Here is a 277,644-nt window from a genome sequence, read left to right on the forward strand (position 1 = left end):
TGTGTGAAAATAGAGTAATTTGTTTAATTTTCAGAATTGACATTTTTCTCTCCTTCCATATTTAATCCGTTTTATGCCGAAAGTTCAATTTAACAGATTTGTTATAAAATCAAAAAGCAGGGAAAGTCGGAATATAATTATAAAATAATTGTAAAATTAAAGATATCGTTAATATATTGGGGGTATGAATTAAAAACGCTTGATTTTTTAAATTTTTTTAGCTTTTATTTTGAAACATTGGAACAGTGTAAACTCGTTCAAAGTATTGGCTATTGCTAGCTATGAGCTTTTCACATCTTTCTGGCAACATATGGATTCCGAGCCAAAAGAACTGCTCATCTTTTGAGGATAAAAACGAATCAAGCCAATTTCGGATACTCTGTTCTGAAGTTATAGTCTGGACTATAAAGCGGGTGAGGCAAAACTTCCCAACCGCTTCATTTTAAATACGTTTTAACAGGTATTGCAACATGTGTCCGAGCGTTGTCATGATGGAATATTACGTTTTCATGTCTAGCCTCGCTTCAAACGAATCATTTACATTCAGTACAGGTTCCCTTATGTGGTCTGGTCAGATTTCAGCAGCTCATAATAGATAGGACCTTTTTGCTCCCACCAAATACCAAAAATTACCTTAGCACCATGGATATTTGGCTTTGGTGTCGATTCGGCTGGATTGCCGGGCTTCGCGCTTCGGGTTATCATAATGGATATATTTTCCATCGCAAGCAATGTTTCGGTACAGAAATTATTTTCTTTTATAGAGTTCAAGCTGTATTTCGTACATACAAAAATCGTATTTCAAGGTCTCTAGGCTTCAATTCGTATGGTACGCAATTTCCCTGCTTTAGGTTGAATCCTGATGCTCGTTTGAAATTGCCAATGATTTAGTAAGTTCTTGATTTTGGCAACAACTTTTATGAAGTAATTCCTCCAATTCATGGCCTTCAAACATGTTTGGCTGGCCTGGGCGATCTTTGTAATCCATATCAAAAACACCACTTCTGAACCGCACAAATCATCTCTTGCACGTTGAAACCGATGAAGCATATTCACCATAAGCTTCGGCGAGCAATCGGTGTGCTTCAGCGGAATTTTTTTTTCAAATTAATGAAGTAAAGCAAAACTTCCCGCATATGACACAAAATTCGTCATTTTCGAAGAAAATCAAAACTTTATTGTTTACTACAATAACTAAATGAGAATAAACGTCAGATATACCCTTCAAAATGTCATATATATACGTTATTAAAGACAAAAACCACGTTCAAAAGATAAAACATATTTTGTGAATCCCGAATTTTTAAGTTATGCACCCAATATTATAACATCTATGTCAGTTTATGTTGAATTTTATCATTAAAATACCGTTACCAAAATAACAGCAACTACCGTTACCGAAATAATCTAACTTTGCGTTACCAACCTTGAGAAAAATACGAAAACTCAAGATTCAAGAAAAAGACGTTGGTTTGATGATTTGTTTACTTATATATTAACAGGGTAAATTTTAATGAAACTACATCCGTTATTGTGAAAAAACCGGGCGAAGGATTTGAAATTTGAATTTGCAAATACGTATAACACGATTGGCCCCTCGTTTAGGCAAATCATGTTTTTATTGGCCTAAACGAAGGGGTTAAAACTTTGATTTTGGACGAAACTTTCAAAAATGTTGCATGCCTGAGGTTGACCCTGCGACGCCGTTACTAAGGGGTCTCTGGAATCCGTCGTAATTGAAATATTCCTCTGTTACGTCTATGCGAAATTTGATATCAACCGGATCGGCGGGTTATAAATGGCAGATTAATTTCCAAAATATTTTAATTTATAACTCTAGTTTCCGAACTTACACGAAACCATCATTCCAGGAAGAGTTATACACAATAAAACTTGTACAATTTAATTATATAGGTAGAGTTCCTCATTTAATTTCTGTTGAGTAGTTTTTAATACTAGATTTTTATTATTTTGTTTATTCATCTTTTTGGAATTCACCACATCACCGTTGTTAATGCAAATATACTAACCACTTAACAGTATTATCAGATTCTGAATTTCTTACGCCCACAGGAATGCTTGAGACTGAAAATCATCGAACGTTTACTGAAAGAGGGATCGAGTGCCGAGGAGCCCATAAATATACCATTATCGGATTATTCAAGGTAAATTAAGGAAAACTTTAAATAAATTAAACAACATTTAATTAATTAACAATGGATTATAGTGATGAAGGCAGCAGTTCTAGTTCTGATAATGAAGGTAAAGCTTCTGCTAAGGAATTTTCGGATTTAGAGGGTCCTTGTTGTCATCCATTAAGAGCGCCACCATGTTCACCAGAGTTAGATGTGGAAATACGTAAAGTAAGTTTATTTAAAATGATTTTAATAAAAAAAAACTCAAATAAATTATAAGCTTCCTAGTAAACCATTGTATAACTTACAAACCTTGACCTTTAAACAGTTCCGTTACAGTCGTATGCGTAAAATTATGCAAGAATTGGATCGTATATATTTCCAACCATTATTTCATAAAAAATTTCGTTTTCTATTAAAAGCAAAACGTTCAACCATCAAGAAACGTAAAAGAAAACTTAACAAGATAGCAATGGACTTGAGTTCCACTACAATGGAGTCTCAAACTTTAAGGGAAAAACAAAATTCTAGTATAATCAATCAAATCACATTACAATATGTTAGAAATTTTGGAAAGTGTGAAAGTTCTACTTCTATTCAAACTTTGAGACCTCAGGAACAAGATATAGGCAACAAATCAAAACATTTTAACAAAAAACGATTAAAGGCTGTTGGTCCAGATCTGGAGAAAAAGAGACTTGTAAAAGTATCAAGAAAATTACGTTTGTGGCTGAAGAAACGTAAAATTTTTATAGTGCGAAGAAAATTGGTAAATAGAACAAAAGATTTGACAAAAAAATCAGTTATTAAAATAGTAAATACCAGGATTTGGAGATAAAAATTCAAAATGTATAAATTGTATTGCAAATGTGCATGCACATGCATGTTTTACATCCGATTTTTTAATGTTTCTGTTCAAATTTAATGCCTTTTTTAAAGGATAACAAAATTTCAATATCAAAAATAGTACTACATACTATTATTTTTTAATGCCTTTAAATAAATTTCTTTTTCGCTGAAAACTAAAACTATTTTCTTCCGCTTTGCAATGAACTAGAGATAATTGGTTTGTGTATTTATTTTTAATTTTATTGAAATTGATGTCTTTTCGACATGTGTGTTAAATGTAAAAAAAAGAAAAACACAAGCACACATCACACATCGCACTAGGTTTCTAGGTGAACATAAATAAAATTAAAAAAGACACAGAAAAAAAAAACTTAAAAACAAATTAATTTTGAGTTCATTGCCAGGGACACAAACATACGACATCGATATGTCGCATCTACTCTATACTAGAGTCATTCATGGCAAATTTATTGCCAGTAAGAGTGAAAAACAACAAAAAGAACCAACAAGAGAGTGTGAGAAAATAAAATTTTAAGCATTTTAAATTAGAATAAATGTCACTTGCGAAATTTACAGGTATTTTTAAATACGCAATGCAAGTGATAACACCGTGAAACAGAAAAAAAAAATACTTTTCACACATAACACCACAAATTAGAATCTTTGATGAATATTTTACACAAAGTATACAGAGGTGACAATTTTGACGTTTCAAAGAAGCCAAAAAAAAGTCATGAGGCAGCTGTGATGGAGAGAGATAGGAATAGTAATTATTGGTTCCCAAATTTATTGTGTGTTAAAGTAAATTTATTGTGTGTTAAATATAAATTTATTCAAAGTGGGGCAGAATCGAAATTTTTTGTAAATAAATCTGGCATTTCTAAACGGCTTATCCGATCAAGATGAAATTTGACATGGGCGCAGACAAGGAGTATTTGAGTTTATGTTATTAAAATGGACCCTACAAATGCTCCAGCGGTGGCGGTATGGGTGCTCAAAGTAGGGCACCTTGGACATGTAAAATTTTTAAACACGTGCCATTTTTTCCCATCCGATTTCAAAGATTTTTACATTTTTGGAAAGCGATCGGCTAGGTCTTGAAAAAACATGCTTGTGTGTGCTATTTATCTCATAAAAATTTTAATTTTTAAGAGATAAGTTGAAATTTAAAAATTTTGCCATACCTTGGTCCCCTTTTTTTAAAATATAGGCCGTACTTTTGGACCGAATGGACTCGAATTTTTAGTTAGTTAGACAACTAAATTACCAATAATATGTAAGAGATTTCAGAGCAATATCAATAACGGATCCAAAAATAAACGATTTTCAATTTAAAAATTAAAAAAAAAATAGTATATTTTTGCTTTTTTTTTTGGGAGAAAAGGTGACTATTAAAAACTTTCTTTAAGAACGTATACAAATTTTATGTTTTTCTGTAAGGTATCTTTATGGAGAACATTTTGATATAAAAAACATTTCCTATTTTTTGAATGTGTCGCCCTTCGGAATTTGACCTATTTTTTATCAAAATTTCAACTTTGGACCACACGTTCTAAAATCCCAAAGCTGGGATCAGAAAATTGAAAGGAGTTTTGGAAACGCTTGTATTCCCTATTTATACCCAAAGTATTTTCCCAGCCCCGAAGGAAATGTGAACTCTATGGGCAAAAATGTAAAAAAAAATTGGGATTTTCGCTCCAATTTTTAGGATTTGCGGAATTCCTTTTGACATTTTGACAAGTTTATTTTACATTTTGTTATTTAGAATGACAAATGTAAAAAACGTTGAAAATTTCATTGAGGTTTGTTAATAAATAAAGATTTTATTACATATTACATATTTATTGAGTTTGTAAAACGAAAATTTGCATCAAAATTTTAATAGGATTGCAATTAATTAGGAGCAATTTGATCCACATTTATTCCGAATTAATTTTTTTTGTTTAGATAAGTTAATTTTTGGCCTCACAAAAGAAAATTCAAGTCAATATCTCAATTAGATTCAAAATATGCCACTTTAAAACACCGTCCCATTTGGAATCGGACGTGTTTAAAAATTTTACATGTCGAAGGTACCCTATTTTGAGCCCCCAAAGCACCGTCGCTGGAGCATTTGTAGGATCCATTTTAATAACTTAAACTCGAATACTCCTTGTCTATGCCCATGTCAAATTTCATCCTGATCGGATAAGCCGTTTAGAAATTCCAGATTTATTTCCAAAAAATTTCGATTCTGCCCCACTGTGCATTGTTAGCTATGACCTTTTCCTATCTTTCTGGCAACAAATGGATTCCGAGCCAAAAGATTGGATCATCTTTTGAGGCTAAGAACGATTGAAGTCAATATCGGATACTCAGTTCTGAAGTGAAGCTTATTCCAGAGAGCGTTCTGCATTGATCAAAACAAATAGTACTCATATCTGACCGCATATTCTGAGCATTTTCGGCCAATGCTCGCTTCAAACGAATCAGTTGCAGTCGGGTTATTGTAATGGATACATTTTTCATCGCAAGTAATGATTCGGTGCAAAAATGATTTTCTTTTATAGCGTTCAAGCATCATTTCGGACATGCAAAATCGTCTTTCAAGGTATCTGGGCTTCAATTCAATTTCGAACATTTAGACATTTTTGATTGAGTAGCTCCCAATAATTTTGCATGCTCTTGTTGAGTTTTACAACAATCTTCATGGAGTAATGCATCCATTTCTTGGTCTGCTGTCCTGGACGATATTAGACTTCCGTGAAACCGATGCAACACATTCACCATGAGCTTTGGTGAGCAATATGTGTGCTTCAGCGGTACTTTTCTTAAAATTAAAGAAGTAAAGCAAAACTTCCCGCATATGACACTTTGTTGGTAAAAAATTCTACATTTTGGAAGCAAAAAAAAAACTTTGTTGTTGATGGAATATTACGGTTTCATGCCTGGCCGCATATTCTGGGCGTTTTTCGGGAAATGCTCGCTTCAAAAGAATCAGTTGAGTTTGGTACATGTTCCCTGTGATGGTGTGGTCTGATTTCAATAGCTCATAATAGATAGGATTCTTTTGCTTCCACCAGATACTGAGAATTTCCAAAGTGCCATGGATATTTGGCTTTGGTGTCGATTCGGCTGGATGGACGGGCTTCACATATGATCTCTTTCCCTTCGGGTTAGCGTAATGGATCCATTTTTCATGATTCGGTGCTAAAATGATTTTCTTTTATAGCGTTCAAGCATCATTTCGGACACGCAAAAACGTTTTTCAATGTCTCTCGACTTTAATTCTTATTGTACTCAATTTCCCCGCTTTTGGATGAATCCTGTTCTTCGCAAACATTTTGAAATTGCTGCTTGAGTAGCTCTCAATGATTTTGCAAGCTCTTGTTGAGTTTAACATGGAGTAATGCCTCCTGGGCGATCTTTGTCTTCCGTGGCAACTCTGAACCGCAAAATCCATCTCTCCCACGTTGAAACAGATTCACCATTAGCTGTGGTGAACAATCAATCAATTCAAATTAAAGAAGTAAATCAAAACTACCGTCAAGAAGCTTTACTTGAACTTGAGTTTGATTCAAAATTATTCTGTTGTTGTTGTAGCAGCAAGAACAATTTTACAATAATCAATCTGTATATTCTGGGGGTTCTGCATGTTGTTCGAGTCCAAAAAATTGTGCTACTTCAACAGGATGAGTCCATAAATCCATAGAACTGAGTGAAGCAAGGTTGGCTGAACAGTTAAATATGTGGATGGTGTCAAGAGGATCCTGACCACCTGCTGGGCATAAGTTAATGACGGCACGGTCTATGCGGGACCAAAAGGCATTAAGTCAGTTGCTCTATCCTGATCTATGTTGTACCAGAACGATTCTTGTTCCACGCGACACAATCTTCTCGGCGTCTGCTATAGGTGATGGGCGACCTCCAAATACGACATTCATAGGTATCCTGCTACCGCGCAATTGATGTCGTTCAAAGCTGTCATATATGAGCGTATTTCCGTAGGTCCTGTCTGGCAAGCCTCGGGGGAGACTCCAACTGTGTGATGTTGAAGTTTGGATGACTCCTCCGGTGACATGACGTTGTGTTCCTTGACCGGTAGAACCATGGTTTCCCCGTGAAGTTGGTGTTCGGAGGTAATTTGAAGGCAGCAAGTGACGGTCCTTAAGACTGCGTTTTGACAGCTTTGAATATTTCTCCACCGGGTATCACTCAAAAAAGGCGACCACACTGAAGCAGCATAGTTGACCACTGACAAACCAATAGTCTTGTAGGTAGCTAGCAAGGTTTCTTTGTATATACCCCAAGTACTGCCGATTAGTGCTTTAAGGACCTTGTTCTTATTTCGCAGTTTATGCGTGATTGCAGTAGCGTATGCTGAGGAGGTAAAAAGGCTATCAAGTAACACCTAAGATTATTGGGTGGTTCACTGTCGGAATTTGTACGACGTCGACCATGATGCCATGAAATTCAGTTTTACCTCCTTCGTCCAGGTGGTGAAGAGTGTTGCCGATGACTTTGTTGGTGAAGAAATTGTGGATTTCATTGAGATAACCATTTACCATACCGCAAAGATCATCAATGTTGTGACTGCTGCCAATATAGTGCAGTCGGCTGTATATGAGATTATCTCCACTCCCTGTGGGGGCACTGGGAGTTTAGAGAGGTAGAAGTTAAACAGGAGCGGCGACAATAACCCGCTCTGAGGGACTCCTTGCTTAACTCAACGGGATTTTGAGCTTTTGTCTCTAAACTCCACGAACAACTGACTGCCACTCAGATAGTTCACTATCCATCTCTTCGTGTTGTTGGGCATTGTGGACTTGTCTGTCATTATTCTGTCATTTTGTTTAATGATTCATTAAGTTCTTTAATCCAAATCTCTTAATCCGAAAGCTATTACAATCTATCTATTGTTCAAAATTAAATTGTGAAACAATAAATTGTTGTTCTTTGTGAAAATCTCGTGTCAAAATCATTAAAATTCTTGCGGCATGAAAAAAAAATGGCATGAGGCATGATGCATGCCGCAATAAAAATGAATTGAAATAAAAGAACAAACAAACAATTGTTTCAGTAAAACGTCCCTGAATTCTTTTTAGTTTCATAGTTTGTTTTTATTGTATGTATGGTATGTAGTTTTTTCGTAATACTATTTAAATTTTTTGTTTTTATTTTTTGTTGGCATTGACAGTGATTTTCTTTTGCTTTCGTGTTTCGTGTAGACACCGCAGCCAAACACATAAAATAGAAAGTTTTTTGTGTTCATTTCTTTTTTTGCAATTGTTTAAAATGTAAAAAAAAAAAAACACCCAGAAAAAATAACATGATTGCAATTTACAAATTGGGTCATACAAAAATGTCATAAGAAAACTATAAGTGTGCAAATAAAAGCCCAGTAATGAAAATAATTGGCATATTAGAATTTGTTGCAGGTTTCAGGAAAACCTTACGATAGTTTTATATTAAAATGGGGGATTTACAATAGATGGTGTATCGCGGTTTTTTAACTTATATGTCATTTTGAAGCGTACATATCTGTCATTTATTCTCACTTAGTTATTAAACATTATAGTGTAAACAACGTTTTTTTTTGCTTTGAAAATATGCGGGAAGTTTTGCTTTACTTCTTTAATTTGAAAAAAGATGCTGCTGAAGCACAACGATTGTTCACCAAAACTTATGGTGAATGTTTTCCATTGATTTTAACATGCGACAGATGGTTTGTGCGGCAAACAGCCAAAAAAGTTTGAAGACAAAGAATTGTAGACATTACTCCATGAAGATTGTTGTCAAACTCAACAAGAGCTTTTGAAAATCATTGGGAGATACTCAATCAGCAATTTCAAAACGTTTGCAAGCAGCAAACATGTTTGAAAAGAAAATAATTTTTGCACCGAATTATTACTTGCTGCAGCGTAAGAGATTGTATGTGAAGCCCTGCCAACCAGCCCTATCGACACCAAAGCTGACCCGTCAACTACCAGCTGCTCGTCACCAGCATGGATTCCGTAAAATGCACAGTACCACCACAGCATTATCCGCCATAGTCACTCAGATCTCACAGGGCTTAAACCAGCAGAGGCCTTGTGAACGAACTATCCTAGTGGCACTTGACCTGTCGAAAGCCTTCGACACTGTCAGTCACGCCACACTCTTCCAGGACATCCTGCAGTCCACAATGCCCAACAACACGAAGAGATGGATAGTGAACTATCTGAGTGGCAGGCAGTCGTTCGTGGAGTTTAGAGACAAATGCTCAAAACACCGTAGAGTTAAACAAGGAGTCCCTCAGGGCGGGGTCCTGTCGCTGCTCCTGTTTAACTTCTACCTCTCTAAACTCCCAGTGGCCCCACAGGGCGTAGAGATAATCTCGTATGCGGACGACTGCACTATATTGGCAACAGGTCACAATGTTGATGAGCTTTGCGGTATGGTAAATGGTTATCTCAATGCAATCCACAATTTCTTCACTGCACGTAACCTGCAGTTATCACCAACGAAGTCATCAGCAACACTCTTCACCACCTGGACAAAGGAGGTAAAACTGAATTTAGGCATCATGGTCGACGGCGTACAAATTCCGACAGTGAACCACCCGAAAATCTTGGGTGTCACTTTTGATAGCCTTTTTACCTCCTCAGCACACGCCACTGCAATCACGCATAAACTGCGAAATAGGAACAAGGTCCTTAAAGCACTAGCCGGCAGTACTTGGGGTATGGACAAAGAAACCTTGCTTGCTACCTACAAGATGATTGGCCAGTCAGTGGTCAACTATGCTGCTCCAGTGTGGTCGCCTTCGTTGAGTGATACTCAGTGGAGAAATATTCAAAGCTGTCAAAACGCAGCCTTAAGGACCGTCACAGGCTGCCTTCAAATAACCTCCGAACACCACCTTCATGAGGAAACCAAGGTTCTACCGGTCAAGGAACACAATGTCATGTTGACGCAACAGTTCCTTCTGGGATGTCATCGGAGGAGTCATCCAAACTTCAACATCACACAGTTGGAATCTCCCCCGAGGCATGTCAGACAGGACCTTCGGAAATACGAGGAGAACATACAGAGGTATGTGCAGGATCCATTTGATCGCCGCTCGTATATGACAGCTTTGAACGACATTCACAAAGACGCCATCAATTCCGCGGTAGCAGGATACCGTATGAATGTCGTACTTGGAGGTCGCCCACCACCGATAGCAGACGCCGAGAAGATTCTGCCGCGTGGAACAAGTGTCGTTCTGGCACAACTTAGATCAGGATGGAGCAACAGGCTTAATGCCTTTTGGTCTCGCATAGACCGTGCCGTCCTTAACTTATGCCCAGCATGTGGTCAGGGTCCTCATGACACCCTCCACATATTTAACTGTTCATCCAACCCTACTTCACTCAGTCCAATGGATTTATGGACTCATCCTGTTGAAGTAGCTCAATTTCTTGGACTTGAACAACATGCAGAACCACCAGAACATCCAGATTGATTATTGTAAATTGTTCATGCTGCTACAACAACAACACCAAAGCCAAATATCCACGGCTCTAAGGTAATTATCTGTATTTGATGGAAGCAAAAAGGTCCTATCTATTATGAGTTGCTGAAATCTGACCAGACCACCTAAGGGAACCTATACCGAACGCAACTGATTCGTTTGAAGCGAGCATTTGCAGAAAAACGGAAAAAAATATGCGTCCAGACATGACAGCGTAATATTCCATCAGGACATCGCTCGTCCACTTGTTGTAATACCTGTTAAGAACTATTTGAAAGCAGTGGTTGGGAAGTTTTGCCTCATCCGCTTTTTAGTCCAGAACGTTCCCATTCCGATTACTATTTATTTTGATTGAGGCAGAACGATTCACTTTGGAACAGAGTATACGATATTGACTTGATTCGTTCTTGGCCTCAAAAGATGAGCAGGAATCCATATGTTGCCAGATAGATGGGACAAGGTCATAGCTAACAATGGTCAATACCTTGAATAAATTTATATTGTAAAATCAAACAAAAAAGACTAACCTTGGTGCAAATTTCATCCCGATCGGAAGACATCGATTTCAAAAGTTGGTTCACTTGACATGAAATTCCCCATATAACAAAACACTCATGGCAAAGGGTATAAAAATGTAAAAATTTGGTCAAAATGTGATCTACTTTGGCCTATGGTAACACCACTCTGTTTAAATATACCATCTTTGCAAACTATATTCATAAAGCTTAACTTCTGATATTCAAGTTTTGTGGAAATCGTATCATTAGTTTTTACTACCATTTATTTTGTTGTCAATCCCTTTGTCTGGTATAACAAATTACAATTCAGATTTAAAACCACAAGTTTTAGAGAGACATTTCTGTCACTATCAGCCCAATTATGAAAAAAAAATTATATTTATTTATCCAACAAAATTCTTGTGCAATAAACTATTTAAAACCTCTATTATCCCCTTCAAAGTGTAGCTGAGTTTGTAAACATGCATAAAAAAAAGTATTTTCGCAACAATAACAAAAACAACACGTCATAGTATTTGTAACGGTACCAGGAGTTCAGCTAAAAGCACAACATGTCAAAATACAACAAATTCTTAAGGAAAACCCTTGTAAAAATGGATGACAACACAAAAGCAAACATTAAAAAAAACACATGAAAACAAAAACAAACAAAACAATTACGTGTCACTTTTTGTTTACAAAAATCCCCAAACTGAAGACTATTTGCCAATAAAAAAAAACAATTTCTTTATAAAACAAGTAAGAGCTACTATTTTCGGCTGTGCTGAATATTATATACCCTTCACTAAAGTATACTTTTTTAAAATATTTTTTGGTGAACATTTTTTTTAAATTTTATTGGTGAAAAAATATGATTGAAAATAATTTATAGTAAAAAAATGTTTAGGGTAAAAAAAAATGTTTGGGTAGAAAAAAACTCGATTTGAAAAAATTTTGTTTCCGATTTTGACCCTATGTCGTTATATACATTGTCAATATGAATGACTTAGTAATCCAGATATATGTAGATACAAATCGAACAAAAATCAAGGTAGTCTTTATTTCTTTCCCAGCCATTTGAGGTCCGATTTTCTCGATTTTAAATAGCAACCGAACCGGGATTATAGCGGATATATGTATGTAAGACGGACAAGGTTATATCGACTCCTCTATCTATAGCGATCCAGAATATACACTTTATGGAGTCGCAAATGAAAAATGTAGAAATTACAAACGGTATGACAAACTTGCCACTCATGGCGAAGGGTATAACAACAAAATTGAAGATTTTAGTTGCTACACTTTAAATGGTTAAAATATATCGTAAAAGGAAAAGAAATTGTAAAAAAAATTATAAAAAAATTAAACATCAAACAAACAATTTTGCAGAACAAAAGAGTGATTTATGTAAACTTGGCAATTTCATTTATTTATTTTGCCATTATTTATTTAAATCCCCCTTGTCTTGCAATCCCACCAACAAAAAAAAAGCACACCGGGCCAAAGACATAATTTGGCAACCGACTTTAAAGACATAAAACAAAAACATTTGAGGCAAGAGCAAAAAAAAATAAAAAACAAGCTAGAAAAATTTAAGAATTAATAGATTTTATATCGATAAGACAAAGAATTATTAGACATTATTTAATAGGTATGTATTTATTCGCAAACAAATAAATGCAAGTAAATAAATAAATTTGTTAAGCAATTTTAAGGAATTTTGACAAACAACATTTTTGAGAATTTCCTAAAAACGTAATTAAATGATAAAATTTTAAGAAAATAAACAAAATACATACAATTTAATAAAAAAAAATTATAAAACAAAACAAAATATTTAAAATTAAATAAAAAAAAATAAAAACAAAAAATTTAATCCTTCGAACCGGATTTGAACCAGTGACCTATGGATTTCTACAATGTTGAATATACTTCTACAGTCCACCGCTCTACCAACTGAGCTATCGAAGGTTATATTGTTACTTTGACAAAGTACTGTGTTGTATTAGTGTAAATATATATATGGTGAATTTAATCTCAGACATAAACCTGTTAGGGTTGTGTTATTAGCTAAATTAGGCAGCATATTCAACAAATACTTTAGTTATGTTAACTGAACGCAGCCAACATAAAGTGTGGTGAATTTAATTACAGCCAAAGAAATAGTCTAGTACATTATTTAATATGGATTGTAATTATTTTGAACAGGAAAACTAATGAAATACAAATAGGTATTGTCGAATCTAAAATAAAGCAGTCCGATTTTTTATTAAAAACCTGTTAATATCTAAAGAATTTTAGCATATCGAGAGACTATATTGAAAACCCTCGTATCTTAAAAAACATTTTTTTCTACAATATATTTTTACATTTTTGTATTATTGGCTGTTTTATTAATAATAGAGTGGTTTTTGTACAAAAGTATTAACATTGTATAAATAAAACGTATGTATATATTCCAAACCCTTTATCTTAAAAAACACAACTTTTCAGGAGAGCCAAAAAACTGTTTTTTCGCGTATTACATGATTTATTAAAATTCGGTATTCTACATTATTTTTTTAAAGCAACTACTGAATCTCACATATAATTGTTTTTTTTTAATTGCATTATTGCGGACTATATGATAGATAGAGGGTTTTTCTCCTCAATGTCTATGTATGAAAATGATGAGATAGTGGATTTTGGACTTTAATAAAATTAAATTATTTTGATTTCATTTATGCCATCTGTCAGTTTTTAACGTAATTTATTTAAGATAACGGCTAATAATACAAATTAAGATAATAAAATAAACAATATTAAAAATTAACTAACTTTAACCATTAATTTGTATGCCATGGACATTATATTTTCCAAAAACAAAAAGGTAAAATAAGTTCATGTTACTTTAATTCAGAATCGGCATTCGCTATTTTTATAAATGATTGAAAAATGTAAAATTCATGTTCAGCATGCAAAAATTAGTAAGAAAAAATGAATTGCAAGAACAAATTATTCCAAAATAATATTAGAAAATTAATTATTTGAAAAGATAGAGAGTTTTGCATTCGGAAAAAAACAATTGTATAAAATAGAGAAATAACAAAAATGCTAATAAAACAGCAAAAAAGTAAGCTTTTTATGAAATTGACACCATAGATGAGGGCTGTTTTACTGAAATTTTTACCATCAAAAAGTAATTTTCATGAAAATCAAGGATGTTGAATGTAGGCCTTCAATAACTTTTATTTGTATTGTAAAAAATAAAGAGAAACTTAAACCGTTCAATATAAAAATTCTCAAAAATACGTAAATTTATTCAAATATTGTACAAATCCATTACACATTAAAATATTAGCATATTACTCGGTATTTATAAATTTATCCACTTTTCCGGAAACTCTCCCATTAAAGATTTTATAGTTGCTTCTGTTACCTTTTTGAACGAGGTGACATGTCTTGGGATACCTTTCCTGTGTTCTTTAATTCTTTTTTTCCAAGAGCCCAATATTTTTCCACAGGCCGAAGTTCTGGACAGTTGGGTGGATTTGCATCCCGTAGTACAAAATTTACATTATTGTTTAAATACCACTCAAAAGCCTTTTGCCATAGTGGCATGCTGCTAAATCGGGACAGAAATCTGAAAGCATTCTGTGCTGTTTTAAGAAAAGTAAAAGCCTTTCTCTATGAACATTACCTCGTCCATCAGCCACATACAAATCTTAACCCGGAATTTTTGAAAAGTCTGCCAGTAGAATAAGTTTAATCGTATTTTTTCTTTCGTTCTTTTGCTTCTAAGTTCTTTAATGCATTGCGATCTGGAACTTTCTGAACTTTATACGACTTCAACCCAGCTTTAGCTTTGGCTCTGCATACAAAAAAATCATATATGCTCTTCTGATAGAAGTGTTCGGTGCTCTTCGAAAGAATTGTTCGACTTATATCTGTTAGACATTTTTTTTTATACTGTTCCAGGTTTTCTTTCAATGTTCAGGTCTTCCATATACTGTTTTGAAATAGTGTGACGATGAACCTTCAAATCGTTTGCTATTTTTTTGAAGTCCATATTAGATTTTTTTGAAAAGTTTTAATTATTTGGTGACCATTTCGACCGAAATAACAGTTGTAAATAAATTACATATTTTAAAAGCTAACGTGATAAAAAAAAATGAGAATTTGTTGGACCAAAAGGATAAGTTTTGGCTGGAATAGTGTGTATAAGATTTTTTTTGACTCACTTTTTATTTCGAAACTTTTAGTAATGTCACTGTCATCATAATGTATAAATTCGGTTTATTATTGTTTTATAATTTTAACATAACTATAAAAACTTTTTTTAGCTGTTCAGATAAGAAACTACGTTTTATGCCTCAAATTAAAATAAATCTGATTTAATTTTTGTATACACGAATGTTTTTAGTTATTTTTGAGTGTAAGAATCACGCACCTGACAGTGGATTTTTTAAAATAACTGTCAAACATGTATACCCTTCGATAGCTCAGTTGGTAGAGCGGTGGACTGTAGAAGTTTATTTAACACACGTAGATATCCATAGGTCACTGGTTCAAATCCGGTTCGAAGGATTCATTTTTTTTTAAATTTTTATTTATATTTATTAATAAAAATATTTAGTTTTTGAAAGAAAAACTGATTAAAAGAATTATATTTATAACAAATACGATTCCAAAGAAGAATGAAGGGAAGAATAGAGAAGTGTCAATGAACAAATTAAAACAATACTGTCTGTTTAACTCTTGTTTAACATTCTCAAAAAGTAAATTTTTGACAAAAGACAGGTTTTTGGCTCTCAGTTGCCTATCTAGTTGTCATCTATGACCATAGCATTCCAAATCATTATTTACTATTAAGTCAATACAAATTTAAATAATTTTAAAAATAAAAGTTTAAAATAACAATAATACTGGAATTTAAAAAATAAAAAAAATACTCCTTCGAACCGGATTTGAACCAGTGACCTATGGATTTCTACAATGTTGAATTAAACTTCTACAGTCCACCGCTCTACCAACTGAGCTATCGAAGGTGTTGGCAGAAAATTGACAAATGCAGCTGTTCAAGTAAATGTATACTGTTTAATAAATGTTTAAAGAAATACAAATTCACCTGTTGGGTGAAAGTAGTTTTTTTCAACATCATTTTAATATTTAATAGCAAAATACTTAAAACTACTATAGTGTTAAAAATACTGCTATACATACATCACGTGATTTATTTTGAAAATGTATCTGCTGGGTGAATAACATAAATTAAGTATACAACTTCAAGGTCAACTCTGTACCTATAGATTATTTGCACATAGCATGATGTACCCTTCGATAGCTCAGTTGGTAGAGCGGTGGACTGTAGAAGTTTAATTCAACATTGTAGAAATCCATAGGTCACTGGTTCAAATCCGGTTCGAAGGATTAATTTTTTATTTTCAAATTTTATAAATTTTTAACAAATTTAGAATTTTAAAATATTTTATAAATTTTTAACAAATTTAGAATTTTAAAATATTTCACAATGAATTTAGTTAGAGTTTCAGAATTAAATTTGGATTTTTGCAATGGAATTTAATATTTTCTAGAGAAATTTACATTTTCAGAATAAAATTTAGAATTTTAGAAATAAATTTACAATTTATGAATGGAATTTAGAATTTCAGAATAAAAGTTTAAATTTTCACTATCGAATTTACAAATTCAGAATAAAATTTAAGATTTAAGAATGAAATTTTTAAATTCAGAGTGAAATTTAAGATTTCAGATTCAAATTTACAAATTCAGATTAAAATTTCAGAAATAAATTTAAAATTTTAGACCGAAATTTTGAATTTCAGAATTAATAATTATAAATTCAGAATAAAATTTAAGAAATTTATAAATTCAGTATGAAATTTATAAATTCAGTATGAAATTTACAAATTCAGAATGAAATTTACAATTTCAGAATAAAATTGAGAAAGAAAATAATATTTTTAGAACGACATTTAGAATTTCAGACTATAACTAAGATTGTTAGAATGAAAGTAAGATATTTAGAATGAAATTTAGAATTTCAGAATAAAATTTACGATTTGGAAATTGAAATTTGCAGTTTCAGAATGATATTTACAAATTCATAAAGAAATTTACAATCTCAGAATGAAATTTAGTGAAATTCAGAATGAAATTTAAGATTTCAGAATGAAATTTACAATTTCAGAATAAAATTAGGATGGTTAGAATGAAAATTAGAATTTTAGAATGAAATTTAAAATTTCAGAATAAAGTTGAAGATTTCAGAATAAAATTTACAAATTCAGAATGAAATTTACAATTTCGGAATGAACATTATTCAGAATAAAATTTAAGATTTCAGAATGAAATTTACAAATTCAGAATAAAATTTCGATTTTGAAATTTTTAATTAACAAATTCAGAATAAAATTTCCAAGTTCTTATTGAAATTTAAACATTTCAGAATGAAAAATATACAAATTTCCTTTAAAATTAAGAATTTCAGAATAAAATTTTTGAAATAAAATCCATTTCAGCCTCACCGCTTAAAGTTCCGTTTAAAATCATTACATCGCCGGAAAAAAGACGAGCGTCTACTCCTAGATATGCCAACCACCGATCCCGGATCAGATTTATTATTCTCCACCGATGACGAGTACATCGATGCTAATGGCGTTGTCACTTGCTATGGCACAATGCCACCACGCATTAGACGCAATCTATTAAAAAGTGAATTACAAAGACGTTATATAGAAGAAATTGGTGATGGTCTTAGGAATATGCCGCCCGAACTGATAATAACATCGCCCTCGAATAAGCCGAAACAAAAAAATCATTCTGTGCGAATACTGTACAAACCAACAGCTGCCGAAAAATATGAAAGAAAATTACAAACAACAAATGAACTGCCGTTTATAGGACATCCAGCGAAAAGAACAAGTTCATGGCATAATTTAAACACGGCCGGACACTCGCCAACATTGACGCCCTACAAACCAAGTGCTACGAAAAATAAGTGAGTAAGAGTTTGATTAGAATTTTGTATGACAGTAGTTTAATTTCTTAATTATTTTTTTGTTTAGAGCCCATAGTCCCTTTTATCGACCTTTGTCAAAAAAGGAACCCTTAACAAAAGAAGATTTGGATATTAAATTGTCTTTGAAAAAGAAAATTTGGACTGGTATTCAACCGGATGATATTTCGCTGGGCATTGATCGCACACGACCTTTATCATGGGTGGCGCCACAATCTCTGAAAAGTAAAAAGATGAGCAGTGATCAACATTTAAATTGTGGCTTGAATTTAGCAAAACTTTCAAGCAGCAATAACACAAAAAGATGGGAAAATGAAGCATTTTTAACGTAAGTAACTGATAATTTAAAACCAGTAATTTTAAATCATAAATTTAAATTTGTTTAACCTGCAGAGCCTGTACCCAAAAGTTAATGGAGTGGCAAATAATGAATTCAAATCCCGATGCATCTCCATGTAGTCAAAAAACCAAAGTGCCTCTAAAACTAGTAGTACCAGATATAAATGAAGATCGTACAATGTGTTTATTTAAGCATTTGGCCAATATAAAAAAACCCTGTACACCAAATTCTTCCACAAAACCAGACAATGAAGCCACCAGTACTAAAATAAAAACTAAAAGGTAAATTTTTCAAAATTCAGACTCAAAATATAATAAAATTTACTTTAAAAATTAATAATTTTCTTTCATTCAAGAACTACCATCTCCAAAGTTGTCGAAACTAGTAAAATTTTAACCAAAATCAGCAAATCTAAACCACGCAACAACTTAGCCATAACTCATCGAGCTGGGGCCAAGCAAACCGGCACACAACATAGAACACATGGACGTAGTAATAAATTCAAAACTGGTGGCTTAGTAGTGACAGCAGTGCAGACAGGAGTTAGCAGTAATGGCGCGGCAGGCGCCAAAAAGAATAAGAAATTAAAATCATTACAAAATAAACTTGCAAATACCAGCAATTCTAATGCAAACAATGTGGGTTGTGTCGAAGCCCGCAGACCCTCGACTCATAACAATAATAGTAGTAATGGTGGCCTTATTATGGCTGCAACGGCCACCACAATAGTACGCAAAGTTAAAACAAAATTAAAAAAGAAAAAACTATCCACAAATGTTAAACCAGAAACTGCAATTAGTTTAAATGCAATTTATAATAATAATTCTGATGGATCTACCAAATCACAATAATAAAATTAATATAGACATTTTTTTAAATTAATTTATGGGAGCATGTTTGTTTTATTCTTAAAGAAGAAATAATTTTGAATATTCTTTAGTTTTTATTTTGAAACATTTGAAGTATTGTCCATTGTTAGCTGTGACCTTTTCCCATCTTTCTGGCATCACATGAATTCCGTGACAAAAGAACTGCTCATCTTTTGAAGCCAAGATCGAATCAACCCGGATTCTCTGAAGTGAAGTTTATCCCAGAGAGAGCGTTCTGCATCGATCGAAACAAATAGTAATCGTACGGGGCAAGGACTGGACTATAAGGCGGGTCTGGCAAAACTTCCCAACCACTTATTTCTAAATAGTTTTTAACAGGTATGTATTTCAACATGTGGCAGTGCGAAGTCATGATGGAATATTACGGTTTCATGTCTGGCCACATATTCTGGGCGCTTTTCGGCCAATGCTTTTTTCAAACGAATGAGTTGCGTTCGGTACAGGTTCCCTTTTGGTCCCACTAAACATAGAGCATTAGCGCCATAGATATTTGGCTTTGGTGTCGATTCGGCTGGTTGGCCGGGCTTCACATATGATCTCTTACGCTTCGGGTTATCGTAATGGATCCATTTTCCATCGCAATAAATGTTTTTTTTATAGCGTTCAAGCAGCATTTCAGACATACAAAATCGTCTTACATTGCTCATTGAGTAGCTAGCTCCCAATGATTTTCAAAAGCTCTTGTTCAGTTTGACAACAATCTCTTCATGGCCTCAAATTCTTGGTATTCAAACTGTTTTGATTGTCCTAGGCGATATTTGTCTTCCGTGTCAAAATCACCACTTCTGAACCGCACAAACCATCTTTCGCACGTTGAAACCGATGGAATACATTTACCATAAGCTTTGGAGAGCAATCATAATATATATTTTTGTTAAGTTTGTAGTTTGTTGGTATTATGTGAAAATAAGCGTTTCAATTGTTGGACCCAAAACCACTTCTAGTTTTGGCCCGTGCGAATGCCTTGGTTTTTTCAATTATTTTGAAAACAAAAGATAGGTCTTATTAAGAACTGTAAATTGTCAAAATAAAAATCGTTTTTATTTGGATTTTTTCACTTTAGATGTGTTCGTCACGTTCGATATAACGGAATTACAAATTCAAAATTTGTAAGATCAAAAAGCTACAAGGGTGTTTATTTTAGGACAAAGTACGTCTTATGAAATTTGAGATTGTAAGGAAATTGCCGACTTACATAGTTATATGTTGTAATTTCATTATTAGAAAATTGTTTTAAAACTCTAAAATATTTTAAATCTGTAAAAACAGTATCATACCCCTTATACTGTCTACCGGTCAAGTTTAAATCCCCTTAACTGGCATCACTCAATTATTAAGATCTCTTTTATTTCTCACACTCTTTATTCTATTCACACTCTTTAGTTTTAATTTTCTTCCGCTATTCCGCTGTTTCTTATCAATGCAATTTTGATTTTTTTCTAACTATTTAACCAAATTACTTAATCGTTATAAAGAACATCATGGAACAAAAACGTGCAACAGCACCTACCTCAATCATTGAACTTAAATCAATCATTATTTATAAAATAATTTACATATTTTCGGCGAAAAAATCAATTATTGTGCGCCTTTTTTTCAATATTTCTCACATACACTTTTTGCTTATTTAAAGTTTGTATGTTTGTTTTTGTTTTCATTTTTTTTTCATCTCATCACCTGCACCATGGTAACTTTTTGTATACATTTTTACTTGCAAATTACAGTAACAAATTACACTTACCCTTTTCGTTTTATGGAAATGGAAAGTTTTAAAAACACTTTGCACTATGGAGTTTACACTACTTTGTTTTATTATTATTATTTTATTATTCTTAGATGATTGTTTACACAGAACAAAATTTATTTATTTTTATAACCCGTTACCGTACACCGAACGAACATACACAAGCATTAACTATCTCACGCATACACGCGATTTTTTACAACAAACATTCTCTTAATTTGTCAAAGTTTTTTGACATTCCGTTGCATGAGAAAACTTGGAAAAAAAAGTTTACGAAAATATGCCAGTGTTGTATTTTTAAGGATTTATAATAAACAAATGTAATTTCAAAAAAACAAATTATTGGAATTGGAGATTTAGTTGAAATTTCTTGAAAAGATAGTAAATTTTATTTATTTTATAGCTTTTTTATGTTTAAATTATATGTCCAAATGCAGTTACATATATTTTGTTGATTGAGCTGATAATATAAAAAAAAAACACAATTTCTTGTTCTAAATTTATCAGAAATAGGATTTCAGGATTTACGAAAATTTGAAAACCAAAATAATTAATCGTTAAAAGGTTATTCGGGTATACAAAATTAGTATTTTAGTAAAATTGTTTTTATGCTAAATTTCCAATTTTTAATTTGATACATTCACTGAAATTTATTGTTGGGGGATAAGCTAGTTCCTATGCGCATTTCACTGGTTGCTTAGGCCAGATCATCAGGAAACCTTTTCCCAAAAGGCTTTAGAAAAATTTTTTATAAAAACCCGTACATATCGTTTAAACTGGGTCAGACAGAAATGGAATAATGTTTTCTTATCGGATGAATCCAAATAGTATTAAGAAGAAGAGATTGGGGAACATTTGTAAGACGGGACTTGGTCCTAAGTACACAAATATGGCAGTCATGTTTGGCTTTGATAACATTATGATGTTTTGCTGTTTTTTAGGGAAATTTATGTTTAAATGAGGTTATGTATCTGATGAAAATATGCACCTACTGTGGACATTGCAGCATGACAATGACCTGTAACCGAGGTTGGGAAAATGAAGCATATTTTCAGCCAATTACGAAGTAGTTCCAAATTGTTTTTCTAGAATAACACGAAATAAATGAAGCGCTGTTATTTAATTATGCGTTTTTTACAAACCACAAATTTGTTTACTTAGCGGATAATTTAATTCGCACATATATGCACGAACATAAAATTGACACGAGGTGACCAAACGTGACAAATTCATGTGTGAACAAGAAATGGTTAGCTGAGTAGAGTTGCGCCGGTTTGAACTAAAAATAACTATAATGTTCTTTTTTAGTGATTTAGTTTTAGTGTATCATAAACAAAATAAGAAAATGAGTTTTTGTAAGTGGTTGGTAGTCGTGAATCACTAACAAATATCGTTTTCTTCATTTTAGTGAACAAATTGATTGCTAGTCAAGACATGGAGTTACTACTATCAGTTCAAAATGGGTTAATAACTATATTACGATTGTACTACTATTTTAGCAACTTTGTGTATATAAATACTATTGTAGTGCAACGCTGTAAATCATAACACAAAAAAGCGAAATTACGGAGAAATGTAAAAATAGCAGAGAATTTCTGGTAGAAAAGGCGAAAAAATTGCAAACTGTCGGCGTCTTTTTTAATTCCAATTTGTTTGTAGAATTAAACAAAAAATAATAATGCTAAACAAATTCTTATAAGCTAATGTAAATAACAACAAAATTCTCCAAACTAAACAATTTTGTAATAAAAGTGAATTTAGCCAGCAAAATTCTGAGTGAAGTTTTAACCAATTGAGCAAATGTTTTGTTATTAAACGTTCTCCTAAAGAAGGTTTGTAACAATTTCTAAAATATGCTGTAGAAAATGTATGAGATATAAAAAAAGTTGTGATTGAATAAAATATTTGTTGGCAGGATCATCATTGGCGAAAACACCTTTCCATGTAAGTTGTACAATAGACCGACCTTTTTGTGAGAAACGAATAACACGTAGAAGAGGAAGAAGCAAAAGTAACTAGCGATTTGTAAGTATTATGGGGAAAAAAATGCCCAAATGGTTTGGAGGTTAATTTTAACACTAAAAATTGCGCTTTCAACTACAGATTTTGCGCTGCATTTGTATTACTGGAACAGTTTTGAAAATGGGTGATTTATTTGATCAACTGAAGACGGAGGGTCCCTTGAAGAAGTCACACTTATCACCCGCTAAAAGTATTACGCCTTCGAAAAATAAATATACCAAAAGTGTGCAACAATTTAATGAAAAACACAAATCAAAGTCGGGTAGCATACGCCGCGAATCCATGCCTTCACCCATTACCGTTAGTAGTGTGGTAAAAAAATCAAAGAGTCACAAGGCCCGCAGCTTATCTCCCCCCAAGTATGGTGCAAATAATGTTATGAAATCGTTAAAAGTTAAATTGGAACGTAAAAAATTAGAAGAGTTTCTTACCCGCCCTCTTGAAGAACATGCCAACAATATACGAACAAAACAAGCTAAAGTTAAAGATGCTAATAAGCAGCCGAAAATGACACCAACAAAAGCACAACAAAAACTCTTTGAACCGCCGGTGCGTCAAAAGAAAACCAAGGCGCAAATGCTTAAAGAATTCAATATCAAGCCCTGTAAAGTGCGAATACATAGAGATAATCTAAAAAAACTATCTAAAGAATTTAAAAAGAAAAGTGCAGCCCAGAAGGAATGCAAAAATAAAGCCACTAAAAGACCAGCTTCGGACGGGTTTACTGGATCGCCGCCGCATAAAAAGGGCAAACTGTCTGCGGTGGATTTGAAAAACAAAACTAAAACCAGTTTCTTCATTAAACTCAACACATCGCCAAGCAGTAAATTAGAAAAGAAATTAAAGAATATTTCAAGAACATCATCCTCCTCTTCGGTGGCTCAGCATAATAAAATAAAAAATTCTAAATTCAATACTATCACTACGCCCACCAAATTCTCTCGCTCCCATTTGATACGCTCGTTTGGCAAGCGTTTCTTTAATGTTCAGGTGAAAATTGAACGTTGCACCCATCCTCTTTTGCTAACCTTTGAGTCAAATGAACGCGCCAGACGCCTACAGGCCAAACGCAACAACAAATCAAAAAATCTATCGGTATCATTTCGTGAACAGGTCGAAATCTTTGGCGGCAGTTCCGATTCAGATGATAGTTGTGATGAGGATTTTTGCGCTACGAACAATCGCAATAGTCGTAAAGGTAGTTCCAACAATTCAATTACCGTACCAGCGACACCCGTTGTTATGCCGGCCCGTTTGAAAAAAGTCGAAAATGGCAAAGTGGTCGATGACATCGAGTTGGATCCTTCATTGTTTTTGGATCCGAAAGTCTTGGTATCCAGCACACCATTTTCACCCGGACGCAAGAAACGTGAACATAAATCATTCAGTCCCCTGAAGGATGAGAGTTCGCCAAGCCCTCGCAAGGAACAATTGAAGTTGGCAAACGAACGAATACCACCAAGTGGTCTGAGACGTTTAAACATCGACGAGGAGGACGACGATGATGATGATTGTGAATATATAGGTGAGTAAGTGGTATGACCACATAAATTTAAAATGTTTAGTGTTAGGTTATGCATAATTTTTCACTATTTTTCGTCAAACGACAATAATGCCAACATATGTTTTCAATGCAAATATGTGTTTTTATACCCTTCACCTTCGTGAGAAGGGTATATGTATGTATATAAGTTTGTCATTCCGTTTGTAATTTCTACATTTTTCATTTCCGGCCCTATAAAGTATATTTATTCTGGATCCTTATAGATAGCGGAGTCGATTAAGCAATGTCCGTCTGTCTGTTGAAATCAACTTTCCGAAGCCCCCAAATAACTTACATACACGATTCATACATCAATATCTCCGAAATTCTTCCGGCTCGGTTGCTACTTAAAATCGAGAAAATCGGTTCACAAATGGCTGAGATATAAGGAAAAAATAAGGACAACATCGATTTTTGTCCTATTTTTTTACCTATATCTGGATTATTAAGTCAATAATATAGACAATATGGATATCTAATGATATATATTTCAAAGACCTTTGCAATGACGTATATAAGACCATAGTAAGTTGGACCTACAATGGGTCAAAATCGGAAAAATATATTTTAACCCGATTTTTTTTCATTAAAAGCTTTTTTCCGCTAAATATTAAAAAAAAAGTTTAAGAAACAAAAAAAAAAAATTTTAAATTTAAAAAAAAAAATTTTTAAATTTAAAAAAAATTAAATTAAAAAAAAAAGAAAAAAAACAACTTTGGGATTCTAGCTTAATTTAAGTTTAATATACGGATGTTTTGTTATATGGACTGTGCCATCGTGCCACTCAAAATGTAATTGCGTCAAAAATATCACAATTGGGCCACAAATTCCATCACTTGTATGTACCTCAGTAAAATGTGTTATTATAAAAGTGTGTCGTTTTCAGCTTACAACAATTTCCAATATTTAAATCATTTTTGAACTCCAAAAGGTCTAACAGACCTTTTTTTCTTCCTGATCCAGGTGTTCGTTCAATGTTCACGTCTTCCTTGTACTGTTTAATGGCTTTTGAAACAGTGTGACGAATCTTTTTCAGAAATTTTAGATTTTTTGGCGAGAATTGCTATATTTTTGTTTGGAATTTAGAATTAAGAAATTTGAAATTTTAGTTTTTTTTTTTAATTTAAATTTTTCTAATGAATTATTTCGGTAAATGTATTTTAGGGGTAACTTTATGTCAACAACAGGGGTACTTCTTGGAAATTTTATGTTTTTTTTGTGAAACTATCTCCTAAATTCCTTAAATAAAATTAGTTTTGTTGTCACTTTAGTACCTATCGAAATGCCACAACGGCGTACTTCACGTACCAGCTCCAATACAACACTTGACGGTTTGGGTTCAACAGCTCTAGGCCTAGCAGAATCGGCTACAAATTTTGCCGGGATTTTTGATGATGATGCCAACACAAATGATAACATTGATTTGACCGAGGAAACCACAACAAATATTAACAAACAAAAAACCGGCGGATCAAAATCAATCATAACAGCAGCAATAAATCTCGAAAACGGTTCCGACGATAGTTTTCAATCTGCAAGAGATAATGTCGTGGAAAATAATGCAGCAGACAATCAATTACCTGCATTGCGTCTTCTATCGTCATCGCCGTTACATTTCGAACAGGATGATACAAACAATGAATTTGAACAATTGCAACAGCAGCAGACAAATGGCAATGGTTGCAATAATGAAAGCAGCAAACATATGAATACCATAAACACTATGGAGGATATTTCAATGAATTTGTTTTTGGAAGGTAAACATTTTGGTTTAATTTTTTTTGTTTTGCTGGTTACCAGAGTTTCAATATTAATTTACTTTTAGATTCTCAGACTAATGAGGACGATACACATGCAAAGTCTTTTGTTGATAGTTTAATTAATGAAACTATTGACAAACTATCTAAGGATCTTGACGAGGGAGCAACTGATTAACAATATAACAATACATCTTGGTATTTTGGTTCTTAACTAAATGATGATGAGTGTATTTAAAATATTTGGGGCAAGTTTTTTTTTAATTATTTTTTGCTCTACTTCTGCATAAACCACACCATAACACACCACCCCCCCTTCAACATACTCTCTCTATCTCTCTCTGTCTTACGCGCTGTTTTTAAATTTTTATTATTTTGTTATAAACAAAATCTAACAAATTTTTACTTATAATTTGTTTAATTTTAATAACAATCTTTATATAGTTTATACATTCATACATATATAGTACATACTTTGAGACATATATAAACTACTTTATATCTTACTAAATACCTTAAATTAAATGCATACCTATTTAGGTATATAATTGTAATTTTACAGATATTTTCAACACATAAAAAGTATATAAATAACAACAATAAATCTAATACATCAACAACCATTATTATTTTATATTGATAAATACATTTTGCAATAGATACATACATATGTATAACCCACAGATGGGATTCAATTACTTAAAGTAATTTAGCAGTTTTTAGTTTTTATTAAAAATATTGCTTTCTTTGAGGAAGTTATTAAAAACATTGTTTTTTTTAAATGGTTTTTAAAAATCATTTTAATTGTGTTTATGAAGCAGACAATTGCAGTAAAGTTTTGTTAAAATTAAATCTGAGGGTTCAAAATGGATCCTAGTTCTTTATAAGCGATAGTTCTGATGTTTAACTGAAGGTTTTTTTCTAATTTCAGTTTATTTTTAACAAAATTAATCATTACATTTTATGCTTAGAATTATGATTAATTAAAAAGAAATTATTGTAAATTTATTTGTTCTAGAACTAGAATCATCAATTTTTAAAAGCTAGCATTGGCTACATTTTATTAAAATTATGTTATTTTATGAAAAATATACGCTATAGGTGCAGACGTTTGCGCAAACACAACAACATTACGTATTATGTTTTTTGTGCGAAATTTCATTAGTTCATAGAATTGTAACTTCATATACATATATAAAAAATCAATAAAAAATATAATAAATAAATGTTGCAAGATTTTTTCAAACTTTTTTTTATTACCAAAAATCATTTCTACAGTCCCCTCTTCCCTCTCCCATCTGTTCATCATAATTCCATGAAAAATCAATCTTATATACATATACATATTTCTTTTAAATTCATTTGTAAAATACCGGAAATTTGTCTTTGTATGTGTTTAAATTACATTTTATCTTTTAATATACAAATTTTAAAATTTAAGAAACAAAATAATGTATGTATTTTAATTTTCAATATATATAAATAAATAAAATAAACATTGTTTTTCTTAATTAAATCATAATTAACGTAATCAAAGATATTTCTTAGTCACATTAACTTAGGACAAAAGTAATGAATCACTATTTATTTAAACTAAACCAATTAATCATTATACTTCAAAGTGTAGATTTCTTATCAGATAGATAGCTTTGTAATATCATTTGGTAATAGACTTATCTGTTATATATTCAATTACAAAAAAAGGGCCTTCCAATAGGGACATCCGAACTTTGATAATTGACAGCGGCCATATATTGTTGAAGCTACATCTGTCGAATTGGCTGTCATTTCATTCAGTTTGTTTTGCCAAATCTCCATGGACGGATATAGAGTTCAACAACAAGTGTAAATTATAAAATTGTTTTATCAAAATGGGTGTTCTGTTCGGGGGTAACGTTCCGCGCATTTTATGGTGAAGCCCATTTCTGGATGAATGACTACATCATCAAACAAAACTGTCGAATTTGGGACGATACCAATCCACATGAGATCCAAGAGTCATCGTCATGTCCTGAATTGGATGATATGGACACCAACGACATGTGGTTTTAACAGGACGCGCAATGAAGGACGGCGTTACATGCCACACAGCTCATGTTACATTGGACATTTTGCACGAGCGATTTTCGGGCATTGCCATCTCATGTGGAGGTGATGTTAACTAGCCATCGAAATCGTGCGATTTGACGATTACATTTTTCATTTCCGACCCTATAAAGTATATACATATATTTTGGATCCTTATAGATAGCGAAGTCGATTAAGCCATGTCCGTCTGTCTGTCCTTCTGTCTGTTGAAATCAATTTTCTGAAGACCCCAGATATCTTCGGGATCCAAATCTTCATAATCCTGTCAGACATGCTTTCGAGAAGTTTGCTATTAAAAATCAGCAAAATCGGTCCACAAATGGCTGAGATATGAGGAAAAAACCAGGACAACCTAGATTTTTTACCTATATTTGGTTACTAAGTCATTAATAGACAATGTGGATATCTAATGATAGATATTTCAAAGACCTTTGCAACGACATATATAAGACCATAGTATGTTGGACCTACAATGGGTCAAAATCGGAAAAAATATTTTTTAACCCGTTTTTCTTTTTCACCAAAAAAAATTTTTAAAATTTAAAAAAAACTTTAAATTTAAAAAAAAAAAATAATTTAAAACAACAATTCAAAAAAACATTTTTAACAAAAAAATTAAAAAATATAATTATATGTATTTCTAACTAATACTAATTCAAATACCGATTATAACAAAGGATCATGTGTAAATTTGTATAGCTTTGTTATACATAATTAAAATGTATTTTCTTTCCTGAAAGAAAATAATATTGACTATAAATTCTGTGTTACAGAAAGGCTGGGATAGCAAGTATGTACTATACTATCGAGGAAATGTTTGTCAATAAATAGCACCTCCCTATACATTGTGATGACAGATTGAAGACAGTTCGCTTGGAATAAGGTTCTGAAGTTTGTAATACCTTAAACAAATTCTAGGTCCCTTCATTCACCAACAAGTGATTCCAGATATCACCGAACCCCGTCACTTTTGTGAAATCATACTGCCTTATTTCCCTTCTATCCTTTGTAGGTAAATTTTTGGAATACCTACAGTAACCGTGCGTAAAAGAGAATTCACTATCACTGAACACCAATAGTTCTTAATTTGATATCCCCACATATCGCCAACAGCTTCAAACGCAGAAAATGGTTTCAGTTTATGTACTTAATACATGGAAATTCTTTCTTTGGAATCGAATTACACAATAAACCCCAGATATCTGGTAAGTTGCCCGTATAATTATCGTTATAAAAACACATCATCGAAATCCAAGGGGTTTCTTTCACATCTTGGATCAAGGAAGTTGAACATAACGGTCGAATACAGACTTATCTCTTCGGAGAACATTTTAGACGTAGTCATCGACAGCCTCGTTCTCTTTTCCTCGGTCAAAAATGTTTAAATCATCGACAAAACTGGTAATTTTTTTCCACCAGATAATTATTTTCGTTAACAGTGGTATTGTTATAACAAGAACAAACAAAACACGACAAACCGAACCTAAAGTTGAAACGGAATCCAATGATGCAAAATAATGCAACCGGGTCTTTCAAGATGATGAATTTGGGTCATCTCCATGAGGAGACTAGGGTGCTATCAATATGTGTAATTGGCCAGGCAGTTGCTGTTGGCTTGCAATCAGTCAATTCAACTCAACCGTAAGATTACGATGCAGGATCTAAGACAGTTCCAAATGGACTTCGGGCGCTATCGTAATGAAGTCATCCTACATCTCCTTCAAAAAACATTACATCTGTGCTTTTTTTTTAATTTTCCTAGTTAGTCCTCTAACTTGCGTTAAACATGTTCCATAGCTAAAACTGCATATAACCAGAATACCAAGAAAATCATATTCGTTATTGTTACATACAAGACAATTGATCACTTCCGATAAATAAAGAAATATTCAAAGCTGTTTTAAATATCTAATGAGAAAACCGGTATGTATTTAGATATGAATATGATCTCTACATAGCAGTTTTGAACGATATTCACAGAGACGCCTACATTTTCAGTGTGTCCTGAAGACATCTTATTGAATACACTGCTACAACGATTATCGTTGCTCACACTAGTATTTTGCGGAAGCCTGGAGTAATATCCAAACTGAGGTTTCCAAAACTTCAAGGAAAAATGGTGAGATCGAAGAAACAACATATTGACCATTATCAAACCAACATGCAACCGCCCCCAAAATATGACTTGTTCCCAAGACAATTGGATTTACTATTCGAAACGACCCGAGTCGCGTCCAAAATTGTCAACTTAATAACTTCCGTATCAACCGAAAGTTATTTTCCCAAGAAGACTCCATGAATTGTAGCACTCAAATTTTGAGAAAGGCTAGAGAAATACGTCCACCAAATATAGTAGACGAATTCTACACTATAAATGATTTCCCACTATTCTACACTATAAATGATTTCACACTATAAATGATTTCCCACTTATGTATTGGTAAAACCCTTGTGGGTAGGTCACACTAGGATACTGTATGATGTAGGTCTTATTAGTCAGGACATTATTCCATCTGGAATCTCTGACTGTAAGGTCGCGACCTTCAACTTCGGTGCAGTAGAGTTCCCCACTAGGGATAAGTGGGTTGGATCTGATCAACTGTTTGATGGGTGCGCAGTTTTCCCTGACAGATCCAAGATGGACTCTGGTACAGTTGCCGGGGTTTATTTGGTCGACAATAATATCAAGCGCTCATATAGACTCTTTAACGATTGTAGCGTCTTCCAGGCAGAGATCTTCGCGATCTGGAAAGCCACAGAGTTGATAAAGTTACACGTCAATAGAGAGTCTACAGTGACTATATACGTAAACAGTCAGGCGGCACTAAAGGCTCTGGAATGTCATTTAATACACTCCAACTTAGTGGAGGACTGTATGAGAGCTCTAGAGGAGCTATTGGTACACTACTCAGTAAGACTGTGTTGGGTAGCAGGGCACTGTGACGTACAGGGAAATGAGGTAGCAGATGAACTGGCTAGACATGGTTCTGATCTAGATCATGATACTAGGGAACGGGGGGTTAAACCACCTATATGTCACTACTACAGGTTAATTTACGAAAGGTTCCGCAACTATACAAATCAATCCTGGAGCAGTAGGTCAGATTGCAAAGTGTCCAGGGCCTTATGGCAAAACTGAATGCAAACGCAACCGGTACACTGATAAAGTTGGATAGGTATAATCTCAGGATTCTAGTAGGAGTGATAACCGGTCATTGCTTAATTGGAGCCTTTAAGGGTAAATGGAATAATGGCACACAGGACTTCTGTAGAGTGTGTGGCGATGCAGAGAAGCTAGAGACAGTAGAGCATATCATGTGCAACTGCCCTAGGTTACAGGGTCACAGACTTAGGTGGCTAGGAAATAGATTTCTGGACGAACTTGGTTGTGTTGCTGACTGCAAACTGAGCAAAATACTAGGTTTCATTAAGGCAATAGGGTGGCTATTTAAGGGACGTTCTACGGCGATTCCAAATCCGTAACAAGATCTCTCTCTCTATTTCTTTCTTTCTCTCTTTAACAGGCGGTGTTTGGACTCTTCTTTTTATTCTAAATTTATTCTCTCTGTTCATATCTATTGAAGGGAATCACAATGGACCTCATGATAAATATGTACAGCAATTATGACTAGTGGTCTTATTAAATATACAAACTTGAGGTTTCGACTTACTATACTTATCAACATATCGTATTGACGGATAGATCCATACGAGCCAAATGACACAAGATCTCATCTTGGATAACTTGTCCGCCTTTTCGTTTCCGATTTCCATAGTATCTCAAGCTTTTCGATATTCTTATATTGTAAAACGTTCCGATATTTATACCAATCTCGTAATCATCTATAGAATATCGATAAGAATCCGAGTTTCTTCAACTGTCTAATACCATCAGTGATTGTCATTATCTCAGCTTGTAAGACGGTATTATGATTTGGGAATCTTGACTTAAAAAAACACGAGTTTGGGCCTTTCTATATTAAGGTAACGACATACATACATATGTAGTACATATCAACTTTTAGTTACTTTAAAGGAGAAGGAAAAAACTCAATAAAATCTGAAAGTGAATGCCAAAAACTAACAACTAAAAAAATGTAATATATCAAAAAATACTTTTAGAAAAGTTGTTTGTTTTAATATAAACCAAAAAATATGCATTCAACATTAAATGAGTTAGGGGTTTTTCTTTCAAACAATTTTTGAAATGAGTTATGGTCTTTTTAAAAATTACTGTTAATCTGTTATTCTTCAACATAAAAAACTGATTTTTTTTAAGGGAGGTATACCCTACCAGAATATGTAAAAAAACCGATTTAGAAAAAAACGAGATACGACCTTTCTATATTAAGCCATCGATATACAATAAAATTTTAAATATTTTCTTTTCAAAAAATAACATTAATTTCAATAATTTATTATTTAATTCTAAAAACAAATCAATAACAATTATACAAATGCAGCAACGCATAAAATTTACTGGTCCTTTTAAAAACAATGTTTCATTCGACAAGGAGCAAATACGTAGGAAAATCATTGTACCTACGTTTAAGCAGGCACGTCGAGTCGCCGATATTTATAATGCCCTCATACAAGAATTTCTCGAAGAAGGTTGTCCAACATCTGCAAAATATTTTCAAATTTTAATCGATAAAGAGCGTTCTCTATATGATAATGCCTCAATACGAGATCGCATTTTGGACGAACCGCAATTACTATTAAGTCTATTCGATAGTTGTAAAATGGCAGAAAAATCAGCTCTTTTAGGGCAATGCAATGGTTCGGCAGTTAGTTCACGTTTATTGCTGCAATGTATTTTGCTGTTTGAAAATTACGATAAGAAATATGATTGGATTTTAATGGATGTTTTTAGAATTATTATCAAGATAGCTGCAAAAGTGTGCGAGAGTGATGGGTGCTCAAAGGAATCCTTGAGTCAGATATATTATAAATTTGGAATGTATTTAACAAAGTATGGTAAGTAGTTTCGTACCGAAGACACATATCATACGGATATTTTTAATTTGAATTTTTGGACTAGTGGCATTTTTGATGTACACACAAAGGCAAAGATTTTCAGAAGAAGCTATTGTTAATCATCATGATTTTCTTGAGCATATTTGGTCTTTTCATGTTTCGGTTACAGGAGCCCTACAGTGCCAATACCAAGAGTTCAATGATTTCCGATCCACAGCGAATCGGAAATCCTTAACGGTAATCTCCTTAGACACCATTGATGTATAGACCCCTATTGGTCTATAAGCAGATCAATACCGCCAGTATGGTTTCCACCGGCCTTACAGGAGGTGAAATCTCCACACTGTCACTATTTACTTTAGCGGCCATTCGATGGCGAGTATCAGCTAACCTTTAACCAACAGTCATAAATTGGTACATATCCTCCCATCAGAATCATACTTTTCGATGACAGCTGCCTGAAAATGTCCACCCTAGCCCATAGACTTTTTCACCATCTCCAGATCTACCTTTAAGAGCGCTAGCCGGAATTGCACCAAGAGTCCTCACGGATTCCGGATTCTTTAATGCCGAGGGCTAAAACCTTCCGGACCCGTTTCCATTAAAGTCCTTACGGAAGCCCTTAAGGGAACCAGCCGGAAGATTCCCTGCTCTATTAACCCTCCGTTACTCGCAACTGATCTGGTTGATACAGGCAAACATTTTTTTATTTTAAATTTTTTTAAACACCCTAAATTTTAAGCTATTTTTTGATAAAATAATATTTTTGCTGCAATTTTTTTTGTATTACTCTTTTAAATACATTGCATTTAATATTGTTTTTATGTTTTCTAAATAAAAAGTGAAGAGATTATTTTCAAACGCGCCTTTCTTTTGTTGATATCAATTTGCTACATTGCGATTAGTCTCCATTGAAAATGATTGCGACTAACGGAGGGTTAATCCCTGCTACCTTATTAGGTGATGGCCTACTACCATCTACAGCTCTTACCGATTCCATGAGCAGTTCAGCAGTAGGGGCATCACCCTCTTTACTATTTTCTGAACGGTTTGATAATGGGGTCTCCGACACGTAGCAGCATCCACCTACCGCTCCCCAGAAGAGGACCCCACTAAAATAACCCTTTCACTCCCATTTTCTCAATATCTGGTTATCGTTTTTCGTAACGATATATGTATGTACTTCCAATTAAAATTTTTTTTGTATGAGAGATTGAGAAAATGGAGGTCAATGTCATAGATTCTTTTAAATCTTGAGACGTCCTGACGGTGATTTTGGAGAGGATCTTTCTCCTTTGTGCTGAATGACGCCGGATATCTCTGCTTCATCTTAGCCAGATAGGCCAGAGATTTGCGGGTGCCATTTTTTGTCCTCTCTTTTCTCGTTTGGTCGGTATTTACAAACCGTGGTCTCTCTGTAACACGATTAGAACAAGATTAGCGTCCGTGTTGGTGGCTTTATACCGATCGACTTTGTTGGGTTCCCTTGGTCTCATTGGATGCTGTGAGCAGATATCACGGTGATATCCTGCTCCTCGTCAAGGAGCAGACCCATCTCCTAGAACTTTTTAGTGGCACAAGTTATACCAAAGGAGTCTCGACAATCCCAGAATACCTTGCACATTAAGTTCGTTAAACACATGTCTTTCATGCTCCATAATCCAGGCATGATGAATGTCCACCCCACATGGTGCTGTCCGTGTCTTCCCTGAAAGCCGTAGCGTCCAACTTTACTTTAGTCAGATTGTAAAAATGTCTGAAATGTAAAAGGAATCTTTGTTTTACAAATAGGCCTTTATTTATCTTCGAATTGTGGTTAATTTATAGAGAATTTTTTAAATATTTTAGATTTGGAAGAAGCTGTTAAATACCTTGAAAAATCGTTTGATTTGGCTAAAGGGACCAATTGGATCGACAAAGATAATTCAAATAATGGTAGATCCCTACATTGCTCGACTGTGATAGCCAAAACTTATGCATCAGCACTACTCCATCACTCTAAGAATATATTTCGAACTGAACTACAAAAAGCCTTAAACCAAGGCCAAAAAGCGATTGTTATTTTAACGGGAGGTACTTTACTGGAACACCTACATTCGAAAAACCTCTTTATTTTAAACTATTTTTGTTTACAGTGGGTATTGAACATAATAAGAGCATGTATATAAAAGCCTATTTGGATATGGCGGAATTTCATATAGAAGCAATGAACTATGACGCAAGTCTTTTAATACTAGAAAATATAATCAAATATATTCGTTCTTATTTGCCAGATACTGCAAAGTATCTAAAATTCCTATCACGTTACAATCATTTAAAGGGCGTATGTTTGGCACGGTATGATTCGGCATTACAGTTTATTTTCCATTCACAATTCATTCACCATTTTTTAGACTTCAAAAATATGATGTGGCTCTGGTAGAACTGCAAGAGTCCCTTAAAAATATTCGCCAGTTAAACCTGAAACACGAAGAAGCTATGGTATTGTTGGATATGGCTAAGGTATATATAGATCGTGGTCGTTCTCAATTTCGCATGGCTGAATCGTGTTTACGCCAGTCAAAGGAGATTTTTGTTTCCCTAAATGATATATTTAATACGAGGAAATCTTCTTATCTTATGGCCAACGTTAAAATGTACAATATCCAACCAATGATTTTTGATTTAATAAAACATTTTCCTACAAGCTATTGTCATAAACACCGCTTAAGACGTTGGAAAGCCATGTGTCTACCATTTTGGCGTAATTTGCGATTTGCTTTGGAAGATGAAGAACGTGAGCCAATGCAATGTCTTTTGAAAGCAACAGAAATTCCAGCTAAAAAAAAACAACAGAAAAGTTTCCAACGCAAAGCTCCAATGAGTTAGAGATTATCTAAATAATTATTTTTAAATGGCTAGTTATAGAATATTTTACTAAACATTTTGACAATGGAATTTTTTTTATAAGATTTTGATCTGAAATTTATTGTTATGTAACTACGATGCCATTAACACACATTAATTGTAGTTAATAAAGGTTTATTATAAAAAAATCGTTTAAATGTTGTTAATTTATCAAAAAAAAAGCATGGATATTCTTGGGAAAACGGAGCTCGTGCTCTTTGCAAGAAGATACAATATTCCCTTTACCGTGCCTAAATGGGATGGAACTTGGTTATCATTCTTGACTTCAAACTGAATATCCAAGCAAGGGCGTATATGGCAGCTATTGTGATATATGCTTGCAAAGGGCCATGTAGAGGACTTGTGGAATAATGCGAAATGGATCTTCGTTATGGTGGATAAGCCCATAATAATGTATGGTGCTATTGGCAAATCCGACTATTGCGGGACGATCGATATAATCCTGCGAATTTCTGCACTAATGATCAAAGGTGAGTTACGAGAGTTCCATCGCGTGGTTCGTTTATGTTGCATTGGCTATCGGCTGATCTCAAACTAAATTCAGCGGATAGGCTCAGCAACTATTTTGGAATGTTTATCTAATATCCCTGGGAACATTGACTATTGCACAGACATACGCTTTTCCATATCGATTGTGGGCGGTCGTCTTCTTTTAGGAACACGTTTGATATCTACAAAGATGACTCCAAGTCTGCTGCTGAAGTGTATGGATTATTTTATAATCCCCGATTTCGGATTAACGAGATGGCGAGACATTGTAACATGTGGTGTTAATATGTAATTCGAAACGAAACACTTTCGAAGCACAATGCATAAAGTATACAAATTCGAACGAATTTCTTTTCGAAAGAGTTACATAATAACCTCCCTGGAGTTATTCTGAATGCCGGGTCATTCTGATGTAACTGGAAATATCGCGAATGAACAGGCCAAAGCAGGCTAACTATTGCAAAACAACGAGATCGATCATTTGGTTTGTGTACCACTTTCATTCTGTTAATCATTCAGCGCGTGTCTTATGAGTCTGATCAGACCAGATGGTCTAATTTTACTACTTGCTCGATATCGAAGCTTACATGGCCAGTATAAGGCTATCATAGGTCAATGTCTTTGACGAGGATCTCACGGTATCGGCTACGATTTCTGATAGCCATGTTTACAGGGCACTGCTGTAAGGAGATTAAACATTCCTTCTCTTGACCTTCTTTATTGGGGACTCGGACTGCGACAATGAGTGGTCTTTTTCTGCATGACCTTGCGGATTTATCTAGGGTGGATATTTTTAAAATGCTTTCATTCGTGCATCGGATTGGTTCGGTGAAGATCCCGATTAAAGCGATCGAAACATGATCATTTAGGGACCAATTCAAGAACCCAAGGACCAATGAATCTTTCAATTTCATGAACCGACTTGGAGACAATCAATATTCCTCATCTGATAGAAGGGAGATCTGAAGGTGAACCAGAACATGCAAACTCATGAGAAGTTCACCAAATTATATTGCTACCTGATAGCGATTCCGGAATCGTTTGACATAATAGGGTGAAAGTCTGAAATATTCCAGATCTTTTGGAACGCTAAAAAATTTAATGTCTCAAAATATCATTATAAATGGTGGTTGGTGAATTAACGCAAGTAACCGATTATTTTATATACGATTATTTATTGAATCAGCTTTCTCTAGGCTTATAATAGGTATTCAAATACTATAACTAAAGACTCACTTATATGGCTGTTCACTACCTTAAAAGGTCTTTAGCCCCGGTTAAAGTAGAATTTCACGCACTTGTTATCTTGTTATTTACACAAAATTTCATAAGATCTTCTTGGAATTATTCCTTTCACCGGAGTCTTTCACCCTTATACATAGTCCCTAGAAATCGCCGTCGAAGATTCTTAATGCCGGATCGTTTTTATACACTCGTACTATATGACAAGCGCAATCCTTGGAGTTTGATGCGACCAACTACGCTGATGTGCTTGCGTTAGTACTCATTTTCCAGCGCTATAAAGAAGAACTAATATAAGAACTCTTTACTTTTAAGTAATTATGTAGAACTAACAATTGTTGAATTATTCAATTTTTAAAAATGCACACACAACACAACTAATTATCGTAAGATTAAATTAAATTTATTCAAAATAAACAATACTACTTAAATTTATAAAATAAATTTCAAAACTTAAAAAGAAATTAAAATCTAATGACAACCACACTCCTTGGCCACACTTTGAGGATATTTACTTAAATTAACACTGTCTTCGTTCAGATAATGCAATATCGATATGGAACCCAATACAGTGGGTACACAACAGGGTTTCGGTAAGTTGGGCTGTTTCAAATGCATTAACGTTTGCACTATGGCATGATTGGTGGCATTCATTTTTGAACCCAAAGGGAAATTGCATTCACCGCCACAAAAATATGCTTCGAATTTTTTGGGAGCTATCACCCAATTGTGCATATGTAGGTCCTTAAAGTCCAAAGTGAAATTCAAACGTTCGCAGTTTTTGGGCAGCTTATAGATTTCTTGTATGGGTGGCGGAGGCGGCATATAAAAATCGGCCTTACGTTTACGTTTTATAACGTCACGTTTAAAACGTAATGTCTGAATTTTGGCCATCAATTCGGGTCCGTTAAAGTAGCCTATAATAAATGGCTGCAAATCGATCATTTCGTCGGAGAAATCCGGTTTAACCAAACCCAAATCACTGGCTAAGATTTCCACAGTTTTTGTCTCATGTGCAGCATTATCCATATCTAAAGTGACACCCACCAACAATTCATTAATACGTCCAGGTTGGGAAGATTTCTGTGTTAGCCAGCGATTTAATATACGTGTCATATTAAATTCCAGCCAACCTTTGTAGGTGGTTGTGGTATTAATTGAGGTTAGAATTCTCAAAGCCCCCGTGTATTCTTTGCGATACATCACTCTTTGATACACAGAAATGGTGGCCTTTTGGGTGTCAGTGTTTTGCACATACTTTCCCAAGCTGGGTTGTTGATAGATTCTCAGGCCGGAATGTACAAGTTGCAAGTCACGGGGTACATCATTTGTATTGAAGCCAATCAGCATATCACTAGCAATGGGTATATCTGCAATAAGTTGGCTATTGGAGTTTAAAGTTTCTGGAAAATAAAAGAGAAATAAGAAGGAATAAATTAATAAAAATACTATAAATAATTTGTTTTATTTTAATTTTTTAATAATTTAAACTGCAAGTACTTACTTTTACTCGAAAATGTTATAATATTATTACACTTTTCAATTTCCATGCGATCGAATTTCGTTATAAAGTTTTCTTCTCTCAAAGCTCTTCTTTGGCGTCTCCCCTGAGCCAAATGTTCACGCACATGACCCAATTCTGCTTCATTCTCACTTATATCATTATAAACTTCCAACAGAAACTTCGAAGCTGAATTTCGTAATGATGGTTGCCTCTTTAAGCGTTCATGGTGATTATCTCCCAAGCCCAATAAATCGACCATATCAAATTCATAGCCATTGGGCTGTTTAATTTCCGTATGAAGACTATGCATGTGTTCTACTGACTCGTAGAGAAAATCTGCTTTAATTTCAGTTGTATATTGGCTGCACACTAAGCCCGTCATTATGAGCAGAACTATATTTAAAATATACATTTCTTATTTAAATGTTATTTTTCTACAAATTAATAGATGTTAACACTTTCAACAGTCAATTCTAATTGTGTTCTTTTTTGAAAATGTTCAATTATTATATACTAGTTTATTTATCCTTAAGGATCCGTTTTTTTTTATCTACCTGTCTTGTATTATCTTATCTGATTAGTCAAATGGGTAGAATTTTATTGTCACTAGAGGATTTTAGTATGTGCTATTTTATTTTTACTTATTACCTGTTATTTACTTTGAGCAACATCATGTAAGTGTTATCGCTCTAATTCGTGGAATTAAGTAATTTGGCACGTGTTCATTGTAATCCTTTAGAAAAAGGCTGAATATAACAATTGAATTATGGTTTAGTTCTTAGTTAATTTGAATATTGAAACATCTGAAACAATTGTATAAAGCATGAGAAATAATGGCTTAAATTTACGACCCCAAATGTCTGAGATTTTTTAAAACTTTTTCAATATTGTTACGAAATTGTACTTGAATTCAAATATAACGATTTTAACGGCTGATTTAAAAGTAGCATAATGCTTTCAAATAACAGTGCTGTAAAACTGTAACATATCTGTGGGCATTATTAAATAAAAGCTTTCAGTTGATTTGATCGTAAGTTGGCAACGCTGTATTCGATTTCGAATATTCAGTTAAAAAACATTGTAGAAAGTACACCACAGATGGCGTATGTATTAGAAACCTCTAGACAGTTAAAGAGAAATCTAGAGTGCAGATGGCAGTGTTATAAATAGTAGCAGAGGTTGCAGTCGTTAGTGAGTTTATCAGAGACGCTTTTCGAATAAACATCATATAAGTGCCTTAAAGTGTGTTGTGTTTTTCAAGTAAATTCGTGTACATTATAAATTGTGTCTGTAATTCTGAGAATTTATAAACGTGTATAAAAAACATTGAGTGGCTATTTAATTCTGTTGTTGTTGTACAGTTTAAAGAAATAAAGAGTTGTTACAATTTTTAAACTACTAAACGGCTTTTATTTGCAATCAAAAGTATCCGGTTTATTTAAATGAAATAAACTAACGTTTTGAAAAGGTTAAAACGTAACAATATTCAGGCCTGTCACACATTTTGTTCGGAATGATTTCAATTCCGTAGTTTTTATTCCGATCGATTTTGTTTTAGGTTCTTCAGATTCCGTGAAATTTATTAATTCCAAAAATCTTTCATAATTCTGTATTTCTGATTTTAATTTCACAGCGTTTTTTCATATTAAAACAAATGTGAAGGTTTTGGTACAGAAATTTATTAAAATTTTTAGAAAAACAAAGAAATATCGATTACACTTTGAAAACTGAAAGTGGTTTCATTCCGAAAGAAATTTTCGTTTTACTTTTTCTGAAGAAGCAAAATACGGAATTATTTAAACTTTCGATCGGTATGTAATTCTGTGACAGGCCTGATTATAGTGTTTGATTTGGCATACAATTTGTTCTTACTGTCTTTTGTTAAGGAATTTAGAGTAATAGTTCGGCCGGTTTTTGCATGTGTCGGAGTTGAAAACGCGGCTACTCAGAAACAAATTTTATAGTTGCTTCCGTAACCTTTTTGGACGAGGTGGTCCTGGAGAGTTGAGTGAATGTGCCTCCCGTGGTACTAAATTTATATTATTTCCTGAATAACACTCAAGGTCCTTTTTCCATTGTTTCATGATGCAAAATCGGGCCAGAAAGATTAATGGGTCGATTATGGATGGCAACTAACTTCAGTTGTCAGTTAGCTAAATGATATTACAGATGGCAACTAGCAGCTATCATTTCTGTTGCCAAATTGGCAACCACCGTTATTGTTCTTGAACATTACCTCGTCCATCATCTACATAAAAATATTGACCCGGAAGTTATGAATAGTCTGCCAGTACATAAGTTTCATCAATTTCCTCAATTTTTTCGCTCGTTTTTTTGTGTAACAAATCATCTAATATAATAAATATGAGAATCAGGTTTTGGTTATTTATTACAGAAACTAAAAATGTGGAGATTGCAGTCTTTGCAATTATCGAAAGAGGATTCTGGGCCTTCTATAGCTTCTCTTAGATGTCTGATAGAAGAGATTAGAAGGTCATCCGTGAAGACCTGTGAGGAGATTTGCCGCATAATGCCTAAGTGAAGGTCTGTTGCATCAAGGCTTTAAATGTGGTTATTAGGGAAAATATTCTTAATGAATTCATTTTTATATATTTAAAAAACTACTTCACGTGAATTTCACAACATCAAATTTTATAAACGAATACATTTTTCAGAATAATTTTTACCTTCTTCTGGTTTCATGCAACGGTTTATAGTAAAGAGAGCAAAATTATTTTGCTTCTATATCCCTCAATTATTAAAAAAGTGATCCTGGGCCTTATATCGATCCTGTTAAATAGAAGGCCTACTTAAGAAGGCATATTAGAAGATCTTCCATATCAGTTTATAGTAAAGGGAACAAAATTATTTGTTTCATTAGAAATAAGTGCACAACTTTTAAACAAATGTTTGTTAGACTTTATTTCCTAATATAATTTTTTAGACAGAGAAGCATAGTCCTTTTAGAGCATCTGCAGGAAGGCTGAGTGATATGCGTATCGCATATTTTAGAATGTGTAAATATATATGTAATTTAGGAGTCCTACAAAGCATTATTCGCGTTGGGTATGTGAAAAGCAACAATGGGTCAAAATTGGAAAAAATATTTTTTAACCCGAATTTTTTTTTTCATTAAAAGTTTTTTTCGTTAAATATTAAAAACAAAAAAAATTTTAAATTTAAAAAAAAAAATTAAAAAAACATTTCGAACATTTTTATGTTTCTAGTGCTCCATGTGTATTTCTCTATGGCCTTAGAATTTTGTTATTAAAAAAGCACTTCCTCACCAACTTGCTGATATCGGAATTCAGCTGCGCGATCCTTGGACCCTGACAGTTGATACTTCAAGCTGATCTGCAAGTCCTGCTGCTATAGATAATCGACCAGCTGGAATGAAGCATGTGGCTGCGGTGGCTAGTTATGAACACTTATTCTGGTGACACAAGTAGTAGACATAGGCACATCGAATATAGTTCGTGTACCGCATTATGTGATACGAAGGTTCTGAACCATTTTCCGACTACAATGATTAACTGTGCTCAGGACTATTCGGGGTCTACTACGTATTTCGATTCGAAAGATTGTACAATCCTCATCTATTAAATATGATTTAAAATAAATATACAAACTGGTTTTCAACTTGTTTTAAATTATAATTTATTTTTTTTTAAATTGTTTGTTTCAAACTTTTAAGCTTTTAAACAGTTTGATTTTGTTTCTTTGTTTTCGTTATTTTGTAAAGTTTCCGTGTGATTTTTTCATAATCGTTTATTTTGTTACAGGAAAATTTCTATTTCACTTGCATACAAAAATAATAATTTAACATAATTGACTTATCAACTGCTGCATTTTCTTTACCTCTTTTTTACGTTGTAATCTTAACAAACATGCACAATTTTATAAAATAAAGAATAAAAATATTTGTATCAAAACGTAAACCACTACAATTATAGGGAGTGTATTTGAATACACTTTATTGTTCTTCATGTTTCAGGCTGTTTTGTTTAGTTGTATGTGAATTTGAATCTTTTGTTTTAACAAGGGGCAGGTTTTCTAGATAGAATTTTGTTAAATATTAATTCGTACATTTAATTGACACCAAAGATTGCATGTTTGTATTTATGTTGGTTTTTAAATTACTAATAACTAAAATATTTATGTAGTAGCATTATTTAAAAAAATATATATATAATATACTACTAGATTTTTATATGTTTTTAAAGCACTTTGTATGTAATTGTTTGCGTGGAAGCCTTATTTGTTTAATTGTTAATTTAAATGTAGAAATGGCAACAGCTTAACATAAAATAAAAATGTATGAATAACTATTTAGTTTAGTTTGTTAATTAGTCCTTGATTGTATAATTGTAGTGTTTTGTTTGTTTGTTGGTTGGTTGGGTTGATTGGTTTGAACATCAATAACAATAAACTAATAGAAAAATAATATATGTATGTATCTCCTACTCTGGCATATCTAATACACCAGCTACAAATTTTGAAATATCTGTATTACGTTGTGCATGCTCCGTTATGAAGGGATGCTGCAGTAGTTGTTCATAGTTGGGTCGTGCCGTATAGCTCTTTTGCAGGCACTTTGTTATAAAGTCTTCGAATTCGGGTGAAAATGTACCCGCTTCCAAACGGGGTGGTTCATCTTTAACCACTTGTCGCAATTGTTCAAACGGTGTTTTCCATGTATTATAGGGAAATTTACCAGTGGCCATTTCAATCATACTTATGCCAAATGACCAGACATCTGAACGTATATCGTATTGGGCCGGATTGCCGGAGGGATCAATACGTTCGGGTGCCATATAGGGCTTACAACCAGCATCTATAGTTTTGGCCACTGAATCGACGAGGTAACCTGTAGAGTAAAATTTTATAATTTTAATGAGTATTTTTTATATTATTTGCATTTTCAAATAAAATACCTGATATACCAAAATCGCACATTTTGACTTCACCATTGCGATTTATGAGAATATTTGATGGTTTGACATCACGATGAATAACTTTTAATTGGGCGTGCAAATAGTGGAGGGCATTGACCACAGACATGGCAATCTAAAATTTAGAAAGATTTTATTATAAAGGGGATATAAATATGAATTTCCCTATACAAATGTCTGAGATATGAGCAAAAGAATACTTCTTCTTAACGTATATACAGTATGTGGGTGGAAGTAAGGATTAAAGGGAGTCACTCCACAAAAACGATAGATTTCTCTAATCCGAAACTTTTTATTGCAGATATCTTAATGAAATTCCACACAATCAGTTATGAGGTGTTTTTAAATAGATCTGTATTTTCATGGGTTCATAGTTGGAATGGGAGATAGTTGATCACAAAATTTAAAAAAAAATAACAAAAAATCAGTTTTTATTGAATGTCAATAAACTTTATATTTAGGTAGTACTTCAAAATAGCTACGAAAAATACGCTTACATGTTTATAATTTTTGTTTACTTTTTAGCCGACTTATTTTTGGTTTTTTGATGTGACGGACCTACATTGGGTCGGAAAAGTTTTTTCAAGTAAAAAATTACATAAGTTATCTGGTCCCTATAAAAAATTTCAGATTTATCAACAAATTTCCAAAATGCCGAATCCCAGATTAATAAAGAGACTATATTTTTGGATGGCCCTATATTTAATTGAAATTCTCAAATAACACAGGGCAACAAAATCCAACAAATTTTAGAGGCTTTTCAAACCACTTCACAATTTTGATGTATTATGGTTCCAGTAGTACAAATATGGTTCAAATTTTAAATTCTATGGAGAGGTTTTTTTAAAAAAAAAAATTTAAGTAAAATTGTGAATTTTTTTAGACGTTTCTCCAATAATTCCTCAAATACTGTTAGTTGCAATTTACATAATTTAATCCGTTTATAAATTGCACTGTATGTGCTTATTTTGAGCTTGTTTTGTTATTGTAACAAAAACAAAACACATGTAAATTTTTTCCACTCAAAGTAAGATTGTAAGCATATGAAATGAGCGAATTCACTTAAATGAGAATAAATTCGAAAATAATAATTTTGTTACGGATAAACTAACGGATTAAACGTTATGCAAACCTCAACTTTTCTGAGTTTATTTTAATAACATCGGGTTAACACTTTTTGAGTTACCATTAATTATGTGGAGAAACGACTAACAAAATTTATAATTTTACTTAAAAATTAAAAAAAAACAAGTAAGAGAGCTATATTCGGCTTTGCCGAATCTTATATACCCTTCACCAAATTATACTTCAAAATACAAATTTGAAATATTAGGTATACAAAATTTATTTTTGTTTCATTTTTTGAATTATTTTAAATTTTTTAAATTTAAAAAAAAATGTTTGGTTTCTTAATTTTTTTTGTGAAAAAAAAATTCGGGATAAAATATATTTTTTCTGATTTTGACCCATTGTAGGTCCAAGTTGCTATGGTTTTATATACGTCGTTGCAAAGGTCTTTGAAATATCAATCATTAGATATCTATATTGTCTATATTAATGACTTAGTAATCCAGATATAGGTCAAAAATCGAGGTTGTCCTGGTTTTTTCCACATATCTTAGCCATTTGTGGACCGATTTTGCTGATTTTAAATAGGAAACTTCTCGAAAGCATGTCTGACAGAATTATTGAAGATTTGTATCCCGAAGATATCTGGGGTCTTCAGAAAATTGATTTCAACAGACAGACGGATATGGCTTAGTCAACTACGCTATCTATAAGGATCAAGAATATATTATTTTATATATATATATTGTGGAAATTACAAACGGAATGTCAAACATGATAAGTAATGACAGAGCTGCATCGCTTATGAAAAAAGTATATTTTTGGAACATAATTTACACGTTTAGGAATTTTGTTGTATGTAAGTTCTAAACATAATTAAGAAATCTTAATCCGTTCGAATTTTACACTAATTTTTTAATTTTAAACTTTTTTCACGAAAAATTAATAAATCATGAAATTTCAGGATTTTTATTTTTTTTTTTTAATTTTCGGTAGCGAAGTATATATAGTTTCCAAACCACTGTGCTGCACTTATAAATCCGTTTCATTATAGGGATTTTTTAATGAAATTTTTTGAATTTTTTATTTTGTATGAAATGACTTAACCTCATTTACATTTTTTTTCTATTTTCTTACCTTTCCCAAAACGCTCTCCTCCATAATTAAGTTATTTTTAAAAACTTTTGGATAAAACTTATCCAAACTAGTATCCATGACTTCCATACAAATCCACACATCACCCTCACGAAACAGGGCACCATAGAAGTGTACCGTATATGGACAATCGCTGGAACGCATAGATATATCCAAATCCATAAGTAGACGTTTCTGTTCTTTACGATTAACGGTGGCCGTAATGCGTTTTACCGCCATCACAGTGCCAGTTTGTTCGTGACGCATTTTCTCTACAATGCCATAGGCGCCGCGACCCAAATCACAAATTTTCTCCAGACTATCGGCATCAATTTCAAATGTACGATCTCCAATTTGTATCGTAGTACTGGAGTCTAAATTACGTGGTGGAACTCTACAAAAATAAATGTTAAATAGTAGTTATATTTCCTAGAGGCTAAAAATACAAAACACCCAACTTACAATTCTGGTTCCGGTTCTTTTTGTATGGTCATATGAAGTTTTGGTCTTGGTCTGGACATGGTTGTTGTTTTCTAATTTGTTCTGTTCCTAATAAACTTAGGGTATTTTTGTTTTATTCTTTCGTTGTATGAGTTTTGTAATAGTGTTTGTGTTTTATATCTGTATTATTTAAAGAATTGTATCGGTGCGTTCGTAATAATGTGCAGCAGCAGCAAAACGTCAATTGAACAAATTGTACTTATTTAATTTTTCTTAATATTATATTTATTTATGTATATATCTGCTTGTCTTAATTTACTCTTGTTATTTTGTTAATATTACGAATAATAATAATTATATTCGCGCGTTTCGTTAAACTTTTTTTTGTTTTTCTTTTACATACATATAATTAAACTTTTGCAGTGGTATTTTTGAGTGTGGGCCGTTTTTATAGGCTTTTGAAGTTTTCAATAAGTTTGGATATTTTTTATTTATTTTTACCTTTTTTGGTACTATTAAGAAAACATTATGTCGGCGTGTTTAACACTTGCTATTTTACTTGCTAAATTCTTAATTTGTTATTAAACTTTTTTGAAATTAATTTGTAAATATCTGCAAGAATGAATAAAAATGAATAATTTTTTGTAGAAGTTTTCGTTAAAAAATAGATTTTCTATAGTTTTTGACAAGGCAGATTATTTTATCGTGTTTCGTTTCGTCGCTCGTTCGATTTTTATTTTCTCTTTTGTTTTTCAGTTTTATTATGCATTTTGGTTTATCGTGACATTTAGGTGTCAAAAAAGCATTGCCAACTGTAAAAAATGTTGTGTTTAGTAAGCATGTGTATGTAATGGATTTGACCGTTCGTATTTGTTTTTCAAACTTTCCACGACTGGAAACAATTGGAAAGGCAGCGCGAAAAAAATCCTGCTTGTCAGTCAGACCTTTCAAACACCCCATCTAATTTACATGGCGTGTTTGTCAGTCATGGTTAAGCAGGGAAAAGTCAAATTGTCAGTCAGGTAAGGTTTACATGTGTTCGTGTGAGGTGACTGTTTGAAAGGGTTTGCTGTCGCAGAATTTGTTTTTTGTGGAATTCAAACACCGAGCAGAATTACATATTTTTGGTGTTTCACCATTTTTTCTGGAATGTTTCACCCAAGGCGTATTTAACAAGGTGACAGCAGTGGCACCTTATTAAATGCACCTTGGTTTCACCCAAGGCAAGGTGCATTTAATAAGGTGCCATCGGCAGCACAGCTGATTATAGAAATAGCACGCACAAATGTCAAACTACATATATAAAAAATATTCGCCCGTACGCCCGTATGTCAAACTCTATATATAAAAAATAAGTGAATTCGCCTGTATTTATTTCAATTCGCCACTGCTGTCACCTTGTTAAATACGCCTTGGACACCACCTTGTATATAAATTCGCCTTGAATATCACGTTGTTCACTACAAAAACAACAACAAGTGTAGTATGAATTGGAAAACAAAACAGAAATGTCAAAAAATATTTGTTATTGTTGCGGCATTTCAGAGCAACACGACCACGACATAAAATAAAGTAAATAAGAAATTTACATTTTGCGTTTTTACAAATTCCTCGCATAAAATGAACAAAATGAAGAAACCTAAATCTATAAAGCCACCAATGCCAATAGTTACACCCACCACTAACTCGAATAACAGCGATAACGACACGCAATTTGAGTTGGAACTTTGCTGGTGTGTACAACAGCTAGAGAATGCCTTAAATTCGGGAAAATTATCACAAAAAGTTGGTAAGTAAGGGAATATCTTTTTTATAATAGGTGCATTCATTTAATCTCTATTTTCAACAGCCGATGATACGGTTAAGAATTTAAAAATTCTTAAAGGTAACAGTGCCCCATTAATTAAAAAACGCCAGGTTATGAAGTCGGCTATGGGTGATTATCGTGCAAAAATGAAGGATGAAGAGAAGAAAATGGGCTTAGGTAAGAAAAACAATTATTAGCCTGTATATTAGCCCTTAAAATAAATGTAATTTGATTTTAAAACTTTTATAGCTTCTAAACAAATAAAATTTACATCTGCTGCTCAAACGAATACAAAATCTAGTTTTGTGAAAAAATCTGCCATACTAACAACGGGCAAGGATTTCAAATTCAACTTTAACGCCGCCAACACAGCAGAAAATCAGACACAAGAAGTGGATGTAAAAGAAGATCATCCGAAAGAAGCAACTAATAGCTCCACGATCAATACAAAGAATTTGGAATTGTCTTCTGGTAATGGGTTTAAGTTTAATTTTGCCATAGATGAAGTAAATAATGAAATGAAGTTTGATGAATTATCCATTAAATAAAAAAGGAAAATACACAGTTTTTTACATAGTATAAAAAGTACATTGTTTTTATTACTGTATTAAATATATAAGTATACAAAATTATGTATTAGAGAGCTAATTAAAAATATGAAATTATAAAAAAGAACATAGTAAATGAACTATGAAGGTGTTAAAAATTTACGCAACTCGCTTTAAAACTCAAATCTTAAAAATATATTAATATTTAAAGAAAACCAGCCCTTTACCATGGTCATTAAATAAAATGCTAAACTGATTGTAAAAGAGACACATAGAAAATTATAGAATAACTTATTCTTTTATTTATTTATTTCTTTTTATTTCTGTTCTTTATTTTGTGAATTTTAACTTCGGTTATCTAACTACTGGTTAGCTAGTTATACTAACCCCCAGAAGTCTGGTTATGTTTTAACTAATAGTTATACTGACAGTTTTCATACAAAAATAATTTTAGCCGACAGTATAAATATTAGTTAAGGCATAACCAGACTTCGTGTTAATGGGGGTAAGAATCAAAATAATATAATTTAAGCTAGGCTTTACCAAAGCATGACCTACCTCTAAAAACCATCTATGCTAAAAACATTAAGTTTTACATATAAAATTAGTTTTTCCATTTTATTTCCTAAAAACTAAAATTAAAACTATCCCTTAGTAATTACATGCTGTAGACGCCCAATCGTGTGGGTGCTACGGCCTTGACATTATTATAAAGTATTTCCAATTGTTTTTTATACTCAAAGGGAAATTTTTCAAACAGATGACTGATATAACGATTCACCTGCCAATCCAACAATTCAGCATCGAATTGTTTACTTTCCAATTGCATTTGTAGATCAGAATAAAAATCACAAAACAAGACAGGCTCCTGATTTTCCGAAGATTTTCGTGTACTGCAATATTGAAAACGTTTCAGAAGATCTGCTTTTAATTGGGGATCATTATCGGTGAAACGTGAGGCCAGAGGAGTCTGTTAAAGTAAATAAACACAAATAAATAAATCATCATCAATATTTGTACTTTTAATAATCATTTTACCTGTTGCTGTATTATCTTATTTTGATATTGAGCTATCTCCTGCCTTAACTTACTGACCTCTTTGATTTCTCTTAACATGTATTTAACGAAACCAAACAGTTTAGTGGCGTCACTATCCAATGGCTCCAAGCACTCTATATATTGACGCATTTTCAATGAATTGTTGTACATGGACACGTCCAGTTTCTCGGCCAAATTAAAATTTTCTCGAGCACTTTTGAAATCATGTTTCAAGGCCAAAAGTGTAGCCAATGCTATATAATTCTCTCCATGGTCAGGTCCATACTTAATGGCCTCGTTTAAAATTGTCTCAGCATCATCCCAAAGTTCGGCTCTTACCAAAATAGTGCCCAAACTAAGCAAGGGTATATCTTTACTATCCTCAGGCGCCAGCATAACCGAGAGACGGGCACAGTCTAAGGCATTTTTGGCATGACCCGTTAAGCGCCAGTAGTAGGAACCCAACATATGAAATTTCCATGAGCTGGGATTATTAACCAGACCTTTAACCGAGATCTCATGTATGGTAGCCGTTACACTTTCGGCATCTTTCAGACCCAACTCCTGCTTTAGAAGATTCTCTTCACGTTCTATACTCATTGATTTTATAGTATCTGGCTTAAAACTTTTCAAATAAGCATACTTATCACGAGCCGGTATTAGTTCCGCATACTCCCGGCAAAGTGGATCTCCACCCTTGGGCTCCTTTTCTAGTTTTTCCGGAAACTTAAGCCGTTTCATCGAGGCTCCTGTTGTGCGTAAATAATCACTTAGACCGGTCATTTTTACATACATTCGCACGCATTTGGAACGTTCCAAAATGATTTGCAACAGCTGGTCTGTAATCACAATATGATCATCCAGTGTACTACGTTTACGTTGCATTTTTCTAAACGCTTGTTCGGCATTTTCATTGTTGCGTATTTGTTCTACAAAAATTAAAAGATTGTCTGGTTGCCGCAAATGAAATGGAGAATCTAAACGCCTTTTTATTAGACCATCATCTTTCAGGGCATAATGATTAGTAGAACGTACATTATAACTCTGTGACAATATAATTGTCAGCAATATATAAAGCCACATTTTCTTTTTAGCCACTTACATTACTTAATTTTTCAAATTTATTTCAAAAATCATTAAGTTTTTATAGATTACATTTAAATTCCATTAAAAACACATTTTGATGCACACAATTGTTTTCATTAAAAATTACTGATAAGAAAACACAGTGGTGCCACCGTTTTCATTGTCAAATAAGTTTTATTTTAAGGGTCTTGTCTTTGCTAAATATTTTTAATCAGTCAAGTTGGCAATGGAGTTGCACACCTGATGAGAGCGGTTGAATTTTTTGTGGTGTCGATTTGATTTTTAACTTTATCAATTTTATTTTGAAAAATTTGAATAAATTACTTTTATTTGGCGAATGAGACGACTTTTATGAAAAGTTTTATACATTTTCACTTTTGTCGACCAGTAACCACTCTTTTCACAGCGAGACTGGCTATTATTGTGCGGTGTATTGGGACGCCATTTTGTAGATTCCTTTTAATTTAAGGTTTTCTAATGATTGATCCTGAGAAACTTTTGCTTGATCCAGATGGTCTTTTTGACAAAGTGCCACCGGACAAGTTACATTTAAATGTAAATTTGTACGGCACGCCAGAAAATGGAAAATGTGCCAACTTAACATCGGACTACATGCTGCCGGCTGATTTGATTATTACACCGGACAATTTACGAACAATCAGTAACTTCAGTACAGCGATATCGGGCATTGACAGAGCTGTCCAGGCCACTTTTCATTTGGCTGGTAATATGGATGCAAATTCGGGCAAGAGATGCGAAACTTTTTCAAATGAAAAGCCGGATCATGTGATTACACGTTTAAACGTTCCAATGGACGATTATGAAAATGTGCATTCACTGGGCACATTAGATGCTGCCATGAATCTTATGGGATTTCAACAGGTGAAGAACAGAGCTAAGAGACTAAGAGTATCAACTATGAAAAACAACCAACCTGATGTTTCTACATTCGGAACCGTTGGGATCGATAGCAACAGATTTGCCATTTTGGGTCAGATCAACATTGAACAGGCGGTCGATGCAGGTTCTCAAGAGGCTAGTCGTAGACCAGGTGAAGCTGGAAGAGTGGAAGGGCGAAAGAAAGTCTTTTTGACCTCCTATTATGTTATACAGTGTAAATGTTAGAAAGCTGGTAGACCAACTTAATGAGAAAAAGGTTGCTTTCAAGATTATAAATAACGGTCGGAATAAGAGAAAACTTTTTTTGAGGATTTGCCTGCCACGGAGTCAGCACCACTCCAATTGAGACCGGTGTCCGTGGTACTAAGGGATTGTATTATATGACTGAGCTTACTGATATTAAGGATTCTTTAGAGGATTTGATTCCCGGGACTGTGGACAAGGTCACTCAGTTTAGGACACTGGCATCAACTAAGGGGGATTATGATACCGGCCTGTGTTTGGTCACATGGTATGGTATGGTAAACTTCTGCAGGAGATTGAGCATAATGACTTAACGTTAGGTCTCAACATAGACCAGTAGAAGAAGGTGCTTATGGACGGTGGAGTAGACATTGTCTTTATTCAGGAGACCAGGGTTTCATCGGATTTCGAACTTAGTTTGCATAATTTCAATACTGTTAGGGATGGTTCTGCTTTGGATACGGCGATTTTTATTAGAAATGACATTGGATTTTGTTGCATCATACCAGGAACATATCAAGTTCAATGACTGCTTTATTGAAATGGAGATGAATTATTCCTCGCAGTGTAAGAAGGTTTTACTTGGAAGTGTTTATGTACCATGCAATTTCACGACTGTGGACACCTCTTCTAGTTTGGATCGCATTAAGGATTTTTCATCTTATTTACTATTAGGTGACGATTTGAATGGCAGGAACACATCATGGGGAGATAACATGACCAACTTGAATGGCAGGACTCTTCGACTGGCTAGGGGACTTGGGTGCTCAATTTAGAAGGGTGTGTGATATTAACTCCTCGTTTCCTAACGGATCGTCCTTCCTCGACCACTTTTTGATGAGCGCTAATATAATGGACTTGTACAATCGAAACTATACCGTCTCATCTTTTCCCACATTCTCTGACCACTTTCCTCTGAAATTGGATATCACTTTTCCCAGTTTTGACATTTTTTGTACAGTAAAAATTATCAACATAAAATTATGTTTATATTTATTTATTATAATGTTTATAATAAAAAACAACTTATTTTTTTTTGGTAATTTTTCAGATTGAGAGTAATTTATTTTTACTCTCTAAAACCATGGTAGGCGTTCATATTGTTCAGGTTACGATGATTTTCGTCAAACAACCCGAATGTGAACAAAAGAGCGTACGTAATAGAGCGTAAAAATACACATATTTCGTTCATTTGCTTGATGTTGTTGCGAATATTTTATTTTTTACCCAAACATGCACACAAATTAAATGCCTCTATTTGCCTACCAATGCTCTAAAATAAAGTTACTGGATATTTTTTACAGGAAAGTACGCGAACTCACCTAAGAAATCTAAATCTAAAAAAAAATCAAGTTGGCAATTCATGTTGAAAGTTTAATATGTTTTACAAAAGTTATTAAAATGGCAATTTATTTAAATTGATAGAAATAAACATATGAAATGTTTTAATGCAATTCTTAGCCATTTTCGATTTAATTATTTCATAATCCAATTTGAATTTCATTGAATGTTTGATTTTGAACTGACATTTTCTTTTACATCCTTCTTTTTTATTGAACATTTTGTTTGACATTTGCTCTGTTTGTTTTCTTCCAAAACACAATTGCAGTCTGGCAATATTGTGCATGCATAAATATTTTCTTCCATTATTTTAAGGGATGTCAATTTAGCGATTTTGAAAACACTTTGCTTCGAAAACACACGAAATAAATACAAACAAAACACGTTTTCCAGATTAATATAACTTGACAGTGGCAGGAACATTTATAGAATATTTTCTTGTCATGGACACTAACTCCTACATACAAATTTTTACACTGTTGAAATTGCTATTAATAGTGAAAAAAAAAAATAATCGCTAATAATATACATGCACTCATTCTCAAAATTTGTTGGTGGAAACAAAGTTAACAACACTGATTAGTTTGCAATTTCATACATCAAACTGACGTGACGGCAAAGTATTTTCGATTATAAAAATTGCTTAAAATGTAAATTTTTGTGAAAATTAAAAGCCGAAAACAACGTATAACTAATACAAATAAGTGAATCCTGTAATTTTTGTTTATTATTTAAGAAATTTCCTTAGATTTAAACGGGTTTGAACGAGGAAAATCATAATACTTTGTATTGCTGCTGCTGCCGACTCCAAGAAGAAAAATATATACGAAGTGAGTGTTGAGACGCAGCTGGAAAAAAAAGAACAATAGATATTTTTTGATTGTACTAATTACAATAACAACCATATTTTCTCATAAATTAACATGAATTCTTGCTGAAATTAAAACAAATATATTTTTATGGTAATGGTTTAAGAAAAAAACAAAATTAGTGTAAAAAGAAAAATAAAAAATATAGAAAAACTAGAAGTTACTAATTTCTGCTGGCGTCACTGCATACGCAAAATTTTGACAGCCATTGAAGCTGTTTTTGTTCTTTCACGGCTTCACAGGCGAATACAAAAATCGCTATATAAGTGTCAATGTCGCTACATTCGAAACTATTTCCACAGAGCGTCATATTTGCATCGAATGCTTCATTATACTTTCTTGTATATAAACCATGTAAATTCCCCTACGAGGTTTGACTATATGTATGTAAGTCTGAGATTCCAAAACCGCTTCAATCTTATTTGAAATTTACATATTCGTGTAACTTTTAACTTTAAAAGTATGAAGAAATTTTTCGCTGCTTGCAGCGACGTTTGCTGCAGTGTATTTATTTTACACACTTACGTGTGTGTGCGTGACTTGTGAAAATAAAAAACGCCAAGAAGTATGAAAATTGCGAAAACGCAAAACAGAATTTAATACAATTTTGACAGATAAGAAATTCAAGAACAAAAGAAAAATCGCAAGAGTTAAAAGAACAGAACACATTTTCGCCAACATTGTGTGGAATAATTGTGCAAAAGTAGCACAATATTTTTATTATTTTACATTCGGTTTTCATATTTAGCAATTTAAGAATATGCAAATTAATAAATAATTGGCATTAAAGTCAAATAAAAATAATATATTTTCATATTCTCCTATTTTTTGTGTGCTGGAAATTCGCTTGTGGTGTTCTTCTTCATTGACGTTTTTATATTGTTGGTGGGTGCGTGCGTGTATAACACATCCTCCTCTATACAACATCATCTTCATCATCATCGTCGTTTTTCCAAAGGTCGTCCGTCACAAAACAACAAAAGAAGAAAAGCAATCAAAACAACAACGAGGTATAAAAAACGAGATTCACTCTACTCATACAAGATACAAGAAGAAACAAAAAACGAAAATAATACAAGAAAAAAAAAACAATTGTGGAAGTTTTACACCAAGAATATACATAATAAATTCTTTAAGAATTGTAAGCATTATTAATTTGTTACAAAGAATATAAAACGCAATTCCTTTTGGTCGTCTAACAACCAAGAAGAGCAGTGAGTAACCAACGCATTGTGTCACAATAGAAGGATAATAAAGAAAAGACGCCATTAAGTGTGAGAAGAAAAAAATGGAAATTGAGCCAGATCAATCGATGGAAGCTATGGACATACAAGAAATCGATTCTTTACCTGGTGCTGAGTTACAACATCAACAGCATCTCAACAAACTACACTTGCCACCCACGGCGGGCGGCCAGCAATTACCCAATGAGAATGGTAATGTACCACCCCAGCAGCTTTTAGCCGACACTGGTTCTCCATATACAAACGAGCAAGAAATGACAGCTCTCGACGATGGCCCCAAAGAGGATGAATTCCGATCGGAAGCTACCTTCTCGTATACGGTCGAAAAAATTGCCCAACTCAAGACACAGCAACTATCGCCACCAGTCTATGTGCGCATGTTGCCCTGGAAGATTATGGTAATACCAAATGAACGTGCTCTGGGTTTTTTCCTGCAGTGCAACGGTGAAAATGATTCACCCTCCTGGTCTTGCAATGCCATTGCCGATCTGCGACTAAAGAGTCATAAGCCGGGCGCAAAACCATTCTCACGTATGCGCATCAAACATCTTTTCTACGCCAAGGAGAACGACTACGGTTATTCGAATTTCATCACCTGGCAGGAACTTCAAGATCCAGAAAATTGTTACATACACAATGGCGCTATTACTTTAGAAGTATTTGTTCATGCCGATGCGCCACATGGTGTACTCTGGGACTCGAAAAAGCACACTGGCTATGTGGGCCTGAAAAATCAAGGTGCCACCTGTTACATGAATTCCCTCCTACAGACCCTGTATTTTACCAATCAACTGCGTAGAGCCGTTTATAAAATACCCACTGAAGCGGATGATAGCACCAAGTCGGTGGGCCTTTCACTGCAGCGCGTCTTCCACGAGCTACAGTTCAGCGACAAACCAGTCGGCACTAAAAAGCTAACAAAATCATTCGGTTGGGAAACTCTGGACTCGTTCATGCAACACGACGTCCAAGAATTTCTACGTGTGCTTCTCGATAAGCTGGAATCAAAAATGAAGGGCACCAATTTAGAGGGTACCATTCCCGGCTTGTTTGAGGGCAAAATGTCGTCGTACATCAAGTGTAAGAATGTCGACTACAATAGTACTCGCTACGAGACTTTCTATGATATACAATTGAATATTAAGGATAAAAAGGATATTTATGAATCGTTTCAAGATTATATAACACCAGAAACATTGGAGGGGGATAATAAATATGATGCCGGAGTTCATGGTCTTCAGGTGAGTTATCGATGTTTTTTGTTACTTTCCATTCTAATTATGTAAGGAGTACAAAAACCTAAGGATATTTGTTAGATAAATTACTGAAAATTGTTTAGGCTTCAGAAAACTTATATGGTTTGGTTTAGCTAAGAGATTAATTTTTAAATTTATCAAAGGTTTATAAACAAAATTTCCATAAGAAATTTGTTAAAGTTTTTATGAATAAGGTCTTTTATCTGTAATTTTATACTTTTTTAATACGTGCTTAATATTTGACTGCAGCTAAAAACTGTTTATTTGTATTAAACAATTGAAGCCGGGATTTGTAAATTATTACTAATAAATCGTACTTTTTGTACATGTTTTTTATTACTAATGCAAGGGCTTAGCTGAATCATGACAGAGTTTGCCAATAAAATCTTTAAGTAATCAATTTTGTATAAAAATTTTACTTTTTATTTGAAAAATAAAAACTCAAATAAACTACAGTGATAGACACTCGTCTGTATGAACATAAAATATTTTTATAAAATCTTTTAATTTGTTTATTATGATTTGATTTGTCTTTACAATTATGTAGAACTTAAATATCAGAAAGATGTATAAAGATAACAGCTATTTTATAGAAAATATACAATATTTTTTAAAATAATTACTATTTTCAGTTAGACATTCGTTTTTACGCAGTAATAAAAAAAAAAATTATTTTTTAATACGAGAAAAGTTTAAAAAATTAAGAATATTTTTAACCGAGAAATTGCAATTGGAAATGCCTTCATATGTTGTGATATAAAATTACTTAAAAAAAATTATTCAAAACTAACATTACGTTTAAAATATCGTCTCAAAGTCGCCCTTATTGTTGTGAATATGTATTTTAAAGGATTACTACACTAATTTTAAGGTCGAATACTTTAATAATATTGAACAAATTAAGCCTTAACCACGATCTTCTTAGGTTCATAAGAAAATACACTGACTCAAACAAATGCTCGTACAGTAGCCAATTAAAGATATTACATAGTATATCTTTAATTGCCTACTTTTGAAAATTGAACGAATGGAGAAAGTTGATCCGAAAATTAGTGCTGTTCGACTAGCTTAAAATATAGCAGAATGAAAAAAGATGGCTGTTAATGCACAAATCATTCGGACTTTTCTTCATCTCATCCAATATAAGGCATGTGTTTCACGTAAGAAACCGTTTATTTCAAAACAATTATGTTTAGAGTATGCTAAACACTATCTAAATAAAGCGAAAGACTTGGAAAATGTTATACATATTTACTGACGAAAGCAAGCTTAACATTTTGCAAAATACTCAACTCATTACCGCAGGATATGTATTTTTAAAACTATTTACTAATGTTAGTTCATCAAGTTTCTACAAAAAATGTCTCTTATTAAGGAAATATATTAAAAATAAAAATTTCGGAATTTTTTTCTTTACAAACCATCTCCTGAATCGAATACAAAAAAATCAGCCAAATCGCTCAAGCCATTCTCACGCGATGCCATTACATACATGTACCATTTAATTTGTATATACATATATTGAAAGAATATAGATATATAAAACTCAAAAAATGTTTCTACCTAAAACACTACATTAGATCCATGCGGTCCATTCGTAAATGCGATTTTCGAATTTTTCCATACAACAGTTTTTACCAATTATGAATAGTTAAAAAGTGTATGTCATAAAATTTTGTATTTAGGAACCTCCCCCGATTTGTAGATCCACTAAGAAGGAATTTTTGGAAATCCGAATTTTAAGGGGGTAAAAACGAAACTAATAAAACTAGCACCAAATATCCAACTTAATCTGAATTTATGCAAAATGTGCAAGTGGACAGGTGTGTGGTACTTTTTGTACTATTTTAATATCCCATATCCCAGAAATTAAATACAAATGGAATTGCAGTCCTTCTAGAAAAATTTCAAATGGAATTTGGTATTTTTTTTTTGATATTTGAACGTCCATTTTTAAAAAAATATTTTTTTTGCCAATTTTGGCCTGAAAACCCGATATCGGTTGGACTCTAAAAATTAGATATCATCACTAAACATTTATGCATCGATTTTAATCAAATATGTTACGTTTTGTCTGCTGTATGGTCTAGGAATAGAATAGCATTTTTGGTAGTTTTCGATTTTTTATGAATTTTTAAAAATTGTAGCATGCATTTTTTTACAAAAACTTTTGAACAGAAATTCGGAAGAAAACATTTTCGAATTTCCATGTATAAAGCAAACAAATTCGAATGATTTTCATTTCGTATCAAATTACTCAAAAATCCCACAGATTCAATAAATACAAAACAAGAAATTTATAGACTTAGAACTTCAATCAGATGTGTAAAAATTTTGGCTAATCAATGCTGTGTAATTTGCTGTTTTATTGACTAATTCTGACCTGTATATTTACACTGATTTAAAAATGTCATAATTTATTTCATTAACAGGAAGCCAACAAAGGTGTACATTTCACTTCATTCCCTCCCGTTTTACATTTGCATTTAATGCGATTTCAATACGATCCAGTTACCGATAGTTCTATTAAATATAACGATCGCTTTCAATTCTATGACCAAATCAATCTTGATCGTTTTCTTGAAAAAGAAGGCGACACTAAGGCAGAGTACATTTTACATGCTGTTTTGGTACATTCGGGCGATAATCACGGCGGTCACTATGTTGTCTTTATCAATCCCAAGTGCGATGGCAAGTGGTATAAGTTTGATGATGACGTTGTGTGCAGCTGTAGAAAAAATGAAGCAATCGAAATGAATTATGGCGGCATGGATGAGGAAGTGTCGTTCCATGCCAAATGCAGCAATGCTTATATGTTGGTGTACATACGAAAGTCGGAAATTGAGCGTGCACTCAGCGACATACCGGAGCACGAAATACCCAGTGAACTAGTCGAACGCTTGGAGTTGGAAAAACGCATTGAGATGGCACGACGCAAAGAACGTAGCGAGGCTAATTTGTATGTATCCATACACGTAATACTGGAGGAGTATTTCGAGGCCCAGCAAAAGAGACGTCTCTTTGACTTGGACAAGGTGCACCAGCGACTATTCAAAATGAAGCAGACACAGACCATTGAGGAAATGATGGATCAATTTGTGAAATCATTTTGCGTACCTAAAGAACGTATGCGTGTTTGGATAATGTATGCCACGCAAACACAAAAGTTTCTTTATTTCGATTTTCAACGTGAAGGTGGTCGTTCGATTGAACAAATCGCTAGCTCACAAAAACCCTGGGTAATATTTTTGGAATTGGCTCCACCCGATAAGCCAAGTCGTGCACTGCCGACATTCGATCCCAAAAAAGAGGTTTTAATCTTTTTCAAGTATTACGACGCCCGCAACAAGCGACTCAACTATATTGGCTGTTCACAGCAGCCATTGGGCCGGCGCCTAGTTGAGCTGGTGCCCGATGTTAACTTACACTTGGGTTTTGAACGAGAAACCGAATTGACCGTATTTGATGAGTGTAACGATCAAAAGATTACCAACTTGAATGAATCGTTAGAGACAGTTTTGTGTTTGCATCCGGACAACGCTGATCGTGGCAGTCTCCAGGGTTATATTTTGATTTTTGAAAAGGAACACATTGATCCGAAATTGGAATTACCAACTGTCATTGATTACTTTAACGATTTGGTGTATCGAGTGGAAATAACATTCTGCGACAAAAGCAATCCAAATGAACCTGAAATTGTTCTAGAGCTTTCGAACCGTTATACATACGATCAAATGGCACAAGCTGTGGCCGAGCGTTTAAACACAGATCCAAATAAATTGCAGTTCTTTACTTGTACCGGTAGCTACAAGGATCAACCAGGCACTGCTATTCAATATAACCAGAAGGTAATTGGTAACACAATAATTTTGTTAATCAATGTTAATTTTTTCTTTCTTTATTTCTCTCATTTTCTTTAGGGTTGTCTTAAAGATCTGTTAGTGTCCACTAAGCAAAGCAATACCAAAAAGCTTTTCTATCAAAGACTGTCGCTCAGCATCCATGAACTTGACAATAAGAAACAATTCAAATGCATTTGGGTTTCAAATGACCTTAAGGAGGAAAAAGAATTGGTTTTGTATCCAAATAAGAACGATACGGTTAAGGGTTTATTGGATGAAGCCGCCAAGAAGATACAATTCTCGGAGAACAGCTCGAAGAAGTTGCGTCTTTTGAAGGTGAATAATCATAAAATTGGTACGATTTTCAAAGAAGACATACCGCTGGAATCACTGCAGAAGACCACTGAACCCATTACACCTCAGAGTACTCAAAAGACGTTCCGTATTGAAGAAGTGCCTCTTGAAGATTTACAGCTGGCTGAAAATGAAATGCTTATACCGGTTGCTCACTACAGCAAAGAAATCTTTAGTGTTTTCGGTGTGCCATTCCTAATTAAGGCGCGGCAAGGCGAACCCTACGGAGCTCTCAAGCAACGTATTCAGAAGCGCCTCAATGTGCCCGACAAGGAGTGGGAGAATTATAAATTTGCAGTTATCGGTGGCAATACGTCGGACTTTAATGATAACACACCAGTCGATCTTAATGTTTATCGTTCCTGGAACGGTAATGCGCCCTTCTTTGGCCTGGATCACATCAATAAATCACGCAAACGAACATCATTGAATTTCTCCGAAAAAGCCATTAAAATTTATAATTAATTTTATCTAAAAACCACCACCACCAACCACCCCAACACATACACACACTCACGAAAGTAAATCAATCACACACAAAAATTCTAAAATTCAATTTATAAGAAAAAAACAACAACCCAGAGAAGATCAACAAGAATCAAGAGACAAATTGAAAATTATACTAAGCGAGAGAGGGCGATAGAGTAGAGCGTGAACTACTTACGAAGGAAAGCTAATGTTGCAACACAAAGTGAAGTAACAAATAAAACATCCAACCAACTAAGAAAGAAGCAACCGATAAGTCATCATTACCTTTAAGGGACATTATGGGAAAAACAAAAAAAAAATATTAACAGAATATGCCTGCTAAACAAATAATAATAAAAAAAAAATTAAACAAAAACCGTTTCATAAGAATGAAGTATAATACATCATTTAAATTTTTATAAATAAGTACTATTATTCAATAATTGATGATAATGAAAAACAAAAGAAGAAAGAAAGAAAAAAACAATAGAAAAACAAACAGAAAAGAAAAAACCAACCGCTGAAAATATGTAATATGTTGATTTTTTTGAAACACATACAATTCTACTATAAATTTTTAGTTTACGACAAAACCCTTAAATCCTTCCTCATCCACACTTTTAATACTTATACATACATACTCTAACAATACACACATCATCCAACATACATACAAAATAAGAAGGTTAGATTATCAAACTAAAATACATAGTAATACCACGTTTCTGAAGTGAGAAAGGATAAACATTAAGCTTTCAACATTCAACAGGAACTTCAATTAAGTGCGAAACGTGAAAAGAATACAACAGCAACAACAATAGCATCTCTAATAACAACAAAAAGGATACACTTTCAATAAAAGATAAAAACTAGCGTTTGTTATTTATGTTTATTATTAAAAAAAAAGAAAAAAAAATATATATTATTATGAAAAAATGCAAAAGAAAAAAATAAATTCAAACTCTGTCAACTGTAGTTAAGATATGCTTCTCCAGCAAAAAAGAAAAAGAAATAACAAAATTTAACCTAAAAAATATATAAAAAATAAAATACACTTTTAATTTTAAAACAAGAGCTCAAGTGGTACCAATGGTACAGACTATATGCGGAAGGGTTTAAGTTAGTGATTTTTTTTGGGGGAAAAAATTACTCTTGCAAATACGGCAGTTACAATAATTAAACTGCTTTAGATTATATGCAGAATACAAAAAAATCAAGATAGGACCGTAACTTTGGCTAGAGTTTTTCTTTTAACACACTTAACAAACAATTTAAATTATTTTAATCGTTAAAATCATTTCAAGTTTACTTTAACTATTATAATTCTCCAGATATTCAATTATAACTTTTCTTAAACTAAGACGGGACAAATTTCAGCCAAACATCGTAATATTTACTTTGTAAGGAAATTTCACAATTATAGTTCTCCAGATGTTAGATATTACTATTTACTTTGTATGGAAGTGCCACGCTCACTAATCCAATCTACTAGTGGTATATAAAAGTATTTGTGATCCAATAAAGTATACATGTATATTCTGAATCGATATAGATAGCAGAGTCGATTATAGCCATGTCCGTCTGTATGTTGAAATTAACTTTCCAAAACGCCAAATAACATACATGATACATCCGCTGTATCCTAACTTAGGTTGCTATTTAAAATCGTCACATAAATGGTTGTGATATAAGCTTAAAACCGCGACTTCCTCGATTTTTTCCAACTATTTTACACCAAACATTTTTTTTTTAATTTTTTTCACTTCAAATTTTTTTTTATATTTATGTTAAAGAATACTTTGGTGAAGGGTATATTAGATTCCTTACAGCCGAAAATAGTACTCTTAATTGTTTCATGTTAAAATTGGTAGATTAACAAACGTGAAATGTTCCTTAAGGAAGTAAATTTTTGACATTTCTATTACCTTAAAAGAAATCTAATGTAACACACCTATTTTTCTGTCAACATGTGTAGATAAAACAAGTAAGAGAGCTATATTCAGCTGTGATGAATCTTATATACCCTTCACCAAATTATACTTCAAAATAAAAATTTTAAATTTTTTTTTTCATTTTTTGGAAAAAAATTTTCTAATTGTTTTTTTTTTTAATATTTTCGTTTAATATTTTGCGAAAAAAAAATCGGGTTAAAAATATTTTTTCCGGTTTTGACCCATTGTAGGTCCAACTTACTATGGTCTGATATAGGTCGTTGCAAAGGTCTATGAAATATCTATCATTAGATATCCATATTGTCTATATTAATGACTTAATAATCCAGATATAGGATATAGGTCAAAAATCGAGATTGTCCTGGTTTTTCCTTATATCTCAGCCATTTGTGGACCGATAATAATAAGCTGACGATTGATTTATCAACCAAAATTTAAAAAAATTACTCTTCATTACATTGTTGCATTGCAACCTTAAAGTCAAGCTTAAAATTTTGCCACCCAAAAGAGTACGGTCTTATAGATTTGTATACATTTAAAAAATAGTTTACTTTATTATTAATTAAAACTAAATACAAATTTCTTAACAAACTTAAATTAAAATTTGCGTCTCTTTAAAATCTCTGGTCTCCAATTGACAGGATGTGTTTCTTCAGTGGCTTCATCGTCTTCCTTGTAAATTTTAATGGTCTTATCAGCTTCAGCTGTTATAAGACGAGAACCTGACTGATCAAAACACATGGCAAAGATACCAGCCTCACTGTCCATAGAACCTGGCTGGACGGGTGCTTGAAAACGTTGAAAATTGTAGCCAGTACGCCAGTCCCAAAAGAACATGGTGCCATTGTCACCACCCGAAACCATAACACCATCCGGATTGACAGCCATACAGTTGACAATAGCATTGTGACCAGAGACGTTCTGCACAAAGTTACCCTCGGGACAGCGCCATTGTTTGATGTTGTCCGGAGAGGCTGAGGCAAACATGTACAGATTGGGATGTAAAACTACGCTACGTACGGATTTTTTATGATTCGTCAGAGTACATACGCTTTTGCCGGCAGCTAAATCCCATAAACGTACTGTGGAATCATGAGAACCAGTAATAATTTGAGGATTAACTGCTTGAGCTACAACACTAGCCACGGTATTGGTGTGGCCTGTTAAGGTGTGTATATTGGCTTTTGTGCGCATATCCCAAATGCGAGCAGTAGAATCACGTCCTGAAGTCGCCAGAACATCGATAGTGGGATGCAGGGCTAGTGAATAGACGGCTGATAAATGTCCATGATAATGCCTAATAACTTTGTTATATTCCAAATCCCAACATTTCACTTGACGATCTTCACCACAACTGAAGAGATAGGGATGTTTAGCACTAACAGCCAAACCTCTCACCGTACTTACATGACCCGTGAGGGAAAGTTTCAGTTTACCACTAGCCAAATCCCAAATTTTTATAACGCGATCACCAGCTCCGGTGGCAAACCATTCATTACCCGGCTCCACAGCAATACAACGTACCCAACCCAAATGTCCAGATATAACACGCGACAACTTCCAAGGAGCATGCCAAGTGGGTTTTGGAATTGTGGGAGCTTTTTTGGGTATCAACTGGACATTGCTGCCTCCTGTGGCCGAACGCATGCCAGGTGCTGAAACCAATGAATTGCTGATGGGTATATCGCCATTTTTGTTATTTCCTGCTAATAAAGCCATATTGTCTTTAGAGCCATCTGTAATGGCTAAAGGTTTTTCTGGACCTTCCAAAGCATCCATACCCGCACCAACACCACCGTTGGAATACTTTTTGGACTCTGCTGCTTGGGCAGCTCGATCGAATACCAAACCATAACTGTCACGTGCCTTAATAGATTTTCTAATTTTTTCTCTAGTAAACAAAACGTATAAAAAACATTTATTTCAGATGTAACTCCAATAAAGATGTCAGTCACACTTACAATTTATCATCAATTTCTGGCAGAGCTCCCTGATTTGAAACGAACATGTCATGGGTTCTTTTTAAAGAACGAAAAATTAGGGTATGAACACTGTGTCGCTGAACCTCCTCCATGGCTGTTTTATGGTATTTTTATACAATTATTAACTTTCCCAGAAAAAGCGGCTTTTCCTTTACTAAAAAAAATAGGGGAAATGTGTTTATTGCAACTTCTTGTTTATTTCTAACATTCACTGTGTACTGGTAACAGGTAGCTTTTATACAGCGTTGTATTTTGTCTGAAAATTTTGACACCCAGATGTCGCATCTGTTCGTACAGAGTTGTATTTTGTACTGCTTTTTCAAGATTGGAACGGCAGCGCAGATAAATCGTGTTTGAAGAGTCTGACTGTCAAACAGACTCGTCAAACACGCCTATTTAAATTACATGCGTGTTTGACAAACACTATTAAGCAGGGATTTTTTACTCGTCGGACAGGTAAGGATTACACATGACTCGTAGTTCGTCGGTTTGAAGGTGTTTTCTGCAACAGAATTTGGTTTCACAAACTCAAAAAAGCAGCGAGAAATGCTATTTTTAAAATGATTTGCGAATTTCCTCGACACAATTTAGAAGGAAGAAGTTCGAATTTTAAAGTGTATTCACATTGTGAAAAGAAATAAAAACATCAATTTAATTAATAACTTGTTACGGATCGGTTGGCCTGGCGAGGTTTCCCACTAGCTCTTGGCATGTTTGAACTCAGGCGGTTCCAACCCTCATCTCCAGCCGCGTTTCCGCACAATAAACAAAAGTGAACACAAAACAGACACTGAACAAAATACACCACATGAATAATGACCAGGGACAGGTGTTGGTCCCTATCATGCCCACCCAACCATGTCGTAGGCGCATCCGCTCCACAAGTCTCTACGACCCAAATGACCACATGACCACTTCTCCACTTACCTATCCATCATTACCAAACCTGTTTTAATTAGTCCAAAAAAAAATATTATTAAATTTTATTTCATAACTACATGTTTTATTAATTCATATTTATACTTTTTAAATCTTATAATATTAATAAATTTCCTTAACAAAAAAAAATACACATAATCATAGTAATAAAAACATAAAACATATTATACATATTCACAATTTTCCCTCATGACTAAATTTCACGTATCTTTATATCTATATTCGTTTGTATTTTAAACTTATACTTCTAGATCTCAAAATGCATATTTTCCTAATTCTAGGTTTTTACGATTATATATATGCCTATTCTATCTGAAGGAGCTCCCTAAGATGAATATATATTTCTTTTTTACTTTCCTTCGTTTCGCGCTCAATTTTGTGACCTAGATAAGTTTTAAACGTTTCCTCAAGATTTTATATTTTATTAAATTTACCGGCTCTCGAGGGAGAAGTGTACATAACAAAACGGACAACATATACATACGAACTAAAACATTTAACGTTACACTTATAATTTTTGGATCACAATATCACGAAATACACTTAACACTAACTTAAATTAATTTTTATCTTTGTTTCTTATTTTCTTTTTATTTAATTTGTTTATTATTATTGTTTTCTGCGTTTACAGACGTATTCTCACAATATGGAATATTTGGCTGCCAATATTTTATAAATTAAACAATAATCATGCCAATTTAACTCGTTTGCCAATTTAAATCAGTTGTTTGTTTAAAAATTAAATTGTTTATACAGTTGAAGACGAAAAATATTACCTGGCTATTCTGTATCATTGTGTGGTGTTGAGGAAGTCCTTGGGATAAAATCCTCCAGAGATAGCCAGCTGTGACAAACAAAGGAAAATACACTTAATCACACTGAACTACTTCTTCGTCATTATACACTTACGTTTATTTTCTTCAACACTTTTTTATATTTTATGGAAATAAACAAATTCCTTTACTTTTGTTAAAGGAACAAATATAATTACACCACACAAAATTTTTTTACTATTATTCTTATATGTCTCCTGTTCGAGTTTTCAATTGCTTCTAAGCTCGTCCTCAATCTCTCGTCTTATTTACAATTTCTAGCTGCATATATCTAAATATAGCGATATTGGAAAATGTATGTTGCCAGTTTTCCTCGCGCGAAAAGTATATATATAAAAATATATAATAATTATTTATTTTAAATATATGCATTTTGCGCTAATTATTACATACTTGTAATCTCGCCATCTTTTTAAATTTTCCCCTTCCTATTTATTTATATTACTTTTTTTTTTTTATAGCTAAAATTTTTCTTATCCTAAATTTTCTGTGTGTCTTAACTTTCATATCAGGATCCCATAAAATTTAACAAGTATTGTATTTTCATTCATAATTTTACAATTTTCATAATTATCTACATTTAAATAGTTTTGAATGAAAATACAACACTGTAACATTACACATATGCTTACTAAACACAGCCACTACAATTTAGTATACAAGCAGCTGACACACACACACTTATATTTTAGTACGACAATGAAGAAGACATTGATAGTAAGACACACATGAACATAAACAAAACAAAAGAAATAATTTAACACAAAATTAAATAAATAAGACAAACTAAAACACAAACTAAAGTGCACAACATAAATACAATTGTAAAAATTAAGCTACTAAAACCATACAAAAATAAAGTCAATGATAAAAAAACAAGAGGGCTACACTTAAACAAAATATGACAAACATAAAACAAAATTTGGCCAAGTAAATTACCACCCGCAACAAAACTCCGGTTTCGCTGGTGCCAGCCAGAGGGAACGGTGTGCGGGTCATTATTCGGTTTGGAAGCACAACGTGGGGAACTCCCACACCCTGAGATATAAGAGTCTCAGCTCTACATAAAAGTTAGCCGGGCAAAAAAAGTGAGTATTTGTAATATAATTATTATCTCATAATAAATTTTATGTTTTTAGGAAACCTCGCAAGTGTACTTCATGTCATAGGTGAGCTTTGGGTGGATCTTAGCTCCTGTCCCAAGACTGAAAGCACTCTGCTGAATTTGTTTCACGAGGAAATAAAAACATAGAGGCAACCCTTTAAACTAAATTTAAATAAGTTTCTTGTTACTGTCATAAGATCAGTAGGGCACAGACGCGTGCCTATTATATGAAAACGAACGCTCCTTTTGAAGCAGAAAAAAAACGGGCCACACCTCTAGAATTCTATTCCTGGTCAAAGAAAACTTCATGCTCAGAACTGGCTATAATCTCTGGAATCTTTTAAATAGTAAAAGTTTCAGAGATTTTAGATCATTATCAAAATATCACCTACGGGAAGTACTAACTATTATTAATTTTAAATATAAGCATTTACTTTGTGAATCTTTTTGTTTCTTTTTCAGGTTTAAATTGAAGGACTAGCACAACATGGATATTAAATCTATATTGCACAACTTTAAACCTACATATGTGTATAAATAAAAACACAAAAGACATCACAACTTAAACACTATATCACAGAATTTATCACAGTTTTCCTAAATCTACTATTGCGGTTTTCCATCACTAATTTTATTGCACAATTGTGGACTAGACAAATTCTATCACCGTTTCTTGGCTTCGTAATCCTGACAATCTTCAACAATGGTATTCATAAAATAAATATACAGACTGGCGGAAACTTTCATTATTAATTGATACATTAGACGATTAGACGAGAGATCGAAGTCATAAGTAAATTTGTATTGAAGCTGTAATCAAGTGAAATATTTGTGGCAAAACCAATTGTGTTTAAATAAGCTAGATATTTGGCAATTTAAAATTTGGCGTTTTCAGAATAGTGCAAACTTTGGCAGAATAGATGTCAATAACAAAACAAATAAAATATAAATAAACAATGAGATTTTGAAAAATTGATAAATATATAACTAAAACTAAATAATTAAAGTCAAAATAAACAATATACATAATTAAGATAATAAATAATGAAATAAATAAATAGTAAATATAAAAAAAAGTAATAAATATGTAAATAATCTAGTAAATAAATAAATGTATAAATATAAATGTGGACAAAACTTTAATAAACATAATAAATAAATAAACATGCAATTTAATAAATAAAAATAAATAAGTAAATAAAATAAATAATAAAATCACATTCAAATAAATAAATAGACAAATAAATAGAATATAAAATCAATAAATAAATAATTGTATAAATACATAATAAAAATGAATTATAACTATTAAAATATTGTGTCAAATGAAATTAAAATCAAGATAAATAATTTTTAAAAACTTAATTTAAATATAAAAATATATAAATAACATGCAAAATAAATAATGAAGATTTTAGTTATGTATAAATAGATATTGTAAATAATTAAGTAAACCAAAAAATAAAAAGAATAATAAAAGCAAATCATAATATAGTTATTTGTTAAATCTTGGTTTAGGCAATGATGGACGGATGTGGAGGTCAAAGCGGTTTATCAAAACTATTGAAATTCTTCATGTGGTATACAAACAAAACTAAATCAAAATTAAACAAAGTTACTAACAATTAGAACGCATATAACACTGATACTACACACTTCACGATACACACGATCATGACAGGCTATCAGACATTATACAACACTCAAAACTGACAAATAACTCTAAACAATTGAACTTTAACAATCATTTTCAGGACGAACGCATATAACTCTGATACAACACACTTCGATATACACATGATACGACAGGATATCAGACATTATACTACATTCAACACTGAAAAATGACAAAAACAAAACTTTAAAACAAACTCAAACAAAAGGACACGAATACAATACATTTGGGGACACTACAAGTCACTCTCAAGCTACTGTTATTCATCCCGATATGTAAAACTTCGCCGGTCATCATATCCAAGAGTTCCACTTCATACAACACTCCATTACGTCCTAGAGTGGCTATGCAAGTCAACTCTTGCAATATAAATCTCGGCTGTAATTTGGTCTATATCATAAATTAATGGGCTATTGCCACATGTTTTGGTGTAATACATGTTGATATTTTACAGCTTAAGTTACATTCTCATGGATTTGAGACGTAGCTTAAGTTGTCTCATTCGTTTGGGCGCCATACTGTTACGGATCGGTTGGCCTGGCGAGGTTTCCCACTAGCTCTTGGCATGTTTGAACTCAGGCGGTTCCAACCCTCATCTCCAGCCGCGTTTCCGCACAATAAACAAAAGTGAACACAAAACAGACACTGAACAAAATACACCACATGAATAATGACCAGGGACAGGTGTTGGTCCCTATCATGCCCACCCAACCATGTCGTAGGCGCATCCGCTCCACAAGTCTCTACGACCCAAATGACCACATGACCACTTCTCCACTTACCTATCCATCATTACCAAACCTGTTTTAATTAGTCCAAAAAAAAATATTATTAAATTTTATTTCATAACTACATGTTTTATTAATTCATATTTATACTTTTTAAATCTTATAATATTAATAAATTTCCTTAACAAAAAAAAATACACATAATCATAGTAATAAAAACATAAAACATATTATACATATTCACAATTTTCCCTCATGACTAAATTTCACGTATCTTTATATCTATATTCGTTTGTATTTTAAACTTATACTTCTAGATCTCAAAATGCATATTTTCCTAATTCTAGGTTTTTACGATTATATATATGCCTATTCTATCTGAAGGAGCTCCCTAAGATGAATATATATTTCTTTTTTACTTTCCTTCGTTTCGCGCTCAATTTTGTGACCTAGATAAGTTTTAAACGTTTCCTCAAGATTTTATATTTTATTAAATTTACCGGCTCTCGAGGGAGAAGTGTACATAACAAAACGGACAACATATACATACGAACTAAAACATTTAACGTTACACTTATAATTTTTGGATCACAATATCACGAAATACACTTAACACTAACTTAAATTAATTTTTATCTTTGTTTCTTATTTTCTTTTTATTTAATTTGTTTATTATTATTGTTTTCTGCGTTTACAGACGTATTCTCACAATATGGAATATTTGGCTGCCAATATTTTATAAATTAAACAATAATCATGCCAATTTAACTCGTTTGCCAATTTAAATCAGTTGTTTGTTTAAAAATTAAATTGTTTATACAGTTGAAGACGAAAAATATTACCTGGCTATTCTGTATCATTGTGTGGTGTTGAGGAAGTCCTTGGGATAAAATCCTCCAGAGATAGCCAGCTGTGACAAACAAAGGAAAATACACTTAATCACACTGAACTACTTCTTCGTCATTATACACTTACGTTTATTTTCTTCAACACTTTTTTATATTTTATGGAAATAAACAAATTCCTTTACTTTTGTTAAAGGAACAAATATAATTACACCACACAAAATTTTTTTACTATTATTCTTATATGTCTCCTGTTCGAGTTTTCAATTGCTTCTAAGCTCGTCCTCAATCTCTCGTCTTATTTACAATTTCTAGCTGCATATATCTAAATATAGCGATATTGGAAAATGTATGTTGCCAGTTTTCCTCGCGCGAAAAGTATATATATAAAAATATATAATAATTATTTATTTTAAATATATGCATTTTGCGCTAATTATTACATACTTGTAATCTCGCCATCTTTTTAAATTTTCCCCTTCCTATTTATTTATATTACTTTTTTTTTTTTATAGCTAAAATTTTTCTTATCCTAAATTTTCTGTGTGTCTTAACTTTCATATCAGGATCCCATAAAATTTAACAAGTATTGTATTTTCATTCATAATTTTACAATTTTCATAATTATCTACATTTAAATAGTTTTGAATGAAAATACAACACTGTAACATTACACATATGCTTACTAAACACAGCCACTACAATTTAGTATACAAGCAGCTGACACACACACACTTATATTTTAGTACGACAATGAAGAAGACATTGATAGTAAGACACACATGAACATAAACAAAACAAAAGAAATAATTTAACACAAAATTAAATAAATAAGACAAACTAAAACACAAACTAAAGTGCACAACATAAATACAATTGTAAAAATTAAGCTACTAAAACCATACAAAAATAAAGTCAATGATAAAAAAACAAGAGGGCTACACTTAAACAAAATATGACAAACATAAAACAAAATTTGGCCAAGTAAATTACCACCCGCAACAAACTTGAACATTTGCAAAGTTATAAATAACAAATCAAGAGATTAATTAAATAATAATAGCTGATCATCTTTTTTAGTGGCTATGCGAAATTGCATAGTTTGTTCCTTCTCAATATTTTCCAATTGTCCCGCCAAGGCATTGTGTTTATAGAAAACACCTTTCACATCTCCAAAGAATTTCACCAAAGCGAAAGTTTTACTTGACTACCGTACCCAGGTAATTTACATTAACTTTAGCGTCATCCAAACATAAAAGTGGCTTGCTGGTCTTGGACATGTATTCAGAGCGATTGGTCAAATAATACAATAATTTATTTACGGATTTACGTTGACGATACATTTTAATTTGGTCTTTGAATCCAAATTTTTTGACGAAGGAGCCAAAAATAATTTTTGGAAAAGAGCTGTTGGAAAACATAAACATAACTAGTTCTAGAACAAGTGTAATCAGAACCTCTTCAGATCCTTCAATGACAGCCTTGGAACTAGTAGTGAAGTCGCAATTACTTCTGAAATCCGGTACTAGTCGATATCAAACAAAAATCACTGGTGAAAGAACTAGTACTATAACTGTTCCTAAGAATGTGCATTTACTCCGTAAAGCTTCCCAATATTTAGTTCCGATGGAGACATGTTCAAACAAATATCATTAATTACAGAACTGGTTCCAGTACTGTTCTAACTAACGTGTAGGTACTAGTTCCGCAAATCTTCTTTAGAACCAATTCTGGAGCTGAAAATTTCAAACAAAAATCATTGGTCGCAACTCCAAACTGCATAGAACGAGTAGTGGCTTTGTGCATGCATTCTAGAACTAGTTGTAGAACTAAAACAATTTTAGCATTAATTCTTCCCAGTTTCAGAGAGTAACCTCCAACTTTTCGATTAATTTCCTTAGCTGTGGCTATTACAAAATCGCCAGATTTAATATCATTGAAACTAAAATATTTCTCTTTTACAGCAACGACATCATCAGTGCAAATATAGTTTGAGTCCATATTTCGATAAGAGCTCATCAACCAGGATCGAAAAATAAAATATTGATAATCATCGTGTTTTATTAAAGATATTTCGATATAATTTGGTCGGTCCATTATTTCACCTAGCCCCCACACAAATGTCCTCCCGAAATTGATTTTATCGGTCATAAATGTTTAATTTATGTAGGTATCTACACAAATATTGTTCCAAATAAGTTTTATATATACCGAATTCAGTCACCAAGTTTTAAGCAGAGTTAAGTCAAACTGTCAGCCAGGTAAAGTTTACATGTGTTCGTGTGAGGTGACTGTTTGAAGAGGTTTTCTGTCGCAGATTTAGAAATCAAAAACAGATTTCGCCATTTTTTTTTAAATGAACTTGCAAATTTTGCGAAACAAATCAGTTGCAACAAGTACGCTTAAGGGTTAAGTTGTAATATTTTTAATGAAATATCGGCTCTGGGCTATTATTTACACTCACAAAGCATTATTTATCGTGATCTAAAACTCGAAAATCTATTGCTAGACAAGGATGGTCGCACGACGAAAACTTTCTGTGGCATGTCGAAATATTAGAGGTTAACGATTGGTGGGGCACTGGTGTTGTTATGTATGAAATGGTATGAGGAATATTGCACTCTTTAATTCATGTTGTCTACAATGTGTTGTTCCATTTCAGATTTGTGGGCGTCTTTTTTCTCTTAGGACTTGTATTTTGAATAAAATCTTATTTAGATTACATCATGATGATATTAGATTACATCATGATATTTTTCATTCCGATTGAAATTGGAATTTTGCTTCTTCAGAAACACGTTAGCTTAGTACGCAAACGTACCAAGTCCCATTTTTTTAATTTTACAGGAGAGACAAAAAACGTTCTATCTTTTTTTGCTTTCAATATTCTTTAGATCTGTAGGCGCAGATCCCTCCTATGATCTGTTGGCTTAAGTATCAGTTGAAAAAAATAAATTAATTTTTGGCTGGACTTATCACATTTTCTTATAGTAAATTTTAATTTCTCGTTTTATTATTTTACAAATTGGTTTTATTATTTCATATTAGCTATGTTCAATAACTAAAAGTTGTTACTAGTTAGTAAAAATTTTTACTGGAAAAGCGTTCATTAACTCAAAAAACTTTCAAGTAGAGAAAAAATCAAGAGCGTATAAATTTTAGAGAGTGTTCTCTCGTTGCAAACTATTACAAGTTCTATTTTGAACTCGTAATAGTTAGCAGCTTATATTTCATATATTTTGTGTTATTGTTTATTTATTTACAATTTAATTTTTGTGGTGAAAAAATGTAAAAAAAAGAATTTTCAATAAAATTGAAGAAAATGTGAGAATTTATACATTTTAAAAGGAATAAAATAAGAAAATTGTGTGTATAAAACAATTGTTACTTGAAAAATGTTCATTTACTTTTTACTATTTTTAAGAATTTAAGAGAGTAATTTTGTAAATATTGATTTTATTCTCTCTTTGCAAGTATTTACTTGGAAAGTAAATGAACAGACCTATTATTTAAATACATAAAAAACAGTCTTATTTCATTGCTGTAAAACAAAATAACTCAAAATCTTAAATAAATTAGTTTTTTATTATTTCTTCAAAATTTAATTTTTTTTTATTTTACAGTGAATTGTGTAAACATACTATAGTGATTACATCGAAAAATTTTAATCTTCAAAGTATTATAGCAAATAGTATTGAAAAAGTAGATTTAAATAGCATATTCAATGTTTTTTGCTGGACTTAGCATGTTTTCTTATTATTATTTTTTTTGTGGAGTTAGCACTTTTGCGTATCACTGAAAAATCATCAGTTAGAAACAAAATAACGAAATTTTTATTGCAAAATATGTATCTTATGTTTTACTATCATTCTGCATCAAAATCTTAATTTCAATCAAAAGTGGACTTGTTACGTTTGCGTACTAAGCTAACGAACAGTAAAACGAGAAATATTTGTGGTACCTATGAAATCATTTTTAGTTTTGAAAGAATGATATTTGTATTAACGATTTTTAGACCAAATTCAAATGCAGTTCCTGGTCCACGGCTGGTAATCAAATTGCCTTCTTGAACAACTGTCTGATCATCAACATACCTAAAGTAAAATCAATAAATAAGTAATAATGATAAACAAACCATAAGAAACAAAGTATTACTTGTACTGCTGATTCCGCCATAGCTTTCGATCCACCCAACATAACAACGTCGATTTATTAGACTTCGAAGCTTCCAAAGAGGTATCTGGTAGAATCATTACATCTCTGGAGCACTTGACAGGTTCGGTGCCACTTAAAACGGGGACTGTTACCTTCACCTAAAATATTAAAAATCACAAACATGTCTACTAACTGCTAGCATGAATGGACAGTAAAGCGACTCGAATACAATTTCATGGAATCATAATATAATTTCATCGTTTAAAAAAAATTGTATTAGGGCCTGATTCATAAACACGAAAGGAAAACAATCTTCAAATTTTTATACGAAAATCACAGTTTTTAAATACAATAATTATTGTGTACTAAGAGTATTCATTTTAAAATTTTTTTGAAATAAATACCCTTATAGTTTGCAGAAAAATATCAGGGTTATTTATTTCAAAAAAAGGAAAATTACACTCTGATTTTTTTACAGTTTTACACAACAAAAACATGAATAAAATTCCACCATAAAAATAAAAAAAATCATAGTGTAATTTTCCATTTTTTTAAATGAATACCCTTTTCGATCCTAAATATCGTCACCTAAAATGCAAAACAACGTATTATAATCAAAAAATTCGAAATTGATTTTGTAGTTGATTACGATTCATTACATCATATTGCATATGTGTACAAAATTTTAAACTTCTACTATCAAAAATATTCAAGTTATACCCAAAATTCAAAACAACGTATCAAGTTCAAGATTTTCTTAAATAACGTATACGTTTTGATTAATTAATAATTGGGATATTCACACTGTCTACTATTTGGTCTTATTGTCATAATGACCTAATAAATTATAATAGTTTAAACAACCTTTAGTTGTGTTTCAAACAAAAAAGTTCTAAACTAATAACACTATTTGAACTATGTTTATTGTTTTGTCATAAAATAATACTTTTTTTCTTTAAAACACAACAAACACTTTTATAATATACTAGTTGACCGCCCCGGTTTCGACCGGTAGCTATTTATTAATGTTAGTACTTCAAGTTTCTCCAACCAACATACACCTGCCTGTTCTTATATATTTGCAAAAAAAATATCTAAATTTGTACTGCATACTTTAGGGGGCTTTTTTTATTACAGTTGACTGGACTTAAAAAAAATTTTACCCGGACTTTTGGAAATTTTTTTCTTTACAAACGATCTCCTGAAATCTTCGAATCGAATAAAAAAAAATCAGCCAAATCGCTCCAGCCGTTCTCACGTGATGGCATTACATACATGGACCATTTCATTTTTATATATATAGATTAGGACATTATGACTAATAGCAGACCATGTGAATACCCCAAGTATTTGTTTTACCTTATTTTAGGTAGTTTCCTAATGGTTTTTAATAAATTGAAATATTTTGATTTTTTTGCAGTTTTTATTAAAATTTAATAAATTTTTTTTAATTAACTAACATAATGTTAGTTAATTAAAACTCTTTTTGTTTGTTTTGTTCTTGCTTGGTGTTGTTTTTTTTGTTTCTTTTTTTTTAAACGTTCTATATTATTATGAATTAGCGGGCACTGGAGATCCGGCTGCCGCATTACATGATGTAAATGATGAAGATGCAGTCGATGATGCTGACGAAGTACTCATATCATTACTATCTGGTGATGCTCTGTTAATAATAAAATTTTCAATCTATAAAAAAAAACAAAAAAAAAACGTAAAACGTAAAAAAAAATAATAAAATGAATTTCAAAAGCGAAAAATAAAACAAAATCTTATATTTATATAGAAAAATTCTTTATTTATAAATCATCATCACATCTAGTTTTTACCATTTTCTTAATATAGTTGCATAAACTTTTATTATTTGATGTTGAGACAACGTTTTCCGCCCTATATGGTGGTGTTATGGTGACTTCATTAAATATCTGTATATTTAGACCTTGCCAAGAGACTTCATTATTCTGTAATTTAAATAAAATATATAGAAAATTAATAATTATAATAATAAAAGGAATTATTTGTGAACACATAAGGACAGCGTCGAATTAAATTATCAGTATTTGTGAAAAATGTGGAAGAAATCTCTAAATAAAGTCTAAACAATGTAACGATAATTTTTACAAATTAGTACAGGACAAATAAAAGATAATAAACATTGACAGCATAACTACATATTTTATCGATTAAAAATCTGTTGTCAACATTTCTTTTTATCACCCATGTGTTTTTTTGTTTTTGTTACAATAACAAAACACATGCTAAATTTTCGTTTCGACTTACTCGATTGTGTTCTATAAACAGATTTGGTTAGAGACTTTATCGGAAAGTTTACCCATACCCCAATTTAGTTTTCATCTTTCAACCTGTCATTTTCTTTTGTTTGAAGTTATAGGGAATGTATAATTGAGAAAATACTTTCTAATAATTGTACCTTGCTTGTTCTGCCATGTATTATAACCAGACCTTAAGTTGTCAATACAATAAATGAAGAATGAAAAATCAATACAAACATATCGAAAAAAAAATAGTTTTCTCTATTTCTCATTTTCGCCATTCCGACGATTCATTTGGATCCCTCCAGTTGATCCCTTTTTATTTTCTATAAGTAGTGTTATAGAAATACTTTCCAAATGCAATCTGCTTTTATCTCGGGCACTTATTATGGTATATACAATGATACCTTATTAGAGAGCTATATACTCAAGCAATCCAAATGTACAAAATCTAGTTTCCTATCCTCCTAACATCAGCTCCGTTTGAAATGTAGAAATAAAGCTCAGCTAGCTAAACCTTTTATAAAATGTTGCGATGTTCAGAAAACGAATCAAATGGTACAGTTATCCGAATTGCGGAAAAGTACCAAACCTTTTACTTCATAATTTAAAAAACGTGAAATTAAAGTTCTAAAATGGTAGGGATGACGAAGGCAATAAGACTTGTGAACTTTAAAGTCATTAGGTTAAGTTCCGTTGGCAGCTCACTTGGGCCCATTCAAAAAGTTGATCCCGTTGTGATACCCAAGAAGTAAGCATCTGGTCTCTCATATGATTCTCTGATGAAATTGATGTGTTTCAGATTCATCCTCGATTACTCCTCTAAACACGAGAGGAAAGGGGTTCCAAGTATACGCTCCCTCAAGTTGGACGGATAATGACAGAATAGATGAGGCACATTCTCCTACTATTCTCCGTTTTGACAGCTTCTAAAGTAATAGTGCACTGCAACAGTTGTTACATTAAGCATTATTATACGGACCATGTCGACTTTGCAATAACACAAGTGTATTCATTGGTTAATCTGTTCTGTGCAGTCTCATACAGTTTCTGCTGGACAATGGTTTTGCAATTTCCAAGGGAAAAGCCAGAAAAGGGATTTTCATCCATCAATGCACCATTCTGTCAAGTTCTTCAGCTATGAATGATTTTCACTGTGTCCGGAGATCCATATAAGCGTTATCATATAATGTGACTCGTTATCATAGACACTCGGCATTCTTCGGTTAAGCTAGATGTCGTAAAGCCAATTGGGTGTACGTTTTATGGATGTAAATTCCGACTGAAGAGCTGTACGGAAGTAAAGTAGCCTAAATTATGATTTTATCTCAGTCCTCGATAATAAATCCACCACTTATATATACCCTTGTGTCACCAACTGGAGCGTAAAGTCAGCTCAGCCACATATCCCTATTCGAAAAAATGTCCAGTAAAAAATATCATGTTCTCTATCTACGAACTGTCACTTTTAACGCTTTCTTGCTCTCTCGTTACAAGTTTTTAAAAGTAAACGAACGGAATCCAGTAACTTCCAGTGATAATTTGTACAAATTATTACAAATTATTACAAATTATCAATTACGCGAACATAACTATTGTTAAATTCTCCATCATACAAGCCTAACGATCTGTGGTGATGAAAAGCGATACATCTGACCGATAGAATATGTTATAGAAATCGTTTTTATACTACTTAATATAATTATGTCATAATTATTGCGAAATCAAAACTAATAAAATTGTATCGACGCCATCCCCTAAGTGTACGATCGACAGTTAACAAACCTTAAATTGCTTAGCAATCACTCTGTATAATTCTTGTGCCTCTGGGCTAACATCAGCATTTTTCGACTTGAGATACGTTTGTCGATGTTGTACTGTTTTGCGTAGTCGTAATTTCAACTAAAAAAAAATAAAAACAAGAAAACAATGAAATAAACTATTATTAAGCAATTATTTGTACATTGTATGTACTTATTACAATAATGTTATTTTATTTATTTTTTTTGGGTCACATATTTGTGATTGTTGTTTATGAACGACTTACTTGTTCCAAATTCAATTTCTGGGGATCATCAACATAGTTACCGTTACACTCCTTGACCACTTGTACATTGCTGCATAGAGACAGATTCAATACATGAACGTCATTTAAATTTTCAGCATTCTTTGAACGACATTCTGTTATTGTTAATTTACAAGTTAAGGAAATACTATAGTTTTGAGGTTTTGAAATTTTAGAATAAATAATGATTTTTTTTTAATAATGTTTAAATAAATATTTTCTAATAAAAACAAGTAATAATTCGGCAGTGCCGCATCTTATATGAAAAAAATTATTGGTAGTGGTTGAGGTAGTCGCGGTTTTTTGCTTCTATCTCAGCCAATTGAGGAGCCGTTTTTCTCGATTTTAAATAACAACTTAAAAGGGACTATAGCGGATATATTGATGTATCAATCGTGCATGTATGTTGTTATTTGGGGTCTTCGGAAAGTTGATTTCAACATACAGACGGTCATGGCTATATCGAACCTTGTTTTGTTCACTAATTCTGTCTAAAAACTTCAAATTCCGAGATTTGTCCAATAATACAATATTCAGTCAAAATTTGGGAATAACGAAATTGAAACATTTTTAAACTACTTTTCAATGCAATTAGTAGATTACAAAATCTCATATTTTATTGTAAAATGTCAAAGCATCCGAATATTAAGTTCAGTTTCGGTCGGCCAGACTCTAATAATTTCATCTTCACTTAATTGCTAATGAAGAACTTGTGATAAGCATTTTAGTCACCTTGTATAACTGACTAATGGATCTGAATTTTAAAACTCAACAAAACGTCTATTAAAATTAGGTTTGATAACAGCCAAAACAAAGAATTTTTAACTCGAAAGTAAAGATGAAATTCTAGAAAAATTCATGTTTAGAATTTAACATTTTTTAATTGTTTTTGCGAAAAAAAACAATGAAAAAACAAAAATGAAAAACAACATAAAAATTGCAAAAATAAATCAACTTTCTCTTACTGAATGCTAGGGTTACCAGGTCTTTTAAATATTTTGCAAGACCATATACCTAATTGTTTATAGGGATATCTGGAATATGACACCTTATTACAACATAAACCTGAGGAAAAGTTTTTAACAATATGGAAACTTAATAAAATTATATTTTTTTTGTAAAAAGGATACTTAAAATCAGCATTTTTGTGTTGTGATCAAATGCTAGCACTTCTCCTTCAAATTCCTCATTGAAGCAGGTCGTGCACATCACTGTGGATCCAATACTGAAGCAATCATTAACTGCGGCCATTTTTAATTGTTGCCTGCCAATCTTTGGGGGGAGTAACAGCAACTACAACGACGACAAATTCAACAACAACAGCAGTAGTGAGCAATGGATATCGTTGACGACAATGATATTGTTGATGGTGATGATGTTGCTTGGTTTGCTGGCGATGATTGGTGAGAAGTTGTGTTGCTCAAACCTGATTTATATAAAAAACCACACACAGTTAATTGCTTTTTATGTTGTTTATATTTCTCTTTTTCCAATCTGTTTTTAACTTTTTATTGGGTTTTTCTTCAACAATTTAACCCGGAAGTTTTCCGCAGCACAGAGATTATGTATTTAGCAAGCCAGCTTTACTTTGTAGGACACAATTTTCTATGCTGTTGTATGTTAGTTTATTGTTTTTTTTATTTTTTGCAACAAATTGTTATTTTTCCTTGTTATTACTGAATGAAGAATGTACGGATGTATGTGTAGTGATAATTTGGCCCGCTCGCTAAAAGACTTTTCACTTTTTTCTGGCGTTTGTTTTGTTCTTACTAATTTGATTGCCTTTTTTTGCCAGCCTTTTTCTTCTTGCTTGTAACTTTTTCTTGTGTTTTTTCCTATAATTTTTCACAGCTTGAGAAAGTGTGTGTAGATTTTTTTCATTTGTATATTTAAGCACAATTATTTTAATACACGTTATTACACCAAACAAATTGTTTAAATGCAATATTTGTTTTGCAATAAATTTTCTTATGAAATTTTTATTGAAAAAATAATAATAAAAAACGGTGCCGACGACAAGTTGGAAAAAATTTATCAACGCACGAAACGTATATAAAGAGAAAGAAGGCAATTATGTCCCACAAAATAAGAAGAAGGCAAAAAACGATGAAGAATTTTGTGAAATTACATTTTGTTTTGTCATTCGTCCACATACGCATGCGAGAGTGAGTGAGTTGGTGTGTGTGAAAATGTGTGATGTAAGAATTGGGAAAATGTCAAAAATATGTAGGTATTGCCAACTATGTTTAAGTGTGCGGGGCGTTGCCAAACATTTGTGAATTTTAATACAGTGTAATGATTGCATTGATTTAGAATAAAATTATTTTTGATGAAATAAAGGATTATTTTTTTTAATTTTTCCAAAGATTTTTAAAACCATTTTATTAATATTGATAACTAGCTACAAAACTTAGTAATAATAACTTTTTAAACCCATATAAACGTCCACCTTACTTCAGGCAAATAGATTTTTTTAAACAAAATTTTAGCATCGAGTTTTTAAAATTTCTTAAAAAATTTAAATAAATATATTTATTGGAGTAGATCTGTCATATAATTGTTATCCGTCCTGCCAAAAACGTGAACATAGAGCAGCATTTGTAAAAATAGTAAAATTTTTGGTAGCCCTTTAAACTGCATAAAAATTATACTAAAATTTATTTTTTTAAAATTATAACAAATCTTTTCCAATTTCAAAAATTATTACGAAATAAAAACCTATTTTTTAAAATTCTGACGAATATTTTGGGTTTTATACTCTATGGTATATTGAAAATTGACTTTAGATACATTTTTTCTATCTCTATCTTGTATCTTCATCATGAACAGAACAGTTTTTCTGGATGGTTTTTAAATACCTTAGTTTTCTTAGAGATTTTACATTATTATATGAATCCTCGGGTTTCAGTTATGATATTCTAAAGATGCTTCTCCTTTAAAAGTCTACAATCTATGTTTTTTTTTTTATAAAATTTTCAAATACTTACCGAAACACTACTTTTAGCCTAATCCGAAAAGGTCGATTTCGTTTATGGTCGAAAATCGGAAAAAAGTAATATTTTCAATTTAATGCTATTGAAATCGAAAATTAATTAACCCATTTAATTAAATACTACCATGTATGTATGACGTATTCAATTAAGTATTATCCAGGAACGTTATTTTTTTCTAATATAAGTTTATTAGCCCAGGAAAACATGTTAAAAAAAAACTAGTAAGAGTTATATTCGGGTGTGCCGAATCTTATATACCCTTCACCAAATTATACTTCAAAATAAAAATTTTAAATATTTTTAGGTAAACAAAATTTATTTTGTATAATACATTTTTTGGATTATTTTTTTAAAATTAAAAATTTTTTTTTTAATTTTTATTTTTTTTCAATTGTTTTTAATATTTAGCGAAAAAAACTTTTCGTAAAAAAAAAACGGGTAAAAAATATTTTTTCCGATTTTGACCCATTGTAGGTCCAACTTACTATGGTCTTATATACGTCATTGCTAAGGTCTTTGAAATATCTGGCATTAGATATCTATATTGTCTATGACTTAGTAATCCAGATATAGGTCAAAAATATGTCAAAAATCGAGGTTGTCCTGGTTTTATCCTTATATCTCAGCCATTTGTGGACCGATTTTCTCGATTGATGTATGAATCGTGTATGTAAGTTATTTGGAGGCTTCGGAAAGTTTATTTGAACAAACAGACAGACGGACATGGCTTAATCGACACCGTTATCTATAAGGATCCAGAATATATATACTTTATAGGGTCGGAAATGAAAAATGTAGAAATTACAAACGAAATGACAAACTTATATATACCCTACTCACGAAGGTGAAGGGTATAATAATCTGATATCCAACTTTTAAGGGCTATAACTCCAAAACTAAGGAGAATAGAGCGAGCAAACATTTTAGCAATGTCATTTCCACTTAGTATTTAACTATATGGAAAACAATTAAAAAAATCATTCAAACAACATTTAATTTTAAAAGGCTTTCTCTTAATTTTATTATTAGATCAAATTAACTCACACAAAGAGTAGTGAAAAATTGTAGCTAACATTTAATGGTTTTTGAAAAGTGTATACGATTTAAATAAGTTAAGGAATTTGTTAATACATTACTATAAATATAAATGTTATTAAAATATAATTTACCACAATAGGAATAAGAAATAAAAATTATTAATAATAAATATTGTTCGTTTTCATTGTTTGAAACTTTACTTACACACACACATTAATTTGTGGAACTACATTATTTGGTACATTTTATGAATACTTGAAATTTTTAATTTTAAGAAATATTTATATTGTCCTAAATAACTATGTATTAAATACGCGTTTTATTTTCGTGAATACCATCATTAAGTATTAATGAAAAATAGTATAACTTGAGCATCATATGGAATTTCTAAGCTGCTTATTAAATCATTGTGTGCATTTTGAGCCTATGAGTGATGTGGATGCATTTTCTTTTCCATTTCAGCTTCCACACGTGCCTCATCGATAGTTGCCACTGTGGGTAGACCACCAGGCCAATGCAGCAATTCTGGTTCATGTTCCATTATCATATTAGCTTCTGCTGTAATTATAAATTAAACAAAAAGACCAAATATATTTTTGAATTACATTAAAACAGTTGGAAATTGTTGTTTTAAAAAAAAATAAACCCACATTTTATGATGTTCTTTTTTAATTTAGTTCTAGGAATATTTATTTGAAAAATAATTTCAATTATTCATAAAGTTGTTTTTAACATTGTTTAAAGCTGCACATTTTCGAACATAAATCAAAACAGAAAATTAATGATAAAGTTGTTTTTTAAGGAAAAAGGTTTGGCATAAAACGAATTCATTTTGAGGGTGGTACACCCAAAAATGGGCCAAGTAAACCCAAATCGGTTATAATTTTGGTTACGGTCAAATCTGAAAAATAATATTGGTATTAAAATAAAGAGAAACTAATTAAAAAAATTAAAACAATTTAAGTTCTATAGGCGTAATTTTTAAATGGTAAATTAAGTTTGATTTGAGCAAAAAAAAAAAATATACATACTTGTAACAATTAATTGAGGCTTAATATAATACGTTTAGTAAAATTTAGATTAGATTTAAGTTAAAACTACGTTTATAAATGTGAATTTCAAAAATGTACAAAAGATTACAAATAATTTACAAACATTTTGATATGATGAATTATAATTGATAAATATTCCAGTTTGGTTTGTTAGTTCGCAACGGGGAGAAATGTTTTTTAAAGATAACGATTTTTGTGACCCAATTCCAATTTAACCTTCAATTTGTGGAAAGTTATCTAATATCTCCGGATTCAGATTTCTTCATTTAATCCGATTTTTCGCTTAATCCGTCATGACACAAATTTTTAAGTTACGCTATACTTCATTGGAAAGGCCTCTGCAATAATACATTTATTTTATTTGATATATGTACATTAACACGACATTAACCCCTCCTTAAGTTTGTGAACTGGATCATTTTGCATGATGTAACCCCAAACTATTTATTTAGTGGTATATTCAACGTACACTACTTTTGCTACATTACTTTGCTATATTACGCTCTGTGCAAAAACGATTTTTTCAGCTTCATCTGCTTTTGAATACCAAAAGGTATTTTGTATTGATATTGTAAGATTCAACCAAAAAAAATTGTGGGTTACACCATTTTTGCACTGATGGCCTCATATAGAATATGTAATATCAGTTGAAAATAAACGTCATGTCCAAGCTGGCCCTTTATATAGGAATATTCCACAATTTGTATGATTTTTCATGGACTTTGTATCAAAATGTTTATTTTTTGAAGTAATTTCAAATATTTAAGAATTGTATTCTCAATATTCGTACTAATTCTCGCATTGTCGGACATTCAATCTGGTAAATATCATGTTACAAACATGCTCAATATGGGTATAAACCATGATACAACCATTAGAAGGTAGAATCACTAGGGAGAGAGTTTAAAATGCTATGCCTTGTTACGTCAAATAATAGAAAAATAAAAAACAGAAATCCAAAAACACGAATAACAACAAATGAAAATTTAAAAATATTTTGTTATTATTTGAAATATGTACATAATTTATTTGCATACGAAAAAAATCATTTACGCCTTTTACTGGCTCAAGAGAAGGTGTCGCATTTGGCATTAGGCGTGCACGCTTTGTGGCTTCATGCAGTTCAATATTATCGGAGTCATTAAAATGATGCATGCAAATCCGGGAGTGTTTCTTCAGCTCAGCACCGTAGGCTGCACTCCATTCTTTAATTTTATTTTCAGGACATTTTATAAATCTTACGAGATTTTGTTCAAATGAACATTTATACAAACAACATTTAACACGCATGTTTGTTCTTATATGTATTTTTTAAATTTTTCAATTTAGTTAATTTTTTATGTTTTATTTCAATTGTACTTTTATTTTTTATTTTATATTAGTCTGACAATTCAAGGCATGTATAATTGAGAACATATTTTGTAGTGATTCTACCTTTTATTGTTATATTATGGGTATAAACATGTTTCAAAACCTTATATAGAATTTTAACGTTTAAACAAAAATTTTATTAGATTTTAAACTAATACAACTGTATTGTTTGAGTTACGGTCGGCACAGATTATTACAGCCATAGACAACAACTAGATAGGTAACTGAGAGCCAAAAACCTAAGTCTGTTGTCAAAAACCTAATTCATGAGAATGTATTGCATGTATTTTGTTATTGTATCACCCGTATGTGTGAAAAGAGAGTAATTTTTCAATATATATTACTCTCTCCTTCCGTTCTATGTGTTTATTCTATGATTACAGCTATGCAACAAATGACAGTTGTCAAAAAAGTAATATCGAACCGTATGGTTATTTTGAGGTTCTGTAACCATTTTCCAATTTGTTCCCGAATTATGGGTCTACTAATTTCGGATATTACGTATAGATCAAATTTAGTTGATATTTATTTAATTTTTTATCTGATTTGGTACAGGTATTTTCAGACGACAATACTATATATTAATATTTGTCAAAATCTTATGTATCATAATTGGAGTTTTTCTTTTCCCGCACTGGGATCCCGGGAATTCCCGTCTTTAACAAATTATTCAATTTTAAGAATGTAGACTTCGTTAAAAAGCTAAAAAAATTATTTGGTTTTTAAAATGCAATTGGATACAAATAAAAAATCTAATAAAAACTGGCTCCATATCTAATTTTATTCCAAAAAATTTTACTCTTTGTGAAAAAACTAAATATTAAAATAAGTCCACTTTCGGTCGGAATAGAATTCTGTGTGAACATTTACGAGTTTTTGGAATAATTTGAATACTGTTATTGGTCTTTTTGGGTTAATTCTTTTTTGTAGTATGTTATGGAGCTTTAAGATTCTTTTAGAGAAAGTCAAGTACAAAAAACATCAGTAAAACTAAGGATTTCCCGGTATTTCGGGATTGAAAATTTCGCGGAATTCCCAGGATTTCCCGTCCCGGGCCATCTGTAAATACCTATACAAATCGCACGTGTTCAACAATACTGTATTAACTCAAAAACTTTTAAGTGTTCAGGAGAGACAAAACACTGTTTTCTTAATGCTCAATAAAGATTTCTTTAACAAAAATTCCGCAATATTAAGTAAATCCATAAATTTTTATATTCCGTTGTATATCCCTTTTTTTGTTTATTGTCTGTAGATAGTGTTATATAAATTATAAATTTTGAGTTAATATTAACTTAAATGTTTATAATATTCGAATATTTTTGTTTAAACTAAAATATCGCGAATCAATATTTCACATGAAATATTTTCCCTTTTTCTTTTTTCGTTCATCAACTTTGTTCACGTGAAAAAATTCCCCTTGTGAAATTTTTAGATGGAATTTTTTAAACAATAAACAGCTGTTACTAACAAAATCAACTATTGTGAATGTAAAGTTCATCGTGATATTCCCGATAACAATTCTCCCTTCGAGGGAAATGGATATTTCATGGGAACAAAATTTCACATGTTATTGCTGATAGGGGTGAATATATTAGGACAATATGACTTAATAGTAGACCGTTTGAATCCCCCAATTATATATTATAAAATACCACCCCAAAACAAATTTCGTTACAGATTCAATATTTTTATAACAGTATGTATTCTGAAATGTTTATTAATTAAACTTCAAATCTAAATTATATATCATAAACTTCTAGTTTAGAAAATGCACTAAAGGCCTTATTCAAAACAATTTTTAAATTTAAACAACGTTTTAAAAAATCAAATTCAAATCAAATTTAGTATGGAAATTTTGCTTTAAAACTTGGTTTAAATTTACAATTTTTTATGAATGTGGGGGTAAGTATTTAGCAAAATAAATATACACTCAGGTCTCGTTTTATGCGGATTCAAATTTATGCGATAAATTTTTTTTTTAGAATTTTAAGATTTTGAATTTTTAGATGGTTTTGAAAGCTTTTTTTTTAATTCTTCATTTACATAACCAAGCCCTACCTTTTTTAAATTCAACCAATTTTGCATCACTGATATGTTTTTTACAAAATCAAATTCTTAATACAGATTCAGATACGGAAAGAGAATTAAAGATTCATCGCGGACTGACTGATCTGTTTTCCGGATATCAAGAGTTGCATAAGCAACTTAAAAATTAAAAATCGCGAAGTTTAATGACAAATTATTTTGCAAGAAAAGAAGCAGTTGAAGCTCCCAAAAATTCTTCGATTTCGCACCCTATTCACTAGATTAATTCTAGTGATGAAAGTTATATTTTACCATATGATGACAATATGATTATATCATCTAGTGATGAAAGTGACGTTGAACCAATTCCAAACCGATGCAGACAATTATTTAGTGATTCAGATTAATCATGCATATTTAAAGAATTTCCTTAAAAAATGTGTTATCTCATTTTTTTTTTTGGATAATTTTCACTTTTTCTGTAATTATAAATATTTTTGTTTATTTTTTTTAACGTATTTTGTTTTTATTGTTTAAGTAAATTAAATAAATATATTTTTGTTGATTTTTTTTATGCGATTTTGTTCTGATTTTTTAATTAAAATCTGAATTTATGCGGTTTTTCAGAATTTTGGAACGAATCATTAGTTTTTGTATGAAGCTAGAGTATCGTTTTATGCGAATTCAATTTATGTGATTTTTTTGGAACGCATCTATCGCATAAAACGTGACCTGAGTGTAATCGTTTACATATATGCTATTTAAAAAAATTTTCAAAGTTTCGCACCATTGTTATTTTGTAGTTAATCGTTATATTTTAAGGAATTTATTTAGTTAGTAAATATAAAAAATCGTTTATAATACACCATGCATCATTGTATCAAACTTAAAAGCATCAATTTACACAAGAGAACAATAATTATACATAGCAAAATGTGTCTTTGACTTGTCAGACTAATCGATATTGCAACATCAACTATACTATACACAAGTTATATTGACATTTAAGAGTGCATTATTACATATGCATACTATATATAAATACATACTAAATATTATAAAAACAAATATTACTTTTAGAGCAAAACCAAATGAAATTAGAGTTTAAATTTGACTTCACAAAAATATACAAAACCAAATGACCTTCAACCTTAAATCAAGCAAAGTAATTTTTTTGAACAGCAAAAAATCTATAAACTGTATCTGTGCCAAGAAAAAAAACAAAACTTAAACGCACTTTTTCTACTTACCTTTAATGCGATGTATCTTACTGCCATAGGCCAAGTCACCGTAATAGCCCATAACAAAAGATAAAGGTACCATGGGCAGTAATGTAACCGGTCTTCTTGTGCGCTGATAGAAAGAAAAGCAACCAAATAACGATGTTATATAGAAACCACTAAGCCAGTAAAAAAATTCCCTATCACGAGCTATTTCCGTGGCTTGTTCACGTTCCTTAATTTGATAGTGCATTTGGATCCAACGTTCCATCTAAAAATAGAGGGAAATGATTATACAGAATGAAAATAGTAATTTAAGATTATAAATTAATGAATACATACCTTTAATTCTTGACATTTTCTATAGGCCGGATCGTCATGTTGTGGATAAGTAGAAATATTACTTGATTTATTTCCCATGCTGATGTTGTTGTTACTTAACAATTTACCGTTGTTGTTGCTTAAGAAATAAAGGTAAATAAATTATTGCTTCTTTTACTTTTTATATAATAAAATTTTAATTTTTAACGTAATTTGTTTACATAGACATTTGTCTATTTTTCTATAATTTTATATTTTTTTATATTGATAATTATGATTGTATGTATTTAATGTTTTGTTAAAAGAGTGTGATACAATTGCAAAATATTTTGAGACTGATTGTTTTCTTTATCTTGTATATGGTTAGCTGAAATTCAAAAGCTCATACACATTTTTGTATAATTTTATTTTAATGCTAAATTTTATTGAAATATATATGTATGTATGTACGTACTGTAATATTATAACAATTACAAAATCACAACACTAAAATAATTTTTTGTTATAAGATTAAATTAGCAAATAATTTTATGTTAGTTATGTAGTTTTCTAATTAAGCTAACGATATGTTTTTGTATTTTGCTCTGCTTTATCAATTTTTCACAAACCTGCGCAATAAATATTTGTTGAATGCATATTTGTTTATGAGTTTTACACTCAGAAAAATTATATAACAATGACGAATTGACTGTTATAGGCACAGTGTGCCAAATTTGATAAGAATCAGAAGCTAAAAAGAAACACATGAAGAAAACATTTATTTATCACACGTCAACAATAACAAGAGCAAAATAAATAATAACATGCGTTGTATAAATCTAGGTTATTAAGGGTATATCAATGTGGTTGCGAATTTTAAGCATGATTTATTCTTTGCAAAAAAATCATAAATAAAATAAAAAAGGCTAACATAATAAAATTGCAACAAATTATAAAACGTATTTTTTTCTCTAATGTCAAACCAAATCGATCGAAAGTGGAATTAATTTTGTATTTCGCTTCTTCAGAAAAAGTAAAACGAAAATTTCTTTCGGAATGTACATAACCACTTTCAGTTTTCAAAGTGGAATTGATATAAACATTTGCCGAATAGGAAATGCCTTTAGTCTGGGAGTTTATGCAGGATAACGATCCGAAGCACTCATCTTGGCTTGCTAAGTTATGGTTTCAAGAGAACAACGTGCGTGTCCTGATTGGCACTCCCAGTTTCTGAACTTAACCCCAATTGAGCATTCTTAAAAATAAAATAGGGTAAGAAAAATACGATATGTGGCAAAAAGTCTGTGCTAATCTTGTTGGATCTATGCAACGCAGATGCAAGGAGGTTATTAAAATGAAGGGAGCATCTACCAAATATTAATGTAACATTGAAAAATGATGATGTTATGGATTAAAATTCTAAAAAAAAACGAAATGTCCCTATTAATTTTCCAGGATGTTTTTGTAAATTCATAGAATAAATTTTCTTTTTGTTAGTCTAATTGAAATACATTTTGTTTACGTATAAACAATAAAAATTTAAAAAAAACTGAAAACTAAAGGGTCTTCCCAGTTGATAGCGGTCAAATTGTTGAAGCTACATCTGTCGAATTGACTGTCATTTATTCAATTTGTTTTGGGAAATCACTATGCAGTTCAAATGATAAAATTGTTTTATCAAAATGTGCCCTGGAGCAGTTGGAAACTGACTCTAAAATTCATCAAAAAATCATCTTCAGCGATGAGGTATATTTCTGGATGAACGGGTACGTCAACAACAACAAACTTTCGTATTTTCTTTATTTTCAATGCAATTTCTTATCTAAATAACACCCCTAAACCGCGTTTAAGAGTTCTTTATAATGTTTGAATAAAAGCATAACGGGAAATAAATCTCTAACTTCTAAACGCTTAGTTCATGAAATTTGACATGCGCAAAGAGGAAGTCTTGTCGAGTTCAAGTTTTGAGTTTGGATCTCATGGGCCCACCAGGGGCGCGGCCAGGGAGATCCAAAAGTAGGTCACTTCGGGATCCCCTCGTTTGGATTCCGATTTAAAAAAAAAATTACAAATAAAGAATCTCCTAGTAAAGCACTATAAAAAACCTTATAGTAGCTATCAATTATCTCTTATAGCTTAGGAGGTATTCGTATTTGAAAATTAAATTTTAAGTCCAATTTTTTTCCCGAATTTCTTCATTTTAATTTTATTAGACCAGTATGCCAGTAGAGTATACTGGTCTTCACTTGGTATCGAAAAGTGTACAAAGATGATATGCTCAGGCTGCAACAACGCTTTGTGTTACAAGTGTTTTGGACCATTTCACAAATTAAATCCCTAATTACATTTATGAAATACTATAAAATTGAAAATAAATGTATACTTTCATCTAAATTTAATAATATTCTGATGTTTTATTAATTTTTTAATTTCGACTCATCCAAGACACTGATTGGGATTATATGTCCCACGAAAAATACTTATTGGGATTATACATATGTCTCAGGATAAAAGGAAGATTTCAGGATTTCTGAGTATGCAGAACATAATATTTTTTCCTCATCTTTTAGAATATGCTAAAATTTCTACCATATATATTTTGGTTCTCAAAATAAAACTCCGTCCCGAAAGGGTTAAGTCGAATGTTTATGCGAATAAGCCACATCGGCGCTTAAAGCGACATTTAGGATGGCGCCTTTTATATCTGGATTAATAAGTTATTAACATATATAGACAATATGGATATCTAATGATAGACATTTAAAAGACTTTCAAACTACGTATTTAACGACAAATAAATTCGGACCGACAATGGTTTTGAAAAATATTTTCTAACTCGAATTTTTTTCACCAAAAAGTTTTTTCCAAAAAAAAAAATGTTTCCAACAAATTTTTTTTTGTAACCAAACATTTTTTCTCAACAATTTCTTTTTTCTTAGTTTTATCTCTTACTTTTTATGCATTTATCTCGGTTAAAAAATATTTAATTACTAGTCAGTATTTCAAATAAGGACTTCATATACATCTTTCAGTTTTAGATATTCATTTGCCAAAAATATGCCACCCCAAAAAACTTGGAAAACATAATAAACTCAATTGTGCAGGGAGTTACAAAATCGATGATCCTGCAACAATTTAATCATATGTCAAACCTAAACATATCAACAGGTGTCAAAAAAATAAATAATTTAAAACTGCGCATGATTCGCATTACAACTCTGTGCATATAACAGTTATTTATCCCTTCAAATGCCGTATTACTAGTTTTTTTTAAAAAATTTAATAAATTTGGAGAATTTTTAAACAAAAACATATCTGTAAAAGCTTGGGAAGTCAAGCTGAACAATTTTTATATACTTATATACAGATACAAATCAAAACATATTTAGGTTAACAAAGGGTTAATGAAATCCTTCGTTACTCCTTTTAACTGTTATACACATTTTCTTTATAGTTACTTTTTTAGCCATTTAAGTCACACAAAAATTATTTTTGCACAATATTTTTTTAAAAAAAAGTGGGTAAATTTTTACTATTTTCAACTTATTTTAACAAAAAAAGGCTTGAAAACTAAAAATATTTTATCAAGAAATTCAAAATTTTAAATTTTATAACGAATTTAGGCAAAATAAGACAAATTTTTAGTTGGCCAAGACACTGGCAAAAGTTCAAAAAGTGTATGGTTTAGTTTTAAAAATGGGTTGTTTATGAATTAAATATTTAGATGATGGTATAGTACATAATATAAATATAAAATATAACTAAAGTGTCATTAAATTAAATGGAAAAAATTAAACATTTCATAATTTAAATATAGTTTTTGGAGTTTTTTTTTGAAAAGTGAAAAAAAAATTAGTATGTATCTAGTGTTATACACTGTAACTGTTATACACTTCTTTTTGGGGGTTGAAAAACTCATCCCCCATTTGGAACTGCTAACTGTTATAATTAAAACAGCTGATTGAACAGCTGGTATCATGCATGCAACAGTTGTTTGAACAGCTGATGTGCATTGGCAACAGGTGAACAGATGTTCAACCACCTGTTTGCTTGTAAAATTAACCGCAAAGTGTTATACACTTGTATGTATGTGTCACCGGCTTTTGTAATGTAAACAATTTTAACTGTTATACGTACAACAGTTGTTTATAAACAAAAACATGCTATTGCAATGTCAAGGTTGCGAGAGAATTTAGAAGAGAGATAGATAGAGAGAGCATTAAAATAACGGTTTATTTTAGAGTGACCAGTTTAATGTTTTATAATTTTGTTTAGTATTTTTTCAGATTCTTTAAAGAAGATTGATCTGAACCGATTATGAAGTTTATAGTTTTGAATGAGTGAACAATTGCGTACTCGCCGCTTAGGAGCAGCACGTAGTAAAACACTTTCCGCCACAAATTTAGCACCCATCGCTAGCAGTGCAAATCACACATCCATTGGACCCACCATAAGTTACAGTGCTAGTAGTCATTTTTTGCAACACCATTACCGCAATCAATCGCAGTACTCGACACAGGCTCAACATTTTACCTTCAATCATACGGACAGCCCGAAGGCAGCCTTTTCCAGCCAAACATATAGCGGCTTTCAATCGTGCTATGGCATTGAAGGCGACAGTGCCATTAATAGTCCGACTGTTTTAAATTCGGGCAGTGGAAGTGGCAGTGGTAGTAGTGGCCTACGTATGCCTAATATGGGACCCATGTTAGGAACATCGGCCACTGTAGCCATAAGCAGTAATTATAGTGCTCACAACACCACTAACACAGGACAAAGTGGCGCTTGTGCAGCAGCCATGTCACACAATAATGGATCCGGTGTTACAGCCGGCCAGCTGGGTAGTGCTTCAGCGTCCAATGCACCTACATCAGGTGGAGGAATGGGAGGAAGCGGTGGAGGAGCAGGTATCGGTTTAAGTGGCGTCGGTATGGGCATTTGTGGCGGCATTAGTAGTGCAATGGGACCTAGTAGTGCTGCCATTACGGGCGTGCCGCCACTCGGACTTGGCATTGCAACCGGTATTGGTAATAAAATGCTTGGTCGCAAGCAGAGTCTTAAGGGCGGCGAGCCATTTTTAGCTGATTATGGTCCCGAGGAATCGCTTAACGAAAGTGCCGATATTGAATGGGTGAACAAACTGTGGGTTAGGCGCCTAATGCGTTTTTGCGCTTTAGTAGCCTTGGCCTCAGTCTCATCGAATACTCCGAAAACTTTCGAATTATTTCCACCCACACAGTATATAACATTCGTATCAGATATTGCGGTAACGTTACTCTTTACCGCAGAAATGATTGCCAAAATGCACATACGCGGCGTTTATCACGTAAGTAGACTACAAAAGACCACATTGTAACCAGTGGTGCATTTAAAGAAAAGATAACAAAACACAAGAGAATTCTAGCAACTCATGGTTATCTGAAATAGCAATATAAAACACATATATTTTGATATTCAATATATTGCTATCTCTGTTTACCATGAGTTGTGACAGCTGATGAAATAGGTCTCAATCATTGAGACAATAATAACATATACTAGATTTTGTTTATTAATAGAAGAATGCAGTCATTTGAATGGGGTTCAATTTGTTTAACTAGTCGTCGTTGAGCCTTCAAAAAGAGTCGATTAAGCCATGTCCGTCTGTCTGTTGAAATCAATTTTCTGAAGACCCCAGATATCTTCGGGATCCAAATCTTCAATAATTCTATCAGACATCCTTTCGAGATGTTAGCTATTTAAAATCAGCAAAATCGGTCCACAAATGGCTGAGATTTGAGGAAAAAACCAGGAAAACCTCGATTTTTTTACCTATATCTGGATTACTAAGTCATTAATATAGACAATATGGATATCAATGATAGATATTTCAAAGACCTTTGCAACGACATATATAAAACCATAGTAAGTTCGACATACAATGGGTCAAAATCGGAAAAATATTTTTTTCACCAACATTTTTTTTCGCTAAATATTAAAAAAAAAAAAAATTAAAAAAAAACAATTTGAAAAATTTTTTTTTCCAAAAAATTAAAAAAATATTTAAAATTTTTATTTTGAAGTATAAATTGGTGAAGGGTATATAAGATTCGGCACAGCCGAATATAGCTCTCTTATGTATGTATACTTATATTTCCACTAAAAATGGATTCTTATATACAAATCTCGAAATGGTATTTAGGTATTTATTAGCTATCTTTTATTTTGAAATAAGGTTTCCACCAGCATTTTTCAATGTTTTATACAAGTTCTTTATACACTATTCTCATGACTGCAAACTTTTAAAACACTATTTTAAATAAAATATATTCCACAAATAACAATGTCCCGTACTACTACTCAGATTTACAGGTTTTAGTTCGAATTTTATGGGGAGTTTTTTTTCATATTCAACATTTTCTATAAATTTTGTTGTTTTACAAAGTTTGACTAAAACCTGTAAATTAAACAAGTACTGGAGCACAGCCAAGTATAGTTATATTATGCCAATAATATTATTTTGAAATTGTAAACATTTGATCATAATTTTTTACAAAACCAATTAGGGTGAAGTGCCATATTTAAAGGATCATTGGTGCCAATTTGATTTTTCAATGGTATTCTTTTTATGGATATCCATTGTTTTACAAATATTTGAAATACTTGAAATAGTGCCAAAGTAAGTAACATTTTAATGTAATGGTTTAAAATATACTTTAAAATTTAAATATTTTTTTGTTTAGATTTTCTCCCTTGTCCATAATGCGAGCACCAAGGCCATTGATTATGATACGCTTCCTAAGAGTCTTCCTGAAATTTTCGATGCCAAAAAAAAGAATTAATCAAATATTTAAGTAAGTACTAATTGTAATTTAAAATGATATTAAACTATTTTAATCTTTTAAATGTTTACAGGCGTTCGAGCCAACAGATTTATAATGTAACCTTGTTCTTCCTATTTTTTATGTCCTTGTATGGTCTGATGGGAGTGCAATTCTTTGGCGAATTGAAAAATCATTGTGTCATGAATAATAGCGAATATGATGAATATGACAATCCGTATGTTATTTTAAATGTCGTCACGTTGTTTCGAAAGAGAGAGAGAGAGTCTGACATTTAATTGCAGACTTTGTTGTATTTAGATCTCAAAGAACTTACATATATTTATATTTATTTTTTTTTTTTTAATTTTGAAAATATTTTGTCTAACAATTAAGGTGCAACAAATTAGATTAAATTGGTCAAAAGATCAAACAAAATATTTTCAAAATCTTTTTTTAAATACATACAGTGCTGTACATTAATTTCAAGGGATGTTTAGGGTATTGGTAGTTAATAATTTCATTTCACAAATAATTGTCTATTTAAGTAAACATGTGATAAGATATTGGGACAATGTTAACATTCTTTAATGTCTTGATTAGTTTTTTGTTAAATATTTTCATGTTTAAGTTTGTAATGCGACATTTCAAAATTAGCTTAATTAGCACAAACATTATCTGGTATTACTTGATCTCTTTTTAATATATTAGTAAGAGGCTATGTTGTTACAGAAAAAGAAGTAAGAGAACTACATTAGGCTGTACCGCACATATTAAATATCCTTTCCCAAAGTATACTTTAAGATAATGATTGAAATCATTTTTTAATATTTTCCCGATTTATAGACATAGCTAAACTTTGTATCGGTTTTTTGTCCAAACAATTTTTTTAAAATTTCAATCCAGGACTTTTTCTCAGTTTTTTTAAACAACAACAAAATGGTTATTTCGCTCGCACTCTTTATTATACCCTTCACCTTCGTGAGAAGGGTATATATAAGATTGTCATTCCGTTTGCAATTTCTACATTTTTCATTTCCGACCCTATCCTTATAGATAGCGGAGTCGATTAAGCCATGTCCGTCTGTCTATCTGTTGAAATCAATTTCCTGAAGACCCCAGATATCTTCGGGATCCAAATCTTCAATAATTCTGTCAGACATGCTTTCGAGAAGTTTGCTATTCAGCAAAATCGGTCCACAAATGGCTGAGATATGAGGAAAAACTCTGGACAACCTCGATTTTTGACCTATATTTGGTTACTAAGTCATTAATATAGACAATGTGGATATCTAATGATAGATATTTCAAAGACCTTTGCAACGACATATATAAGACCATAGTAAGTTGGACCTACAATGGGTCAAAATAGGAAAAAATATTTTTTAACCCGATTTTTTTTTCACCAAAAGTATTTTTTCGCTAAATATTAAAAAAAAATTGAAAAAACAAAAAAAAAAATTTAAAATTTAAAAAAAAACAAAATTTTTTTTCCAAAAAATTAAAAAACTGCAAAAAAAAATAAATTTTGTTTACCTAAAAATATTTAAAATTTTTAATTTGAAATATAGCACAGCCGAATATAGCTCTCTTACTTGTTTTTATTTAAGAAAATATTTTAAATGCTGAGACAAAGAAACTCTAGGTTCGATCCAGGTTTTAGATAAATCTAGTAATTCCATCTATCGACCATCTATCCCCTATAAATCAATGTACAGCAGTATTCAACCTTCAAGTATGTTTTCAATTAAAATAGTTAAAATATAAAAGATTACTTTCTATTAAAGGGACGAAACAAAATCATTTTGAACTCTTCTGAATTTGATAATATTTGGTGTAGATGTTTCCCAAAGCCAAATTTAAATATCTCCAGAATTTCGTAATATGCTTTAATTTGGTTTTTATTTAGGCTCAAAGTTCCTATTTTTAAATTAAGGGTCATCCAATAGGGTAACTTAAAACTTAATGAAGTATAATACTGAATCCAGAACAAAAAAAATTATTTGATTTTAAGTAAAAAAAATCGCTTGAGTGTAATGACAGTTAGGCCGAAGGATATTTCCATTTTGATAGAAAATATAAGTAAAAATCTATATAGACCAACAAAATAATACGATATTTATGTGTATTTTAAAATATCCTTGCTTAAAGGATTTTTATTATCCATTCTTATATAAAATTTGAATCTTGATAAAAGACAAACCAAAGCGAATTTTAAATTTTTTGAGAATTTCAAATTGTGTCCTTAACAAATTTTGATGCCTTGTTGAAAATGTTTGTTTCCTCCCTAACATCTTTTTATACTTCCTAATCGACGTTGTATAATTGAATATAAACTGCAAACTTAAATCCAAACCATATGTTTATAGGATTTTAACATTAAATTCTTTGGCCATACCTGATACGTTTTGTTCAATGGATCCAGATTCTGGTTATCAATGTTCACCTGGATTGAAATGCATGAAATTGGATTTTTTGAGCAGTTATGTTATCGGTTTTAATGGCTTTGAAGATATTGCCACCAGTATTTTTACCGTATATCAGGCGGCCTCGCAAGAAGGTTGGGTTTTCATAATGTACCGTGCCATAGATTCATTGCCCGCTTGGAGAGCGGCATTTTATTTTAGGTAATCTACAAAACTACAAAACCAATACAATTAAAAGTTTTAATTATTCCAAGTCTTGTAAACAAATTTCCAGTACCATGATATTCTTTTTGGCTTGGCTGGTGAAGAATGTTTTCATTGCGGTCATCACAGAAACCTTCAATGAAATTCGTGTTCAGTTCCAGCAAATGTGGGGTGCTCGTGGTCATATTACCAAAACGGCTGCCTCACAGATTTTGAGTGGCAATGATCAAGGCTGGCGTTTGGTAACCATCGACGATAGCAAGCATGGTGGTTTGGCTCCCGAAACATGTCATGCCATTTTACGCTCTCCCTATTTCCGTATGCTAGTCATGTCGATTATCTTGGCCAATGGTATTGTAACGGCCACCATGACATTTAAGCATGATGGACGGCCACGACATGTGTTTTATGAGAATTACTATTATATTGAGGCCATTTTTACGCTACTCCTGGATTTGGAAACTTTATTTAAGATCTATTGTTTGGGTTGGCGTGGCTACTACAAACACTCTATACATAAATTTGAATTACTATTGGCTGTGGGAACTACACTGCATATTGTGCCAAATTTTTATCTATCACCGTTTACATATTTTCAGGTAATTAATTAAATTTCCAAAAAAAAAATTATATTTTCTATTTGTTTGTCCTCAACAGGTTCTACGTGTAGTACGTCTCATTAAGGCCTCACCCATGCTGGAGGGATTTGTTTATAAAATCTTTGGTCCGGGTAAAAAACTCGGTTCTCTTATAACCTTTACCGTTTGTTTGCTCATCATCAGTTCGGGCATATCAATGCAATTGTTCTGTTTCCTTTGTGATTTTACCAAATTCGAAACATTTCCCGAAGCATTTATGTCTATGTTCCAAATTCTTACCCAAGAAGCTTGGGTCGAGGTTATGGATGAAACAATGATACGCACTAGTAAAACACTGACTCCCCTGGTAGCCATTTATTTCATACTCTATCACTTGTTTGTCACACTCATTGTGCTAAGTTTGTTCGTGGCGGTTATTTTGGATAACTTGGAGTTGGATGAAGATATCAAGAAATTGAAACAGCTTAAATTCCGCGAACAAAGTGCTGAAATTAAAGAAACTTTGCCGTTTCGTTTAAGGATATTTGAGAAATTTCCTCAGTCACCTCAAATGACCATATTACATCGTATACCAAATGATTTTACGCTGCCTAAGGTGCGAGAGTCTTTTATGAAGCAATTTGTCATTGAGTTGGAAACCGATGATCCCTCGATGGAGAGTTGTAAGAGGCCAATGTCCGAGTACTGGGAATCGAATGTGGTTTTTCGTAAACAAAAGCCCGTGAGAATAATGAATAAAACTGCTAAAGTCAGGTCGGCGGGTAGTAGTTTGAGGAAATTGGCAATTACTCATATAATTAAGTGAGTGTGACATTATGAAAAGCTGTGAATATCATGTTATTGTTTGTGTATTTCTTTTAAGTGATTCCAATAATCAACGTCTAATGCTGGGTGATTCGGCCATGTTGCCGGTTGTGGGTGGTAAAAGTGGTCTTAAATCTCAAGGTACTATTACGCATTCGAAACCTTGGAGAGTCGATCAAAAAAAGTAAGTAATATTGAATATTTTTGGCCGATCTTCAGTTGTTCGAAAACTAATTTTATGTAACTTTCACAGATTTGGTTCACGTTCCATACGACGCAGTGTGCGATCAGGTTCCATTAAACTGAAACAAACCTATGAACATTTAATGGAGAATGGTGATATAGCTTCAGCACCGCGCGCTAATTCAGGAAGAGCTAGACCACATGATTTAGATATAAAACTATTACAGGCCAAACGGCAGCAAGCCGAAATGAGGCGTAATCAAAGAGAGGAGGATTTGCGAGAGAATCATCCCTTCTTCGATACACCGCTATTTTTGGTGCCTCGCGAAAGTCGTTTTCGTAAAATTTGTCAAAAAATTGTACATGGCCGTTACGATGCCAGGCTAAAGGATCCGTTGACGGGCAAGGAGCGCAAAGTGCAATATAAAAGTATGCAGTAAGTAGAATGTGATTATGTAAAAGATACATACATATATACTTGAAATTATTTCAAATCAATTTCAAATTTAGCAATTTCCTGGGCTTGGTCACCTATTTGGATTGGGTGATGATATTTGTCACTACACTTTCCTGCATCTCCATGATGTTTGAGACGCCAAATGATCGTGTTATGGATCATCCAACTTTACAAATAGCCGAATATGCTTTTGTCATTTTTATGAGTCTGGAGTTGGCTTTGAAAATATTAGCAGACGGTTTATTCTTTACCCCAAAAGCATATATCAAAGATGTGGCCGCTGTATTGGATGTGTTTATATATGTTGTCTCAACATCATTTCTTTGCTGGATGCCCAAACATATACCCACCAATTCGGGTGCTCAACTTTTAATGGTGCTGAGATGTATAAGACCTTTACGTATATTCACTTTAGTTCCACATATGCGCAAAGTGGTTTATGAATTGTGCCGAGGTTTCAAGGAAATCTTATTAGTATCGACTCTGTTGATTCTATTAATGTTTATATTCGCCAGCTATGGTGTCCAGCTGTATGGAGGCCGATTGGCCCGTTGCAATGATCCGACCATATTGAAACGGGAAAATTGTGTGGGTGTTTTTATGCGACGGGTATTTGTGACGAAAATGAAATTAACACCGGGATCGGATGAATCCTTTCCGGCCATGTTGGTGCCTAGAGTATGGGCCAATCCAAGAAGATTTAATTTTGATAATATTGGTGATGCCATGTTGACGTTGTTTGAGGTTTTGTCTTTTAAGGGTTGGTTGGATGTGAGAGATGTATTAATTAAGGCTGTGGGTCCGGTAAGTTGGAAAATCGAAAGTTCGATCGGACAGTTCATTAAAAAATATATTAGTTTGCTCAGTTTTAAATATGTAGTTAAAAGAATCTACTTAATATAATAAAATTAAATGCCTAATAGTGCTTTTGAGAACTGTTCGATATGATTTTAGATATGTATTTTATAGAGATGTAAACGATCTAATTTACTCTAATATCTATCTCTTTAAATTTTATTTTAGATTCATGCAATTTACATACACATTTATATTTTCTTGGGTTGCATGATTGGTCTGACCCTGTTTGTGGGCGTGGTCATTGCCAATTACTCAGAGAACAAGGGCACAGCTCTTTTAACGGTCGACCAGAGAAGATGGTGTGATTTGAAGAAACGTTTGAAAATTGCCCAACCTTTACATTTGCCGCCTAGGCCTGATGGACGTAAAGTCAGGGCATTCGCCTATGATGTTACCCAGCATATATATTTTAAACGTTTTATAGCAGCTATTGTTTTAATAAACAGTGGTTTATTGTCCATAACGGTAAAATTAAAATGACTAAAAATATTTTACTTTTTAATTTTCTATGTAATTAATAATAAATTCTTTATATATTTTGCAGTGGATTAAAGGAGAAAGTATAACGGAAATTTGTGTCTTATTAAGCGCCATTTTGACATTTGTTTTTGTGGTGGAGGTGGTTATGAAAATTATAGCATTTACTCCCCGGGGCTATTGGCAGTCGAGACGTAATCGTTACGATCTACTAGTCACGGTATCGGGAGTTGTTTGGATATTTTTACAAACTATTTTAAGGGTAAATTAAGTGATTCATTCATTTGGAAATTAGAAATATATCACAATGTTTCTTTATTTATCATATTACAGAATGATTTATCATATTTTTTTGGTTTTATGGTGGTGATTTTAAGATTTTTCACCATAACCGGTAAACACACCACATTGAAAATGTTAATGTTAACCGTGGGTGTATCGGTTTGTAAATCATTCTTTATTATATTTGGCATGTTTCTGTTGGTATTTTTCTATGCCTTGGCGGGCACAATATTGTTTGGTAAGTTTTGAATAGTATTTTCGTGTTTAAAACGTATTGATACATTGCTTTTTCAAAGGTACTGTCAAGTATGGTGAAGGTATTGGTCGTCGTGCTAACTTTGGTTCTCCAGTTACTGGTGTAGCTATGCTTTTTCGTATTGTCACTGGTGAAGATTGGAATAAAATCATGCATGATTGCATGGTACAGCCACCATATTGTACGCCGGGAAATAATTATTGGGAAACGGATTGTGGTGAGTTATACAAATAATATTTAGGGAGGGGGATATAATGAAATTAAAGCTTATTGCGATTTACATATATAAATTTATGTTTTTAAAATATCTATCTATTTGCACGAAGTTTGTAGAAACAGTAAACCGTAGTTGGTAGAGTACCAAACGAAAAGTATTATACATTAAATTACATTTCCGACGATACCAAACCTTAGTATTATCGGTGTAAGGTGTATATTTAAAGATCGTCGGAAAGGTAATTTAATGAATAATACTGCTAGCTCGATATCGAGTGCAATAATCTCAAATAAGAAAATGACAATAATTTTTACTCGAGATGGATTTCTAAGAATTATAAGATTTATAGGTTATAGTTCATGTTGGCACTTACTTGAAATACTGGGTGTTTTTTATATATGTTCCATTAACGTATTTCTTATACAAAAACCATGACAGCTAATAGTTTTTTTAAGACCTGCAATAAAAGAAACACAACAAATGTTAATTTTAATTAATCTAATTTATATGTTTTATATTAATTAAATATTTCAGGAAATTTTACGGCCAGTCTTATATACTTCTGCACATTCTATGTAATTATTACTTATATAGTGCTAAACTTACTAGTGGGTTAGTATTCTAATAAATTTTATATTATTTTCTGTAATTAAAAAAATGTATTTATATTTTTCCTAATCTACAGCTATTATCATGGAGAACTTTTCATTATTCTATTCGAATGAAGAAGATGCCTTATTGTCTTATGCAGATATACGTAATTTTCAAAATACCTGGAATATTGTCGATATTCATCAGCGTGGTGTTATACCAGTGCGTAGAGTTAAATTTATATTACGTTTATTAAAGGGACGCTTGGAATGTGATCCGCAAAAAGATCGCTTATTATTCAAATACATGTGCTATGAATTGGATAAACTGCACAATGGCGAAGATGTAACATTTCATGATGTTATAAAGTATGTTTACAATTTTGTTAAAACAATTTACACTATTGTATTGTTCTACTTATAACTAGTATTGTTCTACTTATAACTAAAAACCATTACGAATTTTTGGAAAAAGTAAAACAAAGTGTAATAATTCGATTTTATCATTTCAGTATGCTGTCTTATCGTTCAGTGGATATCCGAAAAGCCTTACAGCTGGAAGAGTTATTAGCGCGTGAAGAATTTGAATATTTGGTTGAAGAAGAAGTGGCCAAAATGACCATACGCAATTGGTTAGAGGCATGCTTAAAGAAAATAAGATCACAAAATGCTTATGTAAGTAAAAACAAGTAAGAGAGCTATATTCGGCTGTGCCGATTCTTATATAACCTTCACCAAAGTATACCTTAAGATAAAGATTGATAACTATTTTTATTGCAAAACAAGTAAGAGAGCTATATTCGGCTGTGCCGAATCTTATATACCCTTCACCAAATTATACTTCAAAGTAAAAATTTTAAATATTTTTAGGTAAACAATATTTTTTTTTTAATTTTTTGAGAAAAAAAAAATTGATTTTTTTTTTAAAAAAAATGATTTTTTTTTTAAAAAAATGATTTTTTTTTTATTTTTTTTTTAAAAATGATTTTTTTTAATTTTTTGAAAAAAAATGATTTTTTTTAATTTTTTGAAAAAAAAAAATTTTTTTGAATTGTTTTTTTAAATTTAAATTTTTATTTTTTTTAATATTTAGCAAAAAAAAAAATAGGGTTAAAAAATATTTTTTTCCGATTTTGACACATTGTAGGTCTAACTATATATGTACACATCTGCTCAAAATAATAGATACACCAAAATTTATTTTTTAAAAACGAAAAAAATAATGGTATATTGTAAAATTATAAAAAAAATTCAGTCGATTTTTATTTATAGTTAAAAGGAGAGTAAAAACAAAAACAAAATATTTCATAATTAATAATAAATATTATAAAGTAAATTAAATTTCTTAAATTTCGAAAAATTTGGTGCTCATAATAATAGATACATTTTTAAAAATTCTTATTAAACAAAAGCTAATAAATTTTATCTTAAAAAAATTAGTTTATTATTAAAGTAAAGCTAGTATCCAGTATATCCACCTTTGTTTTGTAAAACTTTCTCCACTCTTCTGGGCATACTGGATATCAAGTTCTGACACTTCTCCAATGGAATCTCGTACCATATTTTTTGCGTTTTCTCCCATAAATCGTCTTTATTTTTGAAAACTTCCTTCGAAAGCCTTATCTTTAATTCACTCCACAAGTTTTCTATTGGGTTTAAATCAGGGGATTGGCTGGGCCAGCTTAAAACAGGTACGTTATTCTCCAAGAACCAGTTTTTAACTAATCTTGAACTATGTTTTGGGTCGTTGTCCTGCTGAAATGTCCATATTAATGGCATATTTTCCAATGCATATGGAAGCATTACGTTTACCAATATGTCTCTATACCCACTAGCATTCATGGTATCTTCTATTCGGAATATCGGACCAACACCATTCCATGAAAAGCAACCCCAAACCATTATGTTTCCCCCGCCATGTTTTACCGTCTTTTTTGTAAATTTAACGTGGAATTATTTTACTTTTGGTCGGCGTACATTTCTTTGGCAGTCGTTTCCAAACAAATTTATTTTTGTTTCGTCGCTCCATAAAATATTTCTCCATTTTTTTTCGCCTTCACACCCGGACCATTGTAAGTGCTCTTTAGCAAATTCTAATCTTGTCTTGATATTTTTTTGGCGCATTAGTGGCACTTTTCTGGCAATTCTTCCCGGCAATTTAGCTTGTAAAAGACGACGACGAACTGTTTGTGGACTGATTTCGTTACATAGCTCCGCAGAAATAGCTTTCGATGATATGAAAGGGTCTTTTTTAACCATAAGGACGATCCGCCTATCTGTTTCTGGACTGGTTTTCTTTGGTCTACCGCGAGTTTCTCTTTTTTGTTTTTTAGATAAAGCATTTTGGACAAAATGTAAAGATCTTCCTATGCTCTTTGCTATTTCCCGTAATGATTTTCCTTGATTTCTCATCGTTTGAACAATTTTTTTCTCATCTTCGGTACAATGATGATTTCGTCCCATTTTCTTCAAAAGAGTCCTATTTTTTATAAAATTGTTGCTAAAATTTAAATTATACTTACTGTTTCACGTAAATAGGAACAAAAAATTGCACAAAAAAAAAATTGTATATAAACAAATTACAAATTACTGATGTGTATCTATTTTTATGAGCAAATAATTTTTTGTAATTCAAATAAATTCGTTTTTAAAAATCAACATGAAAGCAAATAGTTGCCAGATTTTTGACTGACATGACATTGCCAGATAGAAATTTTAATAATATGATGTATTCTTAACGCTTGCGAGGAAATTTTCAATGTTACCGCCATTTACATTTTTTCCAATTAGGTGTATCTATTATTTTGAGCAGATGTGTACATCGTTGCAATCGACTTTGAAATATCTATCATTAGATATCCATATTGTCTATATACTAATCCAGATATAGATCGAGGTTGTCCCGGTTTTTTCCTTATATCTCAGCTATTTGTGAGCCGATTTTCTCGATTTTAAATAGCAACTGAGCCGGATGAATTCCCGATATATTGATATATCAATCATATTTGTAAGTTACAGACGGACATGGCATCCCAAATGAGAAATGTAGAAATTCCAAACTGAAAGACCATACCAATCATGGTGAAGGGTATATTTACAAAGTATTGTAACATTTAGTTATAAACCGGCCCGTTAGTTTTTTATTTGATTCTTATTCTACATACCTATTTTTGTTCTCCTCCTTTTTAGAAACAACAAAACTCCTTGATTGCTGGTTTGAGAGCAACCAACGAACAGCCCATTATACGTCCAAGTGTCCAGGAAGATAAAACGCCTACAGGGCCTGGCGATAAGTCTGCTATAGCTACTATAAGTGGTGCTGTAGCTGCCACCTGTCCACCCACAAGTGACGCCTTTTCACCCACCTTCAGTTCCACAGAGAATGAGGGGAATGATGTTAGCACTAGTGCTGTGGCATCCACACCAGCACCAACCGAAACCTCAACGACACATGCTACGCAGCGCATTATATCAGCTACCAAACGGGGCTATGCACTTAATCGTTCCGATTCAACGGGAAGTTCGGGGCGTAAATTTCTAGCACCAACCTCTTCAGATCCACAACAGCGTTCCACGTTAAGCGATAAGGAACGCTTATATATAGCAAATCAGCAGAAAAAGAAAAATTCTATGACCACTACCACTTTACCGGTGACAATAGCTTCTGCTATACCAGGAGCTGGCCATAAGAAGAATAGTTTCTTTGCCGGTGATATGTCACAATTTCATTATCCAGCGATTAATCATTTTGAACATGGTAATTTACAACAAGGCCTGGGTAGTCCATCCGGTTTGATGCCTCACATTATACCGGGCACCAAGCTGTTGCCTTTTAATAATCAAGCCAATGCTGTGTATGAAGTTCATGATTGGTGGCAAGAACAAGTACTCTGCACTCAATTGAGTGATGATGAAATGTAGCAAATATCGAATAATTTTTATACAATGTAATATATAAGTATTTATATAGTAGTATGAATAGAAAAATCATGTGCTAAATTAACTATTGTCAATGTCAAGATTGTTATATTTAAAAATAAAAATAGGATTTAGGTTTAGTTTGGATTAGTTTAATGTAAATTAATATAAATAAATACATTATTTGTTGTTAATAAATTATTAATTATACCTATTTTGTAAAATTGTTTTTCATTACAAGAGCTACGAGGAGTATTCTGCATAAAAGAAAGATATCATTAAAATGTACCTATTTATATTCTGTTTTAATGAGAAACAAGAGGGTAACAAACCGTAAAGGAAAAAATATGTTATCGCTGTTATTTTATTCCGATATAAAATTCAATTGAACATCCTCTTTAAATTTCCAAGCAATATTTTTTTCTTTTCATTTCATTTTACGCGCAAATAAAGTAGAATTTCATTATAATTAAAATTTTACATAAACACAAAAAAAAACATTTATTAAATTAGTACGAATATCTAAATTTAAATAAAAATAATCATGAAATCATTTAATATTAAACAAATTAAAAACGCTTTGTTTTAAATTCAGTTTTGTTGAATATTTTCTTTATCTTCCGCCTCTTCTATTTCACTCTTCACAACGGGCTCCATCTTCGATACATTATTTTCCAATTTCTTGGTAAAAATTTCTTCATCAATATCAGTATCTTCAACGATATATTCCTTCAAGTTGCTTTGTTCCTCAACTTTTACCACTTCCCCTAAATCTTTTAATTCTTCTTCGTCTATATTTTCCAACGAGTGGTTTTTTTCCTCAACATCATCTTCTTCATCTATATTTACCACCGAATTGTTTTTTTCCTCAACATCTTCCAGCTCCTCTCTTAGATCTTCCAATTCTTCTTGGTGTCGTCGTTTTAAAAACTCTATTCTCGATTCATAAATACGTTTTTGATTTTCGATTTCACGTTGCATACGCAATTCAAATTGTTTTTTATGCTCATCTAAAGTGGTTTTAAACGAATCAACCAATTGATTGCGCAGCTCTTGCTCTTGTTTCAACAATTCTTCTGAATGTTCATGAGTTAAACGTTCGAGTTCCCCCTTCAAGTGATAGGTTTCATCGATAATTTCTTCGAGTTGCTGATCCTGCTGCTCAATATGATGATTTTGTTGCACTATATGCAGATTAAGTTTTTCAACATCGGCTTTTAAGTTGGCATTCTCCTCCAAAAGTTGTTGTATATAGTCATTGTCCGGTGCGGTACTAAATACTGAGTAACGTGATTGATTTTGTTTTATAGCTGGAGCTTTGAATATTATATTACTAGCTATAGAGGCAAAATTGAGAACGTTCAAATTTTCTTCATAGTATTTTTCAGTGGGCGTAACATTAACAATCATGGCCAATTTTTCCTTACCCTGAAGGGCCGCCTGCAGTATCATAGTCAATTTAGATTCTCTAAATGGTATGCGTTCTTTTTTGCTTAATGACGAAGTAGTTGTACTACCAGAAGATGCCATATTGGCAGCATCTAAACAGCGTCCTAATATCATTAGGGAGGTATTAATGCGTTGCGCCTCCTTGAGGCGAGAGCCCATATTACCAGTTTTATCCAAACGCTCTGAACCGGCTAAATCACAAAATTTGTAAGAGGTTTCTGTATACACACCAGTGCGATAGTATTTTAAAACATCCACAAAGAATACACAATGTGAACGACTGGAGTTGGCATTGATGGATGTAGAGGCATAGGTGAGTTTTTGGAGACCTGAACGTAAAAGTTTTAAGGCCTCTAAACTGCTTTTAATGTAGACCGAGGTGACACCCTTAATGAAAACATTTCCATCATTGCAAACAATTTTCAAATTCTTACGTGTCGTATTAGCAGGCGGTATAAAAGATCCATTTGACTTAATGGGGGCCAACAAATCATACACCAATTCATTGTAGATCTCTACAAATGTTACCCATATAAATACAGAAACATCATCTAACGGTACTGTCTCGAAATGATGATCACTTCGAATGGAATGCTGCAGTTGTAGATAATTTGTTTCCAGGTTTTTACAATTGTCCAATATTTGACGGCGCAACAGGTTTTCCTTTTCTACAAGATTGTCGTCGAGAAATGTTGTTCGAGAATTAACTAGCTTAGCCAAAGGATTTGGATGTATATTGGCTTGGTATAGCGTAAATATATTTTCAAGGGATCTGGGTATAATACCCGGTCTGATATCGTCACCTAGCAGTGTAAATGTTTTGCCAGAACCCGAAGTGCCATAGGTTAATACAGTGAAACATTCCTCAGCTAGTATTTTTTCCCCTATACATTTTTCATAAACTTCCCGTTGACTTACCTCCGAAGCGAAAATTTCCGAAAAACTATAATGCTTTTCCATTGAATTCTTGTTTTTACTGGTGCTGGAAGATTCTGTGGGCGGACCGGTTATTAGTACGTTGCCTTCCACCGATATTGTGTATGCTGTAGAGGGCATTTCTACTGGCTTCAACCTTAAATATACCAAAGCTCCAGTTTCCACAGCTGCACTGGAATCAGTACTTTCTGCTAAACCCTCACCAGTGCTTCGAGTTTCATAATATTCATCTTCTACGCTGTCACTTTCGCTATCCTCATCGAAATCATTCTCCTCTTCTATCTCGTTGAAGAGTCTTTCACGTTTTTGTGGACAGGGACGAAACCTCCGATCAATACTTGGATCTCTGGGCATTAAAAATGAACGAGCTTCACGTTTCAAAGCCATATATATTGAGTTTATTTTTATAAAACACTAGAATCTCTTAATTTTTTATCTTTTTCTTTATTTTTCTTTATTTTTCTTTCAGTTTGAAAATAATTCAAAAACAATTATGGCGGTTCAGTGTGTTGTTGCAATAATTTGACACAAGTATTCGAGTACTCACAATTGGATATAATGTTGCCAGTCTTTAAGACTTTGCAATTTTTGAAAGGTCGACTTTTTCAACTTTTCGACTTTTTAAAATATTTTAATCTATGATGATACAATTTTTACAACTTTTATTGACTATTATACCTTTTTAGTAATCGACTTTTCGACTTTTTTGGGATAACGATATTTATGAAAAGTTGATTTTTTCGAATTTTTATTATATTTTAATTTAAAAAATGTATGGTTGCTAGATTTATTGATGATAAAAAATATATCGACAATTTGACTTTTTCAGTTAGTCCTTTGTTCGATTTTTTGCGTCAAAAAAGCCGATTTCGACGTTTCGAGATTTTTCAGCAGAACCCCCTTCTGATTTAACCATTTTTATAAATATTTAGCTTAAAATGTAATAGTTTCAATAAAACATATTAATCTATCAATTTAAGAAATTGTCCGTTAAATTGTCCGTTGGTGGCTTTTTAAGAGACGGTAAAAACAAAACTGTTATTTTATTTTTTTGGTATAATTAAAAAATAACATTCAAGAAATTGACCGCTCAATAAATAAATTGATGGCATATCAAGAGGCGGTGTAAACAAAACTATTTTTTTATAATTTAAATAACATTTATCGAATTTATCGATAAATAAAAAACTGACCGCGAAAAATCTGGCCACCTAAGTTTTGTGGTAAACAGCTGTTTATTTCGTTTGTTTTGTGTAGTTTAACCGGGCGGTTGTTAAAAACGTTTTACGGAATATTTTTGTTGAATTAATTTCTTTTATAATTTAATTGAATTCTTATGATGGAAGATGATGATGAATCTGGTGTACATCGCCTGGAGGGTTCAAGTGCTAGTGAAATGCGTGGCGGTTTGGTTCTGAAAAAGACTAAAACTGAAGACAATAAATTTAAAGTGCCCAAACCATCCATCTTGGGCTTAGACAAATTGGCTGCTCAGAAGCGCAAAGAACGCGAGGAAAATCAACGTTTAATATCGTTCAAGGATAACGAAAACGATGATGAGGATAAGGATATAAGGGGAGGATCAACACCCACAATGCCAAGTGAATTTGCTTTTAAAAAGCCGGACACTCAAAGTTTTCACAAATTGAGCCGTCAGTTGAGGGCACCAAAGGATGAAACTCCAACACATACGGGCGGTGTTTCCGAAGAGGCTCGTGAGCGTTTGAGAGAGCATATCAAAAGAGACCGGAGTAAAAGTGGTGTGCACTATTCCACGAAAGATTATGATAGAGAACGTGATCGAGAACGGGATAGAGATAGAGAACGTAGCCGATCATCTTCGTCATCTTCCTCAAAGGATAGGCGGGATAGAGGTCGTGAAAAGCGGCGTGATCACAGAGATCGTGAGCGTGATAATCGCGATCGCAGAGAACGCAGTGAAAGAGAGCGAGATCGTGATTCTGACAGAAGTATTAATACGCCACGCTTTAAAGATGAACCACGAACTCCTAATACAATTTCTGTGTCGGGTAGCGCCTGGGAAGAGGACGATGAGTCGGGAGAACGTTTTTCACGTAAATCTTCCTGGGATTTTCCCACGCCCAAATCGTATGCCAGTTCGGAGAAAGGCGATTGGTCACAACGCAGTGGCAGCAGTGGTTTTAGTTCAAGCTCATCCTCTAACAGCCGTAGTCGCTCTCGGCGAGATCATCAACGTGAGGATGACACCGCAAGACCAACTCCAGCCCATAAGTATAATGCTTGGGCAAATGATCGCAAGCGTTCAGGGGCCACACCAACGACAAGTCGTAGCCAACGTCAGCCCTGGGGTGAGAGCGAAGAAGATCGCGATATGTGGGAAGAGGAACAACGCAGATTGGACCGCGAGTGGTATAACATTGATGAGGGCTACGATGATGAGAATAATCCCTTTGGCGGAGCAAATGCTGATTACTTTCGCAAACGTGAGGAAATACTGGAACAAAAACGTACTAAACGTATTAGTGCTCAGCAAAGACAAAACAATAAAGACAATGAACTCTGGGAGCGCAATCGAATGTTAACGTCTGGCGTTGTCATGTCCATAAATGTTAATGATGACTTTGATGAGGAGGCTGTTGAACGTGTGCATTTGTTGGTCCATCACATCATTCCACCTTTTCTCGATGGCCGTATTGTGTTCACCAAACAACCGGAACCCGTTATACCAGTCAAAGATCCCACCTCTGATATGGCCTTGATAGCGCGCAAAGGTAGTACCTTAGTAAGGGTTTATCGAGAGCAAAAAGAACGCCGCAAGGCCCAAAAGAAACACTGGGAATTGGGTGGCACAAAACTTGGCAACATCATGGGCATTGAGAAGAAAACCGACGAAGAAGATGAGAAGTTCGATAAAGACTCAGATACCGCTGACTATCGTAAGGATCAAAAATTTGCCGATCATATGCGCGATCAGGATAGCAATAGTGGTGCTAGTGATTTTGCCCGCAAGAAAACTTTGACTGAACAAAGACGTTTTTTGCCCGTATTTGCTTCGCGCCAAGAACTGCTCAATGTCATAAGAGAAAACTCTGTCATTATTATAGTGGGTGAGACGGGCAGTGGTAAAACCACTCAGCTGACTCAGTATCTTCATGAAGATGGCTATAGTAATTTTGGCATGATTGGTTGTACTCAGCCCAGAAGAGTGGCTGCTATGTCAGTAGCCAAACGTGTTTCCGATGAAATGCATACAAAATTAGGTAAGTAGTAGTAAAATTTCAATATTTCAAATGATTTTGCTTCAACTTTTTTTTTAATTGTTCTTTTCCAGGCGAGGAAGTTGGCTATGCCATACGTTTTGAAGATTGTACTTCGGAAAAGACAGTCATTAAGTACATGACTGATGGTATTTTGTTGCGTGAAAGTTTACGTGATCCCGATTTAGATGGTTATTCGGCCATTATTATGGACGAAGCTCATGAACGTTCTTTATCAACTGATGTTTTGTTTGGTTTGCTGCGTGAGGTAAGTGGAATTGCATGTTTTTTTATTTACAATATATTTTCTATAAAGTTACATTTCATTTTAAAAATGAATTTTGAAAACGATTGCGGTCAAGGAAATTAGAATTTAATATTTCTAGATAGCTAAAATGGATACCTTCTGTATCAAAATAAATAATATCGAGGGACTATATTCAAATCCTTCCATCTCAAAAAGTTCAAGTTTTCTGGAAATCAAATAAACTGTTTATTTAGCTAATTCATAAGGAATATTAAATTGTTTCTTCTACAATATATTTTTGAGTGCGCTAATAAATATATTTTTGAAAATTTTGCTTTATTGGAAATTTTACACTAAAATATTCATTTTAAATAAGAAGGGACTATAATCAGAAGAAAACTCAAATTTTCAGGATAGAAAAAAATGTTTATTTCGCTAATTTTTTTTGCTACACAAATAATTAAGTTTAAATAAATAAAAGCAATATATAGAAGGTTTTTCATTGTAAGAAATATACACTCATGTCTCCTTTTTTTGCTATAGATGCGTTTCAAAAAAATCGCATAAACTGAATTCGCATAAAACGATACTCTAGCTTCATATAAAAATTAATGATTCGTTCCAAATAGTGAATGGTAAATCGTTTACGATTATGGTCGAAAATCGATTTTCAGGGTCTAAAAACGATTATTTCGTGATCGATTATATACTCCGATTTTTATGCTGAAGTCGATTTTTGATAACGATTAATCGAAATAGAAATAAAATTAATATTCATTATAATATATTAATATTCAGCTGACATCGGAAAATATTCACGGCTGACCTCATTTTTTAATGCGAAATTTTTTCAACCTTAAGAAATTTTTATAAAAAGCGCTACGAAATTTTTTCTATAAAATTGTTGTCAAATGTTTGCCGTTACGGTTTATAAAATGAGCACCTCAAAGGAGTTATAATACTATTCCAAAATATGATTTTAATCCGTAATTGTAGCGTATATGGGTCATTTGCTATAGTTCCCAAAAATGCAGGTCGATTATTCAAAAATCGATTATTGGGTTCGATTAATCGACTGTTAAAATCGAAATGAAAATGGTTGATCGAAAAGACGAAAATCGATTATTAGCTTTTCATACCATTCACTAGTTCCAAAATACTGAAAACCGCATAAATTCAGATTTTAATTAAAAAATCAGAACAAAATCGCATAAAAAAAATCAACAAAAAAATATATTTATTTAATTTACTTAAACAGAAAAAGTGAAAATTATCCAAAAAAAATGAGCTAACACATTTTTTAAGGAAATTCTGTAAATATGTATGATTAATCTGAGTCACTGAATAATTGTCTGCGTCGTTTTGGAATTGGTTCAACGTCACTTTCATCACTAGATGATATAATCATATTGTCATCATATGGTAAAATATCATTTTCATCACTAGAATTAATCTAGTGAATAGGGGACGAAATCAAAGAATTTTTAGAAGCTTCAATTGCTTTTTTTCTTGCAAAATGAATTGTCATTAAACTTTGCGATTTTGAATTTTTAAGTTGCTTATGCAACTCTTGATATCCGGAAAACAGATCAAACTTGGTTTAAATTAAAAATGGTAAAAAAGCTTTAAAAACATCTAAAATTACAAAATCTTTTAAAATTCTAAAAAAAAAATTATTTAAAAACCACAAAATTTGAATCCGCATAAAAATAATCCGCATAAAATGAGAACTGAGTGTATTTAAAATTTTATTTAATTTGTGACTTCGGTCAATTTCAGCCAAACATCCTAAAAATATATGAAAGTGATTCAGACAAAGCTTAAAGATACTCGAAATTACAATTTTGTTTGTGTTGGTGGTCCTACGACTGTACAAAGTTTAGCTAAACTTCGTACAGTCGTACTAATCTTAAAGACTTTCACAATTATTGTTCTCCAAATATTCGAAAATAACTAACACAAACCTCCACAACTACGTACCATGGTAACGAAATAAATCCTTCAAAGTTTTATAGCTTTCTCTAATACAGTTCACAAGATATTTGATAATATCTAATTATTTTGTATGTGAAGTTCCATGACCACTATTAATAACCCGCCCGTTTTCAAACAAATTACGTAAAATTATATAAAAATGTTTCGGACAAAGTTTGAAGAATTTTGCAATTTTAGTTATCCAGATATTCAAAATTGACTAAGTACTTTGTATGAAAGGGCCCACAACCACTGTTCCTATAACGACCATTTTATGCTAAACTCCATACAGTGATAAGACATTAATTCATAGAAAGTTTAAATACTTTCACTGTTACAGTTCTCCAGATATACAAGATTAATTAATTACTTTCATTGCTATTTGATTAGTGGGAGTGGCACCTCACGCCCTACCATTTCCAGACAATTTATGTAAAATGATAAATGAGTTATTCGCACAAAGTTTGAAGAATCTTGAAATTATGGTTCTCTAGTTGTTTAGAAATAACTATTTACTTTGTTTGGTAGATAACTCAGATTTGAAGGCTGTCACAATTATATTTCTGCAGATATTCGAAAATATTATTTACTTAGCATGAGAGTCGCCACGCCCACTAATCCACTCCCGCAAATTTTCAGCTAGACTATGTAAAATGATAAGAGAGCTAGTCGGATAAAGTTTGAAGAATTTCGTAATTATAGTTCTTAAAATATTTAGAAATAAATATTTAATTTGTATGGGAGGTGATTCACTCGCAGTTCTGATCCCACCCATTTTTGGAAGTGATAAGAAGTTGATTTATATGAAGTTTGAAGACTTCCATAATTATAGTTCTACAGATATTTGAAAATAATCATTTGTATGGGAGGTGTCACATTCCCAGTTCCGATCCGTCCCATTATCGGTTAAACTTCATGCAGTGACAAGAAATTGATTCGTATAAAGTTTGAATAATGTCACAATTATAGTTCCACAGATATTCGAAAATAACTATTTACTTTGTAAGGTTTTTAAGGCATTTAAACAATGCCGAAGTAAATCCCTCGAATTTTTGTGGCTTTCATAATGATAGTTAACCAGATTTTCCATAATAACAATTAACTTTGTATGGGAGGTGCCACGCCCACTTAAAATTTCAAAATAAATTGGTCCTTCCTTATATATTTGGAGGAATATGCAGTAAAAATTTCAAAAAGATCGGTCGAGTGGTTTAGCCTCCTTTAAGGTACAAACAAATAAACAGACATTAATATGTTTTTATCCCCTTGAAGGTAGACTTTTGAAAACGTACTTTCTAAATGCATATTTGTGTGGCTACTGTGTGCTAAATAAAAATATTTTCCTTTTAAAACAAATATTCAATGTTTAAAAACTAATGGTATAAATTTGTTCCGTTTTTCCCTCTTTTGTCTCTTTATGGCCCAAGTTATGAAAAAGTATATAGTGTCTTGATACTTCCAAATAAGGATCTATCTACAGGATGTCCACCGGGAAGGTATACTAAATTGTTTGTTTATAATTGTTTGATTAAATGAAAGAGAATGAATCTAATATTGATAAATGTTTTATTTAAAGTCGGCAATTATGTATGCAATAGAATATCAGGTAAATGTTCGCCTTTATTAACCTCAAAAATGCGAGCCCTTTTAAGCACATTTTTCATTATATTCTGCCACATTTCACGCGGTATTTCATTAATTTCATCACGAATATTTTGTTTGAGTTTCTCAAGCGTTTCCGGGTTGTTTGCATAAACTTTGCTTTTCAGATATCTCCACAAAAAATAATTCCGGAGCAGTCAAATTAACTTCACCATTTCAAAATTTCACGTAACTCATCGTCACAGTAATCGATTCATTGATTTTGATAAAATGTTTTAACGATTAAAACACGTTGGTTTATCGAACATTTTTCCATAATGAATTTGAACTGTCAGCATATTTAGATCCTTTCTTATAACGTCTGTCATTCCCGGTAAAAGTAATGAAGTGTTATACCCTTTCCTGTAAGCTTATTGGCTATTGTTAAGCAAAACATTTCCTCTAAATATTCTAACATTTTAAATTTAAGTATAGGCTCCACAACCACTTTGGAACATAGTGTCCGAAATTGGATGAGCAGTTCTTTTGCCACTGAATCCATATGTTGCCAGAAATATAAGCCAATACTTTGAATAAATTTATATTGTACAAATGTTTTAAAATAAAAGCTAAAAATTTGAAAAAAAAATCCCTCATTTTTAAGTCATATACCCAATAGAACCGTTTCTAAGAAGTGGTGTTAGTTATTTGGTGCTTCCGTAGAACTAGGTGCGAGGGTGAAAATTGCAATCAAAAAACATAGATTAGAGACTGGTTCCAGAACCGTTACAGGGAACAGGTTTAGTATAACTTGTTCCTTTAATGTCACAATGGCAAACAAAAATCATTGGACGCAACGCCAAACTAGAAATAGTACTAGTTATTAGATGCTTTCTGGAACTTGTTGTGGAACAACTACAGTTTTGTTTTTATTACAAAAAATTTGTAAACTTACTCATTTAGTTCAATAAAAACTCACAAATTTGTATAGTATTGCTTTATTGAATATTTTATTAAGCTCCATAGTGGTTTTTTTGTATGTGTATATAAATATTTATCTGGAAAAAAGCCACTTACAATTACAAAAAAATATATAATATTTTTTTTTTTAAATTAAAGAAAATTGTTATTTTTATAACATATTTCTCAATACATAAACGATAAATAGAAAAATAACACGTCTTTTATTGTTTAAATTCACTTAAAACCTAAATAAACAAATGGGTTTTATTTTTTTTTTGTTGAATATCAAACATTTAATAGTATAATAATAAAATGTTTTACAATCATATAATTATTAACTTAAATAGTATTTTATACTTATTAATTAAAAAGCAAACAAATCACATAATTTTTTTTTTAAAATATTTATTTTTTTTTTAATAACAATTTTTCTTTTAATGAAAGATGACAATAATTTTCTTGTTGTTTTTAAAATTTCATATCAAAGGAACACTTAAAAATTATAAAAAGACAACAATAACAATTGCTTAAATAATAATTAATAAATTAAAAAATAAGATAAAATTTATAAAAAAAAATAATAATAAGTCTTTTCTCCATTTCTGTTTTTTTTTTCTGTTATAAGATTTCTTAGTTTTTTCAGAGCCTTACGAACTCTATAAAATGGGGCGCGGGTGAGGGAGTTTATAATAAAAATGTTTTTTTTTGTAATGCGAGTTCTTTTGAAAAAAAGTATTTTGTGTTTTTTGCAGCCAGTTAAACTCAAGACTTTAATTTATAGAGGTTTTAGTATCGATTTATTATTTTTTAAAACCTTCTTTTTATATAAGAGGCTGGAGATAATTATGTGTACATGTTTAAGTGCATCGTAAAAATGGAATGATATCAATGCATAATAGACATGTGGTTGAAAATCTTTTCAGTTTGTAGATAATAGGAGTTTACAAATTTAAATAATTTTAAATACAAACGGAATGATAACAATACGCAATGTTTGTATAAATTATTAATTAAAAAATTTGATAAAATTGCTTAAGTAAAAATCGTTTAAATTGTTAAACAATCGATAACAAAATGCTAAAAAACAATTCCCAAACTGCTGACAGTTCTCAAAACTTCAACTTGAAAATGTTTACTCTCTTTACTCGAAACTACATGTATTTAATAATTTTTTCGAAATAAAATTATTGTTACAAAAAAGGTCACTGATCTCGTCTTGAAGTTTGGAAAACTTTTATTTATTATTATTTTTTTTATATTTATTGATTTTTAAATGGCCACAATTCTTTCTGACTTTCGATTTTCAAATTATTTTTATGAAAAAGGTCACAGATCTCGTCCCTTATGTTCGAAACATATGACCTTTTCCGTAGTTCTATTTTATTTTAAAAAAATCTTTGAAAAAAGTTACATTTCATGTCACAATTTGCCCTTTTTATTATTTTCGAAATATTTTACCTTTTTCGTAATTAATTTCCATTTTCGAAAAACTACAATTTTTCTAAATTTTTCTTGACCTACTTGCTTTTATTTGAAATATGAACCATTTTCGTTATAAAATTATATTTTCGAAAAAGGTCACATATCTTATTTTTTGTAAATATTTTTCGAAATATCTGACCTTTTTCATAATTCCATTCTATTTGCAATATTATTGAAAAAGGTTATATTTCACGTCTCTTACCTGTTTAGAAAGAACCTGTCTTAAACGTAGCTATGTTTTATTTTCGAAATATTTGATCTTTTTCGTAAATAATTTTATTTCAAATTTATTAATTTCACTATAACCTTTTTCATAGATTTATTTCGAAAATAATTAAAATTTTCTATATGAAAAAGGTCATAGTTCTTAAAACTTCGAATTGAAATCATTTAAACGATAAAGGTCTTACATCTCACTATTAAATTTAAATTTCTTCGAAATATAAGACCTCTTTCGTATTTCCATACCTATTTGCAAAAGTTTATATTTCTAGGCCCTGTTTTATTAAGAGAAAACTTTAGTCTAAATCTAGTCTATAGTTTCCTCTAAGTATTTTCGAAATATTTGACCTTTTTCGTAATTAAATCATTCTTTTATATTATAATCCTTTTCGATATATACTATAAACTCATTTACACGAAAAAAGCCATATATCTCTTTATTATGCCCCTACTCTACTTCTTTCAAAATCTTTTCGAAATATATGACCTTTTTCTAAATTTAATTCTTTAATTTCACGTCTCTAAGTTTTCACTAAATAGTTTTGAAATATTTAAATAATTTTTATTTTCGAAAAAGTTCACACAACTCGTCATTATTTATTTTTCGAAATATCTGACCTTTTTCGTAATTAATTCTATTTCTTAAAAATGTTTAAAAAAGGTAACATTTCACGTCTCTAAAATATAAAGAAGAAAATTATCCTAAAAACTACTAAGGTTTCATCCAGTTTTTTTAAAGAAATTTTCCACTTTTTTCGTAATAAATTTCAATTTTTATTTTCGAAAAAGGTCACACATATTGTTATTTTACAAAATATATGACCTTTTTCGTATTTTCCTTCTATTTGCCCAAAAATATTGCATTTCCTGCTACTAAACCCGCCAACATTATAAAGGATCTTAAATCTTCCGAATTTTATTTTTATTTTCGAAATATTTCCTCTTTTTCTATACGTAACAATATGAAATAAGGTTTTAAATTGTATGTGATTCAGATTTAAGCACAAATTGGCTTTTACTCCTAAATACAGACCGAAAATAACTTGTCCACAAATTCAATTGTTATGAAATTACCACCCATTTTCCGTTATACAAAACTAAATGACTAAAAATAACTCAAGGCGAATTTAGATAGCAGGTGGTGTCAGTGGCGAATTCAGGCAAATATGAGCGAATTCATTATTTTTTTATATATGGAGTTTGACATTATTAAACTCAAACTCCCTATATAAAATATTAATGAATTCGCTAGCATTTGTCTGAATTCGCCACCGAGACCACTTGCTATCTAAATTCGCCTTGAAATAACTGTTATAAAATACTTTTTATCGATATGGTTTGTGTTTGATTATTTTTATAGACTTTTCGATTTTAATTCTCTTTCAAGCGAGATTGTGAGAATATTTGTTTATATATTTCTTCTCACACCTAAAAAAAGTCCAATTTTTTTAATAAAAACCTGTTTGTTGATAATTATTAACAAATTTCTCGAATTAGGGTTCCACTCAGTGATTTACTGTAAATATTGAATTAAAATGATAAATACTATTCTTCTAACAATAAGTGGGCGGCTTATTTTCAGCCTTTGCTCCTAAAAATTTTCATTTTTTTTTTTCATTTGGCTAAATGTTTTTTTATACATTTAGCCAAATGACAGCTGGACAACATCAGAAGGTTGCCAATAGTACTGAAATGTTGGACTATTGACAAACTGCTGATTTGGTCTTCAAATATGGTTAAAAAATTCAGCAAACATGTCATTTAAATTACCCAATTAGAACTTTAAGGTTTTTGACTTGAAGATTAAATTAAGTTTAATCTACGAATGTTAGTTTAAGCGGCCAATATTGGCCGGTTAACTTCTGCACTAAATCCCAAAGTACAAACAGCTGTTGACAAAATATATGTGTAGGAAAGCATAAAAATGTGCATAATTTCAGTGCTAAGCAAGATTTAAGAGATTTGAAAAAAGATTTTTGTTTTAATTTGATTTTTCGGAATTTTTTCATTTAAGTTTTGTTTCATTAATTAATTGTTCCATAAAAAAATCAAAAATATTTACATTTTTTCAGAATTTCGGAATTTTTTTAATTTAAGTTTTGTTTCATTCTCTAATCGATTGCAATTTTAGAATTTAAACGATTTTTTAAACTGTTTCATAAAAGAAATGAAAAATATTTGATTTTTTTTTAAATTTAAACATAACGTATCGAAACAATTAAGCTATGGTTGACATTGTGGAAATATTTGATAAAATAAAAGTAATCACGATGTTACCTGATTTCTTTGTGGAATATTTTAAACAACGTGAACCTAAGTTTATTAAAAATTCTCCCAGTTCAACCAAATTTTCTCCTTAACTTCATAGAAGTTTGCAAATTATTAGTTTAACCTTTAAACCACAATAAGCTTGAGTTTAACTGGCGTTCAAAGGCCATGGCTAGTTTAGGCTTTTTTTTTAGTGGCAACTAAATATTACATTTATATAAATATAAAACAATGAGGACTAGAATATTGATAGAGTATAAACAGTAATAATACTTAAACGTATAATAAATTTATACGATTAATTATGCAATTGCAGAGAGAGTGCATATGTATTTATATAAAATGTTTGTTTATATATTGTAAATGTTTTGTTAATTAATGACAAAAACAGTTTAATAAAACTTTTGTTTTTGTTTGATATAATTTTTTATCTTATCATTCCAATAAAAACCATGAAAAAAGTAACTGTTCTGCCCACAAATCCCTTATGAATTTGAATAAAAATTCTAATCCTCATAAATTACATTTTTTTTAGACAAATAATTACCCACATTTGTGTTGAGCAAATTGTTAACAAACAAAAATTGAAAAATATTGGTAAAATTTTTCAATTACTTAGAGGTTGAATAGGATTTTTGCTTATTCATTAATAACAACATGCCCGCATTCATGCCCACACTGCCCCACTTAACACACTCGGACATCTGTAAAAGAGTTACAAAAAAAAAAAACAATTTAATTTATAGTTTTGTAGTTCTATTCAAAACATTTATTATATCCTACCTGTCGTTTTCTGACATCCTGCTGACGACTGCCGTAGCGACACCAATACACAAAGTGCTTATTATTATTCCACAAGCTTTGTTTGGCTTTGCGTGCAAAGGATATCTGCAATCAGTTATTTGAAATGAAAGAAAAAAACAATAATTAGCATAGGTTTTTTATAAATTGTAATAGTTTGTTTATATCCTACACCGTAGAAAAGCGATTCTCGGCTAATTTTATTTATTTGTTAAATGTTTTGTTTCGAAAACTTTATCGCGTTTCGCCTTCATCGTTTCGTTTCGTTTTTCTTTTGGTCCACTTCTAATTAGTGATCCTAGTAAAGAGGTTCATTATTAGAATGGATTAAGGCTAAATATTTTATGTATATTCAATATTTATCCTGTAAAGTTGGCTGTAATTTATTGTGGATTGAAGTTTGTTTAGCTGTAGAAATACATATCCTTGTTGTGTTTAGGGAGGGGGGCTTAAAAATTAGAAATAATAATATTCCTAAGAATTTTAAATGCATACATATTATTATTATTATTGTTTTCTATATAGACCTATGTTAACTTAAAAAATAACTTGGGCGGGTTATTAATTCAATAAACTATTGTTAGTGTTTGAAATTGGCTAAATAATTTAAATAAATATTTTATAAATTAATAGAAACTGACGAAAAATTCTCAAAACTCTTCTAAATTAAATTTAAAAATTAAATCATGCAAACGCAGAATGTACCACTTATCTCTATTAGGCTTAAAGTTACACAAATATGGGCGGTATTTCCAAAATTCGCACCGAAACCCCCGCTATAAATGAAAACTGCTTAAAATTAGTTAGTTATATCAAAGGATACTCGTATATTGCCAGTACGACTTTAGCTTACACACAATCAGCTGATCTAAAATCTGATTATGAAACTATGAATCAACCGAGGAGAGACTGTCTCCTAAGGAGTGAGATCGAAAAATTCTTAACACACGTTTTTCATTACATTTTTTAACCCAAGTATTATTTGAATTTTTTTTTGATCAAGTTACCTTTGAAAAACATGTCAGTTATTATGTGTAATGTCAATTATATTAATTTTTTTGTTAATCTGATTAAAATGAGTGACCAGAAAAAAGTGCGTACTGAAATTATTAAATATTTTCAACAAAACCCAACTTGGTCTTACAAAAAGTTGGCCAAGCATACAAAGGTCTGCCGTCAAACTGTTTCCAATGTTATTAAACAGTACCGGGAGAACTTGTCAGTTGATAGAAAACCTGGTTCAGGTAGAAGGAATGGTCCACATGATGTTTCTAAAGCCAAAAAAATAGAACGCATTTTCAAAAGAGCTCCCAACACATCCGGTAGGAAAGCAGCCCGGTTAGCTCAGTGCTCGGACTATTTGGTACGAAAAGTTAAAGCTAATGCAGGTTTAAAAACATACAAGGCTCAAAAAGTTCCTGACAGGAACGCTACTAAAAATTTAGAGGCCAAAAACAGAGCACGGAAATTGAAGTCAAGTTTTATAAAAAAATATTCTTGCTGCATAATGGATGACGAAACGTATGTTCTGGCAGATTTTTCGCAACTTCCAGGTCAAAAATTTTATGTTGCTGATGCTCGAGGGAATGTTGAAGAAAAGTTTAGGACCCAAAAGCAGACAAAATTTCCCAGAAAGTTCTTGGTATGGCAAGCAATATGCAGTTGCGGCAAAAGAAGCCACTCATTTGTTACAACGGGCTCTATAAATACCGAAATTTACATCAAGGAATGTTTACAAAAAAGGCTGCTTCCATTCATAAGACTTCATAATGTGTCCACTTATTTTTGGCCTGACTTGGCATCCTGTCACTATGGCAAACAAGCCCTTGAGTGGTACAAGAACAATAATGTGGTATTTGTACCAAGAGAGGCAAATCCTCCAAACTGCCCGGAGCTAAGGCCAGTGGAGAGATATTGGGCTCTTGTTAAAAGAGAATTGAAGAGTACAAAAAAGGTGTCCAAAAGTGTGGTAGATTTTAAACGGAGATGGACTACATGTTCGAGCAAAGTGACAGAAAGCACTATAAAAACGTTAATGGAAGGGTTTCCGAAAAAGGTTCAAAATTTCATCACTAGTGATTAAAACTATAAAAATAATTTTTTTTGTAAATTGTAATAATAATTTCAATCAAATAAAAAAAAAATTAAAGCTGTAAGTTTAGTGGTTTCTTTTTTATAAACATATATGTATGTTAAGAATTTTTCGATCTCACTCCTTATACATGATTTTTATAGACTTTGAAAAGGCGTTCGATACTCTAAACCAGACATCGGCAAAGAGCCAACTTAAGAGCTCTATGGTTTTATTTTCTTTCACACGTACGTAATTGGGGAAAAAATTAAAAGAAATCATTCTTACAAACCTTTGTATCAGTGCACTGAATGCCAGAGAGCGCTACTCAAAAAACGCAAAGTGGTGTTAGTGTGCAAAGGCAATTTTACTCTCTGCCGATGTCTGCTCTAAACCACGGTTAAGGATTAACATAAAGAAGAGCAAAACTCTTAGCACTAAATTTCAAATACAGAATGTTTAGCTGGAAGAAGCTAGGTTTTTTTTTCTATTCGGGAAGAAAATTTCCCTGAAATTCCCCAGAATATTTTTTTTTAGAAATTACCGGAAAATGTTTGTCAAGAAATTTCTGGAATTTCTTTATAAGTTTTGTGCTTATTTTCAGCATAGATAAAACAGATTCATTGTAATGTGTTGCCAATCGAATTATTCCATTATAAAAATTTTTTTGGATTCTAGTAACATAAATCAGTAACATGCGCCGACTAATTTTCACGGCGGCGATGACGGTTACTTCAAAATGCCGGCTATCAGCGGACTAAAGAATAATTACTCATACATATTGTAAATAATTTAAAATTTAAAAAGTGATATTCCAAAAATTTTATGAAATTATAAGGAGCTATTATCAAAAACGGCGGCTATTTGCAAGCCGATTTAAGGTGAAAAACTTTCGCTACGGCGGCATTTAAAATATAAAATTTTTCACCCACAACAGAAAAATTCGGTCAATTAGGTTATAGGTTATCACAAGCTAGACAGCATTATTTGTGTGACAAAAATTTAAAAGAGTTACTTTTATAGTCCGGAGCTCTTAAATCTTTTTAAAAAATGTTGACCGATTAAAACTACGATAGTGACAAGTGCGCTAAAATACCACTATTATATTATAAACCCTTAAAAAAGCTTGGTCAATCAAAAAGTATTGTATACTTATTTTCTTATTCGAAAAGCTAAATTCCGGATAATGAACATACTTTTTTATTATTTCCTGGGAATGGAAAAAGTCCGGACAATTAAGAATACTAGTTAGTTTGTATTTTACGACCTGTATGGAAGTCTATCTAGTGCTATCTAAAGGCAAACAGAGATCAACATTTTCAACTTCTACTTAATGTCAGTTCTACTATACGTCTGCGAATCTTGGAACACGACATCACACGATATTAACGCGATCCATCTAATCAACGACCGTTGTTTGTGAACTATTTTGGCCTAACACAATTTCCAATAAGTGTTAATCATAACAATGCCTAATCGATCGAGTTTCTTAATCGTAACTGGCGCTGGATTGGGATACACTCTTTAGAACAAAAGCCTCAATAGATTGGAACCCACATGTCAATAGAGACCTAAAGTTTGACGTCCATCAAACAATTAGATTCTAATATAAGAATATAAAACAAATCAAATTGGTCTAAGCTGGTGATAAATGATGCACATATCATCAAAAAGAACCGAATGGAGAGAGTTTGTTGTGGCCATTAAGGTCCTATATACATAATCAATCTGTAAGAGAAATAATTCGGTTCAGAAGTGGTGATTTTAACACGGAAGATAAAGCCAGCCAAAAAAGTTTGAAGACCAATAATTGGAGACATTACTCCATGAAGATTGTTGTCAAACTCAACAAGAGTTGGGGAGTTACTCAAACAGTTTTAGAGCAGGAGGATTACTCTAAAAGCTGGGAAATTGGGTACCATACGAATTGAAGCCGTTAGATTTCGCATGTCCGAAATGCTGCTGAAACGCTATAAAAGAAAAAAAGATTGCGATGTGGCTAACCCCGAATATGCTAACCCAGATCATGTTGCTTTATTTGTGCATCTATGTATATTGATGTTCTGGTTCTGATAGTTCAAGTGATTTTCATTTTCGGAGAAGTATTCAAGTGCCGGTTTCAAGAGATGACAAATCGGTTATCGTAGGTATCTAAATCTATTGAAACACCTACATTTCAGACTAATGCGCGTTCTTCCATGACAGATCATCTCTTAGAGATCGATTTGCTAGTAGTTCTCACAACACACTACATTTTGTAGCCATGCTGTTCGTGTGTAGATAAAACTCTCTGACCACAACAAATACTACTAACTCTATCATCTCTCCCATAACCTATTTTCTTAGTTTCAATACAATCTAGTGCAAGTTTCAATATCATTCAAGAAAAAAAAAAAACAAGTAAGAGAGCTATATTCGGCTCTGCCGAATCTTATATACCCTTCACCAAATTATACTTCAAAATAAAAATTTTAAATATTTTTAAAAAAAATTCATTTTTTTTTTTTGGAAAAATTTTTTTTCCAATTGTTTTTTTTTATTAAATTTTAATTTTTTTTTTTAAATTTAAAAATTTTTTTTTTAATATTTAGCGAAAAAAAAAATGGTGAAAAAAAATTCGGGTTAAAAATATTTTTTTTTCGATTTTGACCCATTGTAGGTCCAACTTACTATGGTCTTATATAGGTCGTTGAAATATCTATCATTAGATATCCATATTGTCTATATTAATGACTTAGTAATCCAGGTATAGGTCAAAAATCGAGGTTGTCCTTGTTTTTTCTTATATATCAGCCATTTATGGACCGATTTTCTCGATTTTAAATAGCAACCGAGTCGGAAGAATTCCGGAGATATTGATGTATGTAAGTTATTTGGGGGCTTCGAAAAGTTAATTTCAATAGACAGACAGACAGACTCCGATATCTATAAGGATCCAGAATATATATATATTTTATAGGATCGGAAAATTATATTGTGGAAATTACAAACGGAATGATAAACTTATATATACCCTTCTCGCAAAGGTATATATTCCTAGGTGGAACAAAGGGCTACAAAGGTGAAGGGTATAATTAAGATAAAATAAACTTCTCAAAGAAAAGTAAAATGGTTTACATTTTCAAAGTTCATAGTTCAAAATACTTACTGATTAGAGCTCGTAATAAAATTAGATTTAGAAAAAAATTAGAAATATAAAAATCTAAACAATATTAAAGTAAATATTTTCACCATTTTAACTTAATATTAAACTATCTTAAAGCTACTTATATTTAATTTAAAATATATAAATATAATTTTATAGTCATTAAAAAAAAGCCACATTACCTGATTTCTTATATCCTTTTCAATGTGAGGCGGTTTCTCTTTATCAGCAAAATTATTAATACGCAATTCCCAATCATTATTCCAAATGTCATCCAGTGACATTTTTATCATTTTAAATGTGCCATTTTCACGTATTTTCACAGAAAATATTTCAATTGTTTCGGGTTTTGGTTTATTATCTAAAAAGAAAATTATTTAAACAATGCATTAAACACACAATTTTAAAATATTTAAACTAATATACAAAGTAAACTAAGTATGTACATTTTAAATGTATTTATTTAACTTTATGTTTGAGTAGAAATTTCCAAAAAAAATTCCATTCAAACTATAAAAACTTGCATCATCATTATTTAATATTTGTGTATGTATAAAATTTTAAATCTTAATAAATTTGTTGACACTAATTTAATTATTATTTATCCAGATTACACAAAGACATTTTAGTGTTTAAGATGATTTTTATTTTTATTGCGATTACGAGGGAATGATAAATTACCAGCTGCTGCTTGCTGGGGGCATGATAATACCTAAATTGTAACGTTATAAAAGTGATCTTGAAATGATCTCATGAAAGACCCAGTTGGAAATTTGCAAGTCCTTTGAAGAGTTTTTAAGCTAATGGATATCAATCTCTGATTGGCTCATGTCTAGCAAAACTGACATTTTTGAAGACACAGCCAGTTCCTTAATTGTTAGAATTAGTCTGAAAAACTAGACAGTGATCCGGAAGTCTTATGTTTATAGAGCAGTGGTTGAAGTGGAACTGGGATTACAATATCATATTATGGGCTTCCTTTCTCTGTTGTAATCTTAGCAGCTATTTATAGTGATTTTTCTTTCTTTTTTTTATATTTTTTTTTAGGAATTTTGTTACCCTTCATGTTATTTTCAGTTAAATAACCGATCATGTTCGGTCCCTGGTAGCTATGTTATCCAATCACTGTTATAGAGATGTTCTAGTTTGATGTGGCTGCACTTTTCAAAACTTCTGAAAATTTGAAAACTTTTTTTATTTCAATCTAGAGAAATTTCTACCTCATCCTAGAAACAAATTACAGTTCTCTCTTAAAATAACACGTAAATTATTTATTTTTACAATTCTAAAACGTTGTTTGCTAAGATTAGATAACATTTATTCATCACTGATAAATCCAATAACGCCGCACATTTGATTTATTCCTATAAATAGTTAAACATGATTCAAAATTGTGAAATTTTGAACAATCTCAACAACAATAAACCTAATAATGATTAAATATCGGTTTGATAATAACATTATAAATTAAAATAGAATTACAGAGAGTTTATAAATTTTAATAATTAATTGTTCTATTCCGAGTACCTGGAATATCTGTTGTAGGTGGGAGGGGCTGGAGTTTAATATTTGTTGTGGGTTTAACAAATTGCGCCGTTTTACGTTATCAATTAAAAGTCATAATTAAACATTTCCTATTCATACTAAAATAAATCAAATTATTTCAAAATGGAATCCAAGTTTTTGATTTAATCTTTGTCAAGTATATTGTAAATATAAAGAAGTCTATTTTTATGAATAAACTGGGGGTAACATGGGTAGGAATTAAATATTATGGCAGAATTTTTACTTGAGTTTAATTAAGTACTTGAGGGGAAATGTCAGTGGACAAAAGTAACGAGTTGTTAATAGTACCGAAAGTTTGAAAGTTTTTACCCTGTGCTATTTTTAGATTGCTAGCATTTCATTAAATTTCTGATAAAGTCAGAACTGCTTTTGGACGCAGTCATAAGTTTTCAATTGTAAAATTTAATAATTACAACTTTGTTTTATGTGAAACCTTAAAAATACTTTTATTTTCATTATTGTACTTATCTTAAAATGTATCACAATGACTCAGACATTAATATTTAACCCTTTTTGGTTTTTTTCTTTCAATAATTCATAAAAAAAAACTTTAAATTGCTGTAATTTTTCTCAAAAAATAGTTTCTAAAAGAACCTCTCTCCTCTTGACCACACTTTTATTTATTTGTTCTTGAAGTCAAATTGATAAATAATGAACTGTTGAAATAATATTGACTTTTTTTATTTAATTCCTTTTAATATTATTTGTAGAAAAAAAAACAAACAATTATAAAGTTACGACAAAAACTACAATGCAAGGCTTAAAATGAATCAATATAAAAATAATAGTATATTGCTAATAACAGATAAGAAAGTAATTGCTTAATTAAGATAATAAAGCGTTAAGTTTTAAATGAAATGACAGTTATAGAAGTTCTATTAATCAAATAAATGCACTGAGAGCAGAAAATTAATTACATTAACACAAGCTTGATTACAATTGTTGCGGCAAGGGCGGTCGAAAATGTATTATATGTAGTGAAAAATTGCTTCAGGTTCGTTTCCACGGCAGTTGGATATACGCTGGATGATCGACCCTATTTTTAATGGGATTTTTCCCAAATATTAAACTCAGTGCCAGCTTTTTTAACCTGTTGTTTTTACCCAGAAAAAAAAAATGGTTTGTTGCCAGTCGCTGTAATCGCCATCTCTTGGTTGCTATGGTTTTTTTGTTAGCGGTTTCAATTGCTATCAGGCTATAATAGGATTGCATTGAACTACATCTGAGCGAATTACATTTTTGTTCGTTCCCAAGACAGTTGAATCTCCGAACCGATCTAGTGGCAAAAATTGTCAACTCTGTGACAGCTGTATTAATCTGAAGTTGCTTTCCCAGGGAAGAACATTCGACATCAGAAGACCTGTTACAACAACCGCCTAGTGGTTAGTCGCCGGCAGCTATACTAAGTCGCCATCTCCTTGCTGTGGTTTGTCGTTAGCGGTTCTAATTTTAATCAGGCTATAACTATCCTGTTACTGCCTATTTCTGAGCGAATAACATTTATGATCATTCTCAAGACATTTGGATCTACGTTGGATAAACGATCCGATTCTTACTCGAATTCTCTTCCAAGTATTGTCAACTCTGTGACAGCTGTATTAAATTAAAGTTTTCTCCCATGGAAGAACTTCAGACATCAGCAGACCTGTTACAACAAGCGTCTAGTGGTTTGTCGCTAGTCGCTATAAGAAGTCGCCCTCTCTTTGCTGAGGTTTGTCGATAGTGGCTTGAATTGTAATCAGAGCGAATTACATTTATTTTCGTTCTCAAGAGAGTTGGTTCTACGCTGGATAAAAAAACCCGATACTTAATCGGACATTTTTCCCCAAAAAACGAAAAGTTTTCATATGAAAAAAGTAAAATAATTTTTTTTTTATTTATAACAACCCCTTTCTCCCACCAATTAAAAATTACAAAAATTAGAGAGAGATGTTAATTGTTTTTTTTTAAATCGAATAGGTAGAATTTCTTAAATAGAACATCATAGAATTGATTATTTCATTATATTAAGGGCATAACTTTAAAATCAATGAGTTGGAATCAAACCACTTCCTTGGAAGTTCTTTTTAAACAGAGAAATGTTAAGACTTCCATATGCTTAAATCTAATTTGTTTCCTTCAAATGAGATTTGTGGTAATTAGCGTTTCTAAATATTTTGTAATAAAAGGAACAATAAATTATTCAAAAGATAACAAAATAAATTTGAAACTATTATAGCGGTATTCAGTGTTAAGTGCGAATGGTCTAGCATCATTGCAAGTGCAAAATTTTACAGTAATCCAATAACAAAATACACACAAAAACATTTAAAATTTTGCATTTGCAATGATGCAATACCATTCGCACTTAATACTGAACTCCGCTTATGAAAAATTATAAAAATTGGCATTACTGTCATAAACCCACATACTTAAGAGTTTTATAATTTACCAAAGAGTATTTTGGCCAAGTTAAGAGTATCAATTAAAAGAGTACAAAATGCATAAATCTTTAAAATCTGGGTAGGGTAAACGCTCCTATAGTCGGCATGACCCAGTAGTCGGCATTTTTGACTTAAAAGCTTAATAAATAAGAATAACGATAATTTTATACAAAAGTAAGATTTAACTTTAATTAAACATACACTCATTTATCTTTATGTAATGTTTAAATTTGGGTGAGATGAGTATTTTCATCTATTTTTGTCCTCATTAAGTGACCATCTTTCAACTGGTGCGGAAGTGCCTGTTTTTTAAGAAATTTTTTAGTGGCAAGGCCAACTAAAACAAGTTAGTAACCATATCAATTTAAGTAATATTTTTACCAGAGTGGTGTTAACAGATAAAACTTTGTTTAAATATTACCTACAATGTGAAAGTTTTCACAAAAAATATTTTTTTTGGTTATTTTAATTGATGCCGTCATTAGGAACAAAAATTTCTATGATTTTCAATAGTCGGCATAGTGATGCCGACTTCAGGAAAATTGCAAATTTTTTGTATTAAGCTCAAATTCTACAAATTTGTTTATTACTCATCTCTCTTGACAATAGATTTGAAGAAAATGAGTTTGAAATGAGTTTACCCAATAGTCGGCACAGTTTTAATTGAGCATTTTAAGAACTGCCGAGTATAGGAGACCAAGCATCCTGAACTCGGCAGCAGCTTTTTGTTTGACTGGAGATCGTAAAACAAAGTAATATTTAGAGATTCAGTAGGTATTATTAATTCTAACATCTTAGAATTCCAAATATGGACACTCCAGAAAAAAAAACCCATGCACCAATATCCTGAAAAAGCCTTAAAATGTTTTCTATGCGAGAGAAAGCCCGATTTCTGTATTAGGTGCCAGTAAACAATATGGAGTTCCGCGTTCAAAAATATAGGACAAATTATACGGTTCCGAAGGTCCTATGAGAATGGGGCCGCAAACAGTGTTATCTAATTCCAAAGAAAGTGAGGATTAACTTAACACGGTTCAAACAATCGTGAAGGAAGAGCAGCAAACCACACCATTTGTATATGATCTACCCGGAAAGAAATGGTATAAAGGGCTTTTTAAACTGTTCTCTCTAAAATAATCATGTAAGGTACCTTAATAAACAGGCTCTTTACTAAATCAGTTGGAGTTATTAGTAGGTGATCGGCCTGAAAATGAGAAAAGAAACGGATTTGGATCTAGCTTTTGAAATAGTCAACCGACTAGCTCCTAATATGAGCGTAGAATTGATTCCGATGACATTATCGAAGAGAACAATAACTTAAAAATAAATTATCAAAATATTGAAATTGTGAGTAATCTTACTATAGAGGCAGGCACGTTCATAATTAACAAGGAAAAGTTGAAAATATGGTAGTATCGCCAACTTTAGCTGAAAATCACAATGAAACGTTGAAACCTGTTCACTACTCATCTCCAACTTTATCAAATAATTATTCAAATACTTGGTTTCAGCCTTTTAACTGTTCAAGTCCAATCCCAACAAGTTGTAGTTGTACATTTCAAATTTTTTCAAAGTTTTTTAATAATATTATGGTCACTGGGATATTGTATATGATTGCGGTAACCATAATATGTTTACGTTACCATTAACATGATTGTAAATAAATATATATTTATGGCAATCATTTTCATGATAATGATTTATCATAATATGTTGATCTCAGAATATGATAACCATAATACTAGAACAACACAATATGTTGAAGTATTACATCATAAGCATGGTTGCCACAAACACATAAATATTTACTACAATCATATGTATGTATATATGATTGCTACAATGATGTGAATGGTAACTTAAACATAAAATAAACATAAATGGTTACCGCAAACATATACATAATTACAGTGACCATAATAGAGAAATAAAATAAACCAAAACAAATTAAAAAAGGAAGATAAAACGAGTTAGGGGCACATGTGAAGAGGATTTGGACACAGATCCTGAGGATGATGGTCTAAAAACGTAGGATATGATATTTGCCCACAGTGGTTTCACCTCAAATGCACTAATTTATGTTTTTTATTAGTATTTATTTAAATGGCTGATATTTTAAATAAAAAATAACTTGAATTCTTTTAAGATTTTATTCTTTTCTTAATAAAAAATGCTATGCCGACAATTGGGTCACAAATTGCCGACATTAGGATCAAGGGTGCCGACTTCGGGTACAAATCGTGTTTTTTCAAAAAAACGTAAATTGCTCAAATTTAATAAAAACTGCTTGAAAAGAATTAATTGAGTCTAAAACTATACAAATTACTAAACAACAATAACCCATTTACATCCCAATACCATGTTCGCACTCATAATGGTATCACTTTAAAAACTGAAAAAAAGTTAAACTGCCGACTACTGGTGCATTCACCCTACTAAAGCAAATTTTATTTTATTATTTATTATTAGTTGTAAACAAAACAGTAATAAAAGCATAAATAATTATAGACTGCTACAGCAACAACAAATTAATCGCCTAAAGAATTTTCGAGAATATTTATATTTTTGTGTATTTGCTCTTTGAAATACAAACTTTATTTTATTGTTTGCAAAAACAAAAAAAAAAGTTTTTATTATAAATGTGCGCTTTATATTATTGCTGTTGTTTACCTTATTATTTTTGGTATTTTGTGTGTTATTGTTGTCACAAAAATACGACCACTTTAATTCAAATTGTGCATAATTGAAAATTGAACTACATATACAAAGGTTTGAGGTTGTTTTTAGATTTATTTAACTGGTATACACACATACATATTATTATGACAGTTATCTGTTAATTTATCATCATTTTGATTTTCTTACTCACTCACTGGTAGTTTGTTGTTGTTGTTGTTTATTTTCTACGTTGTCACACAACATGATGATTGTGTTTAAATGAAGAAGAAGAGGAAGATGATTATTGTGTCATCTCATCGTCATAATGGACAACAAAAACAAAAATCAACAAACCAACTTGCACATAACTAGTGTCATCGAAATAAATAGTGCACGAATAAAAGATTGTAGCAAGGCGAATTTATCAATAGCACAGCTGATTAATGTTTTCTTTAGTTGTGTAGTGAACTAGTGAATTTGATAGCTTAAACATGAAGTTTAATCTAAAATTGAGAATAATTTGAAATTAAATCAATTTCCAAGCCTCAAACGTTTGATAATAATATGAAAATAATGACTTTCTCAACAATGAGGAGCACTTTTTCTCAAATTTTCTTAAACTATTGATGAAGTGTTTTAAAATTACTTAACTCTGTAAACCCATTAGGAACGAAATTTATAAACAACGAACGATATTTTTTAACTTTTGACAAAATTTTCTGTAATCGAATAGCTGCCTTCAAAAAATTAAGACCTGTTTTGTATGTCCCAATATGTTTTTTTAATATTGTGCAAAGGGATTTCATAGCCCCGAGCTTGGTGCCTTCAATAGATCCAAAAATCTAAAAAATCCCAATTTTGGGATTTTTGAAAAGTTTTTTTGGGTTTGGATTGAAAGTTTGGGTTTGGAATAAGTGTAAAATTTCATTAAAAACGATTCATAAACAAATATTTTATTGCGTTTTAAAATTAAAATTTTCCAAAAAAAATCAGCTACTATTTTTTATTCCAATATTTTTAAAAAATACATCTAAAATTTTTTTAATTCTTGAAAATTTTGTACATTTTTGAAAAGAGGACATAATTTCCAGCACGTTGCAATGCTATAATCCAATAAAATTTCATTAAAAACGATTCATAAACAAATCTTTTATTGCGTTTTAAAATTAAAATTTTTCATAAAAATCAGCTACTATTTTTATTCCCATATTTTTGAAAAAAGTCTTCTATAATTTTTTTAATTCTTGAAAATTTTGTTTTTTAGCATTTTTAATTGTATTCCGATTTGTTAGTTTTTAATTTCAAAACCTTTTTTGACCATCCCATACTGTTGCCGCTAAATTCACAATCCTTGGTCGAGTGGGAATCGGGAGATTTCGTGGGGTTCGTTTTTTGTCAGTTGTTACAATAAATAATGTCAAAAGTGACACAAATTGTTTCGTATGAAATAAATGGGATTAAGTACTTAAGACTTTGCTAAAGAAGTGAAAGTGGCACCACAAATTGTACCACAAAAAGTACTTTTGTATTAAATTTCATCTCTGAAATTGTGCATACAACATAGAATATTTATTTATTCGTCTCTAATAGTAATGAATGTTTTAGAGTGTTTTGTTACTGATAACATTTAGTTTTAATAAATATATTTTTTTATTTACTTCCAATTCATTGATTTATATTTCTTATGTAGCTGTTTTTGGGTCACATGAAGAATGACGACAAAATCTCTTATAAAATTTAATTTGCCAAACATTTAAAATAATATGTTAGTAATATTAAAAATAATATAATTATTTATATATTATTATATACAAACATATATAATATGTCACGAGCATCAAACTCGTGTTAAGAACATTTTTCACACAAAAAAAAAAAGAAAAATATTGTTGTATTTAAATACCAACAAAATATAAAACAAAAATTTATTTATAATTTTATTAAAATATTTGTGTTTTTTGTTTGTTTTTAATTTCTGGATTGCAGAGTCAAATCTTGTTCTTTGTAGCGAATTTACGCACGTACACACTTTTGAATGATAAATAAATTGGCATGACACTTTTTTTATATTGAATTTAGCAATTTTCTTTTTATTTCAGGGGTAAAGCATTGTTTTCTTTAAGAGCTTTTATTATTATATAATTTTTGTATTTGAAATTTGTTATTTTTTAGGGGTGCAGAAATCTATTATTTGCCTTCGTTTATGTTAAAACTTGGTCACCAAATGTTTAAAATTCGCCTTGGTTTGCCTTATCGAAGTTCAAAATTATTATTTTTTTAATAGGAATGGTGTAAAATCGCCCACTTCTTTAATTTTTACAATATTGTCATCATAGTAATGCTTATGTTCCCCAGTTTAAATATCATAAAAATTATTTTCTTTTGAACCCAGGATATTGTACCAAAAATTTGTCCTTGAACAAAGAATATTTTAAAAAAAGCTTTATTACGTTTTCTCAATTATAAGCCATCATAAATAATTCAGAATGGGACCATGAGGGGATCTCGAGATAATAAAGATTTAGTAAAGATTTTCGAATATTTGGAATAATAATCAAAAACTTCAACTGTATTTTTAGGCATATCTTTGTTGTCCGATTTTGATAAACTTTGTTTTATATAAATCAATTTCGAAGGCTATAAATTTAAACAATATTCGTTAAGCAAGGATATTGGGTGTATAACTTAAAAATTTGAGATTTTTTTTTTTTTTTTTTAAATTTTTAGTTTTTATTTGAAACATTTGTACAATAGAAATTTATTAAAAGAAAAAAAGTGGGCCATTGTTAACCTTTTCCCATATTTCTGGCAACATATGAATTCCAAACCAAAAGAACTGCCCATCTTTTGAGGCCAAAAACGAATCAAGTCAATTTCGGATACTTTGTTCCAAAATTAAGCATACCCCAGAGAGAGCATTCTGCATTGGTCCAAATAAATAGTATTCGAACGGAGCAACGTCAGGACTAAAAGGCGGATGAGAAAAAACTTCCCAACCACTTCATTCTAAATAATTTTTAACAGGTATTGCAACATGTGGCCGAGAGTTATCATATCTGGCCGTTTCTCGGCAAATGCTCGTTTCAAACAAATCAGTTCTGCATTGGTCTAAATAAATAGTATTCGAACGGGGCAAGGTCTGGACTAAAAGGCGGGTGAGAAAAAAACGTCCCAACCACTTCATTATAAATACTTTTTAACAGGTATTGCAACATGTGGCCGAGAGTTATCATGTCTGGCCGCATATTCTGGGCGTTTCTCGACAAATGCTCGCTGAAAACGAACTAATTGCATTCGGTACATGTTACCTGTGATGGTCTGGTCAAATTTCAGCAGCTCATAATAGATAAAACCCTTTTGCTCCCACCAAATACAGAGCATTACCTTAGCGCCATGGATATTTGGCTTTGGTGTCGATTTGACTGGTTGGCCGGGCTTCACGTACGATCTCTTAAGCTTCGGGTTATCGTAATGGATCCTTTTTTCTCTCGCAAGTAATGATTCGGTGCAAAAGTGATTTTATTTTATAGCGTTCAAGCATCATTTCGAACATGCAAAATCGTCTTTCAAGGTCTCTCGGCATCAATTTGTATGGTACGCAATTTCACTGCTTTAGGATGAATCCTGATGCTCGCAAAGGTTTTGAAATTGCTGCTTGAGTAGCTCCCAATGATTTTGCAAGCTCTTGTTGAGTTTTTCAGCAATCTTCATGAAGTAATGCTTCAAACATTTTTGGTTGGCCTGGGCGATCTTTGTCTTCCGGATCAAAATCACTACTTGTGAACCGAACAAACCATCTCTCGCACATTGAAACCGTTGCAATACATTCACCACAAACTTTGGAGAGCAATCGGTATGCTTCAGCCTTACTTCTTTTAAATTAAAGAAGTAAAGCAAAACTTCCCGCATATGACGCTTTGTTGGCACAAAATTCAACATTTTCGAAGGAAAAAAAAACGTTGTTGTTTACACTATAATGTTCAATAACTAAGTGAGAATAAATGACAGATATGTACCCATCAAAATGACATATAAGTTATTGAAAACAAAAAACGCGTTCAACAGATACGTCATCTATTGTAATTCCCTAAATTTTGCACCAAACTAAAGCGAATTTTGAAAAGCTGGAGAACTTTAAATTTTGTATGGCCTTGAAAAACATGTATAACAATTTTTCGTTTCATCTCCTGCATAATCTTAAATATTAGTAGACGAAATCAATCACGAATGCACCATATGGAAATAAATTGATTAAATATTCTCTCGTTTAAACATATATTTAATGATCAGGGTACTGAAATATTGTAGAATTATTGATTTCATACTCAAAAACAATTCCTTCCGACTTTGAGGAACATAACCTGATTTGAGACATTTCTAGTATATTTTTCTGGGGAGCTATTCATTTTCTAAGCTATTTCTAATCTTTAAAGATTGCATGGCTTTTGGATGTTTAATAAATTCACTAGTAAAATCCCTTACAATTAAATATTGCATCCTTTTGCAAAAATTTTTTTTTCTCATCTCTCTTTTAATTCATTCCCTAACACGAATCTTACCTTTATTCGTTTTACAAAGCACCACACCAAACCATGTTGTAATGGGTGTTTTATTTTCATCTTGTGAATCCAAATCATCCTCATCATCATCATCGTCGTCGTCAACAACAACCTCATGATGATTATGATGTTGATGTGGATTACGATATGCTCCATTGGACAATAACATCTGAACACTTGTTTGATGATGTTTGCAAAATTCCTCAACGTCTTCGTGTTCATAACTGTCATTGGAGCTGCTGCTGCTGCTTCCGCTTGTATTTTGTTGTCGTGTCTTATTTGTAAGACTAAGCAAACGCTGGCGTCTACGCTGCTGCTGTTGTGCTAATTTCCTGGCCACAGCTGCACTACTGCGTACTTCAACAATGAAGCCACACTCGACTACAGCACAGAAAATACGTTTTTCATCAGGTTTAAACCATTTGGATTCACGTAACTTTTGTACAGCCACCGAACTGCCAAATGTTTGTGCTGCTGTTGTTGTTGACTTATTGAATGATATTAGACCGCGGAAACCAAGACCTCCTCCACCACCACTGCCAGAGTTATGTGAGGGGCCAATGTTGTGGTGGCCCACATTAACAGTGCCGCCACCGCCGCCACCACCATCACCAGTATTGCCATTTGTTTGTGTTTGATTTAAATGACCCTGCAAAGGCCACCATTTTAAAGAGGACACAAAACTATTTGAACGATTCATATTTATAGTTGTTGTGGCTGCCGTTGTGAGAATTTTATAGATTTGAAAAGTATTTCAACAGTTTTCGTTTTAAAAGAAAATGCTTAAGATTTTTAACAAAAACTATTTGTTAAATTTTCACGTGCGTGTATTTCTCCAAAAAAAAGCAATCAGAAAAAAACTTTCACTAGCTTTTCCTAATTATTTCTGCTATTTATTGTCTTATTTTGCGTGCAACACGATTTTTGATTTTCTATATAACAAAGTTTAATGATTAATTAAATTCCTTTTTTTTTTCTTTCTTTTAAAATAAATGCACTGCACTTTAACTCTGGTCACTTGTTGTTTTTTTTTTGTTCGTGTGTAAAATTTAAAAAGCACAATTTATTTTGTCTCTCCACTTTATTTCAGTTTTAAAGCCGTTAGTTAGTTACTTAGTTTATTATTAAATAAATATTTCTTGTTATAATTTTCATTTATTTTTTACGTATTTAACGGCACAGAAAAAAGTCCATTCGCTTTATTATTTCTTTAGTTTTATTTCAGCTTTTTTTGTTTTAGTTCCACTCTGTAAGAGATTCACAAGATAAATACCGAATATGTTAGGGAAATAGGTTTATTTAAAGCCGGTTTGTTTGCGGCTCGCTTCACATACAGCAAATGCTAAAATGTTTTTACTCTTTATTTTTTGGGTTTGTCGTTGTGTATGTGTGTTTTCTCTCTCTTCTACTGCATGTTGTTCTCTTTTTTGTTGTCACATTTAGGAAAAATAATAAAAATTACAATCACTCTCTAACTCACCACTAGTTACTTGGTGGTGTGTACGTGCTATGCAATGCATTCGTTACGTACACTCGTTCGCAATCAAAAGAATGTTGTTGTTTAATGGTTTGTCATAAACAACAAAGCTAATTTAGCTGTTTTTTGGTATCTGGATTTGGCATTTTTTCGAATAAGCTACAGAATTATAACGTGAATGCATCAAAAATCATTATAAACCAATTTCTAATAAATAAAATGTTTGGCCTCCAGCGAAGGATTTAATCAAAATCGCATGAATCCAGTTTATTTAGTGTTAAGTAGTGATATAAACTAGGCAGCTGATGAAGGATACAAGTAGACAATGAAGCTAACAGATAGGTGATCCAAACTGTATCGCACACAACTACAAATGTGCGTGATCGAAATGAACATACAAATTCGAATTCCCAAATCTTTTAAGGAGATTTGGGCTTTCTTGTTTGGTTTAATAGAAACGACTATTATAAAGATAGTTTTTTGTAGAAAAAAACAGAAATGAATTCTATTAATTGCAATGAAATTGGTTTTATTTGACAGATTAGTTGCCATTTTAATATGAATATGATTGGTAGTTCTAAACAGGAGGTCGAACGAAAAGAATACTTTCGGAAGGATTTGGTGGCGCATATCAGAAATGATGTTGATGCCAGAACTCTCCCATATTAAGGCTTTTTAATTAAGGATCATAGAAATTCCATATCAATCACCATTAATTGTGACGTTCTGGCTGATAATAACCCATAAAGCATACCAAACCGAGACTTTTCTTTATCTAGCTGTCTTGAGGATTAACTTTACTTAAAATTCGGCTGTTTCGGTTGCTGACGTAATCATTCAACCAAAGATTCGATTGAACTCTGACCAAAATTTTCTTCGGTATGAACAACAATCTAGTTTTGGGCCAATTTATTACAATGTGCAGGCGTTGTTCCATCGTCAGTCCAACAATAACCTACAAAGCATACCAAACCGAGGCTTTTTCTGGATCTGTCTTAAGATTAGCTTTCTTAAAATTCGACTGTTTCGGTTGCTCTCTCGGTTGACATCTGACCAAAATTATCTTATGAAAATCGGTATGAACAACAATTTAGCTTTGAGACAAACTATGATTCGATTGACCTCACATTCAACCAAATATTCGATTGACCTCTGACCAAAATTTTCTTGTGAAATTCGGTATGAACAACAATCTAGTTTTGGGTCAATTTATTACAATGTGCAGGCGTTGTTCCGTCGTCAGTTCGACAATAACCTACAAAGCATACCAAAGCGAATCTTTTTCTGGATCTATCTGTCTTGAGGATTAGCTTCACTAAAAATGCGGCTGTTTCTGTTGTTGACATAGCCATTCAACCAAAGATTCGATTGACCTCTGACCAAAATTTTCTTGTGAAAATCTGTTTTAAGATTAGCTTCACTTAAAATGCGGCTGTTTCGGTTGTTCGGTGGCCATTCATCCAAAGAGTCGATTGACCTCTGACCAAAATTTTCTTGTGAAAATCGGTATGAAAAAAATCTAGCTTTGGGTCAATTTATCACAATGTGCAAGCGTTGTTCAGTCGTCAGTCCGACAATACCAAACCGAGCCTTTTTTCTGGATCTGTCTTTAGATTAGCTTAACTTTAAATCCGGCTGTATTGGTTGTTGACATAGACATTAAACCAAAGATTCGTTTGACCTCTAACCAACATTTTCTTGTGAAAATCGTTATGAACAATAATCCAGCTTTGGTCCCATTTAGAATGTGCAGGCGTTGTTCGGTCGTCAGTCCGAAAATAACCCATAAAGCATACCAAACCGAGCCTTTTTTCTGGATCTGTCTTAAGATTAGCTTCACTTAAAATGCGGCTGTTTCGGTTGTGCGGTTGTTCGGTGGCCAATCATTCAAAGATTCGTTTGACCTCTAACCAAAATTTTCTTGTGAAAATCGGTATGAACAAAAATCTAGCTTTGGGTCAATTTATCACAATGTGCAGGCGTTGTTCGGTCGTCAGTCCGACAATTATCCATAAAGCATACCAAACCGAGGCTTTTTTCTGGATCTGTCATAAGATTAGCTTCACTTAAAATGCGGCTCTTTCGGTTGTTGAAGTAGCCATTCAGCCAAAGATTCGATTGACCTCTGACCAAAATTTTCATGTGAAAATCGGTATTAAATAACTACAATCTAGCGTTGGACCAATTTATCACAATGTGAAAAAGCTGTCCGGTCGTCTGTCTATTCATGATGAATTGTTTAATATTTAAGCAGTTATTATAGGAACTGACTATTTAATATTAGCCTTCTGAAGGCCTGCTTGTAACATCAATAATATTGCTGATATAACAGTCTATGTTTGGAAATTTTGAGGTCAAACATGATAATTATTCTCTTCACTGAACAACTAGTGCATAGAAAGCAGTTTAGTTATGTTTCAACCTGTGAGAACTCGCATTGTCGTGTTGGAGAATGGTTATGATTTAGTTTTCCACCGTTTAACGTTGCTTTAATTTGATCGTGGCAACATGTTTGGTATCCAATAAAACATAAGATCATGTCCTTCTTGTGCACATAACTTTTACTGCATTTAGATCAGTATGAAGCAAACATACATTCAACTGGTATGTATGATTTGTCACCCGGCGATATAGCAATATCAAATTAGAAAATTTAGGTTTTTTATGAAACTTGCTTGGAAATATGATGTTGCTTCAGAAACTAAAGCCAAATTGATCGTAGCACTGTTGTTCAGTTTATTCTGATTTGTAAAACGTTTTAAGCATTCAATAAGCCCTCCACCACGATCGTAATATGCCCGGGCACTTGTCAATCGTAATGCGCTTAACATCAGTTGAAAAATTATCCAAAGTAAAGGTATAATTCCGAAATACTCAGCCCCTTTGTTATTCTGACATCTTGGCATTCTGACAACTAGTTTTTTAGCATGAATGCCGAATTTATAATACCCGGTGATTGACACCACTCAGTTACTTAGTTGTGAGCATTATAGTCTTTGGTTCAATCCAATACCATCCATATAATTGTGTCCTAAAATATATAGACACCTCCGCCAACTTGCTCACCATTTTTAAAGGCGGCCAGATTATGAACGGAGATTGCACTCCAACAATAATCAGTACGATCTGGAATATTCTGAAGATCCCTATAATACTAGCATGATCGTCAAACTCATGTATTGAAAAGGAGATTAAAAATTACTTGGATAAAGTGTTATTGGTATGTTAAATCTTTGCATTTACTTCGTTGTTTATTGCATCTTAAATTTTCCTTATGCATTGAAACACTCCCGGAAAAATTATTCAATACACTTCTAAGAGAGGGCCTGTGTACATTGACACTAAAAGAGAGTCCACTCCGACTGATATTTTAAACTCATCTGCATTTCTTTTTAAAAATCTGGTATCCATGATCACCTTTAACCGAATGCTCTTTCACCATGAGTGACCCCACAAAGTATATATTCTGAATCGTTATAGATAGCGGAGTCGATATAGCCATGTCCGTCTGTCCGTCTGTGTGTTGAAATCAACTTTCTGATGCCCCCAAATAACTTACATACACGAATGATACATCAATATCTCCGAAATTCTTCCGGCTCGGTTGCTGAGATATAAGGAAAAAACCAGGACAACCTCGATTTTTGACCCATATCTGGATTACTAAATCATTAATATGGACAATATGGATATCTAATGATAGATATTTCAAAGACCTGTGCAACGACGTATATAAGACCATAGTAAGTTGGACCTACAATGGGTCAAAATCGGAAAAAAAAATTTTACATTTTGTTTACCTAAAAATATATAAAATTTGTATTTTAAAGTATAATTTGGTGAAGGGTATATAAGATTCGGCACAGCCGAATATAGCTCTCTTACTTGTTTTTTTCTCGAATGTGAAATTTAAGTATGAGCCATGTGTAATTTATAATTTTCTTGGTTACAACTCTGTTTTAGGGTTGTAGAGAGGACCGAGCATTGACTATATTATTATAATTTTTATTGAAAGTAAACAAAAATCTTCGGAACTGTCTGTCCGTTACTCTCCAAGCTTCGCTTTTCCACCGTTTTGATTACCCAAATAATTATTCACATGTATACAAAAGGGAATTAACACAGAATTGTTGATACTCCAATGTACCAGTTAGCGAGATAAGTATTATTCATATATAACGAATATATGATCTTCTTAATATTGATCCTCTTTGCTACATTTAAAGTAATATTTCAGTCACTTTAAATAAACTGCTTGTTTTAGCGTTTCAATTATTTTCAGTCACACTTTATAGGAAATCTTTTGTAACAGTTTGAACTTGGTTTATCTTTTACAAAAAAGACAACTAAACTTGTATTTACAATTTATTTGTAAATAGTCTTATTAGCTATTGTTTTTATTCTTTTCAGAATTTTGTCTTCAATTGACAACCTTGTTGGGGTGGTGAAATAAAAATTCTCAATTTCTCTTTTCCCCACATACATATTTATATATGTTTGTACGATAATTTGTTGTAGTTGCATTCGTTCTCATTACTACTCGTATTTCTGTTTTATTTCAGCATGTGTTATCACAAAGTCCATATGGACGCTGTTGTATTTAAGCATATACTTTTCATATGGTTCTACGAGTTGAAATATATATATAGATATTTACATATATACATATGTTTATACATATAGGTATAAATATGTATGTGTAGTGTTGTTATTGTTTAAATTTTACTCGTCATTTGACAGACTTTGTGCACATGAATAATGTCGTTGCATTTGTTGCATCAATAAGTTTATTATTATTTTCGATTCATTCTCATGTGAGTTTGCCATAATCCCCGAGTGCTCACAAGTAGCGAATAATTTGCTTAGTACTCGTTCATAAACAAAAAAAGGTTGTGTTAGGTATAAAAAAGGGGGTATAGTTGTACATAAATATGCTACATATTTGGTACAATGGAAATGTGAAAACTACTGTGATTTTCTATTTAACCAAAACAAGTACATAAACCATGTTATTGCTTCCGAATCAAACCCAACTATGTCCATCTTCAGGGCCAATCCTTATTTCCATGTTATCTAATTTATCGATGATCTAATTTATCGATGTTCCTTAACTTGTATTATTCAACTTGGTGACCAGTTTTTGGATATTAGCACGGCCTGTTGAGAAGTTTGAGTGAAGGCCCGAGTAGAGAATACCCCTTCGAAAGACTTCCATGGTAGTATGACTAAAAGAGTGTTATATTCGACTGTTCCTAATCTTATACACCCACTACCAATATAATACGAAAGTGGGCTTTATATGGGATCTATGACCAATTATGTACTGATCTTCATATAATTCGGTACGACGATTTTTATATCTATGTGGATTATTTACGTCGATGTTTAAAAGATATTTATGAGGATTTAAGTGATGTTCGGGTGTGGACCTTATATGGGAGCTATAATCAGTTATGAGCCGATCTTCATAAAATTCGGAGCGACGATTGGGTGTATGACTTAAAAATGAGCGATTTACAATAGATGACGTATCTGTTGAATGCGGTTTTTGTTTTTAATAATTTATATATCATTTTGAAGGGTACATATTTGCCATTTATTCTCACTTAGTTACTGAACGTTATAGTGTAAACAACAAAGTTTTTTTTCTTCGAAAATGTGGAATTTTGTGCCAAAAACCGTCATATGCGGGAAGTTTTGTTTTACTTCTTTAATTAGAAAACAAGTGCCCCTGAAGCACACCGAGTGCTCACCTAACCTTATGGTAAATGTGTTTCACCAGTTTCAATGTGCGAGAGATGGTTTGTTCGGTTCAGTGGTGATTTTGTCACCGAAAACAAAGGTCGTCCAGACTAGCCAAAAAAGTTTGAAGACCAAGAATTATAAGAATTATGGAGTAATGCCATGAAAATTGTTGTCAAACTCGACAAGAGCTTGCAAAATCATTGGAGACCATGAAATACGATTTTGCATGTATGAAATGATGTTCGAACACTACAAAAGTAAAGCATTTCTGCATCGAATCATTACTTGCGATGCTAAATGCATCCATAAGATAACACGAAGCGTAAGAGATCGTATGTGAAGCCTGACAAACCAGCCGAATCGACATCAAAGCCAAATATCCATGTCGCTAAGATAATGCCCTGTATTTGTAGGGAGCAAAAGTGTCCAATCAAAATGGAACCTGTACAGAACGCAACTGATTCGTTTCAATCGAGCATTTGCCAATGAAAATGAAATATTACATCATTACAACGCTCGGCCACATTATGCAATACATGTTAAAAACTGTTTAAAATGAAGTGATTGGAAAGTTTGGCTTCACCCGCCTTAAAGTCCTGATCTTGCCTTGATTCGTTCTTGACCTCAAAAGATGAGCAGTTCTTTTGGCTCGGAATCCATATGTTGCCAGAAAGCTAGGAACAGATCATAGAACTTCGCATTTTCAACAGAGCTAGTCCTGTGTTCAAAATTTCAATATATTTAAAGAAAATTGCAAAAAATATCAACTTTTTTGGAGGTTGTTAACTCTGGTTCTACTTGACCGAATTTGCCCATTTTCAATATCAACCATTTCTGATCAATAAGAAATGTTCCTAAGTCCTATCGTGCTGAGTTGTCAATCTTTATAGCACCCAGTATGCGCGATGATAGGAAAGAAAGTTTTTATCAGTGATCGGAATCTACTCAAAATTCTAAGAAAATTAAAACAAGTAAGAGTGCTATATTCGGCTGTGCCGAATCTTATATACCCTTCACCAAATTATACTTCAAAATTTTAAATATTTTTAGGTAAACAAAATTTAATTTTTTTTCAAGTTGTTTTTTTAATTTTTTGGAAAAAAAATTGTTTCGATTGTTATTTTAAATTTTTTTTTTTAAATTTAAAATTTTTTTTTTTTTTTTCAATTTTTTTTGTGAAAAAAAATTCAGGTTAAATTTTTTTTCCGATTTTGACCCATTGTAGGTCCAACTTATTATGGTCTTATATACGCCGTTGCAAATGTCTTTGAAATATCTATCATTAGATATCCATATTGTCTATATTAATGTCTTAGTAATCCAGATATAGGTCAAAAATAGGTCTAAAATCGAGGTTGTCTTGGTTTTTTCCTCATATCTCAGCCATTTGTGGACCGATTTTGCTGATTTTAAATTGCAAAATTCTCGAAAGCATGTCTGACAGAATTATTGAAGATTTGGATCCCGAAGATATCTGGGGTCTTCAGAAAATTGATTTCAACAGACAGACGGACAGACAGACAGACGGACATGGCTTAATCGACTCCGCTATCTATAAGGATCCAGAATATATATACTTTATAGGGTCGGAAATGAAAAATGTAGAAATTACAAACGGAATAAATATAAAAATAAAGTATGGGTCTAAAATCAAAGATAGACTTCAAAATACACGTTTAAGAAATTTCACTGTCCAACAAATTGAGACTTTTTGATTGGAACAGAATAGCGACCCTATAATTCTGAAAGGGCATATTAAGTAGATAATTTTTTTTTTTCTTGAAATAAGAGTCAATTGACCTCTAAAGAGTGGAGATGGAGATAGAGGGTTAAGATCTTCCACAAAAATGATCAACATAAAATTCCAAGATATAAATCTGACAATAAGAATTCTCTCAGACATTAACTTACAACAATTTTTTCAGTTAGTTAATGCACCCTACGATCAAAAAATTAAAACTTTGGCCCACTGTAAAAAAAATTCAGACCAGTTGGACTATAAGTTTATTCTATAAAAATTATCTACTCAACATGCCCTTTCAGAATTATAGGGTCGCTATTCTGTTCCAATCAAAAAGTCTCAATTTGTTGAAATTTCTTAAAAGTGTATTTTGAAGTCTCTCAGCGGGAGTTAGGTTTTGATTTTAGACCCAGAGTTTCTTGGGGACATTTTCTTAGAATTTTTCGTAGATTACGTTTTAGCTATACGCCTGTTGTCCAAAAAAATTTACCCGCCCTAATGGATATATATTGGTATGGATTCATTGGATAATCCTCAGAATTTAAGATGTATATTAAGGTTAAGTACTGAATTTAACAGCTATTGAAATTTGTACACCTTTCGTGTAAATTCTTTAAACTTAATAAATTTCCATCTGTACAAACTGCCAGTTCATGATTGAGGGATTTTGGGACATATTAATGTTTTGGAATAGTACTCAACTCTCATGTATGGGATGATGTCTAAAATTAAAAAAAAATTAAGTCTAAAATGGTACAATTTGTTTGGTACAATTCGTATTTTTGTTTAATATGTCCGTTGTGTGTTAGTGGGGAACTGAGAAGTGGGTGGAGAAAAGCATAGAGATAGAGGTACTCTCACATCTAAAATGTACTGTCTATATGGGTTAATATAATTGTAGGTACCCCATTTGTTTTGTTTCTGTTTCTGTTTTTGCTTTAATTTATTTATAATTTCTTTTAGTTTTATTCACTTGTTTATCACTTTAATTGCATTGATAGAGCAAATATTTAATACATTTGTTTGAATGTATGTTTTTACATAACGACTTACATATGTATTAGTATTTGTATGCATGTATTTCTAAATGTACTTGAGTTTGTCTGCTACTTGTGCCACCAACCACCAACTGTAGTGTTTTATAGCTTTATATAGTTGAAATATTTTTAATTGAAATAAGGTTAACAAGTGGTCATTGTGTCAGATTTATTGTTTTGTTTTTTTTTTGTTGATCTAGAAGTTGAAAATGGGAAATGTCAAATAAAACGTAGAGATTTGTCGTCGTAGGTATGCATGAGGCGTCAACAGTTTAATTAAGCCTTATTCTTTTTTATATTTGAAGATTTTTAATTGTATTAAGTGTTTAATTTGTTCATGTCTGGAATATTCCAATGGTTCACATTTATAATAGATTATTTTTTATAATCGACTAAGGCATTTCCTCAAAACATATGTATTTTATAGTTTTATTAATGATTTAATAAGTTTTTGGCATAAATCGAACCAGATGACCTCTGTGACCTCTTTGAACTCTAGATATCAGTTCTGAAGCTCTTAGAGATGATCATGCTCTGACATGATCATGTTGTTCGATTAATGCAATTACTGCAAGTGATGCTTACAGACCCCAGTAGTGTAATGAGTATCTTCAAATAATTTTACGAACTATATATAAAATTGCCATTGACTGAGAGCTCAGGCTCAGGTTTTCATGCAACCATTTTGTTTTCGATTATTTGGTTAACAATATCATCTTTTTCCAAGGTAATATTCGCTTAGGGGTTCAATCTAATACATTTAAAGAAGGATCTCTCCACATCCAGTCAATGTAATAAATATTACCACTCTCGCAACATACAAACAGGCAAACAATAGATCGCTATACTATGCAAGATCGTGGAATAATTGCTTAAATGAAAATGCCTCGTCGCTCATGATGATTTTCGACTGAAAATCGCCCACTTCGTTGTTGAGATTGAGTCAGGCTCTAGAGTAATTCACATGCCAACTGGACAAACATTACGCCGCTTAGCTGATCAACTCGAACAGACTGGAGCTACATGAGATCTTTCAGGGCGTGGCCGCCATCGGACTGGTCGTTGATTATCGCGGCTGCGGATGTTGCTGAGAATGAAGAAACATCAACCAGACGACATGCCACGCAATTGGGCGCCATACAAAGTGCAAACAGTGCATTAGTTAATGCCTGCTGACCGTCAGTCGCGTGTGAATTACTGTAGAGCCGTTCTCAATCTCAACAACGAAGTGAACGATTTTCAGTCGAAAATCATGATGAGCTCTTAGTATAGCGCTCCATTGTTGTATGTATGCAGTGTGATTCATTTTGCGCCACCTTGTAGTATCAGTGGAAAATGAAACACAACCCACACCGCGGCTATGCTTCAGCGAATCAATGTGTTCCTCTCCTCGACCTCGGTCGAGAAAATCCAAAATAGACTTTTAAGTACTGGGCCATACAAGATAGTAAAGGGATTAAATGTAGTAAAATAATTCCTACGGCCTTTTCAGTCCGGCGGACATCATACTGTATTCTCATGCATAGAACATCAAGAGGGACAAAATTTATACCACACACCAATATAGATGAAGCAACGTGATCGACATTGAGTTTTGTGAGCGTTGAAATCGACATTCAAGATCCAGATTCAGCGAATGAATCATGTTTTTTCTTATTGCCCAAATCTCCGACAGGATTGGTCTATAATTGAATGAATGTCAAATGTTGCTGTAACCTGCAAAATAAAAAATAGAGTTGGAGGTTTGACGATGAAGGTTTACTGAGCTAAGCCTCTTTTTGATGCATGCGAGAGGAGAAAACCCATGTAAACACGGTAACATTTAAAAAATGTTAGTGTTGGAATTATAACACACTAAAAACTAGAAACACGTTGCCAAATATATAAAGGATAGTTCTATTATCGATTCTAGTACACATACTGCCACGCCTACTGCATAAATCTTATATTACTGGGTTTGTCTGACTGTACTGTTTTTATTTGTTAGATATTAAGAAGCAACAATGTTTTTAGAAAGTACACATTTAAAAATATAATTTCTTATATAGTTTAGCAAAGACTTTACAATTTTTCTTTTTTGGCAATGTAATATAGTGGTGCGATACGTTTTTAAACAATTGGCGCTAGTACATCTGCTTGTGCATAGATTTATATATAACGCATGATACTTTAATATTCCTTAGCAACAAATGCATTTTATTGAAATATACATAAAATGCAAAGCTTAAGTGTTACACAGAGCTAAAAAACACTAACTAAAACTGATTAAATAAACTGATAAGTCATTATTAAAACCATTAGGACAGTAAATATTTATGTTACAACTTCCGAAATCTTTTTTAACGAATGAAGTGAACAAAATTCTCCTCTATCATTAAATAATATCATTTATTTTAAATTGACCTAACTATGCGCCAGCAACTACGATCCTAGTATTTTGGAAAGAACAAATGTGCCTGATAAAACTAAACGATTTAAAACAAGTAAGAGAGCAATATTCGGATGTGCCGAATCTTATATACCCTTCACCAAATTATACTTCAAAATACAAATTTTAAATATTTTTAGGTAAACAAAAAACAATTTTTTTCCAGTTGTTTTTTTAATTTTTTGGAAAATTTTAAATTTTTTTTTGGTTTTTAAATTTTTGGTAAAAAAAAAATTCGGTTAAAAAATATTTATTCCGATTTTGACCCATTGTAGGTACAACTTACTATGGTCTTATATACACACAGTTACTAAAGTATACGTACGATTTACTTTTTGGGACTTTTTTTTAAAATCTATATATTTAAAAATACAAGGCCCAACTCATTCATTCACTCACTCATTCACTGATTCATCAGTTATGAGTGAGTGAATGAAGGCCCATAAAGTCGATCGTACGTATACTTTAGTAACTGTGTGTACGTCGTTGTAAAGGTCTTCGAAATATCTATCATTAGATATTCATATTGTCTATATTAATGACTTAGTAATCCAGATATAGGTCAAAAGTCGAGGTTGTCCTGGTTGTCGAAAACATGTCTGAGTTTGTTTAAAATTTAAACAAACTTTGGAAGCTACTCTTGTAAACGGATCTCATTAAAAAATTCTTAAGTACCTCAACAATTTCCAGCTGATTAAAATTACATTACATAATTACTCAAGTATGATCGGATTAACATAAATATTAACATTTACAAACATTGCATTACAATAATAACGATCACATTTCATTAATTTGCAAAGTGTTTGCTCATCAATTATCATACACTCAAATAATTTTTTATTATAAAAAAAGTTACACGATGTGACACAGAATATAAACTACAAAATCATATAGAACAATAAGTAAATAAAAACATGTAACCTGGAAATAAATCTGGCATTTCTAAACGTCTGGTCCGATCGGAATAAAATTCGACGTGTGCGAAGCCAAGGAGTATTAAGATATACTAGGACCGCCTGGTGGTCAAAATTCGACCACTAATAACGATGTTATACAGTTACTTTTGAGTACATATGTATATGCAAAAATATTTTTCACGTGTATGTATTTAGATGTGCATAAACATGTTGTTGTTGTTGTTTTTCAAGCAAATTTAAAACGCTTTTTACCACTTTTATGGAAAGAATTTTTTAAAAAAATTTATATTGTGCACATCTAGAGAAAATAACCTTTTAAACCATATAAGTTTCATCAATATTGGTGGACAATAACATACTTAAATATACATATATATTTTTTTTCGTTAAAAATTTTAGTTTTTTTTATTTAAAATACAAACTAATTTTAATATCTAAGCGACGACTTTTGATCCACCCAACATTTAATGATCGACAATAATTAATTCATCTATACTCCAATCTTCATAGGAATGATCGGGTAAAAATCGTCTTATAATAATGGGAATCTTTTTCTGTTTCAATTCTTTCGTGGCAATTTGCAAAGGATCTGTTTCACCTTCCAATTCCACCATTATAGGAGCACACATAGCAATTTGCAAAACGTACCCAAGACACGCGCTCTTTCATATTTTGTCATGTATTTGGTTGTGATACGTTTCGATTTTGGTACACCGCCGCCAGCATTTCCAGGTGCTATAATTTCAATATTGTCTACTTCCTTCTCTTGATTAATGTCGTCGATTTTGTTTTCCTCATCAACATCATCGAATTCATCACCGCCAACATCATCATTATCGAAATCTCCATCATCCATATTTGCAAATGAAATTTATTAAACTTTAGAAAATAATTGAAAAAATAATTAAAATTGTGCAGCTAAAATTTTCCTTGCCAAAGTTGAGAGATTAAAATAATAACAAGCTAATACACAGAAAAATCTTTTCAAAGGGAATCCCGTAATTCCTAAAAAATTGGAGAGAAAATCTCATAAATGGTACTTTTTACAATTTTGCCTATAGGGTCCACATTTCATTCGGGGCTGGGAAAATACTTTGTGGATAAATAGGTAACACACATCAAGTTTTCCAAAGCAACTTTCGGTTTTCTGATCCCAGCTTTGGGATTTTAGAACATGTGGCCCAAAGTTGAAATTTTGGATAAAAAAAGGTCGAATTCCGAAGGTAGTAGTATTCGAAAAATTTTATACCAAAATGTTATCCGTAAAAACACCTTACAGAAAAACATAAAATTGTTATATATTCTTAAAGAAAGTTTTTTTTTTTATTGAAAAAAGTTAAGGTACCTTTTCGCCCAAAAAACAAAAACAAAAGCAAAAAATAGTAGATTTTTTGTTTTTAATTTTTAAATATAAAATATTTTATCTTTGGATCCATAATTAATATTGCTCTAAAATCTTTTGTATCTATATTATTGGCAGTGTTTAAAAAACTAGACTACAAGTAGCAGTAGCAACGAAAAAACACAAGTAGTCTAGTTAAAAAATTAATAAAAACTCGGAGTCAATAATTACTACTACTACTGCTAAGTTGGTCGTGTTGTAAACAAAAGTTCGCCTTTTTTGTTATACACACAGACATCACGATCTTTCTGTTAGCAACACGAACATCTGAGACGAATAACGAATAATTCGTTCAAACTCTCTCAAAACAAAAACAACACACAGTGTTTAATTCTGTCAATTTTGGTGTTATGACTGAAGATTTTCTTTTTTGACTACTTTTATTGCTACCTTAACTGCTGCATCAAGTGCTACTTTACTGCTACCTTAAAAATTAAAACTCAATATAGAGCAGTAGCAATGATTTGTATTTTTATGCTACTACTCCATTTACAATTCATGTTTTATTACTACTGCTCTGTTAAGAGTTTTATATTTTGAAGGTAGCAGTAGTTTTAAAAAAACAAGAAAACGAAAAAAGACAAATGCTACTGCTACCGCTACATACACTTTTTTGAAGCAGTAGTTGTAACAACAGTTAAAAATTTGTTAGTTATCGTAGCTTTTTAAACACTGATTATTGGTAATTTAGTTGTCTAACTAACAAAAATGCGCACTATATTTTTAAAAAGCGGATCAGGGTATGACCAAATTTTAAAATTTCAATTTTGAAATGCCTATAACTCGGAAAATATTAGATATAAATAGCAAAAATATAAAAATCTTTGATATCGGATGGGAACAAAAAATGGCATGTGCTTAAAAATTGTACATGTCGAAGGTACCCTACTTTCAGCTCCCATATCGCCGCCCCTTGAGCATTTGTAGAACCCATTTTAAAAACTTAAACTCGAATACTACTTGGCTACGCCCACGTCAAATTTAGACGGACCGGCCGTATAGAAAAAATTTTGATTCTGCTCAGAATCATTCACAATTTGTAAGATATTGTTTCACTACATTGTTCTTCTACTCTTTTACTACGACAAGAGCTCTACATCATGAATACAGTTATTGTGAATACCGCTAATGTTATTATCTTTTGCTGAGTTAGCACAACATTTGTATACCGTTTAACATGAGCGGTAAAGGTATATATACTTTATACCCTATAGTTCGGATGTTGTCTCTGATGAAATCCCAAGAGAAACTTTCTCGCTGTCCCGTTTTCTCATGTACCTAGTTGGTGCTCTGAGGTTACTTGTAGGTATTTTTAAATGGTCCTTATGGATGCGTTTTGGTAGCTTTTAAAATGTATCCACTGGCTCAGAAAACGTGACCTCACTAGAGCCTCATAATGGGCCATTGTTTTGTAGGTAACCGACTAGCATCATTTGTTCATATTTTAAGAACTTCATACTACTTTATCCAGATTTTTTCATGTTTCACTGATCGACCCGATGGCATTTACAATCATATACCTACTCGGGAGAAATTCGAAGCAAAATCTCACAAGTGCTTTGTCTCTTAACGGAAGATCACTTTTTTTGGTGCTTTATTCTTCAATAATATTTGTCTCGATCTACTTCGCTTCGGATACTTTAACCTTTCTGGCCTTAATCACCTCCTTGTTCAATGGTAGATTGCAATAGAACGTTTAAAGTTTCTCGATTATTTGGTTAAGGAGTTTATATCCAAAAAATATTGTAGCCCAAAAAGCCTCACTGGCCTTAATCACCGCCTTCTTCAATGGTAGATTGTAATGGATCCATGTTTAAAGTTTCTTAACCCGATCTGAATTCAATATAAACCTCCTTACTTAATTACAAACCTTAAAAAGCTATTACTAATATTTAATTTATTTAATTTTACTAAGTGCAAAGTTATTAATTAATAAACATTTATATAAAATAGGTGTTAATAACAACATTCGTATTTTTTTTATTACAATAATTACGTTATGTTTAAAATATTTTGGAATATTAATTTGTATTATAAATATTTATTCTACTACACGCTAGAATATAAATTGTATTTGTTGTTTGGTATTGTAGGTCAGTTCTATTCTATTTCTTATTAGTTTTTAAAATCTCAATTGAGAAATAAATGATTATTTTTCTATGACTAGTTATTCCATGATTCTCAATAATACTTTGTGCTAGCATTTAACAGTCGCGGCATTTTTATTGACAATTGTTTAAAGCATTTTATTTATTTATAATTATTTTTTTGTTCGCACTTTCATTAATGGGGCTCTTATGAGCTAATATAGTTGTTTGTTTTTAGTGTTTACATAGGTTTTTTTTTGTATTTTATTTATTTATATTTTTTGTTTACATTTTCAAAAAGAGGAATTTTATGAAACGGAAAAGGAGAATGCAAGAGGTAGAGAGACTCAAAATAATTCGCTATTTATTAGATATTTTGTTTTTGTTACTTTTATTCGCTAAACCACCTGCATGTATGCTAAAGTACAAATACAAAAATTATTATTGTTATTATTTGGTACTCGTATTTGTCTTGCAAATAAGTATATTTAAATATTTAAATAAACAGATAAACAATTTAAATGACTACAAGTCGCGTTAGACAAACGTACGGAAGGAAGGAAAGAAAATACGTCAAACTGACAGACTTCACTATTTCACCAACACAAAACCACAATATATTTTTGCGAGGACAATCTGAAAATTTGTTTTATAAATTAAGACTACATATTAGGCTTGGACTAAACATGTTTTTATTACAACACACCAAGGAGCGGTTTATACTGCTGATATCTCCATGCTGACAGCGACAAAAAAGACCTTGGATGTCACCTGTCATCCTGACAGTCACTGCAACTTTACTACTAGCTGTAAAATATTTTTCTGCAACTTTGAGGTCCTTGCAAATATGTATAATTATTTAAGTTAGACATTTAAAACGAATTAAACTATTTGACCAATTTGCAAATGTTGGGCTTGTTCTAAAAATTGTTTGCCTGCCCTCGTTTAGACACACATAAACAAGTAATTTATTTATTTTTTTTTTGTTTTTAATGGCTTATTTTGTTTTTGATTTTCTGTTTCTGTTTATAATTTTGATATTTTGCCAAAAGTTGTTAAATTCGTGAACAAAAATGCATAAAAAATTATTCGTTTTTTTTTTAAAGTCTAAAAATAATATACTTTTTCTTGCCAAGTCTTCATGTCTGCTGTACTCATATATGAAAATATGACTGTCTGTATAAAAAATATGATTGAGTCCAAGTTCACACGAAATTTGATGATCCCGTATAAAATTTATTAATTTAAATCGCTTAGATTTAATAAAAATTGTCAAGAGTTCAAGAGCTTGATGAAACTGGTAAAAAAAATGTTTATAATTATTTATATTTCCGGCTATAGATAGATATTGTTCGATTAATTATCTAATTGTTTACTTCAGCAGAAGTAAAAGTAGACATAAATTCCAAAGCAACTGAAAAATAAGACCAACTCATTAAATGAGAAACAAGTTTTTTCTAAGCCGGCACTTCAATGATGAATTTTACAGAGAGCACTTCGACATTTGCGAACTAAAATTTTGCATTGGGCCATTTTAAGAGATATTAATAAGCCAATGTATTTTTCTCTCTCAACACATGGATTCAGGCATCTATATTCAGTAAGTTAGGTTAGGTTTGGTTTGGCAGATTGTAACACCATTGATGCAGCTTACATAAGTCCGATAAGGTCCCTATGTTATACCTGAATAGAAAAATTATAAAAGAAGAAATTGTCCGCAATGGACAATTGATATGTAGTAGAAGAAACTGGAGGTGGGAAATAAGATAACAATGTATAGAGAAGATTGTTCAGCAGAAGTAAATATAAATGAATTGATATAAAGTAAGAAGTATAGAAAGAAGGAGAAACTGGAGGTGGGAAATAAGAAAAAGAAGAGCTTCAGAGATTAGAGCCATATTGATAGGCCTATACATTCGCTTAAACGATCAGTGCCCATTATAGAGAGATCAGAACTATCACTAAAGAACGAATGTATAATTATGAATTATAGTTTCATCCTCCTCCTCATTGTGATAACCTCTTCAGGAGTCAGTATATTATAGTTCCTACACAGAGAAAAGAGATTCGTGATAGCAACCGAATTTGTTGCCAATCGAATGATTCTACCTTAGTGACCGAATTTTACAATTGTGGGTAGAAAATTTTGGAAGCGGAAACTAAAGTTTGGTTGCTTCAACCGAAATTCTTCTTTATCAACCGACTTTCTTTTGATAGGACCGAAAAATTCTATATGTGCAACCAAATCATTCGATTGGCAACAAATTCGGTTGCTATCACGAATCTGTTTTCTCTGTGTAGGTGGAACATAGGGCCTCAACAAACAAGTTAAAATTTGGTTTGTCTAAAGCTTTAATTTCCCGCCATGTACTAATCCCTCAGCTTCAACCAGTCTCCTCCATGTATTAGCAGGTCTTCCTTTACTTCGGCTATCCTGCGGGTTCCAATCAAGCGCTGTTCGAGTGATATTGTTTGGGGGCTTCCTCAATGTTTGCTCAATCGAATTCCCTTTAGATCTTCGAATTTCGAATTTGGATAAAGTGTTGGCCCAAAATACGCGCAAGATTTGCCTCAGACGGTTTATGAACACTTGGAGTACATTTATTTCCTAAGTTGTAGCGTGCCCTGTTTCGCACCCAATCAGAACAACGGATTTTATACTAGCGTCAAATATTTTGAGTTTGGTGCACTTAGAAATGAATGTAGACCGCCAAACTTTATTCAGCATTCCAAATTATGCTCTACCTTTTCTGATGAGGGATCTTATATCATCACTTGCTCCAATATTGCTGGAAATAATACGTCTACTTCTACCGGTTTTCCTTTTAGAAATATAGGTCGGATATTGTTGGCATGGACCAGATTTAGCTGTACACTCGCTCAGGTGCTGAAGTTTTGTCTCGATATAAGAGTGTTTGTGTGCCAGAAGACATATGCCATCTGCTTAGTCTGTAATACCGCTGTTGTTAGTTGTTACATGATTCATTATTGTGTCAAGTATTAAGTTGAACAGTAAAGGCGAGAGAACACTGCCCAGATTTATATTGGCGCTTAATTGGTTCTCGTGAATGATCAGACAACTAGCTCAGTAGTCAGTATAAGGGAGTCCAATTCGCCTGACATGTACACTAAACCTACAATGTCCAGCGATCATTGATACTATGTTACTAAACTGCAACATGGCACCCTCCCTTGCAATATGATTGCCATCAGTATCTACGTGTTTTTTCACCCATATTAGTGATATTGTTGAATATCTTGCCAGATCATTCTGAGACTTCCGGCATTCCCGGACCAATTTCTATGTGGTATAAACTGTATAAATAAGTACATCCCAAGTAGATATGCAATAGTAACTAAGCCAATTAATCGACTTATTGATACTTCAGCCTGAATACTACTACACTCACCAAGAAGAAAAAAATCTTGATTCCAAACTTTAGGAGCCTTCAGTAAAGATAAACAAACACGTCGCATCTGAGGAAAAGAGTTCAAATAGACCCTCAGATATGAAAGAACCAAGAACTTTTAAAAATGGTAAATCAGAGGAGATTGGAAGGATCCCTAATATTCTTGCATGTCTCTTCGCTCGTTGATTCCAACTGTCAATAGTACTGAGTCTAATCGCAGTGCATATTGGCAGTTGTTTCTGTCAGTTGTTTCTGCCAAAATATGAATCGAAATCTAACTCAGTATAAAAAGTGCCGTTTACTTCATTAACCTTTCAAGGGGTGAGCGATTTATGCCCTATTCAGTTTATCGCTCTTAGCGACACAAGCATATATTATATTATCATGATGCGTTGCTACCGATAAACCTTAGGGAAAAACAGTTCTGATATAGTGATCATAATATTAGCATGCAATTGATGGGATCATGCGAGATATGGTGGTTTGTGCGGTTCAGAAGTGGTGATTTTGACATGGAAGACAAAGATCGCCCAGTCCAGCCCCAAAACTTTGAATACCATGAAGAATGTTGCAATACTCAACAAGAGCTTGCAAAATTATTGGCAGCTACTCAAGCAGCAATTTCAAAACGTTTGCGAACAGCAGGAATCGTCAAAAGCATAGAAATTTGGTACCATACTAATTTATGCTGAGAACCCTTGAAAGACGAAAGTCTTTTTTGAACCGAATCATTAGTTGCGATGTAAAATGTATCAATTACAATAACCCGAAGCGTAAGAGATTGTATGTGAAGCCCGACCAACCAGCCGAATCGAAAGCCAAATATCCATGGCGCTAAGGGAATTATCTGTATTTGATGGAAGCCAGAGAGTCTTATCTATTATGACCACCAAAGGAAACCTGCACCACACGAAACTGATTCGTTTGAAGCAAAAATTGGCCGGAAATCGCCCAGAATATGAGACCAGTCATGAAACCGTGATATTCCATCATGACAACGTTTGTCCATACGTTCCAATACCTGTTAAAAACTATTTAGAAAGAAGTGGTGGGGAAGTTTTCCTCACCCGTCTTATAGTCCAGGCCTTGCTCCATCCTACTACTATTTGTTCGATCGATGCAGAACGCTATCTCTGGGACACGCTTAACTTTGGAACATAGTATCCGATATTGGCTTGATTCGTTCTTGGCCTCAAAAGATGAGCAGTTCTTTTGGCTCGGAATTCATACATATGTTGTCAGAAGGATGGGAAAATTTCATAGCTAACAATGGCTTTTACTTTGAATAAATTCATATTGTGCAAATGTTTCAATTTAAAGCTAAACATTTCAAAATATCCTCCATTTTTAAGTCATGCACCCAATAGTTTACTAATAACTAGTATTTATCACAGCGCCTTCCTTCGACGGTATTGAAACGCCGCCGAATTAAAATAAATAATGGCTATGAAATAGCATGAATAATGCGCCTACTCACCACCAGACAAACATAACGCGCAATTACAGAGTTTTCAAATAAAAAGATTTTCTCCACCTTTCACCTTTCCTTTCCTTTGCAAAGAAAGTAACATAATTATTATGTAGGCATTTATTTCCTGAATTTGTAGTACCGCTATTGATCTAGGAGTTAACAGGTTGAAGATTTAATTTTGATTGTAATAAATTAAAAATAAATTAACTAAAATGAAGAACTCGTTAAGGAATGTTTGAAAACAGTTTTCGAATATGTTGTCAATACTTTAATTTGTTGGAATTTCACACAATTTAAATTTCAAAACTTTAGTTACTTAGTATTACTACCAAAACAAATGATTAGATTTTCAACAGCCTGAATTACAAACTATATGATTAGATTATTATAAATGTTAATGTTATAAAGTTTTAGCCTACCCCTTATTTAGGGGTATATTTGTTGATATATGTATCTTTTATAACAACGTCAGTAAAAACTTCAAATAGGCTAAATATGATACGTTTATTCTTATATGATTAGAACTAAAAGATTAAGATTAAAAGTGATTCATATTCTCTATTTTTACTTCAATGAATTGTGATATTTTTGGTTGTTAAAAATGTAGGTGATACATCAATACATGATTCATGTATTGTGAATATCCTGGAAGAGGTAAAAGTCATATTTTATAAGCATGTTTGAGTTGGTAAAGGTGTATGAGATTCGTCACCACCGATCTTCGATATGTTTTCTTAAGTTATATGACAAACAACATGGTTATCAACTCAGAATATTTCGTCATTATATACCATGTGACGTCGTCGTTAAATTTTTTAAACAGTTAAATTTATTTGTTCGTCTTGCTAGTAAAACTAATCACTCAAGGTCTTCTCAAAATTTAGTTGAGATAAAAAACAATATAAACAACAAAAAAAAATAGTTAATTTTATTACATTTATGATAAACATCTAAAAACTGTCACCGCCATCCATACAACACGAAAATATTAATACACACATTATATGGGCGCCATATTGAGTGGCATCATGTTGAAATCGGAATATTAAATACATTTTAGACAAGTGCAATTGCACTCGTTGGCATGCCAATAAAGGGTGATCCAAATATCGATAAATTCTTGAGTTAGAGGTTTATCTCTACCTTAAGGAAGATTCTGATAATATTCTAGATTATTTCTGTATTATACGCATAGTATAGATCTTAAAAGACGCCCCATAAAAATGGTATATGTAGGTCAAATCTTAGCTTCGAGGCTAAGAAAGCTTATAGCTCGATTACTTGACTTAGTGCCTAAATGATTGGGGAAATTATTTTCAATACATAATGGGAATGATTGTTCTTTCTAATAAATCTTTCAAATAGCAATTGATATTTAATTTTGTTACAATATTTTTTTAAAAATATACTTCTATTTGCACCACTCTGTAAATATCTAACAACAATATGCCAGCACCGTACTGTTCCTGAGTTGTTGGAAAATGTACATAAGTCTTGAAATATGTATGTGCAAATCTCACTCTATCACCCCCTCCTGCTCATTGGCTTGTATCTGTTAAATCAACTATAAATTAAAAAAAAAAAAATAAAATAAAATACGAAAAGCAAAGTTAATTTTCTAATCTTACAGTTGGCTACATGAAAAATACATTTTGAATGTCTGTCGGTCGTTTTATGGTGGGCACAACAATAAAAGCAAAATCTATTTTTAGATTTTTTTGCAAAGTAAAAAACAGCAAAGAAAGAAAAAATAAATAAAAACAACAACTGGTGGAGCACATGATAACAATGGTAGAAATATATACAATGTCTCACAAAAGTGTATGCATTCAGCTAGGTCCAAGGTGGATTGATTACTTCTCAGACCTCGTAAAACTACTCCAAGTTAAAGTAATTTAATAGCAAGAAATTTCCAAAAATGACTCCCCGGGAGGTTATCAATAATCTAAAATTAGAAATTAGTTCTCGATCTGTTATCCGCAGGTTAAATGAGGCTGTCCTTGGTTTTATATATAGATATTATGACCTAGTTTGAAGATTCCATCACGAGAATGACCCCAACCTCACTTCTACTGTTGTAACCAAGTGGTTACAACGCAGTGAGGTATGTGTTTTGTAGTGACTATCCAATCGCTAGTCACTTCAAAATACGGACTCAAAATTTAACACGAAGGAAGCATTATTATATGCGCTTATAAAGGAATGTCAAAATATTTGAAAGGAGTCGATTGACTCTTTAATTTGTTCAACGCATCGTCTCTGTGAAGCAGTAATAAAAAGCAAGAGTCACTGAAAGGGCTAGACAATTTTTGTGAAAATGAAACCAAATATGTATGCGGAATCATTGGGACCCTGACCATAAGCTGAACATAAATTTGGGACAGCTTAGTCTATGCGGGACAACTCCATACCGTTCTCAGTTGTGCCAGAACTACTCTTATTTTCCGTGGCAGGATTTTCTCCGTTGGTACTATGTTCGACATTCATGCGGGGTCCTGCAACCGCGGTATTGATAAAAATTCTCCAAAGCTGCCTGTATATACCTTTGTATCTTCTCCTAATATACATGAAGGTTTGTTCTGACACGCCTCAGGGTAGACTCCAGCGGTGTGATGTTGAATCTGACTCTTCCGATGACATCTCAAGAGGAACTGTTTCGACAACATTAGTTCCTTTACTGGAAGAACCTCCGTTTACTCGTATATATGCTGTTTTGAGGTTATTTCGGTAGCATTAAATATTTCTCATAGGCTGTTACTCAACGAAGCTGACCACATTGTCTTGTAGGTACTTAAAAAGAAAAAGGTTTCTTTATCCATGCTCCATGTGCTGCCAATAGCGTTTGGAGAACCTTGTTTCTACTTCGGAATTTGTGCGTGATTACAGTCGCATGAGCTGTGGTGCTAACGTAAATAGGCTTTCAAAGGAGACCCCTAAAATCTGTGGATGGTTCACAGCCGAAATTTGGTAGCATTGAATATTTCTCCACTGGCTGTCACTCAACGAAGCTGACCACATCGTCTAGTAGCATGAGCTGCGGTGGTAAGGTAAAAAGGCTTTCAAAGGTGACCCAAAAAACCCTTTGAGTGGTTCACAACCGAAATTTGGACACTATCAATTACAGCGCCAATATTGAGCTTTACATCATTTGTCCAGGTGGTGAAGAGTGTTGCCTAAGACTTCGTTGGTGATAGTTGCAGATTACTCGCAGTGAAGAAGTTGTGTATCCCAAATAACCATTCACCTCAATACTGTGACCCGTAGCCATAATACTGCAGCTGTGCGCATACGAGATCACTTGAGAGATTTAGTAGTTAAATAGGAGTGGATACAGCACTTCTACCTTAGGTATACCTTGTTTAACTCTACGACCGACGGGCAGGTTTACAACCCATTTCTTCATGTTGTTGTGGACTGCATGATTTCCTGGAAGAGAGTGGGGTGCTGATAGTGTCGAAGGCCTCCGCCAACCACACAAACCAACCGTCATCTGTACCTGATTTCTCTCTCCATTATTACTAATAACGACTTCTGTAAGTACTTACAATCAGTTAATTATTATAGTCCTTACATGATATCAACGAGTTAAAATAATAAGTTAAAATTTTTTAAGTTATTTTTTTTCCAATTGCTATTATATTAATATTTTTTGTTTTTTAATTTTTTTTTTGGTGGAAAAAAAATTCGGGTTACAAAATATTTTTTCCGTGTTTGACGTATTGTAGGTCCAACTTACTATGGTCTTATATACGTCGTTGCAAAGGTCTTTGAAATATCTATCATTAGATATCCATATTGTCTATATTAATGACTTAGTAATCCAGATATAGGTCAATAATCGAGGTTGTCCTGGTTTTTTCCTCATATCTCAGCCATTTGTGGACCGATTTTGCTGAATTTAAATAGGAAAATTCTCGAAAGCATGTCTGACAGAATTATTTAAGATTTGGATCCCGAAGATATCTGGGGTCTTCAGAAAATTGATTTAAACAGACAGACGGACATGGCTTAATCGACTCCGCTATCTATAAGGATCCAGAATATACATATATTCTTTATAGGGTCGGAAAATTATATTGTGGAAATTACAAACGGAATGACAAACTTATACATATATACCCTTCTCACGAAGGTGAAGGGTATAAAAATGTTTATGAATCTTTCAATTGTTCAATAAATGAATTCATAAACGTTTTTCTTTTTTTTTGTAAATTCCTCAAACTTATTTGCTACACTGTATAGCTTATGCATAAAATAAATAATAAATACAAATGCAAAAACAAAATAAAATAAAATTCAAATTATTTTTGTTTTTTTTTTTGTGTATGTAAGTTTGTACATATGTATGTATATACAATTTGTATTAAAACGTACATATTTACTCACAACTGGTTGTAACTTGTACTCAGGACGAGTACAACACAATAATTTTTACTCGTTTCATTTGTTGGAGTAAATGTTTCGTGGATAATAGTGATGCCAGAGCTCTTGGAAGGTGTCAATATCCAAAAAATCTTCCATATTCATCAGTATTTAAAGGGGATTTTGAAGGTATTACATTTTCTGAAACATCAACCGATTTCGGACGAACAATGATCACAATTAAAGTCGGAAATCTAGCGACAATGGTACATAGTGGACAAATTTTGTTTTTAATGACCAGTATACATATACTCTACCACTTCCTATCAAGGCGAATTTATACAAGATGGTGGCAGTGGAAAATCAGGCAAATTCGATCAAATTCATTACATTTTTATAGGTTATGGAGTTTGACATTCCAAACAATACTCTCATTGTTGAGGTCGTCAAACTGCTTATATAAAAAAATTAATAAAATTCTTCGTATTTGTCATTGCCCTGTTTACTACCGTGCAGTGCAAGATCTCTGTATAATTTACATGTCAGTTTCTTATCCCACTCTTTTGGATCATTGGAGTTTCTTCATATCATGTATTTTTTTCTATTCTAAAATGGAGCGTGTTCCGATTAAATAAGGAAACTTTTAAACGATACCAACACTGCGAATCTTTGGTTGTGAAGTTAATCCACCTTGAAAGTCTTAAAATTCATTAGAACATCAACTAATTCTCAGTTCATTAACTTTCAAATCATGTTACCCGACTACACAAGTTGTTTACCTCAATTTCATTATTGCCATCTGGCAATGCCATTTCTTGTTTCTACGTTTTCAAAAATAAAATGCATCAACAGCTTTTAAGTTGATATTAGACAGACAGTAATAAAAATACAAAACAAAACAAACGCTAGCGATAGACCCAACCAAAGCCAACAGAAAAGAGAGTCAGTCACAAGTTTTTTGTTTTGCTTTATACTTTTAAGTATGGGTTGTAAATAAAAAAAAACAACAATAATGTTTTTTTTTCGTTACTTTTTGTTTATTATTTTCGCGACATTACTTCGATGTTATTCACCTCTTGGAAAGATGATGATTGTTTTACTCATAAAGTTTAAACATGCGCCAGTTTAAATATTCCTTTTCAGTTGTTTTTTTTTGTCTTCTTCTTTTCGATTTAAATTCCCAAAGATATCTGTCATTTTATTATTAACATACATTTTTCTTTATTATCTTAAAAAAAGAAAACAAGCAAGAGTAATTAACAATAATAATAACGTAATAAAAGTAAACAAAATCGTGCAAAACGAAGTAAAAAAAATTAGCATGTTTGATTTGTTTATGTTATTTTTTAGTTTAGTTTTGTTTTCTTCCCTTCTTCTCTTTTATCTTTTATCTCTTATTTTGAGATTTTTATAAGTAAATCCATAGACATGTATGTATATATTTTAACAGAGTATGTGTTAAATAAAGAGTAATTTCGATATATTTTGGGGCTTGTTCGTATATATGTAAACAAAATAACAAAATTCGCCACACACCCCTTTTTTCCATTGTTGTTAGTGTTTTTGCGTCTTATTTTATTGCTATTTTACTTCTAATTGAAATATTGGTAATTTATCTTTATATTTTTTGTTGAGTGTATTTGAGAGTTAGTGGGTGTGTGTAAATTACGTATTTTAAAAATACTTTTATAGCAGTTGCAATAACATTTTTTTGAAATGAATGTTTAATATTAAATGGCCTACATGATATTGACATATATACAGGGTGTTTGAAGTTTTTTGGGTATAAAAAGAAACATGCCAATACAAGGAAATATGTAGGTAATTGGGAGGATAGTAAGATTTAAGATTTATTGTAAGTGACTTATCCTCGTAGTTGAGGTGTGATCTCGCCACTACTATGGCTTATCGTTATTAACGGGATTCTCTTTGAACTAGACAAAAAAGCTATAAAAGTTGTCGCTTATGCGGACGATGTGGTATCAGGATTGTTTGCGGATGTTATTAGCGATATTACGTCCACTGTTAAATACTCAACACAGGATTAAGAGGGCAACGGTTGCCTATTACACCTGCCGTAAGATGTTTGGTATAAAATGGGGACTTAGTCCCAAAATAGTTAAATAGATGGAAAAAAAAAATTCACCGGGAGTTTTTTCCGTTTTCTCATTTTTTCCTATTCAAATTCTATGTTAAAAAACCGAAAAGGGAAAAAACTCCCGGGGAATTTTTTTCATAATTGGGCTGATAGTACGTCCAATTATTACTTATGGATCTCTTGTATGGTGGACTGCAACTAGAAAGAACTATGTTGTAGACCAACTATATAAAGTCCAGATATCAGCCTGCATTGGCATAACTGGTGCACTGAACTGCACCTTGTTTCAATAGACCTTCATAAAATGGCCACCTCTGGCTGCAGCGTAGCAAGACTTCACGCATGCGGATGTTGGAGATCGAGAACATATGGTCATGTGGGAATTCTGGGTCTACTGCCTTCGATCGTTTACCAACCTTCGTACTAAATTACTCCATACAGTCAGCGTCAAAAGAAAGTGTACAACTTGTTTTTACATTTAAAACGTTTTATTTACATATTAAAAAACAATTTTTTCTCCAGTTCTAGTATATTTAACAAAACACTTAATTGTTCTCTTGCAATATATAAACAAAAAACTAAACTATTTCAACTGCAACAAAAACAGTAACAACAAAACCAAAAATACTCCATTTTTAACGCGTCAGAAAAAAGTGTACACATTTAGAATTGCAATAAGATTTTTCTAGCTACATAAAAAAATATATTGTTATTCTTTATTTTTGCCTAGATTATAATTTTTTGTGGATCTTGCTGCTAGTCTCATGAGATTTTAAGATAGTAGCTTTTCTTGTTTGATCGCGAGAACTTTAAAACCAAAATGGGAAAACAAACTGCAATTGAAACAATAAAGTAAGTCATAAAATTTAAAAATGAAGGCAAATCGTCACGTGAAATCTCCTCTATAATAGGAAGAAGCCATAATACTGTAAAAAAAATTATAGACAAACAAAAAAATTTTGAATTTTAGAAGATCAGCAACGTGCCGGAACACCAAAACGCCTTAACAACCTTGAAATACGATCGATTGTGAGAGCAGTGAAGAAAGTATTCACAGTAAGTGCAGTAAAATTATGCGAAGAATTAACAAATTCGTCTGGAGTGGGAGTTAGTAACAGTACGGTTCGCCGAGCGCTACACCCAAATGATCTATATGGTGGAGTTCCGAGAGAATAACCCCACATTTCCAAACGAAATAAAGAGCGACTTCGAGAATTCGCAAACAGGTATAAAAACCAAGAAAATTGTTTTGGAATAATGTGATGTTTACGGACGAAAGCAAGTTTGAGATTTTCGGAAGTAAAAAAAGAAGTAAAATTTGGAGAAGCAAAAATCAAGAGTTCGACCAAAAAATGTACTATCCACCGTAAAGCATGGTGGTGGTTAGTTAATGGTGTGGGGGTGTATGGCGGCAAGTGGCATGGGAAAACTCATTTTTATTGATAGTTTGATGAGCAAAACCGATTACCTAAACATTCTTATAGAAAATATGGAACCCATCATTAGAAAATTAAATCTAGACCGAACCTGGATCTTCCAACAGGACAACTATCCGAAGCATACTTCTTAACTTGTTAAAGAATGGCTGTTGTATCATACACCGAAACAACTGGAACAACCCCCATAGTCACCGAACATTAATTTCATTGAACATCTGTGGTAGCATTTGGACATACAGATCAGAAAATGAAATATTACCAGCAATGACTCTCTACACGAAATCCTGCAGGAAGAGTGGTTCAACATACCAACATCGGTGACATCAAAATTGGTAGAAACAATGCCAAGGAGGCTTGAAACTGTTTTAAAACCCAAAAGATGTCAAATAAAATACTAAACACGTTTTTACTTCTAATTTCCCTAAACTGTACACTTTCTTTTGACGCGTTAAAAATGGAGTATTTTTGGTTTTGTTGTTACTGTTTTTGTTGCAGTTGAACTAGTTTAGTTTTTTGTTTATATATTGCAAGAGAACAATTAAATGTGTTGTTAAATATACTACAACTGGAGAAGAAATACTTTTTTAATATGTAAATAAAATGTTTTAAATGTAAAAACAAGTTGTACACTTTCTTTAGACGCTGACTGTATATAGATTTTGATAGGGTGTTCCAGGCCTTAGTGGTGTATGGGTAATGTCGTGTACGAATATGATACCAATATATATGCAGACGGTTCTAAAATGAGCTGTGGTGTTGGTTCTGGTGTTTTCTGCAACGAACTTGTGATAGGCATCTCATATCGTCTTCCAAATGAATGTAGTGTTTTTCCGGCTGAAAATTTTGCGATATTGACAGCTACTTGATCATATTTTTTTATTGGGAGCATTTGGCATCCACAAAGCATTTCCATCTTATACGGTTTGTTGCAGTTGTTTTTCGCGTATTTTCCATGTAAGATTGCAGTGTCCTTGTTATTGGAGTATCTACATGTGTACGATGTTGCCATTAGATCCAGTCTATTGTTATTTTGTATCAGTTTCGTTAAACGGTCGTTGTTCCAGCTAAGATTGGTCTGCTGTGGCGGGTCCTAGGATACATATACGATGTTGCCATGACATCTAGTCTGTAGTTATTATTGCCTTGCATCAGTTTTGTCAATCGGTTGTTGTTCCAGCTAAGTAGATTATTGGTCTGCTGTAGCTGATCTAGGATAATGGGGCTGCCATCTGTCGTTGCCTAGAAACAACGCCCTCTGTGTATTTGGTGTTGTGGTCGGGAACCTTGATAATCATCTGATTCCTACCTTTTTCCCAGAGGGTGTCGGACTGCCTAACCTTTGCCATGATGTTAATTTCTTTTCCAGGGGATGGAGAGGTCGGGAGCTACACCATGCCGCCACCCCACTTGATCATAATTCTCGCGGAAATATTGGTGTTTTTGTCGACAGTCAGGCGGCACTTCTCTCACTGAATGCCAATACAACTTTATCTTCTTTAGTCAGGCAATGTAAGAATGCTCTGTCGAGGCAAGGTCGTCTATCGGACATTACCCTAGTTTGGGTCCCTGCGCACGGAGACAGACTACTATGGCAATGAGCAGACATGCGAATTAGCCAGAATGGGAACTTCTTTGGATATCTTCAATGCGGTTTCAGTAGCAATTCCACTGGGGACTATTAAAAGTATTATCCTCAGACACTTTCTTACAAAGGCTGAGAACAGATGGCGCAACTTATATACATGTAGGGTAGCCAGGGTAATGTTGTCCTCATTTAACGAAAAACGAACTATTCAACATATAACCTGTAATAGAAGGAATATATCAAGGTTGGTGGTAGTACTAACGGGGCACTGGACACTAGGGTAGCACATATGGCTCAACTTAGATATATGTAGGGTAGCCAAGGTAATGTGGCCCTCATTTAACGAAAAACGAACTATTCAACATATAACCTGTAATAGAAGGAATATATCAAGGTTGGTGGTAGTACTAACGGGGCACTGGACACTAGGGTAGCACGTCTCCTTGGACTCCCTTTTAACGACCATTGTCGTAGCTGTAAGGATATGGAAAAAGAGGAAACGATTTCTGGGCAACTACACACTGATCAATCTTGGTGAGGTAGCTGTGTCCGAACTTAATGACCTACTGAGATATCTCACAGCTACAGTATTGACACTGCATCTGACGAGTGGTGTGGCCTTGTCAAAATGGGTTGCTTTCGACATTGCATAAAAGATACCATGCAGTTCTATATATTGATGTTCCACTAATTCCACCTCCATGTGTAATATTCCTTCCATGAATTTCAGTTCATTCATGTTTAACGCAATGGCAAAACCCAATATATAGGAACTCAAATATTATTTTGATGATGTCCATGTAGCTATAATAGCTATAAACTGTAGAATTGAGAGCGAAGAGAAATCGTAACACTTTTTTCTATCGGATCAGTAGCGTTGGTGATGTCACGAATAAATCCATCCGTCATTGAATTGGAGCGTATTATAAGCTTTATAATGAACTCGGATTGGTTCTATTGTGAGCTTGAGCATCCTCCTCTTTCCGCCGAAATATTTCTTCAGGTTTTGAAATAGTCATCCGGAGAATAGGGCGGAAGAGAGAGCATTTCGTAGCCTAAATCGTGAATTTCTGCCATGGAAACTTCACATGTGGGTACCCTTTTGTGCACATGATTGTAAGCAAACGCGGCAGCCATCTGCGGAAAGCTTTCTCATACCCAAGTGATCATTCAAAATTTAAACCACTGAGCCATATGGGATGCCTATGGCTTCCACAATCTCTTGAATTTTCAATCTCCGATCGGCCAACACCATATCGTGATTTTTTTCGTGTGTAGAGACCTCAAATGGGCGGACAGAACGTTCAGCATATTCCGTACAACGAAATTCAGTAAACTACTTTTCTACCATTGAAATTGATGGTTCAGAGTTCCCATAGTATTTATAAAGCTAAGCCTTGATTTGAGTGATCGTTTTTTCCGCAAAAAATAATGCTTAATGAGCAGAGGAAATTCAATTTTTTCCAGTTTCTTCTCAAGTTACGAGGTAGTCTGCTATCAATTTGAAAGGAGTCAACTGACAGATGACTGTTGGTGGGAGCAGTGTTGCCCGTTCAGTTAAGAGCAAAATTTAACAATAAAAAATCATACAATTCTTAGAAAAGTTTTCTGCAAATATTAACCTGAAGGTCGGAATGTTAAAATTATGAAGCGATTTACATCTAAGATTGAAGATTTTTAAAGAACCTCTCACTTTGCTCGTAGATTCTATTTGTCAAACTATAACATTTCTAGCATGACCCTGTATTTGACAAAAAAATCCACATATGTACACACAATTTCCCATTTATTGTACCTTACTTATTTATTTACCAACCAACACACAAACATCTACTACATATGGCTACGAATTCTCTTTATTTTTCGAAGTAAATAATACAAATTCACCATAAAGAGTATGTCTGCATTAAGGTATATTTTTGTTTGTTAAAGAGAAAAACTATGATTTTGTAATAAGTATTTTATTTAACTACAATATGAGAGAATCGTGTAATTTATTATTTATAATGTTTGTCCTTCTGTCAGACAATGTTTACAAGTTTATTTTGTTTTTTGTTGTTAATAAATAAAATAAACAAAATTACTTTTTAACGTAAACAAATAAAATATTTTAAATATTTATGGCTTATCTGAACGCAAAAATAAAATATCTATAAAACAAAATTTAAATACAGCGGAGATGAAAAGTTAAGCCAACTGCCTCTTCACAACTATCCACGACACCACTGATTATTGTAGAAATTCCTTAGTTGTCAGAATCTGACACCTTCTCTTTGGGGAAAAGTTGACAGAATTTTCAACCTTCCTGTGACATAAGTTAAGACAACCACCAAACTGTGATAATTCCTCATTATCACATATCTGACAGATCAGCTTGAACAAATAATATATTATTCAGTTAAATATTAATTTGAGTCTTGAGCTCTGATTGTATCCGATGACTTTTTCTCATAAAATATATGTACATAAATACAACTCCAAGGCAAGTCTTAGTCCTCCATTTACAAATTTGTGGCGCCAATTACAAATGTATAAATTCAACCTTTTTTTGTTGCAAATCCAAAAAAGACACGCACAAAATTAATGTTAATCTTTATTTAGATTTTTCTTTGTCGTAGGCTGGAATGTAGGCAACTCATAAATATAAATATTAATTTAAAAATTTATTTTATTTTATTTAATATTTACTATATAAATTTAATTGTTTTATACTTAATTTATTATGCAAGTATGTCAGTTCACTTAAAACATTTTACAAATGGAGGAAATACCAAAAATTAATTATTTCTTTACAAAAACACAACAACAAAAAAATACAAAATTCATTTCCCTGGCTTTACTGAAAATATTTTTAACAAAATGAGGAATAAAAGACAGAATTTGATTGCAGCATATCAAAGCTAAAAATGTGAACAATTTTGATATAATAAATACTTTGTAGTCAACAAAATTATCAGAATTTTTTGGCTTAATTCCCAATGATTTTATTTTTTTTGTTCGGTATTTTCATATTCGAATCTGAAGAGTACATAGAAATGTGTAATATAAAAACAAAACAAAAAAAATATTAAATAAAGAAAATTGTGTTCATAGTTTTCTAATGTCTTGGTCACACTGTGACCTTACCAACATTATTTAGATTGAATTTATTTTTTTGTTGTTGTTTTATAAACAATTTTTAATGGAAATCAGACATCAACTAGGATTGAAGTGATTAAGACAATAATAGAATCAAAATTGATTAAATGAATTGGAGCTTAATAGCTGAAGATAATAATGACTTCTTAGAATCCAAAAATTCAGAATCTGACACCTCCATTTTAGAGAAAAGTTGTCGGAATCTGACATCTGCTTTTTAGAGAAAAGTTCTCAGAATCTGACACCTTATATTTATAGACAAATTTTAAGAATTTGACACCTTCTCTTTGGAGAAAAGTTGTCAGAATCTGACACCTTCTCTTTAGATTGGAACAATCTTACACCTTCTTTTCAGAGAAAAGTTGTCAGAATCTGACTGATTTTCTTTAGAGAAAAGTTGTCAGAATTTGACTGCTTTTCATTAGAGAAAAGTTATCAGAATCTGACTGATTTTCTTTAGAAAAATTATAAAAAGAGAAAAGTTGTCCGAATCTGACTGATTTTCTTTAGAGAAAAGTTGTCAGAATCTGACTGATTTTCTTTAGAGTAAAGTTGTCAGAAGCTGACACCTTCTCTTTATAGAAAAATTTTAAAATTCTTACACCTTTTTTTCAGAGAAAAGTTGTCAGAATCTAACTGATTTTCTTTAGAGAAAAGTTGTCAGAATCTGAATGATTTTCTTTAGAGAAACATTGTCAGAATCCGGCTGATTTTCTTTAGAGAAAAGTTGTCAGAAGCTGACACCTTCTCTTTAATGAAAAACTTTTAGAATTTTACACCTTCTCTTCAGAGAAAAGTTGATAGAATCTGATAGATTTTGTTTAGAGAAAAGTTGTCAGAATCAGACTAATTTTCTTTAGAGAAAAGTTGTCAGAATCTCAATGATTTTCTTTAGAGAAACATTGTCAGAATCTGACTGATTTTCTTTAGAGAAAAGTTGACAGAATCTGATAGATTTTCTTTAGAGAAAAGTTGTCAGAATCAGACTAATTTTCTTTAGAGAAAAGTTGTCAGAATCTCAATGATTTTCTTTAGAGAAAAGTTGACAGAATCTGATAGATTTTCTTCTAATTTTCTGACTAATTTTCTTTAGAGAAAAGTTGACAGAATCTGATAGATTTGCTTTAGAGAAAAGTCAGAATCTGACTAATTTTCTTTAGAGAAAAGTTGTCAGAATCAGACTAATTTTCTTAAGAGAAAAGTTGTCAGAATCTCAATGATTTTCTTTACAGAAAAGTTGTCAGAATCAGACTTATTTTCTTTAGAGAAAAGTTGACAGAATCTGATAGATTTTCTTTAGAGAAAAGTTGTCCGAATCTGACTGATTTTTTTTGGATCAAAGTTGTCAGAATCTTACTGATTTTCTTTAGAGAAAAGCTTTCAGAAGCTGACACCTTGTCTTTAGAGAAAAATTGTGAGAATTTTACACCTTCTCTTCAGAGAAAAGTTGAGAGAAAAGTTTTCAGAATCTGACCAATTTCCTTCAGAGAAAAGTTTACAGAGTCTATTTACTTAAACTATCACATGATAACAAGTCTCATATTATTGCCAAAGAAACGTGTAACAATTTTATTTCATCATATTGTTATTGTTTGCAATACAAAACGTTTTTTTATTGTTTAAGATTGTATATTAATATCACATTATCACGTTTCAATTATAAACTATATTATGCCAGTTATCATAAAGTCTCCTTTGGTAAATTTTCCTTTACGTTCGTTCTTTGGTCATTTAAAGCAAATTATCATTTGCTAAAATATCTTATCATCCTATATGTGTTTTATCATAATAATACCGGGAACAACTTGTTACCCCAGATCATTATTCATTTATTCGACCTTTAACAAGTTATTGTGTGTCACGAAATTTCATTGCAATTTGTCTTTAAACACGTTTAAAATAGTTCTTATCTAGAGATAAATGTTTCTAGAGATTTTCAGTTTATGATACGTGTGGTTGGGCGATTAGAAATAAGTTTACGATTGTTATTAATCATCGTTAGTATGACAATTTTATTGTTGTTTAAAGAGCTATTTAATATTTATTTTCGTCTTTAAATATAATACATTTTCGTTAAATTCGTAAATTATTTTTAACAATCGTTGCTTCTAAAGGACCGTTTTAGAGGACATGACATGTACCAAATTTTGAACTCGTTACACATGCATTTCATACGCACCCAAATTCTCCTGTATGAATTCAATTTATTAATCATTTGTCTTAATTTAAATATCAGCACCCAACAGAGATATTCTAAATTAAATGAGTTGATATTCTTAAATTATAACAAATGTGTGTAGGTATTATTTTTTTCAATTCAGTTTAAAAATACATAATCATTCCTTCATTAAATTACCACCTTATTTTCTTCCATAATATATTTTTTTATTGTTGTACTGTCATTGAGGGACAAAATGAACATAAGTACAACAAAAACAAAACAATAATAATACAACACTAATACATGCCTACGTGCCGACTAACCCGTATGTAGATTTGTTTGTTTGTTTTCAATGTGTAACATTATTGAAGAACAAATAAAAAACAAAATAATCAACAACCAAAATGGAAGATAAATATTAAGAGAGAGAGAGCAACATATACTAATTGTTGAGTCTCTTTTAACATGTGGTGTAATTATTTACAGCTCTTTAAAAAACGTGATGTTATTTATCTACGAATAAATACATATGTAAATATGATTTTTTTTGTAAGAGAATGTACTATTAAAAGGACATTATTGTTAAGAAATTAAATTTTTAAATCAGGACTCTATAAAACACGGAGATTATAATATAAAGCACAAACAAATTCTCCAAAGTTATTTTCTAACGAACAGCTTGATAGCATTTTCATGCTTATATTTTTGGAAAAAGACTAAACAAAATAATTTTTTAAAGAGAAACAGGAAACAACATAAAAACTAACGAGTAATATTAACTTTTAAGATTGTTTTAAGAGGATATTTTTGGTGAGTTTTTTTTTTTTAAATTGTGGATATGATGCATAATTTAAAACTCTTTTAAAATATGACATAATCTATTATTATAATAAGAACTATGGGGTAACAGAATTCTTGAGATTTTTTTAATGTTATTAGAATGTTATTATTTTCACAACAATTATCTGAATATTAGTGAAATTATGTATAATCTTCTAATCAAACAATTATGAGCCATCTGCAAATAAACTGCTGTCATATTTCAAATAAATCTTTCAATTTACAGTGACACATACAGTGCTTTACAATGCAATGGAAAATTTTCCAAATATTTAATTAATACCAAACAAATTCTTAAGAAAATTTAATTTTTTTTTAGTTTTTCATTAATATACATTTTATTTGTGTTTCGAAAAATCTATTAATATATCACCTCATTATTAAAGAGTTTAAAATTTAAAACTATGAAACTTACAAGCGATTTTTCATTAATTTGATATCTGTACGCACAGTTTCTAATTTACAGATTAAATCCAACATAAATTAGAGAAAGGTTGTCAGAATCTGACTGAGTTTCTTTAGAGAAAAGTGATCAAGAACTGACTGATTTTCTTTAGAAAAAAGTTGACAGAATCTGATTAATTTTCTTTATATAAAAGTTGTCAAAATCTGACTAATTTTCTTTAGAGAACAGTGATCAGAATCTGTCCTATTTTCTTTAGAGAAAAATTAGGTTTTTCATTAATCAATTGTAATCACGGTTTGTAACTTAAAGATTAAATCAAACATAAATTAGAGTCATTACACTATGGTAATTTTTATAGCCTATAAATATTTGTGGGAAACTAAGTTTGTTTTACTTCGAAAATGTCGAATTTAGTACCAACAAATAGTCATATGCTCGGAAATTTTGCTTCACATCTTTAATTTGAAAAAAAAAAGTGACTCTGAAGCACACCGATTGCTCGCCAAAGTTTGTGGTGAATGTGTTCCATTGGTTTCAATGTGCGATAGATGGTTTGTGCGGTTCAGAAGTGGTGATTTTGACACGGAAGACAAATATCGCCCAGGCCAGCCAAAAAAGTTTAAAGACCAATAATTGGAGGAATTACTCCATGAAGATTGTTGTCAAACTCAACAAGACCTTAAAAAATCATTGGAAGCTACTCAATCAGCAAATTTCAAAACTTTGCAAGCAGCACGATTAATTCAAAAGCAGGGAAATTCTGTGCCATACAAATTGAAGGCTAGATACCTTGAAAGACAATTTTGTGTGTCTGAAATGCTGCTTGAACTCTTTAAAGAAAATCATTTTTGCACAGAATCATTACTTGCGATGAAAAATGGATCCATTACGATAACCCGAAGAGTAAGATATTGTATGTGAAGCCCGGCCAACCAGCCAAATATCCATGACGCTTAGGTAATTCTCTCTATTTGGTGGGAGCTAAAGGGTCCTATATATTATGAGCTGCTTCAATCTGACCAGACCATCACAGGGATCCTGTACCGAGCGCAACTGATTCGTTTGAAGCGAGCATTTGCCGAAAAACGCCAAGAATATGCGGCCAGACATGAAATCGTAATATTCCGCTCGGCCACATGTTGCAATACCTCAACCGCTTTATGGTCCAGACCTCGACCCGTTCAACTACTATTTGTTTCAATCGATGCAGAACGCTCTCTCTGCGATACGCTTCATTTTGGAACAGAGTATCCGATATTGGCTTGATTCGTTCTGGGAAAAGATCATAGCTAATGCTAATGCTGTACAAATGCTTCATACACCGATAGAAAACAATGGATACTTAGATTTCATTTTTTTAGTGACTCAGAATTTTGTTGGATAGTCCATTTTTAATACTGCTTCACAGCGACGTTGCATTGAATCAATTAAACAATCAATTGTCTCCTTTGAAATAGTTTGTAATTCTCATATAACATCAACTGATAAAGCTCTCTTCGGTATAATTTTGAGTATTTGGCCATCTATAAATTCCCATAGTTTTTCTATGGAATTGGGGCTACTTAAAAACAGGTACCTCATTGAATTGTAACCCCTAGGTTGCAACAATAGAGTTGAATTTCGGGTCATTGGTGTGCTGGAATCTTTAAACTAGGTCATAATATCTTTATGACATGAATTGGATCGATAACTTACTTTGAAAAACAGCCCACACCACATTATTGACACTGCCAAACTTGACAGTCTTATTTGTGTACTGGGGTCCAGTCTCTTTCCCTTGGTAAGTTTACAAATGTTATCCCATCACTGCCTTTTAAATTAAATTTGGATTCATCCGAAAAGGGAACAGTATTCCATTTTTGTCGTGAGCAGTTTAAATGTTCATTGGCAAATTGTACGAGCAGACAACCCCAGCCTCATTTGCCCAACGACAACAAATTTCTAATTCTAGATTATTGATAACCTTCCGGGGAATTTCTTTAACTCTCTTGATATTAAATTATCTTAACTTTTACGAGGTCTTCCTCCCAAATGTTGAGTTTTCTCACAATTTTTTGTATAATTTCTTAAACTGTTGATTTATTAATTGTATATTTAACAGAGATAGTTTTTTGCTTCAAGAAGGATATCATTAAGTTTTACAATTTGCAAAAACAGGATAAAAACTAAGAAGAGAAAATGTATATAAAATCACCTTTATTAGAAAATGTATCTTTGAAGTGTTGAAATTGTATTTGAGATAACGAAAGAGTTGAACACATTAAAACACAAAAACAGGATAATAACTAAGCCTTCAAATGAAGAGAAAATTTATATAAAATCAGATTTACAAAATGTATCTTTGAAATGTTGAAAATGTATTTGAAATAACGAAAGAGTTGCATAAGAGATTGCTCTTAGACAAAACACATTTTAGGCGGGATATTAATAAATTGTTGAGGTTCATTGGCATGGAAATAATTGGCAGTAAGAGTTCTCTTAAAAAATGTGCTGTAGTTCAATTATAAAATAAGAGAATTTATCTTATACAGATGGAAAGGAATAGTATTTAATTAAAAGCGTTTTATAATATAAACAATTTATTTTAGAAAATATTTAGTAATAAGTAAACTATTGAATACAAATTAGAGCTACTGATGATTCAAAAACAAAAATGCAGACAGGAAAAATTATTTTCGTTTTTTGACAACGTGGTGAAATGTTATTAAATAATTTAAGAGCAGAGAACCATGTTTCTTGAAGAGCAACTACATACTCTTAAACAGGATATTTAATAAAACATGTGAAACGACTTTATAAAATGAAATGAATGAATTTCCTTGACCTAATTGCCCCCTGTACTAAGAGTTACGGTTATTTTATGATTCAATTACTTAAAATTATAGTTGTACTAATGTTTATATCTCTTTTTTTCCTTTTACAGATTGTGGCCAGACGTCGTGATTTAAAACTTATTGTTACATCAGCTACAATGGATTCCACAAAATTTGCCACCTTCTTTGGTAATGTACCCACATTTACCATACCCGGCCGAACATTTCCCGTCGATGTTATGTTTAGCAAAAATACTTGTGAAGATTATGTTGAGGCGTCCGTTAAGCAGGCTCTGCAAATCCATTTGACACCGAATGAGGGTGATATGCTGATCTTTATGCCGGGTCAAGAGGATATTGAGGTGACGTGTGAAGTGTTGGCTGAACGACTGGTAGAAATTGAAAATGCTCCCCAATTGTCTATACTGCCCATTTACTCTCAGCTGCCCTCCGATTTACAAGCGAAAATTTTCCAAAAATCCCCCGAAGGTTTGCGCAAATGTGTGGTGGCCACCAATATTGCGGAAACCTCTCTCACAGTGGATGGTATTATTTATGTTATTGATTCGGGCTATTGTAAACTGAAAGTGTATAATCCTCGCATTGGTATGGATGCTTTGCAAATTTATCCCATTTCCCAAGCCAATGCCAATCAGCGTTCTGGTCGTGCCGGTCGTACTGGACCCGGCCAGGCCTATCGTTTGTATACTCAACGTCAGTATAAGGAAGACTTGTTGGCCCTGACAGTTCCTGAAATTCAACGTACCAATTTGGCCAATACAGTGTTGCTGTTGAAATCATTGGGCGTTGTTGATTTATTGCAGTTTCACTTTATGGACCCACCTCCTCAAGATAATATTTTGAATTCGTTGTATCAATTGTGGATTTTGGGTGCTTTGGATCATACGGGTGCTTTGACACCATTGGGCAGACAAATGGCTGAGTTTCCCTTGGATCCACCGCAGTGTCAAATGTTGATTGTGTCGTGTCAAATGGAATGTAGTGCGGAAGTTTTGATCATAGGTAAGTGAGATAAATATATAAGAATGAAACAAATTTCCTAAGATTTGTCTAAATCTAAAGTCCATTTTCTAATCAACTTTTAATTGCCAATTTTAATTTAATATCTAAATCATTTCAGTTTCCATGCTTTCGGTGCCTTCAATATTCTACCGTCCAAAAGGTCGCGAAGAGGAAGCAGATGGTGTACGAGAAAAGTTTCAAGTACCTGAATCGGACCATTTAACCTATCTCAATGTCTATCTGCAATGGAAACAAAACAAGTAAGTCTAACAAACAATAGTAAAAGCAAATAACAGAAAACACTTACATACATATTTCTAACCATCTTTCTATTTGTATTTTCATGTTTTAAACCCCCTCCCCCCACAGCTATGGTTCAAACTGGTGCAATGAACATTTCATACATGTCAAGGCCATGCGTAAAGTGCGCGAAGTACGCCAACAACTCAAAGACATTATGATACAGCAAAAACTAAATGTGAAATCATGCGGCACCGATTGGGACATTATACGCAAATGTATCTGTTCTGCCTATTTCTATCAGGCGGCTCGTCTAAAGGGTATCGGGGAATATGTTAATTTGCGTACCGGCATGCCATGTCATTTACATCCCACGTCGGCTTTATATGGTCTGGGCACCACCCCCGACTACGTGGTGTACCATGAACTGGTAATGACAGCCAAAGAGTACATGCAATGTGCCACAGCTGTTGATGGCTACTGGTTAGCCGAATTGGGTCCTATGTTCTTTTCGGTAAAGGAAACGGGACGCAGTGGTCGTGAGAAAAAGAAACAGGCTGCTGAACATCTCAAGGAAATGGAGACACAAATGCGTTTGGCCCAGGAGGAAATCGAAGAACGTAAAATAAAGGCGGCCCAAAGAGAAGAGCAATTGGCCAATAAACAAGAGATTGCTACACCGGGTGTCACAACACCACGACGTACACCGGGACGTATTGGATTATAGATTAAATGGCCGCTTTTGGATTTTTTGTTTTGAGTAGCTTTAGTAAAAATGAAAATAATTAAAAAATGAATTGTATTATTTCTGCTTTTAGGAATAAAGATAAAAATACATTTTGATTATTTTGTAGTACATGTTTAAATATTGGACGGAAATTATAAAGGTTTTTAATTGGTTGGTTTTTTGATTATTTCCAACTAACTACAAACTGTAAATCTGACTAGTAATGATCAATTTCAAATGTTTATCAATGTCTAAAAAAATTTAATTTTCTTAGAATTATGTATATATGCATACAATTTCAGGTTTCAAATCCAGCCAGTTATTGAATAAGGAAGTTTGGTAATCTATTATTGAGATGAACTGATTAATTAAAGTTGCTAGCAAATCGATGTAAGTTTGTAGGTTAAATCAGAAGATTTTAGGCAATTTGGACAGCTAATAATTTTATTAGCTTTTTGTCTTGAAAGTATTTTAATTTATTTGTATTTTATTGCAGGTTTTTAACAACAAAATTTCTAAAACATACGAGTCATATTACTTATGTCTGCTTTGGTGAGGAAATCTCCAAAAATCAATACATATTGTATGAAATGCTCTCTATGAAGATCAAAATACTTTTACTTTCGAACGAGCTAACTGGGGAACATGCATTGGAAATGAATCAATTCCCTGACACTTTTGTGTTGGAACAACAACATTTTATAAAGACTGCAAAATTGGGCAAATCCGACCTCAAATAACGAAGAAAAATTCAAAAAATATAAAACTGAAGATGCATAAGTTTGTTTTCAATTTAAGATGTAGAAAAATAATTGACTAGAATTTTATTGCAGCCTTCTAGGCGCAATTAATGCACAGTAGACTTTTTTCTATAAAATAAAATTTTATTTTTTAATATTTTGCTCCGATCTAAATTTGAAGGTCATTTTCGGATTCAGCGTGTCGAGTTGGGGTCAATAGGGGATTCCAGCCAAATCCGCCCACAAATAACGGAGAAAAATACAAAAAAACATACAATTTTGGAAAAATGAATAATTTTGTTTTCATTGTTAGATATAAAAAAATCAAATCAATTATTTTTTTATATCACAGTCGACTTTTTTCTATAAAATATTTTATTTTTTAAAATTTTGCTCCGATCTAAATTTGAAGGTCATTTTCGGATTCCGCATATTGTGTTGGGGTTAATAAGGGATTCAGCGAAATAACGGAGAAAAATTCAAAAAACATAAAATTGGGGAAAAATTAATAATTTTGTTTTCATTTTAAAATATAGAAAATCAACTGACTAAAATCTATTGCAGTCTTCTAGGCGCATTTAATGCAGTCGCCTTTTTTCATTAAAGTAAAATTTATTTTTTAAAATTTTACTCGGATCTGAATTTGGAGGTCATTTTCGGATTCAGCATGTCGAGTTGGGGTTAATAAGGGATTCCAGCTAAATCCGTCCACAAATAACGGAGAAAAATGCAAAAATCATAAAATTTGATAAAAATGAATAATTTTGTTTTCATTTTAAAATATAGAAAATCAAGTGACTAAAATCTATTGCAGTCTACCAGTCGCATTTTATCACAGTCGACTTTTTTCTATAAAATAAAATTTTATTTTTTAAATTTTTGCTCCGATATAAATTTGATGGTCATTAAATTGAAAAAGTAATTATATTACGATTTATTAAAAATTGGAACAACTTGTATAGTTTTACATAAATACTGGGATCAAAGTTACAGTTTGTATGTTAAATTCATTGTAATTTGAAAATGTTTCCTTTTGAATTGAAATACGTCGTCATGACTTCATTAAGACGTTCAGTTTATAGTCAATAATATTATTTTGAAAATGCCTAAAAATATGCTATATTTGCCAGTACAATTCATAGCCGTTTAAAATAATACCACTGTGGATACAAAAAATACCCTATGTAGATTAATATTAAAAACTAAACAATGCCAAAGCTTGTATATAATTCCAATAAATGCATGACAAAACTATTAATCGTAGTCGCGAAAAGACGTCATTTCCATGTTGTATCTAAAAAAAATCAATATTCTACAATTTAGATCAATATGGTGTGTGTTGCTGCCTTAAATCTGTTTACAATCTAATCTTTATAATTTATAGATTCATTCCAAATAAATATACACAAATGGTTATCAAAATTGTAAGCCATAATAAATTCTTTTTTTTTCAAAATATTTTATATAAATATCAACAAAATATAATATACTTATAATGATTATATACACGTTTCAATTGCGTACACACATCGTTAACTTTCTCATAATCTAACAATAAATTGTTTGGAAGTAGGTAGAACTTTCGATCTCCACCTCAGTTACGTTCAGACATACACTTTTCAATTTCTTCAACGGTACGTGGCACAATGGCGAAATTCTCATTGCCAGTTTTGGTAATGAGAACATCATCTTCTATGCGTACACCGCCAAACAAACGGAAACGTTCAAAGACATCTTTAACAATGAATTTATTGAGTTTAGGATCAGCCAAGGCTTTGTCCATCAAAATGTCCACAAAGTAACAGCCAGGCTCAACGGTGACATACATGCCATCCTGAAGAACGCGAGCGAAACGCAACTTGCTAATCCAGGGCTCAGAGGGGCGGGCTGGTTGATCGGGCAAATAACCGCCCACATCGTGGACATCGAGACCAATCAAATGGCCCAGGCCATGAGGTTGGAAAGTGCCAGCCAAACCGGCAGCCAGCATTTCTTCAACATCTCCCTGCAACATGCCACCCTCCTTAAGATGTTGCAATAATACACGGCAAGACAAACGATGCATATCTACCCAGGAAACACCATCTTTGGCTTCCTTGAGCACTGCATTACGGGCAGCCAAGACGGAATTGTAAATGAATTTTTGATCTTCGTTAAATTTACCATTGGCTGGAAAACTGCAAGTGATGTCGGCGGCATAACCACAATAATTGGCACCCATATCAAAGAGACACATATCGCCATCCTTGACAGCCTTGTCATTGGGAGCAGCAGCATGGCCATAATGCAAAACAGCAGAATTAACACCACTACCACAGATGCAAGTGTAGGAGGTGTGACGGCAACCACCAACAGAATATGAATGATGTAAAAATACAGATTCACCCTCATATTCACTGCGTCCGGGACGCATAAATTGCATGACTTTAATGTGAGCATCTGAAGATACCTTGGCTACATAACGCAACACCTCGATTTCCTCGGCTGACTTGATGACACGGCATTCAGCAACAATGGGATGTAAAATGTCACAATTGACAACAAATTTCTCTATGCCCTCGAAAGAAGCAGGCTTAGAACGGAGACCACTGTCGGAATTGACACCGCTCAAAGTTAAAATCAATTTTGGAGCAGCTTTTTCAAAGAATGAATTCAGCTCATCGACATACAGAACACGATCAACTTCATACATGCACTTGAATTCCTCTAAACTCAACAAACGACCCATCCAGGTGGCATAATCCTCGGGAAGACGGGGTACAAACAATACAGATTCTCCACTCTCAACATTCAAAACACCAAAACAGTCGGGTTCCTTGACGCCAAATAAGTACTGGAAATAGGATTCTTGGCGGAAATGATAGTTGGTATCGGTGTCATTAAAACTGACATCTTTGCCACCCTCCAATAAAACAAACGATCCCTTTTCCACTGCACTACTTTCTCTTAGAGCGGCACACACCTTTTGACGATTTTTGCGAAACAATGCCATTGGAACGGCATGAGTTTGAGGACCCATTTGAAAAGTAGCCATTTTTAAGGAGCTTAAAACGGAACGTACATTATAATTTACAAGCCTTTGTGTTTATACCAATTGTTTCTAATACTTACTTTGTTGTTTATTAAAATTTTTATCTTGAACCTCACGAACAATCGAAAATCAAAGTTTATTGTTCTCAATTTTCTTTTGCTCTAATCGTTTTTAGCTGCTCGCTTCCAACGTTTTCTAATCAACTCGCTTTGTCGTCGTCCAAATTGCAACTGGTTACTAATTCTTTGCAGTAATAAAATTTATTTTAATTAAATATGCGGTAAAGTGGGTTGTATTTTTCTTTTAGATAACAAATTCTGTAGTTTCTTTTTTCGTTATTTATTTTTTGTTTTTGTTTATTATTTTGTTTTTGTTATCATTGCGGTTTGGTGCTACCATATCATAATATTGTTATCATTAGAAAATGAGCAGGGTTCGAAATTTGAGAAATTTCTCAGTTTGGTATTTAACGGAAATATATTTTTAAATATCAAATATAACCAAAGATACTGTCCCGATAGTAGTAAAGTAAAAAAAATGGTAAAGGTTTTTATAAAAAAAATAAAATGAATACAATGTATTCCGGACATTTTTTTGTGGTTTATAAGGGTATAAGTAAATATCTTGTAACTGATCGCGACATTCATCGATGATGTGTTGTATTCGGCTACTACATAACAATACTGGGCTAAGCTACACCACCAGGCATCTGGCAAATGAGACCCAGGAGAAGTTTTGTACATTTATATAATTTATTTTAACACTTTCAATTAAGTTATCAAAAAAATTATTATTCATTTTTCTGCACTATTATTGATATTCTAATATATTTTTTGAATAACAAAAACTAAAAAAGTTGGCACAAAAAATACTTTAGAAAAACAATTAATAACGTCTGTCTCTTTAATGTATTGTAACAATATCGTTGTTGGAAGATTTCCCCCTATGGCTTCTTCTACCATAAGCTAGTTTTTAATAAATTTGAAATTTCAAATTCAACATATTTTATTAAGCTATTTTGTAATGGATTTAAATTAACGATAACTTGAATGATTCAATAAGGAGTTAATTCTATAAATAATGAATTATTAATGGAATGAATTCAATACGTTTGGAGTACTAAAGAATTAAGGCAACCAATTAATTCAAGCTGAATGGTTTTATGGAATTGTTAAGAGGATATACATTAGGGTGGGTCAATTTATTCGGGTGAGAAATAATGTAACAGGCGTATAGCAAAATTGGAATCTACACAAAATTCTAAGAAAATTTCCAAAAGATAGTATGAGTCTAAAATTAAAACCTAGATGCCGCCAAGAGACATAAAGATTTAAAATTTTACTCTGCTACAAAATAACACTTTTTTATGTGAAAAACTATTTATTTTTGCACAGTGTTTTAAAGTCAATTTTATGTAGACAAAAATGAGACATTACTTGTTAAAATCGGAAAATTGTAAAAGTTGGAAAAAAATTTACCTAGTAAATTAAAAATTGTACTAATATTTCTTTTGTTTTTTTATTCATATGCGCTGGGGTAGAAAATACTAAAAAAGTGTTAATGAAAAGTTGAATAACTTTTAAAATTTTCATTCGATTTAAATAATTAGAACTGAATTTCCTTTATACTTTGGTATATATGTATTTTTATAAACTTTCATATCAAAATAAGCAATGAAAATCGACTAAAATCTAAATTTCTTAACTGTGTATTTTGAAGCATCTCAGCGGGAGCTAGGTTTTGATTTTAGAGCAGCGAAATGCAATGAGCTCTCAAATGAGCTCTCTTGTTTTTATTTTCACATGTACGCAAGCACACACATTGTATAAAAACAGTCAGTCTCGCATGAGCATTGATAGAAGCAGGTTGTGTTACGCTTTTATGCTTGTTTATTTCATTATTTCAGCTAGTTGTTTTTGTTTTTGCCAGAGAATAATTCTCAACTCATACAACTACAATATCTAAAAACTGTAGTGGTGTGAGTTTGCATTTCGCTGTTTTAGAGTCTAATTTGATTTTGAATATTAATTAATTCTATCTAACATTTAATCAATTAAAATGGTTTAAATTGCCAGTAGTTATAACTGTCTTGATGTCATATTTTACAACTACGATAGGGATTATCAAAAATCGGCGTCGAAAATTTGTTTCTGAGTAGCCGCTTATGATGAAAATCGGCGACATGCAAAAAACCGACCGAACTGTATAATTTCTTAACAAAAGACAGTAAGAAAAAATGGTAAGCCAAATAAAACACTATATAGTGAGATCGCAAATTTAAGCCATTATTTTTCATGCTTTATACAATTGTTTTAGATGTTTCAATATTCAAATTAACTAAAAACTAATACAACTGTTATGTTCAGCCTTTTTCTAGAGGATCACAATGAACACGTGCCAATTGCAAAGAAAATCAAATTAGTAAATTCTAGGAATTGCAGCAATAACACTTACATGATGTTGCTCAAAGTAAATAGCAGGTAATAAGTAACAAAAAATAAAATAGCACAAACTAGTGACAATAAAATTTACTAATCAGATAAGATAATACAAGACAGGTAGATAAAAAAGGATCCTTAAGGATAAACAAACAAGTATAAAATAGTTAAACATTTCCAAAAAAGTAAACAATTACAATTGACAGTTCAAAGTGTTAAGATCTATTAATTTTTAAAGAAGAACATTGAAATAAGAAATGTATATTTTAAATATAGTTCTGCTCATAATGGTGGACTTAGTTTACAGCCAAGATACAGCTGAAATTAAAGCTGATTTTCTCTACGAGTCTGTAGAACACATGCATAGTCTTCATACGGAAATTAAGCAGCCCAATGGCTATGAATTTGATATGGTCGATTTATTGGGTTTGGGAGATAATCACCATGAACGCTTGAAGAGTCAACCATCATTACGAAATTCAGCTTCGAAGTTTCTGTTGGAAGTATATAATGATATTAGTGAGGATGAAGCAGAATTGGATCATGTGCGTGAACATTTGGCTCAGGGGAGACGCCAAAGAAGATCTTTGAGAGAAGAGAATTTTATAACGAAATTCGATCGCATGGAAATTGAAAAGTGTAATAATATTATAACATTTTCGAGTAAAAGTAAGTACTTGCAGTTTAAATTATTTAAAAATTAAAATAAAAAAAATTATTTATAGTATTTTTATTAATTTATTCCTTCTCATTTTTCTTTTTTTTTTTCCAGAAACTTTAAACTCCAATAGCCAACTTATTGCAGACATACCCATTGCTAGTGATATGCTGATTGGCTTCAATACAAATGATGTACCCCGCGACCTACAACTTGTACATTCCGGCCTGAGAATTTACCAACAACCCAGCTTGGGAAAGTATGTACAGAACACAGACACTCAAAAGGCCACAATTTCAGTGTATCAAAGAGTGATGTATCGCAAAGAATATACGGGGGCTTTGAGAATCCTAACCTCAATTAATACCACAACCACCTACAAAGGTTGGCTGGAATTCAATATGACACGCATATTAAATCGCTGGCTAACACAGAAATCTTCCCAACCTGGCCGCATTAATGAATTGCTGGTGGGCGTCACTTTAGATATGGACAATGCTGCTCATGAAACAAAAACTGTGGAAATCTTAGCCAGTGATTTGGGTTTGGTTAAACCGGATTTCTCCGAGGAAATGATAGACTTGCAGCCATTTATTATAGGCTACTTTAATGGGCCCGAGTTGATGGCCAAAATTCAGACATTACGTTTTAAACGCGACGTTATTAAACGTAAACGCAAGGCCGATTTCTATATGCCGCCTCCACCACCCATACAAGAAATCTATAAGCTGCCCAAAAACTGTGAACGTTTGAATTTCACTTTGGACTTTAAGGATTTACATATGCACAATTGGGTGATAGCTCCCAAAAAATTTGAAGCATATTTTTGTGGCGGTGAATGCAATTTCCCTTTGGGTTCGAAAATGAATGCCACCAATCATGCCATAGTGCAAACGTTAATGCATTTGAAACAGCCCAACTTACCGAAACCCTGTTGTGTACCCACTGTTTTGGGTTCCATATCGATATTGCATTATCTGAACGAAGACAGTGTTAATTTGAGTAAATATCCTCAAAGTGTGGCCAAGGAGTGTGGTTGTCATTAGATTTTAATTTCTTTTGTTTATTTTAATTTAAAATAATGTTTATTTTTGTATAAATTTAGTTTCGTTTTATTTTTTTATTTTGAATAAATTTAATTTAAACTTACAATAATTTGTTGTGGTTTGTGTGCATTTTATAAAAATTGAATAATTCAACAATTGTTAGTTCTACATAATTACTTTTCTTATAAAATTTACTAAATTAAATGAATTTATTAAAAAAATAAACTATGTATAATGTTTTATGTTTAAGTATAAATATAATATGTAGGGATTTGTTTAAAATCAATTTGATTATATGTGTGCTACATCCAGTTTAATTTTGAATGTAAAAACTTTTTCATTTATTAATAATATAGAACCTTTTGTATGACTTATAATTAATATTTATAAAGACTTTTAAATAAATTTGTGATAAAAACAATGAAATCTACATTAAATTTTAAGGCCACAGAGAAATACATATAGAGCACTAGAAAGTAGAACAAAAATAAACAAAATTCCACTCAGCCTTCTCGCAGAAGGTGTTCTAAAAGGACTTCAATTGCATTACAAAATAAGGTCTAACAAATATTTATTTAAAATTCAAACATGATTTTGCTCTTTTTACTATAAACCTTTTACTTTCAACCAGAATAAGGTAACAAAATCTTCTGAAAAATTTTGTTGTTTATAAAATTTGAGGTTGTGAAGTTCATGCGAAGGAGTTTTTTATATATGGGGGATTTCGTGTCAAGTGAACCAACTTTGGAAATCGGCAAGATCGGTCGAGAACTCCGTGAGTTCGAGGTAGTCAAAATTTGACATTTTGACCAAACAGGAGTTTTTTCTCATCCATGTAACTTATTACCAATTGTTCTTAGCAAAATGCGCCCTAAACAGTTTAGATAGCTATTTTTTTAATCTTTCGAAAAAAAAATAAAAAATTTTTGACATTTCTTTCCAAAATCAAAATTTTTTTTTTCAAAATCGCCCCTTTTTTCTCAAAAGAAAGCTTAGATCTTTTCCTTGAAGATATTTTTAGTAGCTTAGTGGGATGCGAGTTGGATATCTATCAAAATAAATGTTTTGTAATTCAAAACATAAAATTTTTGACTTTTTTGCAAAATCAAAAACTTTGTCGGTTCGTTAAAAGTTAGTGAATCGCACTACAGTTTGTACGAATTACTCACCAAAAGAGTGCTGTACAAAATAAACTTGTAAAGTGAATACACTCTATATTATTTAGAGACACTTAAGAGATGATTGACTTCACGCTAAATTACATGGGATGTATAAAGTAACCAATTGACTTCTCTCTGCACTACAAAGAGCACATACGTGTCAAATGATCCAAAATACATAAATTGGAATCAATTAAGTGGTCTGACAGTGACAATTACTGTCTCTTATGAATACATTGATTACTTGCTTAAATGCTGGGAACTGCTATGCTAAGTCTGTTGTCAAAACCTAGGATCAAATTATCAAATAAGAAAATCACGATCAATTGTACTCGATATCGAATGCGGTAAATCGGCCCTTAATTTATGAGAATGTATTGCCATGTAAATGAATATAGAGTAATTTTGTTTTATTCTTTTCTTTGACATTTTACTCCCCTTCGTTCTATGTATTTATTCGATGCCTTATGTATTTTCACTTTTTAATGTATTTTCGAAAATTTTAACATAATTTTGAATACAAGTCAAACTTGATTTTCAAAATTACTAAAAAAACAATGCTGTAACATAATATTTCAATACTATGGACCAGCAGCTGATTTTGTCTTTTGATATTCAATATATTTCAAAAAGATATGTTTATAGTAACGCTATACGATGTAATTTTAATAAACTTTTATTAATTTATTGGTTAGTAACTTACAAATTTTGGTTTCCTTTATAATATAACAACATTTTAGAACCAAAAAAGTATACTTAAAATAATAAGGAGAAATAATTTTAATAGCTAAATTATTTATGCTACTAAATATAGCACACATGTACGTAAATATTTAAATTCTAAACTAAATTATGTATAAACATCAATTAATATTGAATATTACAAGACTATTTTTGTTTTGTATGTTTGTAAATGAGATTTTAAATAAAAATAATTAAATATTATTTATATAAATATAAGAGTACAAATAAATTAGACTAAACAAAAGACATCTTACGTATGTTGCCACCAACATTTGCCTTAACAACTAAATAATTTCCAAACTTATCTTATTTGCAATAATTTGTCTACAATCAAACCTGATCTATAGAATATATAGCGACACTGTGTAAATCTACTGTTAACAACGTAAAACACATTTAATCCAATCGGACATTTCGATTTCGATGACATTATCCTGATTGTGATCTTTGCGCTGGAAGTAATCGAAAGCGGCCGTTAAATGTAAAACAGCCGAAGCAAAATCACTTAAACGTAAAGTTCCATCTTTGCGTATGAAACGCTGCATTATACAATTCATAATGTCGGTGCTTAACTGGAAGCCCACATCATATAGAGCATCCCGCAGGCGTTCTGCCCTCAGTATGCCAGCCTTTTCTTTGGTGTACATTTTAAAAACTCCCTGCCAGGACTTTAAATTGACCATGAAGGTTTTGAATTGTAGGAAATTAATACGACCCGTGCCGGTTTTATCCTGCAGAGCTATAACCTGGCGGCAAATGTCTATATTGGCACAACCTTTAATGTAGTCATTGGGCAGACACGCATCCAATAACTCATGCAGTTCAAAACAATTGATGGTTTTATTTTCATCAGCCAATTGCATAAATACGGGTTCATATTGACACACATTTTTTATTTTCGTAGAATCAGCTTCATTCTTAAGCACTGGGAAGGGATCGAGCAGCATTAGAGTCTGTGTTTCTAATAGTGATAAACGTAACGGTACTGTGCCCAATATTCTGACAGTAAAACTAGACTCTTCGCCCGGTTCATAGGTGGTGGGCATTAGAACATATTGACCTACTTCCAGCTGGCAATGACATGTCACATGCCTTGTGTTGCCATAATCGGAATTAAGAAAACTAACTTGGGTTTTGAAAAATTCTTTGGGTAAACATTCGGTGATCTTTTGATTGACCTTCGAACCAGCCACACCGCTCAATTTGTACATAGTGAAACCAATAACTTTAGGCTCCACTGCGGTGTGTTGATTCAGGGCCACAACAATTTCCTGTTTCTCCGGTATGGTCAAGAGTAGTTGGGGATTAATGTGAAATGATTCATGATTTCGACAACCACCCGCTGTAACTCCCCGTTTCCACTGACCCTGGAACATTTTCATTTGCCAACGTTTCGGTCGATCCTGCAGTGTTAGCTCATCTTTAGCTGTGTCCGCATCGAGATAAATAACCTCTAGACTGGAGAAGGTTTGTGTAAAATCCAAGAAAGACATCCAAAATTCTCCCACTTCCAGTTGGCCAAATAAACGATCACGTTCCTGTACAGAGACACGTTCCCAGGTGGGTGACATGGCCGACCAATCGCCCTCGTAGTCATTATTGGTGGCAAAAGCATTACAAGCTAGAGGATCCTTAATACGCACCAATTGTACGGCATCGCCGAGCAGAGTTTCGACTTTATCCAGTGAGCAGAGTCTGTAAAGCAAAATAATAGAGTTACAATCAGTTGTGTTTAATTTTTTATTATATAAACATTTAAAGTAATTGATTTTTAGTGGATACACATAAGTTATTTAAAAGATTACTAATAATTTGGATTTTATTCCAATTTCATTCATTTAGATTTTGGAATCAAGAATTGATGAAATACCTGCTAGAGTTAAAAAAGTTTGTTTAAAATATTTATCAAAATTTTCTGTAGGAGATAAACTCTCAGGATGACTTAGGGCGGGGTTTTGACTTGAGTGTCAAATGCCAATTAATAATCTGATTAGTCTAACCGAAGCATGAAAACAGCTAACTTGGGTCCATTCAGTAGGTCTCCAGATAGAGATGAAAAGAGAGGAGGAAAGTCAGATAGAATAGAAGTGTTGGGCATATAGTAGAAATATAGAGAAAAAGGTCATATGAGGAGTAATATGGATATTAGTAGACTCCAGTTATTTGACGGATACTAGGTCACCCCGAGGAGATTCCCATGTTTGGCGTGAGTAGCCAATTGCTATTCCTTATAAAGGAGTTGATGCATTCCAACTTTATGTCCAAGAGTTCAGAAAGACTATTGAAGGAACGATGACCTAGAAACCTAATGCATCCTCCCCTTCATTCTGAAAGCTTCTACAGAAGCCGTTATAGAGCACATCAAGACTTCTTGCATAGTTGCCAAATTTGCAGTGTCCGGTTATTACTGCCAGTGCATTACTTAGTTGTGAGTGTTGTAGGCCAAGAAGAATGTATGTAAACGTTTATATGGAATCTGAGCCAAATGAAGAACATATTATAACCATTTTCAATATGCCATGGAAATGTCCATGCATTAAAATTTGTCAAATTATATTCCTGTATTTTGACAACATGGCTTTCATAAAGACATATGTATATGATTATTTGAAAATATATTCAAAAAGTTATACTGAATGTTGATTTATTATTAGAATTCGACCAAATATTCGGATTAGGCCAAACATCGAGATTCGACCAGTTTCGGGCAAAATTTGAGCGAATACCGAAACTTGTATGAAGAAAAAACTTAGATTATGGAATTTTAAAGGAGAAATATGTTTTGAATATAATAGATTAAATCGAAAACTTATATTTTATTTCAAAATATCTGGGGAACTTCGGGACGGCTTTATATGCAAATGCATGTTTTTTCTCAAATGTTCAAATACCATGAATCCGAATCACACATTTTTCTGTAAAATGGAATCGATTTTAGTGCATATTTTATTGATAATTCATATTTTGTTATACAAGTTGGCGCAAAAGTAATCCTCCTATCAGAAAATGCTATAAATTTTGCGATTGGCCCCTAATGTCAGTTCTGTTTTGACATTTGTGTAGTAAACACATGCGAAATGCACGTTAATAAACAATGTTACGCTACACTGCTCCAGAACGCGGAATATTGCTGACTATTTATTTGACCAATAAGGAAGATGATTTTTCATCAAAAATAATCATGAGTGATGAGGCCCATTTCCATCTTAGCGGGTACGTAAATAAGCAAAATTTACGCTTCTGGGGCACTGAAAATCCGCGTGTAACCCACGAAGAGCCATTCAAAGTCACTGTATGGTGTGCTGTTTTCGCTGGAGGAGTCATCGGACCTTTTTTCTTCGAAGACGTCGCGGGCCAAACGGTTACTGTGAATGGTGACCGCTACAGAGCAATGATCAACGAGTTCTTTTTGCCGCAACTTGATGAATTGGGATTGGAAAACATGTGGTTCCAACAGGACGGTGCAACGACACACACTGCACGTGCCACAACCGATATGCTGAAGGATGCACTTCCCGGGCGCCTAATCTCCCGTTTTGGCGATTTGCACTGGCCAGCAAGATCGCCTGATTTGACCGCTCCAGACTTCTTTTTGTGGGGCTTTTTGAAGTCGCGGGTTTATGTCAACAAGCCTCAGACTCTTGCAGCTCTTAAAGACAATATCCGTCAAGAATGTGAGGACCTATCGCCGGAAGTTTTGGCCAAAGTAATTACAGCCAAAAAACATCGGAAGTTTACTTTTGCGCCACCTTACTTACTTTAAAACAAATTTTTGGTTAAAAATATAATTTTTTTGTATTTTGACCAAACAAAAAGTTTCTTTAGAATTTTTTTATTGAAATACGATTCTAAAGATGTGTATTAATGGCCTAAATATTAAAAATTAAGAGAGTTATATATTGGGCTGTGGCGAATCTGTATATCTCCCATATAAGGTACACTTCCGGAAATCACTTACAATAGATACTCATAAATACTCTTATAAATATCTATAACAGGTTGAAATTCAACGTAACTTATACTCTTTTTTTTAAGAACTACTGTAGCTTATATTACGAAGATCAGGTTATAACTGCTCTCATATAAGAACCACTTCCGACAAGCACAACCTACTTAAATATCTTAACAATATCAAACCAAAATTTTATACAGATCAGTTATTTATTATCCAAAAATCATTTTAATTTTGTGAATATCGGTTCATTTTCACTTCAGAGAATCACTATAAAAATCTTCTAAATAACGTTACTGATATGAAATTTAACCAAAATAAGCTTCAAATTCATTCAAATCATAGTCATAGCTTCCATATAAGTATAAGTACATACAGTGACGGACAATACAATAGAATCACTACATATGAATTCGATTAAAGCGGTAAAACTACAAAATTTTATTTCAAAATTTAAAATTTGTTCATTATATTTTAATGCTCATAACGTAAACAATAAATAAAAAAAAATAAAATAAAAAAATAACACATTCTTATGTTTGTCAAATCTAAAAGACTAAATAAAATATGCGACATTCAAATAGAATCAATCAGTCTTAAAATGATTAAAAGTAAAAAATCATCATAAGAATTCGTTGTTTTCTTAATATTTTGTTACATATCAATTATTTCTAATAACAGCATCAAATCTTTTGGGGATTGAATTTAACAAACTTTCGCATGTAGATCGGGAAATTGCATACCATATTTCCTGAATTTTCTGCCAAAGTTTTTCCTTGTTTTTAAATTTTTCAGGTCCGAGTTTGTCTTTTACTATTTTCCATAGGATTTAAGTCTGGTTATTGAGACGGCCATTCCATAACATGAATTTTGTTATATAAAAACCATTTTTTGGCAAGACCTGACGTGTGCTTTGGGTCATTATCTTGCTGGAAAAGCCATTTTAAGGGCATATTCCATTCTGCATGTGGCTTTATAACATCCAAAATATTTACATACAAGTGCTTAACCATATTTTCTTTAATCCAATAAATTGGACCAACGCAATACCAAGAAAAGCATCCCCATATAATAATATTTCCCCAACCATGTTTAAACGTTTTTGGTTTTTGTAATTTTTTGGACCTCTAACCCATGTCTTATCATCACTACCAATTAAATTAATGGTCGTTTCGTCCGTCCACAACACATTTTGCCACTTTTCCAATCCTTATGATTGCTCCTGGTTTTAAATGAAATATTGGTAGTGATTCTATTGTAATGTCCGTCACTGTAGCTCCTATATAAGGCTCACATACGGAAAATATATTAACCCTCCGTTAGTCGCAATCATCAAATTGATATCAATAAAGCAAAAGCCGCGTTTGAAAAAAATCAATATTAAATTCAAAGTATTTAAAAAAGTAATAAAAATAAAATTGCAGTAAAAATATATTTTGTCAAAAAATAGCTTAAAATTTCAGGTTGTTTAAAAAAATTTACAATAAAAAAATGTTTGCCTGTATCAACAGATCAGTTGCGACTAACGGAGGGTTGGACGCGATTATATATGTGATTTTTCACCGTTAAGGCACGAAAGCTCAGATGGATATGATCAACAATATGCATTATATTTATACATGATAATCTGTCCCCTAACATATGCACATAGGAGATACTGCAGGACATGTAAAAGTGAGCCGAGACATTAATCCATTAATTCCGAAATTAATCCAATTTATTTCGGATTAGGCAGCATATTGATTTTTTAACGAATATTAGAATCGGCTCGATTTTGGCCTGGGAAACCCGAGTTCGGTCGGACAAACTCTGAACTACCTCTAAAGAAGTGGCCACTTAAAATCGGTACTCACTTTATTAATCATAACAACGTCGCGCCCCCTGTTATGAAAATGGAAAAAGATTTACATATGTTTTTAAAAACAAATCTACCGTTATTCTATAATAGATTTCAAGTCATTATGTTTAGTTTAAAAAAAAAGTGGAAAAAGAAGCTAGAGATAAAATTGTGCACAAATATCTAGTAAATCCGACTTTGTCGGGTTAAAAATAGCCAAAATCTGATTTTCGGCAGAATTCAGGTGAAAAATTTTACGTCTCGGCAGTTCGAGGTTGTATGGCCCTTAAATATAAATACGTAATATTGGACAAACATATTAATTTGGCAGGCAATCCTCAGCTGCGTTGAAGAGTCAAGCTTTTCAGACATGTAATTGTTAAAAATGTCTGAAAAGCATCAGAATTATATATAAAAAGAGAGTTTGGGAACGCGATTACTGTCATTTATAAGACATCACACATCTAATACAAAGTTTTAGCCAGTTCTGGCTGTTATACCAAAACACATCAATCCAACAAATTGCCCAAATCTTCGTCCAAAAACCTAATTGAGAGATATATTGGGCAATTGTTAAACGTAAATTGAAAAAGAGTGCAGGTACAAAGTGGAATAAATATGCTGAAATAACGGTAGAAGTGGGAAGAAAATTTATTCGAAATATAGACACATAAACCTACAGTTATATTTTTTTTAAAGCTTAATAAATTACCTTTAATTTCATCTATAAAATGTTAACAAACGTTGTTTCATTTAAAAGTAATGCTCGCTTTAATCCGTACCGATTTTAAGTGGCCACTTCTTTATTTCCACAAGCAATTCTGTCTAAAGTTTTGAATTTGCTGTATTCATAAATAATTTAGATTTTGGCAAAGACTTATCGTGAATACCCTATTTATATATATTTATTACTGTCACTTTCTATTTATACATACATATTTAAATATAATAAAATGTTTAAAATTTTGTTCTTGATTTCATGTTATTAAAACGATTATTTATATAATTTATTCATAAAAACTTGTTTTAACCAATTTTAATATAATTTTGACAACTGACCTGCAACCTTTTCTAATAAAAGTATGTTTGTTATTAATAATATATTTTTTATACAACATTTTTGTTTCGATTAGTAAGAGTATCCAATTTATCTTAATGTTTGAAAGAATTCATATGAAGAAAGTACGAGGATTGCGCTAAAAGTTTTTGAATAATCTTTAAGTTTTAAAGCTTTAACTCTGGAACTGCGACACCGAATTTTTGTTAAGTTTAAAATTAGCAATAGCTAATGAAATTTAACTGTTATTATAAAGCCTCAAAACTAAACCAGAATTTCGATTTAAAACAAAAATTTAAAAAGAGATCATTATATTAGTTCTAAAAAGTTTGCATTGGCAGAACCAATAGTTTTCCTACGTGTAGCTTTGGATCTGCATTCATTCTTTAATATTGGCTGTCATAAGTAAATTCGCGTGCCCGTTTCGTAATCTTTCTATATATAAATTGATTTTAACATTATGTCTTCATCGTGAAAAGTTCTGGTGAATACACAGTCAAAAAGTGAGAAATACATATTTCAATTACTTTAATATGGAGATTAATGTCCTGATTAAGCCGAAAGCGGAAAACGTAGTCATTTGAAGTTTGAACAGAACCGAAAAACCTAATTGATGACTGCTATTTTTGTGTTGTTAAATTACATGGTATGAATAAAAGGAAAATTACAGACTCTAAGAGAAAACATGTTGCAATACAAAATGTTATAAACCCGTCTTTGGTTTCTAGAGATAATATTACTTTGCCTCCATTACACATCAAATTTGGACTTATGAAGCATTATGTGAAGGCATTAGAAAAAAGTGGTCCATGTTTTACCTTTCTTACAAGAAAGTTTCCAGGTTTGGGTACAGAAAAACTTAAAATTGGTATGTTTGGTGGCCCACAAATAAGACTTTTAATGAAAGACAACGATTTCATGCATTCAATGAATGATTTAGAAGCAGTGGCTTCGATATAATTATTATTGGTTTTTTTATGCCCTTCGCCTTCGTGAGAAGGGTATATATAAGTTTGTCATTCCGTTTGTAATTTCCACAATATAATTTTCCGACCCTATAAAGTCTATATATTCTGGATCCTTATAGATAGCGGAATCGATTAAGCCATGTCCGCCTGTCTGTATGTCTGTATGAAATCAATTTTCTGAAGACCCCAGATATCTTTGGCATCCAAATCTTCAATAATTCTGTCTGACATGCTTTCGTGAAGTTTCCTATTTAAAATCAACAAAATATGTCCACAAATGGCTGAGATATGAGAAAAAAAACCAGGACAACCTCGATTTTTGACCTATATCTGACTTAGTAATTAATTAATATAGACAATATGGATATCTAATGATAGATATTTCAAAGACCTTTGCAACGACGTATATAAGATTATAGTAAGTTCGACCTACAATGGGTCAAAATCGGAAAAAATATTTTTTAACCCGAATTTTTTTTCACCAAAAAAAATATTTCAAAACCAAAAAATTTTTTTTTAAAATTTAAAAAAAAAATTTTTAAATAACAATTCGAAAAAAATTTTTTCCAAAAAACAAAAAAAAACTGAAAAAAAAATTTTTTGTTTACCTAAAAATGTTTAAAATTTGTATTTTGAAGTATAATTTTGTGAAGGGTATATAAGATTCGGCACATCCGAATATAGCTCCCTTACTTGTTTTTATATTATTTAGTAGTCTGAATAAATGATGCTCGTCTTTTGAGGCAAAGAACGAATTAAGCTAATAGCGGATACTCTATTCTAATCCCTGTATTACACAGGGAAAGCTTTTTGATTCGATCGAAACAAATAGTAGTCGGACGGGTCAAGGTTTGGATTATAAAGCGGGTGAGACAAAATTTCACAACCACTTCATTCTAAATAGTGGACAGTTTCATTGTACAGGTTCCATGTGATGGAACCTGTTGTTCCCTCCAAATACAGATCATTACTTTAGCGTCATGGATATTTGCCTTTGTTGTCGATTCGGCTGGTTGGATGGGCTTCACGTATGATCTCTTCACTTCGGGTTATCGCAATGGATTAATTTTTCAACGCAAGTAATGATTCGGTGCAAAAATTATTTTCTTATGTAGCCTTCTAACAATTCGTACGGTAAACAATTTCCCTGCTTTTGCATGAATACTGCAGCTTGCAACGTTTGCTGCTTGAGAAGCTCTCAATGATTTTGCAAGCTCTTGTTGAGTTTGACAACAATCTTCATGGACAATCCTCCAATTCTTTGTCTTCAAACTTTTTTAGCTAGCATGGGCTAACTGCACAAACCATATCTCGCACGTTGAAACCGATGGAACACATTCACCATATACCGCCAATGAAGTTTTGATGGAACAAAATACGACATTTTCGAAGCAAAAAAAACTTTGTTGTTTACACTTAATGTTCAATAACTAAGTGAGAATAAATGACAGATATAAAATGAAATACATATGTATAAGTTATTAAAAACAAAAACCGCGTTCAAAAGATACGCCCTCTATTGTAAATCCCGAATTTACCTGAGAAATATATTAATTAATTTTAATGTCAGCTAACCGAAAAACCGGGATTCTGAAAATGGCCAATTTTCGGTTAACCGACAAACCGGTTTTTTAAAAAGTCGTTTTGTCTAAAATTTCATCTTGATACTTCTAATTGTATCACATTTCTTGAATCAAATTAAAATTATTTCATATTTATCACATTTGACTTGTTCAAAAATTATTCTTGCAATCGATATTCATAAAATTATTTCAAACCGTTCAATTTCCATCACAATCTTTATTTGTTATTATTGACAACTAACTCATTTGTCTTAATAGTTAAATACTTATTACAATTGTTTATTAATTTATGCGTAGAAATAAAGTAGAATTTCTTTAAAATAAACAGTTAAATTAAGAATTTTTTTAATACATTGATTAAAATACATAAAATAATTTATCATTATATGAATGGCATTGAACAAAACAAGTGATTTTTCAAATTAGAACAGCCAACATATGTTGTATTTGATAAAGTAATAATTGCTAATAAGAATTTAATAATAATCAGACTAACAGACACAAAACTCCTACACTAGTAATAAATAACATATACAGTCGAACATTGATATAACGATGACCATTTCCCTTTATTATTGTGGTAAATAAATTTATATATCAGTTGGAACTGGGTAAACAAATATTTTTCTAATTCTCATTAATTAATCAAGTTAGGAGTCAAATTCGAAAGGAATACGAAACATTTTAAATTTAAAAAAAAAACTTTTGTACCATGATTGATTTTTTTCTCTCCTTTCGTTCTATGTATTTATTTCTACTACGTCAAACGGCTTGTTAGGTTCTTAAATAGTTCTGTGAATAATCTACTGACAGAAGAACAGAATAGGCGCGATATTTTGGATTTATTTTTAAAAATACAGTACGAAATTAAAGAAAGATCGTAAAAAGCTACATTCGGCTGTTCCGAATCTTATATATCCTTCACCAAAGTATACGTCAAGATAAATATTGAAATCATTTTTGGTTGAAAAATACTTTGGTGAAAAAAAAGTTGATCAAAATAAATTTTTGATGAAAAAAATTCGGTCCGAATTTCTAAGGAGTAATATACGTCGTTGGAAAGGTCTATCAATAGATATCCATATTGTCTATATTTATAACTTAGTAATCCAGATATAGATCCAAAATTGGTCAAACATCGAGGCCGATTTTCCCGAATTTTAAAAGCATCAGAACCACGACTAAGCGGTTATATTAAAATATAATGTCTGTATGTTATTTGGGGACTTTGGAAAGTTGAAGATCCAGTAAATAAAGGGTGCTTTTTATAGAGGCGGATAACTTTAAATTGAAAAAAAGCTGGCTTTATTATTTAGACAATTTTAAGGTATTAATGTTTAAATATGATTTCGGGAATGTATCCGCTGCGGCTAGCGCGTACATGGCGTAACCTGGAGGTCAAATTTTCACACACCATTCATTACAAAATTATGTTCAGTGATGAAGCACACTTTTGGTTTAATGTCAATAAAAAGAATTGCATTTTTATGAACAACTCATACCTCTTCACAAATAACGATGATCAGAACGTTACAGTCAACGGTGAGCGGTATAGAGACATGCTTACTAACTTTTTCGTTCCTCAATTGGAAGGCATTAGTATTGCAGACATGTGATTTCAGCAGGATGGTGCCACAGCGCGCAATACAAACTATTTAATCAAAGAAATATTAGGCGAACGTATAATTTCAAGAAAATAAACTGTTAACTGGCCACCTCGTTCAAGTAATTTGATGCCATTATATTATTGTCATTGGTGATATGTCTTAGGTCTATGCAGATAAAACAGAAACGAACGCTCACATGGAAGCAAAAATTCGACATCTTATTGCCGAAACACAGCCTGATTTACTGCCGCATGCCCGAAATAATATTTAAACATTAATGCCATAAAGTTATTTAATTAATAATTTCAATTGGATGGATAATAAAATTGGATGTTTTATTTCAATTTCGTATTACTCATGGTGAAGGGTATATATCGGCTAATACAGTCGCGGATCCAGAGGGGGTGAAATAGGAAGTTCCCACCACAAAATCGAAAAGTTTTCATATAAGAAAGGGAAAAACGAAATATGTAGAACAAATTTTAATTCCAATAACAACCATTTCACCCCCCCACCCCCAAAAAAAATAGTTGAGCAGCATCCGCGCCTGCTATTAACTGTGATTTTCGAAGGGGTATTACAATTGGTTATAACCCGTTTGAGATTGAGAGTCATTCGAATTTGTTTGATGTCGGACAGCCATATATTCTTATGAAGTTAGATCGGGTGTTGTCATGGACTGCTTTACATCTTTGAATGAATAGCGAATAGGACAATAAGGCTAGGTACCTGATCATTATTACCATGCTGGGTCCACTTGAACCTAAAAGTTTCACTTATGGACCTATTTGGATGATTCTTTCAACACAGAAAAATTATTAAGTATTTCAGACATTAAGTTATATTAGTTTGGACATTTATGTACCGATTTTGTTGATTTTTAGAGTCCGGTCGAATATTTGGTTTCGGATTAGGACAAAAGCGGTCAAAACCGAAATTATTTCTTACGGAAATTAAAAGTACATTTGAAAAGTTTAGGTTTATTACGAAAGCCGCATAATAATATTTTGGCCGAATATTATATACATAGGTTCGGATTCTACAGATTTTTACTAGCAAAATTCTCATGACTATATGGTATATTGATATGGGTCCACAGGATTTTTGGTTGCTTCGGAATACCTTGTTAAACCAACACAAAAACAATTGGAAATGGATAAATCGACATCGCTATCTATAAGGTGCAGAATATATTTAAATACAAAGAGCAGTATTTCTGCGAAACAAATCATGGGATAGTAGAGTCAATTGTTAAAGTAAAATTTTCGCCCTGTATTTTTTTGAGAAATGAATACAAATTACATTTTAATGATGTTCATAATCATTTATATCTAGAATTGCCTTTGACAACTTCCAGTTTGTTTTAACAATGCTCCTCTGTAAATCAATAAAAAAATCTGTATAAAAAAAACTCACCTGTAGTTAACATTGAGTATTATGCCATTCGGTAGACGTTCTGGTGTACTTTTATGCTGAGCCATGGCAGCACTTGTCGCCGCTATGCAGGTGACAATGCATGTCGTATCCAAATGTGATTTCAACTGTTGAGGTCTCACCAAATCTGTGGTACTGGTGGCCTTAAGGGGTATGCACTGTACCACACCACCCAGTAAATCACTGAGACCATCTGACCGCGTGCCGTATTTAAGAGCCTCATATGAGCCATGCAGTTTAGCAATTGCCTTTTCCAGCAACGAGGCCCAATAGCAATTTGAAGTCTGTGGTTGTAGAAAAGCCAAACGGCCATTTATGGTGGGCAGACGATCATCGACTAAAACCTCTACCCATTCACCACACCACCACAGCCGGAAACGAAATACTCCATTAGCCTTGTCTAAACTCTGATCGGCTGGCACCACACGATAGAACAGATTTCTTAGAGAATGCAGGACACCCAAACAGGAAACTAGCCAACGATCACCCATTTTACCGGGTATAACATCGAAGTTTTCGGTTTCATTGACAAAACAGGCGTTTGGGGCATCGGCTATTTCGGATATGCGCCGCCATTGAAATGTGAATGGTGGCGTTTGATAGTAGAACACAGATTGTTGTACGGCTGCAAAATCGGGATCTTCCCATAATGTATTACGAGTACGACACTCATTTTTAATGCGTTCATATTTTGACGTCATGTTCGTTTATTATTCCTGGCTTTGAGTTATAGTTTTTTCTATTTTAAGGTGCTGCGTCCAAAAATAACAACATTAACACCTCAACTAAATGTCTGCTGAGTGGTTGGTTATATGGTTGGCTGGTTGGTTGGTTGTTTTTTTTGGCAGACAGACGGATGGTTAGTTGGATGGATAGTTTTACCGTTCAATTATGATTCTATTTTTGGTCTTGTATTGTGGGCGTTTTCTTATGCAAATTTGTATTTAAAGAAAAATTAATAAATAAATCGCTTAAATATTACTTTTTTATTAATAACACACACTCGATTTGTTGGTTGGCGGTGCTCGTGCTCAACTTGACACATTAAAATCACCAACACCAATTTTTTTTTGTCGTTTCTTTAAATAAAACTTTTCCAATTTGTAGGAATATTCTGGTTTCTTAACTTCTTTTTTTTCTATATATTTATTATAACTAAACACCACCTTAAACTCTTTACAATACTTATTTTTTCCTTTCTTTAGTAAAAACTAATTAGATTTTTAATCACGTATTAATTTCTTGTACTTGTTTTTTCTTTTTGTCAATATTTTTTTTATTGTTATTATTTATTTGTCGTTTTCTTATTATTAATTTATAGAGTTGTTAGTTTTGCGTATGACCTTGTTTTGGGGAAAAATTCAAATTCGAATTGGAAAAAACACAACATACCGTCGTCGTACAACATTCAACAAAATATTACTACTACTATGTACTACTCAAACTTAAATATTAGTGAAGAAAAAAAATATGAATTTCGTCCAAGTGCACACAAAGTGAAAGTTATTAAAAAAATCCAAATAAAAATAAAATAATAAGACAAAAACACTGGGTATTATATTAGGTATATTGTATATATTGTACACGCAAAAATAGTGTAGAATGCGAACGTACAAACGAACGAGCGAACGAAATGAAAGAAAGAAAATATAATGAATGGTTGGTTGGCTGGCTGGCTGGCTAGATGTTGGAGACGGACGGAGACAAGTTAAGAGAGTTTTAGGCAATCAGCCAGCCCGCAGTTTATGGCTTATAAGAAGAAATAAACACACAAAAAACATGGTTAATAAGAATGTAGCCACCTGGTTTGCTAATAAAATAAACCACAAAACCATTAGCCACCTGTGTTATAAGCTGGAATTTTAAACCAAACAATTTGAGCATGCGCAACGTTTTAATGTTAAAGTGTTGCCATTTTTTTATCTTAGTATCTAGGAAATACAACTCTGAGAAAGATAAAACAGCTTTTAATTAACCGGAAATTATCTAAAATGTATTTTTGTTTGTTCATAACTTTTTTGGTAACAATTTCGTTAGTTTTTTTATTACAATAATAAGTTTTTAACATATTTTATTATTTAATTAAACTTATAAGGAAAGTAGGTGAAATTTTAATTTTGCACTAAAGGTACACATTATTGAAACTAACTAAATTTTTAAACAGCTTTTGGTTGGTTGTGTTTTATTGAAATTTTTTGCCATTTTTAAAATGGAAGACAAAAATTATGTTAAAATTGGTTCACTGTTCTTAATAACTTAAAAGTTTTAAAATATTAAAAATGTATGTTATAAGCTAGCAGATATAATCACTGCAGACAGCGAAAGTTTGAACTTAAATTGAAAATGATTTAAAATCAAATCCTTGAAAAATTGAGAACGGTTTTATAGTAATAAGGAAAAGTTTTGAAAATATCAAATTAAAAAGTCATAATTTTTTATTTACCTAAGTATAAAAAGGCTAGAGAATCGATAACTTTTCTATAGAAAAGTAAAGTTATCGATAACTTTTCTATAGAAAAGTAAAGTTATCGATAACTTTTCTATAGAAAAGTAAAGTTATCGATAACTTTTCTATAGAAAAGTAAAGTTATCGATAACTTTTCTATAGAAAAGTAAAGTTATCGATAACTTTTCTATAGAAAAGTAAAGTTATCGATAACTTTTCTATAGAAAAGTAAAGTTATCGATAACTTTTCTATAGAAAAGTAAAGTTATCGATAACTTTTCTATAGAAAAGTAAAGTTATCGATAACTTTTCTATAGAAAAGTAAAGTTATCGATAACTTTTCTATAGAAAAGTAAAGTTATAGATAACTTTTCTATAGAAAAGTAAAGTTATCGATAACTTTTCTATAGAAAAGTAAAGTTATCGATAACTTTTCTATAGAAAAGTAAAGTTATCGATAACTTTTCTATAGAAAAGTAAAGTTATCGATAACTTTTCTATAGAAAAGTAAAGTTATCGATAACTTTTCTATAGAAAAGTAAAGTTATCGATAACTTTTCTATAGAAAAGTAAAGTTATCGATAACTTTTCTATAGAAAAGTAAAGTTATCGATAACTTTTCTATAGAAACGTAAAGTTATCGATAACTTTTCTATAGAAAAGTAAAGTTATCGATAACTTTTCTATTGCCTTGTGACAAAAAACTTCTTGGGATAATATGGAAATAAGGAGGAGAGTCAACTATACTGAACTCATAATAGTTGTGGGATCGCAAATCAACAGGTGTCTTCAGTAGAGACAGTGTCTACAGTAGAGACGGACACTAAAATGCCGTTCAAACTTCCGGATGAATGCAGACTTGTGGTAATAAGCAGACTTTTTATGTGAATAGTTAGGCAGCGTTAAAGGTTCTGAAAGGTCCCAGGATCAAATCCAAGCTGGTACTTCGATATACAAATGTTTTGGGGTGCCAGGACACAGTGGTACTGAAGCTGACGAGATTACGGACAAGCTTGTAAGGTAGGGCTCGGCATTATGCTTGAAAGAGAAACTACCACTCAAGTTTTTTTTATCACAGGATATATTAGAAGATATTTTGCTCAGGACTTGGAGAAATGCATAATCTCATTAGCCCTGTGGCTAAGACTGAATACGACAGATACCAAACTACTACAACTAGAGCTGCACAAGAGTAGTGTTAGAGCCATCATAGTTATGATCACGGGTCAGAGCCTAGTTATGACTATAAGAAATAGATGGGACAACGGCACTCCGGACTACTGTACAATGTGATGGGACGAAGTGGAATTGGAAACTGTGAAGCACAGATTTAGGTGGTTAGATCGACAAATCCATGCGGAAATAAAAGATGTTGGGGCTGTATGCCAGAAAAAATTATTGAATTCATTAGGGGAATAGGGTGGCTTTATAGTAGATTATTATTTTAGGTATGAGAGCGTAGAGTTCTATTGATTTTTCGCCAGTGTTCTAATAGATTTTCTGATATAATCACCTAAGTATTACTTTTCTATTTTCTTTTTTTTTACATATTTTCTTCTTGAAGGTATTCACAATGGACTCGTAGGTATCCGAGTGGAAGTGTATTTTTTTGAGACTGAATGTAGTAATTCGGAATAGCCGAATATAACATTCTAACTTATGTTCCACAAAATTGATTTCACATCTTCCACATTTACAAAACCAAAATCCAGAATGCGTTTGGTCAAGAACTGCCGCGTTGGAGATATGTCCTAAATCATTTTCAAATGTTAATGCCATGTATTGATATATCGAATAAAATATTTTTTTTGAAAAAAATCAATTTTTTTGTGTTACTTTTAACAATATCAAGTTCTATCGGGCTGAACAACTCGAATGAATTCCTCTAGAAAATTACATTCTTTCAGACCTACTTATTTAATCTATATATAAGATATACTATCCAGAATTATGTTCATAAAAACCAAAACTATGGAGGAAGGGGTTGTGGCAACACTAGTTCCAAGGTTGTAATTACAGAATGTGATATGGTTTTTCTAAACTAGTCCTAGTGCCAGTTTGTTTGGATTAAATTTAATTATATTTTTTATAATCTTTAACAAATTAATAATTTCACTTACTTTCCATTTGCTTAACCTAAACAGCAGCACTTATTGGAAAAATATCTTAGCACTGCATAAATTATAATACAATATATTGTATTCCATTTGATGAGCATTAATGCGACGTTCTGTTAGTACCAATGTTTGCTGTAGCTTTTCATTTTCACTCGTCTGCTTTGCGGCAGTATTTGTATTCGCTCTGGCTGCTGTATTGGCAGCAGCACTATTAATCTCTAAGAGCATTTCTTTTATTTTTCGTCGTTCAGCTTCGAAACGTTCCCGGACTGTAGAGAACCATTGCAGGGAATTGAAGTCACCGATTTGATTTAAAAGCTTGAGAATGTAGGCCAGACCAACGGGGAAGCCATCATCGAAGAGCACAGCTTCTTCGCGATCTTTTTTATTGATTTTAGACTTTACCGCCAGCATATACTCCACATAATTCATGATCAGAGGTGGAACAATAAGATAGAAATTACGCAAATGTAAATTGTGGGGATTACGAAAGAAGGGTTGAAAAGCTTCAACCAAAAGCTGGAGTAAAAAAAAAATATTTGTAATTATGTTTATATGATGATTCTATCATATATTTGGACAAATTCCTGTCGGTTGCCAATAATACTGGAAAAACTACGTTCTTTCCGTAATGCGACTTTTAACTAATTTTTAGCAATTCGCTGATTTTTTCCAGCTGACATTTGAACAAATTTATAAGAAAGTCAGGGAAGTGTAGGGTTGAATTTTGAAAGTGATTTGTAACTAGTGTCTTACCTTAAAATAATCCGTATTGTCTGCAAAACTTTTGGCTAAATTTTGTATATTTGTTTCAACATTTTCGGCAGCCATTTGAACAACCTCGCTTAATTGTTGCTCTTTACATTGGGGTACGAATTTTAAGTTCTCATCAAACTTGGGTAAATACAAACTGGCGCTATAATTGGCATGTATACTGCCGGAACGAACCAATCGTATATAGCCCATGGCATTGCCTACAATAAAACAATAAATAATTCATAATGAAATGGCTGTACGATTAACAACATTTAAAACACCTACCAACATGCGTTATTACTTTCCGAAACAAATCCATATACGTTTGACCATCATTGGCTAAACCCAATTTACGTATATCCTTATTAAATGCATCGGCTCGTTCGTAGGGATACAAAGGATATTTATCCTGTTGTTTGCGTTCGGCAAATGATCTCAACTCTTTCATTAGGCGGGCTTTGATTTGTTCATCGTACAGAAACTGAGAAAATGTATAGAACTTTTGCCTCAAAAACTGATATGTAAAATTTACGGTGGTATTTATCACACCTGTGCCATGAGTTCTCAATGAATTCGCCACATGTCGTATGCCAATGGTGTCCAAATGTTTATTCGAACTTTGTTGTTCCACAAAAATTTGCGAATTCATATTGTAAACATACTTCGAAACGAATATATGAATTTTACGCATAATCTCTAAAATATCTATACCCTGTTCCAAGGTTTGATTGGGCAAATAATCTTCGACGGGATTCAGTATTAAACGATAGTTGGCCAAATGTCTCATTTCTTCGTAGGTTTTCCAATCGTGCAGTGATATGGTGGTTAAATTATAAAACATGGCACTCAAATAGTTTTCTATGTGATCCTTAAGTATCACATAGTGGCCATTTACTTGTAGAGGACATACATTTATCAGTTCCTTGTAGTCATTGATGCCCTGTTCGAAGGGATTCATTTTTTCCACTTGTAAATTGGCATGTACTTCTAGACGCAAGAATATTTCAATTTGAGCACATAATTTACTGATAATCTCAGAACGTATACTTTCATAGGTGGACTTTTGTAAATCTTTGGTGACATTTAAATCTTTTAGGTTGAGAAAATTTAAAGTGTTGCCACATTCGGTAGAGGCCTGTATTAGATACTGGAAGAGCAAATGGTTACAAAAAAAAAGTTATTAAATAAGGCAGTTACATTTCCAGCTATTACATTTTAATCTATCAACAGAAGGAAATTAACAGGAACAATTTCATTGCATTATAATTTGCTATCGTAATATTGGACAATAATTATCGAATATTGAATATCGAATTCTAAAATGATTGATCTAAACATTTTTATTATAAATTCAAGCTTACAATGTTCGAATATAAATATTTTTATCAAAATAATTAATGGGAATGTGATTTTTAAGTGTTATTTGTTTAAATTTAAGAAGAAATTAATATTACAAAATTTAAATTTTGAATAATTTTCGAACTTGAAGTAAATTTCTAAAATGATTGAAAATCTAAAAATTTTTATTATAATTTCAAGTTTTTTGCATAAATATTTACTTTCTGTTGTAATATTGATGTTCGAAAATCTGAATATACATACTTTTTTTTTGTCAAAATTGTTAATGTAAATTGTTAATGTAATTTAATGTTATTAAAATTTTAAATTTGGAATATGTTCGAATTTTCGATCATAAAAAAATTTAAAATAACTGATAATCTAACCACTTTTTAAATTTTATCCATTTATAAATTATTCATTGCTTAATCTCAAGTTTCGTAATTATGTTCGAATATCAATATTTGTGAAAATCTAATAAATTTATTTTCTGCTGTAAAATTAGAGTTCGAAATTATTTTCGAATTTATATAAATTTTGGAAAATATAATTTCTTATCAAAATATTAAAGCTGAACATTATTTTAGAATTTTCGAACATGGAAAAAAGTCCTAAATTAACTGAAAGTTAACATTTGTATTATAAATTCAATATTGATTTCGAATATCCGAATACTTAATATTTTGAAAATTTTCTCTCTAATATTGAAGTTTGAAAATTTTCGAACATGAAAAAAATCTAAAATAACTGAAAATCAAACAATTTTTATTATTTAATCGATTAAAAAAAGATTTACTGCTATAATTTCAAAATTAAAAATCATGTTCGAATTTTAAAATTTGTATAACTTTAATACTGAAATTTGAAATAATGTTCGAATTTTCGAACATGAACAAATACCGAATAACTGAAAATGTAACCTTTTTACTTAATTCATTAAAAAATCATTCACATTTTTCGAAATCATGTTCGAATGTAACAATTTATGATAATCTAATATTTACGTATAACTTTTTGATTTAAATATTTACAGTTTTATTTTTATACCCTCCACCACCATAAGTGGTGAATGAGGGTATATATAAGTTTGTCATTCCGTGTGTAACATTGAGAAATATTCATCTGCGACCCAACAAAGTATATATATTATTGATCCTTATGAAATTTTAAGTCGATTGAGCCATGTCCGTCTGTCTGTCCGTCTGTCTGTCTGTCTGTCTGTCTGTGTAAAACACGCTCACGTCCAAAATAGACAAACAAAATGGTTAAACTTGCAAGAAAAATGTTTATTGTTCTCCTAAGCAGTTTGGTATTGAAAATCAGCGAAATCGGTACAGTGGAACCAAAGTTATGAATGAAAATATGGGACAACCTCAAAAAAAAATTGATAATTTTCATATATTTTTGGACATTTTTTGTAAATATATTGCAGCTAATATCATAAAATTTTGCACTCGTTACTTTTATGATAAAAGGAGTAACTCTGGTTAAAATTATAAGAATCGGTCCAAGATTTCTCCTAGCCCCCATACAAATTTCTTCCCGAAATATGGTTATATGGTCTATAAATGCCTACAGAATATGAATATCCATATGAAATTCAGCGAAAATAAGTTTCGTGGTAAAAGAAATTATATTACAAAATTTTTCGTGGATCGGCCCATATTTGACCATAGCCCCCATATAAAGTACACTTCCGAAAATCTCTTAAATAAGCATAAATGTCTTATAAATATCGCTATCAAGTTGAAATTCGACATGAATAATCCCCATATATACCAAAATTGCTGTACCTAATTCTATGAAAATCGGCCGATAATTGGTTATAGCTCCCATATAAGGACCACTTCCGAAAAACACAATAACCTACATAAATATCTAAAAAATATCAATATCAAAACAAAATTTCACACACATCCATAGTTTATATTTAGAAATCATACTACTGGATTTTGTGAATATTGGTCCATATTTGACCATAGCTCCCATATAAGGTCCACTTCCAAAAATCAGTTAAGTACTCATAAATCTCTTATAAATACATTTATCATGCTAAAATTCGACAAAAATTATACTCATATATATAGATATCACTGTACCAAATTTTATGCAGATTGGCCGATAATTGGTCATAGCTCCCCTATAAGGCCCATTTCCGAAAAAAGATATTAACCTTAAAAAGTATTAAAAACATATCGATATCAAAATGAAATTACTCACAGATCCAGTAATTTGAATCCAGTAATCATACTTCTGGATTTTGTGAATATCGGTCCATATTTAACCATAGCTCCCATATAAGGTCCACTCCCGAAAATCACTAATATCCTCATAAATTTCTTACAAATATAGTTATCAGGTTGAAATTCAAAACAAATTTATTCAATATATACAAAAATCGATGTACCAAATTTTATGATGATAGGCCCATAATTGGTCATAACCTCCATATAAGAACTACTTCAGGAAAACACATTACCCTGCACAAATATCCATAAAAATCTACACTCAACCAAAATTTTACACCGATGAGTAATTTGTATCCAAGAATCGTACTACAAGTTTTTTTAAATATTGGTGCATAATTCGGCATAGCTCCCACATAAGATCCATTCTGGTTAATAGCGTTGTTTATATGAAATTCTACAAAAATAGCCCTCAAATACTTAGGACCATAATAGGTCATAGCATCCATATATTAAATAAAAATAGTATACAGATCAGTAATTTGTATTCAAAAATCATAATACTGAATTTTGTGAATATTGGCCCATAATTGGCACCAGCTCTCATATAAATACATAAAAATCACGTTAAAATATTTTATAACAATCGAACGATAATAGGTCATAGGTAACACATAAGTCCCACAACCAAATATTTTGAAATTTGTCTAAATATATTTGTATACCCTTTTTTATACTCTGTTTTATACTCTGTTAAAAGGGCAAAATGTTGAGGTCCAGACTTAAACTCGACAACACTTCCCCTTTGCGCATGTGAAATTTCATTAAAATCGGACTAAGGGTTTAGAAGTTACAGATTTGTTTCCCTCTTTTTTTTCTCATACCACTGTGCGCCACTTTGACACTGAGATATTGTAGATCGTTTAACCCAGTTCCAACAAAGTGTTTACGGTTACCCATGTAAGAAAATAATAATTTACACGAAGATTTAGAAAAATTAAATTTAGACGACAATTTCTCAATTAAAAGACAATAATTAACTGTGTCAAACGTTCTAATAGGAATTTCAGTTATAAATTGCTGAATTAGATACAATTTTTTGTACATTTGAAATTAAATATCTTCTGCGTAAACTAGTCTTTCTAACAATTGTTATATTATTTCAGCTTTTATACCATCATATTTAGGTGGAGGGTATTTAAGATTCGGCACGGCCGAATATAGTACTCTTACTTGTTTGTTATAAAATTATTGTTTGATTTCGAATTTTACATAAAATTATGTTTTTTTACATTTTCAGATAAAATATTTGAATTAGTATGAGACTTTGCAATGTTTTCGAATTTTCGAACTTGACAAATATTTATTTCTTGTCTTTTTCAATTTCTCTCTTACCTGAAATGAGTTAAAATCTAATTTTCTATCCACAATCTGTTTTAAATAAGCTTTCAAAATCGATTGATGCCAAAACAAGAATGATGTATCACACATATCTTGCATGGAATCTTGTAAATCGCTGATCAATTCTATGCGCTTTATAAGATTGCGAAAACGTTCTTGTTGTTCCGTTGACAAAATCTTATTTTTAGCACTGGAAGCATCGAAGGCCAGTTTGGCTACTAGTATTCTAGCTTTACTAGGAGGACCATGGAGACAACGTTCAGTTATTTTTAATGCAGCCAAAGCATCCACGCTTTTATCGCGTAGTTTAGAAGAAATAATTTTTTTCTGAAATCATGAAAGCATTTTTTTTATAAGAATCTTAAATTATACTGTTTGGAATTTTAGATAAATTCTAAATTATGTTTGAATTTTAAAATATTCATAAATTAAATTTTCTAATGTATAACAAAATATTTTAAATCTGAAATTATTTTTGAATGAAACATTAATAACTAAAAATTGTATCTTTCCTATTATTTAAAAGATTAAACATTGAAATTGCCATCTTTTACAATACATTTATGGTGTAATATTTAAAAATTATTCCACTTACCTTGCAAACACTGATCAATTGCAATACCTTGTATTGGAAATATTGTAGAATACAATGTATTACTTTGGCGATGCTGGTGTCATGCTCATTAAAACACAACTGAATCATTTTCAGCATTTCCAATAGCTTACAAATATCCAAAAGCGTTTGCTTGGTCATGGGCACCTGTAGATTTTCATGGGCATTAACAATACCCTTAATCAAATAACTCAAATGGCCTGATGTATGTATTCCCTGCACTAGCAACGTTGTCAGCTCTTTAAACTGTTCAATACGCAGCTCAAAGGGACCACAACTTAAAATCTTTTCAATTTTTAACATCCATAAAGTAATTTCATTGCAATATAAACGGCAATCTTTGCTCAGTTTCTGGCCATGATGTTGTAGGAATAGCTGTTGCTGGCGCCGAAAGTCCATTAAAAGTTTTTCATGTGTTTTGATGAGGGTTAAAGCATTTTTGCGTAAAAAATCTGTTGAAGACCAAGGTATGTTACCAATAAGCATAATTGCTTGATGTTTGTTATTTAATTCAATTAAAAGTTTAAGGGTTTTCGTATCAACTTGACCGCAAAAGTCATGGAACACCACACAAAAGGCGTTTAGTTTTATTATATTGTGGGTATCATTAAATGCATTTAATTCACTGGGATTAGTTTTATCAATATCATGCAGTTGCAGTTTCATATATTCATTGAATTGCTGGCTTAATTGTCCAACACCTTGAGGACCTATCTTTTCCTTTATACTGAAAGTACTGTCGAGAAAGTGCTAAAAGAAAATTTTGAATTTTTATTATTTTTTTTTTTAAATATCTTTTAAATGCTTCGAAAGTATTATTTATACATACTCTGAATATGCAACCAGTGAATATAAAATCCAATTCTTGCAAACAATTTTGCAAACCGTTTAGTTCCGAGGAAGAGCAATTATCCCAAGTGGTGCCACTTTGGCTAATGGCTTCTATTGTTTTCTTGTATGAGGGCCAATATCGTGCAAAATTGGAATGATATAAAATCTCATCGAAAATTAAAATGTTCAAAAATAAATTGGACAAATAATCGCAAATGTGCTGAAATAAGAAATGAATACAAAAAATATTATTAAAAAATACAGTGAACATTTCAAAATATTCAATAAATAGTTAGCAATACAAACAAATTCTTAAGATATTAGTAATTCATTAATAAATGATGAGGAAAATCAAAAAAATTTGAGAAGATATCTGTTTTCGAGTTTTTAAATTTAACCCCCCTTTAAACAATCCATCCAAGAAGCAAATTGCAACCAAGACCAGCCTCATTTCGGTGCGGCCAACAGTTCGAGAACTAATTTCCAGTTTTTGATTATTGATAACCAGGGAAACCAAAATATGCAAATGCATGTTTTTTCTGGTGAGTCTAATGAGCACATGGATAAGATATTTACACGTTTCAGAACTATTTAAGAATTTTGGCATCGATTTGTTAGTGCATATTTTTGCATATTTTACCCTTAAATACATATTTTTGCATATATTTGTTTTAAGAGCATATTTATGTCATATTTTGCGTTTTTAGAGCATATTTTACTGTTTAATAGCATATTTTGAGTTTATCAAAATCAAATTTAGTCTTACTTATTTTTCGCTCTTGTGTTACAAGTTTTTACTTCCTTTGTTTAAAATTCAAAATTGAAAAATAGATGGCCTTTAACAAAAAAAAATTAAAAAACAATTTTTTTTTTTAAAATTTAAAATAACAATTCGAAAAAATTTTTTATCCAAAAAACTGAAAAAAAATGTTCACCTAAAAAAAAAATTTTTTTTCCAAAAAATTAAAAAACTGAAAAAAAATTTTTGTTCACCTAAAAATATTTAAATTTTTATTATGAAGTATAATTAGGTGAAGGGTATATAAGATTCGGCACAGCCGAATGTAGCCCTCTTACTTGTTTTAATATAAAATAAGCACTATTTTAATAATAGCTCCATCTAAATATCAAATTTTAGTTCTAACTCAAACTTAACCGTTCTAAGTGTTAAAGAAATATTGTCTTTTAAATTTGCTCCTGTAACATCAGTTGATGTCGAAAGAACATTTTCTATGTATAAAAATGTGTTCACATCCAATAGACAACGATTTTATTTGAAAATTTAAGTAAACTTTTTTTGGTTAACAATTTTGTAAAAGTTTGTTCTTTTAAGAGCATATTTTTTAAATTTTAAGAGCATATTTTAAAGTTTTTACTGCATATTTAAAGCGCCTAAAACGCTTTTTTAGAGCATATTTCCGGTTTCCCTGTTGATAACCTTTGGGGCAGTATTTTTTGGGAATATCTTACTGAAACTCTTGCAATTAAATAAACTAGTCTTGGAGTAGTTTTACGAGGTCACAAATGTAGAGCTTTTACAGTACCTGTCTCACGAAATTTTTTAAAGTGCTTATTTATTATTTGATTTGAAATACATATTTGGTCGAATAAAAAATAAAAAAACACGCAAATTATTGCTGGTACAATCACGATTTAAACAGTATAACTATTAGCAACTGATACCTTTCATCATCCTCCTTCACACTTACCATCAATTTCATTTCTATGCCCGTTGCTGTTTTCTCATGAGCCAAAACCGCGCCACACTGATGTAATAAATTATTGCCCAGCAATATGCAACGTTGTAAAAGAAATTGCATTTGACATAAAAATTCCATAGATTCGCTCATTTTCAGCATAACCTTATTGTTATTGTAACTATTATTCTTTTTAGGCAAATCCATATCATTATCCACATTTGTAATATCCTGCATGATGACCAGCAACTCTTCATCTTTATAGAGAAATTTCAATTGCATTTGTTTGGCCTCCCTGTTGATGTCATCAATTTCGGCACATAAATGACCGAAAGTTAGCAAAACTTTATTAAGCATTCTTTCCGACTCCAACAGTTTGACCAACATCAACTCTTCCTCATTGGCGCTATAATTAACTTGTACGAAGGGTTCCCTTAGCAAAGGTTTTTCTTTGTTCTGTACATTGTTTTTGTTGAGAATTTTTGCTAATTTCTTATCGTGTACATCCAAGAAGACACCATAATTCCGTAATTGTTCTTCGGCTGATGATACTGCAATTAATTGGACAAGTTCAATAGAGTTTTTTCTTTTTTACATCAATTTTAAACTTACTAATTGTGCTGTGATCCATTTTAGATGATTGTTGACTAATAATAATTTGTGTTTCCGAAATTAATAAATGAATGCAATTGTTTTTGTAAACTGATAAACAAATCTGAGGAAATAAACAAAAATACAAGAAATTAATTTTAATTAATCAGCTGATGCAAGAGGTGTAGTTTTAGGGTATTGCCAGATTGGTTTCGTATCGAAGTACAGTGGTACAATTAGACATAAATGGGTACATACATATGTATAAAAAAATATTATTTTTATCTATATAAATAAAAATCAAATGTCGTTCGTTGGTAATTGCATCAGTTGAGAACGGCCGGACCGATTTAGACAATTTTTTTAAAAAAGGTTGGTCATAGTCCAACTTAGGTTTTTACGGAATGAAAAATTGAGCACGCCCACTTTTTTTGATTTATGTATATAAAATCGGAAAACGGCTACACCGATTTTGCTACTTTTTTGTTTAAATGTTCGTAGTTATCCAATTTAAAATTTCACTGAAGGAAAAATTGACCACGCCCACTTTTTTCGATTTATCCAAAATCGGAAAACGGCTGCACCGATTCGTCTAATTTTTTGTTTAAATGTTCATAGTAATCCAATTTAAATTTTTACTGAAAGAAAAGTCCGCAAAAGTTTTTATAGAAATAAAAATTGTTCACGTCGACTAATACCTACGCCCACTTATAAAATACATCTGCAAATATGTGACCAAAGGCAGTGACATGGCTGTGATTTTAGTTAGTGTGGAAAATTCTAACGATGAAGTCACCAAAATTCAAATTGGCCGCAATGTAAGTAGTAACAAAGCAATTTGGCGCATTTTTTCATTTGCCATTAATGAAAGATATCCAACTGTTGTTCATTTAGCCGTACATCTGGAAAATGGTCAAAGAGTTTTGCCAAGATATTATAAATGGAATCAATCGTCAAAGAAATTTCAACGGCGGAAACAAGGAAATCCAGTTCCAGGTTTCCCCCATTTATTTTCCAAGGACGCATTAGGTCCATCCAAGAAACGATGAGTGTTTCTATTTGCGTTTGAAAAGTTCACCGAATCAAAATCCGAACTCATCCGAAAGATGTATACAAACATTTCACAAAATTACAATAATCACGATTGGTTGAGCAAACGTGCTATATCTGCGAAAAACATTGATGTCGACGAATTGAATTTTAAGATTCAAATTGCAGTTGCTGTCGAATTGATGACTTACAAGTCGGTGAATTCCGTTACTTCCCAAGATGATATCGTCAACTATCCAATCGAGTTTGTAAACTTGCTGGAATTATCTTTATTATATGATCACTCAAATTTCTGGCCAAAAAAAGTTTTATATAAAAACTCACAATATCTAAATTCGCTAATAACTTGTCCAATAAGCGTTTAATCAAGAAAAACAGCTCGATCTGTGATCACTCTGAAGAAAAATCGTTCTTTTTATATAAAAACCCAAAAATAAATTCGCTAATAACTTGGCCAATAAGCGTTTAATCAAGAAAACTAGCTCGACCTGTGATCACTCATATTTCTGAACAAAAATCGATTTTTTATATAAAAACTGAAAATATCTATTCGCTAATTACTTGGCCGATCTGTGATCACTCATATTTCTGAACAAAAATCGATTTTTTATATAAAAACTCAAAATATCTAAATTCGCTAATAACTCGGCCAATAAGGGTTTAATCAAGAAAATGAGCTCGATCTGTGATCACTCTGAAGAAAAATCGTTCTTTTTATATAAAAACCCAAAAATAAATTCGCTAATAACTTGGCCAATAAGCGTTTAATCAAGAAAACTAGCTCGACCTGTGATCACTCATATTTCTGACCAAAAATTTATTTTTTATATAAAAATTCAAAATATCTGAATACGTTAATAACTTGGCCAATAAGCATTTAATCAAGAAAAGGAGCTCGATCTGTGATCACTCATTATTCTGAACAAAAATCGATTTTTTATATAAAAACTCAAAATATCTAAATTCGCTAATAACTTGGCCAATAAGCGTTTAATCAAGAAAACGAGCTCGATCTGTGATCACTCATATTTCTGACAAAAAATCGATTTTTATATAAAAACTAAAAATATCTAAAATTCGCTAATAAGTTGGCCAATAAGCGTTTAATCAAGAAAACGAGCTCGATCTGTGATCACTCATTTCTGAACAAAAATCGACTTTTTATATAAAAACTCTGTATTCTGACGAAATCAATATACATTCTTTTTTGATGGTGGGTAATAAGGGATATCCAACAAAATACTAATGGTCTAGAGATTTTTTGTGAAAAAATAAATAAGTTTCCGTTATTTTGTCTATACCATAATAACAAATACTTTTTTGATTTATTTTCTATTTTCAGAATTTTATTAATTAAGTTCTTACGTATTTTTTTGTTAATATAAGTCAGGGAAACATTTTTTTGGATTTTGAACTATCAACTTAATGTTTCGCCAAGTTTTCATTATATTATTAACCAATATAGTTTTTTTAAGTTGAATGCCAGTTTTACGTACATAGAAATTTTAATACAAAATATGATATTGGTCTCTTCATAATAACCTCTAACTCTACTATATTATGGCGTGGTGCCCCTTAACGATTATCTAAATTTCACAATATCCTTGTCTTTAAATTGTACATACCTGTTGAGAATATTCTGAATGATTTCAAAGTTTCACATTAATCCAAATTAACCAATCTGGGCCGATAGCCATTGCATGATTTCTCTATGACGATATTATTATGCAGTTATATTGTCATATTGTCCTTCTAAACAGTCATATTGTCCTTCTAAACACATCCGGAAATAACATTCTAAAATAATTAAATACGAAAAGCATTTTTATTATAATTTTATTCTTTATTAAAAATGTTGTTAATATTATCAATGTCTACAAAAAATTTAAAACATTTAAAATCATATTTGAAACATAAAAGTTGAGCTTTTTCATAGGTTTTATACATTATTATTTTTTTGGTATTGTTTAACTATTGTTTTGTTTTAATATTAAAAAAATTTAACACAATAATGAGAATAAAAATTAACACAACCACATTTATATTTTGTTGTTTTAATTATTCATTTTAGAGTTACATATGAATTTTTCAGTTTTTATTGAAGTTATTTGAAAATAAATTTTTAAAGGTCTCTTAAAAACTACAAATAGTTTACACAAAATATGTATGTTTATTACTAAATGACTAGAGTTGTTGCAGTAACCCCCGGTCTACACTTGCAATTTTATGGGACATTTTTATGTTTTAAAGAGTTTCATCATTTCAATATCCTTTGAAATCCTTTCCTTAAGGTTATGTTAAGAAATAAAAAATTGCACATCTGGACCGGGGCTAATTAATAATGTTATAGTAATGGTAGTAAAAATAATAGTGATGTAATTAATGATTAATAGTGATTACTTATTATGTATTTATTTATAATTATATGAGTATTTATTTGATTTATATTTTTGGTATTATGTATTTTATTATTCAAACTTATTTTAGTTTCAATTCAATTATAATTTAGTGTATTATTATTATTTGTTTATTTTAAAGGAATAAATGTATATATTGAGTATTTTAATACTTATAGGAATGCTTTATTTATTTAATCTGTTTTAAATTTTTTTTTTTTTTAAGTTAAAACTGTTAAGGTTTTAGGTATTTTCTTTTTAATTAATTCCATGTTTGTAGTCTACATATTTCTATGACCATATTTAGTTGGTTAACTTAAAATTAGAGCCTAAATTTAAAACCGTTTGGATCGAAATCCAATATTTAGAGGTTTCTGGTTAAAAGAGATCAGTTGAAAGCTTATTCTTTGGTTTTTATTTATTTAATTATTAAATTATTATTTTTTTTTTGATTTTTGTTAATACTATATTTTTGTTTTCCATTTTGCATATAGCAAAATGGTTAAGGACATTGTACGTGATCGAGACCGCCCATATTTGCAAAGATTTATAAGCCGCATTTTTTGTTTAAATTTAAACATTTATACTCATATGCATAAACAGTTTATAAATTTATCAAAGGTTTATGAAACAGATTTTGTATGGAAATTTTGTTTTATAAACTGTTTATGCATATGGGGGTTATTTTATAGGCAGCTATAAAAGTTATTTACAATTAATTTTGCAATAATCAATTAAAATACATATACAAATAATAGAGTGTCCCTTAGAATTAAATTTTTTGAAATGTTGAAACGTTACCCCCAGAAAACATTCGTAATGACCTAAAATACCACGAAAATTTTTTTTTTGCTTGTTCTAAGAAGGACAACCCGATTTAGTTTTGAGGTGCATTTATAAGGGGAAAAATTGCATTTTTTCCGTTTTTTTTTAATTTTTGCCATTGAATAATTACTTTTGCAATTTAATTTAAAAGAATCGAAATGTGTACATAATTGTCGTTCTAATGAGATATAAACGGCAAAAATTGGTTAAAAAATGTTAATGATTCTTTTAAATTAAATTGCAAAAGTAATTACTTAATAGCAACATTTTTTAAAAAACTGACAAAAAATGCATTTTTTTCCCTTGTAAATGCACCTCAAAACTAAATCGAAAGTCGGCACGGGTTGCCCTTCTTAGAACAAGTTAAACAATTTTTTGGTGGTATTTTAGGACATTACGAAAGCTTTCAGGGGGTACCGTTTCAACATTTCGAAAAATTTAATTCTAAGGGACACTCTAACGAATATGTATTGTAAAATTTTATAAGTGTTTCCGCTTTATTCTCAATCTTTCGAGAATTTTTCGAGGATTTTTCTAGGTTAATTTACTTGCTATATACCAGGGTGGGTAAATAAGTTCGCGACTTTTTGAATTATCCGCCTCTTAACTGAAAGGGCAACAGGCATCTGTTAGTTGACTCCTGTAAAAATTTGAACAATCTGCGTCATTTAGTATGTGTTTGACAGCCATTGTGACTTGAAGCGAAACCATCACTCAAATAATAACTCTGAATTTCGTTATGGACTTACAAGCACGGATGATGCCAAATTGACAAAAAAAAAATATGGTGTTGGCCGATCGGAAATTGAAAGTGCTAGCGATTGTGCAAGCCTTAGGTATCTTACATGGCTCAGTGGTTTCAATTTTGAATGATCACTTGGATACGAAATGCTCTCTCTTCTCCGGATTAATCTCCGAATGACTATTTCTTGTTTCCAAACTAGAAGTAATTTTTCGGCGAAAACAGATTTGACTTCAACCATGAAATCATCTCTCAAAAAATACCTTATTATACCCTTATCTTCGTGAGAAGGGTATATATAATTTGTCATTCCGTTTGTAATTTCCACAATATAATTTTCCGACCCTATAAAGTATATATATTCTGGATCCTTATAAATAGCGGAGTCGATTAAGCCATGTCCGTCTGTCTGTATTGAAATTAATTTTCTGAAGACCCCAGATATAGATTCGGGATCCCAATCTTCAATAATTCTGTCAGATATGCTTTCGAGAAGATTCCAATTTATAATCAGCAAAATCGGTATACAAATGGCTGAGATATGAGGAAAAAAACCAGGACAACCTCGATTTTTGACCTATATCTGGATTAAGTCATTAATATAGACAATATGGATATGATAGATATTTCAAAGACCTTTGCAATGACTTATATAAGACCATAGTACGTTGGAGCTACAATGGATTAAAATCGGAAAAAAAATTTAACCCGAATTTTTTTTTTACCAAAAATTTAAAAAAAAAAAATTTTTAAATTTAAAAAATTTGAAAAAAAAAATTTTACAAAAAATGAAAAAACAACTTTGGAAAAAAAAAGTAATTGTGTTTACCTAAAAATGATTAAATTTTGTATTTTGAAGTATAATTTGGTGAAGGGTGTATAAGATTCGGCACAGCCGAATATAGCTCTCTTACTTGTTTTTCTTATCTTATTTTTTGGAACAGATAAAATAATTAAAGAAACTGTGTTTCATTGAAAAAGTCACGGACTTTTTGTTCCCACCCTAGTATGTCTTATTTATTAATTTATATCTTTAATAATATTGCTAATTAGTTGAAGCGTTTTGAAAATATGTTTTTAAATTCATAATTTTTTCTTTCTTTATAAATTTAAAATGAAATTGTATTTAATGTTACACGTATTTCTGTTTAATCATTTTAAGGATTGAAGAATAGATGTTTAAATGCTTTTAACTTTAAAAAAAGTTTAAATATTGCTATGAATTTGTAAGTAATTTTAATTAATTAATTAAATATTTTTTAGCTTGGTGTTAACATCTCTTATTGTAGTTGGTTGTATGCATTTTAAAATAAAATTCGTTTTTCGTTGTAATTTCGACTGTGCGTTTAGATTTGAGTTTGTTTATAATCATTCAAGCTTCTTTTGGTTGTTATTAACCTTCTTAAACCATCAATCAATCATTATTTTTTGCATAAACGAAACCACTTAACATATTTATCTTAGTATTATTGTGTAAATTATTTTAAAAACAATTTCAAATCTTCTTAATTTCTTCACTCAATTCTTAGACTTTTGTTTTAACCATTAACTTATATATTTTGCCCATTATAGGAAGAAGCATCACTTATGCGACGATTTAATGTAGTTGTCTTCCTGTTTAGAGTGGCGGTTGTATTGAAATTGGTCGGACGTTGTAGTGTACTTGCAGCACTGGTTTGATGATTTCGTGGATTTGAGGGATAATAGTTTAATGGTGCCATATTTGGATTATCTATGCGTGTGGGCGATGAGACACGGGGGCGTGGTGAGGCCCTTTGCATTGAGTTGAGTATTTCTTGGGGCTCTTGATAACCGGAATCCATATCATCGTGATACGAATCCATTAAGGGTGTGGGATCTTCATAGTCGTAGTCGATAAAGCCATTGTTGTCGAAGGACTGTAAGTAAGGAAATTATTGAATAAAATAACAAATTAATTTAATCAGAGTTAGGAAGGTGAATGAATAATACAGGGTTTTCAAATAAAAGAGGAATGATGTTGTAGTTTTTGACGACTGGTATTTTGTTAAAACTGTTAATTACTCCATCGCTAAAGCAAAATTTTTATGACAAGTCAAACGATGGAATAGCACGTCCAAATGCTAAAACTTTATTTTCAAAATTAGTGTTTGTTAGTGCAAATGGTGGGCTCATTTGACGTCATACTCCCTACAAAGTCGAATATCTAATGCTTGGTGGCCAAATCCGAGATGACCGGTTGGATTATCGCCGCTGTCCATGAAAGTTTACATGAGAACCCAACATAGTCTCTCCTTGCATAAGAACCCGTCCTATTGCAGACTTAAACATGCCGAATTTTATAATAAACAATCTTCCTGAAAGTGTACATGAGAACTCGAGGCAGTCGATTGCTCTCCATGCATACGAACTTGGTTTTTCGCAGGTTTCACGAGGTTCACAAGGTGGGAGTGCATCATCAAACAGTTATTGTTTGTGCGGATACGAAAACGACGTTGATGAGGCCATCACGACATTGCTGAGACCATCAATTGGGCGCGGTTCAATAACAATCTTCCGAGAACATCGCCGCTGTTCCTGAAAGTGTACATGAGAACTCGAGGTTGCTTGTCGGTTGCTCTCCATGCATACAAACTTGCTTTTCGCAGACTTCAATTTTACATCAGGACTTGGGCCAACACACACGATGTACACAAAGTGGGAGTGCATCCACAAACAGTTATTGGTGGTGTGGATTCGAACACGACGTTGGTGAGGCCATCAATTATTGAACGATATGGATGTGGGCGTCACATATCCAGCATGAACTATTGGGAGTAAGTCTGACGAAGGTGACGATTTTAATCCGATAGACATTTTCCTGTGAGATGCCTGCCTTATTGGGCTATGCTAATAAGACAGTTATCGACCGATGCCCTTAACGTAAACAAACACCTTTCCATCTCTCAAATTTAGCAAAATCTATCAACATCAACTCGTTCTTGTTAAAGTATTAAAATGATTATGGTCTACAAATAAAACAAAAATATGACTAGAAATTGAAGCGAATAGATCTTCGGACAAGATATTTTACTAAAAAAAACTACGAAATTAACTGGGAATAGTAGCAATAGAACTTAGAAATGGTCGGGGAATAAGACTAAGAATAGTACTACCAATTGTATTGTGAACAGAACTTGGAATATGAGTAGTGGGAATAGGGCTAAGAATAGGTCTAGCACTAGCATTACGACTAGGAGTTGATATCAAACACTGAAAAGGACTTGGAATTGAACTAGTAATAGGATTACAACTAGAAAATGAGCCAATTATCCTGTTAGATGAAAGAACAAAAACACTACCAGAGGCCATTAAGGTTCCTCTGATCTATTTTGTTCTGTTCGTCGCCAACATCAAAGTACGTCTTCAGAGGAATCAATGTGCAGCTCGCAAAATCTGTCCTGTTTTGATCGAATATTGCCTACGGTAAATAGTCTAGGAAGTATTCTCAAATCGCTGTTTCCGAGCGATAGTAACTTGTGGGATCTACTTTTGGACAGAATAATGAATCGTTTGACTTGTCTGAATCCGGACTAGTTATCCAGTACAACATCACATCATTATGTTCACCGAGTTTATTCAAACGCAGTCCATGATGAATCCAGACGTCACCTTTCCTGGTGACTGAAATAATAAATATCCTAAGGCCCATTAATCTCCTTCGCAAACTGTGAGCATATAAGGATGTCGTAAATCTCAGCCTGAAATATTATTGGGTATGTACCCATTGGGATACCCCTTTTAAAATTGGAATATTCGACTTACATTTAAGCTAATACAAATTGGGATTTCAAAGGATTTAATTTGATACATATTTCGTTGAATCTTAAAAGGAAATTTTTGATTTTTAATCCGCATTAACAATGCAGGAATCAGTATTTTAACTCTTGTATATTATTTTCTTTTATGCAGTTGGAAAATTTCGAAGAGAGCTATAGAGAAATATTTTTTATCTTTGTAGACAGGGGTTTGGATCTTAGTTTGATTTCGAGAAGGGTACCACCATTGCGACAAGGACTAGATATAAAATTATAAATATGACTAGAATAAGATTAGAAATATAACTAGAAATTTGGTTAAGAATCTTGAAACTTCAAACAAACTGGCTCCGATTAGGTCTAGCGAGATAACTAGAAATTGGACTGGGAATAGAACATGGATAACACTAAGACTAGAAATAGGAGTATGTAGAAGTAGGAATAAGATTAGTTAAAATAATCTGTAGACTATTCGATATTTCATTTACAGCTGCGAAAAAAATAGCATCACACCCAAAAAACCCCCTTCATGTTTAATGGATTTTGTAGTACATTTTGTATTGTATTCGAGTTTTAAGGACGTCTGCCGTATAGGCGAGAACCTTTTCCACCAAATATGACAAATATACTCTCATTTGTCCATAAAATATTCTTCCACATTTGGACTGGACAATTTTGATATAATTTGTGTTAGCATTTAAAAGATGGGCCATTATTGGACTGCACGCTTTAAATTTTAAATTATGTTGTCTGAGGCATGTGCGAACTGTTTGTACTGTGGCAGTTATATTAAGGTCCTTGATTAGTTTGGTTACAGCTTTGAAATAATAATTTTTGCTCTCGCGGATAAATCTTTTCGCGTGAAGCGGGTCAGAATTCATTTTCTTCCACGTCTTTCAGCCTTTTCTTTATAATTAATTGCGTTGTGAATCATTTTGTTCGAAAAACCAACCAACCTACCAACTTCTCTATTAGAGATCCATTTATTTAAAATATTAGCTTTTTGTTAAACTTTATGATCGAAATAATAAAAATAAAAATCAAATTTTTAAACACGTGCTTTCTATTAAAGCAATTTTGCGAAACAAATCTATATCTATAACAAATTTGTAAGTGGTGCTATTTTATTTTTCGGCATTTTTAGTAATTTTTACTTTAAATTGCTAAAAAAAAATTTCAGTAACAATTCCAAGAGATGTATTACATTTGAAAAAATACCGACAATAATTATGTGTTTTTGGAAAAATAAAAAAGGGTCCTAGTGGTGCTATTATTTTTTTCTCAACTGTAAGTTAATAAAACGGTTTAATATTATACAAAAATATTTAGTAGACTTTTGAACCGCCATAAAAATGCAGAAATCTGTCTTTTAACTCTTACATATGATTACTTTAAAGGAGTCTGTCTTTCATTAGAGCATTATAATAGGAGATAGTGGAATCTCGAAGAGAGCTTAAGTGAATAACAAGATAAATATTTTCTTTGTAGACAGGGGTTTGGATTTTATTTTGATTTCGGGTTGCTTGGGACTGTTCCAGCATAAGAGCACTAATCGATAATGTTAGATAATGACAGAAGATGACTGTCGAGTATTCTTTATTACATTCCTGAGAAGACTGATTGGCACAGCTATTTTTAAATATTTTCATTATCTCAATTTCCTATTTTAACATACTAAGAGCCATTATCACAACTTGTCATTAAGTTCCCAATAGTAAAAGTTAACTTTAAGGGTACCTTTTTCTATTGCTTAAAGATAACTTTTACTATTGGGAACTTAAAGGCAAGTTGTAATAATGGCCCTAAGAAGTCCTCAACTAGTTATAACATTTCAATTACTTAATCTGTAGTAAGAACTCAATGTTGGCCGAAGGAAGGCTTTAGTTTATTGACGAATAGTGATTTTTCCCTACAGGACTCACTTCATATTATAGTCTATTTACAACAAACTATTACAAGAAATTATGAAACAATATACATTAAACAAATTCAGGCTAATGACCAACAATTACGAGTCAAAAAATCAAAAAAAAAAAATCCTTAAAATACACGATTCCAGCTAAACTTACCTTAATGGGAGTACGTTTAACATAATCGCGATACGGTTGATTGGGTGTCTTGGCACGATAGTCAACAACCTCATAGTGACCTGCAACATCTTGTGCACTAGTAGCCGGATAGTCGGATATAAAATGACGTGTGCCATGTGGTGTTAAGGTGGCCCACAATAGGCGACTATCGCTGGCCAATTGACTCTGTAGCGTGTCACGACTGTTGGCCGAAGTGCAGGGGTACAAAATACCACCAGCCATAAAGGGATTTGATTTAGATGGTTCACCCAAAGCTGACATGGTGCCCTGTTTAATGTTGCTATCGTGATAGCTTAAATTACAGCTTGAGAAGAGAGTACTGCAATGAAAAAAATAAAATAACATGAAAACCACAAAATTATTAACACGTTATATATATAAAACACTATTTGTGCCTTCAACTTACTCGCGACATTTCAATAAAATAACAGCCAAAAGTCCACCCAGTATTAAAACACCAACACAAGACGATATCAATACAAAGAGCCAGGTATTTTCCAAACCATTGCTATTGCCTCCTGTAAATTCAACAAATTCCATACCACTTTCACGTGGATGAGGATTGGGATCACACATGAGTGTAGCAAAGCAAGGATGGGAATCATTGGTGGTTGGTACTAAAGCTGCAGTTTTGGGCAATAGAAATGATGGTAGTGGTGGTGGTGGCATTAATAGTATAGTGTCCGGCGGTGGGGGTCCACTAAAGCCGCAATTACCAACGCAATTACCCAGCATTGTGGTCTGTAAATTATACATAAAGAAACAAAACAACAACAAGTCATTATAAATACTTAATACGTAATTTGTATTTGAATGGGAAAATAAATGATATAAGAGCTATTAATTGAAAAAAATTTAACATGAACATTTTAAATGTGCAATTTTATCCTTAAAAAGGTTTTATTAAACCAAATAACAGAATATTAATGATATTCTACTATTTTTGGTAGATACGTTAATGAATCTTAGGTTAGGTTCCTTTGGCTGCCACTCGTTTAGCTGCTCACTTGGGTCCATTCAAAACTGATTCCATTGTGATACCCAAGGGGTAAACAGCAGGGTATTTATAATATTTCCGTTGTCTCCAAGTAAAACCAACCAGATACCCTGATGAAGAAAGTAGATTCGTCTAGCATTCATTCTTGATAGCTCATCGAAACATGATAGGAATGGAATTCCGAAGAATTGAGGAAATTGTTCGAAGAAAATGTCCCCATTTTCGAATTTTTGGTATTTAAGTGCAGATAATGTCAAAGTTATCAACCTATTGCTTAACAGACTTTTCTATCTCTATAAGTTCCAAATTTTATTACATCTTAATCCGTTTAAACCCCTTTATGAGACTTAAAAACCTTGACTAAATATAAAATTTCTTGACATTTCGACAAGAACTGAATTTTTGGTGATTTAAAAAAAAACACCTTATTAAGATATCTATAATCGTTCACGAGCTACAGAATTATTTCCAAAATAAAAAGTTTCTAAACCACTGTGCGCCATCATTGATATTCGAATGTAGGCCGTCACCGTCAATGGCGAACGTTACAGCTCAATAATAACTAATATCTTCTGGCCCGAACTGAATGATATGGACGTGGTCGACTTCTTGTTCCTGCAGGACGGCGCTACATGTCATACTTACTATAAGCGCCACAATTGAAATTCTGCGTTTCCCACAACTATTGGATCTTCGCTAGTTCCATTCGGCCAACGATTGTTAACTCAGTGACAGCTGTATAAAATGTAAGTTTTTAAACCAGGGAAGAACTTTGTGTATCTCTTGGTGAAGTGACGTGAATTGTCCACCAAGATCGTGCCATTTGATACTGCTAGAGTTTTTCCTGTTTAATTTTCTGAAGTCTCCGGCCTATGCCAATAAGCAAAGCAGCCAACATAACCCAAGCCAAATTCAGGTACATCTATGCGGTAGAATCATGGAACTTTGAAACTCTGTCATTTGTGGCAACGAGCGAATTCAAGATGACCATTTCCAGTACGTAATGACATTCATGAGCCTCTCAACTAAATATTACCTCATACAAAGCTTATTTTGTTCCATTTCAGAGCCGACCCGCCCTTAATCGATACGAGTATGAACAGTATATTCTAGTTTCTACATATACATATATTCTTACCGGAAATATCCAACAATATTGAAGGTTACCGAATGCTATATTTTAGATTTGTTACCTATAATAATTGCCTAACTCCAATTCGAACTTTAGTGTGACTATAAGAGTGAAATATGCAAGTCCAATCTGAAACTATATAAGGACAGTTAAAAACTGTAATGTTTTCTTGCACCGTTACCTTTTATGAGGAACATGACATACAATAATCATACCATCTTTCAGAATAATCTAATGCTCTTCAGATATTGAAAACAAAACTAAATCCATATTGTGTAAAAGAACTTTCCAGAATAATCGGCATTCTGTCACTAACCTATTATGATTAGTTCCAGCTATAAATAAGGTGAATAACATGCATTTCTGGGAATATTTTAGATGGAAAATACCTTCAGAAGAACAATATATAAAGGTGGCGTTTGTAGTTCCTCATTGCTCACAGATTGAAGTATTGGGTGTATAACTTAAAAATGCGGAATTTACATTGGATGACGTATCTTTTGGAGACGGTTTTTGTTTTTTCATTGGTTTCAACCTCCGAGAAATGGTTTGCGATGTTCAGAAGTGGCGATTTTCACACGGAAGACAAAGATCGCCCAGGCTAGTCAAATCAGTTTGCAGACCAAGAATTGGAAGCATTACTTCATTAAGATTGTGGTAAAACTCAACAAGAGCTTGCTAAATAATTGGGAGCTACTCAAGCTGCAATTTCAAAACGTTTGCTAGCAGAAGGATATATCTTAATGCAGGGAAATTGGGCACCTTGACATACGACTTTGCATGCCCGAAATGATGTTTGAACGCTATAAAAGATAATCATTTTTGCACCGGATCATTACTTGCGAATGAAAACAATTAAGAGAGCTACATTCGGCTGTGCCGAATCTTATATACCCTTAACCAAATTATACTTCAAAATTAAAATTTTCGAATTGTTATTTTAAAATTATTTTTTTTTATATATAAAATTTTTTTTTTTAAATTTTAAAATTTTTTTTGGTTTTTTGATTTCTTTTTTTTTTGGTGAAAAAAAATTCGTGTTAAAAAATATTTTTTCCGATTTTTGACCCATTTTAGGTCCAACTATGGTCTTATATACGTCGTTGCAAAGATCTTTGAAATATCTATCATTAGATATCCATATTGTCTATATTAATGTCTTAGTACTCCAGATATAGGTAAAAAATCGAGGTTTTCCTGGTTTTTTCTCATATCTCAGCCATTTGTGGACCGATTTTGCTGATTTTAAATTTGAAACTTCTCGAAAGCATGTCTGATAGAATTATTGAAGATTTGGATCCCGAAGATATCTGGGGTCTTCAGAAAATTGATTTCAACAAACAGACAGACATGGCTTTATAGGGTCGGAAAATTATATCTTGGAAATTACAAACGGAATGACTAACTTATATATACCCTTCTCACGAAGGTGAAGGGTATAAAAACCGAAAAGTAAGAAGCCCGGCCAACCAGCCGAATCGATGCCAAAGTCAAATATCTATGGCGCTAAGGTAATTCTCGGTATTTGGTGGAAGCAAAAGGGTCCTATACCGAACCTGCACCGAACACAACTGATTCGTTTTAAGCGAGCATTTCCGAAAAACGCCCAGAATATCCGGCTAGACATTGGAGAGGTTTTTGAAATGTTTTTAATTTGATATTCATATTTATGTTTAAACAAATGGATGTAGTCGTGTTTTTTTGGTTACATCTTATATATTTGTGGACCGATTTGAAATAGCAACTGAACCTCATGTCTGTAAGTTATTTGGGGCTTCGGAATATTGATTTCGACGGACAAACGTGGAAATGTAGAAACTACCACTTACGGCGATGGGTATAATAGGATATTGAGAAAATATAAGTATTTTTTTCAAACATAGTCCATACGTGACGGTAATCTGTCCAATTCAGAATGAAGTTTTTGTTGAACGGCCCAAATGAAATAATAATCAAAAAGAATAGTTAATATTATTGTCAATTAAATGTTTCCCAATGTTCGTGTCTATGAATATCGGTAACCGTCTTGAAGTCGATAATTTCAGCTGAAGCATCCGACTTTGAGAATATTGAAAATATTATTTGTCACTATAGTATTGTCAATAAATAAAACGAAGAGTCCTTTTTAGATTGTTGTCATTTAATGAGCTCTCAAATTTATCAAATGAGGATGTGGAGAGCATTAAAAGCTTTCGGCTTGTATGAATTCCTGCAGATATGGACAGATTAAGTGATTGCTATACAGATGAAGTTAATGCTGTATTCGCATTTTGCGGAAATTATCTCAAAATATATGATCAGCTGTATTATAACGGAAATCGGATAGTCCATATCTGCCTATTTAAAGGGTGTGGTTCAAAAAAGCAACATTTTAAAAACAATGCTTATTATGGAAGGTATGAAGATACATTTGTTAAAGATTGTTTATAGTGTTTTCGAATCTCTAAACTTTATCTTAAAACGCATTTACTAAAAGCCTTCAATATTTAATAAAAAAATTAAAAGAGCATTTAATAAATTTGCCTAGATTTAGTAACAATTACTTTACTTTACTACCTTTTATTTTGCTAAGTGTAATTTTTCCTATAATTGGTTTTATTCCATTCCTTATGTGCTGGGATTGTGTATATATCACAGTATTACCTGTAATTTGGGGAGTGAGTAATTTTGTATGTCCTTTGGAAAAATCAATTTTCACAAAATTAAATTCAATGCGAATTAAATATTTTGAAATATTTTACAATGTATGTATTTGACATGAATTTTTCTAAAAGCACTTTTTTATTTTATTATAAATAAATTTCTTATTAAACTTACTTATTTAACAATACACTTTTCTTTGTTTTTTTTTATTAACAAATATTTTTCACTGAATTATTTTAGTTTCTAAAGGAATTTTCTTGACTTTAGTTTTGTGGTTACCTCTGTGAATTGTGGTTGAAATGGAACTGAAACGTTGAAGGAAAAAAGGATACTGTCAAACACTCACAATATGTATTACAATGACACAAAAAGAGAGCAAATAAAAACTGAGAGTATGATTGGGTGTTTAAAAAGATGTAAAAATAATTATTGTTTTAATTAAAAGATAACTTAAATTAAAAAGGGTTTTTAATATTAATAAATTTATTTTTTATTTGTTTAACCCTTAAAATATATATTTTTAATGCTTAATTCAACAAAAATTCCTTAAATTTACTTAATTATTAATAAACTGCGCATGTCATTTTTATTTTATTGATGCTCTCACTAACACTCTTCATCAATTCCTTAAGTTTTTCATATTTTCTCTACCTCTCTATTGGGGGGTTGTGGGTGATGGTATCATATTACATGTGTTCGTGTGTATGACCGACTGGCTGAGCGTGTTCTCGTGAGTGTTTGTTGTGTTTTTAATTTAACGGTACATAAACATACTTTTTTGTTTTGAACTTAACATCCTTATCATTTGGAAGAACACGAATACTGCAGCCAGTAACATTTTTTATTTATGTTTTTATCCTTTTCTCGAACCCCCCATTTTGGACGTTAAAAACTCGTGCGCTATGTAAACAAATAGAGGGATAAAAGGAAAATAAACAGAAATAAATTTAAGAATAATACAAAATTTGGCACAACATCCCCTCATTGCAGTACATTTGATGATAATGACGATGTTGGGTGTTGTTTGCAATGAATTTCTTGATGATAATGATTTTGACAATTTTCGGCATATTGCGTTTCTGTATGTTAATGTTTGTGTCTTTGTTTTTGTTATTTTAGCAATAACAACCATGTTTTGTTTTCAGAAATTCTACTCCTTGATAGTTTGTTGTTGTTGTTTGATAGTGTGATGTTATCGTTGTTGTTGTATACATAAACATATTTTTCTTTTATGTCAATAAAGTGCTTTCTTTTGTCAGTGCGTTTTCTTATTTAATATGATTGTGTAAGGGAGGGGGTAATGCAAGGGAGTGAATTAGGCTTTTGTAAATTGGTCACAATGTTAATTGATTTAAAACCCATAACGGAAGTAATAAATATTAAAAAAGGCTGAATAAATAAATTAATTGCCTACATATGTAAGAATTTCCGTCAATAATATTGTAGTAACATCTTTATATTAGCCAAATAGTGGACCAAAACTTTCTTAATAAATATGATCGCTCTAGTTGCCATTAAGGATATGTTTAATTAAAGACCCGATTTATTTTCGTGGTTGTATCGATGACATATGGACATGAAATTGTCATCGTACGTGACATTTGTAATACTAGTGGAATAGATTTTGCAAAAATAAGTGTATCTGAAAAATAATTTGGTGTTTATGTTCTATTCAGAGGGTACTATATTTTAAAAAAATTATAAGTTCTAAGCGAAATAAGGATATATCGTACGTGACATAAAATTGAAATAATTTTTACCAAATATTTTTCAATCCGGATGATTTTGTAATAAATAAAATTTAATATGGTACGGGATATACCGTAGATGACAGATTTTTCTCTTATAGTAAAATAATATACATACATACTATATATTCTGTAAATATATGTACACAAAAAGTAAAAAATTAATAGAAAATATATGATCGGTTTCAATAAACAATTTGATAATAGCAAAAAACCAATCAGAGTCAAATTCATTTCATACTACATTTTAATTGGGAGATTAGTTTTCGTCCCAATTTTAGCCTAAAACATACCAATTAAATTAAAAAATGTTCACATATTAACATTTTAGTGTTTTCTCCTATTCGTTCCTCTTGAAAAAAAGTTTCAAGGGTTTTTGTTTTTTCAGTCGTGGTTGTCATTCTCGTGGAATTGTCCATATGCCATATTGAAGGATACTTATCTGTCATATATTCTCACTTAGTTATTGAACCAAAGAATAATAACAAGAAATGAAACGCTGCACAATGGGTCGATGCTACCCAAAGTGACGAATAATTCATAGAAATCGTAGTTTTAAAATATAATATTTTTTTATTGATGAGTTATTACAAGCACATAAAGACACAAAATTTTAGAAAAAAAAGGTTAACATTTTTTTTTACCCTTTAAGCGCATTATTGTTTTGTTTGGAAAAAAAGACCTTTGTTCACAATTTCTGCTGTAACTTTGGAATGATAGAATTGCAAATTAAAGTATGCTTAATGTGCTATTAAAAAAATTCAAATTATAAATTTATTGTATGTATTTATATTACTTAGTATAAATTTAATTTAAAATCCAATTTTTGTTTTACAAAAAATTTTATAAATTTAGAATTTTTTTCAAAAATGTCACAAAAGAGAATTATAATTATAAATACATAAAAACACAGCATTTTAGAAAAAAAAAATTATTTTATCTACTTTTACCCTGTACCAAAATTTATTATAAAAACTTTATTTCTAATTTTCAATTAATTGCCACTTTTATACCATTTGAACCCAACGTGCGCTGTCAAAAAAAACCTAATTCGGTTGTCATAAAAAACCTAACTCTTTGAATGTATTGGTAACATTTTGTTTATATGTATTGGTTTTCGAACCACTTTCACCACACTCCTGAAACACACAGAGTTGTAAAAAAGCGACCTTGAAAATTATAACATAATTTTATTACAATTAAATTTAAAAATTCAAACAATTCTCAAATTATTTAATTTATATTTGACCTGGAAATATTTTATAAATATGTATATTTTTTTGCTTATTATTCCAAAATTTCTGCAAAAATTAAATTTATTTGAATTTTTTATTAATTTTGAATACGAAATTTTACAAAAGTGTTTTTTTTTCAGTTTTAATTTCAATCCAAAAAATTTAATGTCAAAAAAATTAAAAAAAATATTTTTCATAGTAAGAATCATAGAATAATATATCCATAGAAGCGTTACTGAGAGGGAAAAAAACCTAAGTCTGTTGTCAAAAACCTAAGTCGTGAGAATGTATTAGTACATAGTTTTGAGATTGTATTGGTGCCTTTTTAATTTTCACCAGATACACAGAGTTGAATAAAAATGTTTAAATTTTAATTTATTTAAATTTTCTTCTATTTTCAATGCCAAAAATGTAAACTCTGTTCTATAAATTAAATTCCACCACAAATAAAATTAAGTGTCAAAAATTAATAAAAAATATTTTTTTTCGTTTGAGCAAAATAAACGTGTTTCATTAAAAAAGTGTTCTGAAAAGTATTCAAAAAATTTGTCAAATATTGTGTAGAAGTGTAATAAAGAGGTTCGGTCTGTATTTAATCGGAAAATCAAAGTTAAAATTTCATGTAATTTGATATGTTTAATTCTCTCAAAAGTATGTTGAACTCACATATCATAAGTACGTGTGAAGAGAGTAATTACTGTTACTCTCAGCTTACTCTCAGTTGCGCCTCTAGTAGTACCCTATGGTAAGAATTGTGCTAAATTTCCCAATTATTGATAAATTCACTGACATTTATTGTTGGGGGATAAGCTAGCAACCAGCATTTCACTGGTTGCTTAGGCCAGATCATCAGGAAATATATTCCCAAAAGGCTTTAGAAAAACTAAAGATATTATACAAATCAAGCTATAGAGTGAATGAGAATTACAGACACTTCAGCTTTATTTGTAAAAAATATCAAAGCTTAAACAAAACTCCAACAATAAACAGTGAGTTTATCTTTTCTTACATTCCCTTTGATATTTTTACGTTTTCTCCACCTAAGTTAAATGTGCATTTTACATTTGTATTTTATAAAATTAGTTCATTAATAAGAGCACATTCTTTTAAATATTTCTGTATCTATTAAGGCATATCAGCGCCATCTGTGGGCATAATATCCAAACTATAATGACAATAATGTCACCTATAGATTCTAAATCACAATAGTGAAATAAATATTCGATTTTGCGCACTTCGAATGTAAATAATATTGTATTAAAAGCCATTAACTATTTCATATTCCCAATGGTTTTAGTTACTTTTGTGTTTATCTTTCAGAGTTGCCATGCAGCCTCAAAATCACAGACTGTATAATGGATCCGGTCAACCAGCCGAATCGACACCAAAGTCATTCCCAATATTCCCACTACAGCCGGTTCTATGCACCGGAATGACCCGAGTTCACTCGGCCAAGGGCTGCTAACTTAGCAATCACTGCTGCTACAACAACAACACCAAAGCCAACAACAACACCAAAGCCAAATACCCTCGGCCACACGATGCAACCGAAATTGGTTTGATTCGTTGTTCTTGGTCTCAAAAGATGAGCATTTCTTTTGGCTCGGAATCCATATGTTGTTTGACAGATGGGAAAAGGTCATAGCTAACAATGGCCTATTCTTTGAATAAATTTTTATTGTACAAATGCTACAAAATAAAAGTTAAACATTTTAAAAAATTTCTAAATTTTAAGATAGATGGGGTGGGATAAATGTGGTTCCACAGTGTATGGGTGTTAGTGTCTTATATCTCATATCTCGTTTTTTTATAATTTTAACCTAAAATAACCTACAAGTTTATCAGCACTGGCTTCAATTAAATGTTTAAATGTCACTTTTAAAGTTAAACACAAAACGTTAAAAATGTGTGTTCTTTTCAAAGTAACAAAACTTGAACTTCATTCGTAAACAAACAAAAAGACAGCAATTAAATGAGAAATAAACAGTAGGAAAAGAAAACAAAACGAAAATATATTTATACGAACATGACATGAGTCGTCGACCAGCTCATTGACAATTCAGTGCTTTATTTTTATTTCACATGTGTTTGTTTTGTTATTCATGTTGTTGTTCTTAGTGCTATGACATTTACTTAATCCTCGGTGCTGTCTTGTGCTTTTTATTTTCATATTAATCCTTTTATATATAAAAATATTCAACAATTTTGAGTTGTTTTTATTCATGTATGTCAAACAACAAAATCTTATAAAATGAGCAATAATGGTGGAAATGTGGGTGGGTGGGAGAGACTGAGTGTGTGTGTGTGTATGTATGGGAGAGTTTGTGTGTTAGTTTTTCACGCCATTTGTTCTTTATTGATTCTACGAAATACACAAACAAAATAATTGCGTTTAAAACAAACAAAAACAACTAAATAAATACAACAGAAAAAAAAGAACACAAAAATAAAGTGGTGAATTAATATACACGCATGAGAGTCTATATTTTTATTTATTCCTTTGAACACACGTTAAATATTTAATACAGCATACAGTGGGGCTAAATATTAATGTTTTTTGTACAAAAGCTTTAATTTAATAGAAAAGGAATGAAGTTTTCAGTATTTTGTTCACAGAGTTGTTTGATCACTAATGTTTGGTATAGAATTGGCAGGAATATTATGACAAAAATTAACTAAACTAAACAATAATGGATTCAAACACATACAAATCGTTGGTACCTTCCATATATCCTCACAATTGCTCTGGTTCTCAAATGATCTTTAAATTTGTGTTCGATTTTTTTATTATTTGAAACAAGAACGCACTCAAATTCCATGTTGAATTCTTGCCTACGATGACGTGTATTATTTTTAGAATTTTCTGGACTATTTGAGTGACATATTCGCCAAAATATTCTTCACCGATTTCGAAGTTATCATAAAAGATCAAATAATCTTTTAATCCTAATTTAAATGAGATGTTTTAAAAACATCGTTGCAGGATATACGTTCGGCCATATGTTAGGTTTACTTAAAGTTACATTTTTGTTTGTCCATTCGGTATTTAGCCATTTTTAGCAATTTCATACTAGTGGCATTTCTGGATATATAAGGAGTGGATACATGGATATATGATTTGGGGATGAATCAATCGATTTCTATGTTAATTAGAAACCTTTTAAACTATAGGATCATGCGACGTTGGAATGTCTTCGATCTCAAATTTTGCCAAAAGGGAACACCACAAGGAGGCATCCTATCTCCACTTCTGTGGAATTTGGCCATCTGGACGTTGCAGTGGTAGCACTTTCAGGGATTCATTTGGGCACGCTATAATAAAGGATGAATACAGCACTCAAAATACGATGGAGTATCGACATTGGACTGAGTGTGAATCCGAGCAAGACTGAACTAGTATTGTTGTCAACGAAATACCGATTGAACGGTATTGAGCCGACACTTTCGTATAGCGCAATATACATATTTCTTGGAAATTTAGCACTCTGGCTAGTACATCAAATGCTATGATAGTATGCTGAAAGGTCATATACATGTGATGGGGTATTAGAAATAGGAACGTGAATTTGTTTAATGCGATCACTACATCGATATTATTTTATGGGGTCTCTATTTGGTGGGGCACAATGAAAAAAGTTTCAAACTGCATACTTTTTCAGTGGTTATTATGGAGCTACTGATCAAGATTTCGGTGGATCTAATGACCAGAAAGCTGTCATTGAAAAAGGCATACACCGTAATCGTATGGTCATGACAGCATTATTGGAAGTATCTTACTGATCTTATTGATTACTTTACCCTTCTTCGATACATCGGTTTTTCAATTGCAACTCGGGATTAGAGGAAGGTCTCTTTCCTCTCCATTTATATGGACGGCTCCAAATCAAGAGTTAGCGGGTGTATTTATATATAGGAATTTGTAATTAGGATGTAATTTATAATACCCAAATGGATGTAGTATCCTTCAGGCTGAGGTATCATCTATAAAAAGAGCGGAATAAATATATTACCTATAGTATGAAGATCAGATGGTTACTGAGATCAACTATGTAAAGCTATGTTTCCGCATATACCGTAATCGACACCGAAAACGAAATTCCATACATTTGCACTGAAAAAAAGAAACGGCGCCGATCAGTAACGAAAAACCTGTCATTTGGGGCCGGAACGAAAACAACTTCAAGTAGGTTGTTTTCGGTGCTGTAGAAACGAAACGAAATTATTTTTTTATTTCCAACTTAAAGAAAATCAAAATGAATAAAAAAATAAATTTTCTTTATTGGAAAAGGAAAAAATAATAGATTTTGTCAAAAATAATGAAATTCTATTTAATGTGCGACATCCAAAATTAAAAAAATAATTTCGTTTCAACTGAAACGAAAACAATTCAGAAACGAGACGATGTCCGTCACATCCAGTGTAGCCAGATGTGGGGATTTGTCCCCAATTTGGGGATTTCAAGATTTTTTTGGGGACAGAATTTCGTGGGGAGGGATTTGGGGATTTTAACAAAATTTGGGGATTTACATCCATTTTTGGGGATTTTACATTTTTAGACATTAGCGGTATTCACAATGTAGAGTACTTGGCCCAGTAATGAAACAGAAGAGCTATTTATTGACAAACATTTCAATTTCTAATCTATTTGGTTTTATATTTTGTTTAAATAATCATATTTTATTTCATTTAATTTATAGATTTTTGGTAATTATTCGAACTTTTTTATATATATAATTTGAAAGTAAATTTTTAATTAGGCTTAAGTTCATTTTTATTATAATTTATTTGTAATAATTCAAAGAATATCACTGAATACTAAAATTTTAGACAATTGGCAAATTGGAATGCATTTTCTACTATTTGTAAATATCATCTATTTAACTTACTATTATTAGGAATTAGAATATGGGAAGCCTAATTCATATTTATATTATTTGTAAATTAGACGAAATTTCAAATATTTTTATTATATATGTGTATTCTTATAGACGAAATTTATCATTTTATTAGGTTGACTACAGCAACACTAATAAAATGATAAATTTGTAATAATAAGAATACACATATATAATAAAAATATTTGAAATTTCGTCTAATTTACAAATAATATAAATATGAATTAGGCTTCCCATATTCTAATTCCTAATAATAGTAAGTTAAATAGATGATATTTACAAATAGACATTGACAATGAAGATTGTTGATGACGCCCTTGGCAGGGTAGAAAATGCATTCCAATTTGCCAATTGTCTAAAATTTTAGTATTCAGTGATATTCTTTGAATTATTACAAATAAATTATAATAAAAATGAACTTAAGCCTAATTAAAAATTTACTTTCAAATTATACATATTTTATTTCTTTCATTTCATCAGAATTTGATGAAAAACACAAAAATTTTAGAGTTTTCGTTTCCAGGACACTACTTTGATAATAAAAAAATTAAAAAAGGATTTCATCAAAAGTTCACAGATATTAAATTGTTTTAAATTCTTGCTAAACACAGAAAGCTGAATCATTCTCTAGGAGCCAATTTTTGACTTCGTATTTCAAAAAATTTCAGAAACATCCTCAAATTCAGAATTTATTCTAAAAAAAAAGTTTTCAATGTGTTCGTCTACGTGTAACTTAACCCATTAAAAACCAAGACCAGTTAAAATGAAAAATTTTTAAATAAATTTATTTATTTAAACTGAAATACGGTCAAAGAACATAGAAAATTAAAAAAAATTTAAAAAAAATTTTAGGAAACGTGTTTTTGGGGCTGTACCTGAATGGGAACAATGGCGTAAAGTGTATGCTATTTTTATAATGTGTGAAAATTTTTAAAACATTACTTTTTCAACACAACGCAATATCGCACTGTTTATACAACGATCTTATTCTGTTATGACATTCACCCCATCGTAGGGGATTTTTTATCCTTTAAAGAAATTGGTTTCCAGGAGTAGTTGCGACACCAGAAGCCAGTGTAATTTGTATATGGGTCTCACCTTGCCAGTAGCATCTAAATTAGTGTTATCAGCCAAATACAAAACGTTTTATTTCATTGAATCTGTTCCGTGATATAATTTCGGAAATTTTGGATTGCGAGTATCCTCGCAGAGCATCCAATATATATCTTCTTTTGGCATAGAGCGAAATCCACTGTAAAGCAAAATACTCAAGAATATATTCAAATCTTCTGCGTTGAAGGATAAATTATGCTTATTAGCTTGCGATGCATAAATGCAAGTCTGCTAAATGGTTAAACTAATAACCTTTACCCATTCAAGTATGAAATAATATTGAACTCATTGTCCAAAAAAATAGTTTGAGACATTTGAACATCGCATGGTCTTATTATCCAAATATAATTTGTTTTGCTTGATCTTGAGGGCATTATTTTCTGTCAGAAAATCTCAAGTGGAACATCATCGTCGCTATCACTGTCACAAAATACTTATATTTCACCTGGTACATGCAATCTCTAACAATATCGTCAGCAACACCTTCATCTTCATCCATATTACAATCCGGATCTGATAAAAATAATAGCTGTCAAAATTGTGGTGCTCATATTTTTCCAAAAAATCTAGTTTTTAAAACATTTGCATTAAAAACTTCACGTTTTGATGGTCTGAAATTCAATTTTAGCGTAAGAAAAATCTTAAAAAAAATAATACATATCAAGCCATTGTACCCAATTGGGTACACCGATTTTCCTAATCACACACTTTGTCCCAAAAAATTATTTTTCTTATACATTTTTATAAAATGTACACATAATAACTCTACTTCACAAAATTATTAAAAACTCTTGCTTTCGTAAAACTGTGTTTGCTCTCCGCAGCTCAATTGTTACTAACCTCGCTAATATTCCAAAAAATAATATAGCATTATAAAAACAGGACAAAATATACCTTAAGGGTATTATTTTTTTAAATTTTTTATGTGTGATGTTGAATGCAAAATCATAAAAAAAGTTGTCAAATTTATCTTGTTTAAAAATGTATGAGTATTTGAATATTGCCTTTTTTCTGTACTCAAGCAGGTACAATGGCTGGGAATGGGTTAAGCTGGCCACACACGGTTGATTTGTGATTATGATTTGTTCGTGTTCGACATCTTGTTACTTGTTAATGGGGATGTGCGCGATAAAAATCACAAGTAATTGAAAATTTTCAATTCTACAACCACCATTGGGTCGCTTTTCAAGTTCTGACAAAAAGTTTTATTTTGTAGCAGAGTGTTATCTTTAAGTTCTATTTTAATACGACAATGAGTTTTTCAGTGCTTTTTTTAAATTATACTTAAATGGATTCCACTTCCGATGCGGTGAAATTAGGGCTTATTTTGTCCATTTTTTACAAAATATACTTCCTTTTCTGGAATAAAAGCTCTTGATTTCTCAAGGAGTTCAAAGTAAAATGACATCTTTCAAACAACTTGTTCCAAAATCGATGAATCAACATTTTGAAAACTGACAATGAGGTAAATAGATGTAAAAATGCTTGTCGTATGTTATTATGCCAGATTGCAACTTTAGTTTGTTAAACTCAACATACATAGTAAAATTTAGTATTAACAAAATTTAATTTTTTTTATGGTGACAAAATTGGGGATTTCAATTTTGAAATGGGGATTTTTTGGGGACATCGACTTTCAGATTGGGGACATAAGGTAAACTTTGTCTGGCAACACTGGTCACATCAACGTTTTTCAGTTTCAGTTTTCGTTATCGGCGCCGATTAAGGTGTACGCGGAAACCCAGTTTTAATCGCGATAAAAAAACGTTCTCCAGAATTTCGAAATTATCTTTAGTTTAGGGTTTCTATAAATATGAACTGGTTCAGAGTTCATATTTATACCCTGCACCACCATAGTGGGGAGGGTATTATGCGTTTGTGCAGATGTTTGTAACGCCCAAAAATATTAGTCTAACACCCACCTTAAAGTATACCGATCGACTTAGAATCACTTTCTGAGTCGATTAAACGATGTCCGTCCGTCCGTCTGGTCGGCTGGCTGGCTGGCTGTCCATGTAAACTTTGTGCGCAGAGTACAGGTCGCAATTTTGAAGATATTTCGCTCAAATTTGGTACATATTATTTTTTCGGCCCAAGGACCAAGCCTATTGAAATTGGCCGAAATCGGTCCATTATTTCACCTAGCCCCCATACAAATGTCCTTCCGAAATTGGACTTTATCGGTCATAAATGTTTAATTTATAAATGTATCTCCACATATTGCGCTCCAAATAAGTTTTATATATACAAAATTCATGTCAGCAAATTTTGTTACGATCGGTCCATAATTAGTCATAGCTCCCATATAGAACCGCTTTCGAAAATCACTTTAATGTGCATAAATCCCTTAAAAATATTGGTATACTCACAAAATTCAACATAGTAAACTTTCATATAGACATAAATCCCACGACCTAATTTCATGGTGATCGGTCCATAATTGGTCATAGCTCCCATATAAGGCCCACTTAAGAAAATCACTTAAAAATATAAATTATTGAAATTTTAAAAGAAAAATGTTTTTGCTCTTTTACTTAGTGTAGAGTATTATACTGTCGGGCTTGACCGACCATACTTTCTTACTTGTTTTAAATAGTTTCGTGCAAAATACTTAAAGATAAACTGTTAATAACTTTAGATTTATTTTTTAGATTTTATCATTTACGATTTCATGAATCGTGTATTTTAAAGTTACTTTTAGAAATCTGTTTCTCATCAAAACATAGAAAATCGTCTTTAAACAAAATATATATCTAACAAATATTTTCCTTTTCCCAAAGATTTTTCTTCAATAAGTGCGATTGCACGATTAAAAACATATATAAGATGGCCATGAGATATTTGAAATTAGGCTACAGCTTTGCTTTGTGGCTCGCATCCGAAATGTCCTATTTTTAATGACACTGGCGCATAAATCAGGCTGAATTTGTGGCTATTCGCATAGACCTGCTACTTAAGAAAACCTCACAAGAAAAAGTAAAATTGGTAATCATCGACTTATAGCACTCGCCGATGACTATGATGGCTTAGCTAATGTCGTTCTCAAATAAATATGGATCGATGACGCCACCAGCCCAAAATTCACACCAAATAGGTACTTTTTTGGGATGTAATGGACGCTCTTGTATTTCATATTGAAATGGGCCTCATCTATGATTTTTTGATGAAAATTATTGTCAGTTTCCAACAACTCCAGGGCCCAAAGAACACACTTGGTTGTTTATTTTTGTTTTAATGCAAATTATTGAGTGTATGACTTAAAAATGCGGGATTTTTTTTCAATTTTTTAGCTTTTATTTTAAAACATTTGTACACTATAAATTTATTCAAAGTATTGGCCATTGTTAGCTATTACCTTTTCCCATCTTACTGACAACATATGGATTCCGAGCCAAAATAACTGTTTATCTTTAGAGGCCAAGAACGAATCAAGACAATTTCTGATACTCTGTTCTGAAGTGAAGAGTATCCCAGAAAGAGTGTTCTGCATCGATCGAAACAAATAGTATTAGGACGGGGCACGGTATGGACTATAAGGCGGGTTAGGCAAAACTTCCCAACCACTTTATTCCAAATAGTTTTTAACAGATATTGCAACATGTGGCCGATTGTTGCCATGATGTAATATTATGGTTTCATGTCAGGCCGCATATACTGGTCGTTTTTCGGCCAATGCTCGCTTCAAACGAGCCAGTTGCGTTCAATATAGGTTCCCTGTGATTGGCTGCCGAGATTGCAGCAGCTCATAATATATAGGACCCTTTTGTTCCCGCCAAATACAGAGCATTACCTTAGCATCATGGATATTTGGCTTGGTGTCGATTCGGCTGGTTGGCCGGGATTCACATATGAACTATTACGCTTTGGGTTATCGTAATGGATCCGTTTTTCATCGCAAGACATACAAAATCTTCTTATAAGGTCTCTCAGCTTCAATTCGTATGGTTCCAAATATCCCTGCTTTTGGATGAATCATGTCGCTCGCAAACATTTTGAAATTGCTGCTTGAGTAGATCCCAATAATTTTGCAAACTCTTGTGGAAATTTACAACAATCTTTATAGAGTAATGCCTCCTATTTTTGTTCTTCAAACTTTTTTGTCTGGCCTAGGCCCACTGTGCTTCAATGTATTTTTATACAATATTGTTTTTTTGGTTTAATATTTATTATTTTTTTTTTGTACTTTCATTTTCATTTATTTTTGTGTTATTGTTAAGATTTTATCTCCATGAGTGGTTACGGGTTGGTGGTGTCAGCTTAAATAGCACTCGTATCAAAAAATAGACAACGCGTGTACGTGGTAGTCTTAAATTAGTTAATGAATCATTTAACAAATTGTTGTTGCTATTGCTGTTGTTTTAAATACATATATGAATGAGTTTTATAAACTTTTCTAAGCTGGCCTGAGTATCAGGCAGTATAATGTTTGAAAAAAATCATAACAAGAGTTGTAATTAGTTTGTGCTGATGACATTTACAGGGACACACACACGTCAAACTTGATTACTTGTAGTTATAACATAAATATGAAATTAAAGATTTGACATATGAGTTTGATAGTTTGGGACGAAATTAACCTTAAAATTACACTTTTAATAGGTTTCTAACGAGTTGAACTAAAAGGGACTAAGGGTTAATTGGCATGTTTAAAATGGTAAATCCAAGTTCATGGGTATAATAAAAGTAGAGCTTTGAAGTTAATGTGTATGATGGCGTATCTTTTGTCATTTATTCGCACTTAGTTATTGAACATTATAGTGTAAACAACTTTTTTTGATTCGAAAATATCGAATTTTGTACCAACAAAGCGTCATATGCGGGAAGTTTTACATCTTTAATTTGAAAAATAGTGCCGCTGAAATACACCGATTGCTCACCAAAGCTTATGGTGAATGTGTTCCATAGGTTTCAACGTGCGAAATATGGTTTAAGCGGTTCATAAGCGGTGATTTTCCACGGAAGACTAAAATCGCCCAGGCCAGCCAGGGAAATTGGGTACCATACGAATTTAAGCCAAGAGACCTTGAACGATAATTTTGCATATCCGAAATGAAGCTTGAACGCTATAAAAGAAAATAATTTTTGCACCGAATCATTACTTGTGATTAAAAATGAATCCATTGCGATAACCCGAAACGTAAGAGATCGTATGTGAAGCCCGGCCAACCAACCGAATCGACACCAAAGTAAAATATCCATGGCTGTAATGTAATTCTCTGTCTTTGGTGGGAGCAAAAGGGTCATATCTATTATGAGCAGCTTCAACCCAACTGATTCGCTTGAAGCTAGCATTAGTCGAAACATTTTTTAAAGTATTTAGAATGAAGTTGTTGGAAAGTTTTGCCACACCCTCATTATAGTCCAGACCGTGCTCCGTCCGACTACTATTTGTTTCGAACGATGCAGAATACTCTGTCTGGGATACGTTTCACTTCAAAACAGAGTATCCGAAATTGGCTTGATTCGTTCTTGGCCTCAAAAGAAGAGCAGTTCTTTTAGCTTCGAATCCATATGTTGCCAGAAGGATGGTAAAAGTTCATAGTTAACAATGACCAATACTTTGAATACATTTATCTGAAAACATCCAACATTTTTAAGTCATACACCCAGTAATAATAAAAGGAGAGCTTCAAATTATTTAATAAAATTTGAGCTTAATTCACTAAAGTATTAATTCGGAATTAAAAAATCTCAGCCATTCAATCCATAAATCCATTCTTAACATTAATTATTTAGCTTCATTCAAAGGCGTTTATTTAAATAGATTTCATAATTGAGGAGACGCAGAACAAAAGGTACTTTTTCGATTTTTTTTACAAATTGATTTTTTGGTATTTTTATAATATTTGGGTTGAAATCTTCTAGAAAAAATCAATTTCCCAAAATTTTTAAATTTTCAAAAAAGTTCCTTTTGTTCTGCGGCTCCTCAATTCGTAACAGAATTCATTAAACCTTTGAATGTTTTAAATTTTGTAAATTCAAATCAAATACAAATTGAATTAAAATAATTTTTCTTCATTCTTTAAAATTTTTTTTAAATTTAAAATTTTTTTTCTAATATTTATGGGGGGTCAGACGGCATGTATTGCTTGTGTATTGGGACATGTATTCGATACATTTGGAATTCCATGTGTATGTCAAAATTCACATTATACATACGATTCATAATTTCCACGTTCAAACGTACATATGTAATTGCATGTGACATAACCTCTATTAGTTTATATGTTTGTTGTTTTTAACAATATATTTATTTAAAACATTTTTAAATAACAATAAATATATTCAATGCAATGAAACTTATTTTGTTATGATTTTTCTTTACTCTTTTTTGTTTTGTTTTTTTAATTTTGCACTCACACATTGTTGTATTTCAAAATACAACACTGTAATACACACGAAAATAGAACATGCTCTAATTTCCAAAAATGTCACGAGTAATACACATGTATTTTACATACACACAGTTTCATATGGATCACACGGTATGTATATTAGAGTGACAGCCGATTTTTTTTTTTTAGATTTCAAAGAGTGCCGGGTGGAATATTGTGACACTAGGCCTAAATGTTAAGTGCTGAAAATTTGAGCCAAATCGGGCAACGATTTCTGGACGCGCATCGAGGTCAAAGTTCAGATATATGCAAAATTTTACTGTTAATATGGAATAAATAGGTGAAACTCGTTAACTTTCTGCATTTTTTTCTAGAAATATGTAGATTTATTTATATTAATGAATATTACATTTAAAAAAAAGTTTTGGAAATTAACCCTGTATCTCCTTTGGTTCAAAATGACTCAAAAACTGTATTATCGCCAAAATTAGAGAAAAATGCAAATTTTTCAGTTTTTGAAAAAATTTTGCTACTAAAAAAATACTTTTGCAATTGAATGCAAAAGAATCGAAATATGTACGTAATTATCGTTGTAATGAGATATAAATGACAAAATTTGATTAAAAAATGTTAAAGTTATTACAAATTCGCCAGACCATTAACGTGTTTCAGGCCATCTGAACAAAAAATTTAGGAAAAAAATTAAGAAATTTCGAGAAAAATTAAAATAAAAGCTCATTTCTACTTAAAATATGTCCATATGTACTTGTATATGAATTTTTGTCTTCGTAGGATACCGTTAACCTATTCGCAGGTATGGCCAAAAAAAAAAAATGTTTTTTAACGGCTGTTTCAAAACTCCATTTCCAAATTTTTAAAAATTTTGTTAAACAAATTTCAGATTTTTTCGATCATCACATTGGGGTTTATTGAGATCAAAATAGGGAATAAAAATATGAAAAAATTATGTCAATACCTCTTACAGTTTTTCCGTACCTGCGATTTAAATTTTGCGTTTTTCAAGAAAAAATAATTTTTTGTCCATATTTAGGCGAATGAGTCCAATTTCCTTACTGTTATAAATTTTAAGTAAAACTTATTCATAGTATTATAACCCTGGTAATTTTAAATATGGTCTGAAAGTTTTACTAAAATCGGAAAACGTTAACCTTTAAATCGTGAAGGTCAAAGGTCAAATTTTTCAATATTTGGAATTTCTAATGAAAAGATAGCGAAATGTTATATATTTTTGGGCCGATTTTAATGTAACTTAAGGAAAATATAACATAAAGTCAAGAATTTAAAATAAAAGCACAAAAATGGAAATTAACCCTTAGCAGCACTTGGGGTCCAAATTACCCTCAACTTTTAAAATCACGCAAAACACAACCATTTTGACCCCAAGTCCTCTTAAAGGTTAAAATTAATTTTTGCACTGTTGTTGTAAATGCTAGACCCCAATATATATTTTCCTCAAGTTTCATGAAAATCGGCCCAAAAATATATAACATTTCGCTATCTTTTCATTAGCAATTCCAAATATTGAAAAATTTGACCTTTGACCTTCACGATTTAAAGGTTAACGTTTTCCGATTTTAGTAAAACTTTCAGACCATATTTAAAATTACCAGGGTTATAATACTATGAATAAGTTTTACTTAAAATTTATAACAGTAAGGAAATTGGACTCATTCGCCTAAATATGGACAAAAAATTATTTTTTCTTGAAAAACGCAAAATTTAAATCGCAGGTACGGAAAAACTGTAAGAGGTATTGACATAATTTTTTCATATTTTTATTCCCTATTTTGATCTCAATAAACCCCAATGTGATGATCGAAAAAATCTGAAATTTGTTTAACAAAATTTTTAAAAATTTGAAAATGGAGTTTTGAAACAGCCGTTAAAAAAAATTATTTTTTTTGGCCATACCTGCGAATAGGTTAACGGTATCCTACGAAGACAAAAACTCATATACAAGTACATATGGACATATTTTAAGTAGAAATGAGCTTTTATTTTAATTTTTCTCGAAATTTCTTAATTTTTTTTCTAAATTTTTTGTTCAAGTGGCCTCAAACACGTTAATGGTCTGGCGAATTTGTAATAACTTTAACATTTTTTAATCAAATTTTGTCATTTATATCTCATTACAACGATAATTACGCACATATTTCGATTCTTTTGCATTCAATTGCAAAAGTATTTATTTAGTAGCAAAATTTTTTCAAAAACTGAAAAATTTGCATTTTTCTCTAATTTTGGCGATAATACAGTTTTTGGGTCATTTTGAACCAAAGGAGATACAGGGTTAATTTCCAAAACTTTTTTTTTTAATGTAATATTCATTAATATAAATAAATCTACATATTTCTAGAAAAAAATGCAGAAAGTTAACGAGTTTCACCTATTTATTCCATATTAACAGTAAAATTTTGCATATATCTGAACTTTGACCTCGATGCGCGTCCAGAAATCGTTGCCCGATTTGGCTCAAATTTTCAGCACTTAACATTTAGGCCTAGTGTCACAATATTCCACCCGGCACTCTTCAAAATTTTAACAAAAATTTTTTTCCATACAACTGATTGTCACTCTAATGTATATGTTTACATATGGAAAAATGTCCCAATACATGGCACAAAACACAAGCAATACATGCCGTCTGACCCCCCTTTTAGCAAAAAAAAATGTTGATAAAAAAAATTGGTATAATTGGTATTGACCCATTGTAGGTCCAACTTTCTATGGTCTTATATACGTCGCACAGTGTCGATAGAGATATTGTAGACATTTTTTTTGGTGGACAGATAAATTCTTGAATTTTTCTCCAGTTTTAATTTTTTCATACTAAATAGCATTTAGTATGAAAAAGCAAATTTTTTGTTTTTTGAATCAGCTATACTTATTAAAAAAGTTATCAGCAGATAAAAACAAGTAAGGAAGTATGTTCGGCCAAGCTCGACTATATAATACCCTACACTATAATTTATATTCGTGAGTGATTTTCGGAATTGGGCCTTATATGGGAGCTATGACCAATTATGGACCGATCACCATGAAATTAGGTCGTGTGATTTATGTCTATATGGAAATTATTTCTATTGAATTTTGTGTTTATACCAACATTTTTAAGAGATTTATGCTCGTTAAAGTGATTTTCGGAAGCGGGTCTTATATGGGAGCTATGACTAATAATGGTCCGATCATCATAAAATTATTTGACATTAATTAAGTTTATATAAAACTTATTTGGAGCAAAATTTGTGTAGATACATATATAAATTAACCATTTACGACCGATAAAGTATAACTTCGGGAGAACATTTGTATGGGTGCTAGGTGAAATAGTGGACCGATTTCAGTAACTTTCAATAGACTTCATCCTTGGGCCGAAAAAAATGTATGTACCAAATTTTATTTCAATATCTTCAAAATTGCGACTTGTACTTTGCGCCAGTCTTATGAACAAATAAAATAAAAATATAACAAAAATTTGAGAGTAATTTCATTCAAATGAAAAAAAGTGTTCAACAAACAGGTCAAAACAGGTCAACAAGTATATATAGGCTTAAAGATGACACTTTGGACTTTCTCCTGGTTGTAAAATTTGTTTAACCCCTTTTGACCCTAAGCATTTTTACTCCACTGAAATTCAAATTTGGCTAAAATATAGTACCTGAGAAAAAAATTAATAACACATCAGGTATAAACGGTACAATGACAAATCATATCAGCTCTTAAAGACTATTATCCTACCAACATAACAAAAGAAAAATCATCCAATTATCTATAATAGTTTGCGAGTAATGATAATTTACTTCTGATCAAATTTACAAAAATCACATTTTTATAAAATGACATAAAATATTTGACTTTAACTGCATGCCACGCACACAATTGACAATATTTTTATCTAATTTTTTGGCTACCTTAGTTTCAATGTGTTTACTATTGAATGGCATTAAAATTTTTGAAATCGGAGTTTACAAAATGTTGGACTTTTGGCCGATGAAATTGAGATATGAGCCACCGTGCGTCGTTGCAAAGGTCTTTGAAATATCTATCATTAGATATCCATATTGTCTATATTAATGACATAATAATCCAGGTATATGTAAAAAATCTAGGTTGTCCTGTTTTTTCCTTATATCTCAGCCAGTTGTGGACCGATTTTCTCAATTTTAAATATCAACCGAGCCGGAAGAATTCCGGAGATATTGATGTATGAATCGTGTATGTAGTAAGTTATTTGGGGGCTTCCGAAAGTTGATTTCAATAGACAGACAGACGGACATTGCTTAATCGACTCCGCTATCTATAAGGATCCAGAATATACATATACACTTTATAGGGTCGGAAAATTATATTGCGGAAATTTCAAACGAACTTATATATACCCTTCTCACGAAGGTGAAGGGTATTAAAAGTACTCAGCGAAGTGATCGTGAAAACTATAAAGAAAGAAGAAACTGAGAGCTTTCGAATGGTATATATGCTTTTTAAGTAGCCTTAAGAAATCTTTGTATTGTCCATTCTACCAAACTCTGTTCACGAAAATATCAATAAAAAATCTGAAATATTATTTTCTTCAACCTCTTTTAATGATAAAATTAGTAACAAATTCTTATATGTAAACTCCTAGTTATCAACTCTGGCATTAAATATGTACAACATTTCCAAAGCTATAGAAAATTAACAAACAACATTTTAAACAAACAAACTCATGCATGTTAACAAAAATCTCCTTTATTATGAATTCATAGTTATTTTAAGTGAATTATTTTTAATAAATTTAAACAAATGTTAATTTGTATGACTTTTTAGACTTTGCAGCAGTAAATGCAAGATGCATGAAAAACTAATTGACCTTTAACCTTAAATATTTTGAGTAGCTAACAGGAGAACAAAAATATTTGCATTTGTATGTATATAACAGAAGTTATAATTGCATTTATTATATTGTTTGGCAAAACAATATATAAACATAATAAAGGAATATATAATAATAATAATATGATAATGAAAATATATTATTGCTTTCTTATAATAAAGGGTGTTTGTTTAAGCCCTATAGAACCTACCAAAGAGTTAACTGTCAAACGAACTGTCATACTGCGCTCAATAATGACGTTTATGATCATACTTTGGCAAATCATCAATAACACAGGGCAACAAAATCGAAAAAATTTTAGAGGCTTTTTAAACCACTACACAATTTTGATGTATTGTGGTTCCAGTAGTACAAATATGGTCCAAATTTTAAATTCTATGAAATTTTTTTTTTAAACTGTGAATTTTTTTAGACATTTCTCCACATAATTTATGATAATTGTTTTAATCGGCTCAGTGGTTTCGGAGTTAAAATAACAAATTGAAGCAAAAAATATATTTTTTATGTGAAAATAGCAAATTTTTGTGTTTTAAAAAAATCATGAAAAATCGAAAACAGCAGAACTTGTTCAGGTTCATTACTTTATCGCAAAGCCACATGTAATAGGAACAAAATGAGATATCGGCCATAAAAATCGATGAATTATTTTCGAATTTATTCACAATTTAGTGAATTCATTCATTTTCAGAAAATTGTATGTGCTTACAAGCGTGTACATTGAGTGTAAATTTTACGTGTTTCGTTATTGTAACAAAAATTTTAACAAAAACAAAACACATGTAAAATTTACACTCAAATTACACGCTTGTACAAACATTCAATTTTCTGAAAAAAGCGAATTCACTTAATTGTGAATAAATTCGAAAATAATCCATCGCTGGATTATAATAAAAAGCATAAAAAACCGCTGGACCGATTTTGATGAAATTTTCTGGGAATCTTCAGAATAGCCTAGCGGGTAAAATTGTATAGTCAGATTTTTAATATTCGGTCTGAGGGCGGAGGGCGTGTAAAAATCTAATTTTTACATTAAACCGCTAATGCCATATACATATTTCATAAAAATGGATGTGTGTATGTATATTCCGTATGGACTCAAAAATGGCTGGACCGATTTTGATGAAATTTTCACGGAATCTTCAGAAAGGCTTTTTGGGTAACAGTGTAAAGTCAGATTTTTGATTTTCGGTCTGTGATAAACTATTTTGTTTACTCTTGCATATTAGGTGCATGAATAAGAAATTTCCATATGAAAAATTATCATGTTAACAAACTCGATGACCAAATACAATTGAAAGTGTCCGGCGAAACAATAAAATACAAATCGATTGACACAGTAATGAACGAAGAACAAGTCGTCAATTATCCTACTGAATTTTTGAATTCATTGGATCCAGCCGAAATGCCACCACATGTATTAACATTGAAGGTTGGATTACCGACTTTTTCCGACACTGTATATTAAAATCAAGATCGAGATGCAATATAAAAAATATGTTTTCTAAAGGCCAGCAACGTGGACCGGGTTCAGCTAGTCTATCTATAGAATTCAAAAATTTTACCATTTTTGTACTTAGGTAACCATCTATGAAATCTATATAGTGGTTAGTTGCTGTTGACCTGTGTAATAGATTGACTCTTGAATAACGCTACCAATTTATCCAAGTTTATTTTGGTCCTGAAAAACTCTTTCAGTAGCTAACATTCATGGTAAATTTAAAAATATATAAAAGAATAATTTTCTGTACATTATGATGTGGAATCCCTAAATTGCTAAAATGTCTATTTTATTCGTATTTAAGTACACAAAACACGTTTCACGTTTATTTTTAGAAGCATAAAATTGAAGATTTTCACAATGTAGAAAATATCCTTGTAAATAAATGCGTAAATATTTATATAAAATAAAATATCTTTTACAATGAAAACATATTTATTTTGCAAGTAGATCTTATGGAGTATGATTAATTTTATTTGCACACACAGCCGTCTAAAGCAGGAATGGAAAATTAAATTCTATTGTACTTTTCTTTCCAGTTTTTTACATACTTTTACGAAATTACACTCTATCAATTTGAATTTAACGGTCTGTAAAGACTGTTTGCAACATTAATCATGTTTATAAACATGTCTTCCATCAATAGAAGCTTTTACTTATCAACAATGTTGATATCATTCAGTTATTAGCTGCTAACATTAACATTGAAGCAGCTAAAAGCTCTAGAATTCGAACATTCTAGTTTGTCCGTTAAGATCATTCATGAAGCTACTGGAAGGAAGATGGCGCTGTATATAAATAAAGACAGAGATTGCTGTCATTAAGTTAGTTTATCATAGGCGCTGTTAGAGTTAACATTAACTGTATTATACATTCTAGACAGTAACTTTAGTGTGTTTAAACTGTTGTTGTGTAAATTTGAATAAATAAAGAGTTGTTACAATTACCACTGAGTTTACAAATTTCATTTCAAAATCTTAATTTCCCTTCTCTGCTTTATATTGTAGTACCTACTTATACTTAAGAATAACATTCGTCGAAATGTGCAAACACACAAAACGAAAATTGCGTGGGTTTTTCATCATCGTATAAGTAATATGTTATTTATTAATTAAATAACAAGTATACGTACGCTGTGTTACCCCTTCACAATTGATTTTGTTAATATTTATGACCTTCATTTTTAGATATAGACGATAATTGTTGTAACATTTACTACAAATAGAATTACATATAAATGTCCATTAGTGCTCTGACAAAAATATAAGTGGAATTCCTCATAAATGGTGGGTAATTACGAGCTTACTAAGGAAAAAGTATTACGTTTTAATGTAGATATTGTATTTAAAAATAATATAAAAGACACATTTTTTAGTTAACAGAATATAGTTTTATTAGAACGATATTACTCTGTGTTTAAGTACTTATTGAGGAGAATGACAATCCTAATAAAAGAAACCCGACTCTTAAAAAATGCGTTTTTTTTTTCGATTTCTAAACTACATATATTCCGGTTGATTTAATGGTCATGAAATTATTATTTGAAAATGATGAATATATGCAGACGTTAACGCAGTTGGAATACAAATTAATTAATCAAGATCAACAATCGAACTGTGGAACCACAGGACAAAATTATTTGGCGCTCTTTTTATATAGAATTTTTGTCTCCGATTCCAAAAAAAAAATTTAAAATATCAATATAAACTTTTTTAAAGTTACAGTACGGTCTAGATATATAAAAATCAATAATAAAAAAAAATATTTCTAAAAATTCCATTCCATAAAAATTAAAAAAAAGTATTTCGGCGGGTGCTGGCGGCTACAATTTTTTTACAAAGAAGTTTCTTCAAATAATGTATATAGTCATTGGACGGGCTTCAACTCTTTTTTTGGCAAGCTATATAACATTCTTAGAAAAAAAAATCAGTATATTTGATAAATATATGATATACACTTAATAAAAGCCTATATCAATGTTTATTTATGTTTTGAAGTATGAATTTCTATATGGTAAAATAATTGAGATATATGTAATTTAGTAAAGCAGTAAAATATTAAAAAAAATAACGAAAATATGATTCAAAATGTTTGTCCAATTGAAAAACCTATTTGTATTGGAGGAGAGTAGATTGTCAGCTTCCGAAAAAACTTCGCTTTACCAAATTCTGAAGAAACCTATTTTCATAATTTTGTCCACCTCGATTTTGATTTGGAATCACAGTGAATCGGTGTGAAATGAATCTACTTGTACAATCACAAGGATACAATCTGAGCAACATGGTGGCCATCACCGAGCTCTATAAATTTGGCACTGACGCTAGTAGATTCGGTTTACATTACAACATCTTGTGTGTAAGTTCTCAGAATGAAGAGAAGCTGAGATTATTTTACATCTTCTTTGTCATTGTCCTCTACTAGGAGATCTATGCAACACTCGAATTTCTTCACTATCGAATTACATTGACGTTTATAATATGAACCATAACTGGTTCCAGTTTTGAAACCCTTTATTTGCATTATTGTATGGCGATGAATTTGTTCAATGACTAGAACTTTTTCTTCTTTTCTATTTATATTTTCCATAAACTCTTGAAGGTAATATATGACTTTATAAAAACTTACTATTGTAGCCAAAATATGACTGTATAAATACCTATGATTGAATGCAAAATATAACTGTAAAAACCCCTTCGATTGAAGCTAAAATATGACTGTATAAAGACCCACGATTGAAGACAAATTTTGTGATTGTATAAACCTCTACGATTGAAGACAAAATATGGCTGTATAAAGACCTACGATTAAAGCTAATATAAGACCTATGACTTAAGATAAAATAAGACTTGGTAAATATCTACGATTGGAGCTAAAATATGACTATATAAAGACCTACGACTGAAGTTAAAATACGTCTGTATAAATATCAATGATTGAAGCTGAAATAAATATCTCTGATTGAAACTAAAATATGACTGTATAAAGAAATACGATTGAAGCTAAAATACGTCTGTATAAATATCTATGATTGAAGCTGCATGACTGTATAAAGACTAACGATTGACGATAAAATAACCCTTTGTAAAGACCTACGATTTAAGCTAATATCTGACTGCATAAAGACCTATGAATTAAGCCAAAATATGACTGTATAAAAACATGATTGAAGATAATTTAAGACTTTATACATATGATTAAAGCAGAAATATGACTGTATAATGATCTAAACTTGAAGCTAAAACATGACTTAGTATGGACCTACGATTGAAGATAAATTATAACAGTATTAAAGCTGAAATATGATATAAAGACCAACTATTGAAACTAAAATAGTAATTACTATTGGAGCTAAAATATGACTGCATAAATACCTATGATTGAAGCTAGTATACAAATGTCGATTGAAGTTAAAATCTGACTTTGTTAAGACCTACGATTGAAGCTTAAGTATGACTGTATTAAATCTAAAACATGATATAAAACTATGACTGCATTAATCGGGTTTAATCGTTTCAGTAATGTCTATTACCATGTCGTCCTCCGACTCATTAGGACAAAGTTCATCATAGAAACATTCTAAAAAAAGGTCATTTCAAAATTCCTTAGTTTCGATTTTCGTACTACACTTCAAAAAACTATTGCTAGAAGGAAATGTTCGCGAGTTAATTTGTTAATTTTTGTGTTTAAAACTCTATTTCTATATAAAATGCAACAAAAAAAGAAATTTCGGATAATCGGTTAATTGACATAAATAAATCGGTTTATTTGTTATTTAAAAATCATCCATTTTAAATTATCCAACCAAAATTAATCGGTTAACCGATTAACGATTAATCGATGAGTGAAACTAAAATATGAATGTATATTGATTGAAACCCAAATATGACTTTCTTTATTGAAGCTGTTGGAAGAGTATTTTGGGCTGGAAGCACCACTGTATCACTGAATATGTTCAAGCAGTGATTGTTACTGGTGCGACATGATAACAGAGAATTTCCTTCTTAAGTTGGATGATGCTGATGAAGACGACATGTGGTTTGAATTAAAAATGAGAGTTTTTGTTTTTATAACATATATGTAATTTTGAAGGGTACATATCTGTCATTTATTCTCACTTAGTTATTAAGTGTACACAACAAAGTTTTTTTTTTCTTCGAAAATTTTGAATTTTTTACCAAAGAATCGTCATGTGCGGGAAGTTTAGCTTTACTTCTTTAATTTGAAAAAAGTACAGCTGGAGCACACCGATTGTTCACTAAAGCTTATGGTGAATGTGTTCCATCGCGACGCACAGAGGGTTGAAATGTACTAAAAGTGGCGATTAATTCAAAAGCTGAACTTTATCTGTTTCAGTCATGTTTAGTAAAGTGCATTAAATAATACATCACAAACTGCTAAAATTACAGTTGTGAGTAACTTACTTTATTGGCAGTGAGCGGTCAAAGTCAAATAATTTTTACAAATTTTGCGTGCTGTGGTTAATATTGAAAATTGGGATATTTCGAGAGCTTATATTTTTTGTTAAATCTGTTAAAAGTAGAAATATTAAAATGGAACCATCAACTTCAGGTATTTGAGAACATAAATAAATAATTTTTAAATTAATATTAGTGGTTATTATGTCTAATTTTTGTTTAGATAAATGTTTTGAAAATATTTTTTAAGATTTTTTTTAAAGTTCTCCATTATTGGGGTTTTTTCGATATATAGATTGAGTTTAAAAAAAATCAGGGCGAGATCGGGTAAATTCCATTAAATGCTCTTAAAATATGTACTTTCAGCTTCTATATACAGAAAAAAATCGTGCGGGTTTATTGAAATTTATAATATGTCTTTTGTGGCTTTTTTTAAAAAAATTTGTACATTTATAAAATTTTGTGAAAAACAAAAATTAGATTTTAAATTAAATTTATGCTAATGTAAATACATATAATAAATTTATGTTTTGAATTTTTTAATAGCATATTAAGTATGCTTTTATTTCCAATTTAATTCATTAATTTATCGCTTTCCATTCCAAAGTTACAGCGTAAATTGTGAACTAAGGGTAACATTTTTTTTTTTTATTTTAAATGCTGTGTTTTTATGTATTTATGATTATTCATTACGAAAAAATTATAATATTCTCTTTTGTGACTTTTTTTAAAAAATTTGTACATTTATAAAATTTTGTGTAAAACAAAAATTGGATTTCAAATTAAATTTATACTATAATAAATTTATAATTTTATTTTTTTAGTAGCACATGAAGTATGCTTTAATTTCCAATTTTATTCATTAATTTATCGCTTTCCATTCCAATGTTATAGCATAAATTGTGAGCTAAGGTCTTTTTTTCCAAAAAAAAATAATGCATTTAACGGGTTAAAAAAAAAAAAATTTTAAAACTTTTTTTTTCTAAAGTGCTGTGTTTTTTTGGATTTATGATTATTCAGTACTAAAAAATTATAATATTCTCTTTTATGACTTTTTTAAAAAAATTGTAAATTTATAAAATTTTGTGTAAAACAAAAATTGGATTTTAAATTAGATTTATACTAATATAAATACATACAATAAATTTATATTTTGAATTCTTTAATAGCACATTAAGTATGCTTTAATTTCCAATTTTATTCAATAATTTATCGCTTTCCATTCCAAAGTTACAGCATAAATTGTGAAAAAGAGTCTTTTTTTTCCAAAAAACAATAATGCGCTTAAAGGGCTAAAAAAAATTTTTTTAACCTTTTTTTTCTAAAATGCTGTTTTTTATGTGCTTATAATAACTCATCAATAAAAAAAAGTAATATTTTAAAACTACGGCTTCTATGAATTAATCGCCACTTTGGGTACCATTCAACCCACTGTGCGACGGTTAGTGCGGTTCAGAAGTGGTGATTTTGACACGAAAGCCAATGAAAAGTTTGAAGACCAAAAATTGGAGGCAAATTGTTGTTAAATTCAACAAGAGCTTGCAAAATCATTGGAAGCTACTTAAGCAGCATTTTCGAAATGTTTGCGAACAGCAGAATTCATCCATAAGAAGGAAAATTGGGTACCATACGAATTGAAGTCGATAGAACTTGAAAGTCGAATTTACATGTCCGAAATGATGCTTGAACGCTATAAAAGAAAATAATTTTGCACCGAGTCATTACTTGCGATAAAAAATGGAACCATTACAATAACCCGATGCGTAAGATATCGTACGGTGGGAGCAAAAGGGTCCTATCTATTATGAGCTGCTGAAATCTGATCATACCATCACAGGGAACGCATCTGATTCGTTTTAAGCGAGCATTGGCCGAAAAATGCCCAGAATATGGATACTGTTTTGGTGTATTTTGATACTTTTTGCTACCCTGTTGCTTTTAAACCAAGTAAATTTCAATTTATTGAAAAATAGCAAATATGAGTTTGGTACTTTTTGAAAATTCGAACAATTATTTATTTTTGGTACTTTTTTCTTATTGTAAAATAATGTTTTTCCATTCATTGATAAATAATATGAATATTTTATTATGACTTCACATTATGATTCAGAAGTATATTTAAATAAAATTTGGGGACAAACAAAAAGTTGAAAAAACGGGAAAACACAATTGGAAATTATCAAACCAATTTTGATAAAATTTTAAACATTGCTACAGTCATACATTCTACAGTCATACAAAAATTAACTAACAGAGTGCTATTTGGAACTCGAGTGTGAAAATGTATATAAATTCTCTCAATATAGATTGAGTTGGATTGATTTTATAGTAAAAATCGATTTTTGGTATAAAAAAACTTAAATATTTTAAGTCGGTTAATAACTTTGTAAGTACTGTGATTATAGGGAAAATAATATCAATCTGTGAGCATTTCATACCAAACATATATTTTTAGTATATAATCCTCAAATATTTAGCATAAAAATCCGGATAAATAGTTTGGTACTTTGGTAAAATATGAATCATTTCTTCATTCAGTCACTTAGTGAGTAATTCGCTGTAGCACAGTGTTTTTCATATAACTTAATTTAAACAATAAATTGAATATAAAAAAAGTCCGAATTATTAAAAATCATTTCCGCTATTTATTTAAATGAGATTCATACATAATTGCAAAATAAATATTTCAGCTGATTATAGTCAATAAAACCCCCATAAATACATAATTATGCTTCCAAGTATTTACATTTTATTTATTTATTCAAATTTATTTAACCAATGCCTGTCTGTTTTAATATTTATCAATACTTAACAACAAATATCTAAAGACTACCTGTCAATATGACATTATAAATAAATTCAAGTTGAAATAAACAACAAAAACAGAAATTATCTACCTGTAGAAACAAAACAAAACATGCTTAAACAATTTTCTGGTAAATAACATATTAACATATTCAAGATTTTTGATTAAGATTGATTTCTAAAAACAACAACAAGACAAAATGCTAGTCGTATTAATATTTTTATACTTGTATGATTATATACATATCTACCTACCTACCACATTAACTCATGAAAGTAATTTACATTTTATGTTTATCTTGGTTCTTGCTTCTTTTGCTACTTCTAATGCTGCTCTATTCTGCTTCTATGGATGTTGTTGCTTTTGTTTATAAGAAAAAAATCCCTGCCATGAAATGTCACAAAAATAAATTAAAGTAAATATTTAATGGACACCTAAGGGTCTTGTCACAAACTATTATTGTAAATGTCAAATGTGTAGTGAAGTTGCTGTTTCTGTTTACAACACTGTTCGTTTGTTTGTTGTACTCACAACGATCAACAGTATACACGATACACTGTGCACCACAACAACAACAACAGCAGCCGTAGCAGTAGCAGCAATAAATAGAACCCAGCAGCACATAGACAGTAATTTTTACTAATATCTGATCACTTGGCTAACAGTAATTGATGTATTTTGAGTCATTTGACACGTATGTGCTCTTTGTAGAGCTGAGAGAAGTCAATTGGTTACTTTATATATCCCAGGTAATATAGCATGGAGTCAATTGTCACTTAAGTGTCTCTAAGTAATCTAGAGTTGTTACTTTAGTGTCTTTATGTAACCTATAGTGTAGTCACTTTAAAATTTTCTTTTGTACTGCGCTTCAGAAAGTAGTAATCTATTGGAAAGTTGTCGGATGATGGTCTGTTTGCAATCTGTTATTGGACTGTCTATGAGATGTCTCTTTAACTAACTATTTAAGGTCAATTAGCACAGCACATGTTAAAATAACTAGTTATGTATCTGATCAAGTAACCAGTTATTTTACTTGATCAGATATTTAACCGGTATGTAATCCAATGATTTGCCTACTTTGAACCAACTATCAGATATTCTCATTGTAATCCAAATGGGTCAATTGACTCCCCGTTTTGGACATGCACGAGTTAAAATAACTAGTCACGTAGCTAGTTATGTTACAAGTCGTCATCCTAAATGATATGTAAAATCACTAGTTCAAGACAGTCTCCTAGAACTACTCGGAATATAGATATACAAATATTGTAGGTATTCATAGTACATTTTTTTGTGTGTGAATGTATATTTTGTTGTTAACATAAATATTTATTTACTGGTACCTTACCGAGTACGGTATGAAAGTACTAAGTACACAATATATATGAGACAGTAAAATCTTTATTAGGGGGACAGACAGACATACATACATACAGTGGTGGCCTTATAATTAGAAACGATGCTTTAAGGGTATAATAACGCAGTACAATTTCTTTCAAGAGCTGCACTGTCAACAACAAATTGGTATTTAATACAATTCACTTGTATACCCCAGTCAGGAAGTCCAGCCAGACCCCAGGTATGCTGCAAAATCGTTTCTAATTATAAAGCCACCACTGTACTTACATATGGCCATAATGATTTAAATTCGTTTTATTTAAATCACTGTGTTTATATTTAACGAACCATCTGGACGTATGAATAATTTTATATGCACAAATGCACAGTGGTTTAGAAACTTTTTTTTGGAAATAATTCGGTATCTTGGGAACTATTGGAGATATTGTTACCAAATTTCACACAGCTTGAGCTGATGTGATTTCGAGTTTCGATTTATGCTTCTTCAGCTTCCTAGCGACAATGGGGGCCAGTGCGTAGCCCCTCAAAGTTGGTCACTTCGGGTCTCAAATTTTTTTAAAAAATCGCCAAAAATCCATTTATGATCCGAATGAGCTGAAATTGTAAATATAAATAGTCCTTGAGAAGGTGTAGGCTATCTCTATTAGTTGAAGAGATACTCAGGTTTATTGATTTATTTTTTTTTAATTTTGCTCGATCTTTTTATGGTTTTTTATAAATGGAGGCCCTACGGAGGGTCGAAATTTTATTTTAAAATATCATCTTATTGGTGATAAAATTCTAAATAAAATAAAAGTAACTTTCTAATAGTTATCTCTTCCCTATGAAAAGTTATACGCATCCAAAGTTGGAATTGGTAAGAAGGAGCGCATTTTTACGTTTATTCCCAAAAAAGCCCATATTTTTTTTCTTTTGTAGAAAAAAATTTTCTTCGGGACTATATAGAATTTTTATATGATCCGGAAAGATAACTTAATGCAAAAGAGTGTAAAGAAAAATTTGGCTCACTTGAATGGACATATCACTCCTCAGACCTATCCAAACTTGTCCAATTCGGAGGAGTTCAAACACTAACATTGTGACACGAGATTTTTATATATTAGATTTACTAAAATATCAATCCTCAAGTCATAACGTTTTCAAAAATCTCAAAGACTTACATATATAAAAAGCCTTTACTTACTCCTCAGAAGTTCCACAAACCTTCCCCCCTTTGACAAATTTTTACGAATATAAATATTAAATTTGACTTAATGTAACATTTTAACAGTTAAAGATATCATAACAAAATTTGGAACCAATATACACTCAAATATCCTTAAACTAGAATTTTTGACATTTTTTATTTTCGTAAAACGGGGAAAATGTGTTCCAAAACTGAGTTTTTTAGAAAACTGCATACTGTGGCGTTATTTACCGTGTGATAGTAAAAACACTTAGTAGGTATTTAAGAAACATATGGGGTTATACAAATATGGAGCTTTTTCGTGGATCGGTGCTTTACCTTTTTAGAATTTTTTATTCAAACTGATTTTTTTTTTAAATTGGCCCAGTTTGGATAGGTCTGGGGCGTGATTTGTGCGCTTAAGTGAGTCAAATTTTTCTTTACACGCTTTTTCATTAAGTTGTCTTTCCGGATCATATAAAAATTCTATATAGTCCGAAGAAATTTTTTTTCTACAAAAGAAAAAATATATAGGCTTTTTTGGGAAAAAACGTAAAAAATACGCCCCTTTTTACAAATTCCAACTTTGGATGCATATAACTTTTTATAGCGGAGAGATAACTGCTAGCAAGTTGCTTTTATTTGATTTAGAATTTTATCACCAATATAGGTGATATAGCCCGCCATATCTAAAAAACCATAAAAAGATCGAGGAAAATTAAAAAAAATAAATCAATAAACCTGAATATCTCTTAAACTAATAGAGATAACCTACACTTGTAAGCTTATTTTTTGTAGAACTTCTCAAGGACTATTCATATTTAGCTCATTCGGATTATAAATGGGTTTTTGGCGATTTTTTTTTAAAAAAATTTAGACCCGAGGTAACCAAATTTGAGGGGCTACGCACTGGCCCCCATTGTCGCTAGGAAGCTGAACAAATGTAAATCAACTCGAAAGCACTTCAGCTCAAACCATGTAAAATTTCGTAACAATATCTCCAATAGTTCCCAAGATACCGAGTTATTTCCAAAAAAAAAGTTTCTAAACCACTGTGAAATGTTTGAGAAAAATGTAGCATACTCTAAAGGGGTTGCATTTAACGTATACGTAATATTACATATATTAATTCATTGGATATCAAGTATACGCCGAGTAACCCTTTTATAATGAAGTAGTTTGGTTAATCTTAAACAGGGTCATTGTTTTAAGTTGTTTTGGAGAAATAAATGATAAATTTTGGTTACTTGTAATATGGAATATCGCATAGTGGGGTAAATGAAAAAAAGTGGAAATAAATCTGTAACTTCTTAACCTATGATACGATTTTAATAAAATTTCTCACGACTATAGAGGAGGTCTATCTGTGTTTAAGTTTTATAAGAAATTGTGTCTTCTTTTTAAAAATTTATAAAATTTTTAAGAATTATAGAATTGATAGAAACATTTTTTCAAAAATAAAAAAAGGTGGGTACTTTTTTTGGAAAATTGTAATTTTTAATTGTAATCAAAGTATTGTTTATAAATAATTTTTCATTTACACTTATATAATTATTTTTGATCAAAATTAATGAAAAATTAAAAAGAAATTTGTGAATTGTTATTGATAATTCCACTATACTCAAAAAACTTTTCAAAAATCCCAAAACTGGTATTTTTTAGATTTTTGATTCTGTTGACGGTACCGAGGTAAGGGCTATAAATTCCCTTTGCAAAATATTTAAGAACATATTGGGGCATACAAAAGAGGTTTTAATTTTTTGAAAGCAGCTATAAGATTAGAGAAAATTTGGCATAAATTTAAAATTTACATAAAAAATAGGTCTACTTCGGAATGCTCTTGATCTCGCAGTTATACAAATTTTCCGTAACCAAAGTGACATATAAACGGAGAGTTAGTTAATTACGAATTATTTTTATTTGCGAATAGGCTACGTATAAACGTAGTAACAGATTTATTTTCACTTTTTTTCGTTTCTCCCACTGTGTATCGTTAGCGTAGTGAGCAAATGTGCTAAGTCCAGTTTTTATACAAAATTTTTGAATAAGTAAAAATAAGTCCATTTTTTTAAATCAGAAAAATTTACTTCAGTAGATTTATTTCCTTATATGTATATGTAGGTTGATTAGTTTTGAAAATAAAGAAAAAGAACGAACATCATTAAAATAATTTTTGGAAAAATAAATTTATTTTTTCTATTCAAATATGTCTTATAAGTCGCCAGCTAGCTTCTTCTAAACTGTGTTTATTTATTGTTATAGATTAGAACAAAGAACTAAAAAACTTTGTGAAAAGGGACTTATCACGTTCCTATGGAAAAATAAAACAAAAATTATAAAATATTTCTCTTGATTTCTTTTGATGAAGCTAGCTCTCCAACGTTTTAAACCAGATAAACAGTTTTTTGGAAAATGGTATTTGAAAATAAAAAGAAACTAAGACTTTATTAAATTATTAATATAGAGCTATCCTAATACATGGTGTATATATAGGTGTATACAATACTAAAACCAACCAACCTTAAAATCCTAATATATGATCCTCATATTAACCTTTCTTATCTATTGCCTACTTAAATATAAACAGCTTATCTTATTGATTTGTATTACAACCCAAAAAAAATTCTACAAATTTTTAAAAACCACCAAACCGGAAATATTTCTTAACGAAAATAAAGAAGAATTAACTTAATTTCCGGTAAAAATGGGAATTAAACAATAATAGCATTCACTGTAGTGATACAAATTCAACACAATCATTATACCAACAATAAATACATCCACACATACATACATATACATATCAACACATACAAATTTATATTCACACGTACACACACACACACATACATACATACTCGTATTATTACATCGATGCTACAGTATGGCTTGTAAATACAAAAACAAAACAAACAAATGACATGAAATGAAACGAAAAACAAACAAAACTAAAAAATAAAAAAAACGCCGAATGAGTAGGCTTTTGTATAGCTGGGAATGTATGTGAGTCAGGGATGAGTACTGTGAAGTACACAATTTTATTAAATAAATTTAAAAAATGTACTTTTTAGAAGATTCTAAATAGTTTTCGGAAATACTGAAATACTGACATTACTTAATCGTAACATTGGTTAATCTCTGGAAGTAAATCATTAAATTTGGCTAATTGTAACTGGTGCGGTTATACTTACCATTTTATAACCACCACCAAAAAAAATAATATTGAGTTTGTCATTCCGTTTGTAACATATCGAAATAGTGGGCGTAGAAGCAAACAAAATATATCGAGGGACTATATTCAAAACTCTCAATCTTTGATTTTCACGAAAATGACTTTATGATGGTAAAATGTTCAGTAAAACAGCCCTCATCTATGGTGTGAATTTCATAACAAACATATTTTTTTTGCTGTTTTATTTGCATTTTTGTTATTTCTCTATATTATACAATTAATTCTTTTACGAATGCAAAACCCTCTATCTTTTCAAATTAATAAATTTTTAAATATTTTTTTGGAATAATTTCTTCTAGCAATTCATGGTTTCTTACTAATTTTTGCATGCTGAATATGAATTTTACATTTTTCAATAGCGAATGCCGATTCTGAATTGAATTACCATGAAAATATTTTACATTTTTGTTTTTGGAATATATAAATTCCCTGGAATAAAAATAAATGTTTTTGTTAAAGTTGGAATTTGCTTAAAAAAGTGTCATTATCATGGTTGTGGCCATAGAGAAAACACATAGAGCGGAAACTCTCCTGTCAAAGACCTAACTCAGTTGTCAAAAACCTAAGTGGTGAGAATGTTTTAGTAAAAAAAACTATGTGAAAACAAAAACAAAACTCGTATGTGTAACTTGTTTGAGTAATTTTTTTGTTTGAGTTTTTTTCGAGTTTTCGATCTATGTTCTCTATGGTTGTGGCTACCAAAACCGCAACCATTATTTATCTAAAGCTCTATCCAATTTTGCTGCGGATAATAATAAAGATGTTGAACAGAAGTTCTTAGAGAAGATAGAGAGTAAATTGTAAAATCAATCTATACAATTGTCAATCGATTAAGTTAGAATTACTAGAGATGCCAGGAAGACTGTTCAAATTAACATAGAGATCGTTAAAAAAGCGTTGGATGCTGAATATTTAAATTACCCAGCAAAAAATGGTGCTTCCTCGGAAGCAGGTTTGTAAGGCAGAGAGCACTTGTATAGTGCTACCACTTCGCATGAAAGATTACATGATTTTTATATGGGATTCCTCACGTTGAGGCTCTGCATAAGGAATCCAAAATAAGCATATTTCACAGCTTTAAAATTAACCTGATTTCATCGAATTAAATATGTGCAAACAATTGTGCACATAGATTTTAGAGCTGATGAGAAGCAATAAAATCTTACAGACCCAGTGATTGCCTAACAAGAAGCGCTGATTTTTTCTAAGTTCTTCACCACCTATACGAATAGCTTAATGTATGCCTTCCAAAATCATTTTTGTAAGGCAATAATTTTAGGATGCAATTAATGTAGCAGTAGAAGATGCAGTAATCATATTTATTGCTTCCAAATCCGAAATATTTTTTGCTGGGTATGATTTCTTTAATAATTACAATGATGACAAACTTATGTTTTTTTCTTCCATTTAGACAAGGGCAAGTAAAGAATGATCCTACTGTGTCTAATTTAAGATCTATTTTATATGTTCCAGATGATAGCATAAAATATAAATTAAATTTTGATACAGATCACATTGATCTGCCTGTTCGTATTCAATCTTACACAGGACATATTGAACCAAAATCTCTATATTCTTGTCCACTATCAATTCAGCCAAATAAGTGGAAGAATTTGCAAGATTTTAAGATCGTAATACCACCGGCATACCATTATTTTTATAATAATTTTTACCAATATAAGTTTTTTTCTATAACTTTTTGTTTAATATTGCTTAATTTTTTTATCTTATGTAATTTTAGCATAAAACGTTCGACAAAATAACCACTAATATTAAATTAGCCGTTATCTTAAATAAATTACGTTAAAAAATGACAGATGGCATAAATGAAATGAAAATAATTTATTTTTATTGAAATGCAAAATACTCCTCTATCTGATCATATTCATACATACTAGGGTGATCGATTCTTCGACATTTTTTAGAAACCGGTTTTCGGTTTCTTCGAAAAATTGCAATTTAAATAAACCGGTTTCGGTTTAGGTTTTTTTATAAACCGGTTAACCAGTTTTTTGGAAAAATATTAAAACGCCTAGAAATAAGAAGAAAAAAGTTTTTTTTATTAAAATAACAGTGATTAAAACAATTTTGATTACTTCTTTTATCCCATTTGGCCCATTTTGAAATTAATATTTAATTTTTCTAAAAGTGAATGGTTGATATTTTTGATATTTAATGAATTTTATTTAATTTCAAAAGTCAGCAACTACGTTAGGTTTTTAGAAAAACAAATTGGCAAAAAATATCTGAAAACTTGTTTGGACTTAAGGTGTTTTGTTACGCACAAATAAGTTACATATTTTCAGAGCTTTGGTAGCACTACAATATATCTTTGGTAGCTCTAATATATATCTGTCTCTTTTCATCATACTTGCTGAACGTTATACACGAATGAAAACTGAGATTCCCCGGGTAAATACCAAAGCCATGTTTTTCTTTACCCATTTTGAAATTAATTGCAGTTTTTCTAAAAATGAGTGGTTGATATTTTTGATATTTTATGACTTTAATTTAATTTCAAATGTCAACAACTACGTTAGATTTTTTAAATCTATTTTCTATTTGTGTCAGGCTTTCCAGTTCACTTGTGACATTTTCTAAATATAAAAAGTCTTCTAAAATAGTTGAAGTATTTGTTTTAATTATTTTTTTTGGATTTTGAATATTTTTTAAAGTTTTTAATACATTAAAACTCATAAAAACACACTTTTAGAAAAAACCGGCTATTCGAGGAGAAAAACCCGGTTTCTTCGATATTCGAAATGTGAGCTTTTCAAAAAACCGGTTATAACCGGATATTAAAAGTCCGGTTATAACCGGTTTTTTGAAACAATAATGCAAAATTTTAAAAACCAATTACATGTGCGATTCAGTAGTTGCTTTTAAAAAATTTTGGAGAATACCGAATTTTAATAACTCAAGTAATACGCGAAAAAAATAGTTTTTTGGCTCTCCTGAAAAGTTGTGTTTTTCAAGATAGATGGTTTTGAATATAGTCCCTCGATATATTACTAGTTGAACCCTGTACGCATTGCCACTCCTTAGAAAACATCTGTGACGGCTGATGATGTGGTCATATGACAAAGTTGTAGCAGATATCTATACGTACAGTGCAATGCTATGACCTTAACATAAAAGAACCGAATATATTTAAGGCAAATGGGAAATTATATTTATGAATTGATCTTAAGGCCAGGGTATTACAATGTTTCTTGTTTTTATATAAATTATTTGTCGTGCCAACTCGGGAGCAAGCCACATACAATTGATCGTGAGATAGACATGAATTTTCCAAATGTAAGCCAGCAATTGTCGAAGATTGGCCTTGAGCTTTGTTAATGGTTATAGCAAAGGTACAATGTAACGGGAACTGAAACCGCTTGAATTCGAATGGTAAGCCGTTGGAAATCATCGGTATGCGTGAAATCAGTTGAATCAAGTAAATTTGGTGCTCATTTTTTGATGGTCAATCTTGTTCCGTTGCATAATTTTTGCGCGTTTGAGTTGCGGAAAAGCATTATCTGTGATCCAACCTTCAATGTTAATACTTGTGGTAGCATTCCGGCTGGTTCGATTTGTATTTCACTGCACGTTCCCACAGCTAATCTGAATTTTTGTAGTTGGTTGTAAGACTTAGGAATACATTGTCGACAATGGCTTTAATATTCATTTGCATTTGGAATTTTTCATTTCCGATGTCCAACAATTGTTTTGAGAATGTTTTGAGAAATGCAGAAGGGTCTTGCAGCAAATGTACGAGTATGTTTGACTAAAGCGTTCGGTATCTGTAGCTTCATTTCCTGTAAATAAATTTGAAGGAACTTCGCATCATCATTGGGAAGCGGGGGCAATGATCCAATTCTGTGGTACATTTGGCATTGAACTTTAAAAGTGGGCATGAAGCCAACGTTGTTTACAATATTTGTTGCCGCGAAGAACGTAATTTGAAAGCATGAGTTGTACTTTCGGATATTTTTAAGGAAGTGCTTGGAAATCGGAGTGGCGCCGGAAATGTTATTTAGAAGTGGCTCAGGCGACTCAATACTTTGTGACAAAACAACTTTACCATTCGAACAGCATATTCCCCGAGATTCCTTAGGGAACTTCAAAACGCTGTAATGCAAGCAAAGTTTGTTCATTGCGCCAACCAGTACGTTCTTGTAATTCCTGTAGTCATCATCCTTCTTGTAATGAAATGCCGCCAATTTTTAATCGATTATTTCCCTTGATCGAGACATTCGGGAACGATTGGCTTTTAGTCGCTTGATATGCTGTTGAAGTGTCTCTGCAGCTCTCGATGAAGCTACAGTGCGACGCATTTACTGAAGCCGTTATTCGCGTTCACGTTCATGTTCAATTTCTGCGGCTCTTGACGCATATGCCTTTTCTCGATATTCCTTAACACGTGATTCACTTTCTCTTTCTGTTTCCTCGTCTCTAGACGCAGATGCCTTTTCTCGATATTTCTTAAGGCGTTATTTGCGTTCTCTTTCTGTTTCCGCGTCTCTAGACGTACATGGCCTTTCCGATATTCCTGAAGACGTTATTCGTGTTCCGCAGCTGTTTCAGATGCTCTTTTTCCTGATCTTTCGTGATTTGGTAGTGTTTTCATCAATTTTACTTAAAATAATTTGTAAACCAATTTAATTCCTGCAAAAAATTTCAAAACTCTTGTTACTTACTAATTCGATTTAATTGAATAAACCGTTATTTTTTATGAATTTACTGTTATTTTTTATTAAAAGTAGAATGCGGAGAGTTATTAAAAATAAATTTAAAAAAAACGGACATGTTCTGGAATGCATTCATTTCAGAGTACACCACTGTAAATTAAAATTTTTAGAATAATAACGAATATTTTATCGACAAATTTATTTTGTTAAAAAAAAGAAATTTGTAGAAATTTATATTTTTTTTACAACAATTACTGACCTTGAATGTCATTGACGCAGTAAAAATTTGATTTTTCCACGCCATGAATATTGTTGTCATACTCAACAAGAGCTTTCAAAATCATTGGAAGCTACTTAATCAGCAATTTCAAAACGATTGCAAGCAAAGGGATTCATCCAAAAGCTAACCAGCCGAATCAACACCAAAGCCAAATATCCATGGCGCTAAGGCAATGCTCTGTATTTGGTGGAACCAAATGGGTGCTATCTATTATGAGCTGCTGAAATCTGGACAGACCATCACAGGGAACCTGTAACGAACGCATTTGCCGAAAAACGTTCAAAATATGGGGCCAGATATGAAACCATAATATTCCATCATGACAACGTTGTAACATGTTGTAATACCTGTTAAAAACTATTTAGAATTAAAGTGGTTGAAAAGTTTTGCCTCACCCAACTTATAGTCCTTGCCCCGTCCGACTACTATTTGTTTCGATAGACGCAGAACGCTCTCGATATAGGCGTTCTAGGCCACAAATGTTGAGAATTTCTTTTGGCTCGGAATCCATATGTTGCCAGAAAGATGGGAAAAAGTCATAGCTAATAATGGCAAATACTTTGAATAAATTTATATTGTACAAATGTTTCAAAATAAAAGCTAAACATATGGGCATTTTTAAGTCATACACCCAATACAATATTTCCGTAAAAAATTTTATGTTTTTTTGACAAAAATAAATGCATTAACTAAAAATTAGAAATAATTGTAAACGTTTTTTAAAGTAAACATATTTTTTTTTTACATATTCTAAGGTTGTATATCTTATCTGAATTTTCATAAAAAGTAGACTTAGCACGTTTGCTCACTTAGCTAACGAATTGTTTGCTTTAAAATGTTTAAATACATAAAATAAACGTTTAGAGTACCTTATTAATTTTTAGGTTACAATTGTCCCTAGAAAAGTACATATTTTGCAGCCCTGTTGTATGCCAAAATATACTAAATGTGTACAAGAATTTTACGAACATGCTTTCGTATGAGTAACTTTTTTTTTGGTTTTTATTTTTATTGTTTACTTCGACTTCGTTTTATTAGCACAATAACACAACACAACATACAATACTCAATGAGGAACTTCGGGTCTGGGTTAGTAGGTGAACGACTAACATAAACGTCATATTTGGTTTTTCGTTTATTTTTTTTACTTTTTGTTGTTTTTGTTATTGCTATATTTTGTTATAAGCTCTTTCTTCGTTCTCTGCCTGGTTTTTTTACTGTACTAGATGGCTGTTGTTATTTTTATTGCTGCTGGTAGTTTTGTTGTTGTTGAAATGCTCTTGCACTTCTCTATTTGTTAATAATAGACGAAGTTAAACGTATAAGTAGTCGTAGTCATACATAGTCATAGTGTTGTTGTTGTTTTTGTTCGTAAGTACGTACGTAGGTACCTACATACGTACATGCATCCCTACTTCCGTCAAAATCATATTCCATTCACAATCAAACACACAGCCATACTTTCGTAACTACGACAAAACGAATGTATGAATGTAGGAAGCCAATATACCGACACCCGCACATACAGTAAAACCTCTTCTATAAATGATTGTACGTACGTACATATGTATGAATGTCTATATGTGCGTGTAAATGTATGGTATATATTATTGCCCAGCTACACCAGATACGTGACTGTAACTACAGTCAAGTGACAACAAAATGATGAACCATCATATAAAGTTATTAAATATTTATGTGACATTAAATTTTATTTGTTTGTGGTTGGTTTTAAAATATTAATGAGTTTCTATTTTTAATTGAAACATGATATAAAAAATAAGTAAGAGTGCTATATACAGCTATGTCCAATATTATTGAACTCAACATGGGTATCAAATAAAATCTATGAGTTCAGCAGTTTAATAAAGTAATATGTTTTCCACTCGAATCAAAAATAAGGAAGACAAATTATTGGGTATATGACTGAAAAATGCGGGAGTTTTTAATATTTTTAGATTTTATTTTCAAATATTTGTACAACATCGATCCTATTTCTTTGATTGTGTTCCGATTTTATAAAATTGCATTTCTCCGCATCGAGCACTACTACAAAACTTCGTCGCATTTTTACCAACTCTACTCCAGTTTTTTGATAACATCGGGTCGAAATATTTCCAGATTTTCTCCAATTTTGTTGGAATAACAACAAATATAGGTGTCAAATAAAAAAAAAAAAAATGTTTAAAGTTATATGAATTTGAATTTAAAAAATCGATTTTTTGCTAGTTTTTTGGGAAAAGAATTTATTTTTTCTAAGGAGATTTATAAATTCCTCTAAGAAGATTTATAAATTACTTTTTGATCAAATATTTCAAATGAAGATTCTGACATAGATCCCATATGTGTTTCAGAAACATGGTTTACTGATGCACATAACGATAAACTAGTCGACTTATGTGGGTATCATATTTTTCGATGTGATCGTGATGGTAATGCAGATAGAGTTGCAATTTACATAAAGTGTAACATATCAAGTAAAATTGTTCGAACATTTAAAGCAGAGAATGATGTTGAATACATTTTTATAGAACTAAACGCAAATTATGAAAAATTACTACTTGGATGTGTATACAGACCAAATAAAAATATTAAATTGGATTCGCTTATTACTACTCTAGAATTGTTTCTGTTTCTTATTATAATATTATTATATCAGGTGGAAGTATGCCAAAGTTATCCCAGTACCTAAAGCTGATAAAGAATATCGACCTATTTCTATCCTTCCTTACCTCTCTAAGGTTTTTGAGCGTATTTTACATAAGCAAATCACTAAATACATTTATGAAAAAAAGCTATTAACTGATAGACAGTCTGGTTTTATATCACAACATAGATGCACAACAGCTCTAACTGAAGTAGTTGAAAACATACGCAGAAATTTATATGATAGTCAAGTAACTTTTCTGGTTTTGTTAGATCATTCAAAGGCTTTTAACACCGTTGAACACCGAACACTGATAATGAAACTAACAAAAATGTTTTTCTTTTCTTTAACGGCATCAAAGTTAATATCAGCATACCTGTCCAACAGACTTCAATCGGTTGCAAACAATGGAACTGTTTCCAGTCCTCTGATACTATCAAGAGGTGTCCCGCAAGGCTCAATACTTGGTCCACTTTTATACTCATTATATGCTAATGATTTACCCCAACAAATTCAGAACACTCGTATACAGATGTACGCAGACGATGTTCAACTATATCTTAGTTGCTTAATAACATCAATTCGGCATAAAGTCAATGAACTTAACTATGATTTAGCTAAAATATTTAATTGGGCATCAGCCA

The 277,644-nt window shown here is 31.8% G+C and overlaps 20 protein-coding genes, 2 non-coding genes and 1 pseudogene across 27 annotated transcripts; 8 read left to right on the forward strand and 15 right to left on the reverse strand.

The window, feature by feature from the left end:
• Window positions 1-706: 706 nt before the first annotated feature.
• Window positions 707-19,164, forward strand: LOC135958483 (uncharacterized). The gene is made up of 8 exons (XM_065509390.1): window positions 707-739; window positions 2,041-2,165; window positions 2,228-2,363; window positions 2,464-2,904; window positions 17,477-17,955; window positions 18,023-18,301; window positions 18,367-18,594; window positions 18,669-19,164. The coding sequence occupies exons 1-8, from the start codon at window positions 707-709 to the stop codon at window positions 19,162-19,164; spliced, it is 2,217 nt and encodes a 738-aa protein (XP_065365462.1).
• On the reverse strand, window positions 12,832-12,926 carry TRNAY-GUA (transfer RNA tyrosine (anticodon GUA)). The gene is made up of 2 exons: window positions 12,890-12,926; window positions 12,832-12,867 (listed from the first exon to the last, which is right to left on the reverse strand). It is a non-coding gene; the product is annotated as a tRNA-Tyr (tRNA).
• Window positions 15,887-15,982, reverse strand: TRNAY-GUA (transfer RNA tyrosine (anticodon GUA)). The gene is made up of 2 exons: window positions 15,946-15,982; window positions 15,887-15,922 (listed from the first exon to the last, which is right to left on the reverse strand). It is a non-coding gene; the product is annotated as a tRNA-Tyr (tRNA).
• Window positions 19,165-22,543: 3,379 nt separating the features above from the next.
• Window positions 22,544-26,873, forward strand: LOC135958080 (uncharacterized). Its single transcript, XM_065508943.1, has 5 exons — window positions 22,544-22,779; window positions 22,863-22,972; window positions 23,051-24,494; window positions 25,784-26,269; window positions 26,338-26,873. The coding sequence occupies exons 3-5, from the start codon at window positions 23,090-23,092 to the stop codon at window positions 26,445-26,447; spliced, it is 2,001 nt and encodes a 666-aa protein (XP_065365015.1). The 5' UTR covers window positions 22,544-22,779; window positions 22,863-22,972; window positions 23,051-23,089; the 3' UTR covers window positions 26,448-26,873.
• Window positions 26,874-32,814: 5,941 nt separating this feature from the next.
• On the forward strand, window positions 32,815-36,319 carry LOC135958484 (uncharacterized). The gene is made up of 4 exons (XM_065509391.1): window positions 32,815-33,334; window positions 35,183-35,407; window positions 35,470-35,671; window positions 35,728-36,319. The coding sequence occupies exons 1-4, from the start codon at window positions 32,815-32,817 to the stop codon at window positions 36,200-36,202; spliced, it is 1,422 nt and encodes a 473-aa protein (XP_065365463.1). The 3' UTR covers window positions 36,203-36,319.
• A 2,124-nt stretch (window positions 36,320-38,443) lies between these two features.
• On the reverse strand, window positions 38,444-39,858 carry LOC135958485 (protein screw-like). The gene is made up of 2 exons (XM_065509392.1): window positions 39,477-39,858; window positions 38,444-39,375 (listed from the first exon to the last, which is right to left on the reverse strand). The coding sequence occupies exons 1-2, from the start codon at window positions 39,856-39,858 to the stop codon at window positions 38,444-38,446; spliced, it is 1,314 nt and encodes a 437-aa protein (XP_065365464.1).
• Window positions 39,859-43,116: 3,258 nt separating this feature from the next.
• On the reverse strand, window positions 43,117-47,818 carry lic (dual specificity mitogen-activated protein kinase kinase lic). The gene is made up of 4 exons (XM_065508154.1): window positions 47,093-47,818; window positions 46,634-47,024; window positions 44,411-44,543; window positions 43,117-44,343 (listed from the first exon to the last, which is right to left on the reverse strand). Exons 1-4 carry the CDS (start codon window positions 47,149-47,151, stop codon window positions 43,937-43,939), a joined length of 990 nt encoding a protein of 329 aa, XP_065364226.1. The 5' UTR covers window positions 47,152-47,818; the 3' UTR covers window positions 43,117-43,936.
• Window positions 47,819-48,599: 781 nt separating this feature from the next.
• LOC135957974 (UPF0488 protein CG14286) lies at window positions 48,600-49,463 on the forward strand. Its single transcript, XM_065508822.1, has 3 exons — window positions 48,600-48,860; window positions 48,921-49,055; window positions 49,128-49,463. Exons 1-3 carry the CDS (start codon window positions 48,692-48,694, stop codon window positions 49,424-49,426), a joined length of 603 nt encoding a protein of 200 aa, XP_065364894.1. The 5' UTR covers window positions 48,600-48,691; the 3' UTR covers window positions 49,427-49,463.
• On the reverse strand, window positions 49,444-51,658 carry LOC135957973 (tetratricopeptide repeat protein 17). The gene is made up of 2 exons (XM_065508821.1): window positions 50,465-51,658; window positions 49,444-50,396 (listed from the first exon to the last, which is right to left on the reverse strand). The coding sequence occupies exons 1-2, from the start codon at window positions 51,545-51,547 to the stop codon at window positions 50,085-50,087; spliced, it is 1,395 nt and encodes a 464-aa protein (XP_065364893.1). The 5' UTR covers window positions 51,548-51,658; the 3' UTR covers window positions 49,444-50,084.
• Window positions 51,659-54,594: 2,936 nt separating this feature from the next.
• On the forward strand, window positions 54,595-63,139 carry Usp7 (Ubiquitin-specific protease 7). Of its 2 annotated transcripts, XM_065507238.1 has the most exons (4): window positions 54,595-54,864; window positions 55,862-57,388; window positions 59,836-61,251; window positions 61,324-63,139. In XM_065507238.1, exons 2-4 carry the CDS (start codon window positions 56,192-56,194, stop codon window positions 62,062-62,064), a joined length of 3,354 nt encoding a protein of 1,117 aa, XP_065363310.1. In that variant the 5' UTR covers window positions 54,595-54,864; window positions 55,862-56,191; the 3' UTR covers window positions 62,065-63,139. The 2 variants fall into 2 exon arrangements, with proteins under 2 accessions (XP_065363310.1, XP_065363309.1); XM_065507237.1 differs by lacking the exon at window positions 54,595-54,864 and having other exon boundaries at window positions 55,576-57,388.
• Window positions 63,140-64,543: 1,404 nt separating this feature from the next.
• Window positions 64,544-66,122, reverse strand: Tango4 (transport and golgi organization 4). The gene is made up of 2 exons (XM_065508985.1): window positions 65,981-66,122; window positions 64,544-65,910 (listed from the first exon to the last, which is right to left on the reverse strand). The coding sequence occupies exons 1-2, from the start codon at window positions 66,091-66,093 to the stop codon at window positions 64,617-64,619; spliced, it is 1,407 nt and encodes a 468-aa protein (XP_065365057.1). The 5' UTR covers window positions 66,094-66,122; the 3' UTR covers window positions 64,544-64,616.
• An 11,562-nt stretch (window positions 66,123-77,684) lies between these two features.
• Lsm12a (LSM12 homolog a) lies at window positions 77,685-82,678 on the reverse strand. Its single transcript, XM_065508883.1, has 5 exons — window positions 81,747-82,678; window positions 80,599-80,732; window positions 80,337-80,453; window positions 78,108-78,239; window positions 77,685-77,967 (listed from the first exon to the last, which is right to left on the reverse strand). The coding sequence occupies exons 1-5, from the start codon at window positions 81,865-81,867 to the stop codon at window positions 77,833-77,835; spliced, it is 639 nt and encodes a 212-aa protein (XP_065364955.1). The 5' UTR covers window positions 81,868-82,678; the 3' UTR covers window positions 77,685-77,832.
• A 1,922-nt stretch (window positions 82,679-84,600) lies between these two features.
• On the reverse strand, window positions 84,601-90,946 carry LOC135956957 (plasminogen receptor (KT)). Of its 3 annotated transcripts, none has more exons than XM_065507592.1 (3): window positions 90,661-90,946; window positions 90,349-90,589; window positions 84,601-85,202 (listed from the first exon to the last, which is right to left on the reverse strand). In XM_065507592.1, exons 1-3 carry the CDS (start codon window positions 90,736-90,738, stop codon window positions 85,072-85,074), a joined length of 450 nt encoding a protein of 149 aa, XP_065363664.1. In that variant the 5' UTR covers window positions 90,739-90,946; the 3' UTR covers window positions 84,601-85,071. The 3 variants fall into 3 exon arrangements, with proteins under 3 accessions (XP_065363664.1, XP_065363662.1, XP_065363665.1); XM_065507590.1 differs by having other exon boundaries at window positions 84,601-85,205; window positions 90,661-90,933; XM_065507593.1 differs by lacking the exon at window positions 84,601-85,202 and adding an exon at window positions 85,299-85,548 and having other exon boundaries at window positions 90,661-90,944.
• A 3,953-nt stretch (window positions 90,947-94,899) lies between these two features.
• On the forward strand, window positions 94,900-108,894 carry na (sodium leak channel non-selective protein na). Its single transcript, XM_065508146.1, has 18 exons — window positions 94,900-95,944; window positions 97,164-97,276; window positions 97,341-97,451; window positions 97,513-97,656; window positions 99,788-100,045; window positions 100,119-100,647; window positions 100,706-101,448; window positions 101,510-101,635; window positions 101,705-102,070; window positions 102,145-102,895; window positions 103,115-103,414; window positions 103,494-103,688; window positions 103,760-103,946; window positions 104,005-104,181; window positions 104,716-104,793; window positions 104,867-105,140; window positions 105,284-105,446; window positions 107,961-108,894. Exons 1-18 carry the CDS (start codon window positions 94,955-94,957, stop codon window positions 108,690-108,692), a joined length of 6,237 nt encoding a protein of 2,078 aa, XP_065364218.1. The 5' UTR covers window positions 94,900-94,954; the 3' UTR covers window positions 108,693-108,894.
• Window positions 108,895-109,158: 264 nt separating this feature from the next.
• Window positions 109,159-111,462, reverse strand: sub (subito). The gene has a single exon (XM_065507473.1). It carries the CDS (start codon window positions 111,459-111,461, stop codon window positions 109,281-109,283), a length of 2,181 nt encoding a protein of 726 aa, XP_065363545.1. The 5' UTR covers window position 111,462; the 3' UTR covers window positions 109,159-109,280.
• Window positions 111,463-112,332: 870 nt separating this feature from the next.
• l(1)G0007 (ATP-dependent RNA helicase l(1)G0007) lies at window positions 112,333-182,939 on the forward strand. The gene is made up of 5 exons (XM_065508902.1): window positions 112,333-114,316; window positions 114,388-114,581; window positions 180,944-181,856; window positions 181,975-182,116; window positions 182,226-182,939. Exons 1-5 carry the CDS (start codon window positions 112,411-112,413, stop codon window positions 182,821-182,823), a joined length of 3,753 nt encoding a protein of 1,250 aa, XP_065364974.1. The 5' UTR covers window positions 112,333-112,410; the 3' UTR covers window positions 182,824-182,939.
• On the reverse strand, window positions 119,098-141,604 carry l(1)G0469 (lethal (1) G0469). 3 transcript variants are annotated; one of them, XR_010576442.1, is made up of 5 exons: window positions 140,274-141,604; window positions 129,250-129,428; window positions 124,024-124,299; window positions 123,834-123,938; window positions 123,719-123,754 (listed from the first exon to the last, which is right to left on the reverse strand). XR_010576442.1 is itself a non-coding variant. In XM_065508903.1 (4 exons), exons 1-4 carry the CDS (start codon window positions 140,971-140,973, stop codon window positions 123,662-123,664), a joined length of 1,077 nt encoding a protein of 358 aa, XP_065364975.1. In that variant the 5' UTR covers window positions 140,974-141,602; the 3' UTR covers window positions 119,098-123,661. The 3 variants fall into 3 exon arrangements, 2 of the variants coding, with proteins under 2 accessions (XP_065364975.1, XP_065364976.1); XM_065508903.1 differs by lacking the exon at window positions 124,024-124,299 and having other exon boundaries at window positions 119,098-123,754; window positions 140,274-141,602; XM_065508904.1 differs by lacking the exons at window positions 123,719-123,754; window positions 123,834-123,938 and having other exon boundaries at window positions 124,293-124,325.
• Window positions 153,998-154,477, reverse strand: LOC135958166 (DNA-directed RNA polymerases I, II, and III subunit RPABC2-like; annotated as a pseudogene).
• Window positions 182,940-184,976: 2,037 nt separating the features above from the next.
• Dip-C (dipeptidase C) lies at window positions 184,977-186,936 on the reverse strand. The gene is made up of 2 exons (XM_065507210.1): window positions 186,675-186,936; window positions 184,977-186,607 (listed from the first exon to the last, which is right to left on the reverse strand). Exon 2 carries the CDS (start codon window positions 186,595-186,597, stop codon window positions 185,158-185,160), a length of 1,440 nt encoding a protein of 479 aa, XP_065363282.1. The 5' UTR covers window positions 186,598-186,607; window positions 186,675-186,936; the 3' UTR covers window positions 184,977-185,157.
• A 2,383-nt stretch (window positions 186,937-189,319) lies between these two features.
• Window positions 189,320-190,736, forward strand: LOC135958486 (protein screw-like). The gene is made up of 2 exons (XM_065509394.1): window positions 189,320-189,701; window positions 189,805-190,736. The coding sequence occupies exons 1-2, from the start codon at window positions 189,320-189,322 to the stop codon at window positions 190,734-190,736; spliced, it is 1,314 nt and encodes a 437-aa protein (XP_065365466.1).
• Window positions 190,737-192,556: 1,820 nt separating this feature from the next.
• CalpC (calpain-C) lies at window positions 192,557-207,312 on the reverse strand. Its single transcript, XM_065508516.1, has 2 exons — window positions 205,061-207,312; window positions 192,557-194,335 (listed from the first exon to the last, which is right to left on the reverse strand). Exons 1-2 carry the CDS (start codon window positions 205,777-205,779, stop codon window positions 193,018-193,020), a joined length of 2,037 nt encoding a protein of 678 aa, XP_065364588.1. The 5' UTR covers window positions 205,780-207,312; the 3' UTR covers window positions 192,557-193,017.
• Window positions 207,313-208,220: 908 nt separating this feature from the next.
• SWIP (strumpellin and WASH-interacting protein) lies at window positions 208,221-219,172 on the reverse strand. The gene is made up of 8 exons (XM_065508271.1): window positions 219,076-219,172; window positions 218,476-219,014; window positions 216,765-216,986; window positions 215,918-216,685; window positions 215,317-215,649; window positions 210,683-211,544; window positions 210,398-210,615; window positions 208,221-210,160 (listed from the first exon to the last, which is right to left on the reverse strand). Exons 1-8 carry the CDS (start codon window positions 219,092-219,094, stop codon window positions 209,675-209,677), a joined length of 3,447 nt encoding a protein of 1,148 aa, XP_065364343.1. The 5' UTR covers window positions 219,095-219,172; the 3' UTR covers window positions 208,221-209,674.
• Window positions 219,173-225,263: 6,091 nt separating this feature from the next.
• LOC135957625 (uncharacterized) lies at window positions 225,264-235,005 on the reverse strand. The gene is made up of 4 exons (XM_065508409.1): window positions 234,880-235,005; window positions 230,340-230,674; window positions 229,913-230,252; window positions 225,264-225,965 (listed from the first exon to the last, which is right to left on the reverse strand). The coding sequence occupies exons 2-4, from the start codon at window positions 230,666-230,668 to the stop codon at window positions 225,618-225,620; spliced, it is 1,017 nt and encodes a 338-aa protein (XP_065364481.1). The 5' UTR covers window positions 230,669-230,674; window positions 234,880-235,005; the 3' UTR covers window positions 225,264-225,617.
• Window positions 235,006-277,644: the final 42,639 nt, after the last annotated feature.

The sequence above is a fragment of the Calliphora vicina genome, chromosome 4, assembly GCF_958450345.1.
Source record: "Calliphora vicina chromosome 4, idCalVici1.1, whole genome shotgun sequence".
NCBI lineage: Eukaryota > Metazoa > Arthropoda > Insecta > Diptera > Calliphoridae > Calliphora > Calliphora vicina.

Bases quoted from the DNA above. Each gene is read 5' to 3' on its own strand.
- SWIP (XM_065508271.1), bottom strand. The intron at 215,650-215,917 runs GTAAGTGGAATA...TCATGATTTCAG, and splicing joins AATTGATCAGTGTTTGCAAG to AAAAAAATTATTTCTTCTAA. The intron at 211,545-215,316 runs GTAAGAGAGAAA...TTGCTCTTCCAG, and splicing joins TAGATTTTAACTCATTTCAG to TATCTAATACAGGCCTCTAC.
- Dip-C (XM_065507210.1), bottom strand. From the start codon at position 186,597: ATGGCTACTTTTCAAATGGGTCCTCAAACTCATGCCGTTCCAATGGCA.
- LOC135958485 (XM_065509392.1), bottom strand. From the start codon at position 39,858: ATGACGGGCTTAGTGTGCAGCCAATATACAACTGAAATTAAAGCAGAT. The intron at 39,376-39,476 runs GTAAGTACTTGC...TTTATTTTCCAG, and splicing joins TATAACATTTTCGAGTAAAA to AAACTTTAAACTCCAATAGC.
- LOC135958080 (XM_065508943.1), top strand. From the start codon at position 23,090: ATGGGTGATTTATTTGATCAACTGAAGACGGAGGGTCCCTTGAAGAAG. The intron at 24,495-25,783 runs GTGAGTAAGTGG...TTGTCACTTTAG, and splicing joins TGATGATTGTGAATATATAG to TACCTATCGAAATGCCACAA. The intron at 26,270-26,337 runs GTAAACATTTTG...ATTTACTTTTAG, and splicing joins AATGAATTTGTTTTTGGAAG to ATTCTCAGACTAATGAGGAC.
- LOC135957974 (XM_065508822.1), top strand. From the start codon at position 48,692: ATGAACAAAATGAAGAAACCTAAATCTATAAAGCCACCAATGCCAATA. The intron at 48,861-48,920 runs GTAAGTAAGGGA...TATTTTCAACAG, and splicing joins AAAATTATCACAAAAAGTTG to CCGATGATACGGTTAAGAAT. The intron at 49,056-49,127 runs GTAAGAAAAACA...AAACTTTTATAG, and splicing joins AGAGAAGAAAATGGGCTTAG to CTTCTAAACAAATAAAATTT.
- LOC135958486 (XM_065509394.1), top strand. From the start codon at position 189,320: ATGGTGGACTTAGTTTACAGCCAAGATACAGCTGAAATTAAAGCTGAT. The intron at 189,702-189,804 runs GTAAGTACTTGC...TTTTTTTTCCAG, and splicing joins TATAACATTTTCGAGTAAAA to AAACTTTAAACTCCAATAGC.
- Lsm12a (XM_065508883.1), bottom strand. From the start codon at position 81,867: ATGGCCGCAGTTAATGATTGCTTCAGTATTGGATCCACAGTGATGTGC. The intron at 80,454-80,598 runs GTAAGTCGTTCA...ATTTTTTTTTAG, and splicing joins AGAAATTGAATTTGGAACAA to TTGAAATTACGACTACGCAA. The intron at 77,968-78,107 runs GTAAAAACTAGA...TTTTTTTTATAG, and splicing joins GCAACTATATTAAGAAAATG to ATTGAAAATTTTATTATTAA.
- Tango4 (XM_065508985.1), bottom strand. From the start codon at position 66,093: ATGGAGGAGGTTCAGCGACACAGTGTTCATACCCTAATTTTTCGTTCT. The intron at 65,911-65,980 runs GTAAGTGTGACT...TTTGTTTACTAG, and splicing joins CCAGAAATTGATGATAAATT to AGAAAAAATTAGAAAATCTA.
- na (XM_065508146.1), top strand. From the start codon at position 94,955: ATGAGTGAACAATTGCGTACTCGCCGCTTAGGAGCAGCACGTAGTAAA. The intron at 97,452-97,512 runs GTAAGTACTAAT...AAATGTTTACAG, and splicing joins AGAATTAATCAAATATTTAA to GCGTTCGAGCCAACAGATTT. The intron at 103,947-104,004 runs GTAAGTTTTGAA...GCTTTTTCAAAG, and splicing joins GGCGGGCACAATATTGTTTG to GTACTGTCAAGTATGGTGAA.
- sub (XM_065507473.1), bottom strand. From the start codon at position 111,461: ATGGCTTTGAAACGTGAAGCTCGTTCATTTTTAATGCCCAGAGATCCA.
- LOC135957973 (XM_065508821.1), bottom strand. From the start codon at position 51,547: ATGTGGCTTTATATATTGCTGACAATTATATTGTCACAGAGTTATAAT. The intron at 50,397-50,464 runs GTAAAATGATTA...TTACTTTAACAG, and splicing joins ATAAGATAATACAGCAACAG to ACTCCTCTGGCCTCACGTTT.
- LOC135957625 (XM_065508409.1), bottom strand. From the start codon at position 230,668: ATGCTGGGTAATTGCGTTGGTAATTGCGGCTTTAGTGGACCCCCACCG. The intron at 230,253-230,339 runs GTAAGTTGAAGG...TTTTCATTGCAG, and splicing joins ATTTTATTGAAATGTCGCGA to TACTCTCTTCTCAAGCTGTA. The intron at 225,966-229,912 runs GTAAGTTTAGCT...CCTTACTTACAG, and splicing joins TTAAACGTACTCCCATTAAG to TCCTTCGACAACAATGGCTT.
- CalpC (XM_065508516.1), bottom strand. From the start codon at position 205,779: ATGACGTCAAAATATGAACGCATTAAAAATGAGTGTCGTACTCGTAAT. The intron at 194,336-205,060 runs GTGAGTTTTTTT...TTTGCTTTACAG, and splicing joins ATACTCAATGTTAACTACAG to ACTCTGCTCACTGGATAAAG.
- lic (XM_065508154.1), bottom strand. From the start codon at position 47,151: ATGTCCAGACCAAGACCAAAACTTCATATGACCATACAAAAAGAACCG. The intron at 47,025-47,092 runs GTAAGTTGGGTG...TTATTTTTGTAG, and splicing joins AAAGAACCGGAACCAGAATT to AGTTCCACCACGTAATTTAG. The intron at 44,544-46,633 runs GTAAGAAAATAG...TCTAAATTTTAG, and splicing joins AGGAGAGCGTTTTGGGAAAG to ATTGCCATGTCTGTGGTCAA.
- LOC135958484 (XM_065509391.1), top strand. From the start codon at position 32,815: ATGCAGCAACGCATAAAATTTACTGGTCCTTTTAAAAACAATGTTTCA. The intron at 33,335-35,182 runs GTAAGTAGTTTC...TAAATATTTTAG, and splicing joins AATGTATTTAACAAAGTATG to ATTTGGAAGAAGCTGTTAAA. The intron at 35,672-35,727 runs GTATGATTCGGC...ACCATTTTTTAG, and splicing joins AAGGGCGTATGTTTGGCACG to ACTTCAAAAATATGATGTGG.
- Usp7 (XM_065507238.1), top strand. From the start codon at position 56,192: ATGGAAATTGAGCCAGATCAATCGATGGAAGCTATGGACATACAAGAA. The intron at 57,389-59,835 runs GTGAGTTATCGA...TTTCATTAACAG, and splicing joins CCGGAGTTCATGGTCTTCAG to GAAGCCAACAAAGGTGTACA. The intron at 61,252-61,323 runs GTAATTGGTAAC...CATTTTCTTTAG, and splicing joins CTATTCAATATAACCAGAAG to GGTTGTCTTAAAGATCTGTT.
- LOC135958483 (XM_065509390.1), top strand. From the start codon at position 707: ATGGATATATTTTCCATCGCAAGCAATGTTTCG. The intron at 2,364-2,463 runs GTAAGTTTATTT...ACCTTTAAACAG, and splicing joins TAGATGTGGAAATACGTAAA to TTCCGTTACAGTCGTATGCG. The intron at 17,956-18,022 runs GTGAGTAAGAGT...TTTTTTGTTTAG, and splicing joins CCAAGTGCTACGAAAAATAA to AGCCCATAGTCCCTTTTATC.
- LOC135956957 (XM_065507590.1), bottom strand. From the start codon at position 90,738: ATGGGAAATAAATCAAGTAATATTTCTACTTATCCACAACATGACGAT. The intron at 90,590-90,660 runs GTATGTATTCAT...CTCTATTTTTAG, and splicing joins GAAAATGTCAAGAATTAAAG to ATGGAACGTTGGATCCAAAT. The intron at 85,206-90,348 runs GTAAGTAGAAAA...TTATAATTACAG, and splicing joins TAAGATACATCGCATTAAAG to CAGAAGCTAATATGATAATG.